Raw genomic sequence first — 288,358 nt, forward strand, 5'->3', positions numbered from 1 at the left:
TTTTAGCTGACAATCATGGATAACATTATATGCCTAACATAAATTTTGAAGCAATTTGGCCTTGCTAGAAGAGGCAAACATTGTTATACGGCCCACTGGTATTTTCTATAAATCATTTTGTTTGAGGAAATTTGATAAGGATAACAAATATAATTGGCTTGGCTGACATCTCTGCATTTCTGTGTTCCACCGTCTGCTCCCACCACCTCTGGACAAAGCAGCATTAGACAGTGAGAAAATATGACTTTTGAAGTTGCCAATTATGCAGCCTGTATCATTGAAGGCTCTTTATGTTAAAAGCCTTCACAACTAGGCTCTTACGATTTGTGGTACATTTAATCAATAAATCTCTCTTTCTGTATTTCTATCTACTGACCCCACTTTCAGGTTAGATTATTTTGTTCTCTGACTACCTGTATAGATGGCATGGGAATACAAGGATGGACAGGCCACATTCTAAATGCCTGATGCCTCTCTCCTTTCAGACACAGGTTTTATGTTACAAGTCATAAAGCTGTGTATACAGATACCCTTGTATGTAATCTCCTAAATTTTCTCTCTTCAACATCTCAGTATGAGACAGAAAAGGTTCCAGTGGGAAGAGATCAGCAGTCTCATATTTCTCCAACATATTACTTTAAAGCAATATCCCCTGTATTTACATGATTTGCTGAAGTATAGCAGAACAGGAATTTTATATAAAGGGTTGAAAGCAAAATCATATAGGTCTTAAGTACAACGGTGAATGAGCTAAATGAGGAAATAAGACATTTGATTGAGAGAAAATACCTAAAATCTGGATTTAAATAATCTTCAAACTATATAGTCTTAGATGCGTTAGTTATTATCCCTGAGTCATTTTCTTATTTGCAAAATGAAGGTAAGAACTTCTGTTTTTGCCCTAAAGAATTCCTGTGAGAATGGAAATAGATACAGTATATCTAACATCAACCGTGTGTTTGGAATGTATTGTATGAGAGAAGAATATATTTTCAATAAAAAAAGAAAAAAGAAAAGGAGATAAAGGGTTGGGATATTGGTTCAAGTTTGACTGCTTATTCTTTACTTCAATTCATTTTCTTTTAGTATTAGTTTCTTTGTATTTTATTTTTTATATTTTTAAATTTAAATTTAAATTAGAAACAAGTTGCTTCACATGTCAATTCCAGGTCCCTCTCCCTTTCCTTCCCCTCCTCCCATGCCCTCCCACCAACCCCCCCAATATCCCCTCATTTCCCCAGGGAGAGTGAGGCCCTCCATGGGGGTGTCCATAATCTGTCATTTCATCCAGGGCAGGGCCTGGACCCTCCTCTGGGAGTCCAGGGTGAAAGTGCACCTCTCATTGTTGGATAGGAGCCCAAAGTCCATTTGTATACCCAGGATAAATACTACCCAAGGTTCAATAGATTACCTAGGCCTCCTCACTGACACCCACATTCAGGGGGTCTTGATAAGTCACATGCTGGATTCCAAGGCATCAGTCTGGAATTCAAGAGCTAACCCTTGTAAGGTCAGCTGTTTCCTGGGGTTAAACCAGCCCTGTCTTAACCCCTTTGCTCATCAGTCCTCCTTCTCTGTCACTGGATTTCTTGAGTTCAGCTCAGTGCTTAGCCATGCGAGTCTGCCTCTGTTTCCATCAGCCACTGAATGAAGGTTCTGTTTCCCAGAGTCTTTGGGCATGGGATTGTAGGCTGGCACTCCCCAGATCTATGTCTAAAATCCATACATGAGAGTGTACATGACATGTTTCTCTTTTTGTGACTACGTTACCTCATTCAGGATGGTTTCTTCTAGTGCCATCCATTTGCCTGAAAATTTCAAGATTCCATTGTTTTTTTCTGCTGAATAGTACTCCATTGTGTAAATGTACTACATTTTCTCTATCCACTCTTTGGTTGAGGGGCATCTAGGTTGCTTCCAAGTTCTGGCTATTACAAATAATGCTGCTATGAACATAGTAGAACAGACATCCTTGTTGTATGAATGAGCATCTTTTTTTATTTTTATTTTTTTAAAATAGCTTGTTTTACATGTCAATCCCAGTTCCCTCTCCCTCCCCTCCTCCCGCACTCTCCTTTCCCCCCCACCCTCCTACCCCATTGCCAAATCCTTCCACATAAGGGATATCAGAGTCTGTCATCTTACTCTGGGTAGGGTCCAGGCACTCCCCCAAGAGTCCTGGCTGAGAGAGCATCCCTCTTTGTGCTACAGACACACGAAGACTGCCTGTATACCAGGGATAGACACTGATCCACAGCCCAGGGCCCCATAGGTTGCCCAGGCCTTCTCGCTGACACTCACACCTGGGGGGTCCAGATCAGACCCATGCTGGCCTCCCCACTGTCAGTCTGGGATCCAAGAGCTCTCCCCTGTTCAGATCAGCTGTCTCTGCTGGTTTTGCCAGCCCATTCTTTGCCAATTTGCTCATCACTCCTCTCTCTCTGTCACTAGGTTCCCCGGGTTCAGTTCAGCGATTAATTGTGTGTTTGCCTCTGCTTCCATCAGTCACAGGATGAAGGCTCCCGGATGGTTATAGACACCAAGTTCATTATCAGGAATGGGCATTCGAGGTGGTCTCTCCACTATTGCTTAGCTTGCCAATTGGAGTTATCCTTTTAGATCACTCGAGGTCGCTCTGGTGCCTGATCTGTATTCGATCCTATGATTCCCTCTTCCCCCTATTCTACCCCCACCCCCTCAACTTCCTTTTCCCCCATGACTAACTCTCTTCCTCTTCACCCTCTCTCTTCTTCCCAGGTTCCACTCCCCCCCACTCCTCGCCATGTTCCCCATCCATTCAGGGGATCTTGTCTCCATCCTCTTCTCTTGGGTACTATGCATATATGCATATCTTTTAGGTTCTTTCCTGTTTCCCAGACTCTCTATCAGTGGAAGTGCAAACTGGCACTATCCTGATCCATGTCTAAAATCCATATATGAGTGAGTACATACCATGTTTGTCTTTTTGCGACTGGGTTACCTCACTCAGGATGGTTTCTTCCAGTGCTATCCATTTCCCTGCGAATTTCAAGATTCCATTATTTTTTCCTGCTGAGTAATACTCCATTGTGTAAATGTACCACATTTTCTCTATCCACTCTTCAGTTGAGGGGCATCTAGGTTGCTTCCAGGTTCTGGCTATTACAAATAATGCTGCTATGAACATAGTGGAGCAGATGCCCTTGTTGTATGAATTTGCCTCTTTTGGATAAATGCCTAAGAGTGGAACTGCTGGGTCTAGTGGTAGATTAATTCCCATTTTCCTGAGGAATCTCCATACTGATTTCCAAAGAGGCTGTATGAGTCGGCACTCCCACCAGCAGTGGAGGAGTGTTCCTCTCTCTCCACATCCTCTCCAGCAACATCTTTTGGATATATGCCTAAGAGTGGAATTGCTGGGTCTTGTGGTAGGTTTATTCCCATTTTTCTGAGAAATCTCCATACTGATTTCCAAAGTGGCTGTACAAGTTGCCACTCCCACCAGCAGTGGAGGAGTGTTCCCCTTTCACCACAACCTGTCCAGCATAAATTGTCATTGGTTTTTTGATTTTAGCCATTATGACAGGAGTAACATGGTATCTCAGAGTTGTTTTGATTTGCATTTCCCAGATGGCTGAGGATGTTGAGCACTTTCTCAAGTGCCTCTCAGCCATTTTAGACTCCTCTATTGAGTATTCTCTATTTAGTTCTGTAGCCCACTTTTTAATTGGATCCTTTGGTGTTTTGGAGACTTGCTTCTTGAGTTCTTTATAAATTTTGGAGATCAGCCCTCTGTCAGATGTGGGATTAGTGAATATCTTTTCCCATTCTGTGGACTGCCTTTTGTCTTGCTGACTGGGTTCTTTGCCTTACAGAAGTTTCTTAGTTTCAGGAGGTCCCATTTATTAATAGTTGACCTCACTGTCTGTGCTACTGGTGTTATGTTGAGGAAGTGGTCTCCTGTACCAATTTGTTCAAGGGTACCTCCCACTTTCTCTTCTAATAGGTTCAGTGTGGCTGGGTTTATGTTGAGGTCTTTGATCCATTTTGACTAAAGTTTTGTGCATGGTGATAGACATGGATCAATACACATTCTTCTACATGCCAGCATCTAGTTATGCCAGGATCATTTGTTAAAGATGCTTTCTTTTTTCCATTGTATATTTTTAGCTTCTTTGACAAAGATCAGATGCTCATACAAGTATGGGTTAATATCAGGATGTTTAATTTGATTCATTGGTTTACCTGTCTATTTTTGTGCCAATACCAAACTGTTTTCAGGACTACAGCTCTATAATAGAGCTTGAGTGTCAGGGATGGTGATGCCTTCAGATGTTGCTTTATTGAGTAACGTTGTTTTGCCTATCCTGGGTCTTTTGTTTTTCCATAAAAATTGATTATTGTTCTTTCAAGGTCTGTGAAGAATTGTGCTGCTATTTTAATGGTGATTGCATTGAATCTGTAGATTGCTTTTGGTAGGATTGCAATTTTTACTACATTGATCCTGCCTATCCAAGAGCATGGGAGATCTTTCCATTTTCAGAGGGCTACTTTAATTTCTTTCTTTAAAGATTCAAAGTTCTTGAGATACAGGTATTTCACTTGTTTGGTTAGCTTAACCCCAAGGTGTTTTATGTTGTTTGTGGCAATTGTAAAGGGTGATATTTCTCTGATTTCTTTTTCAGCCCTTTTATCAACTGTATATTGTAGGGCTACTGATTTTCTTGAGTTGATCTTGTAGCCTGCCACTTAGCTGAATGTGTTAATCAGTTGTAACAGTTCCCTGGTAGAGTTCTTTGGGTCATTTATGTAAACTATCATATCATCTGCAAATAATGAAATTTTGACCTCTTCCTTTCCGATTTGTATCCCCTTGATCTCCTTTTGTTGTTGTATGGCTCTGGCTAGAACTTCAAGTACAATATTGAAAAGGTACGGAGAGAGTGAACAGCCTTGTCTTGTTCCTTATTTTAGAGGAATTGCGCTGAGCTTCTGTCCATTTAGTTTGATGTTGGCTGTTTGTTTGCTGTATATAGCTTTAATTATGTTTAGGTATGTTCCTGCTATCCCAGATGTCTCCAAAACCTTTATCATGAAGGGGTGTTGGATTTTGTTAAAGGCTTTTTCTGCATCTAGTGAGATGATTATGTGATTATTGTTTTTCAGCTTGTTTATATGGTGGATTACATTGATGGATTTTCATATGTTGAACCATCCCTGCATCCCTGGGATGAAATCTACTTGATCATGGTGAATGATTGTTTTGATGTGCTCTTGGATCCAATTTGCCTGTCAGTATTTTATTGAGTATTTTTGCATCAATGTTCATGAGGAATATTGGACTGAAGTTCTCTTTCTTAGTCGTGTCTTTGTGTGGCTTGGGGTTCAAGGTTTTTGAAGCATCATAGAAAGAGTTTGGCAAAGACCCTTCTGCTTCTATTGCGTGGAATACTTTGAGAAGAATTGGTATAAGCTGTTCTTTGAATTTCTGGTAGAATTCTGCACTGAGCCCATCTGGACCTGGGCTTTTTTTGGTTGGGAGACTGTTGATGACTGCTTCTATTTCCATAGGGGTTATACGTCTATTGAAATTGCTTATCTGTTCTTGATTTAATTTTGGCAAGTGATAGCTATCCAGGAAGCCATCCATTTCCTTTAAATTTTTGAATTTTGTGGAGTACAGGTTTTCAAAGTATGACCTGATGATTCTCTGAATTTCCTCAGAGTCCATTGTTATGTCCCCCTTTTCATTTCTGATTTTGTTAATTTGCATGTTCACTCTCTGCTGTTTGGTAAGTTTGGACAAAGTTTTGTCCATCTTGTTGATTTTCTCAAAGAACCAAGTCTTTGTTGCATTGATTCTTTGTATTGTTTTCCTATTTTCTACTTTATTGATTTCAGCCTTCAATTTGATTATTTTTTATTATTTCCTGGCATCTACTCCTCCTGGAAGAGTTTGCTTCTTTGTGTTCTAGAGCTTTCATCTGTGCTGTTAATTCTCTAGTATAACTATTCTCCAGTTTCTTCATGTGGGCAGTTAGTGCTATGAACTTCCCCCATAGAACTGCTTTCAAAGTGTCCCATATGTTTGGGTATGTTGTGTCTTCATTCTCGTTGAATTCGAGGAAGCCTTTATTTTCTTTTTTTAATTTCTTCTTTAACTCATGAATGGTGCAATTGTGCATTATTCAATTTCCATGAGTGTAGGAGGAAACAGTGCTCTGCCCTTAACATGTGACTTACTAGTGGCTCATACAGATGAGGTAATAAAAGGGCGGTTTCCTGCACTGCTATCCACACCCACTTTAGGCTCAACTAAAGACATATATGAACTTAGGTGGTGAACCAAGTCACTAGCCAGGCCCACTTTTGGGTATGGCTAGGGGCGTTACGGAGGAAGGTATAAAAGGCTGAACAGCGGAAGTCTAGCTCTCTTTTCTGGGTTTCCGGCTTCCAGTTTGGCGTTGGAAAACTACTCGGCTCATCTGGGTTACTTGTTTGTCTCTTGTGGGTAGTTTCTACAATAAATACTTACTTTTACTTTCAGTAATTGTGCCGTTTATCGTTGCAGCATCACATGAGTTTGTAGGGTTTCTGCAATTCGTGTTGTTGTTGAATTCTAATTTTAATACATGGTGGTCTGATAAGATGCAAGGAGTTATTCCATTTTTTTTTGTAGCTGCTGAGGTTTGATATGTTGCCAAGTATGTGGCCAGTTTTTGAGAAGGTTCCATGTGGTGGTGAGAAGTAGGTATATTCTTTTTTATGTGGATGGAATATTCTATATATGTCTGTTAATTCCAATTGGGTCATTACTTCTATTAGACCCTTTGCATCTTTGTTGAGTTTCTGTATGGTATTCCTGTCTAGTTGTGAGAGTGGGTTGTTGAAGTCTCCCACTATAACTGTGTGGGGCTTTATATGTGATTTAAGTTTTAGTAATGTTTCTTTTAGGAATGTGGATGCCTTTGTATTTGGGGCATAGATGTTCAGCATTGAAACTTCATCTTGGTGGATTTCGCCTGTGATGAGTATGTAATGACCTCTGTCATCTCTTTTGATTGATTTTATTTTAAAAACTTTCCCAACTTAAAGAAAGACATGCCAATGAAGGTACAAGAAGCTTATAGAACACCAAATAGAGTGGATCACAAAAAAGTCCCCTCCCAAAGTAATAATCAAGAACCCAAATATACAGAATAAAGAAAGAATATTAAGAGCAGCTAAGGAAAAAGCTCAGTATCATATAAAAGCAAACCTATTAGAATTACACCTGACTTCTCCATGGAAACTCTGAAAGCCAGAAGGTCCTGGATAGATATTCTACCAACACTAAGAGACCATGGATGCCAGCCCAGACTACTATACCCAGCAAAGCTCTCAATCACTATAGATGGAAAAAACAAGATATTCCATGACAAAACTAGTTTCAAGCAATACATATCCACTAACCCAGCCCTACAGAAATTTCTGGTACAAAAACTCCAACCCAAGGAATTTAACTACAACCAGAAAAACATAGGCATTATATAATCCCACTTTACCAACAGCCAAATGAAAAAGGAATGGAATTCCACACATAATTCCACCAACAACAACCATCCCAAATCAAAGAAGAATGAGCAATCAATGGTCATTAATATCCCCCAATATTAATGGCCTTAAGTCCCCCATAAAAAGACACAGGCTAACAAAATGGATTCAAAGGCAGAACCCATCCTTCTGCTGCATACAAGAAACACACCTCACCCTCAAAGACAGACATTACCTGAGAATTAAAGGTTGGGAAAAGAAGTTCCAATCAAATGGACCCAAGAAAAAAGAGGGGGTAGCAATCCTAGTATTAGTTTCTTTGGTTGTAGAGTGGATATAAAATACCAACCCGTCTTTTTACTGTAATTCACAATAGTTTGAGATGAATGTCAAATGCATGGGAGCATTTCTATCCCTGTGTATGCTGGATGTTTCCACGTATAAACTTTCATTGTATTAAGTTTTCTGGGAAGACATTAAGATAATGTCTGTTCATTCCGTTCACAGTGCCAACAACAGAGCAAAGGCACTGTTCTTACTTCTCAATTCTACCATGGTGAGCAAACCAGCTTAACTGGTAGAACTCACAGGAGCATGGGTGAGTGGTTGTGCACAAGAACATGGACAACTTGTGGGCAGATATGCAGATGAACAGTCTGTCTTCACTTCAGCAACTATTGATCACTTCTATATCCTCTGGAACATGGACTCTTGCGTGTTTGTGCCTCATGAGAACCTCCTTCCCTGAGGGAATTTTGGAGTGTTTAGGCTTGCCAGGATGTTACATAGGTATAACGATAATCGAGGACACCAGGTATAACGATAATCGAGGATATATAGGGAAAAACAATATATTTATTTATCAGGGAAAGAGAGAGTCGCACATACCAGGAGTTAGAAGCGTGGCTGGCTTCCAGGAGAAAAGAGGGAGGCCCCTTTTCCTTTCACTACCTTTTATCTCTACCTTGACCCCGCCCTATTGGGCGGGTAGCTTTGTGGGGTTCACTCCTACACATAGGTAATCAGAACTGTTCTGATTTCAGGACAGTCATACCCAGGAGGTAATGTCCTACAATAGTTGGCATAATTAGTCCAAGAGTCCAAACACTCTGCCATAAGTCCCTATGGTCCATTGATCTCACAGTGGTGGATCAATATATAACAACACAGAGCTCATGGTAGCTTAGAATATATAACAACACAGAGCTCATGATAGCTTAGAATATATAACAACACAGAGCTCATGATAGCTTAGAATATGGGCAATGGATTTAGACAAATCTGATGTCCAGGTCCATTCCCACATAACTGAAGGCATGGGTGTAATGATTTCACTGGACTCAAGATAAATAATAAATGGATGTTTTATTGGGGGAACAACTTAAAAAGAACAATAAAGAGCCACTGCAGTCTGTCTCTTCCCTTTTGTTCTAATCCATGACCTGAGAGAGAGAGAGACAGAGACAGACAGAGAGACAGGGAGAGATAGATAGATAGAGAGAGAGAGAGAGAGAGAGAGAGAGAGAGAGAGAGAGACTATACCATGCCTCAACCATGCCTCACACTTTTCCCTTTCTGCTTCTGTCTGCACCTGAAGCCACACCCAAAGGGGTGTGGCCACTGTTACGGGTTCACAGACAAGATGCTGCTACACTTGCCCTTTTAGTCTGAAGAAGAAGGTTTTAAGTCTGATGCAAAAACTATATACAATAATATCAAATGTCAAGTATATTTCAGGAGAAGGAATGTAAACATACACAAATTAAAACCTACTACCAGCAAGATCAACATAGACACATACAACATATAGCCATGATAAATTACCTAAGAATAGCTTATGCACACTCAAGTCAATGTCATTCCTTCTCTTCTAGTGAGAAAACTGCTTTCAAAGGGTATTTTTATCTGTAGTGTTTGGTAATAACTACTGAAATGATTGTAGAAACAACTACATTTTAAATGTCCCACTTACTTTTTTCCAATGATGTACTAAAATATGTTTTTCCCTTCAGTTCTCAGTGTATATCAATTATGCTAACTAATTTGGTTTCATTACATTTTAATGCCTACACATCTGTTCAGGTCCATAGAAGTGGCCCCCATTCCATATTGACTTAAGGTCAGAGAGTTCCAACCTATTTTTGCTCTTTCAAGTTTAAAGGCCTAAGACCTAAAGGTCTAAGGAGTGGCTATTGAAGGATGTTCAGCCTAAGGGGTGGTCACTAAATATCTTGCCTTGACTGCAGAATAGTTGATCTAAGGTGTGGTTGCTAGATGTCTTATTCCTCAAGACATAATAGCATGTTTGATCTAAGGTGTGGTTACTGGATGCTTTGAGAATTAAGGAAGTAATTACATCTGTTTGTTCCTTGTATTATTGGTAAGGAAGATTTTTTGCCTTCCCTCCTTTTGATTGGGTTATATAAGGACTTTGAGCAATAAACATAGTGCTGATCCCAGTATTCACTAGATGCCCTCCCAACTCTCTCAGTTTCTAGTCTCTTTCTTTCCTCAATCCACACTCCATTTCTCAGGTAAAAACTGGAATAGTTGGCTGGTTTCAACACACATCATGTGCTTTATGGATGATGTTTCAGTGCTGTGTTTATGATCTAACATAAAGATGAAAGAGGGAGTAGCCAATCAGAAACATTGCAGTAGCCTGCAAACACCATCAGCTTATTGCAGCCATTGTTAGAACAGTTAATTGGATGTTCATAGCCACCAGCTGAATACACTGGTTTATACAAACAGTGGATCTAATTTTCTTCAGAAACATGCCTCTGTGGAAGTGGTATGAGGAGATAGGAAGAAGATGATTCTGGGTGCAACTTCAAAAGACCAATTTGGTTTCAATTTTCTGCTCTTGATAGATAAACATGGAAATATACTATTAGATTATTAAAGGAATATATATTTGGACATATGTAATTCTTAAGTTGGAAGTGCAAAAGCAACAAGGGAAATAATGAATTCAATCAGTAAAACTGGACTTACCCCCTCCCCATATCCTTCATAAATACTTTAAGAGTTTAGGGAATTAATTCAAAAGAAAATATGTCCCCTCTTTTCATTTTCTTTGCAATAATATCTAAGGCCATATGTGCTTCTCAGAGCACAGGGGTGGGTGTCATACAGAAAGAGAAGTTAGTTACTAAGGCTTTGCTGACTTAGATTTTGTGAACTTAAAATCATTTATCTGATCCTTTTTGGCAAGTCATGAACCATTTTGAATCTTTCTCACTTTTCACTTATGGAAGCTCTAGATGTTGTATAAAGATTTCATAAGAATATTGTGTCAGTCTGTAGTATACTGCATATACATACTACAGTGACAGAACTGCACTAAATTCAAGAAACTGTGCAGACCTGAAGAATGACATTACCTACTTAATAAAAGTAGAGTTTTAGTCATGCTGAGCCCTGTGCTTTACATCCTCATGATGAACTTAACTAATATGAGATCTTAGGGATGACATCATAAAATGAAATGCTCTCTGTGGAAAATCCCAGCAGCAATCAATTGTCCAGATTCAATTTAGTAAGTCTTTCAAATATGCCATATAATCTTAATTTTCAACAGATCCAAATATATCTATTCTGTGACTGAAACACATGGCCCCCACGTCTCCATTCTCTGTAAAGGTAATCATAAATCCCACTCTACCCAGATAAGATTAGTCAGACCCTATGCATTAAAGGATCAAAGAAATTAAGTTACATGTGCTATGAACTGTAATAATCATATAGTTAAGAAGCTTAAAATGTGAAATATATGAACTAATTATATAAAATGGTTAATAAATAAAAGTAGGAACTGACCAAGTGGTCAGGAGAGGCAAGAAATAAGTCACTAAATATATCATAACTGCAGATGCCTTCATAGAGAAAAAGAAACATGTCATGGGCCCATTGCAGAATAAAGCTGCATATGGTAGGAATAATGCATGCAACACATAGGTTTGGTATTTGAGACTACTAGCGAAGAGACTGTTGTTGTCTATGACTGCCTGTTTATAGATGATTAATTTTTCTGTTTTGTTTTTTAAGGAGCCACATTCAGTTATGTGCTAGTGACTGGAACTTTCTCTGCATGTAATTTTGTGAGGCAGTTCTTCTTGCATCAGAGTGTCAGAAAAAGGAATCTGTTCTTTATGAAGTCTTTCTGTCCTTATACTCCCAAGGTGATTGCTTCGTACACATATGGTTTGAAAATACATATCATATTTTTCCTCTGACCCTGCTCCCAACCTACCACATTTAGCTGGTCTAAGGGTGGGTACCATTAGTATGTGCACTTTTAAGTGTCTATCAAAGAGCATGGAACTGAACGTGGAAGCATATTCAGCCTGCCTGTGATCCGGTAACATCATGTGTTAGCAAGCTGCTGACACAGAAATAAGAAGAGGCAGGAGTGGAGGACATTTGCTAGATGTGAAGTTTCTGTGGGTCCTTTGGTTCATGGGATGGCTTGGCAGCCTTCAGCAAATCTCTCTTTTTGCTCAAAACATTTAAAGCATTTTATTTCTATTCCCTTGAACAGTCTTCCTTACACTTTAACCAGTTTTCAGGGCATTGGAAGAGGGACTGTGGGGTTCATAGCTTCACAGCTCACATTACATTCCTGTAAACTGGGGAAAGTCTCTAATTCAGTGTAACTCTGGCCAATAAGTTCAGAGACTGCTAAAGTGTGTGGGACAATTTTTTTAGCCCCATTGCCTTGTGCTACTGTCTCTTCCAGAGTAAATCTGAACAGGCTCATGTGGATATCTACAGAGTCCTGTATTCTCAGCCTTTATTCAGACCCATCTGGGCTTCAAATTCCACCTATACCCCCCAGTTCATTGTCATGTCTTGGAAATTGCCTAAAGCACCCAGGGATGGGGAGTCAGCAAGATAATTCATCTTCTAACCATGTCTTCTGAGATTGATTCTTGTCACTCCTGTTTGTGATGGCCTCTGTAATGACCCACACATGTAAGAAGTCTTTGGGGGCAAGAGGGTATATATAAATAAATAGATGTGAAATTACAACATACAGTGATACAATTTAGTGTATCAAAAATCTCAAGTGTCTTGCTTGCCCTAGGTCTTGGGGTTTGAATTCTTGGAGTTAAAAAGAAAATTTGCTAACTCAATGGTAAACACTTTATGCAGTGGCACTGAACTTGAACACTGAACATTGTTCCCAGGGATGCTGAAGACTGGTACCTGCTCTTTGTATTTTGAAAGTAAATTAACTCACAATGCAAGTAGAATGTAGCATGGATGGCTATACTTCAGAAGATAGAGCCGTGCTTCCAGCTGTGTGTGTGTGTGTGAACTACAGCTCATCAGGTTGTCCTTGTCATTTCACAAGGTCAGGAGGAGGATTAGCAAGTTCCAGATAACAGCAGCAAGATTCAACCAGGATCCCAGTAATAACTGCATGGGAGGAGACAAGGCTGAAGGGGAGCTAAATAAATGGAGGACTGCATCATTTTAGTGAACTAAGACTCACTGTCAGGATAAAATGAACTAAGATTTACTGTTGGGATGTCGATTTTTACATTTTCACGATGAGCAAATATAATACCTCTTGAAATCTCAGAAACATTTATTTTGGTGAGCTTCTTATAAAAAATATATATGGAAACACAGAAGAACTTGAAATTTCAAAAGATAAGAAAATTGGAGGAACTGAATGGTTTGATTTTGAGCTTTACTATGAAGCTACATGCAATAATTGAGATTATGTTCTTAGATGTAAACAAATAAACCAATTGAACTGATAGTGCCTAGAAATATAATCTCGTGTATACAACTATATTTGTTTTTGCAAAGTTGTTCAGCAAGCAAGTTGACTGTATGTCTACATGAACATATGTACAAATTGATTCTTTCCTCACAGAATATACAAAACTCAACTCAAAATGAAGCATAGAGATAACATAGGCTAATTGGTAAAATTTCTAGAAAAATAACGCATGGCAAAATCTCGGTGGGTTTTTTTGGGGTAGTAAAGAATCTTATAAATAGGGAAATATGAATGATAAAACAGGTGAATTAGACTGCACCCAAAGTAAATACTTTTGCTCCTAGGGTGAAACTTCTTGGAAATTGGAGGAGCAATGTGAAATGACTTTACCAAAAATCTACCTGATGGAGGCCTTGGTTCTGAACATGAGAGGATGTTTCAGTAATATGAAACCAAATAATTGAATAAAATTGTGCCAAAAACTTGAAAAGACATTTTACTAGAGACAATAAAAACCGTATGAGCCTTACAATAAACTCCTGTCTGATTTCCTATAAAATGAAAGTATATAGCTATGCATATGCTTAGAACTGTTTCATTCACTATAGCTGACTATAATGAAAGGATTTCCTATAATTGTAAATGGATAAATGAATTTCTGAATTCCATTGCAACACCATATGCAACAACATGGGTGAAGTTCAAAAGAATGTTAAGGCTAACAAGCAAAATACTATGAATTCTTTTTAAGTAAAACTTAAAACTTTTTAAGTAAAAGAAAATCAGTGTCTAACTGGAATTGGTGTATGGGAGAGTTACAGGATGCAAGGGAAGACTTTTGGGGGATGAAGAACATTTTTATGTAATTATTATGATAGAGGTTATATGGCCTGTACTTTTTCCCAAACTCATTGAAATGTACATCCAGAATGACTCATTTTATTGAACATAAATTATATGTCCAAAAGCTGATTAATAAAAACAACCCTTTTGCTTCCAAAGAAAAAGTAATACTCAATAAAAAGAAAAGGACAAGATAGAACTCTGTTTTACAACCACATAAAATACGAGTCACTTTGCAAGTTTGCATTCACCTTAGGAGCACTGAAAGTAGCTGGATATTGACAAGAAGAGAATCATGCTGCAGATAATGAAGCTTGCTCACCCTTCTTTTGAGTCAGTGTAGGGTATTTACCCATGAGGAAGGTACAGTTTCTCTCAGTCAAATTGATCATCGTGGCACTTTTATGTAGACAAAGAATTGCAGAGAGCTCCCTGTCCATGCAAGACCGAAAGTTAAGGTGGACCGAGTGTGGGAGTGACTTGTGGCTAGCATGTGAATAGTGAGAAGTGGGTTAGCAGCAGCAGCAGCAGCAGCAGCATGGCCATGACCAAAATGGAGCCAGAAGTGCTCAAACATGGGTCTTAGCATGTCTCACGCAAGCTTGTTGAGTAGAATGCTTTAGGCATTGTGCACCTTCATGGTAGCCTTATGAGATAGGTGTTCTCATCATCTTGATGTAGAGAAGCTTAGAGGAGTTGAAAACTGACTCTCTCCAGTCACTATTTTATTTAAAAAACACTAGCTTAGTTGTTTATTTAAAGCTAGGTAAGTAATAGAGAATTAAAATAGAAAGAGGGATGTATGTTTAGGTTATGTGTAAACTTCTTCCCTCAGTCTTCTTATCTCTTGCCTTGTACCTGTCTTATCACTTTTTTCTTTCAATTCTGTTTCCTGTATGGATATATATGTCACAATAAAATAAAAAAATTCTTTTGGGTCCTTCAAAACTGACTGTATGAGTGTGTGTATGTGCATGTGTTCATAGTATGTGAGAGCTCTATTTTCTTTTCTTCCTTCTCCCTCCCTTCCTTCCTTCCTTCGTTCCTTTGTTCCTTCCTTCCTCCCTTCCTTCCTTCCTTCCCTTGTTACTTCCTTCATCCCTTTGTTCCTTTGTTCGTTCCTTCCTTCCTTACCTCGTTCCTTCCTTCATTCCTTCGTTCCTTCGTTCCTCCCATCCTTCCTTCCTCCCTCCCTCCTTCCCTCCCTCCCTCCCTCTCTCCCTTCCTTCCTTCCTTCCTTCTTTCCCTCCTTCCTTCCTTCCTTCCTTCCTTCCTTCCCTCCTTCCTTCTTTTTTACCTGTTTGAGACAAGGTCTCTCACCTAACCTGGAGCTCACCAATTGGCTACACTGTCTGTCAGCCAGCCCCTGCGCTCCTCCTGTCTCCACTATTCAACACTAGAATCACAGGTGTGCATCCCCATCCTTGGCCTTTTTCATGGGTGCCAGGGATTCCAACTCACTCAGGTCATGGCTTGCACAGCAAATACTTTATTCACTGAGCCATCTACCCAGAAGCACATACTTTGTGTGTGTGTGCGTGTGCGTGTGTGTGTGTGCGTGTGTGTTTTAATACTTTTCTCATGTATTACATCTGGACTGCAATTTCCCCTTCTTCCACTCCTCCCACCCCTAGCTTCTCTCCCAGACTCACTCCTCCTCTGTTTCCCCTCAGAAAAGATCAGGCCTCTCAGGAATATCAACCAAACACACAAAACAGGTTACACTAAGACTAGACAGAAATCCTTATGTCAAGGTTGGATGAGGCAACCCAGCAGAAGGGAAAGAGTTTCAAGAGCATGGGAAAGAGTCAGAGACACCCCAAGTCCCAGCGTCAGCAGTCACAAAGCACTCCAAGTCACACAACCATAACACACATGCAGAAGACTTAGCTCAGACACATACAGATTGCTGAGTGTCACTTCCGTCTCTGTGAGCTCCGATGAGCCCTGGTTAGTTGATTCTGTGAGATGTATTCTTATGATTTCCTTGATCCCTTTGGTTCCTACAATCCTTCCTTCCCATTTTCCAAAGATTCCCCCCAAGCTCCTCATGTTTGACTGTGGGTCTCTAATTCTGTCCCTATCAGTTGCTGGATTCCACTCTGGTGATGATTGCTAGACTCCAGGCTGTGAGTATAGCAGAGTACCATTAGGAATCAGTTCATTGACTTTTTTTCCCAATCCTGTTTGGTTCTTACCTAGGTCTTAGGGCTATTCAGTCTCTGGTTCTTGGCCATCCAGGCAGTATCAAGCATGGACTCCTTCTTGTGACTCCTTCAAGTTGGACTAGTTATTGGCTGGCCACTCCCACAAGTTCTGAGCCACTGCTATCCGAGCACATCCTGTAGTCAGGACAAAGTGTAGCTCAAAAGGTTTGTGGCTGACCTAGTGGATGACCCAGTGCCACCACCAGAAGTATGGCCTGATTACAGAAGGTGGCTTGTTCAGCCATCTTATCCACCATTGCTGGGAGTCATTTCTAGGTCACCAATGTAAACTTTAGAGAAACTTGCCCTGGGTTTCCACTACTCCTGAAATGCCATCCCCCAGTTCCTATCATCTCTCCCAGTACTCTCTCTCTCTCCATTATCCCCACCCCACCTGATTACTCCTGTCCCCATCCAAACACCCCTAGTCCACCCACAAAATCTATTCTATTTGTCCTTCCCAGGGTGTTCCATGTGCCCCCCCCCCATTTCTTTCTTGTTACTTAGCCTCTCTGGGTCTATGGATTGCAACATCATTAGCCTTTTGCCCTTTTTATTATTATGTGTGTGATTAAAAGTGTTATTTACCAACTTAACATAATGTAGTGTCACCTGGGAGATGGGCCTCTGGGCATATCTGTGGGGAATCATCAGATGAGATACAGCATAGACTAGGGGAATTATTTTGGTTACTTTTTTTTTTTTTTGGTTTTACAAGACAGGGTTTCTCTGTTTTGGAGGCTGTCGGTCCAGCCTGGCCTTGAACTCACAGAGATCCGCCTGCCTCTGCCTCCCGAGTGCTGGGATTAAAGGAATGCGCCACCAACGCCCGGCTTTGTTTACTTTAATTGAAGTGGGAAGCCCCAGACACTGTGTCTGAGGATCCTGAAATACACAAGGGGATCCTGGTTAGGGGATTCTGAACTACACAAGGTAGAGAATGCTTACTGGGCGAAAGCATGCTTTCAAGACTCTCTGCTTCTAGATCACAGATGCAATGTGACCATTCCCTCAGTTACTGCTGCTGTAACCCCCATCCATTCCACAATGAGTGTAACCTGAAATTGTGGTGAAACAAATCCTTTCTTTCTTAAATTGCCTTTGTCAGAGTATTTTATCACAGAAAAAGGATAAGAAACTAAGAAAATATGACATGGAGAGATCTTTCCTGTTTGGAATGTTACATGCCTCTCGTGTTTAGACATTTCCTTAAGTTTGAGAATCTGCTATAATTCCATTAAATGTATTTTCTGTTCCATCAGACTTTATCTCACCTTCTCCTCTTTGAATTGTTAGATGTGCATTTTTTCTATAATCTCACAATTTTTTGAAGTTCTGGTCATGCTCAATTTTTGCTATTCATGGTGTCAGATTTTATTACTGTTTTAACCTTGTCTCCCATATCTGAAATTAGTTCTTCTGCTTCTTTTAGTTTGTTGATGTTGTATCCACTTTGTTTCTATGTAAATGATTGACTTTATTCCCAATGCTTTTATTTGCATTTTCTTGTTGAATTTTCTTCTATATTTTTGAATTTTTCTTTTAAATGCCATTTCATCTCTCTAGTTAACTCATTTATCTCAGTCCTGGTTGATTTTCTTACTCTACCCATATGTTTATTTGTATCCTTTATATGTCTGCTTATTGTTTTTAGAGTAGAATCCTATAATTTTCCCAGTATTTGAATTATTACATTATCATTGATTTCTAGTGTTGTGGAGCTGTGAGTTTACACAAGTGAGTTTACCCAAAGCTTTTCTCTTTCTTTGTTAGGCTTTGAATGTCTTTGCAGATAGATTCCTCCCCCCTGCAAATTTTCAATTTGCCTGTTTCCCAACATTTAAATTTGTTTTATTTTATGTGTGTCTTCCTAGTAAGTTAGATTCACTTAGACCTATGCTTCTCATTGTTATTTAGAGGGGAAGACAGCTGTAGTAACATGCAATGGGATCAAACATGATTTGATCCCAATTGAATTAGTTTGTAGAATAAACACTTGTGTGTTTATTTCATTCACCTACTTGGAGAGCAATATTCTGAAACTGTGACACTAAGGTAATTCTTGGGAAATATCATATTTTTTTCATTTTTGAGTTAAAGGTGTTGACAATTGGCAGGTAACTTGAGCAGTGATAGACAGAGGGCAGAGGAATAAAGATGGGAGAGGCTATAGCTATTGGCATTAGACACAACAGGGTAATTATTATGGAATAATATAGGTTCAGAGAAAGAAAGGAAAGTCATAGAAGCCTACTCAGCTGAGATACAAGATAACCCAAATTACTGAAGTACCACAGTGTATCAAGGGATAGGAATTAAAATCAGGAACTAAAGCGTCCCAGAAGACATATAATCTCAGGAGTTACTTTATTGCCTCCTAGATGTGATGATGTGCTTTCTCTCTGCCCCTGGTTGTCTTTTGTAGCAGTTTCTTCAGTACTCAAAGAAGTTAATTCTGTAGATATTTCTACATAGAAGAATTTCTGTGTTGGATTCTACTTTCTTCTGTGGTTACGTGGTCTGAGAAGCTCTGCCCATCAGGTAAGGTTTAGCCTCTGCTGTTTTGGTGACCACAGTGTTTTCCCGCGTGCGTGTGCAAGGTCTGCTTACTTGTGTTTTCTTTGTTGTTCTGCTTCTGGTTGCCAGGCTTAGCAGAGCTCAACCTGGAAACTGTTCTGTACTCATCTTATGCAGTGCTCCAGACAGTGTTGAGGGTCCTTCCCCCTCTGATGTAGACTATCAGCCTCAGGCTCCTGTGTCACACTTCTTCCTCTGATCACACTGGCTGTTCCAGGCAGCCTCTCTGTCCATGGTATTTCCAGCACCTGTTTGTGTCTTTGAAACCTGGTCAACCTCTCTCTCGCTTACTGTTCTTGTGCTGCAGGTGTATACCGGGGAGAACACATTCCTAGCAATTATTGCTGATTGCACCTTTGTGTAGACATAGCAGTATGGATGGGTGGCCATTGTTGTCTTCTCCTCAAGGCTTCTCTGCAAAAGATCCTACCTATATTTGTTTATTGTATCTTTCTCTCATAGGAATATATCTATTTCATTTTATTTTTCAACACATTATTGTTATGGATTATTTGGAAATTTCATGCAATGCATCCCAATCTAGAGCAGCTTGTACGGCAGTTCCTGTGAGTGGGCCAAAAGACCTGACCCACAGAATGAAGCCATCTCTGCTGTAGCTCATGCTGCTTGCCCTGTTGGGAGAGGGGAGATCCACTAGAGGGCCATACTATGAACAGTGGTCATACCACATGAAAAATAGAGTAATTTTAAATTCCAATGATTCTTTTTTCTGGGTCACACAAAGTCAACTTGTAATCTATTTATCTAGAAGTCAAAGTGGTTTCTCTCAGTATGTTTCACTGGAAAGAAATCTTTGGAAATAGGGGAAATGACGGGAAGTATGTAAGAGACGGTGAAGGTATGATTCTATTGAGGAAATCCAGCCTAGCAATGTGACCACAGTTCTTTGTTTTTGAGAGTATACTGGAAGAAGTCATTACCATATTTAGGTATTAAAATTGCCCATTCTGTGTAGCAAGCACTTCATATTTACTTTAAAAACATTCTAATTCCTGGATAATTTGAGTTCGTTTCTGTCTGATTTCATAACAGATTATTTTATTTAATATTAATCTGGTGCTTATAAATTACAATTGTTGAAATTCTGGTTAGTGTCAATAGAAGGAAATGGTGTTCAGGAAGTTAATGAGTGGAGGGAAATAAATTACTAATTAATGAATTAGATACAGCATTGAATGATATTGTGAAATGTTGTGTTCATCTGTTGTGAATTTATAATAGAAACATAAGCTAAGTGGGTTCCTACTGTGAAATGATAAAAATGTGTGAAACTAAAGTACAGATAGGGAAAATCAACACTCATAAATTAATATTGTAAATGTGGTAATTAATTAATGCAGATCATGTCACCCACAAGTAATTACTTACTTTCATGGATAGTACTGTGACAAATGCCTTTGATCATAGTTTTTCTTCAAACTTGAATGGGATTCTTGCTGTGACACATCCTTGTGATGCATTTGTCACCAGCCTTTATGCTTGAAGATGATATATAGGCACTTATGGGAAGGTGAAGATTCACATGTTCTTTACATATCATCATCATGTGATTTCCCTTTTCTGCGTTCAGAGACAGCATTGAAGGGTCTGAGGTTATGCCTAACATCAACACATATGATTGTTCAGGGTCAATAACATCAAGTATCTTATTTAACACTGGTCTGGCAAGATTGTTGCTAGGCACTCTTCCATGTGCTTTGCCTTGTGTTTCTATGCTAATGTTTTGGCATCTGTTATCTTCAAAATATACTTTCTTACTTGTCTACAGACTTCCACATCACTGATTGTATTTAATTAAATAAAAAAGGACTCCCTTTATTTCCTTTCAACACCTAGCAGGTGGATAAACTAAAAGTAAAACCCTAAAGATGATAATTTTTTTTAAAAAATAGCTTCCATGGCTCCAGTACTATGCAAACTGTCAAGGACAAGAACTAAATAAACAGTCCCATAAAGCTGCAGCAGCTATGAATCACAATAATTGTCAGCATAGACATATATGCATAAAGGTAAAATAAGTGGCATTCATATGTCAGTGGCAACAAACACCTACCTAATTGGACTTGTGGTTAACAGACAGAAAACAGAAATACATCAGTAAAAAAAAAGTTAAAAATGTCTGACACAAAACATCCAGGAAATCTGGGACACTATGAAAATACCAAATCCAAGAATAATAGGAATAAAAGAAGGAGAGGTTTTCTAGATTAAAGGCACAGAAAATGTTTTCAACAAAATCATAGACAAGAATTTTTCTAACATGCCTGTGAAGGTACAAGAAGCTTGTAGGACATCAAACCAATTGGACCAGAAAAGAAGCCCTTATCACATAATAATCAAAACACTAAAAACACAGAACAAAGAAAGACTATTAAAAGCTTCAGGAGAAAAAGGCAAAATAACATAGAAAGTCAGGCCTATTAGCATTGCACCTGACTTTTCAATGGAGACTCTAAAAGACAGAAAGACCTGTACAGATGTCTTGCAGACTCTAAGAGACCACAGATGCCATCCCAGAATACTATACCCAGCAAAATTTTCAATAATCACAAATGAAAAAAACAAACATTCCATGATAAAGTCAAATTTAAACAATATATACCCACAAATACAGCCATAGAGATGGTACTAGAAGGAAAATCCCAAGGAGGTTAACTATGTCTACAAAAAACAGACAATAAATAATCTCACACTAACACAACTCAAAGAAGAAACTCTCTCTCTCTCTCTCTCTCTCTCTCTCTCTCTCTCTCTCTCTCTCTCTCTCTCTCTCTCTGTCTGTCTCTTACTCACACACACTCAAAACCATTATTATCAACTGCAACAAAATAACAGAAATTAGCAATTGTTGATCATTTTTGTCTCTCAATAACAATGAACTTAATTCCTCAATACAAAGATACAGATTAACAAAATGTAAGGAAAAACAAGAGCCATCCTTCTGCTGCATATAATAAACACACTTCCTCATCAAAGATAGACATTACCTCAGAATAAAGGGTTGGAAAAAGATTTTCCAAGAAAAATGGCTCTGAGAAGTAAGCTGGTACAGCTATTGTAAAGTCTAAAAAATAGACTTCAAACCACAATTAATCAAAAGAGATGGGGAAGGATACCTCATACTCATGAAAGTAAAAATTCACCAAGATGACATCTCAATTCTCAATATCTATGCCCCAAACAAAGGGCACCCACATTTGTAAAGGAAACACTACTAAAGCTTAAGTCACAGATTGACCCTCACACATTGATAGTGGGAGACTTAAATACCCCTCTCACCAATGGACAGATCATCCAGATAAAAACTAAACAGATAAACACTTGCTATAACAGATGTTATAACTCAAATGGACTTAATAGATATCTACAGATCACTTACCCAAACACAAAAGAATGCACTGACTTCCCAGCTCCTCAGAGAACATTCTCCAAAACTTACCATGTACTTCATCACAAAGCAAGTCTCAACAGATACAAGAAAACTGAAATAACCCTCTGTATCCTGTCTGATCATTGTGAATTATTGCTGGATTTCTACAATGATGGAAACAGCAGAAAGCCTACAAACTCATGGAAACTAAACTATTCTCTACTGAATTCCCACTGGGTCAAGGAAGAAATAAAGAAAGAAAATACAGATTCCCTAGGATGCAATGAAAATGAATGCACAGTGTGTGCAAATTTATGAGACACAGTGAAACTGGCGCTAAGAGGAAAGTTCATAGCGCTAAGTGACTTGATAAAGAACTTGGACAGATCTCATACTAGTGACTTAACAGCACACCTGAAAGTTCCAGAACAAAAAGAAGCAAGTATACCCGAAAGGTGTATACAGCAGGAAATAATAAAAATGAGACCTGAAATCAATTAAATAGGAACAAAGAGAACACTACAATGAGTCAATGAAACAGAGAGTTGGTTCTAAGAGAAAATCAGCAAGGCAGACAAACCCTTACACAAACTAAGTAAATTAACCAAATCAGAAACAAAAAGAGGACATAACAACAGACACTAAGGAAATCCAGAGAATCATTTGGTCATACTAGCACTAATGGTACTAATCTGTACTGCACAAAATTGGTAAATCTAAGAGATGTACAGATTCCTTGTTAGATACCACTTTAAAAATTGCATCAATTTAAATAGACTTACAATCACTTAAGAAATAAAAGCAGTCACTAAAGGTCTCCCTCCCCCAAAACCATCCAGGGCAAGATGGTTTCATTGCAGAATTCGACCAGACTTTCAAAGAAAAGCTAACACCAACACTCCGGTTGTGAGAATTCATTCCACCAATAGACTTGGGGTGCTGATCTTAGGAGAGAACTTGTTGGCCTACGTGACCACTTTAAAGGAAAGGGGGGCAGTTGCTCTTTCTTATGTGGTGGTCAGATTTACCCTTGGGGTAGAGTGGAACACCATGGTGGCTATCTACATTGTTGTGTATCAGTTAATGTTTTCTAATAAATCCCTGTTACTCATCTGAACTCTCATGGATTCACATACACACCCCTCAAATTATCCCACAAAATAGAAACAGATGGAACATTGTCAAATTCATTTTATGAGGCAACAGCCACCCTGATATCCCAAACACACAAAGACTAAACAAAGAAGAATGACAGAACAATCTTCCTTATGAACATTGACGTAGAAATTCTTAAGAAAATACTAGCAAACCAAATCCAAGAACACACCAAAAAGATCACCCACCATGACTAAGTAGGCTTCATCACAGACATACAGGGATGGTTCAACATATGAAAATTTGTCAACGTAATCCACAATATAAACAAACTGAAAAAACAAAAAACATGCTACATGATCATATCACTACATGCTGAAAAAGTCATTGACAAAATTCAACTTCCCTTCGTGATAAAAGTCTTGGTGAGATTAGATATACAAGGGGCATACCTAAACATAATAAAAGTAATAAACACCAAGCCAATAATCAACACCAAGTTAAATGGACATCAACTCAAAGCAATTCCACTAAAATCAGGAAAAAGACAAAATTGTCCACTCTCTCTATATCTATTCAATACAGTCCTTGAAGTTCTAGCTAGAGCAATAAGACAATAAAATGAGACCTAGGGGATAAAAATTGGAAAAAAGAAGTTAATATGGCCCAAGACCCAGCTATACCACTCTTGAGCATAGGTTCAAAGGATTCTCAAACATAACACAAGGACACTTGCTCAACTATGTTCATAGCAGCATCATTCATAATACCCAGAAAATGGAAGCAACCTAGATATCCCTTAACCCAAGAATAGATAAAGAAAATGTGGTACATTTACACAATGAAATATTACTTACCTGTTAAAAACAATGGCATCATGAAATTTGCAGACAAATGGATGGAACTAGAGAAAAATCATCCTGGATGAGTCAACTCAGACACAGAAGAACAAATATGGTATATACTCACTTTTAAGCAGATATTATCTGTAAGGAATAACCATGCTACAATCCATAGAAAAACTACATTACAATGAGGCTGAAGGAGGATGCTTGAATCTCCCTGCGAAGGGGGAATGGAAGATATTTTGGGGGTGCATTAGGGGACTTTAGGGTTGGGAACATGAGTGGGCATTTGGAAGAGGTTAGAGGGACAGAGTACTGAAAGAGATAATTGGAAAAGGTGGCATTTTGGAATAAGGCAGAAACATGGTTCAAGGGAAACTCCTAGGAATCTACAAACATAACCCCAGCTAAATCTCCTAGCAATAAGGGTTACATACCCTGAACTGGCCATCTTTTTTGACCAGGCAAGACTTCTAGAGAAGGGATTGAGGCACCAACCCAGATACATAACCTTAGATCTACAGTCTGTCCTGCCTGTGTGGTTTGATCTACCCCAAGACTCAGCTATACTACTCTTGTCATATACCCAAAGGATGCTCACTCATACCACAACGACACTTGCCCTACTATATTCATAATAGATTTATTTATAATAACCAGGGACAGGAAACAAACAAAAACAAAGCAAAACAAAAGAGCTTTTCTGATACAGTTTTAATTTTCTAGCACATGGTAATTTTTTGTATTTTCATTGATCTCTTTGGATTTTGAATGAGCTTTTTCATTGATACTTGGAACAAGCTGCTGCAATTATCACCAGATATGTGGCTAATATACTTCCAAAGATGATCCCTGTTTTGTGAAGTAAGTGTCAAGGAAGGAATACTAAGTAAAAGAGAAATGTTGCTTAAATTCCAGAAGAGAGAGTAATGTTGCTCACTACAGGGGTTATGGCATCCATGTACCTATGTATAACAAGGTCACTTGAAGTAGGAGGCTCTTTTCAGCTTCTCACAGTGAGAAGGTATTTTTGTTTCTAACTGGTTAGGAAGACCTAGAAGGATAGCTTTAAAAGTTTAAAATCTGCATTTATCTGATTATTAGGGGCAGTAGGCATATTTTCCAATATAATTGGAAACTATAACCTTTTCTGAACTGCCTATTAATAGATTTACCCTTTTCTCCTTTCTATCTTTTAAAATATCTAACTTTGAAAGTAGAGAATTTCAGACCTCTGGGTAATATTTGTGTGACTTCCCTAGAGATGAAGTTTTATCACTTGGTTAAAATGGTGTGTGCAGTTTTTTTATAGCAAATTACTATTCTTCCTTCTGAAATAAATACTTTGAGGGGAAATACCTTGAAGACATGTAATTACCTTATTTATTTTTAAACCTTTGCTCATTAATTTTAGAATTTACTAGTAGATTTTTGCCTGTAGTGATTACTAATGTGTGTTCTAGCTTGATCTGGTTTTCTTATTTTTCTACATTAATTAAGTTTCTTATCTAACACAGATATATTGAGTTTTATGTCTTTATTTCACAATTTACTTATATAATTGTATACTCACAGAAATTAATATTATTTTTTGAACTTGAAATATAGCTGCAACACATCTCTCTTTTTAATGCCTCACTCCAGTTGCTCCCATGTGACCTCCCTTGATCTCCAGGATTTATAGCCTCTTTTTCTGTAATTGTTGATCATATATATATATATATATATATATATATATATATATATATACATACAAAGATCATGGTAGAAGTTTTGTTATAGATGGTACCAGTTAGGGCTTGATGCCTCATACTCTCTTGATCTCTGTATCTTGATTGGTTGTAGATTTTTGTAATGGGCTCAGTCTGCTGCTAAGAGAAGTATAAGGCAGGAGAGAGACACACTTATCTATGGGTATGAGAATAAGTATTTATAATGCAGTTAAGATGTACACCACTTGCACAGAGCTTCCCATCCCAGCAGGAGCCATGCACCCCAGATCCTAGGTCTTTTCTTCCACAACAAGACCAGGAGATCAGCTGGTCCAGGTAAACAAGGCCCCACATCCTGGCCTGCCTTCCAGTGCCTGGGGACACCCAAAGAGCCTTTCATCCCGCTGGAGCCAAGCACTCCAGATCCCAGGTCTTCTCTTCCACCAACGAAACCAGGGGGACAGAAGGTTCAGGTCCAGGCCTGACTTCCAGTGCCTGAGGACTGCCTACTGACTACCACAGAGCCTGCCATCCTGGCAGGAGCCAAGCACCCCAGATCTCAGGACTTCTCTTCCACCAAAGGGACCAGGGGACCAGGTGGGAGACTACACACCCCAGATTCCTGGGCTTCTTCTCCACCCACGGGACCAGGATGAGGACCAGGAATAGAAGAACTACCAGAGTGTTGGACTTGCCTCCACCCACCGAAAGGGTATTCTGATCCGTTAACCACCAGACCAGTAAGGGGCACTTACTGCACCCACTAGAAGAAGAGATGGGAAAGAGACAATACAAAAACACACTCAGCAACAGAAAAACAAATGTGACACTGCCAGATTCTAGAGACTCCACACCAGCAAGACTCCAACATTCCAATGCAAATGAAGCAGAAGAGAATGATCTTCAAAACAACTTTATGAAAATGATAGAGGCCCTAAAAGAGTATATAGGAAAATCCCTCAAAGAAATGGAAGAAAAACAACCCAAAAAATGCAATGGAAGAAAAAACAACCCAAAAAATGCAAGAAATGGAAGAAAAATCAGACCAAAAAAATGCAAGAAATGGAAGAAAAAACAAACCAAAAATTCATAAAATGCAACAAATGGAAGAAAAGATAAACCAAAAAATTGCAAGAAACAATACAAACAGTGCAAGGGTTGAAAACTGAAATAGAGAAAATAAAACATCACAATATAAATGAAGGCTGATAAAAGAAAAGCTGGTCAAATGGTCAGGTACTACCGATACAAGCATTACCAACAGAATACAAGAGATGGAAGAGAGACTCTCAGGTGTTGAAGATACACTAGGAGAAATGGATTCATCAACCAAAGAAAATCTTAAGTTCAACAAATCCCTAACACAAAACATACAGGAAATATGGGACACCATAAAAAGACCAAAACTAAGAATAGTAGGTATAGAAGAAGGTGAAGAAAACCACCTAAGATGGGCAGAAAATATATTCAGCAAAATCATAGGAGAAAACTTTCCCAAACAAAAGAAAGACATGCCAATAAAGGTACAAGAAGCTTACAGAACATCAAATCAAGTGGATCTCAAAAGAAGCCCCCTCATCACATAGTAATGAAGACCCCAAATATACAGAATAAAGAAAGAATTAACAGCAGCTAAGGAAAAAGGCCAAGTAACATATAAAGGCAAACCTATCAAAATTCTACCTGACTTCTCCTTGGAAACTCTGAAAGCCAGAATGTCCTGGATAGATATTCTACCAACACTAAGAGACCATGTATGCCAGCCCAGACTACTATACCTGGCAAAGCTCTCAATCACTATAGATGGAGAAAACAAGATATTCTATGAAAAAACTAGATTCAAGTGATACATATCCACTAACCCAGTCCTACAGAAAGTTCTGGAACAAAAACTCCAACCCAAGAAAGTTAACTACAACCAGAAGAACATAGACATTAGACAATCCCATTTACCAACAGCCAAAAGAAAAAAGGGGTGGAATTCCACACATAATTCCACCACCACCAACCATTCCAAATCAAAGAAGAATGAGCAATCAATGGTCATTAATATCCCTCAATATTAATGGCCTTAACTTACCCATTAAAAGACACAGGCTAACAAAATGGATTCGAAGACAGATCCCATTCTTCTGCTACATACAAAAAACACACCTCACCATCAAAGACAGACATTACCGCAGAGTTAAAAGTTGGGAAAAGATTTTTCAATCAAATTGACCCAAGAAACAAGCAGGGGTTCCCATCCTAATTACTATCAAATTAGACTTTAAAATCAATCATAAAGGATGAAAGAGGTCATTACATAATAATCACAGGAGAAATCCACCAAGATGAAGTTTTAATTCTGAACATCTTTGCCCCAAATACAAAGGCATCCATGCTCGTAAAAGAAACATTACTAAAACTCAAATCACATATAAAGCCCCACACACTTACAGTGGGAGACTTCAACACCCCACTCTCACCACTAGACAAGAATACCAGACAGAAACTTAACAAAGAAGCAAAGGGTCTAATAGAAGTTATGACCCAATTGGGATTAACAGACATTTATAGAGCATTCCATCCAAACACAAAAGAATATACCTTCTTCTCACCACCACATGGAACCTTCTCAAAAATAGACCACATACTTGGCAACATATCAAATCTCAGCAGCTACAAAAAATTGGAATAACTCCATGCATCTTATCAGACCACCATGTGTTAAAATTAGAATTCAACAACAAAAATTGCAGAAACCCTACAAACTCATGGAAATTGAATAATGCACAATTGCATCATTCCTGGGTCAAAGAAGAAAAAAAAGAAATTAAAGACTTCCTAGAATTCAATGGGAATGAAGACACAACATACCCAAACCTAGGGACACTTTGAAAGCAGTGCTACGGGGAATGTTCATAGCACTAAGTGTTCACAAGAAGAAATTGGAGAATAGTTATACTGGAGAATTAACAGCACAGATGAAAGCTCTAAAACACAAAGAAGCAAACTCCCCAAGGAGGAGTAGACGCCAGGAAATAATCAAACTGAGGGCTGCAATCAATAAAGTAGAAACTAGGAAAACAATACTAAGATTCAATGCAATGAAGAGTTGGTTCTTTGCGAAAATCAACAAAATAGACAAACTTTTGTCTAAACTTACCAAACAGCAGAATGTGAACGTGCAACTTAACAAAATCAGAAATGAAAAGGGGGACATAACAACAGACTCTGAGGAAATTCAGAGAATCATCAGGTCAAACTTTGAAAATGTATACTCCTCAAAATTAGAAAACCTGAAGGAAATGAACAATTTTCTGGATAGTTGTCACTTGCTAAAATTAAATCAAGAACAGATAAACAATTTAAATAGATCTATAACCCCTATGGAAATAGAAGCAGTCATCAAAATCTCCCAACCAAAAAAAAAAAAAAGCCCAGGTCCAGAAAGCCTCAGTGCAGAATTCTACCAGAAATTCAAAGAGCAGCTTATACCAATTCTTCTCAAAGTATTCCATGCAATAGAAGCAGAATGGTCTTTGCCAAACTCTTTCTAAGAGGCTTCAATTACCTTGATCCCCAAGCCACACAAAGACACAACTAAGAAAGAGAACTTCAGAACAATATCCCTAATGAACATTGATGCAAAAATACTCAATGAAATACTGACTGGCAAACTGGATCCAAGAACACATCAAAATAATCATTCACCATGATCAAGTCGGTTTCATCCCAGGGATGCAGGGATGGTTCAACATACGAAAATCTATCAATGTAATCCACCATATAAACAAGCTAAAAAACAAAAATCACATGATCATCTCCTAGATGCAGAAAAATCCTGTGACAAAATCCAACACCCCTTCATGATAAAGGTCTTGGAGAGATCTGGGATAACAGGAACATACCTAAACATAATAAAAGCTATATACAGCAAACCAACAGCCAAAATCAAACTAAATGGACAGAAACTCAATGTAATTCCTCTAAAATAAGGAACAAGACAAGGCTGTCTACTGTCTCCATACCTTTTCAATATTGTACTTGAAGTTCTAGCTAGAACCATATGACAACAAAATGAGATCAAGGGGAGTAAGATACTGATATATGAATGTATCATAATGTCATTAAAAGTCCTTGTATTGTTACGTTCCTTTAGTACAACAGTAGTATATGATTTTCCCCTAGGTCCTGGAACTATCTAGATTCAAGTTCCTGGTCATGCAAGCAGCATGTGGATAGGCTCCATCTTATGAAATGTGCCTTAAATCAAAATAGATATTGGTTGTTTATTCCCATCTAATCCATCCATAACTAAACTATTTATTCTATTTCCCCTTCCTAAGGATATGTATCTTTCAACTAAATCTTTACTTTATACACAATATCTGTAGGTTATAGTTTGCTGATTATTGACTGCATATAAATTAATAATAAATGTGATGACATATTAGTTATGATTTAATAAGCTACATTAAATCCTGAGACTCAGGATTTGGAGGAGAGTGAAGAGCTGAAGACTGCCTAGTTGTTTCCATGGCCCACTTGCTTCTCTTGCAGGTGTGACTTGGGGTTTCTCAAGGAATGCCTGTAGTATTTGGGGCTATTTCTCTAGTCAAGTGACCTATGAGTTACTGTCATCCTGTTTTTTTTTCCTTTGAGAATTTCTTCACCCTATTGGCTATAATTAGAAAAACTGTTCAGAAGTTCTTGTTTTTTTATTGCAAGGGTTGGAGACACTCATGAGAGGACTGTTTCTTTGCCCCTATGAATAGGAGGCATCTTCTTTGCTGTTTGTCTCTTGAATAATTTTACATCAAATCTTGAGTGTGGTTTTTTGGGTCTTGATTTTCTTGCATACCTAAGAATATGATTAATGTTGTCTTTTAGGTTTTTTTGAGAATTTCATACAAGAGTGCTATATTTGCATCCCTTCCAGTCCTCCCTCTCCTGCTTTCATCTCCTCCCATGTCCCTCCTCTCCCTTTCAAATAATTGACCTCTTCTTTCTAATTAGAATTGTTATACATATATATGTATATGTATATGTATACATCCATCCTTACATGTAGATATACACAACCTGCTGAGTCCATTTAGTGTTGCTCATATGTATGTGTGTTTGGGACTGACTACTTGAGGTTATATAACCTACAGGGGCCTCATCCTTGGCTTGGAGAAGACTGATTCTCCTTCTCTCAGTAGCCATTAATGGATTATATTAATTGATTGTGAAGATCTATGTGTGCGGTCTTGCAAAATTTACCTAATTGATTTTGGCATTCCAGTTGGTGTTGTCATTATTCAAGCCCTGTCATGGATGGAAGACACAATCTCCAAGTAGAAATTCTGTCATCATCCTCTGGGCCTTACCATCTTTCCTCTCCCTCTTCCCTGAGCCATAGGTTTAAGAGTTGTGCTATAGATGTATCAACTGACTGGGGTTGAGCACCCGACAGTCAGTTGTCTACATTTGAGGGTTATGGATTTCTGTAATAGCCTCCCTCTCCTGAAGAAAGAATCTTCTTGTCTGTGACTATAGAGTTATGTATTTAGAATGAATCCAGAGATTATATTAGTTTAGAAATGTGAGAGCAGTAGGAACTACTGTAAAGTCTATGACCTTACTAGCCATGGGTAACTGGCTAGGCTAAAAGTACCAGGCATGAATTCTCCTCTATTGAGTATCCCTAAGCCCAATTATATTTTTTATCCATAAGATATAAGTGCCTCTGTCCAGTGGCTGTTTGCGGTTAAGGTATCTTATTCTGTTTCCTCTGTTCAGAAAGAAAGAAGACAGACTTTTTGTTGAGTTTAGTTCCCACTGTACCATGCCACAACTATAATCCCACTGATTGCTCAATCTCATATGCACTTCTTCCATGTCCTGAATTTTCTTTAAAATCTGTGAAATTGAGATTAAAATCAATGTTGAAATTACAGAGTTGCTGAGTGACTCATAAGCACAAGAATAGGGCAAAGTAATGCATGTTTCTTAATTTCTTTTATTATCATTTTTGTACCACTTTAAATCTCTTATTTCAGAATTTGAGATAATTACCTCCTGGCTGGGGGGTCTAAAGGAATAAGATACATAATAGCTCAGATGAAAACTGTGGCTGAAATTGAGGTCTCTTTTAAAGAATTGTATTCTCACATTCCTTGTAGGAATAAGAAGCATCATACATAAGAATATTAAGTCTAGCTCTTAATAACTCCTAGCATCTATTGAGCATTTTGTAGGTGACAGGCCACGTCACTGTCCACATTTAATTCCACAATTACTCATTATAAAATTCAGTATACAAAATCCAGTTTTTATGAATATTTTCTCAATGTCCAGATTCTCACATCTATTTTACTTCATCTTTTGTTGGTGTATCTCTTTGATTCTTTCTAAATCCCCGAGTAGCAGGTTTCCTGCCTTCAGAGGTATTTGAATATAATGGCACCTTAAAAATGATTAAGATCCAACACCCTAGGGAACAAAGCAGATAAAGAATCAGGAGGCTTTTAAACACTTATCCAAGCTTTGTCTCAGATGTTTCAATGCTCTAGAATTATTGATGTTTCTCAAAATTAGGGGGAGGGTGAGAAGGTGATGAGGAGTCTCATGGATCGTGACACTCAGTGTTAAAAAAAGACCTTAAAGGTCATAGGAGAAAGAAGGAGCTTGGCTTGTTCAGGACCTTTTATTTCAACTTCTGAAGGTCACGTGTGAAGAAAAATCATATGAAGAATGGCTTTTCTCATTGTATTTTATCATGATTTTTTTTGTTAATGCTCAACAGCTTTACATGCACAAAATGCATTTAGCAAAATGCCACCTTGGGTTTCAGAGTTTGTAATACTGAAAAGTGGCAATTAAGATCTCCTGTGACTCATAAAATATGCAATAAGGGGTTTCAAGTCAGAGGGAAAAGTAGGATGGAAAATTTGTTCTCTTTGCAGACAAAATATTGCTGGCATTTTTAATAATGAAGAAATATGAAACCTCCTTGGGGTAAAACTAAAATCTATTGTGCACTGAGAGAATAGATCCATTTAATTTGTTTAGGATTCTTTGTTCATTTTGTGCTTCTCATTAAATCTGTTCCAGGTTATGAATAGCATTCCTAATGACCTAGGAGATACAATTCAGAACTGACTTATGCAACAAAATTTTAAAGCTGAGATACTTGTTCAAGAAAAAATTTCTCCTCTTTGCTATACTAATTTTGTTTTATTGCAGGTATGTTGGTTCATGGGAGGCAAAGAAAAGAGGATTTCTGCAAGTCTGGGGACAATTTCTGATATGTAGCAAATTCCATAACTGTCAAAGTTATATAGCAAGATGAAACAAGAGTGGTTTGTAAGATAAGTTAAAATATCTTCCTTTTTTTCTTTGTTTTGTATTTCTTTTTTTGTAATGTTTTTATTTAAATGAGAAACATGAATTCTTCACATGTCAATCCCAGCTCCCTCTCCCACCCCTCTTCCCTTGTCCCTCCAACAGCCTCCCAGCCCCCTACCTAATCCCCACATCATTCCCCAGGGAGGATGAGGCCCTCCTTGAGGGGGATCTCTAAAGTCTGTCATTTCATCCAGGGCAGGACCTAGGCCCTTCTCCATGTGTCCAGGCTGAGAGAGCATCCCTCTATTTGGAATGGGCTCCCAAAGATCATAGATAGACCAGAAATATTGCCACATTAGTGAAGGATGTCGTTGGCAGAAGACATGGGTTATGACAAGTAACTCTCAGTGCCAGGAATGGCACCGCTAGTTGCTAATCCGGATAGCCCCAGAGGCATTGGAAACAATACAGGCTATTGCATTTGCTCTTGGTTGCCCGCTGTAACTACAAGCTAAGGTCCTCTTGCCAAAGTCACCAAATACAAGGAAACCAGTCTTGAATTGATTAGCAAAGATCACGAAACTCTCCCTACTTGCTAGATTTCATATTGCTGAAAATCTCTATACAGGGTGACTGGAAAGAAAATGCATCAAGACTTTTATCCAGTGCCAGAGTCTGCACACTACAGTACACCCTTTCAGAGAAGATGTACCCACAGGTGCAATAGTGACAAGACTGCTATGGATATCGCCAACCACTCTGCCATGTTGGTTAAATCTGAGGCTCCTACACAGGAAGAAATCTTGTTTGATACTGTGGACACAATCAAAACATATTACTAGGGAAGTCATAGACCATAGGTGAGGACAAAACTGATTTTGTTTTTTTAAATGATCAAGTTAGCAAACTACCTTTTAAATGTTTATGTTTATATACACTTGTTAGTGCTACTCCCAGTCTTGATTAGAGAAACTTCCTGTTGCAGTGGTTAGTGGTAAATACAGAGACATGTTACTGTTTCAAGTGCTGCTGTCCTATGGAGTTGGCATGGCTGTTGTATAAATGAACCCACAATTGCAGTGGTTACCTACAGGAAACTCACCCAAGATCAAGCCTGTTAAAAAAAATCAAGGATGTCTTGGGAAGGAGCTCATGATCTCTGCACCTTACTGAGGAGGAATTGGAAATTAATGGCTGCTGAATAGGGATAATTAACTTTTATTTAGGAGTATGGCTACTCAAAGTTAATCCTAGTGGAAGACCCCATACCCACGTACAGAAGAACAGCACTAATTAGACTCAGTAGGTAAAAAATTAAGTGAAATGTTTAAGAGGGAGGACATGAAGTTGGGAGGGAAATGAAATGAAAGTGAGTAAGAGGAGGTTGTGAGGAGAGGACAGGCTCAAGATATATCATGTACGGGTGTGATGACTATTCTTGGTTGTTAACTTGACTACATATGACATTAACTATAACACAAATGACTGGGTACACCTATAAGGCATTTCTTCTTAATTAAATCATTTAAAGTGGGAAGATAACTTCTAATTCGCATCTGTCTTTGAGGTGGGAAGACAAACCTTCAAACTAGATCTTATAAGGTGGAAAGATCTACCTTCAATCTGGACTACACCTTCTGCTGGTAACTTATATAAAGGAAACGAGAGAAGGAATCTCTCTCTCTCTCTGTTTCTCTGTCTCTGTCTCTCTCTCTCTCTTTCTCTCTCTCATCCTTGCTAGCAAGTCCATTCTTTCACTGTCAGCAGTGCCTACTTATCTGGTATTCTGGCATTTATTGAAGAGAAATTGAAACATCTAGCCTCATGGACTGAACAATTATTGGATCTAGGACTTTCCATTCATAAGCAGTCATTGTTAGATTAGCTTATGAGCCATTGTAATAAATTCCCTTTGCATACATATTTATGGAGAGAGAGAGAGAGACAGAGAGAGAGAGAGAGGAGGGGGAGGGAGAGGGAGAGAGATTAATTCTATAAGTCTGTTACTCTATAGAACCCTTCCCAATACAACATGTAAGACATTTTAAAAGACTATCTAAGAAAACAAGGAAAAAATTTAGGTCTCACTTAATGTTCTAAGGCTAAAAAAATACTCTGTACCCTTCATACAAATCATGTTCTTGTTATGATAAATTAAAGGGTATGGTTGTGTGTCTGTCATCAAGGGTTCAGGTTTGTGCAAGTATCATATTTCTAGCCTTTCTCTGATAAGATATCAGGACATGAAGTCTTTGATATTTAACACCTTTATGAAGTCTCAATGGAGTACTGATAAAATATTCAGGTAAATGAAAGGATAGAAGTTAAATCTAGTTTTAATTTGAAGTAGGTGTTTAGTGGTTTGAATGAGAATGATTTCCTCAGGTTCATGTGTTTGAATACTTGGTCCCCAGTTGGCAGAACTGTTTGGAAAAAAAATTAGGAACTGTGGCCTTTATGGAGGAGATGTGTCAATGCGGTGGGTTTTGAGGTTTCAAAATATTTACTCCTTTCCTAGTATGTTTCCTGCCTTCTACTTGCATTTTGAAATAATTCATTCTCAGTTGTTCCTGCCACTATGATTTTTGTAATATTTTTATTTTTGTAATGCATTTTAAAATAACTTGCCTTAGTCATGGTGTTTTATCAAAGCAATAGAAAAGTAACAATATGGAAGTTTGTACCAAATACTGTAGTGGACATGGCCATGCGCAGTTCTTTAGAGGAATGTGGAAGATTTTGAGGCGTTGGATTAGGAAGGTGACAGAATGCTGTAAGCAGAAGCTAATGAGCCATGCTAGCAGGAAATAGGAAAACAGTAATGCTTGGAGCTATCTGAACTCTGGAGGCCCACTTCAAGAGGTTTCAGGAGGCAAGGTCTTTAATAGTAACTGAGCTAGAGATCTTCTTGTGATTATTTGATGAAGAATCTAACTGCCTTCTGTCCTTGTCCTAAGAATTCGCTTGATGTTCAACTGGAAAGTAGTGGATTACTTATTTTTTTTGTCGGAAGAGATGTCAAGACACCCTAATAGTGACTTTCTTCATGGTTATTAATAATCACTCTTGTGCATGTTTACAGTGAAAGAGAGCAAGTTGGGCAAAAAAGAAATACAAAATGTGCACTTTGAATACAAAAGAACACTGGGTTATTTAATGTTGGACCCAAGGCTGGTACTGAAAGAAATAAGGATATTAAAAAAGAAAACCCAAAACTCGTTTTGTAATAAAGATACCTTCAGGGAAGAGCCACACCCAGCTAAACTTCCAACTTCGGAAAGGAGGAGGCCTAAGAAATTCTATGCTCTTGAGATCATCAATAATGGAAATCTACTAATAAAGTGGTTCAGGCGGAGAGGCAGGGTTCCTCCGAAGAGGGCTTTCAAACTTTGCAGGTTATCCATGTGGTATCTACTTAAGAGTCACAAGAATCCATGAACAAAGGGGTTGTGGGAATTTCATCCATAGTTAAGGAGGGCCACTAGAGTCAGGCAACATATGGTAGGGCTGTCCTGTATGGAAACCCTGAGAGGGCAAAAGGCTCTGAGAGACCACTGTGAGAAGTGATTAAGTGAAGCCTGGATTGCACAGAGACCCTATGATGTTGGGGGGTCATAGAACCATGGGATACATGTAAAGAGCTTCAAATAAGGGGTTAAATGATCCGGCAAAGAGAGAACTGTGCGGGAAGCAACTCTGAAAGGACAGAGCCAACTAAACCATCTGACATCCGACATGGAACTATGGGATTTAGAGTTTAATATTTTGGGTTTTGGTTTTGCTTTGGTCTAGCATTTCCTCACTCAGTCTCCATTCTTCCCCTTTTGGAATGGCATATATATATTCTGTGCCATTTATTTGGGGAGTGTGTAATATGCTTTTTGCAAGGGTTGCGCTTAAAATTGTGTTGAGACTAAGAAGGTATTTTGGACTTTGGAAAGTTTTTTGAGATTGAAAGACTATGGGGAAGTCTGAAATTCTGTTAAACATATTTTATATTATGGCCTGGCCACATGCTTATGGAGCAGGGAGGGGAATGTGGTTGTTTGAAAGAGAATGGCCCTATAGTCTCATATATTTGGGTACTTGGTCCCCAGTTGATAGAACTGCTTGAGAAAGATTAGGAGGTATGGCCTCCTTGGAGGAGGTGTGTCACTGGGCTTGGGCTTTGAGGTTTTAAAAGATCTATGTTATTCCCAGTGTTCTCTCTGCCTCCTTCTTGAGGTTCAGGGTTTGAACTCTCAGGTGATTATTTTAGCTGCCTGCTATTTGCTAACCCCATCAAGGACTCTGACCCTCTGAAACTGTAAGCACAAATAAACTCTATCTTCTGTAAATTATTTTGGTCACAGTGTTTTATCACAGCAAAAAAAAAAGCAACTGATGCAATTGTGTTCTATACAACACACAGAACATGCTTGCAATGAAAAAATGCCATGTATTCAAAATTCGTATTTAACTAAGTCCTCTGATTTTTTCCTTGTGTTATTGCTTTCCTGGTTGTGCTCATTCTTGTACAGAGACTGAAATATGGTTTATAATGAAATTAAACTCTACAAGGCCAGCTTTGGATCTGGGGAAAAGCATTATGAGTTGTACTTTTATGAGCCTGAAAATGATGATTCCGTTTTAATGGTATTTTCAAAAAACCCTCAAAGTACAATTTAAAAACTGTACTGTGTGCATGTAGTGTTCCTCAGGGACATGTAGGTGGAGCTGGGAAAGAGTAATGATGTCACGATGTACTTAGTATTTACTGGGCTCCAGAAGAACATTATAAAAAGACATTTTCTAAACATGGCAGGAGTGGATGGAAATTCAGCACTTTGAATCTATTTTTCGATATTAGAAAGATCCCTCAACAGTTGCCTAGTATCTAGCATTTTTACACAAGCATTCTGTGATTTAGAGAACACCTGTTAGAATGTTTGAATTTTCTCAGAAGTTACTGCTTCTCAATCACAATTGAGAATTTGCCTGATTATTTTAGGTTCTGTCTGCATATTGGTGGTTTACATCAATTCTCAATTATTGGATTTGGGAAATGATTAGAAAGATATATCTTCAGGCAAACAAATATAAAAATGGTAAAAAAATATGCATGGTGGGCATAAGGAGACTGTGGAAGTGGGGCCTCTGATGGGAGACACTAAAAATGTCTTCTAAGACTGAAGACTGAGCTTCACAAGCTCTTTCTCACAAGAGGGGGCATGGGAACAAATGCACCATCAGTTCATGATTCCATGTGTTTTAAAATGATCATCATTTGAAAGGACATTAGGCTGGCTTGCTAATTCTGGAAAACTGATGGACATAGTGACCAAATGACTTGCCCCAAGCCATTAGTAACTAAAGGATGGAGCAAAGAACAATGCTTTCAAAACTCCTTTAGAGTATATAATTAAAATTATTTAGAAACCTTGTGTATTTTTCCCATGAAGGCAGGAGAGAATAGTATAATCTGGAATTTGGCTGTTTTTCAGACCTACATCAAAACCCTTGAACCTTGGGTTAAGGACACTTGTTCAGATAATGGCCATTTTACAAACTCCTAATAATTTTCTTTCAGGATTTGGGGACTGGCAGCTATTAAAAGAAAAGAAGTGAGGAGAGAAATAAATTCAAGAATTTTGTACAAGTTCTTTGAAAGTCATTTTAAAAGTAAATTATGAATGATGCTATAATGGTGATCAAGGGTTTAGTCTTATTTATTTAATGTATGATATTGGGAGCACAAGCCCATAATAAGAATAGAGTGCCTCCATGTAGGAGATGTCTCAGTGACAAGATTCTTGAAAACAGGGTGATGGGCCCTCTGTAGCTTTGTCATAGTGAGTTGAGAATAATTAATTCTTCATAAAACAACGTTAAGATTCCAATTCAGGAGCAAACACCTTCAGCATGAATGTGTTAATCTTTTAGCTCTTGCCTTGGTACTAACTTCCACTAGAGCCCTTAGATAAAGATCCTCTAACAGCAAAAGAGAGACCCTCCCCTATTCTCCCCCATGTGGGACCAGACCTGCCTGCCAGGCTGTCCATGACACTGTATACGAACAGGCATCACCAATGTCTCCATCTACCCTGTCTTCTCTCAGGAGAACTTTAGCTTCCAGGGGGACCATACTTGATAAATCATCACCTCCAGGTAACATGTTGCAATTGAGTTTCAATGCCAGGTTACTGCCAACTGTGAAATTAAAAGATGTTTTCTTTTATTCTAGTGGAGACAAGACCTTTACCCTTGGTGCATATATGATTATTGTATGAGAAACAGGGCAATGATCTGTGATTTAAAACAACTTATATTTATGAAAAGGAGTAATGCCATGCCTACTTCAAGACTAAACTGCTTTTTGTGAGAAGTGTGCTGGGCAGACAGAGGGAGGATTCTTTTGTTGTCATAAAGAAAAATATGCTGTGCCTTAAGGTGTTCACGGAGGCAGGAGGCATCTTGTAAACTCTGTAAACCAAATAAATTTGATGAGAATTAGGTGACACCCTGCAGAGTGGAGCACAGTATGTGTGCCTGTATGCTTGCAGTGGGACACTTGTCCTGGGGTTTTTACACTCATGGGTGTCATTGCCTTTTCCTAACTGATTGAAACTTCTCTGAAGTCGTTATACAATAGAGATACTGCAAACCTATGATGATTGTACTACTATTTGCAGTAGACAAACTATGGAACTCACCTACCCCCCCCACAGCTGGATAAAAAGAATGAGCTCTACATACACAATGGTTACTATTCACCCATAAAGCAAGAGATCTCATCAGTTTTTGGAAAATACACCTCCATTCCTTGATGTTCTGGGATGGGTACCAGGACACCCCAACCTAAGGTTTTAGAATGAAATAGATCCACTGTGGTGATATATCATTTATGATTTAATAAAGCTTGCCTGAGGGTTCAGAATGCAGTCAGTCACAAGCCATAGGGGTCAGGCAATGGTGACACACACCTTTAATCCCAGTAGCCATACTAGCTAGTCATAGAGCTAGGTGATAGTGGCACACACCTTTAATCCCAGGACCCAGAAGACAAATAGATGGAGCTTTGTTAGTTTTGAGCCTCAGTGAGCTGCACGATATTGATCCAGTCCTAAAGAGAAACTGCTTACACAAAGGTGATTTCAGCTTTTGGGATCACATACCTTTAATCCCAGTACTAGGGAGGTATAAAAGGAAGAAACAAAGTGTCTCATGTGGAGATTTAGCTTCCAAACAGGAAGAGCTATTGTCTCTGAGAAGTCATGGAGAGAGCATTGCATTCTGAGGATTTGTGGAGCCAAGATCACCCTTCAGTTTTAAATTAATTTTATTTAAATTAAAAACAATCTTATTTTACATACTAATTCCAGTTCCCTGTCTCTACCATCCTCCCATTTCCCCTTCCATCACCCCTTCCCACTCCTCCATCCACTCCTCAGGGAGGGTGAGGCCTCCTGTGGGGGGGTCATCAAAATCTTTCATCAACTGGGGCAGGACCAAGGCACCCTCCCCTGTTTCTAGGCCAAGGGAGTGTTCCTCCATAGGGAACACACTCCAAAACCCCATTCATGCACTAGGGATAAGTGCTGGTTCCACTGCCAGCAGCTCCATAGACTGCCCAAGTCCCACAACTGACACCCACCGGGTTTTTATCTTTCATGTTACAACTTGCCTTGTGAATCATTAAGTCCACATTTAGTTCATTCAATGTATGCAAGAAAATGTGATGAGATGTTGGATTACTTCTGCAAAAGGGTATAGTCTGAGATGGTGCAGATTCTTTTAGAGGAAAAGTGGGAGTCTCTAGTGTTTGCTGCGGGAGTCTAAGTTGCTGTGGACTGTGTGACTCTGTCAGGTTGGAACTGTGTTTTCAAGAATCCACAAACTTGTATGCTGCTGTGCTGGGTCAGTCACACACGAATTTGCATGAGATTTAGGAGGGGGAAGTGAAGACAAGGCTCAGATGCTCTGAAGGCCACCTTCCTTCAGAGGCAGACTCCTGCTGACTCTCACTCTGCTCCTCTACACCTCCAGCAATCATTGCAGTGTGAAACCCAGTCATCAAGAGTGACCTCTGACCTGCCACTGGGTCCTTCTCAGTGACAGCACAGAGGTAGTTGCCATGAAAAGCCTAACTTGGCACAGTCACATGCTGGCTCTGGCTGAATGTGCTTTGTGCAGTTGGTAAATGGCATACCTTTGGATACCCAAACTGCTTCTTTTGCCGTAGTCTTTTTGGATTGCCAAATATTTTCAAAAGCAGGAATAAAAAGTGTAAATGCCTCTATTTTTATAAAAGAAAAGAATGAAAAGCTTCCTGTTCTCTTTGTCACTTTAAATTTTACTCTTTTTTATTGCTTTAAATGGTGATTTTATGAATTTTTATTTAAAATTGTCCTTTCATTTTACAGACCATTCCTAGTTCCCCTCCGTCCCCTACTCTAACTCCTCTTCCCCTTTCCACACCTCGCCATCCACTTCTTAGAGAATTTCAGTAGTCCCTTGGGGAGTCAACAAAGTCTGGCATTCCAAGTTGAGGCTGGACCAAGGCCCTACCCCCTATATCAAGGCTGAGCAAGGTATCCAACCATAGGGAATGGACTCCAAAAAGCCAGTTCATGCACATGGGATAAGTACCGGTGACACTGTCATGGGCATCCCAACAGATCAATCTACATGACTGTCACCCACATTCAGAGGGCCCAGTTTGGTTCCATGCAGGTTTCCCAGTTGTCAGTTCATAGTCTGTGAGCTCCCACTAGTGTGGTTCGGCTGTCTCTGTGGTTTTCCCATCATGATCTTGATTACTCTTTTTGGGAATAAAGATGTACAGTGGAGACCATCTGGCAGACAAGAATAAGATTTTATTTAACCTTCATGGTTAAAATTGAATTTTCTTTCCCTAGGGATAAAATACCACTCCACAATTCAAGTTTTTTCATTTTGGTTGAACAGCTAAATAAATGAGATGGGGGAATATCCTTCTGTATATATGTTTCCCTTATTGGTTGATGAATAAAACACTGATTGGCCAATGGCCAGGCAGGAGGTATAGGTGGGGCAACCAGATGAGAAGAATTCTGGGAAGAAGATGCAGAGAGGAGCTGCCAGAGAGTCCCTAAGAGAGGCCATGTAAGCCGCTGAAAGAGGAACAGGTCTGGGCATTTTCCGGTAAGCCAAGACCACATGGAGATGCATAGTTTAATAGAAATAGGTTAATAATGAAGAGAGAGCTAGCCAATAACAAGTCTGAGCCCTTGGCCAAGCAGTTGCTAATTAATATAAGCTTCAGTATTTTTATTTAGGACTAAATGGCTGTGGGACCAGGCAGGACAGAATATCTGCCTACATAAATGAGCTAAATACATTCTATATTATATTTTTGTTTTGTCTTGCCATGAATTAATAAATATTAATATACCTATTATGTGTTGAATACTACATTGGATGAAAAATAGCTTTATTTAGGTAGTTTAGCAGTGAAAATAAGTATATTTCATTAAAAAATTCTAGAAAACTATTTCCACAAAAAAATGGAAAAGTAGACTCAAAAGAGAGAGTGACCTTGAGTTAAGATATCCGGGTGTCTAAAGGAGATGGCTAGAGAGCATCTCTAGTTCCACAGTCTTGGCTACTACTGTAGCTTCCTCTCCTAAACGTTGTCAAGCAGCCAAGTCCCCACCAAAACACAAAGTTTTTGTCGTACTTGAGCACAAACACAGCTTGTGATGGGCATGTCATCACCTCCTGTCTACAAACCATAAAATCTCCCTGATTATATTTGTAGAATGACTCTCCTAGCTCCAATCTCAGGGACTGGATGACCTTCCTGGGAGTTGCTCTCAATAAACCTGTTGTTATATTTTAAACTAGCTTACTTAATTGATGGAGAAACTCATTGTGGGGGGGCACTGGTAATTAGTCTTGTGAGTAACCCACCACCAATAGCCCTGGCTCTTTCCTCCATATCTGGCTGGAGCTAGATTAGATTTTTCTCTTGTCATATGGTGTATTACTTCTGTCATTGTCTGTAGGATTCTAGCAAAAAAAGTTATTGGCACTGACATGATGAAAAAAATGGCTCCTTTTAGTCATTATATTTAGGTGTAGAGAGTCTCATTTTGCTAAGTGTTGGCAAAGTGTATTACAAAGCTGATCAGTTTTTATATGGAATTTTGTTGAGAGTAAGTAGAAATAATGCTGACTATTCTTGAATAATAAAACAAGAAAATAAACAGTAGATAGTGGGAAGCAGATGAATAATTCATTTCTCAATTTGAGTACAGACACATGGTGTCATCTACTGTGTTTTGCTTGGTCTTTTGTTTTAGTAAATAATAAATATGGATAGCAATTTTATAAGAATGACAAAAATGTTATACTTAGCCAACCACACATGCCTCCCAAAATTTCCAGAAAGGAGGTTTATTAATCTCAAAGAAACTGAAAATGTACCTTGCATACTTGAGGAAGTATGTTGACTTTTCTGTAGGGGCTGGCAAAGGCTGCAAAAACGTTTTTTTTTTCCTTGATCCTAGTAGCAATGAAACTGTTTAGAGGCACGTGGCTGTTTGCCATCAACAAATGTGTATATTTTCTCCCATCTGGACTGTGGGAGGGGAGCTAAGTACACTGTTCCTGATTTTAGACTATCTGTACCTCACAGTCCACAAAAGCTGAGGAGGAAATCCCAGTCAATCTCAGCTGCTGCAATAAAGTCTCAGAGGTTGCAGTGTTCATGCTTATGAAGAGGGATCTTTATTCTCCTTGTGTTTCCCAGCTCCCCAATAGCAACCTCATTAGTAGTAGCAGTGGGGCAGGGCTACAGAGAAAACTGATTCATTAGAGTATATTAGACTTGAAAACTACTGACGATAGAAATTCATGGAAATATCACTATTAATTAGAAACCACACTTGATTCCTTCTGGAGATTAAACTCAACTTTGTATCCCACAGGGCTACTGAACCTACCAGCATATGCCTCAACTGTGGTGTCCTTTTCTGTCTGCACTTTATTCATTAGTAGCATCGTAGAAAGTCTAGGGAGGTCTGCATTTTAGGCACCGTTTCAAATTAGTGCCCTGGAGTCCAGCAGAGTCAAATCCCAGCTTGTTGGCTGGACGACATTAAATGGGTGTCTAGAAATGAACTCATTTCACTTCGTGCTGCCGTGGCTAAATACGCTGAGAAAAGCAACTGAAGAAGACAAGATTTCGTTCTGGCTTACACTGGGAGGGATTGCTCCATGATGGCTAGTAATCCTTAGCTTAGCAGCAGGCAGAGAAGGCCTGGAGACCAAGAGCAGAAGGCTAACTGGTCCTATTGCATCTGTACTCAGGAAGCAGAGAGAACAGGAAGTAGGGCTTCTGGGCTGCAAAGTCCTGAGGTCTGTCTTCAGTGAGACACCACTCTCTGAAGATTCTTCAACCTTCCCAAACAATATCACCATCAGGGAACCACAAAGCTTATTTTACCTCATGACCGCCATCTCCCTGCGCACAGACAGAAGTATCCACTCAAGGTAGTATATGTCATTTTCTGCAAATGTCTCCTGAATAGAATAGAGTTGCTGTGTGGTTTATATGATTTAAGTTGTGATTATCTGAGGGCGCAGGACTGGGGTTATCAGGTCGCTGCTCTGGCATGTGACAAGACAGTGTCATAACTTGGGACTAGCTGTGCCTTCCCTGTGCTTCAGTCAGCAGTATAGCAAAATGGCAAATCCATGTGGAAGTTGGCACAGTGAAGGAGCCTCTAAGCCTGTTACTGAAGTGTGCTTGGTAAAATATCAAGTAATAGGCACTTCTATTTGTTCAGGGAGGGAAACACATAGGTGAACTATTGAGTTGCAATGGCTGAGACCTGGGATTTAACTGAAGCACAAGTGCCCCTGCCTGTACATAGAGAGAGCACCAGGGTTCTCGGCATGAAGAAAGTTAGTATGAGAATACACTAGAGAGATCATCATTATTATTAACGTTATTAAAGAGACGAAACTGCTTCATGAATGTGTTCTACCGTATGACAAAGAAGAAAGAGTAAATTTACTTAACTAAATCTGCGAGACATTTTCTGTGTGATGGACAGTCTATGTGAATATTCAAGGCTTTCTCCAGAAATAAACAGGGTCCTTCCGTCTTCCCATGCTACTTAACCTGATGTACAGCTTCCTGTCTCAGTTCATAAGGCAGCCAGCTCTCTGAAGCCTCAAATGTGTCATCCTGGAAGAAAGGAGGTCAAAGGACAGGGGATGATGACTATAACATGGCAGCCACATTTTTACATAAATGCTCAGGTCAATGACTCACAAGGGAGCCCAGGCTCTTCAGTGTTCAGTTTGGGTAGTTCATGTACAGTTACTCTGAGTGAAGGAGAGAGGTCAGTAGCTATAGTGTTCAGGGGAGTGAGTAAAAGAATTTCAGAAGTGAGAGCTCTCAGGGAAGGATTCACTTTTGGCCTAGAAGGATGCGCAATATGACTATTGCTAATTTTTCAGTTTTCAGTAGTGTGTCTACTGTCGCAAACATTCATTGGCCAATTACTGTGGGTTTGAAATTGCATCTGCTGAATATTATTTTCTATGGGTAAAGAGTGGCCACTCCTTCCCAAAGAAGTTATGAATTCTTCTATTATTATTTAATTAAAAATTTCGTCATATTCTTTACTCTCCAACTCTGCCCGGATCCTAACTACTGCCCTACCCACCCAACTGCATGTTATTTCTCTTTCTCAAAAGCAAAAAGAAAATATAAAAACCTATATGAAACAAAATTCAAAATAAATAAACTAAAACAAACAAACAAAACCAGTCTGTTACATCATTTGGGGCAGGACCTAGACCCTCCCCCATATATCTAGGCTGAGAGAGAATCCCTCCATAAGGAATGGGGTCCAAAATCCCATTCATGCACTAGAGACTGATATTGGTTCCATTGCCAGCAGCCCCATAGACTGTCCAACACCTCCCAACTGACACCAACATTTAGGAGGCCTGGTTTGGTCTTATGCATGCTTTTTTGTTTTTTGTGGGTTTCCTCAGCATTGTCTTGACGCCTTTGTTCATCACTCCTCCCTCTCTACAACTGGATTCCAGGAGTTCGGGTTAGTGCTTATCTGTGAATCTCTGCTTCTGTTTCTATCAGTTACTGCATGAAGGCTCTATGATGGCATTTAAGGTAGTCATTAATCTCATAGCCGGACAAGGGCATTTAAGATATCATCTCCACCATTGCTTAGATTCTTAGTTGGGGTCATCCTTGTGGATTCCTGGAAATTTCCCTAGTGTTAAGCCCATAATGGCTCCATCTATTAAGATGTCTCTTTCCTTGCTCTCCCCTGTTTTTTGCCCAACTCAACCTTCGTGATCCTCAAGATAAAGAAATTCCACTGTTAGGCATATACCCAAAGGATACACATTCATACCACAAGGATATCTGTTCAACTATGTTCATAACCTGAAGCAACCTAGATGTCCCTCTACTGAAGAAAAAAGAAAATGAGGTACATTTACATAATGGAGTACTACTCAGTAGTAAAAAAAACAATGACATCACAATTTTGAAGGCAAATGGATGGAACTAGAAGAAACCATCCTGAGTGAGGTAACCCAGATGCAGAAAGGCAAACATGGTATTTACTCACTCATAACTGAATATTAGACATAGAGCAAAGGATTACCAGTCTACAATCCACTCTGCCACAGAATCTAGGAAACAAGGATGACCTTAAAAGAGACATACATGGACCCCTAAGAAGGGGAAATGGACGAGATCTCCTGAATAAATTGGGAACATGGCAAGAAGGGGAGGGAAGTAGGAGAAAGTGAAAGGGAGAAGGGAAAGGGGAAGGGGAGTAGAGCACAAGGGATCAAAGAACTACTTTTAAAACAGACAATTGTATTGTTGTATAGATACCAATATATCTGACTATCAATATATATACTGATATATATCATATATACTAGTATATACAAATACACTGACATACATGCTGATAAATGCACACATAGTCTACTGGAAATGAATGTTTTGAAAACGAGTTATTACAGTAGAAGTTATTTTTCTATGAACTTCAATTAGCTGAAGAACTGATGGGCTCGCAAAACCAGCAGAGACAGCTGATCTGAACAGGGAAGAGCACTTGGACCACAGAACCGACAGCGGGGAGGCTAACATGGGACTGATCTAGAGCCCCCCCCCCGAATGTGAGTGTCAGCGAGAAGGCCTGGGCAACCTTTGGGGCCCTGAGCTGTGGATCAGTGTTTATCCCTGGAATACAAACAGACATTGTGTGTCCATAACACAAAGATGGATGCTCTCTCAGCCTGGACTCTTAGGGGAGTGCCTGGACCCTACCCAGAGTGAAATGACAGACTCTAGATATCCCCTATGTGGAAGGATTTGGCAATAGGGTGGGAGGGTGGGGGAAAGGGGAGTGCAGGCAGAGGGGAGGGAGAGGGAACTGGGATTGACATGTAAAACAAGCTATTTAAAATTAAAATAAAAATGATAAAAAACAATGATATCATGAAATTTGCAGGCAAATGGATGGAACTAGAAACAAAGTCACCATAAGTGAAATAACCCACAAAGATAGACTTGGTATGTATTCACTTATAAGTGGATCTTAGCAGTTAGGTAAATATGATCACGCTACAATCCACTGAGCCAGAAATGTTAGGTAAAGAGGGAGTAGGGGAGACACATGGATCTCTCTGGAAGGGGGGTATAGAATAAATTGTTTAGCTGGAATAGGGGCAGAATTAGATACCAATAGGAGGATCAGGTTGGGAGGGAGAAGGAAGATAGCACTGAGAGAATTTGTGGAGAGACAGAACTGAAGGACTTTTGAGGGATGGTTTGGATGTCTAGTACAGTGGAAACTTCCTAAAATATGTGATGGCAATCACAATTGGGTATCCTAATAATGAGAGTGACAGAGTCACACTGGTCATGTCTTGTCACTAAATGAGTCTCCAAGTATTAGGACCGAGTTGTTGAATTCTAGATTTGTTGGAAAAAGTGGTCCTATGGAAATACCCAATCAAACCAGGCTGGTGTTGAGAAAAATGGGTTGTTGTCTTCAATCGTACTGTGGAGCCCCATTGCTGGAGACAATACCCACAGCACTCATTGAACACTGAGAACTTAAGCTGGGACCTACATGTCAATCCTTCACCACGATGTTGCATTGCTTTTGATGGAGGAAGGTACTCTGCAGGATACCAAAAGAGAAGCATTCATACCAACCTAGCTATAAAACATTGACCTACAATATGTCCTTCCTTCAAGATATGCTGGGGCAGTGGTGGCATGGAACTTGTGGAAGTAGTCAACCATTTCTGACTAGAGGCCCACTCCATAAGACAAAACCCATACTCAACATTGTTTGGGTGACCAAGATCCTGAGACAAGATAGTTCAAAGTCCTAGGGTGAACTAAATGTTACTAAGTAAACAACAACAGCAACAAAACCAAAACCCAAAGAACAAAACCAATCCTACCAAACTGAGCAAAATCCAAAGAAAACAAACAAAAACAAAAGACAAAACAAGTAACAGGAAAACAACTCCTAATGATATTCTACTATACTCATAGATGCCTTATTCAGCTGTACTCAGAGAAGATGTTTCCTACAACAGATGGGAACAAATATAGACACAGTCAGACGTTATGCAGAGAGAGACATTTTGGAGCACATAGCTCTAAATGGTATCTCTCTAACAAATCCTCCTCAGAGCTCAGGGAACCCCAAAGGAAAAGGATGTAGAAAGAGAATAAGAGGCAGAAAGGATGGAGGACACCAGGATAACAAGGCTCTCTGAATCAACTAAGCAAGATGTATCTGAACTCACAGAGACTGAAGCAACAATAACTGGGTCAACACTGATCTGCACCAGGCCCTCTGCATATGTATTGTAGCTTTCAGCTTGGTATTTTTACGGGACGCTTGATAGTGCGAATGGGTGAGTCTGATTCTTGTGCTACTCTTAGGGCTCTTTTCCTTCTGTTAGGCTGTCTTATTCAGCCTGATGCAATGTTTCTTGTTTTTATCTTATTATATTTTATTTTTTATGTTTGGTTTTTATCCCCTAGAATCCTGTTCTTTTCTAATGAACGTCTTAGAGGAGTAGAGGGAGAGGAAAATGTAGTCAAGATATATTGTATGAGAAAAGAATATATTTTCAATAAAAGAAAAGTACAAAAAGATTTTGAAACCAAATATTTTGTAAAAGTACCAGTGTAATAAAAGCAGTTTTTACTCTTAAAGATTATTTTTAAAATATACAAAATTACACATTTAATTATTCTGTTCACTTTAATTTGTGATAATAAATTACGTGGTCATCCAATGAAATATTCGCAGAATCTTGTAAGGCAAGTTGGATAAGCATTTAATAAACATTTAGTTATGTAATAGGTGTATGAGGTATGGATGATAGTGAAATTAACTAGAAGCTGTTGGTATGATAACCAATAAGAAAATAAAGTCCATACTTGAATGTGTTGACAGCAACAAATGTTCAAATAAATTAGTGAATGTCTTAGTTACTTTACCTTTGCTGTGAACAAACACCATGATCAAGTAAACTATAGAAAAAATAGTTCATTAGGGCTTACAATTTCAGAGGGTGAGACCACGGCCATCATGGCAGGGAGCAACAGGTAGGCAGGCAGGTATGGTCCTGGGCAAGCAGCTAAGGGCTACATCTGATTCACAAGCAGGATCCTGAAAGAGAGCTAACTGGGGAGGAAATGGGCATCTGAAACCTCAAAGTCTACACCCAGTGACACACCTCTTCCAACAAGGCCACATGGTCTTTTCTAACCCTTTCCAAATAGTTTCACCAACTGAGGAACAAATATTTAAACACATGAGTCAATGAGGTTCATTCTTATTCCAACTACCACAGTAAAACTGTTTTTCTTATCTTATTATTGATTGAAATGATGATCATTATGAAGAATCTTTTGCCCAACTCACCATGAATTGATATGCAAAGACAGAACTTGAGCATTCAGGACCTGGAAAGAGAGTCTGGAGGACATTTTCAACCATGGACAAGGGAAGAGAGTACCTTGTAGCTGAGATGCAGAGCTAGAGACTGTTCCATAATCTCTATCCATGTAATATCTCCAGGCTCCAGCTTCCAGATGGCTGCTGTCTAACACTACTTCCGTCTAAGTTTTACACATGCATCATCACCTGCCATTTTCCAAGAGACCAGTGTTTATCCAGCACTTTTTCCATACCACTACATGCAAATTAGAGCAAATCATACCTTTCGCGTCTTTGTAGCAGATGCACCATCCATTCAGATTGCAGCATCATGCCTGGTGTGGCAGCAGTTAGCACAGATGGCCTCTTGAACTAAAACTGCATTCTCCTTCTTTAAGTCACACATTCCTTACAGAGAGGACCCTTGTCAAGGATAAGTTCATGAGCAACAATTTTCTTATATGCTTCAAATTACCTTTTTCTGTAGTTTGAATGTGAAATATCCCCCATGTACACTTGTGTTGGAACATTTGATTCACAACTAGGGATACAGTTTAGGGAGGGGTAGCACATTTAGGAAACAAAGCCTATCTAAAGGAAATTTGTCATATAGTGGGTAAACCTTGAGGTTCACAGTCACATCCTACTTCTGGCCCTCTCTCTACTCTCTGAATCATCCAGAAGTGATGAAGCAAAGAAAACAAACAAACAAAACAAAAAACAAAAACAAACAAACCAAAAATCCAACAAACAACAACAACAAAATAGAACAAAAAGATTTCCAAAGTACAGTACTGCTTTTGCGTAAACACTGGAATCAACACAATATGTGGGCCTTCTCTGAAATATTAAAAATCCTAACTGTGTTTTCTGTGAGTGAATAACACACATATAGACATAAAATATAACTTTTTAAACTTTCTAATACAGCAATATTGACATGATTGAATTTTATAAAAGTGTGAAATCCCCATCTACAATAGCAAATCAATGGAAAATGTCTATCTCTGATATCACAGTAATTAGCAGTTGGAATATAACTTAGAAGTATAATTGGCCATGGTGGAGCGTGTGTGTGAAGCCAACATTTAGAGAGCAGAGACATAAGGTGTTGCAAATTTAAGGTCAGCCTGTTTTACACAGTGAAACCCTGTCTCAGAAAACAGATAAAGTGTATAAAAAGAAAAGAAAAAGAATGGAAGATAGAGGTATAAGTAATAGAGCTAATAAAATAATCTAATAAGTACTATGAACATGAATTTACTCCAAAGAGGAAAAGTTGAAATCATGAATTGAAATGATAGGTAGGTTCTGTTTTTAAAATCTGAAAGGGAAAATTGGAGAAATACTGAAATCCATTATCACACAAATATCTCTCAAAATATCTGAGCCCCAGTGTACAATTAGGTCAAATTATCTTCCTCACCTTAGTTTTTCTACTTCCGTTTTTGTCTGTGACAAAACCAGGTGTACTAATGCATACCTGTATCCATAGTACTTAGGACATAGAGTCAGAACAAAATTGAATTCAAAGCTAACCTAAACTAAACGAGTCTCTGCTTAAGACAACCATTATATGATAGATAAATGATAGATTGATAGACAATAGAAGATGGATGGATGGATAAATATTTTTCAGTAAAGCATTATAAATATGTTTACAAGAATACCAAACGATGAAGAGATAGCCCAGTTTGCAAAATGTTTAACTTGCAACAAAAGGATCTGACTTTGATTTCAATAGTTCCCATGAAAAATATTGGCCATGAAGTGCATACTTGATGCTATGAAGAGGAAACAGCAGATCTTTGGGGCTTTCTGACCAGCCACCCTAGACTATTTGGCTATCCCCAAACCAGTGAGAAATCCTGACTCAATAAAAGGTAGTGGGTAGTACCTAGGAAAGACACTAAAGGTTATCTTCAGGTGTCTATGTTTACCTGCATATAAGCAAACATGCACACACATGAATTCATGTACAGCACACAACACACATGCACACACACAAAGTATATAAATGGTCAATAAATATTTCTATTCATGAAAGAATGATATATCCAAATGTTTTGGGTTTTTGTTTTTGTTTTCTTTTGGAAACTCATTGATTAGCTACAGTTCAGGTCTCTTTTTTTTCACAGTTTTATACTTTTTCTTTAGAAGCAATCAGTTTACATATCAATAGCCCTGCTCCTCTCCCTCCCATCATCATCCCATGACCCTAACAACACCCCCAACCCATCCCCCATCTGCTCCTCAAGGACAGTGAGACATTCCATGGAGTATCATCAAAGTCTGTCACATCATTTTGGGGAGGACCTAGGTCCTCTCCCATGTATCAGGGAATGGGCTCCTGAAGTCCATTTGTCCACTGTTAGCAGTTCCATAGACTGCCCAGACCTCCTCCTAACTGGCACCCACATTCAGAGGGTTTGGTTCCCCAACTTTACAAATAGGGTCCTTGTGCTCTCACTAGGTCAGATCAGCTAGTTCTGTAGGTTTCTCCATCGCAGTCTTGACTCCTTGGCTCATCATTCTTACCTCTGTACAACTGGATTCTAGGAATATGGCTCAGTGCTTAGATGTGGGCACCTGCTTCTTCTTCCATCACCTACGGGATGAAGGCTCATGATTGTCTTTTTGTGACTGGGTTATCTCACTCAGGATGGTTTCTTCCAGTTCTATCCATTTGCCTGTGAATTTCAAGATTTCATTGTTTTTTTTTTCTGCTGAGTAACACTCCATCCATTCTTCAGCAAGTTTAACTCAAAAAAATCAGTAACCCTACTATATACAGACAATAAATGGGCTAAGAAAGAAATGAAAGAAACACCACCCTTTACAATAGCCACAAACAGCATAAAGGTATCTTGGGGTAACTCTAACCAAACAAATGAAAGACCTTTATAAGAAGAATTTTGAGTCTTTAAAGAAAGAAATTAAAGAAGATACCAGAAAATGGAAAGATCTCCCATGCTCTTAGGTAGGTAGGATCAACATAGTAAAAACGGCAGTCTTGCCAAAAACAATCTACAGATTCAATGCAATCCCCATCAAAATACTGGCATGCTTTTTCACAGACCTTGAAAGAACAATACTCAACTTGATATGGAAAAAAAGGACAAGATAGCCAAAACAACCCTGCACAATAAGGGAATTCCAGAGGCATCACAATCCCTGAATTCAAGCTCTACTATGGAGCTATAGCAATGAAAACAGCTTGATATTGGCACAAAAATAGACAGGTAGACCAATGGATTCAAATTGAACACCCTAATATTAACACACACACACACTTATGAACACCTGATTTTTTACAAAGAAGCTAAAACTATATAATGGAAAAAAACAAAGCATCTTCAACAAATGGTGCTGGCATAACTGGAAGCGGACATGTAGAAGACTGCAGATAGATCCATGTCTATTGCCATGCACAAAAATTAAGTCCAAATGGATCAAAGACCTCAAAATAAATCCAGTCACACTGAACCTCTTAGAAGAGAAAGTGGGAGGTACTCTTGAATGAATTGGTATAGGAGATTACGTCATGAATATAACTTCACTATACAGACACTGAGATCAACAATTAATAAATGGGACCTCCTGAAACTGAGAAACTTCTGTAAGGCAAAGGACATAGTCAACAAGACAAAACAGCAGACCACAGAATGGGAAAAGAGCTTCACAATCCCACATCTGACAGAGGGCTGATTTCCAAAATACACAAATAACTCAAGAAGCTAGTCGCCAAAACATCAAACAATTCAATTAAAAAGTGGGGTTCAGAACTAAATAGAGAATTCTCAATAGAGGAATCTAAAATGGCTGTTCAGTATCCCTAGCCAACAGGGAAATGCAAATCAAAACAATTCTGAGATACCATCTTACATCAGCCAGAATGTCTAAAATCAAAAACACCAATGACAGTCTAATAAAGCCACTGGGGATCAAAATGCAAAGATAGCCACATAGAGCCAGGCAGTGGTAGAAACCCCTTTAATCCCAGCAGCCATATTAGCTTGCCATAGAGGCCAGGCAGTGGTGGCACACACCTTTAATCCCAGGACTCAGGAGACAGGCAAATGGATCGCTATTAGTTCAAGGTCACCCTGGCTATACAAGAGTGAATCAGTGTAAAAGAGAAACAGAGCTAACGTCTTTATTCCCAGCATTAGGGAGGTATAAAAGGAAGAAGCAAAGGTTATCATGTGTGACTCAGCCTCCAGACAGGGAAGGCATTAGAGTCTGAGGTTTGGTAGAGAACACTGGACTCTGAGGATTTGTGGAGAAACGGCCACCCATTTTGTTCTGAAGTAGAGGTAAGAACAGTGTCTGTTTGCTTTGCTTCCCTGTTCTTCAGCTTGAACCCTAATATCTGTCTCTGGGTTTTTTATTATTCACGTTACAAAGGAGCATTATCAATTACATGCTTCCAGTGTACTGTTGCTTCCTTGGTCTCTTGAGTTTTCACCAGAAAGTCAAATTTATTTCTCTTATTAAACACATATGATAAATACAAACAGAAGAGTCCGATTTGGAGAAAGGTTAAATCTGAGGTAATCGATGTAATGGAAGAAAACCAGAGATTGACTGCTGCTCTGGCAACTGGCATTTGTCACAATTCTTCTGAAATTGGTGAGTGGACTGGATGAGTAATAGTTTAAGATATTTGTATAAGAGTTTTACTTTTAAAGCAATTATAAGGTTTTCGACCAATTAATTAAGCTCTCTATTAGTAGTTCTATTTTTCCTTTCAAAACCATCACTTTTTTCAAACACTTTTGTTCTCTTTTTCTGATGCATGAATCACAGCTTTTAGCAGAAATATATCAGAACAACTCATGCCAGGAAAGGAGCCTTCTGAAGGGATGAATGATGGCCATTGTGCAGGAGTCAGAGTTTCAGTCTAAAGGGAAGTTATGCTTGGCTCATAACCACAGTAAAAAAGCTTCCATGACTTCTGAGGCACCCTCATCTTTATGTCAGCAGCTGTTACATTTGGCAGTCCAAGCAACACAACTGCTAAAGCAAAGAAGCAGATTAGCAGACTCACTGTGGACAGAGTAAGAGGCCATCATCTTGCTAGGCTGGGGGCACCCTTATTAGCATGGGCTCTTCTCAGATAGAGAAGAAACCAGGAAGGAAACTAGAAAATGGGATTAAACTGAGCATGGTTCTGAAAGAGGACTGAATTCCATGGGTTTAGGGCAGGACTAGATAGGAGTCTTTATTGTAAGTGAGCATAAAATGGAAAAAAAATGGTTTATACAAGAATGACAACAATAACTGGAAAAAACCCATCAGTTTATATTATTGAAAATGTACTCTAGTAGTATACATTCCATTCCACACAACACAAGAAGGAATGTCACTAGTTCCCTCTGTCTTAGCTGTAGTTCCCTTTGTGACGACCTAATTTTCAGATGTGCTCACTCCATCTGGTGACAAAATGACCATTAGCTCCAGGCCTAAATACAAACTAACTGGAACATGGAGAGAGAGAGAGAGAGAGAGAGAGAGAGAGAGAGAGAGAGAGAGAGAGAGAGAGAGAGAGAGAGAGAGAGAGAGAGAGACAGACAGACAGACAGACAGAGAGACAGAGAGAGAGACAGAGAGAGAGAGAGACAGAGAGAGAGGGAGACAGACGAGAGAGAGAGAGAGAGAGAGAGAGAGAGAGAGAGAGAGAGAGAGAGAGAGAGAGAACTTTGTTTTCCATGGGTCAAATATGAGATACACATGTCTCCAGTACTGTACTGACATTGCTCAGTTAGAATAAAGAAAGCCATCTGGACTAATTACTGGTAGAAGCCAGATTAGATGCTCCTCCTTGCAAAGCCCGATTAATAAAGGCATCCATAACAGCTAGGGTTGAATTATTCTTCATTTCTCTGCCTCAAATAATAAGAATAATACTTAGGAGAAAGGAAGTATTGAAAAGGGAAATGAGGTGTTGATACCCAAAATAGTAGATGCAACACCAACAAAACAATATCCAGTGGAGAAAACAAGAAAGAGATGCTGGTATTGTTTCTTTAATATACATATATGTGTATTAACTGATATATATGCATATATGTATATATTATGATATATCTTCTCTATTGTTTGACACATACAGGGGCATCATCAGAAAGGGGCTTTCAGGACCTTGGAAAGGTCTTTGACTCTAGATCTCTTGCAAGAGCTGTTGGTGTACCAGAAGAACTGCAAAGCTACATCTCGATGCTATCCTTTTTTCCTCTCTGTTGATTCTCTTAACTTCAACCTTCCTTTAAAAACATCTATTTCTGAGGTTGACTCCACTGAGTGTCACAGAATACTCAAACAGAAAACCATGGTTTTGCCTTTAGGGAACCATCTTCTTTCTGGGAATAAATACCTTCACTCTGGGGACTTCCTTGATTATCCATGTTTCTCAAGAATCCTGTCCATAGATGCTCATAAAATTATGCTCTTTGGGTTTTTGGGTCTATGTGATCTGGTTTATCATGGGTATTTATCTTTTCTGAAGCATACCATTCAGTTAAATAAAGACACCCTCTATAACGGCCTATATTAAATTCTAGTGATAGAAAATTTAGTTTGTATAGTGCACATTTTATTTATTGGAATTTCCTATTATTGTTTCACTTAATGTTTTAAATAGTATTCCAAGGGAGAAGAAACATTGGATATTATTATTGACTTTTTTTTAAGATTACAGAGTTTGAAATATGATGAACACTAACAAAATTAAGCTTCTGTTTATCAACTGAGTGTAAAGTAGAACACACATTCTGTGGCTTGAGTTAACATGCATTTAGATTGTCTGTCTGTCTGTCTGTCTCTCTGTGTATCTCTCTCTTTCTCTCTCTCTCTCTCTGTGTTTGTGTGTGTGTCTTTGTCTTTCCTTCCCTCCTCCTTCCTTCTTTCCCTTCTTCCTTTATGTTTGAGAAAAGATTTTTCTATGTTACTCTGGCTGTCCTAGAACTTACAGGTATCTGCCTGCTTATGTCGCCCATGTGCTGAGATTAAAGGCATTCACCCCCATACTCAATGTAGTTCAGTATCTTGAATGAGTACCATTACTTACAATGTATGGAGGTCAGAGAAAAACTGGTCTACAAGAATAAACTAGAAGACTGATTTGAAACAAATGTCTGAAACATATTTTAAACTTAATTTATTCACAACAGAAATCATCTTGTACAATCTATTTCACTCACTTTGTCCCTTTGTATTCATTTCACTTACTCACTCATATGCAGAAACCTTGCAAGTTGCCTTAACCCACTCTTCCATTCACTTCTCCATCCTTGATTTAGCCTCTGAATTCAATTTGTCTTACTTGGAATGCTCCACTGCCCCCAATTTGACTCTTAGGTTCTTTTTTCTCACAATAGTTGGCTCTCTCATTTAACTTGTCCTCCTCTCAACAGAACTATTATTCCATGAACAAATATAACTGGACAATTCTTTCATTTAATCCTTTATGTTTTCTACAGTCTTGTTTATTTAATATAGCTCTTACCTTCCTTTCCTTAATCAGCCACAGGTACTGTTTACAGTAATGTTATATTCTAGATTAGAGACTTGAGTATGAAAGACTTCTCTATCAGATACTGAGATCTGTAATATGTTGAACTAGAAAGGCTTTGTTATTTGGAGTTTGACTATTATGGGTTAATAGTCCAGCCTTCCTGCATACCAGCTACTTGAAATTTGGTCCACTACATAACCTTTTAGAGCCTTCAATTTAAGCACCTATAAAACAGGAACACTGACTTTTATGCTGTGCCTATTTTATGGATTATTTGCAGTGTTCAGAACACCGGTACATGGCCAACAAGTATAATAGATTATAGGAGATGGGTGAGAAATTATGAAAGAAAATTGTATTTCACCATGTACTTCACAATCTCATGCTTCCTTTTTGACTTATCCATTTTTCCATCATTGTATCCAAGGGGAAAGCTTAAAAGAAGAAAGAAAATTGATTTTAGCTTACCACTGTAGAGCTTTCAGTACATGTTCAGCTGATTCTATAGGTTTGGGGCCTGTGGTGAGCAGGTTACCATAGTGGAAAATGGTAGCAAAGAAAACCTGCTCATCTCATAGTGGCTGGGAAGCAGAGACAAAGGTGTGAGGGTAAGGTAACCCTTTAATGTGTTACTCTGTGTGGCTTCTTTATGCCAGTTCTTTTCACCTACTATTTCTACCAATATCTGTGCCATAAAATCATGAATTCATCAGTGGGTAACACAGCTGACTGAAACATAACCTGCACAGTCTAATAATATTTCAATAATTCCACCAGCCTATACTAAGCCTCAAGTTATGACCATTTGGGAGATGTCTCATATTAACATCAAACACTCTTGACAAGACAGGCAAGATTGAGGTGAAGGAATTTTGGTCCTGGGAGGTGTTTTTGTCACAGGCATTAACTTGCAATTACATGCTATGTAAATAAGTCTCATCTGGCCAAACGAGGCATGAAATGTCTTCTATTGATATGTGGTATTATAAACTGGATGCTGGAGGTAACAGGGAAACAGTGTTTTAAAAGGTATGCAAAATTATGCCAAGGCCCAGTATTTTCACTGCTTACATTAAATTCCTGTGAATTTTTCAGTAAATTAAAAGTAACACTTTAAAAAAATTCAAAAATGTGTCAGTAAATGACAGTTCATGGTACGACATAGGGTTAGGTGATGAGTATGGGGATCGGATCCAACTTTATGGATCACTTAGCAATGGCAGTGAAGTCTTAATAGAAAAAAATCTAAGCGAGTACTACATATAGGGCCATAAGCACAAGTACATCTACCAATATTTCACTGTTTAATGCACAGTCAGCACCCCCACAAACTTGTCTCAGATAAAATTCAGGGGATATATTAACTGCTTCTTAAAGAGACTGGGGAGATATTTTTCCTTTAACAAACTTTCACCAAATTATACGAGGACCCATTGTGTTTTCTAGCATTTCCATATAGATACTGCAAGATAATGTCTTCCTGAAAGTTCATTGTAGTTCAAGTTTCTGATTACTCTGAAGTTAGTGGCCAACAGATACAAAAGTGTTACAAACAAAGGAATAAGGCCCTTTGGGAATGATACAGTACCTCTCTCTCTTTTCCTAATTTGTGATATCAACTTCTGACAGTCTGTAAATTCAGCCATTCTTGATCTTGAGACTGACACACTTGAATTTTGATGGTGATTTTCAGTGAAATAAAAGATTCTTCTAGGGATACATGGAGCATCTCTTGCTCTTTGTTAATTGGGCTAAGAGTTTAAAGGCCTGAGCTTGTCACTTCTGTTTTGCATGCTTTCCAAAATAGCAATAAAACATTCTAGCCCATTTACATCAAGAGAAGACACTTGGTTCAGTAAGTGTCTTTAGACATTTTATCACCATCAACTACAGGTGACAATTTAATTAATCACAATACCCAGTACGCCAGGGATTACTGATTTCTCATTTCGAGTTGGCAAGAGCTCAGTACATTGTTTACGGCCAAGGATACAACTAGACCAATCCATTAATCTCATTCTGGGGCTACATGGTCTTAAGGTAGTATTAGACTCAGTGTTCAGTCAGGAGCAGGTAAATCATAGTAAATATGGCAAAAGGAAGAATTTGGTGTAATACATTGAATATAGTTTGAGTGATCATAAATAGAACATTAAGGTGCAATGGGGTGGGGCTTCCTCATGGCTTAGGGCACAGAAAAAGTGGGTTGAGAAATTTAGAGTGCTGTCATGCAGGATAGACTCCTTCTGAGAAGGTGGCCAATATAACTGCATATGAAACCCCAGGAGATTTTGGAAGGAGAATTGTGGGACCAAGCTGCAAACTCTGAGAGGTATTTGTCATCTTCTCTTAGCATATTAAGTCATATGATAATTCCAGGGAATTTGGATTCAGACCTCCATGAATGGATTATCTCTTAATAAGGGCTATTACTTTGGAAGGAATAAAAGTCCATTGGATCTTGTAAGGGTGGCAGTCATTAGAGATTGATACTAACTGGCCCTGCTCAGAAAGAGAGTTTCATTGGAGTCAGACTAGGGGAATTAGCATGAGTAAACAAGGAGGAAGGGGAAGGTTGGCCTCTTCTTTCTTCTAACTTCTAGTTTCAAGTGAGTAAACAATGCTTATGGAACATAAAGTCACTGAAAAATTAAGAACTGTAGCATTCAGCATCCTTATTTCTTTATCAAAGAGCATAAGTGAATTGATTTTGAAACAAGTAGTGACTGCTTAAAATAACCAAGGCAGCTTTTAAATAATATCTAAAATTTAATTAGAACCAACTAGTTTAAGTTCAAGCACATGTATAAAAGTGTATAAGAAATGTGATGAAGGGAGGATGACCGCAAAATATGGATATAGTACAAGTCTAAATGAGATGGAGGTAAATGTGTGCATCAAGTTAAATAAAATTCATGCCTTGTTTGTGTTTCCTTGTGTGCTGATCTCTCTCAATAATTAATGTTGGATTTAAATAGGGAGTTTAACTTATTTTTACTTAAAACTACTTATATCCTTGATTTTTATGAACAATTTTATGAGATGCAGGTACTGTAACACTTATATCCTTGATTTTTATGAACAATTTTATGAAATGCAGGTACTGTAACACTAAAAAAACATCATAAAAGAAGATTCAAAGTCTAATGTGAACACAAAGTGCACACTATGAGACAATGGAGCTTATGAGGAAATCTATGACAGCCTCTGCCTAGGATATTTCTCTATGCATCAGATCTCAAGTGCAATGTACCACTCAATCTTTCACTACAAGAGTGAAAGAGGAAATCCAATTGGATATGGATTATGAAAGTGTGTTTTTGCTTTTACAATGATGGGTCATAAATAATATTCTTGTATTTATAAAGCCCTTTTTTCATCAGTAGTGGTTCCATTCTCCATGTGCTAAGAGTTTAAGTGAACATTTGAAACACTTAAAAGATATACACATTATTTTCAAAATTTAGTACTTGCAGCTTTACTTTGGTTCTTGGTTCTGAGGACTGAATTCAGGTTCCTGAGTGGAAGATGCATTATACACTGAGTCATGTATTCACACTCATATTCCATTATTAAAAGGTTTTTAATTAACAATTTTCAAGATTACAAATTGTATATTTTTAAAATTCAATATGGAATTTCAAAACATTTCTTTATGTAATGATCATATCGTGGGAAGTGGCATATCTTTCACCTGAAGCATGTTAGTTCTGTGTATTGGAAACATTCAAAATTCTGCCTGCCAGCTAGTCAGAACTATTAGATTTATTATTGTTAACCATAGTTATCTTGTTATTAAATAAAAATTCTTATTCCTGGATATAGTGACCACTTAGAATTCTATCCACTATAATACATTTTGAATATTGTTTTCCTTCTATCAACTCCTCCCATATCCTCTCCATCCATCCAAATCACCACCAATTTTTAGTCTGCTTTCATTAGAAAACAAACAGCATCTAGAAAAGGAAAATAAAAAATAATAAGATGAAATAAAAAGAAGCTAATATGAACAGAACACAATAAGCAAGTGAATAGAAAATAGAGCCAAATAAAAAGCATACAGAACACATATAGATGCAGAGACATACACATTCACACAGAGACATCTCATAAAGACATGAAATAGGAAGACATGGCATACAATTCAAAGACCTGTGGGGGGGGATACTCAGAAAAAGCATTGTGAGACAAAAAAAATGTCTTCCAAAAAATATCACTGGCCTAATTTTGTGTTGGTTGTCTACTGTTGAGCATGGGGCCTACCCTTAAGTGTAGTTTGAATCCTCAGTGAGACTCCGTTGGAGAAAATTTGTCCTTTGTGAGTGATTATCATTTGGAGATGGCTTCTGGGTTAGGGATGGAGCTTTTGTCTACTTCCTCTCTCAGTGCTGGGATCACATCTGGCCAGGTCCTGTTTATGCTGCCACAGTCTCTGTGAATTCATATACACTGCATAGACACACAACCTTTGTCTGTCTACCTGCTGATGCTAATTTTATTTTATTTTCTGGTTGACACAAATAAAGCTTGAGTGGATATCTATGAAAAAGAAGGGCTCATGCTACCTCAACCTTCCCTGCTGACCCACTGGCGATTGAGGGATTCTAGAAGATCAGAAGCTATTGTCTGTACTTGTTTACACACTGGTGAGCCCAACAAGCTGTCCTAGAAAGCTCCATAGTTGGGGTCATACACATGGCACTGGTTAAACTCAGTGGGTTACAGAACAAACAAAAAGAGCATGAGCATAGGAAAGGGACCTATAGGAAGGGGACAGGTTTAAAAAGGATGTGAAGAAGATAAGAGATGATATAGGAGTCAGAGAAAGGAGAACATATTACATGCATATGTGCAAATCATGAATTGTCACCTATACCTATTAGGAGAGGGAAAATCAGTTTTTTCCAATGGAGTAACTCCAGGTATTTTAAATATTGCAGAATAGGCTGCGTGATAAAGGGTGATTGACTAACATGTAATTGAACTTCACACCTCAAAGATTATTATTTCTTTGTGTGCTTCATTGGGCTCCTCTTTGCCAGAGTAGGCAACAAAGCTGTAGAGTGATTCCCAGACAATCCAAAGAGACTCTGAGACGCCACACTGCAAAGAAAAGTCTGCATCAATACCAGCTGTCTGGAAGAAGCAGAAACCAGCTGGACTTCCTGGAAGAGGTTTACGTTAACTTAGGAATCTGAAAGGGACTTTCTTCAACCTGTTGAGCCGCCTGAAACAGGGCATGTAGTGTGCTCCATGACCCCAGCTTTGTGAGTTGTCATCAATGTTTATGTGGGATTTGGTGATGCAGCTGTCTTTGAGTCATTTCTGCTCCTGTAAGTAAACTCCTCCTGTAAGTAACTCCAATAAAGCTCATTGGTTCATCAAGTTGTACTTTGGTGGTATCTGTATGTTGGGTCTGACATGGGAGCCCTATCCATGTTGAATAAATATGTATGTTGCATCTTCCCAGGAGAAGTCTTGTCACAGAACAGAATTACAGGTTGTAATTGAGCACAGTGATGGAGAGAGGAGGGGAAGGAAAGGGAAAGCCAAGTCAGAGAAGATTCAATACAGATATAAGTGGTCTGAGTCTTGTGATATGAGTAAGGTGAGCTAGATAACAGAAAGACAGTACTGTTCACAGCATCAGGAAACATGTGTGTCTATTGTGTGTCTTAGGCTCCCCGTTAAGTGATCTGTAACAGGACTACATTTAATATCCCATCCTTGCTATGAGGTTAATGTGATTATTATTATCTTCGTATTAATTGGCAAGGAAATTAACCTCAGAGGGACTCAGAGCTGATGCAGATGATACTCAGAGACAAAGAAATGAAGTGTGAGATGGATTCAGGATTTGAACACATAACAGTGTGTAAAGAGAAGCCTTTTCCTTGAGAGAAGCCTTCCCGCCAGCCTGGTTCTAGAGCCGCATCAGTCCCAAATAAACACACAGGAGGCTATATTAATTATGAAGCTGTTGGCCTTGCTTGTTTCTTACTGGCTAGCTTTGACTTAAGTAATTACCCTATAATTGTTAATCTAAGTATTTCTCTTACCGGAGAATAGTTCCGGCCTTCCTACCCCATGGCGTTACATCTTGACTCTCCGTGTTTCTCCTTCCCAGAGTTCTCCTGGACTCCTAATCCCACCTATCTTGGCTCCCTATTGGCCCAACAGTGCTTTATTGACATATACATAGGAATTCCCCCATCAACAGTGTAGTATGTATATGTTGTTTTGTGATCTACCATCCATGTATATGTGTATGTATATATGTATGTATCAATCAATCATCTATCTTCAGATTTGTTTAGGTAAATGAAGGTCATCTTTGTTTTCTCTAATAGGGCTTATTCAGAAAGTCTTTGCTAGAATCTGAAAATTTTATCACTTAGCAAGAGTATTATCCACTAAGAGCCAAATTGCAACTGTTCGTTCCCAAAGCTTACCTTCTTGTTTTTGATCCCAGTTGGCAGAAATCTTAAAGGTAGATGAAATCTACTTGGTCCCTGGAGTCCCGAGGCTTACAGCCCAGGAATGAGGGTGGAATAATTACTTACCCATGGTACCAAATTCACGTTCATAACTGTTATGTACATTGCAATATGGAAGTGCGGGGTATTGTAAGAGCTTGCAAAATGAGCTTTTCCCTGGGACAGAGAGTTCACAAAATCTCATTGTCATTTGAAGAAGCAAGAGGAACTTCGTGAGTGCCAGCCTGGAGAGCATCTGTGTCTTAAGGAAAGGATGTCTCTTCTTTGCAGCTGCTGAAATAAAGCAAGCACCAGGGAAGTGCATTGCGAGGGCTCATCTGCAAAGGTTCCCATGCCACCTGCCTAACCTTCTCCTTGGTGTGTGGAATCAACAGGTTTATTACGTCTTTAGGACAGGAAATCTATCAGCCTATGTGGCAGTTTTTGGAAGAAGGCAGTATTTCAGCGTTGCTCAGCCTATGCCGATGAGAACTTTAATATCTTTAGCAAGGGCCTAGGGACATTCATGATATGTCAGGTGATTCCTGGACTCCACTGCTATATTTCAAGACTGTTTGTTGTTACACAACAGGCTCTGCAGTTCCCTCTTCTGACTGGCAGAAAAAGAAGGCTCATGAAAATCCACATGTTGAAGAAGGTAAAATAATAGAAAGGAAGTAAATTTTTTCTTGGTTCTGAAACACTTTCCTGTGTATGTCTGGATTGTAGACATGTAGAATAAATAAAAAAACAGAGATTCTATGAAACCATTTTCCCCATTATGTTTACTATTCTATGTCATGGCTGAGACCATGTGTCTTTGAATTCACATGCTGAAGTCCTAATTACAAGTGCCTCAAAATACAAGTGCATTTGGAGATTTGAAGAAGTAAATTTAAAATTAAATCACTATGGTGGCCTGAATTTAGAGTGTTTGGCTATTTTTTTCCTCTAAGATTATTTTGAATTAGTGCTTGGGGCTGGCAATATGGCTTAGTGAGGAAAACCACTTGCCGCGAAGCTTGACAACCTGAGCTCAATCCCAGGGACCCACATGGTGGAAGAAGACTGACTTCTGCAAGATTTCCCCTGCCTCCTTAAGCATGCTTTATCAATAGATATCTAACTCCTGCAAGATTTCCCCTACCTCCTTATGCATGCTTTAGCACATACACTCACCACATGCAAAATAAATTAACATAAAGTAACAACAAAATCACCATAGAAATGAGTAGCTTTTATTATGGCATTTTAATAGACAATATATGTCGATCCTCAGGCCCCACACCTTACTTGTCCCTATGTGCTGCTCCTGTTATCCCCCTTTCTCCAAGAGTCCCCTTTTTGCTTTCATGTCATGCAGATTCTATTCTTCTCCCTTTACTTTTTTCTATCACCCTTTATGATCATTTTATTCCTCTCATGACTCCGTTAAATTTTATAACCTATAATCACGCCCATCTGTATATTGATATACACATCAACTTATATACATCAAATACATAACATAAAGTCTAGTATCCACATATGAGATACAATATTTGTCTTTCTGTGTCTGGGTTACTTCTATTTACATAATAGCTTAATTTCCATTATTTTCCTGAAAATGTCATTATTTTATTTTTTTCATGGTTGAATAAAATTTCATTATGTATGTCTGCAATATTTTCTCTATCTCTCAAACATCAACTTGTATTACATGAAAATTGGATCCATTTAATACAGTCATCCCTGAAACCATATACATACAAACAAATAGACTATGCAAGTTGGATGCATGTGCGAGTGTGTGTGTAATATATTATATATGCACCCGCCCTGTGTGTATGTATGTGTCAGTGTGTGTGTGTGTGTGCATTAATAATAGTCAAATAAAAGAGGCTATCAATACCAAAGGTATTGCAATCTAGTTTTATACAATTTCCATTGTAGAGTTATTAGATATTCTTGTACAACACTGCTACACTCTGGCATCCTCTGATGAATCTACCTACTTAATCTCATGCCCTGCATTTCAATGTGTTTGGAAAAGCCAAAGTACTCAATGACACACAGTTCATATCATGCACTATCTCTACACATATGCTTGATTATTTTGCACACAAAAAAGTAAAGTAGCTTGTTATTCCATTATCATGGAAATATTAAGCTACACAAAGTAGGGATGTCCTATGATCACTTACATGAGAAGACAAGAAAGTCTAGAACCAAAGATCCACTCACTGCTCTCCAAGATTTGACCTGAACCTAAGAAAAATGTGTCTCCTTCCCCCCAGATCTTTTTACCCCCTGTATGGTCTACATGCCACTTGGGTGTGGTCAAACCATGTTTGGTTGATGCCCCTAGGAAGTCTGCTCTTTTCCAAGGGAGGCAGGTGAGGTATGGGGGAAAGATTACGGGAAAGGGGAAATTGTGGTTGTGCCTCATATGAGAGAATAATTTGAGAAAGTAAAATAAAGAGAAAAATAGAATTTAAAAGAGAATATCTTCAAGCAAAAGAAAACTCTTGGTATGCCAAGCAATAATAAATGCATTGTGGCTTTTTAAAAACTTAGCAACAGAAAAGGAAGGCAACAAAACTGAGCTTTCAATGGGAAGTCAGATTATATAGGACTTTAGAGCATGTGGGAAGTTCAGTCTTCACTTTTTCATGTGGAAAATAATCGTGTAATTTTTGAGACTATATTTTTATTAATGTGAAAGAAGCATTACAAGCTTATCTTTGGCTTTTCAAGCAAAGCCTGGCTCCAGGTTAACGCTGAGACCTTAGGTACCATAGACTGATTTTCCTTCTTCACAGGCAGCCTCTCCACTTCAACTGCGCTTCATTTGTCTGGAGCCACATCTCAGAGCAGATAGAGGATGCGAGCATTCCAGATGGTCCAGGAACCTCTGACCTTGCTTGGCTTCATTAACATCTGTGAGTTCAGAGATGGCTTTCTGGTTGTGCACAAGTGCATAGGAATCCACAATAAGGAGAGTTTTACCCTTGGGGTATAATATTTTTCAATCGCTATTCATGAAATATTTTATAATAATAAATATAAATAATTTTATCTTAAAGTACCTATTTTATAAATGAATAGACAACGGGATGCACATAGATGGCCATATAATCCTTAGCATCTCACAAATACAAAAGAGAAAGAGAGAGAGAAAGGCAAGTGTTAGAATAAATTCAGGAGATGAAGGTGACCGTGCTACTGAAGCCTTGAAGTCTGATAGTATACTAACCAGGGATGCATGGTTTTCTCTCTTGTTTGGGTGCTCACTCAATTGCTAACTGCTTACCTACAGTTGAATATTCCCACAAAGTCTTCAGAGCCATAGAGCAACTGGAACACATGCTAAGCATCCCCAAATGAAAGTCTACTGTCCAATATTTTTTCACACTTTGAGTTCTTAGGAAGATGCAGGTCTCTGCCCTTATCAAAAGAGTCATAAAACTCAGTTATGGGAAACTATGCCTTGGAGCATTTTCAGATATTTACTAAGGAAACTTGAGAGTTAGTGGAAATATGAAAGTGCCACCAACGCTATCTATCTAAGTTTGTTTAGACTGAAAGCATGCTTGAAGATTTATCATTCCTTGGGGGAAGACTTATAGAGTATATTAATGTGCCTTACCAGTAAGATCAGGGATCTCTTTATACAAGCACTAGTGATAAAGTTTAATGAAGGCAGAGTGTGGACTGCACTCAGGTCTCCTGGCTTATAGTTGATGATTTAATATAGTTGGCAAATCCTGATTCTCAATTCACTGTGCAGATACAAGGGGGAACAAGAGTGCAAGTAGTCCACTCTGAAGAGACAGAATGTGAGCCACCAGCACAGACAGAAGGTGAAGCTTCAGGTGTGATAAGAATTTTCAGGATTTTCCCATGTTGTCACAGTCACTGTGAGTTCATCTATGCAACTTCCCTGTTGTTCCTTCGTGACCCCTTGTAGGTTGACCACACATCAGAGTAGTTGGGTGACATGATTTGAACTTGACTGTTTGTCAAAACAAGGGAACAAAACCCAATAAATTCCAAGTTAGGTGGGTGGGAAGGTGAAGACAGAAGGAATAGATATGGGAGGAGTTGGGGGAAGTGAAATGAATGTGCTAAAAAAGTCTTGTATAAAAATTAGAAGAGTGTAGAGTATAATATAAGCCACAGCACAAAGTTGGATGGGAAGACTTTAACAAGAAACAAGACTGTCAAATTAAAACAAAGCAAAACAAAAAAGAAGAAAATATGATACATTTATACAATGGAGTATTACTTAGTTGTTAAAAATGACATCATGGAATTTCTAGGAAATTGGAGGTAACTAGAAAAAATCATCTTGAAAGAGGTAACCCAGACACTGAAAGACAAATGATAGTATGCATTCACTTATAAGTAGGTATTAGTTGTTAAGTAAATAATCAAGTTATAATTCATTGACCCAGAGAGGTTAGATAAAGAGGAGGGCTTTAGTGGGGATGTGTGGTTCTTCCTGGGAAGGGGATATATAATAGATTTTGCAGGTGGATTGGGGGCAGGTGGGAATAGGAGTGGGAGGGATCAAGTGGTGGGGAGGGATGGAAGGGGAAGATAGTTGGGATTGTGGGGGCATTTGGGAGTTGTGTGGAACCCTAGTGCAGTGGAAACTTCCTCTAATATAAGAGGGTGACCCTAGTGAGGACTCCTAGTATTGAGGACATGGAGTATGAACTAGCGACCTTTTGCAATCAGGCAAGGCTTCCACGGGTAAGGCTGGGTTACATTCGCTTAAGCTGTTGGCCAAGAGGTCTTGTGCATATTTCTAGACAACATAGGCTGATGTTAGAACAAAGGGTTACTCTTCAAAAATGGGCAGTGGAGCCCCATTGCCAAGGACAGCATCCATACAACTCATTGCAAGTGGGAAGGTCAAACCACTGCCTACATGGAGCCTTTATCCCAAGTTCTAGTCTCTGATGTGGTAAGGTACTAACCTGCAGGCTATGGAAAGGGAATCCTGGACACCAATACAGCCATAAAATCTTTGACCTAAAATCTGTCCTGCCTTCATGAGGTGTTGGTACCCTGAACCAGACTAGACATACTATACACCTAGTGTAGAACCAAACATGACTGGCAAAATTAAATATAATAAGATAAATGAAATGTTTCCTAATGATATTCTGCTATACTCTTAGGTTGGTGCCTTTTCTATCAGAAAGGCTTCCTCTGAAAACAGATGGGAGCTATGCAGAGATCCACAACCAGACATCATGAGGATATAGCCTAAACTGAAGACTTCAGGTCCCTCCCCTCAGAGCTTAGGGAGCCCTGAGAATGTGGGGTAGCAAAGACTGTAGGCATCAGAGGGGATGGAGAACACCAGGAGGACATGTCTCACTGAATCAACTACACAGGGTGCATATGTCCTCATAGAGACTGAAGACTGGGACTCCTAATAGTGGGAGTGGGTGTGTCTTTGATTCTTTGACTGCTCTTGGAACTCTTTTCCTCCTATTGGGTTGCCTTGTCAAACCTTGATAAGGGCGTTTGCCTTGTCTTACTGTATTTTGGCTTGTTGTGTCTGGTTGCTTCCTCTTGGAGACCTGTTATTTTCTGAAGGGAGATGGAGGGGAATGGCCCTAGGGGAGAGGGGAGATGCAGGAGGATCTGTGAGAAGAGAAGGGAGGGGAAACTGGTTTGGATGTATTTTATGAAAGAAGAATCTGTTTTGAACAACAACAAGAACATAAAAGAAGGTTGAGGCAGACGGATCATAAGGCAAAGACCTGTCTAAGCAAAATTGTGACCAAGAAGCAGATATCTGAGAAATATATGATCATAGTGGAACGATCATTCCAGTCACTCCATGGATCAAGTTATAGGATGACTGACATATGTCCATTTGTTTAGTGACATGGAGATCACCTATGGCCTTGTTAAGAGAGTTTGGGTGGAGCAAGTAGGCATGGTGGTGTCATTCATGCTCAGAGAGTGATGAAGAAACTGTTCTTTTTATTCTTCTCTCATAGAATACATCGCGACTGTAGCATCTCCCTACCCTCCTCCCAGTGCCCTCCCTCACTTCACCTCACCCAGATCAACTGCTCCTCCATTTCTCTTCAGAAGAACAGACTTTCCAATGACAGCAACTGAGCATAGCATAACGAGATTCAGTAAGACTAGACATAAACCCTCATGTCAAGGCTGGATAAGATGAAACTTGCTCTTGAAAGTAGGGAGAGAGAGAGAGAGAGAGACAGAGAGAGAGAGAGAGAGATAGAGAGAGAGACAGAGACAGAGACAGAGAGAGACAGAGAGAAAGAGAGAGACAAAGACAGAGAGAGACAGAGAGACACATACACACAGAGAGAGAGAGAGAGAGAGAGAGAGAGAGAGAGAGAGAGAGAGAATTTTACTGTAGCAAACATCTTTACTTCTAACCTTGAGATTCTAGCTTATTTATTCCCAGAGTCACAGAAACACATAGGATCAAGCTTCAAGTCTTTATAGAGACATCTTTGTCTGAACTCTGAGCACTGGTTTTAATGCTCATGATATCCCACATAAGCAAATCATCTTAAGATATAAGCCCCTGATATCCTTATGTGCTGTCAGATTGCTATTGGAGCGGTTTCAGGGATAAAATGAAGATATTTCATTCCCACATGTTTTTTTATAAACAGAAGCACAGCTTTGGAGAACAGTTTAATAAGAACAAATTATGCTTCTGTTCATGTAAGTTCATTCAGAAGTAATAGATTCATTCCTTTCTATGGCAAACATTGAAAATATTCTTCTTTTCCTAATATCTTCTTGTATTAACTGACACTGTTTGTTTGCTGTGCATTAACTGAATTCTTCTAGCAGTAAGATAAACACAGAATACCTGAAATATACATTTACTTAAGATTTCTTCAAATCCACATTCGTTAAGTCCCCTTTTATTTTTGTGGAATGAGCTTTATGCTGGTGAAACGTTGCAATCACTTGCCATTTTCTGGAAATGGTATGTTAGCACCTAATGAATGAATCTAGAGGTCCTGAGGAGAGCAATCAAGCTGCTGCTGAAGGTACCAATGGGTCTTTGATTAAGTCAAGAAAGTCTCATCAAAGTGTACAGGGGAGGAAATAAAAATAATGATTGTAATGGAAAGTATTGATGGGTATTAGGGAAATCATTGATGGCATTGACTGAAGGCAGTTGTCATGGTAATTGAGTTAATTCAACAAATTGTCACAAATAGATTCAAATTTTTTAGTTATGATTAGTTATGTGATTATGGTATCACATGAAATGTATCTTTTTACAAGCCCTTTATTTAGTCAATGCATTAAGTAAATTGATTAACCTCCCAAATTTCAGTTTACAAATGTTTAACATGGTAATAATGATGACTAAATTTGTAAGGTTCACTTAGAGGAGAAAAAAAACAGCTTTGAAACTATACTCTAACTTCCATTTCACATAGCTTAGCAGGAACCTTCCTCATCTCTAATTTTAAATGACCTTAGATGCAAAAGGGTGACCAGTTAACCAGTTTTTAAAGATGATTTGTGAGGAAAGGGATCCTTTTCAGCAAATCACGTCAGAGACTTCGATATCTACATGCAAAAACATCAACCACCTGTTCCACCTTCTTAGAAAAATTAATTTAAAATGTTTATAAGCATAAGTAAAAAAGGAAAACACAAAGGTATACAATACCTAAAATAAACATAGGGGAACAGTATGTGACCTGAACAGAGAGAAATATTTTTCACATTCAGCATTAAAAATATCATTCATATTTTTGATTGTTACCCTGAACTTTTTTTTCACTGTTTTAATTATTTTTTTTAATTTTATTTTCCAGTTTAAATTTAGATAAGAATCAAGGTTGCTTCACAAGTCAGTTCCAGGTCCCTCTCCCATTCCCTCCCTTCCTCCCGTGCCCTCCCCCCCTTCCCTCCCCCCCCTGTTATCCCCTCATTTCTCCAGGGAGGGTGAGGCCCTCCATGGGGGTGTCCATAGTGTGTCATTTCATATAGGGCAGGGCCTAGACCCTTTCCCAAGAGTTCAGGGTGAGAGTGCACCTCACATTGTTCTATTGGAGTCCAAAGTCCGTGTGTATACTTGGGATGGGTACTGATCTGCTGCCCAAGGCTCAATAGATTCCCTAGGCCTCTTCACTGACACCCAGATTCAGGGGGTCTTGATCAGTCCCATGCTGGCTTCCCAGGCTAATGTCTGGGATTCAAGAGTTAACCTTTGTCTGGTCAGCTGTTTCTGGGGGTTAAACCAGCCCAGTCTTAATCCCTTTGATCATCAGTCCTCCCTCTCTGTTACTGGCTTTCTTGAGTTCAGCTCAGTACTTAACCAAGGGAGTCTGCCTCTTCCTCGATCAGCCACTAAATAAAGTTTCTGTTTCCCAGACTCTCTGGCCATAGGATTGTAGGCTGGCACTCCCCAGATCTATGTCTAAAATCCATATATGAGAGAGTACATGCCATGTTTCTCTTTTTGTGACTGGGTTACCTCACTCAGGATGGTTTCTTCTAGTGTCATCCATTTGCCTGCGAATCTCATGATTCCATTATTTTTTTCTGCTGAATAGTACTCCATTGTGTAGATGTACCACATTTTCTCTATCCACTCTTCAGGTGAGGGACATCTAGGTTGCTTCCACGTTCTGGCAATTACAAATAAAGCTGCTATGAACATAGTGGAACAGACATCTTTGTTGTATGAATGGGCATCTTTTGGATATATGCCTAAGAGTGGAGTTGCTGGGTCTTGTGGTAGGTTTATTCCCATTTTTCTGAGGAATCTCCACACTGATTTCCAAAGTGGCTGAACCAGTTGGCACTCCCACCAGCAATGGAGCATTGTCCCCCTTTCACCACATCCTCTCCAGCATAAATTGTCATTGTTGTTTTTGATTTTAGCCATTCTGACAGGGGTGAGATGGTATCTGAGAGTTGTTTTGATTTGCATTTCCCGGATGGCTAAGGATGTTGAGCACTTTCTCAATTGCCTCTCAGCCATTTTAGACTCCTCTATTGAAAACTCTCTATTTAGTTCTGCAGCCCACTTTTTAATAGGGTCCTTTGGTGTTTTGGAGACTTGCTTCTTGAGTTCTTTGTAAATTTTGGAGATCAACCCTCTGTCAGATGTGGGATTAGTGAATATTTTTTCCCATTCTGTGTGCTGCCTTTTTGTCTTGCTGACTGTGTCCTTTGCCTTACAGAAGCTTCTCAGTTTCAGTAGGTCCCATTTATTAATTGTTGATCTTACTGCCTGTGCTACTGGTGTTATGTTCAGGAAGCTGTCTCCTGTACCAATTCGTTCAAGGGTACCACCCACTTTCTCTTCTAAGAGGTTCAGTGTGGCTGGATTTATGTTGAGGTCTTTGATCCATTTGGACTTAAGTTTTGTGCATGGCGATAGACATGGATCGATCTGCATTCTTCTATATGCCAGTCTCCAATTATGCCAGCACCATTTGTTGAAGATGCTTTCTTTATTCCATTGTATATTTTTAGCTTCTTTGTCAAAGATCAGATGTTCGTACGTGTGTGGGTTAATACCCGGGTTTTCAATTCGATTCCATTGGTCTACCTGTCTATTTTTGTGCCAATACCAAGCTGTTTTCAGGACCAGATCAACTCAAGAAAATCAGTAGCCCTACTATATACAGATGATAAAAGGGCTGAAAGAGAAATCAGAGAAACATCACCCTTTACAATTGCCATAAACAACATAAAATACCTTGGGGTAACGCTAACCAAACAAGTGAAAGACCTGTATCGTAAGAACTTTGAATCTTTAAAGAAAGAAATTAAAGAAGACCTCAGAAAATGGAAAGATCTCCCATGCTCTTGGATAGGTAGGATCAATGTAGTAAAAATGGCAATCCTGCCAAAAGCAATCTACAGATTCAATGCAATCCCCATTAAAATCCCAGCACAGTTCTTCACAGACCTTGAAAGAACAATAATCAATTTTGTATGGAAAAACAAAAGACCCAGGATAGCCAAAAACAACCCTGTTCAACAAGGCAACATTACCCTGAACTTTAACAGATGATAGTACTGGAGGAGCCAGAATGTGACTCCATCTTAGATAAAGAGAAACTCCACTGTAGACAATGACCTAAACCTGAGTCCAGGAAGTCCCCTAGCTGAGTTTAGCCAATCAGGTGAATAGTTTCAAACCTAGACCTAGAAGGCTAGGGGGAGCAAAAGTTACAGGATACAGCTGTTATAACTATATATAACTAAAAAGTCTCATCCAATCAATATGCACCCCCATGTAACCTCTCCTTAATTGACCAATTAGACCAAAGATTAGCTCACCATACTTATAATCCCCTAAGTTCCTTGTTCAAAGAGCCTGCATGCCTTTTTGTGTAGATGATTGGCCCCTACATGTTGGTTATTTCTGCAGAATAAACATTCTTTTTGTTTGCATACTATTGAGTCTTTGGTCTTCAGTGATTCTTGGATACTTATAGGACTTGACACCCTTGACTCTGTAAGCTTGGGAAAACTGGACCACGCCAATTCCAATAATTTGTTTTTTATATTTCAGAGTGTAAAAATAAGAAAAAAATCACTGGGTCTAGGGAAAAATTGACATTAACACATAGCCACACATATGTACAACATACATACAAAACATAAGCACACACATATATGTATACAAAAATATACACATATACAAAACCACACACATACTCATTCATATATACACATACATTCATACACACACACACACACACACACACTCATGGAAACACTCTCACATGCATACACTCACATTCATACACTGTCATGTAAGCACACATTAATTTGTATACACACATTTACAAACACATACACACTTATTATCACCCTCATACACACTCATACCAACACTTCTAAACAGAAAGAATCTGAAAAGCAGATTCTTTCTGCTTAGTACTTTTAGAACATAACATTAATGAACCAAAATTACGAACAAATGGTACTTACACTGAATCGTTGAAACATCTTTGTAGGCTTAATTTTAAACTAAAACCAAAAATCATCACTGATATAATGTAAGTCATTTGCTAAACCCTATCAAATGCTGTTTTAATATTCACATTATTTCTTGTAAGCTTATTAAGATTTTATTAAATTTGGCAGCTAGGATTTTTTTCAATTGCTATAAGTCTTCAAGTTTGGATTTTAGATGACTATTTTGAATGAACTAAAATGAAACTAAGTGATAAATCTGGCAATAAAGTAATAAGTTTGACTTTTTGATTTGTTATGATTTATTTTTATCATCTAAGACAATTTTTAAATTTAAACATTTTATGTTCTTTCCCTCCCCAAGTCCTCCACCCTCTCCCTGTCTCTGCCTATGCAATTGTTATTTCTCACAATGACAAACAAAAGCCCCATAAGAAAATTCTTACTCATAAAAACTGCTAAGCCGTCAAAAAGATACCTTAAAAATTAAAGCTGGCCTCCAAGACCCCAACCCAGCGAGCCCAGCTTCAGGTTAGATTGGGTCTCAGGCGGGGACCGCCTGCCCAGCCCCCAACCCCCTCCATCTTCGGGCCAGCTCCCGGCTTCCAGAAGAACTGCCCACACAGGAAGGAGATCAGCCCCTCCAAGACCCCAACCCAGCGAGCCCAGCTTCAGGTGAGATTGGGTCTCAGGCGGGGACCGCCTGCCCAGCCCCCATCCCCCTCCATCTTCGGGGCCGCTCCCGGCATCCAGAAGAGCCGCCCACACAGGAAGGAGATCAGCCCCTCTAAGACCCCAACCCAGCGAGCCCAGCTTCAGAAGAGCCGCCCACACAGGAAGGAGATCAGCCCCTCCAAGACCCCAACCCAGCGAGCCCAGCTTCAGGGAGCCCAGCTTCAGGAAAGACATCAACCCCTCCAAGACCCCAACCCCAGGGAGTCCAGCTTCAGCATCCCCAGCTTCAGCTGCAGTAAAGAAGGAGACCAGTGGAGACGGAAAGACCCCACCAGCACCCACTGGAAGAAGAGATGGGAAGAAGACAGAATAAGAGATCACTCAGCAATAGAAACACCAACATGACCCCACCAGAATCCAGGGATCCAACACCAGCAAGACCCGAAAAGCACTACATAGAGGAAGAAGAGGAGACAGACCTTAAAAATTATTTCATGAAGATGATGGAGACCCTCAAAGAAGAAACGAGGAAATCACTTAAAGAAATAGAAGAAAAAACAAACAAAAAAATCCATGAAACGGGGGGGAAAATTCAAGAAATAAACAAATCTCTCAAAGAATCTAAAGAGCACCAAGAAAAATCAATCAAGAAAATTAAGGAAACAGCTCAAACAGTTGAAGGATTGAAAGCTGAAAGAGAAACGATAAAGAAAACACAGAATGAAGGGATGCTGGAAATAGAAAAGCTCGGTAAACGGTCTGGAACTACAGATGCAAGTATCACCAATAGAATACAAGAGATAGAAGAGAGAATCTCAGGTGTTGAAGACTCATTAGAGGATATAGAGTCGTCAACCAAAGAAAATCTCAAAACCAACAAATCCTTAACACAAAATATCCAGGAAATATGGGACACCGTGAAGAAGCCAAACCTGAGAATAATAGGTATAGAAGAAGGTGAAGAAATTCAACTTAAAGGTACAGAAAACATATTCAACAAAATCATAGAAGAAAACTTCCCTAACCTAAAGAAAGATATGCCTATGAAAGTACAAGAATCTTACAGAACACCAAATAGGCTTGACCAGAAAAAGAAGTCACCTCGCCATATAATAATCAAAACATCAAACCTACAGTGTAAAGAGAAAATATTAAGAGCAGCCAAAGAAAAAGGCCAAGTAACATACAAAGGCAGACCTATCCGAATTACACCTGACTTCTCAATGGAAACGATGAAAGCCAGAAGATCCTGGTCAGATGTCCTACAAACGCTAAGGGAACAAGGATGCCAACCCAGACTACTATATCCAGCAAAGCTCTCAATTACCATAGATGGAGAAAACAAAATATTCCATGACAAAGCCAGATTTAAACAATACGTATCCATGAATCCAGCTCTACAGAAAATGCTAGAAGGAAAACCTAGAGCCAAGGAAGATAACTACATTCACAAACACACAGGCAATATATAATCATACTTTGCAAAACACCAAAAGAAAAAGGGAGGAGAAACTACACAAAATAACTTCACTAACAATAAATCAAGCGCAAACAAGGATCACCAATCAATGGTCATCAATATCCCTCAATGTCAACGGCCTCAACTTGCCTATAAAAAGACACAGACTAGCAGAATGGATACGAAGACAGGACGTTTCCTTCTGCTGCATACAAGAAACACATCTCAACACCAAAGACAGACGTTATCTCAGAGTAAAGGGCTGGGAAAAGATCTTCCAATCAAACGGCACCAAGAAACAAGCGGGTGTAGCAATCCTAATATCTAACAAATTAGACTTCAAATTAAAATCAATCAAAAGAGATGAAGAAGGGCACGTCATATTCATCAAAGGAAAAATACATCAAGATGAAGTCTCAATTTTAAACATCTACGCCCCAAATACAAAGGCACCTACATTCGTGAAAGAAACATTACTAAAGCTCAAAATGCACATAAAATCTCACACGCTAATAGTAGGAGACTTCAACACTCCGCTCTCACCGCTAGACAGGACCTCCAGACAGAAACTTAGCAAAGAAACAAAAGAATTAATAGAAGTTATGACCCAACTGGGTTTAACAGACATCTATAGAACATTCCACCCAAATACAAAGGGATATACCTTCTTCTCAGCACCACATGGAACCTCCTCTAAAATTGACCACATAATAGGAAACATAGCAAATCTCCACAGATACAAAAAAATTGGAATAACCCCCTGCATCTTATCAGACCACCATGCATTGACATTAGAATTCAACAATAACACAAATCGCAGAAACCCTACAAACTCATGGAGAGTGAACAATGCACAATTGCACCATCCCTGGGTAAAGGAACAAATAAAAAAAGAAATTAAAGACTTCCTGGATTTCAATGAAAATGAAGACACAACATACACAAACTTATGGGACACTTTGAAAGCAGTGCTGAGAGGAAAGTTTATAGCACTAAGTGCTTACATGAAAAAACTGGAGAACAGTCATACTAGAGAATTAATAGCACAGCTGAGTGTTCTAGAACAAAAAGAAGCAAACTCCCCCAGGAGGAGCAAACGCCAGGAAATAATCAAATTGAGGGCTGAAATCAATCAAGTAGAAACCAGGAAAACACTGAGAAGAATCAATGAAACAAAGAGTTGGTTCTTTGAGAAAATCAACAAAATAGACAAACCTCTGTCCAAACTAACCAAAAGACAGAGAGAAAACATGCTAATTAACAAAATCAGGGATGAAAAAGGGGACATAACAACGGACTCTGAGGAAATCAAGAGAATCATCAGGGCATACTTTGAAAATCTGTACTCCACAAAATTTGAAAATTTAAAGGAAATGGACAATTTCCTGGATAGATATCACTTGCCAAAACTAAATCAAGAACAGATAAATAATCTAAACAGACCTATAACCCCTAATGAAATAGAAGCAGTCATCAAAAGTCTCCCAAATAAAAAAAGCCCAGGCGCAGATAGCTTCAGTGCAGAATTCTACCAGAAATTCAAAGAAGAGCTCATTCCAATACTCGTCAAAGTATTCCACACAATAGAAGCAGGAGGCTCACTGCCAAACTCTTTCTACAAGGCTACAATTACCTTGATACCCAAGCCACACAAAGACACAACTAAGAAAGAGAACTATAGACCAATTTCCCTCATGAACATTGATGCAAAAATACTCAATAAAATACTTGCAAACCGGATTCAAGAACACATCAGAAAAATCATCCACCATGATCAAGTAGGCTTCATTCCAGGAACGCAGGGATGGTTCAACATTAGAAAATCTATCAATGTAATCCACCATATTAACAATCTGCGAAAGAAAAACCACATGATCATCTCACTAGATGCTGAAAAAGCCTTTGACAAAATCCAGCACCCCTTCATGATAAAGGTCCTAGAGAGATCAGGGATAACAGGAACGTACCTGAATATAATAAAAGCAATATACAGTAAACCAACAGCTAACATCAAACTAAATGGAGAGAAACTCAAAGCAATTCCTCTAAAATCAGGAACAAGACAAGGCTGTCCACTCTCTCCATATCTCTTCAATATTGTACTTGAAGTTCTAGCTACAGCAATAAGACAACAAAAGGAGATAAAGGGGATACAAATAGGAAAAGAAGAAGTCAAACTTTCACTTTTTGCAGATGATATGATAGTTTACATAAGTGACCCAAAAAACTCCGCAAGGTTACTCCTAGAGCTGATAAACACCTTCAGCAATGTGGCAGGATACAAGGTAAACTCAAAAAAATCAGTGGCCCTATTATATACAGAGGATGAAGTGACTGAGAAAGAAATCAGAGAAACATCACCTTTTACAATAGCCAAAAACAGTATCAAATATCTGGGGATAATGTTAACCAAGGAAGTGAAAGACCTGTATATCAAGAACTTTGTGTCTTTGATGAAAGAAATCAAAGAAGATACCAGAAAATGGAAAGATCTCCCATGCTCTTGGATTGGTAGGATCAACATAATAAAAATGGCAATCTTGCCAAAAGCAGTCTATAGATTCAATGCAATCCCTATCAAAATTCCATCACAATTCTTCAAGGACCTGGAAAGAACATTAATCAACTTTATATAGAAAAAAAAAGGCCCAGGATAGCCAAAACATCCCTGTACAATAAAGGAACTTCAGGAGGCATCACCATACCTGACTTCAAGCTCTATTATAGAGCTATAGTCCTGAAAACAGCTTGGTATTGGCACAAAAATAGGCAGGTAGACCAATGGAACCGAATCGAAAGCCCTAATTTTAACCCACACACCTATGAACACCTGATTTTTGACAAAGAAGCTAAAACTGTACAGTGGAAAAAAGAAAGCATCTTCAACAAATGGTGCTGGCATAACTGGGTACTGGTATGCAGAAGACTGCAGATAGATCCATGTTTATCGCCTTGTACAAAACTTAAGTCCAAATGGATCAAAGATCTCAACATACATCCAGCCACACTGAAACTTTTAGAAGAGAAAGTGGGAGATACTCTTCAACGAGTTGGTACAGGACATAACACCAGTGGCACAGGCACTGAGATCGACAATTAACAAATGGGACCTTCTGAAACTAAAAAGCTTCTGTAAGGCAAAGGACACAGTCAAAAAGACAAAAAGGCAGGCCACAGAATGGGAAAAGATATTCACTAACCCTACATCTGACAGAGGGCTAATCTCCAAAATTTATAAAGAACTCAGGAAACAAGTCTCCAAAACACCAAAGGATCCACTAGAAAGGTGGGGTACAGAGCTAAATAGAGAATTCTCAGTAGAGGAGGCTAAAATGGCCAAGAGACACTTAAGAAAGTGCTCAACATCCTTAGCCATCAGGGAAATGCAAATCAAAACAACTCTGAGATACCATCTTACTCCTATCAGAATGGCTAGAATCAATAACACCGAAGACAATTTATGCTGGAGAGGATGTGGAGAGAGAGGAACACTCCTCCACTGCTGGTGGGAATGCCGACTCATACAGCCTCTTTGGAAATCAGTATGGAGATTCCTCAGGAAAATGGGAATTAATCTACCACTAGACCCAGCAATTCCACTCTTAGGCATTTATCCAAATGAGGCAGGTTCATACAACAAGAGCATCTGCTCCACTATGTTCATAGCAGCATTGTTTGTAATAGCCAGAACCTGGAAGCAACCTAGATGCCCCTCAACTGAAGAGTGGATAGAGAAAATGTGGTACATTTACACAATGGAGTATTACTCAGCAGAAAAAAACAATGGAATCTTGAAATTCGCAGGGAAATGGATAGCACTGGAAGAAACCATCCTGAGTGAGGTAACCCAGTCGCAAAAAGACAAACATGGTATGTACTCACTCATATATGGATTTTAGATATGGAACAGGATAGTGCCAGTCTGCACTTCCACAGATAGAGAGTCTGGGAAACAGGAAAGCACCTAAAAGATATGCATATATGCATAGTACCCAAGAGAAGAGGATGGAGACAAGATCTTCTGAATGGATGGGGAACACGGCGAGGGGTGGGGGGGGAGTGGGACCTGGGAAGAATAGAGGGGGTAAAGAGGAAGGGAGTTGGTCATGGGGGAACAGGAAGTTGAGGGCATGGGGGTAGAATAGGGGAAGAGGGAATCATAGGATCGAAGACAGATCAGGCACCAGAGTGACCTCGAGTGATCTAAAGGTATAACACCAATTGGCCAGCTAAGCAATAGTGGAGGGACCACCTCGAATGCCCATTCCTGATAATGAACTTGATGTCTATAACCATCCGGGAGCCTTCATCCTGTGACTGATGGAAGCAGAGGCAAACACACAATTAATCACTGAACTGAACCCAAGGAACCCAGTGACAGAGAGAGAGGAGTGATGAGCAAATTGGCAAAGAATGGGCTGGCAAAACCAGCAGAGACAGCTGATCTGAACAGGGGAGTGCTCTTGGACCCCAGACCGACAGTGGGGAGGCCAGCATGGGACTGATCTGGACCCCCCAAATGTGAGTGTCAGTGAGAAGGCCTGGGCAACATATGGGGCCCTGAGCTGTGGATCAGTGTCTATCCCTGGTATACAAACTGTCTTCATGTGCCTATAGCACAAAGAGAGATGCTCTCTCAGCCTGGACTCTTAGGGGAGTGCCTGGACCCTACCAAGGGTAAAATGACAGACTCTAGATATCCCCTATGTGGAAGGATTTGGCAATAGGGTGGGAGGGAGGGGGGAAGGGGAGTGCGGGAGGATGGAAGGGAAAGGGAACTGGGATTGACATGTAAAACAAGCTATTTAAAATTAAAATAAAAAATGATAAAAAATTAAAGCTGTAAAAAATTAAGTAAAATTAAAAACACTCTTGATTTTTATCAGTGTCATGTCAGGTAGTTATTACTGAAATGAATTGGAATCGCAAAACACAGTTTTTGATTGATAAATGCCATGGTACGTATTTTAATTAGACTTTGCAAGATATTCGTCGCATACATGAAGAAACTGACAATAATTGGGAAAAAAAATCTGTGGTTTAACCATATCCAAAACATCATCATCATATCTACTCAGACTCCTTGTCAGAGCTAAGCTAGAAGTGACTTTAAATACTTTCTTCCCATTATAATTATGCTGTTACTTCTCTAAATTGTGTAATTACACAAAAATATTGAACTTTACTTGTTTTTAAAAGAAGTGGTGGTAGACATTAATCACACACTTAAATCCCTCATCACACTTAATCCCTCATGGACAGGAATCATGCCTGTTTATCTCTCTGTTTACTCAGGGTTCTTCTTGCAATACTGGAAGTCTATTAATAATATGAAAACTGTGTGGAATGCATTTGTTCTTTCTCACTGTTGTAGTTATTTCTGATTTGTGTTGTTACTGGATGGTGACACTTTAAGGAGATGAGGAAAACATCTTCCTTTTTATTGTCCTGGTCTCCTACCCTGAGTGAGATGATTATCTTACTTTCATATCCAGGAAAATAAAATTCTATAGGTAATTTACTGAGATGTTGGTTATTTTTCATTTCCAGAGAAAAGATAAGGAACCCTGAAGCTTCTCAAATTGTTCCTATTCTGATAACATATTTATATTTGTGATCATTCTGAAGTACAAAATGCTGTTATTCCTTTGGACTGTTGCTAAAAGTGACAAGAAATATGCCTGTAATACTTCTTCAATTTGTTGACAGTGCTCTAGTACAAAATGTTACAATGGCATATTTATTTGTGTTATAGCACTCATATATTCATGTATTTGTACACAGAAGAGATTTGGATGCAAACCACTCTAAAGAGCAGTCTCCATGTCCAGCAGTAGATGACCGATGCAAAATGAAGACAATGGCATTCTTGGAGGTTCTTTGTCACATAATGTTTTTATCAGGACATTCTTTCTCTCACAAACATCATGGGTCCTTTAGATAAATATTATACCTTCTGGTTTTGTGTTTTATGGCATTCCTGTGAGCCCCTCTGAGCTATGGTCAGTTGATTCTGTGCATTTTCTTTTGGTGTCCTTTAACCCTCTGATTCCTACAACCCCTCCCTTTCTGTAGGAATCCCCCAAGGTGCACCTACTGTTTGATTGTGGGCTGCATCTGTTTTCGTCAATTGCCAGATGAAGCCACTGATGAAAGCTGGGTTAGGTACCAATCTGTGAGTGTGGCAGGATATAATTAGGTATCACAACACTGGCATTATTTTTCCAGTCATGTTTGGTTTTATTCTAGGACCCTGGATTATCAAACCACATGGTCCTGGACTTCCAGACAAGATCAGGGTGGCTGTCCCCCCAAAAAACCTCTGCATCATTGTTACCCCCTTACCCTTACTGCAGAGAAGACAAAATGTGAGTTGAAGGTTTATGTGGTTGAGTTGGTTTCCCAATCCCTCCTCCTGGACGTCTTGCCTGGTTACAGGAGATGACCAGTTCAGGTTAAGTATCCCCTATTGCTAGGGGTCTTGGCTGGAGTCACCCTTGCAGATTCCTGGGAGTTTCCACTTTACTGGTTTCTACCTGACATGGAAATGCCCCCGTTTTCCAGTCATATCTTTCAGTACTCCCTTACTCCATCCCCTGACCTGATCATTCTTGTTCCCATCCCTACCTGCCCTAATTCATCTGTGAAATGTCTTCTATTTCTCCTTCATGGGGAGATACAAGCACTCATCTTTTAACCCTCCTTGTTATTTAACTTCTCTGGGTCTGTGGATTGTAGCATGATTATCCTTTACTTGGCATAAAATATCCACTTATATGTGAGTACATACCGTGCTTGTCTTTGTGGGTCTGGGTTACCTCACTGAGGAGATTTTGTAGTTCCATCAATTTGCCTGCAAATTTCATGTTGTCATTTTTTTTAGAAAAATGTGAGTAATACCACATTGTATAAATGTATCATATTCTCTTTATATCTTCTTCAGTTGAGGTATGTCTAGGTTGTTTCCAGGTTTTATTATGAATAAAGCTGCTACGAATATAGTTGAGCAACTGTCCTCGTGGTATGATGGCATATCTTTTGGGTATATGCCCAAGAGTGGCATTGCTGGAACTTGAGGTAGGTCAATTCCCAATTTTCTGAGAAACCACCATATTGATTTCCAAAGTAGCTGTACAGTTTTACACTCCCAACAGCAATGGAGGAGTGTTCCTTTTGCTCAACATCCTTTTCAGCATAATCTATCACTTCTGTTTTTATCTTAGCCATTGTTGCAGGCGTAAGATGAAATCTCAGAGTTGTTTTGATTTGCATTTCCTTGTTAGCCAAGGGTGTTGAACATTTCTTTAAATGCTTCTAGGTCATCTGAGATTCCTCTGTTTAGAATTCTCTATTTGTATATGTACCCCATTTTAAAATTGTATTATTTGATTTGTTGATTTCTATTATCTTAAATTCTTTGTGTATTTGGAAATCAGCCCTTTGTCTGATAAGGGGATGATAAAACCTTTTCCCATTCTGTAGACTTCTGTTTCATCCCGTTGACAAGTCCTTTGCCTTCCAGAACCTTTTAGTTTCATTTCATGAGATTCCATTGATTAATTGTTTACCTTAGTGCCTGTTCAGTTTGTGTTCTGTTTAGGAAGTTGTCTCCTATGCCAACATATTCAAGGCTATTCTCCACTTTCTCTTCTCTCTGGTTCAGTGTAACTCTATTTATTTTGAAGTATTTGATCTACCCAGACTTGCGTTTTGTGCATAACTATGTGCATTCTTCTACAGGATGACATACAGTTAGATTAACACCATTTGTTGAAGATACTTTCTTCTTTCTATTGTATAATTTTGGCTTCTCTGTCAAAAATCAGGTGTACATAGATTTGTGGATTTATGTCTGGTTCTTTGATTCAATTCCATTGATCCACCTGTCTGTTTTTATTCCAGTGCCATGAGGTGTTTATTACTATAGCTCTGTAGTAAAGCTGGAAATCAAAAATGGTGATCTGGACTTTCTTATATTGTACAGGATTGTTGTAGTTATCCTGGTTTTTTATATGAAGTTGAGTATTGTTCTTTCAAGGTTTATAGATAACTGTGTTGGGATTTTGATGGGAATTGCATTGACTCTGTAGATTGCTTTTGGTAGGATTGCCATTTTTACTATGTTAATAATACTGATCTATGAACATGATCAATCTTTCTATCTTCTGATATCTTTTTCAATTTCTTTCTTCAGAGACTTGAATTTCTTGTCAAACAGGTTTTTCACTTGTTTTCTTAGAGTTACACCAAGACATTTTATAATGTTTGTGGCTATTGTAAAAGGGTGTTGTTTCCCTGATTTTGTTTTTAGCCTGTTTATTGTTTTTATAAGGAGGGTTACTGATTTTTTGAGTTAATTTTTTATTCTGTGACTTTGATGAATATATTTATCAGCTGCAGGAGTTTGCTGGTAGAATTTTTGTAATCTCTCATGTATATTATCATATATATTATCTTCAAATAGCAATGCATTGACTTCCTCCCTTTCACTTTGTATTCCATCTATTTCCTTTAGTAGTGTTATTGCTCTATCTCGAACTTCAAGTAATATTTTGAATAGATAGGGAGAATATGGAAGCCTTTTCTTGGTCCCAATTGTAGTGGAATTGCTTTGAGTTTCTGATGGAAGGTGTCCTTCTGTATATATGTTTCTCTTATTGGTTAGTGAATAAAACTTTAATTGGCTGATTGGCCAGGTATGCAAGGCTAGGAGATGAGGAGAATTCTGGGAAGCATAGGCAGATGGAGTTGCCATGTGAGCCCGGGAAGAGAGGATGTGCCAGGTGTTCTCCGGTAATCCAAGACCATGTGGAAATACATAGATTAATAGAAATCAGTTAATAGTTAAAACAGAGATAGCCATTGGCTAACAGTTTAATAATTAGTATAGCATCTGTGTGTTTATTGGGGGCTGAAGGGCAGTGGTGGGACCTGCCGGGTCAGAACATTCATACAACAGGTATCTCTCTATTTAATTTGATGTTGACAATTACCTTGCTGTATTTTGCCTTTATTATGCTTTACCTATGTCTCATATCCATGCTGTTTCCAGGACATTTACCTGAAGAGGTATTGGATTTTGATTAATTTTAGTTGGAACTCCATTTTGTTAGATAATACCTAGCCAGTTTGATTCTTAATTTCATTTGCTTGGAAAATCTTTTTATTCCCAATCTTTTTACTCTGTGATAACATCTATTTTTGTTTTGAGGTATGCTTCTTGTATGCAGCAAAAGGATGGTTTCTGTTTTTGTATCCATTTTGTTTACTCTGTCTTTTTATTGGGGAATTGAGTTTATTGATATTGAGGGATATTAATGACCAATGATTTTTAATTCAGATTATGTTGTTGTTGCTGTTAGCAGTGGCGGTTATGGTGGTGGTTTTGTGTGTGTGTGTGTGTGTGTGTGTGTGTGTGTGTGTGTTTCACTTCTTTGGGTTTTGATGGTGAGATTATTTGTTACTTGAATTTTCCTGTGTGTAATAAACCTCCTTGTGTTGGAATTTTTCTTTTAGTACCTCTCATAGGGATAGATTTGTGGATAGATATTGTTTAAATTTGACTTTGCCATGAAATATCTTGTTTTCTCTATTTATGATGATTGCAAATTTTGCTGGGTATACTAGTCTGGGTTGACATTTATCGTCTCAGAGTCTGCAAGACATTTGTTCAGACCCTTCTGGATTTTAGGCTCTCCCTTGAGAAGTCAGGTATAATTTTAATAGGTTTGCCTTTATTTGTTACTTTGTTCTTTCCTTTGCAGCTTTTATTATCCTTTCTTTGTCCTGTATCTTTAATGTCTTAATTATTATATGACATGTGGGCTATCTTTTTTGGTCCTATCTATTTGGTGTTCTGTAAGTTTTTTGTACCTTTATAGACATCTCCTTTAGGTTAAGCAAATTTTTCTTCTGTGATTTTGTGGAATATGTTTTCTAGGCCTTTGAGCTGCGAATCTTCTCTTTCTTCTATTTCTACTATTCTTAGGTTTGTTCTTTCATACTGTCACAGATTTCCTGGATGTTTTGTGCTAGGAACTTTTTAGATTTAACATTTTATTTGACCAATGAATCTATTTATTCTACCATATCGTCAATGCCTGAGATACTCTATCCATTTTTTTATATTTTGCTGGTGTGTTTGCATCGACCGTTTCTGGTTACTTACCCAGATTTTCTATTTCCAGAATTCCTTATATTTGTGTTATTTTTGTTGCTTCCATTTGCATTTTCTGATCTTCAACAGTTTCCTTCACCTGTTTGTTTACTTTTTCTTGGCATTCTTTAAGGATCTATTGATTTTTCTCCAAAATTTTCACTGTCTTTTCCTGGATTCTTTAAGTTATTTATTTGTTTCCTCTTTAATGACCTCTGCAATCTTCATAAATTTGGTTTTAAGGTAGTTTTCTCGTGTTTCAGCTCTGTTGGAATATTCAGGGCTTCCTGTACTGGGATGAGTGGGCACTGACGGTGGCATATTGCCTGGATGTTGTTGATTGTGTTCTTACACTCACATTTGGGCAGCTAGATTTGGAGTGATTATAGGTCTAGTTTCTAATCTCTGGACTTTTCTTTGTTGGATGGGTGTTTTCTTTTGGTCTTCTGGCAGGAGTGGCCGGTTGAGTAGAGGGACTCTGTCTGAGTTGGGCCTGGACTTCTGATGGACTGCGTTTTAGCAGGGGGTTGCTTCCTAGTTTGGGGGCTGGACTTCTGGTGGTGTGTGTCATCTATGGTCTAGCTAGTGGTCTTTTGGATTCAGGATGCTTGCCTCTGTTCTGGTGGTGTAAGAGACTTCTGACTAGTTTTCAGGGAGCTGGCCTGGACTTCTATGGGGTAGAAGGCTTCTGTTAGAGGTATGGGCCAGGGTTCAGTGTTAATGAGAGGAGGAGCATTTGAGATTATGCTGGTCAGGCGTGGGTGAGGAAGGGGGCAGTTAGATTACTTGGTTGTCAGAGAACTGGCCTGGCCTGTAGTGGGGAAAGGGGCTTCAGTTTGTTTTCAAGGAGCTGTCCTGGCCTCTGATGGGGTAGATGGCTTCCACTGTAGGTGAAGGCTAGCATATGGTGACAAGGAGAGGAGAGGTGGTTGGGGTAATACTGGGAGGCGTTTGCTGGGTGAGAGGGGCAGTCTTACTTGAGTTTCATGGCTCTGGCCTGGCCTCTGGTCAGGTAGGAGTCCTCTGCTAGAGCTGTGGGCCAGCATATGGTTGTCTGTTCATATTGTAATGAGAGACAGAAAAGGTACGGATCTCAATGGAAATAGAAACTATAATCAGAACATATTGTATAAAAAACTATTTTCAATAAAATAGCATATAAAAGTAGAGAGAGGAAGAGAGAGAAAGAGATTGAGAAAGAGAAAGACAGAGAGAAGGAGAAAGATTTTGTAGATGAGGCCCAGCAGGCACATCTGCCTCACAGCTCCTGCATCTATGGCTCTGGGACCATTTGAAGAAGATGGCGTATAAAAATAAGATGAATCATAAGTCGACTGTATAGCAGTATCTTCTAGAAATGGCTACACAAATAAGATAAGAACAACAGTGGTATCAATGGAAATTTCAGTGTGAAGGGAGAACTTGAGAGACCCCACCCTTAAACAAAGAGCTACAGGCAGTAATTGGCTACTGGAAAAGGAGAACTAGCCTTTCCCAGTGATAAGCCCCTTATTGGTTAACCAATGCAGAGTGGTCAGCCTTGAAAAATATACATATTAAAATGGACTCAATATACACACATGGAACATAAATAATCAAAGAAAAGAGTATTACCTTGAGAGTGGGTTAATGGGAGTGGTTTGAGGAAATGTAACTTGGAGGGGCTGGAGGGATGGAAAGGAAGGAGAAGCGATATATTGTCATTTCTATTAAAATATTTTTTAAAAAGCCAAGGAAGTACCTAGCCTTTACTTTTACAATGGCCAGTCTTTTCTGTCCCGTGATTCTTTCTTTTCTCTATTTTTTGAGACATGTTATCATTCAGCCTAGCATAGCCCAGAACTTGATATACAGTAGAGGATGACCTTGAACTTCTGATCCTAATACCTCTATTTTTCAAGTGATAGGATTATAAGTATGTAAAACCACCTAATCTTGGCAGTATCAATACCAACCATGTTTTTACCTCCTGTGCTGAATCACAATGAGTCCCTCCTCATTATGTTTGCATACACCCCTCTCCCCAACCATAAAACTCTACTCCCTGTTTTACAAATATATCACTGTCTGAGAAAATCCTTACTATTGCTCTATGTTCCCAGACCAGGCTTGCCTTCCAGGGTGAGGCGTTCTCACTAGGGAATGAAGTCATACAACTAGTCAGTGGTGAACTGAGGATTCGGAACTAGAATGCTAATGTAGTGTTCTCAGTGACTCAATAGAATGTCATTTGTTGGCATGTCTAATTGTATTCTAGTCATACCTAGTAAACATAGAGTTAAGTTGACATAAATGAAAGCTGAAGTTACTGAATATAGACACTGAAAAGGATATGATGTATTTCTGCATCAGAGCTTCAAGACTGGTATGAAATAGTCATTTTCCACAGGGGGAATGATTTGAGTAAAAATGAGCACTCACATAGATGGAGTAATACCCAGACAGCAGGCCTTACAGTGATACCAGTGACAAACAGAAGCAGGAAATCTGCACTATCCATGATTCCTTGCCCTATGCCTTAGACTATCATCTTCCAGTGCCAAATTATGTGTGAAATGTGAAATATTTTAATAGAAGCCTCACATGTCTCAAGTCACCATTGAGATTTTGTTTTTTAATTCTTATTTTATATTTAAGGACATGAGAATGCAAGCCACAGGAAACTGGACAAAAGGGTCATCTCACATCTTTACTTTGGTAAAGTAAACCATTCAGAATTTAGTTACCTGAATTTCTCCCTAGGTTACCCAGAAAGCCTTCACTATGGCTGATATCTGGTTTCATTGTTATGTGAGTCATTGTTTTATTGTTAATGTGTATTCCACATAAGCAGTGCTGTGGTGGATCCTTTATCTCTTATGGAGTGGAGGCCACTACTCTATTTTATAGAAAACCAGCTTCTGTTATGCAAGGAGAGAAGGAATAATCCCATCATTTTGATGACAGCCTGTTCAACTGCTACCAGGGGATAGGGGTGACTCAGAGAAAATGGGGTGCTAGAGTATTTGGCAGTGTGGTTATCACAGTCTGTCAGCTTACATGCTTACAGAATTTATTTATTTACATAAAAATAATATATTTTGATTTATCTAGTCATTGATTTTGTCATTAAATATGATTTGTAACAAGGCATTAATTATTTATGTACTTTTATCTGAAGAAAAAATCTGCTGAAATGACTACTTCAGCAAATTCACAAGACACCCTTCATACGTAATCTTTTCATTCTGAGGATTTTGTATAATTGCTTCAATTTCTATGTAGAATACCAGAAAGAGTTAGAGATTCAACTCCTAAGGCAGAATCTTGGACTGGGAGCCAATGAATTCACATAGCACTAACACTAGAGCTAGTTTATAGGGGCACCATGATGTTTTAAAGTGAGAATTTTATTCTTGGTAATACTTGTAACTTTAATTTATAACTTTGTATAATATAATAAAATTTTTAGAGAATGTAGTACCTGGATGGTATTCATTGGTAAGGAAAGGTGCATTTTTGCTGTGGTAATGATAAAAACAGTCACCATGCACTTGAGTACCCTAGCTGTTTTATACATCCTCCCTAGTTTATTGCCGTTAATCACCTTATGAGATACATAATCTCTTTGCCTCTATTGTACAAATGTGAAGATTGATGCACAGATTAACTGAGATAAATAGCTTGGTTAAACTCAAATAGACACTAAGAGGCATAATTATTGCATCTGCTACATTTCACCACTTGCCACTTGTGTCTACTAAGTATTGAGCACTGACTTTGGGTCTACAAAAGTGTTGAGGACTAGATCACAGTAAATCTCTATTTCTTGCCCCAAGGCACTTCCCAAAACTCAGGGGCTGTCTTCCCACAGATGGCCTGGCACCATAGAGATAACCCATCACTTGACAATGCTTCATTATCACCCGCACTCTCTGGTGAAATCTCCTGCTCATCGCTTATCAAACATTTCCTGCTTCTGACAGCTCCCTGCCTCATTCCTCAGAGCCTCCTGTCTACAACCTCCAACATTCCTCTGCCACATGCACTGCCTCATTCACCTATATAAGCTCGTATGAAATTCTCAGTAAACAGAGCTTGATCAGCCTGGTTGTCTTGCTTTCATTCTCCATGTCTCCTGTCCCCCATTTGTCTCCCCCCAGGATAGCCCACAGTAGACTTGGCCCGGGTGCGGGGGTTGGGGCACAAGAGTGAGTGCTTTTCATCTGTCTGACACAGATAAAGCAACTAAATCTCATATTATGTATGTTACAGATGAGACAACTGGCATGCATGGTAATTAAATTAATTTCCTATGGTGTCATGATACCTTTTCTTCAAACTAATAATGGAATGCAAATGTTAGTATGATAAAGGATGTTTCATTTTGGTTTTTTTCTCTGGACTTCAAATTGTTTACCCTAGTGACTCTGTGTTTGTAAGTCATCTCACCTTGTACCGAGTCTTGTGCTCTTAGAAGAACTTGTTGAGCCTCCAGTGGAAAGTTTTATAAATTTCAGGATTAAAATCATACATAATTATGTTTAAATTTAAGGCCTTATCCTGCTCTTAGTTTATGTACAAATCAAAAGCAATACCTTCTTTCTAGAATCTAATCAAATGGATTTGGTGTTCTGGGTCCAATTTTATGTGTGATTTATCTGGACATTGTTTTTTGAGAGTTTAATCTCTGTTTCAATAAGAGAAGAAGAAAATTTGAAGCTAAATCACTTATGCTAATGCTTTATCTTGATCATCACAGAATAAGAAACTTTTCTTCCATCAGAAATTTTTAGAGGGAAGATTTGATTGTATTTTCAAGTGTACTTACAGTAATAATAATGTACTTGGCTGTAATTCTCTAGCACTTTATGTAAGTATTAAAATTAGTCTTCACTATAATCAGGATACTGATTATATACATTTTATTAAGGAACAGAAAGTGAGGAACAATTGGGAAGTCATAAAGCCAGAAATATAATTACCTAAAGCCACATAGTTAGTAAGTAAAGGAACCCCAGTCTTAGCCAAGCAGTTACTCCAGCAAATTTGAAATTGCACAGCAGGCTCCAGTCTCCAAATATGCTAGAAGTGGAAACATAAAATGGAAAACTAGGGGGAAGGGTCATAGTTGTTGGCACATTAAAATAAATGATAGCTAGATTGTGTGTGTGTGTGTGTGTGTTCACGAAGGCAGGTCAGTGTGTGTAAAGAACATAAATTCATGTAAGTATAAACACACAGAAACACACACACACACACACACACACACACACACACACACACACACACATACGGAAAAGACTATTCCAGAGAATGAGACATGGTAAAGACATTTAAAAACATAAATTTCCCTTTAGGCATTTTTGCACATGCACATAATGCATACTGATAATTGTAGAAAGTTAAGGATGGACTGACTCCATTTATGCTGTTATAGTGAACACACCACTCACACTGGGGAGAGAATTTACAATGGTGTGGCTGTTTTCAGATCATGTACACTCTTGTAAGTAACTCGGTGTCCATGCTCTGTAAGTTAACCTAATAATTTTATTGGTTCTGCAAGTTGGACTTTGGTGGAATCATACTTCTATTTCTCAAAGCGGTCCTATAATAAGGTGTCGATGCTTACCTCTTCTCTATGGAAAGAGTTCCCCCAACTCTTGGCATAGCTGAAGGGATCACAACAGCAAGGATAAATTTGGGAAGAGTGCTGTCATTAGTTTTGCTATGGGTGACAAGACATACAACTGAAGAAAACCTGTTTGAATCCACTGTCCACGGGAGGAATCCCTATGTGGTTTATCTTTATGCGCATGATATGGAATGACTTTCCTCCTTTCTATGGTAGCAATTACAATATCCTAGTATGTGCAATAAGTCATGAAATTGAGGCTGAGCTGGCTTCCCAGAGCGAGACTCTCCGGGTACAGGAGAGTGTACAATGACGAAGAGGCATAGGCTACCATCTTCTGTCTACAAAAGAAAGTGGAAAAGGAGAGGATGAGATGGGAGTGTTACCTTGCTGGTGCTTATGGCTGGCAGGAGAAAGGTAAAAGATACATGATTCAGATACTTGTTAAAGAGCCTATCCTGGGATGCAAACATTTGGAAATTATGTACAGTATTGAACACCAAACAGGAAAAATCAGGGTAAAGTGAAAGCAAAACAGAAGACGTCGGAGATGATATGTGATACCCAGTCTTAGTCCATCTGGGATCTTGGGGACAGGGTGGAACTTCATTGGTTTTGAGAGGTCCACTCTGCTAACTACTGTGGAGGAATGAGCAAGCTGTTGCGGTGGAAGCCACAACAGCTGTGTGCTGGTTAGTTTTATGACAACTTGACACAAGTTACAGCCATAAGAAAGAAGGAATCTTAATTGAGAAAAGGCCCCCAGAAGATCAGACAGGGCTATAGGCAAGCCTATAGGGCATTTTCTTAATCAGTGATTAAAGGGGGAAGGCCTATCCCATTATGGGTGGTCCAACTCCTGGGTGGGTTGTCCTGGGTCCTACAACAAAACAAGCTGAGAAAGCCATGAGGATCATGGTAGCATCCCCCATGACCTCTGTATCATCTCCTGCCTCAAGGCTCCTGCTCTGTCTGGGTTCCTGTTCTGACATCATCCTTCAGTGATGAATAGTGATGCGGAAGTATAAGACAAATAGACACCTTCCTCCTCAATTTGCTTTTGCTCATGGTGTTTCATCACAGCAATAATAACCTTAACCAGGAAAAGGTGTTTTTTTCATATTTTCATTTTATTTTCTAGACTATAATATAATTACATCATTTCTCCCTCCAAAGAGACTTACTTTCTTTCTAATTGATGACCTCTTTTTTCATTAACTGTTGTTACAATGCATATTTATATACATATATATGTATATATATATTCCTAAATACAACCTGCTCAGTGTGAACAATGTCTCTCACATTTGTGCTTTCAGAACTGATAATTTGGTATTGGATAACTAATTAGTGTACCCTTCCCTGAGGAAGAATATTTTTCCCACTCTCAGAATTTTTTAGTTGCCTGTAGTTCTTTGTGTAAGGTTGAAACCTCATGGGCTTTTCACCATTCACTTTGATGCATCTATTGTTGTGTCCTTCCTTAGCTCGTATTTAGGCAGTAATGATATTGGGCCTTTATGGGTGTAGCTTCTAACTTTCCCAGGAGACACTAATAGCAAAATCCCTGATCCTCTGTCCCTTTTAGTCTCTTCTACCACACCCTTCCACAATGTTCTCTATACTTAAATGTGGGAGATTTTTTTGTAGGTGTATGCATTGGGAGTGGGCTCTACAACTCTGTGTTTTGATTGGTTGTGGTTTTCTGTAATGGTCTCCATCCTCTGCAAGGAGGAGGGATAAGGATTACTTTTATCTGTGGGTATGAGGAAAAATATTTAGAGTGTATTTAGGGATCATGCTTATTTGGTAAAGTGGTAGCTGTAGCTTCTCCAAGATCCCTGACGTCACTAACTCTTGGTAATTGTCTTGGTTCCCAGTATTAGGCATAGTTTCACTCTTGTTGAGAGGATTTCGTGTTCAGTTAGGGAGCTTTTGGTTACTATTAAGGCATGCTTGCCACTGTTGCACCCTTAGGGTTATCATACAATAATAGCTGCTTTATAAGGAAGCAGCCAGGGATGCCTACCTGCAGGTGAAGATCATTCAAGGCAACTGGAAGACCAGTAACTGAGAGTATAGTGGTTCTGATAAGTCTGAAACTGGACATTACACTAGACCAGATTTTCCTGTTTCTGGTGACCCCAGGAGCATCAACAGAGATGAACCTCAGCTGATGGGTGTGGAGACAGAAGAAAAGGATTGATCTTGACGTAGGGTGACATCTTCCTCCACTGAGTGTGCTGTTTATGTGTTTCTACTGGGGGAAACCTATGAAGACATAAGATATAATGTCCTGTAGTGGAAAGGCCTGGGGGCTCAGCTAGTCATATTATCAATTGTGAATGTGAATTTGAGGAGTTGTCAGAAGGGATGATACCCCTGTCCTCCTAGTGTTCCTGGCAGGTTTTAATGAGAAAATGTGGGTAATAAGCTTTGATGAATCCCTGTTGTCAGAAGCAAATCTGTTGAATACTTAAAAACACTGATATAGGGGAGCAGTCACCTATATTGTTTGGATCTTAGTGGATTGAAACATGTTTGGACTTATTGCCAAGCAAGAGAGGTCAGGAGGGGACAGTTTTCAATGGGAATGTATGCTTTATCAGCCAGTGGGGAGATTTAAAAGCATTTTGGTGAGCTGGGGAATGTGAAAGAGATTTCAACATGAATTCAAGTCTGATCTACAGCATTAGTTCTTGGGTCTCTTGTTATCCTTGGGGTCAAGGATGGTGGCAAAAGTCAAGGTTAAGAAGAACCAGGCTTCTTCACTTACTTATTTATCTTAGTCCAATATCTCTTTCTTCCTCTCTCAGAATATATTGAGACAAATAATAGAAAAACTTATGTTCTATAGTAAGTTTTTGCTTAAGAATATATATTTTACTATAAATATTTTATAAAGGGCCTGACATGAATAACTTATTTATGAGTAATCTTAATAAAAAGTAACTTTCAATATAGAGCTATAGTTGTAGTCCAGTTGGTAGATTGTTTGCCTAGAGTACAGAAAGCACCTGTTTCCATCACCAGAACTGGACAAAAGAAGCATGTTGGCACATACCTGTAATCCCATCACTCAGGAAGCAGAGGCAGTTGAATCAGAAATTCAGGATCATTCTACACTACAGGGTTAATTTGAGGCCAGCCTGGGCTACAGGAAATCTTGGCACAAAAAAACTTACAATATAACTAAGTGTTGGGATTTGTAAAAGCTTTAATGTTGTTCAGTTGCAACAGTATTTTTGTTTGTATGATTATTTTTCTAAGGTAGAGATCACAAATCCTCCATAAAGAGCAAGGAAGTAAATACAGGTTTTAGGTCCCATGTTTTCTTTGTATCATATTCTCAGATTTACTGTTGTAGATAAAGGCATACTATGTTATTCATAGTTCTGTTGCTGTGATAAAATTGTTGAGATGAACAACTTAAGGGAAGAAAGATTTTTCTTGGCTCATTGTTTAAAGAGTTGCAGTTAAAATTTAGCTGGCTTCATTACTGTGGCCTTGAAGAAAGGGAGAACATCGTGGTGGAGAAGGTACATCAGAGTAGAGCTGTTCACCTTGAGTCAGCCAGGAAGCAAAAAGAGGGTCAGGAAGTGGACAAAAACAAAATGTATCATTTAAAAGCATTTCCTTAGTGAGCTATTTCCTTCACGGTGTCCTCACCTCTCCTCATTAGAATTTTGTCAAGATGACATAAGCTAGAGTAATCTAAAGAGGAACCTCTATTGAAAAAAAAGAAAATGACCCCTGTAGGAATGCCCATCAACAGGACTGCAGAGCATTTCCTCTAATAATGGATGTGGGATGGATGAAAACTCTAGGGATAGTGCCACCACTAGGCAGGTGGCCTTGAGTGGTATAAGGAAGCAAGCTGAGCAAATGAGGGGAGAAAGCAAGTGATGAGTACTCCTCCATGTCTTCTGCTTCTACTCTTATTTTCCTTTTTTTAAAATGTATTTTATAGAAAATTACATATCTATCTCCCCATTCCCTCATTCTTCCATCCTCCCATGCTTCTGACAAACTCCCCAACCCACTCCCCAGGGATAGTGAGACCGGTCACAGGGGATCATCAAAGTCCATCACATCATTTGAGGGAGGGCCCAGGTCCTCCTTTCTGTATCTGGGCTGCAATAGTATCCCTCCATTGGGAATGAGCTCCCCAGGTCTTTTGTGGCCTGGGAATAAAACCTGGCTCTACTGTTAGAGGTTCCATAGACTGCCTTGGCCTCCTAGCAGGTACCCACATTCAGAGGACTTGGTTTGGTCCAAATCTGGTTCCCCCACTTTACAACTAGGGTCTGCATGGTCCATTAGGTCAGGTCAACTGTTTCTGTGGGTATCTCCAGTTCTGTCTTGGTTCATTTGGTCATCTTTCCTCCTCTGGATTCTGGGTGTATGGCTCAGTGCTCAGCTTCAGGTGCCTGTTTCTGGTTTGATTAGCTACTGGGTCAAGGTTCTAGGAATGGTAACCAAGGTAGTCGTCAATCTCATTATAGGGGAAGGGCATCAAAGGCAGCCTCTCCACCACTGCCTAGATTCTAAGTTGGAGTTATCCCTGTGAATCCCCTACCTTTTCCTCTGTGCAAGATCTGTTTCCAAACCTATATTGCTTCTATTTATCAGGGAATCTCCTTTCTTGCCCTCATCTATTCCTCTTTTGACAAAGAAGCTCAAGTTATACAATGAACAAAAGAAAGCATCTTCAACAAATGGTTCTGGCAAAACTGGATGTGGACATGTAGAAGATTGCTAATAAATCCGTATCTATCACCATGCACAAAACTTAAATTCAAATGGATCAAAGACCTCAACATAATCTAGTCACACTGAACCTCTTAAAAGAGAAAGTGAGAGGTACCCTTGAACAAATTGTTACAGGAGAATGCTTCCTGAACATAACACCAGTAGCATAGACAGTGAGATTGACAATTAACAAATGGGACCTCCTGAAACTGAGAAGTTTTATAAGGCAAAGGACACAGCCAGCAAAACAAAATGGCAGCTGACAGAATGGGAAAAGATCTTCTCCAACCCCGCATCTGACAGAGGGCTGATTTCTAAAATATATAATGAACTCAAGAAGCTAGCTACCAAAACACCAAATAATCCAATTAAAAAGTGGAGTGCAGTATTTATCCTGGGTATACAAATGGACTTTGGACTCCCACCCAACAATGAGAGAGGCACTCTCACTCTGAACTCTTGGGGGAGGGTCCAGGCCCTGTCCTGGATGAAATGACAGACTATGGACACCCCGATGGAGTGCCTCACCCTCCTTGGGGAAATGAGGGGATATTGGGAGGGTTAGTGGGAGGGCACAGGCAGAGGGGAGGGAAACCGGGAGGGACCTGGAATTGACATGTGAAGCAACCTTGTTTCTAATTTAAATTTAAAAATAAAAATATCTAAAATAGTGTGGAGTGCAGAACTAAATAGAGAATTCTCAATAGAGGAGTCTAAAATGGTAAAAAGACACTTAAGAAAGTGCTCAATATCCTTGGCCATCAGGGAAATGCAACTCAAAACAGCTTTGAGATACCATCTTACTCCTGTCAGAATGGCTAAAATCAAAAACTAATGACAGTCTATGCTGGAGAGGATGTGGAGAAAGGAATACTCCTCCACTGCTGGTGGGAATGCCAACTTGTATAGCCATTCTGGAAATCAACTTGGTGGTTTCTCAGGAAAATGGGAATGAGTCTACCACAAGACCTAGCAATTCCACTCTTAGGCACATATCCAAAAGTGTAAATTCATACAACAAGGACATCTGTTCCACCATGTTCATAGCAGTATTATTTGTAATAGCCAGAACCCGGAAGCAACCTAGATACCCTTCAACTGAAGAATGAATAGAGAAAATGTGGTACATCTATACAATGGAGTACTACTCAGCAGAAAAAAAAAACAATGGAATCTTGAAATTTGTGGGCAAATGGATGCAACTAGAAGAAACCATCCTTAGTGAGGTAACCCAGTCACAAAAAGAGAAACTTGGTGTGTACTCACTCATATATGGTTTTTAGGCATAGAGACAAGGATTACAAGCCTACAATCCACACCACCAGAAGAGATAGAAAACAAGGAGCACCCCAGGAGAAAAACTCATGGTCCCGAAGAGAAAGGAAGGGGGACAAGATCTCCAGAGCAAGTTGGAAGCACTTGGGCGGGGGGAGATGGAAAGAAGAGAAGAGGTGAAGGGGGAGGAGAAAAAGAGAATTGCTTCAGTCCTGCTAAATTCTTCAGGATCCTAAGTTCTTTCTGTGGCTTCCCTCCATGATGGACTCCAGCTTGTAAGATGTAATTAATGGAGGGAATTGGATGGTTGAGGGGAGGGGAAGGATTCGATGGAAGAGCAATGAAGGAGATATCTTAATAGAGAGAGACACTGCGGGCTTAGGGAGAAACCCGGAGCTAGGTTAACTCCCAAGAATCAACAAAGAAGATCCCAGCTAAGACTCCTAGCAATAGTGGAGAGGATTCCTGAACTGGCCTACCCCTGTAATCAGTTTGGTGAATACCGCAACTATCATCATATAGCTAGCCTTCATCCACAACCAAGAGCTAGGCTGAGCAGTGGAATACAGTTGAAGAGAGGGAGGAGGAATTATATGAGCAAGGCAGGTCAAGACATGGTTCAGAGAAAGCTAAACTGTGCTTGTGGAAACTCATGAACTCTAGACCTACAACTGTGGAGACTGCAGGGGACCAAACTATGCCGTTCGTATGTGGGAGGCAGTTGTGAAGCTTGGACTAGCTGAGGGGTCCCTGACAGTAGGACCAAGATTCAAACCTGGTACAAGATCTAGGTGGTTAGAACCTACCACCTATGGTGGGATGCCATGCTCAGTCTTAATGCATGAATATATATATATATATATATATATATGATATATAAAATTAAGATATATTTAATATATTAAAGATATATTAAAAAGACCCTATATATAGTGAAGAAAATACTTTAGAAAATTAAGACAACCTACATGATGAGAAGAATTAATTTCAACTAATTAGAAACCTCTTATTTAGATTATATAAAAACTATCTTAAAACAATATCAAAAATGAATTACCAAATGGATGACTTAAAATCAACATTTCTCCAAATATTTATTAGTGTCTAGTAGGTACTTGAAAGGATATTCAATATCATTAGTTATTAGGTACATGAAAATGAAAACCATAGGGTATATTATTTTACATAGGGTATATGTAATTTATTTTAAAAAATCAGAAAATAGCAAATTCTAGCAAAATATGGCAAAATAGGAACTTATTTACTACTTGTGGGAATTTAAATCATATAGTGGCTGTTAAAACTTATAGCAGGGACTGAAGATACATCTCAGTGGTGAAGAACACTCATCACTCTGGCAGGGGATCTAGATTTGAGTCTCAAAACACATATTGTGTGTCTCAAACCACCTGTGACTATCTCCAGGTATATCTGATGCCCTCATCTGCACACATACTGTGTAATTCATATACTTAATCCTATACAAACACACAAAATAATATAAAATATACCTTTAAACACACAACATAGAAGTTCCTTAGAAAATTTAAGCACAAAATTACTATTTTATCTAACCATCTCTCTCCTAGATATATAGTGAAAATAATTATAAACAGGTACTTCTTACTATGGAATATCTCACCTTAAGAGGAGGACTGATGACCAAAGGGATTAAGACTGGGCTGGTTTAACCCCCAGAAACAGCTGACCAGACAAAGGTTAACTCTTGAATCCCAGGCATCAGCCTGGGAATCCAGCATGGGACTGATCAAGACCCCCTGAATCTGGGTGTCAGTGAGGAGGCCTAGGGAATCTATTGAGCCTTGGGCAGCAGATGAGTACCCATCCCAAGTATACACACGGTCTCTGGACTCCCATAGAACAATGTGAGGTGCACTCTCACCCTGAACTCTTGGGGAAGGGTCTAGGCCCTGCTGTATATGAAATGACAGACTATGCACACCCCCAGGGAGGGCCTCACCCTCCCTGGGGAAATGAGGGGATAACGGGGGGGGGGGTTTGGGGGGAGGGCACGGGAGGAGGGGAGGGAATGGGAGAGGGACCTGGAACTGACTTGTGAAGCAACCTCGTTTCTTATCTAAATTTAAACTGGAAAATAAAATTAAAACAAAAAACAAAAAAAAAACCCAGAAGACTGGAGGAAGTCATCTCCAAAGTGAGCATTTTTTTTTTATTTTCCTTTAGATAGAAGTTCATCATTTTATGCATGGCTAAGAAAATAGTCCAATAAAGTACATTTTCATGGTGGGCTGTTTAAAATCCTGTAAAAAAAAAGATGTACTTGTTTTTATTATTGAATGTATATAAATATCTGTCTGCATGTGTGTATACCACATGCACGCCTAATGATCTCATAAGTCAAAAGAGGGAGTCATGTTCTCTGGAACTGGAATTATAGACAGTTGTGAACTTTCACACGTGAGCAAAGAATCAAACTCTGATCCTCTGAAAGAGTAGCCAGTGATCGTAACTGCTGAGCCATCTCTCCGGTTCACAAAGGGAACAATCATCAAGTATATGTAACCTTTATAGCAATTTTTCAGATGATCTGGAGATAATTTTGGAAAAGCTACCTGGAATTTTTGTTGGTGCTCAGTCTGTCCAAGCCCACTGGTTCAGGGAGTCTAGGGGGACAGGACAAAGAGCTCGATTCCTAACAAGCACTCACAGCCATTCGTTTCAGAGAAGACAGAAAACCAAGCCCTTTGCTGTAGCCCTTCTCTGGATGGAAGACCTTACCAGTGGCCTCAGGACCTGTGAGGACCACTCACATGACCTCCTGCACCTGTGAGAGATTGCTTATCCAGAGAGCAGACATCACCAGTTAAGGAAACTGGTAACAACAGAGTTTTGGGTTGTTGATGTTGTTTTAATCAAAGTAATAACAGTAAGGTAGGGGAGGAGACTGAAAACAAGAAGCTGAAACGTTCTAGGGTCTGTGTGCCATATTGGCCAACACTAATTTGTTGCCTTTTCCTTTAGTTCAGGATTCTTAGAAATCCCTCATGCTTTTTGTCCTCTCAAGAAATAATTCTATGGAGCATGAATGTGATGGACTATTTCCTTTGTCTTAGAGGCAGAGTGACTTGAAAATAAGGAATGACTCTACTGTACAATTACTTAAATGTGAGTCTTCAGCAAAAATAAAATGACAAAAAAACTTAAGTCCAAATGGATCAAAGACCTCAACATAAATCCAGCCACACAGAACCTCTTAGAAGAGAAAGTGGGTGGTACCCTTGAACGAATTGGTACAGGAGACAGCTTCCTCAACATAACACCACTAGCACAGACAGTGAGATCAACAATTAATAAATGGGACCTCCTGAAACTGAGAAGCTTCTGTAAGGCAAAGGACACAGTCAGCAAGACAAAAAGGCAGCACACAGAATGGGAAAAAATATTCAGTAATCCCACATCTGACAGAGGGTTGATCTCCAAAATTTACAAAGAACTCAAGAAACAAGTCTCCAAAACATCAAAGGAGCCAAATAAAAAGTGGGCTACAGAACTAAATAGAGAATTTTCAATAGAGGAGTCTAAAATGGCTGAGAGGCACTTGAGAAAGTGCTCAACATCCTTAGCCATCCGGGAAATGCAAATCAAAACAACTCTGAGATACCATCTCACTCCTGTCAGAATGGCTAAAATCAAAAACACCAATGACAATTTATGCTGGAGAGGATGTGGTGAAAGGGGGACACTCCTCCATTGCTGGTGGGAGTGCCAACTGGTTCAGTCACTTTGGAAATCAGCATGGAGATTCCTCAGAAAAATGGGAATAAACCTACCACAAGACCCAGCAACTCTACTCTTAGGCATATATCCAAAAGATGCCCATTCATACAACAAAGATGTCTGTTCCACTATGTTCATAGCAGCATTATTTGTAATAGCCAGAACTTGGAAGCAACCTAGATGTCCCTCACCCGAAGAGTGGATAGAGAAACTGTGGTACATTTACACAATGCAGTACTATTCAGCAGAAAAAAAAATGGAATCCTGAGATTCCCAGGCAAATGGATGACACTAGAAGAAACCATCCTGAGTGAGGTAACCCAGTCACAAAAAGAGAAACATGGCATGTACTCTCTCATATATGGATTTTAGACATAGATCTGGGGAGTGCCAGCCTACAATCCCATGGCCAGAGAGTCTGGGAAACAGAAACTTCATTTAGTGGCTGATCGAAGAAGAGGCAGACTCCCTTGGTTAAGTACTGAGCTGAACTCAAGAAAGCCAGTAACAGAGTGGGAGGACTAATGACCAAAGGGATTAAGACTGGGCTGGTTTAGCCCCCAGAAACAGCTGACCTGACAAAGGTTAACTCTTGAATCCCAGGCATCAGCCTGGGAATCCAGCATGGGACTGATCAAGACCCTCTGAATGTGGATGTCAGTGAGGAGGCCTAGGTAATCTATTGAGCCTTGGGCAGCAGATCAGTACCCATCCCGAGTATACACATGGACTTTGGACTCCCATCCAACAATGTGAGGTGCACTCTCACCCTGAACTCTCGGGGAAGGGTCTAGGCCCTGCTGTATATGAAATGACAGACTATGGACACCCCCATGGAGGGCCTCACCCTTCCTGGGGAAATGAGGGGATAATTGGGGGTTGGGGGAAGGGCATGGGAGGAGGGGAGGGAAAGGGAGAGGGACATGAACTGACTTGTGAAGCAACCTTATTTCTAATCTAAATTTAAACTGAAAAATAAATAAATAAATAAATAAAATAAAGCAAGTAACCAAGGTTATTATGATGCAATGGATTTTATAGGTACCCATAGAACATTCTACCCAATCACAAAAGAATATACTTTCTTTTCAGCACCTAATTAAACCTTCTCAAAAATAGACCACATACTCGGTGACAAAGCAAACCTCAAAAGATACAAAAAGATTGGAATAAATCCCTGTACCCTATCAGATCACCACAGCTTAAAGTTAGAATTCAACAGTAACATTACTTTCAGAAAGCCCACAAACATATGGAAATTGAACAATGATAACTGAACCACCACTAGGTCAAGGAAGAAAAAAAGAATATTATATATTAACAAGATTAATACAAGGCCCCCAAACCCTTGCTGAGTGAAAAATCCAGACACACAGAGCCGTGCATTGGGGCTGCACATATGGCTCAGTACTTACAACCAATTGATGCACTTTCACAGAACCCAAATTATGATCCCAGCACACACATTGAGTGGCTTACAACATCTGATACCTCTAGCTGCAGAGGATTCAGCACCATTGTTAAGGTCTCTGCAGGCACTTGTACACATGTGCTCATACACTCACACGACTATACTATATGTATAATAGATAATTTTAAAATATTTATGTGTAAATACATAAACAAATATAAAAACAAATCTTTCAACAGAAATATGATTTTATTATATGCACCATCTAGAAAGGACCAATATATGAGAGGAAAAACAAATTGATTCTTGATAAGAAATGGGGACAAGGTAGGCAATGAGATGAATGTTCATTGGGTTCACTTTTGTTCTAATGGAATATTTGGAGCTTGATACATGTAATGGTTACATGGTGTTATGAAATCTGGTTAAGTTTGAATGATATTTACATTTTAGAATGGTTAGCTTTGCTTTACATTAGTTGTCCTTGAAAGAAAGTCAGGACAACAAAACAAACCTAATTAGAGGCAATAGGAACCAAGTAAGATGCTTTTCAGTTAATACAGATGAAAGTAACATGTTTTAGATTAAGGTGGAGATGGCGATGTTGACAAGTTGATCATGCATGACCAGCTGGAGCTGACATTTGGGTTGGAGGAACAGGTAGAGAGAACACACCACAGGCACGGGCTTCCGTTTGGCTCACACCTAGCCTGATGTTGCAGAGGGGGTATTAATGGGGATTCGTTCAGGCCAGACTTCCCCCGCAAACTCATTATCTGACTCTGTTTAAAATGGACTTGGAAGCGCATAAAACCTATTCTCATTAAGACCATTTATTTCTTTCCAATAAAACTTGAGGCTTTCATTTGATCCATTAAAATTCTTAATGCCATCTTTTTATTTCTCTCTTTAAGAAGTCATTTTTTTTCATGTTCTAAGCATAATAATTACCTACTTGACAAATGTATTCCTAATTACACAATTACTTTATTATATAGTATCAGCTTAAAAATGCCTGAAGTCTGATATCTTCTGGGAAAGAAATAATTTTATTTAATGTATGATTTAATTTCCTCTCAAATAATTATTTAGGGGTTGGGGGAGAAAATGAGTTAGGCAGAAAAGTCTCTAGTGTATAATTTTAGTACTGACATACCTGACAGAGATCAGGCAGACTTAATCAGGCATTATGGAATGAAACAGAATTGATTAGAATGTCTGGGTGGATTCCTGTTTGCTGTGAAGCTTGGTTGTATGTGCATGTGTATGTATATTCTTGAGTATATGTGTACTCAATGTGATAAGAAAGAGTGTCTGAGCCAGTAAGTCATCTTGCTTGAGTTAAATGGTCAGACATTTAAAACAGGTGTTGGATATCTCTGTAGTTTATGTTCTGACTTATCCCAACCCTGCAACATTTCTGTCTGAATCTTTACAGCAGTGGCAACAATCCCTATATATTAAAGGAATATCAAAGAGGTGAAGCCTACTTCACTTTGATATGCTATTAGTAGCTAACATAAGCATGTTTGCCAGGCCTTTTAAATTATGTAACACTGAGAATGAAATTTAGGAAGAATGGAACTTTTGATAGAGGTTGAGAGTGAATCAGTCTAAAAGAGAAACAGAGCTCATGCCTTTAATCCCAGTACTAGAGAGGTCTATAAGACAGTACCAGGGTCTCAGAACTGGTATTCAGTCTTGGCATTCAGTCTTAGGCAATTAGTCGCCAGCCACATTAGGAGATTTAGTTTCCAATCACAGGAAATACAGGATCTTTGTTTCAGCCTTAGTAGAGGAAAGAGCTACTGGCTAATGGCTTTGCTTCTCTGATCTTCAACTTGAACCTCAGTATCTGTTGCTGGGTTTATAGTGTTCGTGTTACTATATTGATCATCTCTCTTGTATTTTTTTTTACTTGCTCATTTACCACTAGGTGTGGAAGACACATGAGCTGGAGTGCATCCACATCCTTCAACACTTCATTATCAGTGCAGAGCTTAAATAGAGCTCTGGATGGAGTTTGAATGATAAAGTGAATAACTGATTAAGGAATTGATAGAATGGGGAGACATGGTGCATCTGTGGGAAAGACTGTGACCTATGGCACCATTAGTCATGCAGTTAACGTGTGAGTCAATTTCAACCCAAATAATAGCTTCTGTTCAAGCCACCTGTGGGAAGTTCACTTGAAGCTTCTAATATCTTTATCCTTACAAGTTGGGCAATGAGGAATTTAAAATGATAAAAGATGAAATTGGTGATAAGTGCTAATCCAGGTGAACTGACAAAAAGCCTTAGGAAAAGGAGAATCTGGTGTAGGTTAGAGGCGTTCGTAAGGTTATAGTTATGAGGAAGCTCTTGACTGTGGCCTCGAATAGTTAAGAGTTTAATTGACAGGGCGGAGATGAGATAACCTGCCCGGTCATAAATGAGGCAGAAGTGAACAGTGCTTATGGAAAGCACAAGGAATAGACGGGAAGATTCATGAATGTCATGCCACCACCAGAGAGAGGAACTTGGGCTTGTACATATAAGAAATGAGAAAGCACTCCTGGTTCCAGAGAACCTCTCATCTGCCAGGCACTTCTGTATAAATCATCTCAACCTCTTTCCTTAGGCTGTTAGATGAGAGAACCCAGCCTGGTAGTATCTGAGCATATTTCCCATGGCAGGACTGAATCCTCTCTCTGCATATGCAATAAGCTTTACATCTTTTAGCTCTACCTCTGGCAAAGATATACATTTTGATAACACGAAGTGAGGAAACTCACTTCTGAGGAGTAAAGTGACTGGGCTTTAAAGGGTCACTGAGTTTTCTGCAGGATGGGAGGCAAATAACCAGAGAGGAACATTCCAGCAGTTAGAGTCCAGTCAACAAATAAGATATCCCAGGATCTTGCTCCCTCCTGAAGCCCAGATCAACTGATGAACTTTGGGAGAGAGGTCTGCGGCACCATTGGAACTCTCACAGCATCTCCCTTTTCCAGGCAGCCAACTGCATCCCAGTATAGCAGCCATGGCAGTTTGTGAGCAAACGAGAGCTCACCGCTCTACTTAGTCACTAATAGCCTTCCGTGGTCCATTTGGAGTTGAATATTTTGCAGAGTTGTAAGTATGGGCCTGTTTGGATTCTTCTACATGCACCCAAAGGAGGAACCCAACCACATTCTGCTATATGCATGGATCATGCCTTGCTCAGCCACCCGCAAAAACTTTCCCACTGCAGCAGACAGAATCAAATATCAAAGACCACAGCAAGACATTATATAGAGGCTGAGAAACTTTGCAACACTCAGTCCTAAAAGTAATGTCCCCATCAAATCCCTCTTCTCAGGGCTCAGAAAACCACACCAAAGAGGAGGAAGTGGGAGAGTGTTCAAGACCCATGCAAGAGGGATGGAGGGCACCAAGAAAACTGGGACCTCTAAGTCAACAAAATCAACATACATGAACTCACAGAGACTGAGTTCTGTGCAGGGATGCACAAGCCTGTACCAGATGAGGCCCTAGAGGTGGAAGCAGAAGTGGACACATGCCCCCTCCCCTAAGGCAGAAGTTATTTCCAATTGATAACCACTTACAAATGAAAGTTTAATTTCTTGGTAAACTTGACAGCAAAGTATTTTCTCTGGAAGTAGTGCCAAATTACCAGAAATTTATCTTGATATGCAACTAAGATTTGTGAAAAAATAATAGTTTAGCTCTTCAGAGAGTCATCTAGTGGCCACTAGTGTAATAGTGAACATTATTCTCTATGGCTCTGTAACTCCACTTCTAGAGACATAATTGATAAAAATCCCCACTTCTCCCCAGTGCTATCTGTGCCCCTTCAATGGCTCCCTCTTTTGACCAACAAAGAAGGAAGGCTAGAATACATAACCAGGTAGGGGAGAATCAGAAGGTGTGAGTATGAATGCATAAACCCATGGTGTCGAAAGAGGGAGTCATTGAAGGGGAAATGATGACTCTACATTTTGCTTTTTATACTGGTTGGTCTTTGAGTTCATGTGTTTCTATGATATGTGATGGATTTTCAGTGTGCTATAACATGAAGCACTTTCCAGATTATCACTCAAATTAACTAACTAGTCATGTAAAATGGAGGAAAGGATGATATCTGTGATGTATTCATCATATTTTGCATGTGTTACTTTACGTAAACGAGTGTGTGTGTGTGGGGTACTTATCTTTAAAAAATTAACAGTTGAAGCAGGAGAACTAGTTGAGTGTTTTAGAATGCTTTCTGCTCCTCTTGCAGGGGACTGGAGTTCCATTCCTGACATCCATGTTGGGTGGTTCACAACCTCCTCTTACTCTAGCTCCAAGATATCTGGCACATTCTTCTGGTATTTCCAGACAGAAGTCTCTCTCTCTCTCTCTCTCTCTCTCTCTCTCTCTCTCTCTCTCTCTCTCTCTCTCTCTCTCTCTCTCTCTCTCTCTCTCTCTCTCTCTCTCTCTCTCTGTGTGTCTGTCTCTCTCTCTGTATCTGTGTGTGTGTGATAAAAACTTTACATATTTTTATATGTGATTTTAAAAATAATCAAATTGAACTCTTCATACTACCAGCTATCTTCTGGAAGTGCTTGAACACTTGTTACAAGTTCTCCATTTCAATTTATGATTTCTCCTTATTGCTTTGGTTACTGATAGAATTAGACAATGTCAGTGGATGTTACAAAGAATATTTATTATTTCCTTAAGTTAGGTGAACACCTGGTCAGTCAGCAGTGTTTTCCAGGAACCTGATGTGGAGAAAATATTTGTTCCTAATTATTGCACCTTGTCCTTGCAAAGTAGCTGCGGTTATGTCAGTCCAGTTTTGAGTTCTCTCTATATACTTTGTGGGTAATGACAAAGCTCTGTGACATCCTCAAAAAACATACTAATAACTTCAATATCTGTTCTGGGAACTGCCCTTGACATTTTAAATACATATGTAGAGAGAGACATAGAAACAGAGAGGAAGAGACAGACACAGGCACAGGCACACTGAAAGACTAGTACACATAAGTCTGGGTATGTACATGTGTATTTGTGTGTGTGTGAGAGAGAGAAACAGCCAGAAACACACAGAAAGAAACAAAGGGAGAGATTCAGAGAGTCAAAGACAGCACAGAGAAAGAGGAACAGAGAGAGGAGAGAATGAGAGAGAGAGAGAGAGAGAGAGAGAGAGAGATGCACAACATATCCACCACCCACCCTCATTTATTCTTCCTTCAATTCCTCCTCCTCCTTTTTCTTTAGTGATGTCCATATGTGTTCATGTGTCAGCCCCTAGAGTACTGGCAACCTACTAGTGATCAAACCACAAAGAGTAATAATTCTCTTTCTTCCAGAAGCTTTCAACTGCTAATAGTTTCTTGGTTTGTGTTTATTTTCTGTATATGCTTTACAGACTTTAATGGGTGCTAACAATGGACTGTAAGTCAAAGTCTGAGTCCCTGCAACAGACAAAATAAATGAGTTCTTGGATGTCTGTTGGAACATAGTCCAAGAACAAAGTCATGCAAAATTTGAGTTCTTGTGATAAAACTCCAAGAAACCAAAAGACATGTGACCTCAATTCATTCAAACACACAGATTTGTTCTTGGAGCATGCTTTTGTGTCCCTCCAGGTGCAGTGGATACTAGTGAATTTAAATCAAATTATTCATGGCAACTGGCCATTGCTATTTGTTTATTTGCCTCTATGGAAAAACACATTTTTGCCACATGTGATTTGTCTGCCATGTGAGGATTGTCTCTGTGATTATATGCTTTATTCATGGGACTTTTCTTAAGTCTCACAACATAAATTGTCTGATGCTCTGAAAAAGTTGGTTATTGCATGAAGCTTTAGTCTGCCTTATTTTATCACCTCCATTTCCCCAGGTCTCACTACCTCTGGAGCAGTATGCAGATATCAGTTGACTTATCAAAAGCAATGTTAAAAGTTTCTAGCTTCTAGGATGAAGGATGAAAACTCTTTCCTGGATATATTACTATCAATCAATTAACAAATCAATGATGTTAATCTACTATTAGTTTCCCGAGGACTAGTACAAATGACAAGGTATGAGGAGACATAGAGGGTACATATGGATAGAGGACAAAGAATTTGGGAATATGGCTGGTGTGAGTAGCACAGATGTTATGCCTCTTGAAGCAATTGTAGGCATACTTTCACACCCATCAATATGCATCATTTTTATGTCCATACCTGGTAGAGGAAAAGAGATGTCATGTATGCACTAAAGTTCTACTATACACAAAATCTTCTTATGATTTGTGGAAAAGGAATTCCTCAATGAACATCAGTCATGCCATATGCAAACACTCAAGGGAAAATATACAGTATTCTTAGCTTCCTTTCTCATGGAGTTTCTTTAAATCTTTTGGGGCTTAGCTTATACAGACACAGCGTTCTCCTTATCAAGGTTCAGAACCAGTGGATGAAGCATGAAATCAGTGTTGGCTAGAGTCATTTACTAGTAAAGCTGTAGGACACTGGTGGGAAAATCTTTGCCTTTTCTGAGTAATAGCAGACATGTTTTTGATATCCACTCTTCCTACATTCCTACCATAGCCTACTTATTATTTGCTGATATTTTGTTCTAGGGATTATGATCAGAGGATCATTATTATCTGCCTTTTCCAAAGTATCAGATAAGGGCAATTTCAAAGCATGAGTCAGCTGTACCCATATATCTGATTTAATATGTCATGATGGTACATTTTTGGAGTCAATCTTAAGATGCAAAATTACTATCCAGATAAATTTCATTTTTTCCTGATTCTATTTTTTATTATATATTTTTTATTTTTAAATTTAAATTTAAATTAGAAACAAGGCTGCTTCACATGTCAATTCCAGGTCCCTCTCTGTTTCCCTCCCCTCCTCCCGTGCCCTCCCACTAACCCCCCCCAATATCCCCTCATTTCCTCAGGGAGGTTGAGGCCCTCCATGGCGGTATCCATAGTCTGTCATTTCATTCAGGGCAGGCCCTAGACCCTCCCCCAAGAGTTCAGGGTGAGAGCACATCTCTCATTGTTGGATGGGAGTCCAAAGTCCATTTGTATACATGGGATAAATACTGATCTATTACCCAAGGCTCAATAGATTTCCTAGACCTCCTCACTGATACCCACATACAGGGGGTCTTGATCAGTCCCATGCTTTCTTCCCTTGATTCTTTAGTCTTCCATTCTCCACTAAAAAAAATGTCTCCACTAAGTGTTCATGATTTTATGCTGCAAAGACTAAAAGATAATGAGTTAGGTGTTGTGGAGTACTATATATTTGCCATGTATTGTTAAATGAGGTTCTTTGGCCTGGCAGGTTCCATGGCCCTTGAGTCCCAAATAAACATGGATGCTATATTAATTATAAAACTGTTGGATGGTGGATTAGGATTCTTATTGACTAGCTCTGTCTTAATTATTAACATATTTCTATTAATCTATGTATTGCCAAGAGATTGTGGTTTACCTGGTAATGTTCAGGCATGTTGTTATTTTTTGGCAGCATCACAGCTCTTCCTGTCTACCCTTCCCAGAATTCTCATGTCCTAGCCCTGCTTATCTCTTGTCTGACCAATCTGTGTTTTACTCATCAACCAATAAGAGAAACATGTATACAAAAGACATCCCCGTTAATGTGCAATTTGTTTTCTTGACCCCTATAATAGCACTGTATGTGGAAGAGTCCTATGCCTGAGAATCAAAAACTTCTACTAAACTACCACAGTTGAATTTCTCTTTAAACCTTGATATTGGTGTATCTTATCATCATATAATGATAGAGCCAGAAAAGGCCATTTAGATGGTTTACTTAATATAATTTGATCATTTTATAGAATAAGAAATGGTGACCTTAAAGGTTGAGTGAATTTTAAGGTCATTTTGCTAGCTGGTAGCATATAAAAATTGAATCTATTACATCTAATTTTTACTCTGTTATCCCATCTAATAGCTAAAATTAAAGATGTCATGATTTTTCCCTGGGTTGTCTTCTTGCTAAATTTTTAATAAAAGAAATGAAAAAAAGATCTGATCTTTTATTCCTATTTCATCTTGGCTCAAGATTACTTACCCATGTTTTAAATAATTGGACAGCAGAAAAGGTCAAATTATGGCTGTATTTCAGAGAACAGCAAGAACTGAAAAATTCCACATGCTCATAATGTCTTCAAAAAGAATAATCTTATTGTAGAGTCTATAAGGGCTCCAACTGGGAAACAGAGCTACTACATAGACCAGGAATGAGGTACTAGGAACTAGAGCAGGGTACCAACAGCATGACCTGAGAACAAGACCAGTGAAAGCTCTGAGCAGGAGAATAAAAGCAACAACCCGCATTGCATATATTGTGTTCAAACAAGAGCAAAGAAAAGGGGAAGAATGCCCCCACCATTGTAGCTTATTTATAAAGGGAGCATGTGGTTTTTGGCTTGATGTCTTGTCACTGGTGATCTGTAATCAGCTGATGAAAATCAGTGTGTAGATGTGTTCAGGTGGCAGGTTAGCATTAGGATCGATGACACTGAAAGAGGCTGGAAATGTAGATTTGGTGATTTGTACTTACGTTACTTGGGTAACAACCAAGACCACTTTCAAATATAAAGTTGAACATCAATGATTTTTGTACCAAATACAGTAATAGCTAAGACAAGTCAAAGATTTATTCTGGATCTCTTTTTTTCTTTAAATTAGAAACAAGCTTGCTTCACATGTCAATCACAGCTCCCTCTCCCTCCCCTGCCACCCAAGAACACCTAGTCCCCCACCCAATCCCCACTCTGATATCCAGGGAGGGTTAGGCCCTCCATGTAGAATCTCCAGAGTCTGTCATTTTATCCAGGGCAGGGCTTAGGCCCTCCCCAGGAGTCCAGGCTGAGAGAGCATCCCTCATTGTGGGATGGGTAGCCTAAGTGTCCTGGTTCTTTTTAATGCACTCTATGAGATAAGATATCTTCATTGTAAGGATGCTGTTCACAAGAATCAGCAATCCTACAGTGCCAGTATGTGACAAAGGCAATATGATCATATGAGTCAAGGATACACAACTAGTCTTTTCTTTTTGTCTGTTTCTCCTTCTTGTTTCCTATAGCTGCGTGTTCAATCTTGTCCCCCACTGATGGGGGAAGTCCTTCTGTGTATATGTAAATAAAGCACTGTTGGACAAAAGGGAAGCAAGATAGGTGGGACTAGTAGTCGAGGAGGATTCTGGGAAACAGAGGCACAGTGAGTCACGATTTAGGATGTGAGAGAAGTAACATGCCTGGACCATTCCTCTGGTAAGAGTAGACCACATGGAAATACTTAGATTAGCAATTATGGGTTAAATACTTAAGTCATAGCTAGCCAGTAAGAAACTAAGAAAAGGGCTAACAGCTTATAATTAATATAGTGTCCTTTGTGTTATTTGGGGAATGAGACAGCAGCAAGACCCCAGCAGCTAACTGCAGCAAGGTTCTAGCAGCTGGCAGGAAGACTTCACATTACATCCTATTATATCCCTTCTATCTTCAATATCTTCTTTCTCTTTCCCTACTTTCTTTCTCCACTTCATCCTTTCTTCCCCCATCCTTCCCTCTTTCTTTCTTCCATTCTTCCTTATTTCCATTTTATTTATTTGTAGAAGAATATAATGTATTTAGAAATAGTTCACTGTGATATCATGTAAAGGGCTTCCTTAGAAGTGGACTCAATTTCAGAAGAAAATGGGTATGACCAATAATGTGCTGTCAGGAAGCCCTAACACTCAAGATATATGGATGAAGAAAATTGTCTTAAGAGAGATTTTCTTTCCTTAGCTCAGTTTTTCTCAAGGCTAAATTTTATAACTCCTGCTGAAATCAGCTATATCAATAGTCAACAAGATTTGCTGCATTCCATTGGCCAAATTAATCAGAAACAAGAACAAAACAAGGATAGAAGATATGAGCAATGGCATTCTCAAGAAGAATAGTTCTGCCCTGTGGGTGGAAAACTGAACCTAAGATTGAGGAATGGCATTTCTTGTCCTAGAACTGTGGTCAAAAAGTAACATCCTTGTAAGAATCATGACAAAATTCCCTGATTTCTCATCACTTCGTAAAGTACATGGGTACTTTTTCAACAAGGGTAGTAGATTATAGCTCCTTCTCACACCCACCCATAAACAGTGCTTTCTTTTACTTCTTCTTTGTTTTTTATTTTTCTGGATAGTGTTTCTCTGTGTAGCTTTAGAGCCTACCCTGGTATTGACTCTGTAGACCAGGTTGGCCTCAAACTCAGAGAGATACACCTGCCTCTACCTCCCCGAGTGCTGGGTTTAAAGGCATGTGCCACCAACGTCTGGTTCAGTGTTTTCTTTAAAATACAAACAAAACACTACATTTTAGTACAGGTTTAGAACGATGCAATTGAGTTCAATTTATTAGTTATAAACACTATTAATCACAAAATTCTTTCCTTGGACTGTTACAGAATCAGTTTGTTAGGAAAATGACTTACCATTGATAAGCCTCAATAACAGCACTGAGTCATCTGCACTCTCATTGTGCTTAAGAACATACTGCCTTGTGACGTTAACAAGGAGGCTTAGCTCAAAGGAGACATAAAATTAAAACATTTTTATGCTGACTGAATTGTTTTAGTTATTATCTTTTTTATTCTTGACAATACCATACATGTATTCAATGCATTATGATCACATTCATTCTTCCATAGTCTCTCTTTTCATCCTACTTCTGGCAACCCAGTTATTTCCCCTCTCCTCACCCAAATGACCCTCAATTACCCTTATTTATTTCAGGCCCCATTAATGGAGTCACAGATGCTATGGAGTCACAGATGTGATGTGTTCATAACTACAACAACCACATCATATCCAGAAGTTAGCATCCCACTGAAATATATCCCATACTTCAGTTATCCCAATCTGTCTACTCCCTCTCCCATGATGGTCCTTGCCTTGGCTTTGCAAGGGGTGATATAAGTGTCCAATTTTGTGCAAGAACTCAGTAATCAGTTGTTCTCAGCACATTGACAAGTTATTAATTCCTAGCTTTGATACTTTACACATACTGAAAAAGTCTTCTATGATGAAGGCTTAGTGCTATACCTTATCTGGGGATATCAACATAAATATTGGAAGACCATTTAACTATGGATCCAAGTTAAATTTTTTGATGATGAGAATGATAAGAAGTAAAATAAACCAATGATCCTAAAATAAATTATTTTGGTACTGCAAATACAGAATGGCGAAATTAACTTTAATAAAGAGCTCCATGCAAACTTCACTGAATGTCTTTCAAAACTGAACACCATGGCCATATTTTATATTCCCTGACAAGCAAAAGAATTCTGTTGTCACCTGTCAAAGGTGTTGATTGAAGCATCCTTGCCCTTGAATTAGGGAAACATCTCTTAAGAAATATGTTAATTCTTGTCTTGTTGAACCTTCCCTGAGCTGCAGGTCCCATTTAATTATGCTTCAGTTCAGAAAAAAGTAGAAGTTACTGTTTTATCTTGAAATTTCTCTACTGCCACAGTTCTGAGGAACATAAATATCTATTGAGAAACCAGATAGCTTTATAGTGAGAGCAACATATGAAAATTGATGCAATAGCAGAATTTATTAGTAAGTAATAATCTTTGCTTTCTCTGGAAGGAGATAAGAGATACAGTGTCTCTTTACTACATTTCTATTGTGTGTCAAAACACCATGTCCAAGTAAACTTATAAAGGAAAGTATTTAATTTGGAACTTACAGTACCACAAAGATATAGTCCATGACCATCACGGTGAGGAACTATCAGGCCCTAGAGAAGCACCTGAGGGCTCACATCTCTGTCCATAAGTATGAGGCAGAGAGACCTGACTGGGAATGGTGTGGGATTTTGAAACCTTGAAACAGCAATTCTCAACCTGTAGGTAACAACTCCTTCAGGAGTTATTTGACCCTTTCACAGAGTTGTCTAAGAACCTCAGAAAACACAGAGTTTTACATTATGAGTCATAGCAATAGCAAAATTACAGTAATGAAGTAGCAAGGAAAATAAGTTTATGGTTTGGGGTCATTACAACATGAGCAGCTATATTAAAGGGTGACAGTATTAGGAAGATTAAGATTAAGAGTCGTAAGAGTCAGTACCTTAAAGCCTGTCCATAGGGAAACATCTTCTTCAACAAGGCTATACCTCCTAATTCTTTCCAAACAGTTCAACTAATCAGGGAACAAACATTTAAATGTGTGTGCATGGGGCATCCATTCTCACTTTGTAGAGCGTATAAGACTGGATGTCTTAATTAGGGATCCTACTACTTATTTAGGGATTCTAGTAAAAAAAAACATGATCCAAGAGCAAGTTGGGGAGGATAGGTTTTATTTGGCTTTCATTTCCACAGCACTGTTCATCAATGAATGAAGTCAAGACAGGAATTCAAACAGCGACAGACCCTGTAGGCAGGAGCTGATACAGAAGCCTTTTTGGAGTGCTGCTTCCTAGTGTACTTCTATTGGCTTGCTCAGCCTGCTCTCTCTACAGTAGAACAAGTCCAGGGATGGCAATAACTACAAGGTGCTGGGCCCTCCAAATTCATCACTAATTGAGAAAATGCCATACATATGGGTTTCATGGAGGCATTTCCTTAGCTGAGGCTCATTCTTGATAGGGGAAGTCCTTCTGTGTCTATGTTTGTCTGATTGGTTGATAAATAAAACACTGTTGTCCAATAGGGACACAAGATAGGTGGGACTAGGAGTCAAGGCCAATTCTGGGAAATGTGATCAAGAGTAGAGAGTCGCCTTGTGATCTCGGGAAGAGAGGACAAATGAGGCTGCATCTTCAGTAAGATAAGACCTTATAAAATATAATTTGTAATTATGGATTAGTAATTAAGTCAGAGTTAGCCATTAAGGAACCATAGCAAACGGCCAACAACATCCTGTGTGTTCATTTGAGATTGATGAGTCTCTGGGACCAAGCTGGCAGGAAAGAATACATGGTACACCTTCTTCTCTGATCATTCTAGCTTGTGTCAAGTTGACACACAAAACATACCAGTACAGTTGACCTCTTGTCAACTTGATACAAGAACCTATTACTATTAAGCCACAGCCCTTCCATTCTTATGTATCCCCATGATCTCACATTAAAAACATAAATAACTTTAAAAGTCTCACAGCCTTTACAAATTCAAACTCATTAAAATTTCAGCCATTTTAAAATATTCAATTTCTTTTAAAATACAAAGTCTTTTAAAATTCAAAATCTTTTCATTGTGGGAGCCAGTAAAATAAAAAATGAACCAAATATTTTCTCACTTCAAGAGGGAAAAATCAGGGCATAGGCACAATTAAATCAAAGCAAAAACAAAGTCAAACTCCAACCATCCAATGTCTGAGATCCACTTACAACCTTCTGTGATTTTTCCAAATGGGTTAGGTCACTTCTCTAGTTCTGCCCTCTGCAGAACACAGAGCTTGCCTTGTAGACTCTGGCTTGGCTCTATTCCATTGCTGCTGCTATTCTTGGTGGTCATTTCACAGTACTGGAATCTCCAAAACTGCTGAGATCCCTTGCTTCACCCGGACTTCACTTACACCAGTAGCCTCCCCTAGATTCTCTTCATGGAGCCAAGCATCCACTTCACTGCATGACCCCTTCAGTCTGTCCTGGGCCTTCAAATGTCACTGAGGGTGCACCTATGCCAATGGCCTCTCCTGCCCTTCCACAGTGCCAAGCCTCAGCTTCTCTCCATGACCCCTTCATGCCTTCAAAACCAGTGCCACCTGGGTGACTATTATACTACCAAGCTCAGCTTCCAGCATGAGATACAACTTTGGTCAGATGTGGAACACAGTACCTTGTGCTCTCAGGAAACACTTCCCAGAAGATGTCACCTCAGTGACACTGGTCTCTAATTTCTTAACTCCAGCTGGGCACTATTCATTGTCCCAGCAATGCGAAGGTTCCACGTAGCGGGCGGCTGACCAGAATGACAGAATCTTAAGTCAAAACAGCAAATGGCCCTGAAGACTGTTTGCATTCCACTCTGAAACCTCACAAGCAAGGGCTCCTCCATCTTCTACATTGCTCTTAACAGTCCCCTCTTCCAAGTTCCTAAAGAACACATCACTGAGGTTACAACACTCAATGGCTTTTCCGCCTCAAAATTCTAAAGTCCTTTCATAGTCCTCCCCAAAAATTGGTCTGATTTGTCACAGCGAAAACCCACTACTGGTACCAACTTGTCTCATCTAGGGATTCTATTGCTGTGATAATACCATAACCAAAAGCAAGTTGGGAGGGAAGGGTTAATTTGGCTTACCCTTCCAACAGCTCTGCTCATCACTGAAAGAAGTCAAGACAGGAGCTCAAACAGGATCCTGGAGGCAGGAGCTGACGCAGAGGCCATGGAGGAGAGCTGCTTACAAGCTTGCTTCCCCTGGATTGTTCAACCTGCTTTCTTATAGAACCCAGGGCCACTAGCCCAGGGAAGGCAACACCCACTATGAGCTGGGCCCTCTCCCATTGATCACTAATTGAGAAAATGCTTTACTGCTGGATCACATGGAGGCATTTCCTCAGATGAGGCTCCTTCTTATCTGATCACTCTAGTTTGTGTCAAGTTGACACAAAATAATTAAGTGCACTGGATCTCTAATACAATTGATAGTAATTAAGTAAAAATGAGTCTAGCTACATTTTAATACATGTAGTACTATGCATGATCTCATTTAAAATGCATATATGTGTACCAGGAAAGTACTGAGTGGTTCTACATATTTTCAAATAAAGAAAGTAGGATTTGTTAGACTCTCCCATTCTTCTCCACTAATTATCCTGTGCTTCTCAAATAAGTTTGTTATATATGACAGAGAGTGGTATATTCAGTAGCCTACGCCAATGGTAATCACCTGTTTAACTTATACACTGAATACTCCAGATTCGGCATTCCTTGTGGCTGTGTCTTATTATATCCCTGTTGTCCTTTCCAAGTATGAATAAGGGAATATCAACCATTGATATGTGGGAACACCAGACCTTGAGCAGAGACCCACTTCCCCTTCTGCCTGGGAGTAGGCAGCTGTAAGACAATGTTTACTAAAAACGTGTTTACTAAAAACAATACAATGCCTGGGGGCATTAAGTTCCTGGAAAAGGCCTGCCCACAGAAACCACCCTGACCTCGACCTTGTCCAAAGACTAACCACCTCTTCTGCCACGCCCAGATCAGTTTCTGGGGTCAGAGCAGAACCAGCCAGGGTAGAGGAGAGAGCAGAAGCTTCTCTGGAGGGAGCCTTTCTTAGGAAGTTTTCTTGAACCTTTTTGGGGCCTGCTTAAAGTTTTCTTTACATCGTTGAACGAGTCTCTGTGTTGTCAATCCCCAACACCCTCCGCATGTTCTCGGACACAGGCCGAGCAGCAGACGCGACAATTGGAGGTCCCACTGAGATCGTGACAGCGAGGTAAATGGACGGGGTTGTCCCTTTTGCCAGCCAAGGACAGATGGAGGAAAATAGGAAAAGAAACAATGGGAAATAGTCCCTGGAAGTTTAAATTACAGTATCATGTAAAAAAGTTGCTTGAAAAACAGGGGACTACAACCATGGCAGGCTTTTTAAAATGGATTGAACGAGGGAGCCCATGGTTCATTACTGGGGAAGGCTTAAATGTCCCAGATTGGGAGGATGTTTGCTATGATATTCAGAGAGCCGGGTGTTGGTGGCATACGCCTTTAATCCCAACACTCGGGAGGCAGAGATAGGAAGGAATGAGGCCATCCTGGTCTATACAGCAAGTTCCAGGACAGCCTCCAAAAGGATAGAGAGAAACCCAGTCTCAAAAAAAAAAAAAAAAGAAAGAAAAGAAAAGAAAAAAAGAATAAAAGAAAAAAAGAAATAAAAAAAGGGTAAAATAAGAAATAAAATAAAAAATCTCCAGTCTTTCGCCTGATCCACTGAGGTCAAGAAAGTAAAGGGGAACTGAGAGATCTAAAAGGCTAGCCAGTAAGGCAGTAAGGCAGGCATATCTCTATGAGTTCGAGGCCAGGCTGGACTGACAGCCTCAAACAATACAGAGAAACCCTGATTTAAAAAAAAATGGGTGAAACAAAAAATTTGTAACAGTAAAAAGGTACTGGTATTAAGTAAAGAAAAAGAAAAAGACAAAGGTATATAGAATGGAAAATTTTGTTTACCTTTAAGTTCTATTTTGTGAGTCATCTCTAAAAACTTATGGCCAAAAGCTTGGCCTCTCCACCTCACATCTACAGAGTTACAAGGAGTAGGTACAGCTGTACCCCATGACTGTAGCTCAAATGGAGGAATGATAAAGAACATACAGGACTTTTTAACCCTTTTAGTTCAAGGATTGGCTGGAGTTGTTCTTTTACATAGATTTCAATTAAGGAAGCTTCATTGCAACAGACTAATCATGACCTAGGGAAAAAGGATGACTGACAGATGCATGTATGTTCTGAATGTATGGTGTGGCCACACCGGTATGTATGAAATGTGATTGTGAATGCGTGAGTGTGAACTGCTTATATGATTAAAAGGATACTTAAATCCCTTCAAAAATAGTTAAGAAGCTACCTAGATTGCTTTAAATATAGCCAAAAGGAACATCCAGCCAGTCTGTTAATGTTTTAACAGAAAAATTTAAGATGCAAATGAGGCCTTGTCAGCTAGTGAGAGCTCTACAGGTTAGATTGGGAAAGACTGCTCACAGACTTCAAATAATTTTCACAAGTTATTTGGACACATTATAGTTTACAATCTTTGAGTGATTTTCAGAAGTTTTTGGGAAATATTTAATGGATATGTCCTTTTTAATGGACATCTACAAAAAAATCTAAGTAGTAATCCCAATTTACCTAGATAGTCAACCAAGGAGGGTAGACAAATCCTTCTACTATTATGGTCCAGCTTCAACAGTTCAAAAAAATTTTTTTAGAAAATAAAAAAGGGGGAATAATGTCCCCAGTCCCCATATGACTCATCAAATAATACACTCCTCATTTAAAAATTTTATAATGTGAATGCCAGTGAGCTTCAGACAGATTCTGGCATGATGGAACTTGAGCAACCATTGCTCAGGTCAAATGTAGACATCCATGCACTAAACAGTGGAGAAGACCCTAATTTGGGGTCGAGGGCATGTTTGTGTTTTCTTGCAGGAAAAGAATAAAGCTTCGGCAGCTGTCAGACCATTTAGTGAGATGCATGGAGCAGAGAAAAACTGGACCTGAGACCATGGGAGCCTACCTAAGCCAGTTTGAGTGAGATCTCCTAAATCAGTGTTCCTGACCCTTGATGTCATCGAATCTAGAGCCCAAGAAAGAAAGAAAACAGTCGGTTCGAGATTTCCAGTTTCTCAACAGACCTGCTGCATCAACCTTCCGGACCGATGAGTTTTCATCGTGAAGCCAACAGAGAAAAAAGGACCCATTTAAAACATTTGGACATTCGTATGGACTGTGATGAGGGGCAAAAGCCTCTTTTTAGTAATTGAACAGGACATGGTCACTTGAAATATCAGACTTGATGGTTCCTGTTTCTGGAATCACGACTAGGCCAGTGTATTTTTCTAGAGAGATGCAACTTGTCCTAATGCGACAAAAAGGAGACTTTGACTCAAGTCGCATAATCAGCTGACGTTAAATCAACAAACTGCATCACCACAGGAACAAATTGGTGCTCTGTGGATAGTGCAACAAGCCTATTGTTCATATTTTTCATAATGCTACATGTGTAACATCAATGATTGTACCTAATGTATCTGTGCAAGTGCACTTTCTAAATGCTTTCCTGAGCAGATCTTGGAACAATTGTAAACTTTATCAAATTGTAAATGTAAATCACATGCGGGTTACCCTTGTAACAGAATGTAAATCACGTGTGGGTTACCCTTGTAACAGACGAAGGCTGGTAGAATGTTATGGCCCAGATCTGGTGATGGGTACGGTGATGGAGAGGCGCTATGTCAATGGGGGTCCTGGAAATGGTGGCAGTGGCGGTAGGCATTCTGGCTTTATGCCGAGCTCAAACGTGCCTTGTTCCAGAGGCAAGAGATCCGTAACCAAGTATTGCTTAGCTTAGCCCATGGCAATCCTGATAGCCATGAAGGTTGGTTACAGATGATTTAAGGTTGGGGTGTCTCCGACGACGGGCAACCTGTGGGGAAGACCCCTCCCGCCTAAGACAGGGGTTCAAGGTCCCCCAAGGACGGGAAAGGGAGGGTGACCCTACTTGACCTAAGCCAGGAGTGCCTCATTTAAAAATAAAAAGGGGTGAATTGTGGGAACACCAGACCTTGAGCAGAGACCCACTTCCCCTTCTGCCTGGGAGTAGGCAGCTGTAAGACAATGTTTACTAAAAACGTGTTTACTAAAAACAATACAATGCCTGGGGGCATTAAGTTCCTGGAAAAGGCCTGCCCACAGAAACCACCCTGACCTCGACCTTGTCCAAAGACTAACCACCTCTTCTGCCACGCCCAGATCAGTTTCTGGGGTCAGAGCAGAACCAGCCAGGGTAGAGGAGAGAGCAGAAGCTTCTCTGGAGGGAGCCTTTCTTAGGAAGTTTTCTTGAACCTTTTTGGAGCCTGCTTAAAGTTTTCTTTACATCGTTGAACAAGTCTCTGTGTTGTCAATCCCCAACACCCTCCGCATGTTCTCGGACACAGGCTGCGCAGCAGACGCGACATGATATTTGTCTTCTGCCTTAAAAATCGTTTCTATTATTTGTAGATTCCCTATCTCCTTGGTTGGAGGAAATATAGAATACAGCAAGGGAGTAGTGTGAATGGGGAACCTTGACCCCTGTTTCTTCTGTGATCCAATGAGGTTACCTCCCTAGAAACTAACTTCCTTATCTAAAAGCTAAGTGAGAAAATATGTAAGGACAATATCATCTTCAGAACTCATTTGTATACTCATAGTTTTATGTCATTAAAAATTATATTAATATAGTCCCAGTGTCATCAATATCACATGACAGAATTCTCCTAAGACTATCTTTATGCCACCATAATTATAAATGAAATGTATCTGATTAGTCTTATCAGATCATAAGTTGACTTTATCAGACAAACAACATATAAGCTTCATGGTATAGCAAATTCGAATAGTACATATTTGTGTGTGTGTGTGTGTGTGTGTATGAGAGAGAGAGAGAGAGAGAGAGAGAGAGAGAGCAACAGGGAGCCAAATTATGACTTGCTGTCTGAGACTTAATTAACAGTGAATAAAATAAATTAAATATAGGCAGAATAAGTATAAAATTCAGTGATAGTTGGCTGAAGACAGAGTGTTTTCCCATGCTCTTGCCCTCTTCCCTTTGGCATAGGCAATGGGACATGGTCATTGGTTAGAGAACAGGGTCTGACCACAGCAATCTCTAAAGTGTTTGCTCTTAACTGTTATTTTCATTTTGAGTTTCTTTTCATCACATAATTAATGACTCCAAATAAATAGTTCCCACAGACCTTTACATAGGGAGTATCTATTCTTTCAAATATGTTTATTTACTTTTTTCAAGACAGGGTTTCTCTGTGTATTAGCTATGGGTGTCCTGGAACTCAGTTGGAGAGAGAGAGGGGTGTGTGTGTGTGTGTGTGTGTGTGTGTCTGTCTGTCTGTCTGTCTGTCTGTCTGTGTCTGTGTCTGTGTCTGTGTCTGTGTCTGTGTCTGTGTCTGTGTCTGTGTCTGTGTCTGTGTCTGGGTGGGTATGTATAGAATGAAGTGCGGGTAATCCTGAAGGCCAGAAAAGAGTGTCAGATCTCCTGGTTCTGGTATCATAGGTGAGCCACCTTATGTAGATGCTTGCAATAGAAAACATGGTCTCCTGAAAAGGGAAGGGGACAAGAACCCCTGAGCAAATTGAGAGCACAGGGGAGGGGAGGGAGGAAAAAGAGAAGGAGAGAAGAGTGGGGGCAAGGATCAGGAAGACAGGGGAGGAATAGAAGAGAGCAACAAAAGAGATACCTTAATAGAGGGAGCCAGTGTAGGTTTAGAGAGAAGTCTGGCACTAGGGAAATGTTCAGGGATCCACAGGGATGACCCCAACTAAGAATATAGGCAGTAGTGGAGAGACTGCCTTTGATACCCTTCCCCTATAATGAGATTGATGACTACCTTGGTTGCCATCTTGGAGCCTTCATCCAGTAGCTGATGGAAGCAGAAGCAGAGATTCACAGCTAAACACAGAGCCACACTCCTAGAATCCAGTTATAGAGAAGGAGAAGAGATAATCAAAGGAGACAACACCATGCTGGAGAAACCCACAGAAACAGTTGACCTGACCTAGTAAGAGCACAGAGATTCCAGTCTTAAAACTGGTAACTAGCATTGGACCAAACTAAGCCCTCTGAATGTGGGTGCCAGCTACTTGGTCTGGGCAGTATATGGGACCTCTAAGAGTGGAACCAGTGTTTATCCCTAGTGCATAAATGGACTTTGGGAGTCCATTTCCTATGGAGGGATAATATTGCAGCCCAATTACATGAAAGAGAGTCTAGGTCCTCCTCAAAATGATATGACAGACTTTGATGATCCCCCATGGAAGGCCTCACTATACTTGGGGAGTAGGTAGGGGTGGGTTGAAGAGGATGGGAGGGCAAGGGAATGGGGTGACTGATAAGTAAAATATGATTATTTCTAAAATAAAAAAAATTAAAAGGAGAAGCAATCACTGTTAACTATTGAGCTATCTCTCCACCCTTCCTGGAGATATACTTTTAAATTAATTTAGTTAACTGCAATTCAAACTTAATATCTGCTTTGTGTTAGTAATTGATGTATTGGACTGAGAACGTTTCTCCCTAAGAACTTTCTTCCCCATCTACCACACATAGTATATATATCATATCATTCATATGCATATATTATATATATATATAATTTGTTATATGAGGTGCTCTTATGAATAGTTCCTTCGAGAATACAAAAATACAATTTTCACTCAAATAAATTTCTTTCACTAATTACAACTAAATATTTTCTTTCATGGGTCACTTTCTTTGTGTTTCATAATATTAGTTATTACTATAATAATGTGTTAAATAAAACCCACTACCTAATCCCTATTACAGGCGTGGAATTACTAAGTGGTTGTTATAATTGTTTAGAAGACTTACTCTCAGCTTTTCCAGAAGATACCAGTGAATATCTAACGGGAGAGCAGACTTGAGATACAACTTGAAGGAGAAGTGCATTCAGAGGATGAGGGAAGCAGGCATTCTTCCTAGGCCTGGCTATATGTGTGAGCCTAGCAACTTTAATTTGCAGGGTGGCTCCTCGAGCTTCATGAAGGGCCTATTTATGCAAAGTCATGAAGATACTGAGTTTGCAACTGTGGTAGTGCTCTTCCACAGTCATCCTGCTCCCTGCATGTAAGTGAGAAGGTTCTTCTTCATTTGCCATGTTGAGCTTCTCAAGTGGAACACGGCCATATCCATGGCTCTTTAAGTGAGTACTCAGAGTATATGATATTTGTTACTCTTGGTTTTAAACCACTTTTCTTTGGATACTCCCAACTCTGTATTTTGGAAAATCACAACAATTGGGATGGTAATAAAAATATAAAGTACAACTGAAACAAAGATATCAAGATTAGTTCTGGGTTTCAGGTACTGTAAATGCATTTAAGTTTAATACCCTTTATGATTCCCGGGAAGCTGTTCTCTGTAACTTGATTTTGTTTCACCAATTATCTCCTGCTCTCTCCCCTGTCCCATGTTCCATTTCAAAGTGAATGAAAGCAATCCACTTGTTGTAATGAGAACCTATTCAAGCAAAGCTATAGCAGAATGTAGAAAGTCTATATTATGATTATATTCAAGCTGTTTTCCCTGGTGAACCCAGATTGCTTTTGTATGTAACTATGGAGCAATCAGGCTCAGTCCTGAGGCAGGTAACAACCAAGATTCAGAGCGAGTAAAGACAGGGTTCACACTGGCTGCCTCAGTAACCTCTGTGCTCTCACATAGAGATGTTATTGCCGTGGATCACCTACCTCTAAACTGCAGCAGACTAGTTGGAAGTGGAGCCTGGAGGGTCTGTTCTGAAGTTCTTTTTTCAAGAATTAAGCAGTAGGTAAGTTGACTTCCCCTTTCTAGGAGCACTGGTATTTAATGGCTCTTTTCTGTGGCTGTGGATCTAAAACCTTAGTTATTAGCTCAGCCGAGAAATGATGAATCAAAGGAATAATGTGAACTAGACACAACTCCCACTGGCTGCATCTACTTTTTTAATACCCCTGCTTGGTTTGCAGTCTTGCCTCTGCTTGGATAAACTCACTAGACCCTTTCAGAACCTCACTACCTGGTCAAATGTACATGATTTTCTCAGTGGCATTTAGTTTTCTACCTTGCTTGGTCTGGTTGAGAGACAAGAGAAAACATGCAATTGAAATTTTTATTTTTAGACCAACAGCCAGGAGACCAGCATGGAACAGATCCAGACCCCCAAATGTAGGAGTCAGTGAAGAGGCCTGGAAAATCTATGGGGCCCTGGGCAGTAGATCAGTATTTATCCCTGGCATACAAATGGACTTTGAGTGTCCATACCACAATGAGGGATGCTTTCTCAGCCTGGACTCTTGGGGGCGGGCCTGGACCTTGCCCTGAATGAAATGACAGACTCTGGATATCCCCTATGTGTAAGGGAGTGGGGGTAGGGTGGGAGGCTGGGGGGGTGATAGGGAGATGCAGGAGAAGGGGAGGGAGAGGGAAAGGGAGATTGGATTGACATGTGAAGCAAGCTTTTTACTAAAAAGCTGTAATTTAAAAAAAAGTTGCCACTAAAAGCAATGGACTTGATTACAGCATTTTTATTCACACCTTGTTTCAGCCCCTGCCACCTTTCCCTTCCTTTCTTAACCCTTCCTGCCTCATCCCGGTTCCTCTTCTCCTTTCTTCTCCTACTCTCTGGTTCATCTTGGTTTTCTTTTCCCCCTATTCCCTCCCCTCTTTCCTGAAGACCTCTTTCCTCTTTTCTGCCTCCTTTCAATATCATGACCTACATTCACACCCATGCACACACAGAAACTAAAATTGAGGATCTGCACAGGAGAGAAAATCTGCACTGCTTGTTTTTCTGAATCTGTCTTAGTTTAACATAGTAACTTCTAGTTCATCATGTTTCTGCAAATGTTATGATTTCATTTCCTTTAGAGTGGAATAAAATCCCTCTATGCCTGTATCCCAGATTTGCTTTATCTAAATGTTGATTGACATCTAGGCTGGTTCCATTTCCTAGCTGTTGTGCATAATGTGGCAATAAATATGGATGTGCAAATGTCATTATGGGAGAAGTTAGAGTTGTTTTGGCATCTGCTTACTTATAGTTTGGGTTTCAGAGGAAACAACTCGCTGATTTCTATAGTGACCATGTTAACTTGCAATCACAACAGACGTTTATTTTTCTGCACATCTTCACTAGCATTTGTTGCCATTTGTTTTCTTGTTAGTCATTCTGACTGTAGAGAGAAGGATTCCCAAAATACCTTAAATAGATTTTTCCCAATAATAGCACAGGAAACCTCCCAAAGTACAGACAGATGGGGTTACATGAAAATAAAAAAAGATTCTTCACATTGTTGGAAAATATCAGTAAAGAAGCACCCTCTATAGTTGAGGGAACCTTTATTATTTGTATTGGAATTTATACTTAAAATACAATAAGAACTGGAAAAGTTAAACACCATAACACAAATCCTTCATTTACTACATAGACTAATGAACTGAATAGTTGCCAAAAGATGCTCAGATGACTGGTAAATATTGAGTGATCAAAACAGTGTTTTTACATCTATTATTTATTTGTGTGTGTGTGTGTGTGTGTGTGTGTGTGTGTGTGTGTGTGTGTGTGTACAAGTGTCCTGGTACAAGGGCTACCTCCCTCCAGACTTCTGATACATGGGTACTGATTGATGATGATGGAGCCAGGGATAAGTAGTTGTAGTTCTTCATTGCCTCTCTAAGATTCCACAACATCCAGTGGCTTCAAACAACAGAGATACCATGAAGTTCTAGAGGCCCGACATCTGAAAGCAGTTCATGGGGCTGAAGCATCCATGGGGCTGTGTTGGATTATAGGGGTACCAGGAGAACCACTTCTTCCTGTCTTTTCCACTCACTGGAGGCATTGGACCCCTTTGTCCATCCTCAAGCTGGAAGCATAACATCTCCCCTCTTCCCTGATTTTTTGCTCTTATCATTAAATGACCTGTTGTCCTCCCTCCTATATAAAGATTCAGTGATTATATCCCACCTAGATATCTCTTTCACTACCATTTTACCATTCCAAGATCCTTAATATGATCACAATTGAAAAATCTCATTATAATGTAAGGTCACAGATTCACATGCTAAGCTGGCTAGAACTGATTGTCCCCTTGACAAGATCTAGGATTGTCTAGAAGATGAACCTCTGGCTGTGCCTGTGAAGGAGATTCTAGGCTGGTTTAATCCAGATAGGAAGATCCTCCGTAAATGTAGGTGTCATTATTGCATGGTCTGGCATCCCAGACTAAACACAAAGGTGGAAGAGAGCTGAGCACCTGCATTCATCTCTTGCTATCTCAAGCTCCCACCATGATTTCACTGCCATGACTGACTGTTCTCTTGAACTGTGAACCTTTTAAACTGCTTTTGCAGGTTATTTTCTTTCAGCAATGAGAGAAGTAACTAATACACACGTTCTGGCAATTAGAATTCAGATACTTGTAGGGAGCATAATTTTGCCCGAGTGCTTTGCATTCTGATACATATTTTAATTATTTTGTTTACAATTTGTGTAATGTGTCAAACTCCCAGGACTGTGCCCAGCTAGTGGGTGAACTTCTGTTTTTCCAAATGTACCGCTCAGACTGTGCATGCCTCCATGCTGAAAGGCCCTCTATAAACATTTGTGCACAATTACATGCGTTTTCACAATTCATATGTACTTTGCTTTATATTTAATTGCTTTCCTTTCTCTTAACTCACAAGGATCTTTTTATACCATTTGAAGTGTGGGTTTACAAATTACTGAGACCAACAAAGACATTGTGGTATTTATAATATATACATCTAGATAAAAAAATTAAGCCATTGATGTGGAAGTCCTGTGTATATGTCAATAAAGCACTGCTGGCCAATAAGGAAGCAAGATAGGTGGGACTAGGAGTTGAGGAGGACTCTGGGTAGGAGAAACACAGGAAGTCAAGATGTAACACCAAAGGGATAAGAAGCCCGGAAACTTTGCTCCGGTAAGAGAAATACTTAGATTAACAATTATGGGATAAATACTTAAGTCAGAGCTAGCCAGTAAGAAACAAGCAAGGCCAAAAGCTTCATAATTAATATAGCCTCCTGCGTATTTATTTGGGACTGATGCGGCTCTGGAACCAGGCTGGCGGGAAGGCTTCTCTCAAGGAAAAGGCTTCCCTTTACATAATGATGATCAGAACTGGGATCATGAATTTCCACGCAGAATGACAAAAGCTTTAAAAGAATTTTAGAAACAAAAGAACAGAGAAAAGCATGGGTTTTTGGTAGCAGCATTTTCTCATGTGGCCTCTGTTTTACTAGCGACAAGCAGAGACTCACATGGCTCGCTTAAGGGAGTCTTCCTGACTCAGCATAAGCAAAAAAAAAACAAAAACAAAAAACAAAACCAGAAAGGTTCTTTTAAGAGGCTCTACTAATGATTGAAAGGTGTGTACGTACAGCTGGAAGTGACAATGACCACATCTCCAAGCCGGCAACTTTTGCTGGATGTCAGCATAGACTAAGACTGTGAGCTGAAATCATGCTTATGCCTGCCATCTTGGAAAACAATGCAGTTTAAACAGCCATGGTTTTAACAGATAAGACACGTGACCAGAAAAATATAAAGATTTACAGTAAAATCAGACTTGGATGAAGAAAAACCTCTAAAGGTTTACAGTGTGTTTAAAAATATACGTAAGATTGAGAGAGAAAAGGAAATGGCATAGTGGTAAATAGAGAAGCCGGCTGTGGTGGCACACGCTGGTAGGAATTGCTCCAGAGGCAGAGGCAGGCAGATTTCCAAAGAGAAACCCTTTCTCAGAGAAAAAGAAATAAAAGTAAAAGAAATAAAGTAATAATAGATAAATAAATAAGCCACATAAAGATGGAAAATACGCAGAGAGTCTGGATACTGTATGCTATTGTGTTTTTCAGTTTTTTCATTGCTAAGGAAGGAACAACTGCTAAAGTACACTTGATTATAAATGCTGCTAAATTAATTCAACTTATATCTTTTGAAAATGCCTTGACTTCAACATTTAAGTATAAGGATATGTTACTTGGGAAAGGAGTTATTGTTTATGTTTCTAAAGAAAATAAAAAGCTGAGGATTCCTTCCAGGCTTCTGTGGTTTGATGAACCAAGGCCCCCGGAAGCAGTGGGCCAGGTGTTTCAACAACTGAAACAGCTAAGATGATGCAGCTTTACAGACCACGAAAATAAGGACTTATACAGGTTTCTGAGTTTTGCCATGAGCTCCAGGGTATAAACAGTGCCCCCTTCCAGCACGAAGCAGTTTGGAATGAGCGACGTCCTAATTCCCATCTTGTTTATAAATCTTTGTTTTCATTTAAATGGGATTGTTTATAATTGGTTAATAATCACAACCAATCTCTTCTTAAAGGAAAAAGGGGATTATGGTATGGAAATGAATACTTTGTATTGGTATGGTTTTTCATTTATTGATACAAATTCAAGGTCAATTTTGTGATGTGTATATTTCTCCTCTTGATTAAGTATTGTGCTTATACTGATCTTTTAAAACATAATGCAATTAAATACAGACTATAGGTAGTTACTTATAATAGTCAGAACTTATAGTTAGGTTAGTTAGATTTTCTAGATATACAAAAATATATTTGAGATAGATAGTCTTCAAACCTTTCAAAGGCTTTCAGAAAATGACATTTAAAATGGTTTAGGGTTTTTCTTGACAATGAGAAATGTCTGCTCCTGGTATCACCAATTATGTCTGAGATGAAGATGAGACTCGTTATGGAGTTTACTTTCAACATGGCAAGATTAGCCATTTGGGCAAGAAACTGCCGTTGCCTAGACTGTTTGACTGTTTCTGTATAAACTGGACATGCAGGACCCACAGGAAAGCGACTGCTGAACTCAAACAGTCCTACAGGGTTCCTACTTCATGGAAGAGTCTACGAGACTTTCTGCAGGACACAGAGAAATGACTGACAGACTGCCAAAGCAGATGGACAGTTTGAAATTTCCTGCTTTGCTTAGAAATCTTCTGGACACATTGTGGCCTATGGGCTGAAGATGGATGCCCCAACATTACAGAGGAACTTCGGGTGACTGTCCAGACAGTAAGATGTCTCTGTCAATTCTAATGTTTATATATTATCCTTCTGTTTTCTTTGATGTAGTTGAAGACAGATAGTTATAGCTTTCCTTAGTTATGATAAAAGATAAGCTACATATAGAACTTTGGACTCACGAGGATGGGATGGATGATATTTTCCTTAAATCTTGCTAAATGTTGAGAGACAAAATATTGTAACTGTGTTCTTCCTTGATAACTGTTGTTATTTATAATTTGACTTTGTTAAAGTTAAGTCCTTTCTTTTTGTTTAGACAGAAAAGAGGAGATGATGTGGAAGTCCTGTGTATATGTCAATAAAGCACTGCTGGCCAGTAGGGAAGCAAGATAGGTGGGACTAGGAGTCCAGGAAGACCCTGGGTAGGAGAAACACAGGAAGTCAAGATGTAACGCCATTGGGATAAGAAGCCCGGAAACTTTGCTCCGGTAAGAGAAATAATTAGATTAACAATTATGGGATAAATACTTAAGTCAGAGCTAGCCAGTAAGAAACAAGCAAGGCCAAAAGCTTCATAATTAATATAGCCTCCTGTGTGTTTATTTGAGACTGATGCGGCTCTGGAACTAAGGTGGCGGGAAGGCTTCTCTCAAGGAAAAGGCATCCCTTTACAAGCCATAATTCATTTACTTGAGCAATTTCTATTGTTTTAGCATTGATCTTTCTTTAAGCATCTAAATAGGATTTAATAACAAAATTGTGGGCTCCCAAAGCCAGTAAGGAGTGGTATTTCAGCTACACAGATTGCTGTCTGCCCTTTTGCCTTCCTATTGTTCCCAACAGCTGGGTCACTTGTCTGGCAAGAGAACACCTTGGAGCTGAATGAGAAATTCCCTGGGAGCTTGAGGAATTACTGTGTGGAACCAAAGGTATCACAGGGTGATGGTTAATCTTGGACTAAAAGATGAACGAACAAATGAGATGTACTTTTGTTCGTGGTGTGCTACCTAAAAAGCTTTCCCTTGACACGTAGTGATCAGTGACTGATGTAATCTCTTCTGCTACGGTTTGAGTTCCTGTTCCAAATTCCTACCAGGTCAAAGGGAAAACCTGTCCCACTCTTCTCATTTTGTATGTTATTATGTCTATTATTTTTGAGTTTTCAAGACTAGCATTGGGAAAAATAGTGGCTACAGGATATTTATCTTGCTTATCTCCTCACTTTGTTCATTACTTAATTCTCTGTTTTGTTGTCTAGTCTGGTTACACATCTTTCTATCATACTTATCTGTATGTACACTATTAAATAAATGAATTATTTTGGTCATTATTTTGTATTGTGGGTTTTTTGTTTGGGTGTTTGGTTGGTTTGAGAGACGGTGTCGCTACTTGGCAAATGCTAGAAAGAAATTCACCTTTTATCTTAAACTAGATCTGAATTCTTGGCAACCCTCTTGCAGGATCCTCCTGAGAGGTGGGATAACATGTGTGACACATCATGTCTAACAATTTCCAAGTTTTTAACAACTCCTGCTTAGGAAAATTTACATGTTACTGTTATTGTTTTTAGAGATGGTGAAAATTATATTGTTGCAAAATACTTAAAATAGATACTAGTGACCACTGAAGATAATGACGGTGAGAAATGGATGGAAAGCATTTTATAGAGGAAGAAATCATTATGCTTGTATCAGATTTATCATTCACAGATTTTTCTGTCCTATTTCAGGCATTGGCTGCCTCCTTCCTTCCACCCTACTATCTTTCTGTGAACCATTGTTTAAACATTTAATAATGACTTGTATGCCTTGAGTCCCTGTCAAAGTAAGAAAAACACATTTGGACTTCAAAGGAACAGCCCCCGGGTGGTGGTGGTGCATGCCTTTAAACCCAGACCTTGGGAGTCAGAGGCAGGTGGATCTTTGTGAGTTTGAGGCCAGCATGATCTACAAATTGAGTTGCAGAATAGCCAAAGCTGTTACACAGAGAAACCCTGTCTCAAAATGAAAAAAAAGAAAGAGATAGCCAACCCATGACACTAAAATTTATATTTGCCTCAAGGAAAATGAATGGCCAATGATTCACATGTATTTCAATGACATGTAAAAATATATACAAGGATTGTGAAGCAGAGGAAGATTTTAAATTTCAATTTATGGACTTGGAGTTCTATGGGTTTTCTTCAGTTTTTCCCCAGTACAATAGTTTTATTGGTCATAACTACAGAACTATATAACTTTCTTTCTCTGGTGGATTATTGTAACTTTCCAAATGCATAGGGCAATGCTTAATTTTCATCATGTACTTGATTGGACCTAGAACAACTTTGTAGACATATCTTTGGGGTTGTCTATGACAGTTTTTCAGGAAAGGTTACAGGAGTGGGCCTGGAACATTCTGACCCTAGGTAGCTCCATTCTTTGAGCTGCAGTCCTAGGAGTGAATAAGAAGGAGAAAGATGATTAGCAACACCCTGGGCTCTCTGTTTCCTGAGTACATAAGCAATTTGACCATTGGAAGCCTTGTCTGATTACCATGAATCTTCCTGTGTTTTCACTGTACCTTCAAACTGTGGGCAGAGACTAACAATTTCTCCCTCAAGTTGTTTGTGTCAGGTTGTTATAGAAAAGGGCTCTCCGAGAAAAACAGCCACGGACTTCATAAACTCAGCTGAGTCTACTTGAAGAACTTGAATGCACAATAAAGGAGAGATGGCTTTCCAAGGAATCAGTGGGTGTCAGCATTCAGGCATCTGTACTGGTCTGTCCTTGGGGTTCTGACAGGATATGCCCTCAGCTACAGCCACCAAGAGTATCACCTGCGCACATTCACTATGTTCCCTTTGAAAAGGACCCTGCCCGCCTCCCATTTCTCCATTTCCCCCCTCTCTCTGTTTCTCTCTCCCTCTTTCCCTCCCTCTGTCTTTGCCTGTCTCTCTGCCTCTCTTTTCTCTTCTGCTGCTCATGTTCCCAGAAGTCAGTCCTCCTCTCCCCTTCCTCCTTTATCATTCCCCGTTCCTTAATAAAAAATTGCCTCCACATGAGTTTTGTCACATGGCACCTTTCTCTCTCAGGGTCCTTTTTAAATTACAACAGTGGACATGATTAAAGTATGATTGTATAAGGTTCTCAGATAATAACAATGAATAAGGATTAAACAGGGACCCATCAGGATCCATTCCATTTCTGTTGATTGATGACATTTCCCAATAGAAAGAAGGTATGAGAAAGTCTTTAGAAACTTACCTGAGATCCTAGGCATACCCCCGGGCAGTCATATGCATTATTTTCATAATTGCACATAACCTCAGTTTCTGAGGTGCTACAATATATAGGTTGGGTGATGGTAATTGAGAAGGGGTTCATATATGTGTCTATGAGAAAGCCATCATTCACATGGGGAGTCACCATGAGAAGACTTTCCAGTGCAGCTGCCCTGGGATCACTTGACACTCCTGTAAGCAGGTTCTCATGCTTGCTCTGTATGACATCCTAGTGAATTCATTGTTTCCCTTGGGTGAACTTTGCTGGAGTTAGAAGAGTTATACTTGCATTGTTCTTGGCACCTTGTGAGGATGGTGTTAGGTATTTACTTTTCCCCAGGGAAAGAGTACAAGTAAGAATAAAAGCAACTAACATTTGGAAAATCTTGTGTTTAGAGAATTATTTACCAAACCACATAGTTCCTTCTTTACTATTTACCTGAAAACATGACCTCCCTCTTGTCTTCAGGGACATCTACAAAATTTAAGGTGCTTCCAAAAAATACAAAACTAGTGATGTGAAGATTCAAGGACTGTAAGAGAGCTCTCCCAATGGAATTTTCAGTGAAGTTGTTGAGTAATTTATATCCTTTTCTAAAGGACAGAAGAGGTAAGTGTTGGCTCAGGTTGAAACCACATCTCCAGCATCTTCAGGGTAAAGATGAGTTGCTTTTACTCAGCAGTAGAAGCATTGTGATTCCCTCACATTAAGCTAAGACTACATTAAAAGAAAACTGCATGGTGCTTACATATCTTTGTAGTTAGAATTATGGCTTACACATTGGTAGGCATAGCCATCATTGTATCAGAAAAGAAACTCTTTTCAGGCATAGACTTTACATTTTCTGTATCTGTAACATTATTGTTATTATTTATTTGTGATAATAAAAATATATTTACCAATTAAAGAATATTAGCATGCATATATGATGTTGTTTTTCTGTATTAGACATGCTTTTTCTCACTGTTTCAAAATAACACAAATAATTTAAAGGATGAGGATTTATTTTGGCTTATGGTTTCAGAAGTTTTAGTCCGTGGGCAGTCAGGTTGAATGTTTGAGTCATGGTGAAACACAGGATTATGGCAGAAAGGCATAATGGAACTTGATTGATCATGATGGCAACTGCTAAGCAACAGAATGAAGAGAGAGGGAGAGGAAAGAGGATGTAGAGAGGAAGAGAGAGATGGATGGATAGATGATGGAAAGATAGATGGATAGATAGATAGATAGATAGAGCAAACAAGCGAGAGGTGGAAAAAAGGTGGGGAGAAGAGCAGGGCCCGGTTTATATTTAGCTTCAAAGACACACCCATTATGTCATCCTTCTTCCACTTCAGCCATGGCTATAATATTTTGAGAAATTTGTAAAATAAAATGCCACCAACTGAAGAGTTAAGCTCAACACATGAGCTTGTAAGGATGTTTCGTGTGTGTGTGTGTGTGTGTGTGTGTGTGTGTGTAACAGTTTTCTACAGTGTTTATAATGACTTCTTTTGCCAGAACTTTCTACAATTGTGATTCCATTGCTTTACACATTTTCTCTAGCAAAACTGAGTCTTGCAGCTTCTATCAACATTTCCAGACCTTAATCAACTGGCTGAGTAATGGCTTCATGATGGGATAAACTAATTTTAAGCAAGTTAGTTGGAATACATATCTTTTGTGTGTTTCAATTCTGGGAATCCTTCAGTTACAAATTGTTTGTTTTCTTTCTCAGAAACCACCACTCTAAGCCAAATGACAAATTAATAATGGTATTTGAAGATATTTTATAAATGAAGGTCTAAGTTGCACAATATTACTAACCATCTTTCTAGGTCATGAATTATGAACTTGAGGTAATTGAGGACATATAACTCAGCCTTAAAGGAAAATGGATTTTGATCTTGTACAAATAGATTTTAGTAGCTAAAGGAGAAATTTGAGTCTTGTTACATCCAGCGAATAGTTATCACAGTTAAGGACTTCCTTCACTCACTAGGCTATATTTAAAAGAAATTGCATGATCCAATATCATGAAAAAGGTCATCACATGGAGAATAGGTATAGCTGAGTTTTCATTTTGCCTGTACTGATGATTTCTTGAATGATCCGCATATATTTCCATCTCCCAGCATTAAATATTTCATCTGTAAGTAGAAACATCTTTAAATAAAAACTATTATTATTATTATTGTTGTTATGATTATTTTGCCATTCTATGTGTGAATGATGCATATGTAGGGGTATATGTGTCCAAGTACTCATATGGAGGTCATCAGACACCTTCCTGGAGTCAGTATTCTCTGTCCACCTTCATGTGGGTTTTGTGTTCAAGCTTAGGCCATCTGGCCTCAATGGAAAGAATCTTTACCCTCTGAGTCATAGTGCCAACCTGAGAGGTCCTAACTGGTCAATCTTTCATGCAATCATACCCACCCTTAAGAAGTCCTAACTATTCAATCTTTCAGTGCAAAGCCACCCAATGCTGAGAAGTCCTAACTGATCAACATTTCAGTGCAGTGATTCCCAACCCTGAGAAGCCCTAACTGGTCAATCTTTCAGTGCAATGACACCCACCTTTGAGAAGTCCTAACTGTTCAACTTTTCAATGCAATGACACCTAACCCTGAGAAGTTTCAACTGTTCAACCTTTTAGTCCATTGTACTATCCATGTTCAATGAGTTGTGTGGTGCTTTCTTTGATAACAGTGCATTGATGCCAGTTTTTGGAGAGCAGCCAATTTTTTTGGAAGTTTCCTAAGTTATTTGGGAATTTCCATTGGACCACTTTGGCCAACAACTCAATTGGATGCAACCTAATTCCTATACTGGGGTCTTCCTTTGGTGGCAAGAGACAGCCAGTTGAAACTCTATCTCCTGCATTACTAAGATACTTCATAAGATTGTCTTCCTATATTATAGGAAGTTTGCATTGCACTAGGCTTTCATACCACCCCTCAAATGTCCCTCAGTTTGACTGTCTCTACCCATGTTCCCTCCATCAACTTCATTCACCCTTCCCCTCCCCACCTAAACATGCTGTTGTTATTCCTTCTTGCCCTCAATATACCCATAAATCTATTCTATTTTCCTCTCCCAGGGAGATCCATATGCCCTTCCTAGCCCTTCCCTCTATACATTGTCTCCCTGGGTCTACAGATTGTAGCTTGGTTATAATTTATTTTAAGGATAATATCCATATAAAAATGAATATGTACCATGCTTATTTTTCTGAATCTAGGTTCTTTCTCCTAGGATAGTATCAGAAAGTTTGGGTAATAAAAATACATATTTCTTATCGGAGCTTTATAAATATTTATTTGATGAGAAAATTATTGACCTGAAAAAGTAACTATTGGTTTTAGCTGATAATGACATGCCATGTATTATTTATTTTTGTTTAAGGCCTCCAATTTTTTAAAGAAGCAATAGAGTCAAACAATAATTAGCAAATCTTCATTGCCTCCCTACTATGTTCCTGTTATTTAGCCAGGCACCTCACTGAGAACTTAGGTATCTTTAGAAATTTATCTTTTATTTTGACCTAGAATTTATTAGTAAGACATCAAGTAGAAGGAAGACTTCAAGCAGTCAGTACCTTAAAGAGTTCTAGTTCTCTATCCATGGCTGCAGAATAAGAAGAAGCATACAGACATCCAAGCCTGTCTTTCTCTAAAATCCTTCTGCTTCAGTTTCACTTCTGGTTGCTCTGATAAAAATATTCCACAAAAGCCACACAGGTGAGAAAGGTCTTATCTTACAGTTTTAGGTTATAGGCCTTAATTTCTAGGACATCACATAGTAGGAGCTTAATAAAACCTGACTGTATTCCATCTGGAGTCAAGGAGCAGAACACCCTAAGTGCTGTTGACCCACTCCCTCTTTCTTTCACTCCAGAGCCTGTCCATGAAATAACATTCAAGGCAGGTATTCCCACAACAATCAACCTAATGTTAAATAAAGAAAATCACAGGCATGCCCATCGGCCACCTAATCTGGATAATTTCTTATTGAAATTCCTTTCCTATAAGATTCCAGATCCTATCAAGCTGACAGTTTACATCAACCATCACACTTGTAACAGGCAGCAAGTTATACACTACGGTGCAGAATTTTCTCAAAAACAGTCATAGATACCTCTTGTAGGGAAGGGAAACTTTTAAAATTCTCCCTTATCCCCCATAGTTTACTTATAGTCTTTCTACCTACTAAATCATCTGATTATCATTTGGATGGCTCTCTTGCAAAGCTGAATAAAGATGAGTGAAGTCTCTTCAGGGACCAGTGTCTACGGCGTGAAATACTTTAAATTTTATAATACAAAATCATTTCACCAAGTACCGTAAAAGCCATGCCTTTAGTTAAATTATGCAGATATATGTTCAAGGTTATGAACCTTGTATACGTTAAAATGTAAAAATGTAATCTTGAAAGTCTGTCTGGAACAGATACCATGAAAGTTCTATACATTCTCCACTACTTAAATTTTGTGATTTTATACTGAATTTGTATATTCTGATGTCTACACATGTGCATAAGCTCCATTATACTTGCCCAAATTTGATGATTTCCTCAGTTTCCATTTGGATACAGAAATGTTTCTTTCTATTGATAGGTCTGTTTCAATTTCTCTAAAGGTGTAAAGCTGTGATCTCAAAGGACTATGTAGAACATTCCATGAAACAAGAGCACAGCAAACCGAAGATTGTACTGTCATGGAATGTGTTTCCTCCATGTTAAGAGAGCCTTGGCCAGGTTAGCCAGGTAGTACGTGCCATGTCTGAGAATCAACCACATGTCTAACTGTAGAATGTGTGCTTTTCACTTCTATGTGACACTGAGTACTGATAAGGAACGGTTGGCATGATATTTAGACTTCAAAGAATAATACAAAGAAAAAAGGATCAAGGAGATACTTACCTTGGAAACATTTCTATAGGAGCAAAACATCTCTATAGGATCAAGCATTCTGATTACCAAACCAGGGGTCACTTCACTAGAAGTGGGCATAAATGAAGTATAAGTGTGACCAGGGATCATTTCACTAGAAGTGGGTAAAAATGGATCAGAAGTATGATTCTGGAGTTAAGAAAATAAGACAGGAACTAAAACAAATGTCCTGAATATGTGATGTCTGGTTCACCCAGGTTTTTGTTTGCATTGCTTTCAATCTTCCAATTCCTTATTTTGTGTGCATAGGATTGAGTGTTTCATTTTCACACTGGCCTTGGTTTCCATGGTGAGTTCTTCTTCCCAAGCCTTATGCTCCTTTGGACCAGTTTTTCAGGATGCTGGGTTGAGTTGGCGAAGACTGGCAGTGATGTTTCAGGACAATATTTCCCTCCACATTATCAAGTTATGTGATTCTAGGAAAAACTTCCAAGCATGTCTGCAGCTCTATCAATTGACACATTTATACAGTGGAGTACTACTCAGCAGAAAAACAAATGAAATCTTGAAAATCTCAGGCAAATGGGCAGAGCTAGTAGAAACTATACTGGGTGAGGTAACACAGACATAGAAATAAAAACGTGGTATGTACTCATTCATAAGTGGATATTATAGGAAACAAGGAGGACCCTCAGAGACACATACATGAACTCCGACGAAGGAGAAAGGGACAATGGCTCCTGAGCAAATTAGGAGCATGGGGGAAAGAGATGGAGGTAGGAAGAAGGGGAGGGGAAGGAGAACATGAGGGATCAGGAAGATGGAGGGAAGAACAGAGAAAGAGAGAAAGAAAAGAGATACCTTAATAGAGGGAGACATTTTCGGTTTAAAGAGAAATCTGGCAGTAGGAAAATGTCTAGGAATCCACAGGATGAGCCAGGATAAGAATCTAAGCAATAGGAGAGAGGTTACCTTAAATGACCTTCTCCTATAATGATGACTACCTTAAACACCATCCTAGAGCCTACCTTTAGTAGATGATGGAAGTTCCAGAAGCAGATATTATGTTGTTATTCTGTGTATCATTAGTGTGTGTGTGTGTGTGTGTGTGTGTGTGTGTGTGTCTGCACATGGATGTGTGTGCGAAATCAGAAGACAACTTTCAGGAATTGCTTTTATCCTTTTTATCCTGGGTCCAAGGAAACAAGCTTGAGTCATCAGGTTTGCACGGAAAACGTCTTTTCCAGTTGTCTCATATTGACATCATGTCATTTTCCTTATGTGAGCTTATCTAGAGTGCTTTATTCTGTCCATCCTAAAGCAGAAAATAGTTTCAGACACATTAACTGACATGTGTTCAGACATACAATTGGTTTGATGTTCAGACAGCACAAATGGCTCTATTTGTCCGATAATCCTTAGTACCCCTGTGAGTGTCTGCCTCCCTTTGTTGTTTGTCTCACAGTCAGACTAAACTCATTGTGAATTTTCCACTCAACTGTAATAACTTTTCTGAGCAGTGACTACATAGTTGGTGACTTGCTAAGTGCCTTAAGCATTTCATGTCTTGATGGCACAGTATGAAAGAGCTAGATATGGTCCACTTCATACTGAATTTAACCACTTAATCCATTTCTCAGTAAATTGAGATTGTTTAGGGAATCATGAACTTAAAGTGTGGAAAAACAGAATCAGATAAGTAAATAAGAAACTAAGGCAGATGGCATACTCTAGCCAATAAAGAATAAAGCAGGGGGTATGGGTTAGAGTGCACTATTGGATGTTTTTAAGAAGAACTTTCCAGTTCCTGCTTGAATGCTGGTAAGTACTGAAGCCTAGTCTTTCTGATAAGAACACATTATAGTAAGGTTTAATGTAAGATGCAAAAACTGAGGACTACAGGAGCCACTTACTTTTCTGTTTCGTTTTGTACTACATTCATTTTGAAGGGCCATATTTTCCCATTTCCTGGGAGGCACATGCTATTCCAGTTTCAGGCCAGCCACCATCTCTTCTGGGAAGGTATTCCCTTTCATCATTTATCACTTCTCTGCAGGTGTAAGCAATTACTCATGCCGCATTCTCCACCTTCTGAGCTGCACTGGCCTCGCGTCTGACTGCATGCCAGTTCCATCTTACGGCCCAGAGCCTGTATAGTGGCAGAGCTTGCTCCTACCTCATATTGCATCCAGGACTTGACACACAGTTCAATGAATTTGGCAAAAGGCTGGAAAAAATAAATCAGGTTGTCCAGATTTTTATGGAAACCCAAGAATAAGATAAGCACTATTCTTTTTCTAAGACTAAAAAAGTCTCATGGACCAGAGGCCAGTTGAAATTAGTAATATAATTCAGTATATTAAAATAAGGCTTTCTTCATCTTTTAGAGCTAAGGAATTCAGATATTTAAATGAGGAACAGTGTAGTGTGGAAAGGAAAAAAATCAACTTCTCCAAAATAGAGCTAGTTTGAGAGGCTTGCCTTTGTTGGTAGTCGATGAAACTGTCAAGAGACAAAGAGTTACAGGTCCAGAGTGGATGCTGTGCATGACCCTTCAGGTGCATCTAGAAACAGGATCTTTGCTGCTTGTTTCACACAAACTCTTTCCCTGAATTCTTACCTGCCTTTCTGTGAAGCTTTCCATGTAATTTCTGTCTTTGGTTATGACTCACTAGAATTGAATTTTCTCATTTACCTTAGTTGTCAGTTTTAGTTCAATGTTAGAACATGTTGATTGATAGAGAATTTTCTAGAGTCAGTCTTCATAGGTTTGAATCTTAACTCCTGCTCTCTATTTTTTGATGGTTTTAATTACCTTATGAAGTAGATATTTTTCTTTCACTACAAATGAAGAGACTGAGGTTTGTGAAGAATGAGTGGCTGAAATCAGTGGGTTCTTCTGAACCTCAAGTTCAGGCTCTTGGACCTGGACCTGTACAGGATAAGGTAGGCAATGCTCCTAAACAGTGGCCCAAGTACATTGACTCTGCCTCCTTCATGAGAGACTGATGTGTCTCCTGTTTAACTGCTAATTTTCCCTTCTGAATTTTTCATGATAAAAATAGCTGAGAAGTATAAGTGCTTCCTAGGAGGATTATATAACAGGGTCACATAACCACTGTTCTGATTTGCTTTGCATTGCTGGATACAACACTGACCAAAGGCAGCTTGCGTTCTATCATGAAGTCAAGGCCAGAACTAAAGGAGAGGCAGAGGAATCCTTACAGGTTTACATTTTAGAGGTTGCTCAGTTTTCTTTCTTATATAGCCCAGGATCACCTGTCCAGGAATGGCACCACCCACAGGGGACGGAATCTTTCCATATCAATCATTGATCAAGAAAATACCTCACAGATTTGCCTACAAACTAGTCTGACAGAGGTACCTTCTCAGTTGAGGTTCTCTCTTTCCAAATGACTACAACTTCTGCCAGACTCACACAAAACTAAGCAACACACCTAAGTTAAGTAATTAATATTAACTTTCTTTGAAAACTTTGCCAACAAAGCCATCAAATACCCAGTGCTTCCCATTTATAATGCCAAATGATCATTATAAAAATTTTCAAAAATGTAGTTAGGTTTACATTCCAATAGAATTTTTGAATAATTTAAGATCTCAACAGTATTGGTTATTATGTGATAAACAACACTTCCAATTTTCACTCCCCTGGAATGTTAATCTCCTTCTTTTATAAAGAGGATAATTTTGCTTTAGCTATTCTTCTTAGAATACCAGGCAGATTTTCTTTAGACATTTTGCATAATAAAAATCTGTTCTTTGAATAAGCCAGTTACTTTAACAGTGCTTTTTACTAAATTGACACTAATTTTGTATACATACTCCTCTGTGCTTCCAACTTATACATCACACATGGGTTTAATTCATAGTCAAATTATTGAAGATGGCACTTTACTCTTGTTAATTAGATGCTAATTAATGCTCTTTGCCCTGCTCATTTATTTATATTCTTTCTGTTTATCTCAAGTCAAGGTTCAAGAAAATGTGTACATTTTAAAACTTATTAAAATTATGTTGAGAGGCATTTTTAGAATTGATCTGACAGCCTACCACGTACAAGGTACTATCTTAGAGGACAATATTAACTTGATGGTAATTAAGAACTAGTTTACATAGGAATATACAATATGGTTTTTACAAATTTATGAAATGAAATAAGCAATTCGTTTATATATTTTTTTAGTTTGAGAATCTCCAAGAATTAATGGGGGAAATATCAGTAATGGCTAGATTGTTTTGATAAAAAAAAGTTACTTGGAGAACATTTAAGTGCTGAGTTATATTGATGAATGCACAAGTTTTGAAATACTTGATATATTTAATGTTTTCAGAGGCATTTAGTGAGGCTCAAAGTGATCCAATTGCTTCCCCAGGGTATGTGGAAGGAGACGTTACATTATAGAAGATAGTAGTGTGCATGAAGGCGGGGTAATACATGCAAGGTTGTTTAGGAAATGTCAGTGTACAGGGCTTCATTTAATGTGCTTTGCAGAGTCCACTCTTTTTACAGTGTGAAGACAGGATTCAGAAGACTATTGCACAGCTCTGGGAAGATGATGATGGCATTAACCCAACCCAGTATTGACAGGAAGATAAAGAGTGAAGGCACAGGTGTGGAAAGATTTCACTAGACCCAAGACAAATGATAAATGGGTGTTTATTGGGGAACACTTAACAGACAAATACAAAGAACCTTGGGAGCATTTCTCTGCCCTTCCTGCTGGATCAGCTGACCCACCAGAAAGACCAATCAATAGAAAGTCATGCCTCAAGCTTCTCTCTTTCCACATCTGGCCACCTGAAGCCACACCCAAAGGTTCATAGACACGATGCTTACAGAATAAAGATTTGAGTGACACCAGGCAGGCAATACTCACAGGCCATATTATTAACTCAATTACAATGAAAGGGTCAGAGAAAAAGAAAAGAGTTGGAAATGATTCTCAGATGTTAGTAATGCATAAACTTGTGAGTAGAAAGACATACATTAGGATGGAAAAATCCAAGAAGTGGAACAATTTTGAGGGACATAATTTATTATTTATTACAGAGTTCCTCAGAATGTGTTAGAGCTCTTTAACCAATTCACTATATATCTCACTTATGATCTCTCGGGTCCCTGTGTAGTTTGGTGTACCATCTCTCTCGGGGAATGGGGTCATAAGGAACATGAAGGTTCTCATTATGTTTGGAGTTGAGATTTTCATTTCCTATTTCAAGCTAAGGGAATTTATTTAACTTCTCCATAGTTTACATAGTGACTAATACAGTTGTGTGAGAATCAAATATGGTCATTCATATTTTAAACTCTAGTAACAGACAGGTTGGTAGATACCTAATAAATGTTAGTAATCATTTTTATGCCCCAAATTTTCAGTAATAAAATTTCTGAGATCTTGTCTCAGGGTCTTTGTGAATATTACTCACATATTAAAAGAATATGAATTTTGTCCTCTTTTGAAAATTATTGTTTTGGATAGTTTCATATATGTATATTAAAAATTCAATGATTCTGCTCCCCAATTAATCTGTCTCCCACTGAAACCCTTCTTCCCAGCAAAAATCTTTCCACTTTGACATCTTATTATGTGTGAGACTCACTGAGTGTGATTGTAATGGCTTGCTTTGAACATATTTAGGGGATTATTTACTGGACTACAGGATACCTTATTGGTGGCTTTGCCACAGAACAAAATGGTATGTCCTCCCCTAGCAACCATTCATCACTGCCTAGAAACACCAAGGGGTGATATCTCACAAGTGTCTCTTCCATGAATAGTGGGATGTCAACAATCCTAATCTTGTGAAGATCTGATGTTAGTCACAGCTGAATTACATTCATGGGTACAATGGCAATGTTGTCTAGAAGACAATGTCTTACAGCACCATTTCCCCAACTTTTTGGCTCTTACATTCTTTCTGTACCCTCTTCTGTGATGTTCCCTTAGGTTGAGCATACAAGAATGTATGACACTAATGTTCCATTTACGACCAAGCTATTTATTCTTAGCACTTTGAGCAGCAATGAGTCTCTGCATTATCTGCTTCCTGTTGCAAAAAAGTTACTCTTTCAAAGATTAAGAATAACATTTATATATATATATATATATTATTTATGCATGTATGTGTATATATGTATTCAGATGGAAGCTTGACAATATAACATCAATGTAAAACTCTAGTTAGTATGTTCTACATATGACTTCCTCAGCCATGAGGTTTGTCAAGGTTTACAATACCTGGCATGAGTTCCTTCCTTTTCAGTGAGCATCAAGTCTAATCAGAAAACAGTTGGTTATCCAAGAATAGTAATGATACTATAGGTCCAGTGGACACATCTTGCCAGAAAGGTTGTTACAGCATCATATAATGTCACAGCTAATTACAACAATTGCTGATTTTTCTCCTTTAGTGGCCTGCATAACACCTACTTAATCTATGAAAATTAGCCCAGAAGGGGGAAAATTCTAGCTCTTTTCCAGCTGGGTTTCTCTTTGTATTGCAGCCAAAGTACACAGTATCTTATACAATAGAATCTTACTTTTCTGGTTCTTGTAGGAAACCAAGAACAATGTCAATAGACACAGATGTGCATTTTTGTTAGAGTTTCACTGATTTTTTTGTATGGAGGAAAGAAATGAGAATAAAGTCCTCTTCTTTTCAAGAAATATCAGTTGTACCTGACAGAACCTTAAAAATTATTGTCCATGAATTTTATCAGATTCCAAATTCACAGTTCTGAGTATAGAGGTTTTTTTTAAAATGTGTTACCCTGGGTAACACTCTTCAGTAGATGGAATGGGAGCATATTTTTGGATGACTTTAAATCTTTTCTTTTACCTGATTATTATGATTATTTATGTCAAATATCTATGCATCTGGAAAATGGTGTGAATTTTGGATAATGAAGATCACTTAAACTGGGATTATGTAAATTCCCAATAAGATCAATTTGTTTCTACTTTTGTCTAAGAGAATGTGGGGGTGGAAACCATGTCCCAATGTCATCATGAAGTCTTCCAGTATCTTTCCTGTTCTTCATTTTTAGATCATGGGTGTGGACTTAACTAAGCTCAAAGGGGTGATGCTTCCAAAAGATGCAATGAATTTAGGATTCCACTAAAGCCAAGGACATTTTAGGATCCATTACAGAGTAAAAAATGATCTTCTAGTACATTGAGTTATATAATCATGGTTTTGTAATTACAGTAGTTGGTGCTTCTTTAACTTCTCTTTATAAATTATTATCTAAGGTGGCATAATTACAAAAGTGTGTTAAGAAGTCCCTCCGTTCTTCCTAACCAAAGTGCTGCCTATCAACAGCAAGGCTCATTTCTGTGTAAACATAGCTCATTGTATGTGAAAACATTGCAGCATTTTAGATACTAATGCTGAATTTTTATTTTTATTTTCTATTGTTGAGAATAGTAATTAGGAGATTCTGCATTTAGAATATATTTTTAAGTTCCCCAAAATATTCTTTGAAAATAATTTCTTGAATGTCCATCTACAGTGTTCAGACTTCTTCCTAGTTAGTATACATGCAGTTTAATTGGCTTTCTTTATCTTCAAGTAAAATGGGCTAATCCTATATCTTCTCAAACAATATCTTGGTGTTAGAATAAAGTAACAATTCTACTACAAAATCATTAATTAAAGGCATAAATATTTTACCAATACATAGTATGAACATAAATAGTCACAAATTATTCCTTTATAAAAGCAGACTGGCTAAATTTACTTATAGATTACATTTGAGATTCATGAGATACTGTCTCTCTCATCTTGATGGTTTAATATTACTTGTGCTCAATGGGTGTAATTCATGTATACAGTGTTCTGGTCATTCAATCCATCTGTAGTTATGAAAGTTAAAGTGTGAGCATTACTATAAGGAAGGCATAGAAACAATATTTGAAAAATAAATGGAGTATATAAATCATGAGGTGGAAGAATTGGTTTATGTAATTTGAATATCTTATGATAAACTTATTTCTCATCTTCCCTGAAAGGTTTATATGTAAAGTTGTGGGAGGTAATGAATTATCAAGGCTTCATGTTCAGTATCAACTTTTGATCCGTGTGATATCATTTTTCTTTTGCATGGAGAAGTTAATAATTTATTTTTATTACCATAGCTATGTAGTAGAACTTGATATCAGGGATGGTGATACCATTGGAAGTTCTTTTATTGTCCAGGATTGTTTTAGCTCTTTTGGATATTTCATTTTTCTATATGTTGAGTATTACTCTTTCAAGGTCTGTAAAGAATTGTGTTAGAAATTTTATTCAGATTGTATTGAATCTGTAGATTGCTTTTGGTAAGATGGCCACTTTTACTACGTTAATTCTACCAATCCATTAGCATGGAAGATCTTTCTATCCTCTGATGTCATCTCCAATTTATTTATTTAAAGACTTAAGTTCTTCTCATACAGGTATTTCAATTGCTTGGTTAGAGTTACTCCAAGATATTTTATATTGCTTGTGTATATAAGAGGGCTACTGATTTTTGGAGTTAAAAACTGTATTGGGCCACTTCACTAAGGATGTTTATCAGCTGTAGGCACTCCCTGGCAAAATTTTTGGGTTAACTATAAAGGAAAGGATAACCACAAGGCTGATACTGGGATTCAAACTGAATATCAGAAAAGTGAAGCAGATGGCCACTAGCATCTTACCTCTACCTCAGGCTGAATGGACTGGTCCTGTCTCTACAAGCTCTCACTAAGCCTCAGACTTTATAGCCTTTCCTCAGATTGACTAGAAAATGAATGCCTCTCTGAGACTTGCTTCTGTCGTATATTCTTCCCTAATGTTGGGATTAAAGGTGTGAGATATAATTCTCTTTTAGAATGATTCACTCTTGTGTAGATCTTGGTGGCCTTGGACTCACAGAGATCCATCCACCTCTTAATTCTGAGTCCTAGCATTAAAGGTGTGTACCACCACCTCCTAATTTCTGGCTGCTGAGATTAAAGGTGTGTGCCTGGCTTCTATGGCTTGTGGCTGACTTTGCTTTCTGAAATTTCAGGCAAGCTTTAATAAATCACAAACAATATTATCACCACAACCATGCTACAATCCACAAACTCAGGGAGGCTAGTAACAAAGGGGGCCCAAGTGGGAACACATGGATCTCCCTGGGATTATTGGGGATGGGAACTTGAGGGATCACGGTGGATGGAGGGGGAGACTACTGAAAGACATAACTGGAAAGAGGAGGAATTTTAGGGTCAGGTAGAAACCCAATGCAAGAGAAACTCCAAGGAATCTACAATAGGGTGATACCAACTAAAACTCCTAACAATAGTATATACATGATCTTATACTGTCCATCTCCTTCAATCAGATGGGAGACTACCCCAATTGTCATTGGAGAGCTTTTGTCTAGTAACTGATGGAAACAGATGCAGAGACCCAAAACCAAATATTAGGCAGAGCTCAGGGAATCCTGCTGAAGAGAGGTCGGGGAAGGAATGTAGAATCCTTATGGGTCAAGAACACCATACGAGGGAGTGGGAGTGGGGAAGAAGAGAAGGGAAGAAGAGGAGGAGAGAGTAGGTCATGGGGGAACAGGAAAGTTGAGTGGAGGGTAGAATAGGGGGAGTACAGGATGAGAAATACCATAATAGAGTCATAGGTTTGAAGAGAGACCTGGCACCAGTGAAACCTCTAGCGATCTAAAAGGATGACACCAATTGGCAAGCTAAGCAATAGTGGAGAGATTACCTTAATATTCTGTTCCTGATAATGAACTTGATGTCTACCTGATATGCCTAGTGACTGATGGAAGCAGAGGCAAACACCCACAGTTAAACACTGAACTGAACCCATGGAACCCAGTGACAAGAGAGAGAGGAGCGATGAGCAAATTGGCAAAATAATGGGCAAGCGAAACCAGCAGACACAGCTGATCTGAACAAGGGGGATCTCTTGGACCCCTGACCAACAGCTTGGAGGCCAGCATGGGACTGATCCAGACCCCTTGAGTGTGAGATTCAGTGAGGCCTGGGCAACCTATGGAGCCCTGGGCAGTAGATCAGTATTTATCCCTGGTGTAAAAAAGGACTCTATGTGTCCATAACACAAAGAGGGATGATCTCTCAGCCTGGACTCTTAGGGGAGTACCTGGACCCTGCCCTGAGCAAATTATAGACTCTGAATATGCCCTATGTGGAAGGAAGTTGGGATAGGGTGGGAGGCTGGGGGAGGGAGAAGGGTGCGTGCGGGAGGAGGGGAGGGAGAGGGAACTAGGATTGACATGTGAAGCAAGCTATGTAAAAATTCTATCAATTAGAGTAGCGAGTGGCTCTAATTCTTTGGCTGGCTCTTGGGAACCTATACCTCAAACTGATTGCCTCGCTCAGCCTTAATACAAGGGGAATTACTTAGTCTTACCACAACTTGACATTACATGCTTTCTTTTTTTTCTGAGACAGAGTTTCTCTGTATTGTTTTGGAGGCTGTTTTGGAACTTGCTCTATAGACCAGGCTGGCCTCAAACTCACAGAGATCTGCTTGCCTCTCCCTCCTGAGTGCTGGGATTAAAGACATGCGCCACCAACACCTGGGATTACATGCTTTCTTGATACCCATGGGAGAGTTTCCATTTTCTGAACAGAAAGAGAGGAGGAGTGGATTGTGGGAGGAAGAGGGGAGGGTAAAGAGGGAATAGGAAGAAAGGAGTGAGGAAAAATGGGGTTGGGATGTAAAACAAATAAATAAAAAGTGAAAATATTCTCAAACCAGAAATAAATATCTTCACATAAAAAGAAGTTAATGATTTGTTTTTCTAGTGGTTTATATATATACACACAAAAACACATAGCGCGCACACACACACGTGCACACACACACGCAGTGAGCACACACACACGCAGTGAGCACACACACACGCAGTGAGCACACACACACACACACACACACACACACGCAGTGAGCACACACACACACACACACACGCAGTGAGCACACACACACACACACACACACACACGCAGTGAGCACACACACACACACACACACACACACGCAGTGAGCACACACACACGCAATGAGCACACACACGCAGTGAGCACACACACACGCAGTGAGCACACACACACGCAGTGAGCACACACACACGCAGTGAGCACACACACACACACACACACACACACACACGCAGTGAGCACACACACACGCAGTGAGCACACACACACGCAGTGAGCACACACACACGCAGTGAGCACACACACACGCAGTGAGCACACACACACACACACACACACACACACACACACACACACACGCAGTGAGCACACACACACACACACACACACACACGCAGTGAGCACACACACACACACACACACACACACACACACGCAGTGAGCACACACACACACGCAGTGAGCACACACACACACACACACACACACACACACACGCAGTGAGCACACACACACACACACACACACGCAGTGAGCACACACACACACACACACACACACACGCAGTGAGCACACACACACACACACACACACACGCAATGAGCACACACACACACACACACACACACACGCAGTGAGCACACACATGTATGTTACATAGCCTAACTTATACGTTCATTGGGTATGGGTCATCCTGTGCTTTGTTTTTATATGGCAGAAAATCTGAGAATTCACTTGTGTAATGAATAGGAGGGTATTAAATGGAAAGTAGAATGAATTAGGAGTAAATTTCAAAGATGAAAAAGGGCAGGAGACACTGATTGGCCAGCAAATTATCTATAGGATATTAATTGTGCTATTTCTCAGAATGTAAATTCAAGCTCATAGGCTTTTCTCAGATCCTAAACTGCACTGCTTACATAACATATTCTTAGATATGGGCTTGGGGAGTTACTTTGTGTATTAGTAAATTTCGCATGGGGTTCTGTGAACTCCAGGGTTATGTATGTGCCCTGCAATGGAGTAGGCGTGAAAGGATTCAGAAAGAGACCAACAGTATTGAGGTGCTTACGACTTGTTTTTAGTTTGAAACCTAAGCAGCAATTCTTTATTCCCATTTTACACCCTGCCCCATAACTTCTCTGGAAAGGGATGAACAGTCACTTCTGGTCTCCCTGCTTGGGTCACTTGTGAGACAGTCTTGTCATAGGATTCAGGACTGTCTAAATACTCCATGAACTTCTCTATTGTGGTTGAACCCTTGATAAAAGACAGGGGCAAAAGTTTTCCAAATTCAGGAGCAAGTTTCCGGTGATAAAATCCAAACTTACAGCTTCTTGATGCACCTTTCTGCCTTTCCTTCTTGCTCATCCCCATTCCTTTGTGACTCCAACTACAGGACCTGTCTATCAAGGACCCACAACTATCATGCTAGGCTGGGACACAGTCATCACATCATTCAGCCATCATCAGAGTAGCTTCTTCTTACAGTAAGTGAGAATCCACACAGAGACCCACAACTGGACAGTGTAGCGTGGATGGGAGACTTGGGAGCACTTAGCCTAAGTGATGTGTCTTTAGCAAACCACTCCTCTCAAGGGTTTAGGTGGAAGAGGAAACAGAGGTGATAGATCACTCCAAGAAAACAGTATTTTCCAGACACAACAGGACTGATACACATATAAACTCACAGAGACTGTGACAATGCTCACAATACCTGTGCAAGTGCAATCCTGACAAATCCCAGCACTAAGAAGAGGAGAGTAGACACAAAGTCTCACCCTAACCAAGAAGCTATTTGATATCTGCTGGGAAAGAAAGAACCTATTTTCTCCATGGGAGTGTCACTGTATATATCCATGATACTCCATGGCAAAGCCCATGCCCAGGAATATTTAGTTAACATAAAATGGACTACAACTTTTGTTTTGTTTGTTAATTTTGTCTTATTGGTTTTCTTTCCTTCTAATTTACCTTGATTCTTTTGAATTTTAAAAAAAAATTGAGAGGACAAAAGACTGTATAGTTGTATGGTTAGGGAGTTAGGTGGGGAGGATCTGAGAGGTGGGGGAAGGGAAAAGAGAATGATCAATATATTGTATAGAAAGAATTTGTTTAGACAATTCAAATTTAAGAAAACTTGAAAACAAGTAGTCGAATCTTGCCAGTACTCTCCAGATTATTACCAACTCACAAGGCAGCTATACAATAAAACCTTTCCTATGGCCAATATTATCTTTTTTATTATTTCTACAACACTAGCTATGAACCCAGCTATTTTTCCTACTTTTGTATGTATTTTAACATAATTTTCTTTCAGTATGGGTCCTCTTGACCTGAGGTACATTGTGTTCTTTTGATATCACACTCCATAAGGCACATGCCTATAACTGTGTTCTGAACCTTTCGAAGCCAAAGGTGAAATCATTTTTTATAAAACACAGTAACAAGAAAGCAATCTGAGCAAATGTCTATATAATGTTGATCTTAGTTCTATTTAGATAATGGAGAATTGGGAGAATAGGACATTCATACTGTAAAGTATCCTTCCCACGGGCTGCAAAAATCTTTGAAGCTTGGTCTAGGGAGTCAATGTGACTTGGGCATTGCTAAGGGTATGGTTTTAATATTAGCCCTGGAAATAGACTTGCCATAAAATCTTATTTTGCCACATGGTCTTGGATATAGCAACTTGGATGATCTTCAATAAGCTGTTCAGCTCACTAGGCTTTGCTTATCTATTTGTTAAAATGCAGGGTAAATACATACTTCTACTGGATGTCTGGTGTGCTGACTAGTTTTGTGACAACTTGATGCAAGTTAGAGTCACTGGAGAGGAGGGAGCCTCAATTGAGGATGCTCCTATAAGATCTGGCTACAGGCAGGTTAGTAGGGCACTTACTTAATTAGTGACTAATATGGGAGGGCTGAGCACAATGTGGGTTCTGGGTTCTATAAGAAAACAAGTTGAGCAAGCCACAAGGAACAAGACGGTAAGCAGCACTCCTCCATGTCCTCTGCATCAGCTCTGTCCCCAGGTTTCTGCCTTCCTTAAATGTCCTCACTGTTCTGATGATGAACTTTGAGTAAAATAAATCTTTTCCTTTCCAAGTTGCTTTTTGTCTTGGTGTTTCAACACAGAAATAGTAGCCTTAAATAAGACACCCTATATGTTTTCATTTGGCCACTGTACAGTTTAATGCGGTTAATTATGGGATCCTGTTTGACTCTAGAGACTGAGCATATCTACAAAGGGTAGATCAGTGGAGAGACTCTGTTTTGAGGGTTATGAGGATGAAGGGTAAACTTTCAGCCCACAGCAGAACAGTTGGAAACATTCCTTGTGATATATCCTTGGGGGGAAAACAAGATCAACAGCTTCTTTCATCTAAAAGTTCCCATCTTCCTTCCACAAATAAAAGCCACATTCATCAAAGTTGAGAATGAAGCACATAAATAAAGGTTTTGTGTAAGGAAACAGCATGTAAGAGCATGTGCAAACCAGGCTCATTTGAATTTGCACCCAAACCTTGACATTTCCTCAGATGGTTAAATCCCAAATTTGATATATTATTATTTATTATTACTATTATTATTATTATTATTATTATTAAATAGTAACAATGTTATCTGGTGCCGTTGTGGTTTAAGCCAGCTTGAGTTGAGCTTCTCCAATCTGTGTTGAAAGAGTCCTCTTTAATTTAGCACCATTGAAGCTTACTACAATGGTCAATACGTTGATGCAGATTTGGCAGTGTCTAAGATACTTAGTGAAGCACACCTCTGGGTATTTCTGTGGGGGATGTTTCCTGTCAGGATTAACTAATGGTGGGAAACAAAATTGTATGTGGGTGGCATCGTCGCATAGGTTAGGACCTGTGTGAAACAAGATGGGGAAGCAACAAGCCTTCTGTGCCCACTGTCTTTCTTTGTCCCACACGGCCACCCCCTCCTTGTCATGATGGCGCCAAACCTCTCAATGTAACCCCAACTCAACCCCTCCTTATTTAAGTTGTTCTCTGAGGTGCTTGGCTACTGCAGTGACAGCACTGACCAGGAGAGTGTGGTAATGATTGAATGAGATACTGCATGTGAAATGTTAGCACCATGTCTGTAACAGCAATACATGAGAGATGTGATAATGAGAGTGGTGTCAATGGTAATGATAATTTATCTTGCTTTCCTAATTGTGAACTGTCCAGTAGCACACGAGTAATAGTTACTAAATGTCACTGGATGCGTCTGATTTCTCTTCCCAGATGGAGACAAGGAAGCTAATGAGTAGGTACTGAAGAGAACTTAGCATCTTTCCTGTTGCCAGAAGGAATCATTTTGATTTTTTTCATCATTTTATGTTTGATCCATTGTCTTGATTATTAAAAGCATTGATTCAACTGCAAAACTTCAAAACAACTCAGTTTTCAACTGCAGAGTAATAACCAGATTTTACCAGTTGCTGGGTGACACTGGCTAAAACTGGCATTCAATTGTCTGGGCCAATGCCCCCTATTATTGTCTTAGTCCACTTGGTGCTACTATATTGAATAATTAATTTCTCACCATCAAGGAACTGAAGATTTGATGTCTGAGGATGACATCTCTCTTCCTCCATGGAGGAGAATACTTATGGAATGCTCTGCAGGGAATTCTGTGTCTTCACAGAAGGGGAAGGCAGTGAGCAAGCTGCTATAATGGTGCCCAGATTTTCTTTTGAATTGGACTTTTAATTCTAAGAGAGAGAAATATTACTGGCTTAATCATGTCTATGTGTGTCCTCCTCTTAATGCCATCACATAAGTAAGACCTGAATTTTCGAGGAGACACATGAGAAAATGCACTGAAGGAGAACTAAAGAGTAGTGATGACTGTCATATATGTCAGATAACTCTCATTTTTTAAAGTCTTTTGTTTCTATCTTCTTATCTGTATGCCATAGGCTTAATTAGGCTGATTAAGTCACAAAATATTCTTCTATGAATTCTCAGTACCAACAATATGTTGTCAGGAAAGCAAGGTGCAGACAAATAGCTACCAACTACATAGACTTATAAGTCTAGTAATTCAGATATTATCTGCCTTTATTCAGACTGTTAGCATATCAATGTGGTCTTTGTTGAATATGATGAGATGATCAATTCCCATGTGTTTACTCTCTTGTCCTGTAATTAGTGGACATATTAATGAAAAAGACTTATGGATTATTAAGTTCCAAATTATTATATGGGCATTCAAATGATTTGATGTGTCCTGGGTCCTTTGGCTAACTGTGTAAAGGAACCAACTGTAGCCTCAGAATGATTAACTTTGGTTTTTTTTGTTTTTTTTTTTTTTTGGTTTTACGAGACAGGGTTTCTCTGTTTTGGAGGCTGTCGGTTCAGCCTGACCTCGAACTCACAGAGATCCACCTGCCTCTGCCTCCTGAGTGCTGGGATTAAAGGCGTGCGCCACCAACGCCCGGCTTAGAATGATTAACTTTTATCTCAATAAAATTTAGTATTTTTTCTTAATTTCACCAGCATTTTTTAAAATTTAAATTAGAAACAAACTTGCTTCACATGTCAATCCCAGCTCCCTCTCCCTCCCCTCCTCTCCTGTCCCCGTTCAACCCTCCCCCAAGTCCTCACCCAATCACCACTCTACTCTCCAAGGAGAGTGAGGTCCTTCATGGGGGATCTCAAAAGTCTGTCATATCATCTGGGGCAGGGCCTAGGCCCTCCCCCAATGTGTCTAGGTGGAGACAGCACACCTTAAATGCCCTTTCCTGATAGCATGATTGATGAGATCCTTGTAAGCCATCCTGGAGCCTTCATCCAGTGACTGAAGGAAGCAGAGGCTGACACCCACAGCTAAACACTGAACTGAACTCCTGGAAACCAGTTGCAGAGAGGGAGGACTGATGAGTAAAGGGGTTAGGACTTGGCAGGTAAAACCCACAGAAACAGTTGACTTGAACAAGGGGAAGCTCATGGACCCCAGACTGATAGCTGAGAGGCCAGCATGGGACTGATCCAGACCCCCTGAACATGGGTGTCAGTGAGGAGGCCTCAGAATTCTTTGGAGCCTCAGTCAATAGATGTGCACTTATTCCTGTCATTCAGATGGACTTTGCGAGCCCATTCCATGTGGAAGGAAGCAAGTCTCCAAAACACCCAATGGATCCAATTAAAAAGTGGGGTACAGAACTAAATAGAGAATTCTCAATAGAGGAGTTTAAAATGACTGACAGCACTTGAGAAAGTGCTCAACATCCTTAGCCATTAGGGAAATGCAAATCAAAACAGCTCTGAGATATCATCTTCCACCTGTCAGAATGGCTAAAATAAAAAACATCAATAACAATTTATGCTGGGGAGGATGTGGAGAGAGGGGAACACTCCTCCACTGCTGGTGGGAGTGCCAACTCATAGAACCCGTTTGGAAATCCTTATGAAGATTCCTTAGGAAAATGGGAATTAATTTACCATAAGATCCAGCCAGTCCACTCTTAGGCATGTATCCAAAAGATGCATATTCATACAAGGACATCTGTTCCACTATCTTCATAGCAGCATTATTTGTAATAGCCAGAACCTGAAAGCAACCTAGATGTCCTTCAACTGCAGAATGGATAGAGAAAGTGTGGTACATTTACACAATAAAATACTACTCAGCAGAAAAAACAAAACAATGGAATCTTGAAATATGCAGGCAAATGGATGGCACTAGAGGAAACCATCCTGAATGAGGTAACCCAGTCACAAAAAGACAAGCATGGTTTGAACTCCCTCATATGAAACTGGATTGCTAGCCTACAATCCCACAGTCAGATAGTCTGTGAACCAGGGAGGATCCTAAGAGAGATAAACATAGTAACCCAGAGAAGGGGAACAGGGCAGAATCTTCTGAGAGGACTGGGAACACTGGGCGGGGGCAGTGTGTGTGAGGAAATTTAGTATTTTTTAAAAGAAGACTCTACTAGAGTACACAATCTTGAAATCTTCTTGAGATCACTCTGAGTACAGTGTGCCTGGCATGTACAACCACTATGTAGATTCACTGGTGTGATTTAAATTCCCAGATAGTGCATTATAGCAATTTCCTTGCATTTGCCATACAAACACAGCTGAGATGCATAATTTTCTGTTCTAAGTTTCACTGTATTTCTCAGGAACATCTCAGTTCATCACGAGTACTATAGCAATAATACCCAGAGCTCAGAAGTCACATGACTACAATTACTTTCTGCTGCCAATAGTTACTCAGGCCCCAATAGCATCTCCTTTGACTTACCGTGTTCAAACCTTATCAGCGTTTAATGTCCACCTTTTGATATTTCTTCTGCCTAAGCCTATTATTGAGAAGGACTGTGTATTCCTTTTCTTTTGGGTCTCAATTCCATGCATTCTCAGGAATGTTACCCCTTGGGGACTCAGTTTTATACATCACTGCTAGAAAGCACACCATATTTTCACGTGTAGTGCTAGGCTCAGCTCCTCTGTGACAGTCACAATACATACTTACTCAGTGTAGAATTTGGAATCTGCCCACAAGACATAACCCTGAGAAGGTTAGAAACTGCTATGAGTAAAAGGGTGAGCATCGGGAAAGTTTGACTGAAGAAGAGGTAATGCATTCCCCATTGTTCGTCTCTGTATTCATACATCCATATTTCCTTTTAATTTTTTTCTGACTTAAAGATCTACTCCCTGCTCTTAAGTTTTAAGGCAGCATTTTCCAAAATCCTAGTTTGAGTCTGGTCAAGTAGTAACTCATGAGCTGTAGTAGTGGACGGTCAGATCGAGAGGGGAGTGTGGGGAAAAAGTAATTTTCTTCTTAGTGGTCAGATAGTAAGGAAGAAATAGTAATTTGTTACCTTGCCAAAGGCAACATACTAGGATACAGTATAATTGTTTCTTGTCCTTGAATAGAGTGATTTTTTCCTGTGCCAGAGTAGTGACTGTCATTCTCTGAGGTTGTAGGTTAGGCAGTTATCCTGGGGGTGCTGCACTGAGCCCCCTATGGCTGTTGGGTATATAGGGGAAGATGACAGTAGAAGTAGTCTCTAGAGAACTGAAGAAAAATACTAATTGACCTTAGAAAATTTTGATTATGGTTTTTGGTTGTTTTGAGAAGTATGTATACTGTTTTCTCTGTATTATATACAGTGTTATGTTTTAGTGTTTCTGCCCTACTAATAATACCCAACTTTAATCACTATTCACTTTGTGTGAACATGTGTGTGTGTGAGTGTGTGTATAAATGTGTATGCGTGTGTGCATAAGTCTGTGTGAGTGTGTGCATCAGTGTGTGTATAAATGTGTGAGTGTGTGCTAGTATAAGTGTGTGTGTGTGTGAGAGAGAGAACATCCTTACTTGTAGCTCCCTGTCTTCTACCTTCTTTGAAGTAGCATTTCTTTGCTGTTTACTGCTGTATATGTTAAGAGAAGCTTTTTCTTTGCTAGCTGCTTTGGTTTATCACCCGCCAGTCGCCTGGGCTCTGCCGCGATGTAGTCCCCAAATAAACACACAAGACGCTGCATTAATTATGAAGCTGTTGGCCTTGTTTGTCTCTTACTGGCTAGCTCTGCCTTAAGTAATTACCCCATAATTGTTAATCTAAGTATGTTTCTTACTGGAGAATAGTTCCCGGTGTCCTACCCCCATGGCGTCACATGTTGACTCTCTTGTGTTTCCCCTTCCCAGAATCCTCCTTGACTCCTAGTCCCTCCTATCTAGGTTTTCTATTGGCCAGACAGTACTTTATTGACAAATGCACAGCCAAATAACAGGACTTCTCCAACAGTATACACCTTACTAGTTAGCCTCCAGGCTTGCAAAGGTAGTCCTGTCTATTTTCCAATCTCTGTTTAGGAGAAATGAGATTACAGAAATGCTTGCATATGACTTTTACTGGTTTCTGAAGTTTCCAAATCAGGTTCTCTGACCTTTGTGTGGTGAGTACTTTTGCCTATTGAGCTACTCCCCACCCTTTATAATGATTCATTCTTATTTGATTTTTATGAGGGAATCAGGTCTTAATGTATTGGCTTAGGAAATTAAATCAGAATGCTTATAGAAAATTAAGTGAAAGTAAAATAGATGTATCTTTAATTGTTTTGTCTCTCAATTTAAAATGACATTAATGAGTCTTTCAAAGTTTCAGTGTTCAACAGCAATATGATTACATACAACATTCTATCTCCTGAGTTTTAATTAACAATTGGCAGTAACAATATGAACTTCTGTTGCTATTTTTCTCCTAAAGATGTGGTAGGTATTAAATATTATAATTTGTTCAATGATTTTAGAACTGAGCTTGATGTATAATATATCTTCATTAGGTATTGACAATGTATCTTTGGAATTGTTAAATATGAGTTCTTATAACATTATTATTGTTGGGGTTCCCCGAATTCAGGAAGGGTCCCCAAGCTGGATTCATTGCCCCAAGAATCAAGAGTCCACGCGCCAATTGATGCAACACGCAAGAGGCTTTAATTAGGTATCTGAAGATGGGCCTCTCAGTCAGTTTTTAGAGCGATTGGCCCCGAGGTTCAGTTACAATCAGCCTTTAAATACAAAAACCACAAGCCTTTGGGAGGGGTCCCTATCTTGTGACGGGGGGGGGTATGTGACTACTGACCAGGGGAAGTAGATATCTTCCTGACCTACACGTTGTAAATTCCTCAAACCTTGGTATGAGTTAATCATCTCTCCCTAAGTAAATGGTGGTTATCATCTCCTTGTTTCCCACGAATCTTGTTTGCCCATCTCTGACACCCTGGTCAGTTCGTCACAGGTGGTCAGCAGCCCAGAATTTGGCCTCTTGTGGGTTTACAGCCCTTCTGCAATTAAGGTTGCTAAACCATACATCCCATTCTGTGGTTTGGCCAGTTCCTGGGATGTGGCCCTTTGTTTACTTTCTCAGTTCTCTAGTGGGATGCCCTCCCTGTTTAAGCTTATATTTTATTTCTATAAATTTGGGGTCTTTCATTATGAATATTATTCTTATATAATGGCTATAGGTTTACTTGGCATCTTGACATCTCTAAATTTTTCATTTATCTTTACCCAGTATTGCACGCATATTGGGGTTCAAGCTTCAAAGTGAAGATCAGAGAAGCAAAGGAGCCAGACACTAGCTGTTACACATACCTCAGATTGAAGGGGTGAACCAGCTAGTTTAATGAATTCCCAGACTGCAATCCTAGACTGCTACCTCTCCTCAACATGGCTGGAGAATAAATCTTCCACTACACCCTTTGGTTCTTCCTTTTATTCCACCCTAGTGTAACACAAATAATAGAAGACGCAGATACAGATATTGCGGTTCAAACCTCAAGCTGAAGATCAGAAAAGCAAAGCAGCTGGACATTAGTTTCTTACCTCTACCTCAGGATGAATGGGTTGATACTGTCTCCACAAGTTCTTTCCAAACCTCAGACTAAGCTCACCTCAGTGTGGCTGGAGAACGAATCTATCTTCAGTGCGCCTGGAAAATAAATGCCTCTCTGAGATCATCTGTCTTATATACTTCCCTAATGTTGGTATTAAAGGTGTGAGCTACAATTCTCTTTTAGGACTGATTCACTCTTATGTAGGGTAGGTGGTCTTGGACTCACAGAGATCCATCTAAGATTAAAGGTTTGTATTATCACTGCCTGATCTCTATAGCTTGAGGCTGATTTTGCTTTTCTGAATCCTCAGTAAAGCTTTAATAAATTATGAATAATATATCACTATACCCTAGTGCTGGGATTAAAGGTATGCTAACCAAAGTGTCAAGATCAACTTTGTGTGGGCTATTTCTTTTTAGGACTGGATCAATTTCATGTAACTCAGTGGGGACTTGAATTAACAGAGATCCATCTGCTTGACTCTTGAGTTCTGTGATTAAAGCTGTGTACTACCACTGCCTGACTCTATGGTTAGCTAGTATGACTGCTGGGATTAAATGTGTGTATCACCATTGTTTGGCTCTATGGCTTGTAGCTAGCTTTGCTTTCTGTAGACTCACGAAAGCTTTAATAAATCATAAATAACATATCACCACAATTCCACTTTTTTGTCTAATACAAAAAGAAGAAGTCTACAACTAGTGTAAGAGAAATTATATATAACAAATCTAAGTATATGTAATATATGCAGCCAATAAGCATCAACAATGTCTAGTCCATTTGAATTTGACAAATTCAGAGAAAATACTTCATTATCTACTCTATCTTGTTGAGTTCAAAGTCTTATATCTAATTTATTTTCTATTCTAATTTACATTATCAAATTATTTTTATGTCTATCAACCTTATATACTTTGTATTTCTTTACTAAATTTCTTTTCTAAGTCTTATAAACAAGTAAAACTATAATTATCTAGTCTCCAACTCTCTCAAAAACTTAAGGTGGAATTAATATTAGCTGAGTAAACAGGAAGTGTGAGCATGCAGCTTACAAAAAACGTGAGAAATGATAAAAAACAGTTGGATGCCTGGAAAGTCACCAAAGCTTCCTATGCAAAATTGGGAAATCCATCTTGGTGTAGCATATCTGACAGACTTTTCTGTGAGGCAGGACTTTCCTGCCTTATATTGGAGGGTTTGTAGTCACTCTCTATTGGTCCAATGTGGACAGCATACTGTCAGCAGTTGAAGGAAGGACACTTTCTTGCCCAGTGACTTACTTTTGCCACAAAGAAAGTAAACTCCATGTGGAGTTTCTTCAATGCCGATCATCTTTGCCAAAGTAGACTGGTGTTCCCGGGAGCAGACATGTCTCATTGTTATAAAAACTATGTTATTAAAATTTTTAAATGCCATATTCTGTAGATCTCTTGAAGTACGTGAAGATGGCCTGTCTCTCTAAAATATATCTCTGTTTGATCTTGAAAACATGTCTAATAGTACTTCAAGTTTGATTGTAATAGTTGAGTAATTAGTAACTTACATTTCCTTTTTATCCTATATAGTTGGTAATAATAACTTTCAAGGACTAGAAATTCATGTTACATTGTTAAATGAGCTGTATAGGTGCTATACCTTGAACAATACTAGAAATATATGTACAGTAAGTGTTAATAAAATTAATCTCAAATAAGTATCAGTATACATAATTTTTATACAATATGAAATCCAATGTAAAATATTTAAAACTGGTAATTTTTAAAAGCAGACTTAATAGTCTACCTTTTTATCTTATATCTATGTCCTCCCTTTTTATTTTCAGAGTAGATTCAATAATCTACCCCTTTTTATCCTATAATATGTCTTCTTTTTTTTCAAAACAAAAACCTGAAATCTAATCCCCTTTGTTCAACTTTTGCTTTGACCATAATCAACAGTTTTGTAACCAATACCCCCTAAACAATGACAAATATCCATAACTTATTAAATGTTCAAAAACCACCCACCTCACCTCTTGGGGATGTAGACATTGTGTTCTTAAAGTTACTTTCCACTGTCTGGGGTGACAACATCTTTAGGGGATCCCGAAAAGAAAAATTTGGGTTAAATATCAAGCATACATCTCTTTTTTTTCAGAATGAACATCATAGAAAGGTGCCTGGCTTTTCTCAAGTCCTGGCTAGAGTTGTCTGTGATGTTGGATCATCTCAGCTGGCATCCTCAAAACTGTTTTGAGCAGTTTGTAGTTAAAAGTGGATCTTCAGTTGGAGTTGTTCAGTTTAATGGTGATGTCATAGTCCTGGAAAAAGTTTCACTGTGGGATTTCCTTTTTTTTTCGAGATATATTATCTCTATGTCAACAATCCTGGTTATCCTGAAACTCACTCTGTAGACCAGGCTGGCCTCAACCTCATTGAGACCCACCTGCTTTTGCCTCCCAAGTGGCCCACCAGTTCTTAAAGGCATAAATGACTTCTACCTGGCTTGGTTTCAATCTTCTTTTTGGAAGCTTCAGAGATCATATTAGGTCAGATTATTCATTGGTATTTTTTTCTGGGTAGTTCTCCCATCTTCTATGGATGCTTATTTGTACAAAGTTCTTTAAATTCCTCAAGATAGCTCATTTATTTTCCTGAAAAGACAAAAATAAAACCTTTTCCCAATCCTAACTTTGGGGAGGTTCCTAATCTAATCCTTATCAATTTTGATCTATTGTTTCTCCTGATTCTAAAGCTCTTCTTTCATCCAGAACAGTATATTTTATTTCAATAAAAATTAGATTATTTAATTGTTCTGGGAATGACTTTCAGTCACAGTAGCAGGAAATAAATGAACCAGTTTTACAGTAGGGGCTTTCAATAGGTCCTTAAAGGCATTTCCCTATGGCAAAGGATTACCTTGGATTTCTTTTGCTGACCTACATTCTTTGGTCCATTGCCTGAAATTGCCATACAGTTTTTCACAATTCAGGAGGAAGAGGTAATCTGTTTGAATTATGTTTGTAAAAAGCATTGTTTCTAGGAACATCCTGTTTAGAATCCCTTTAAAGTGGCATTTTTGCAACAATTAACAATTTGATATTTTGATTTTTCTTTAAAACTCTTGAAATCACCTCTTCTATCCTGATATCATCATCATGGTCTGTTTTAGGGATTATTCCTGCCAGGCTGGTTCTAGAACTGCATCAGCTCCAAATGAACACACAAGACTTATATTAATTTTAATACTGTTGGCCATTGGTTAGGGCTTCTTATTGGCTGGCTCTCTCTTAATTATTAACCCGTAACTACTAATTCATGTATTTCTAGATAGTCTTATCTTATTGGAGAGAGGTCCTGGGACCTGTTACACTTCTGGCATTCTACATGTTGATTGACTTTGCCTACATTTTCCAGAATCCTCCTCATCTCCTAGTCCCACCTATCTTGCTGCCCTATTGGCCAACAGTGTTTTATTCATCAACCAATAAGATAAACTGATACCAAAGTTACAAACTTAAATATTAATGAATATTAATTTTATCTTAGATACAATCCTCCAAAAGAGCTGACCTTGTTTTTAAAGACATACTTATCCTTTTACATTGAGAGTTAGCACCTTCAAAAGCCATACTGTCAATTGTTATTTTTCTAGATTCTGAGTCTGATATCATCTTATTTACTGCTGACAGTCTTTGTAAGAAATACTTGAATGTTTCCTTTAGGCCCTGCATAACTTTTGTAAATGACTCAATTTTCTTTTCTACTACTTCAATTCTGTCCCAAGCATTCAAAGCTATAGCAGCAGATAAAGGCAAGAGATGAATATCATATATACATTGCCTTTCTAAAGTAGCATAATACCCTTCTCCAAAAATTTGATCTAGGGAGATTTCCATACCTTTGGCTTTTGCCCATTCTTCAATATTCTTAGCCTCTTTTCTGAACCAAGAAGTTCACTATAATAGTGGTCCATGCTCTAGGACAGCTTTAATCAAGACTGTCCATTATAGTGATAACTCTATTACAAACTGACCATGTATATATCATGTGCTTCACAAATGGTGAGTGCATGACACATGAGACTAACAATTCCTTGAATTTCCCTAAATCTAACATTGTCACAGGCTTCCAAGTAGCTCTTATAGTACCTCCATGATTTGACAATTCCTGTAAAGTTACTGGATATATTATGTTTGGTTCTCTTAACACCTTAGATATCCATTTAACCTTAAAATGCAGTGTTGAATTTGGTTTCCCATTGTAGGAGTGAACCCCACAAAGCTATCCGCCCGTGAGGGCATGGACATGTAAACTGACACAGGTAGATATAAAAGGAAGTAAAAGGAAAAGGAACCTCCTTTTTCTCCTCGAAGCCAGCCACGCTTCTAACTCCTGGTTTGTTCGACTCTCTCTCTCTCTCTGGTAAATAAATATATTGTTTTCCTTATAGCATCGAATATCCCTGATATCTGGTGTCAGAAGTGGGATATTGTAGGAGTGAACCCCACATCCCATTAAATTCCTCTGTCTGGTACTGAATATCTCTTTAATTTGCGTCAATAAGTTTTTCTCAGATCTATATCTTAGCAATTACATCTACTAACTGTTTGTAGAGATAAACCAAGGATTATCAAACCAACAACAAAGATTACCGAAATGATAATTAGTGGGAGGTCAATACTGGTTAAGTTGACTATCCCTTCATTTAATTGTTCTGCTATTGAATTAATCATTAGGTAACCATACAGCTATTTACCTCTCTCCATTGTAATAGTGCTTCCCAGTTTTGAATGTGGGAAAAGATTCTCTAACTAATTCCTTCCTTTAAGAATTTCCAATAGCCTTTTCAAATCTTTATGAGGTGTGAACATCTGAATCAGAGAACTAACTTGTACCTGTGAGCTTAGAGAGTCAGCCCTAGGAGAGGAAAACCCTGCCTTCAGCTCAGGCCTGAGCCTGGGCCACTAGCTGCAAAGAAACTTTTCGTGAATTTGAAATATAACATTGGGCATCAATTTGTAACATGAATAATAAAAAACCCAGAGACTGACATTGGGGTTCAAGCTGGGGGTCAGAAAATCAAAGCAGCTGGCTGTTAGCTTTATACATTATTTATGATTTATTAAAGCTTGTCTGAGGGTATAGAAAGCAAAGATAGCCACAAGTCATAGATAGATGTTTGATAGTTCAAGGCCACCCTGAGCTATATGAAATTGATCCAGTCTAAAAAGAAAGAGTTCTTTAAATTTTCTTGTGTCTTTAATTTCTTTCTTTCAAGACTCAAAGTTCTTACAATACAGGTCTTTCACTTGTTTGGTTAGTGTTATCCCAAGGTATTTTATGTTGTTTGTGGCAATTGTAAAGGGTGATGTTTCTCTGATTTCTTTCTCAGCCCTTTTATCGTCTGTATATAGTAGTGCTACTGATTTACTTGAGTTGATCCTGTCACTTTTCTGAAAGTATTTATCAGCTATAGGAGTTCACTGGTAGAGGTTTTCTGGTCACTTATGTAAACTATCATATCGTCTGCAAATAGTGAAAGTTTGACCTTTTCCTTTCCAATTTGTAGCCCCTTGATCTCTTTTTGTTGTCATATTGTTCTAGCTAGAACTTTAAGTACAGTATTGAAAAGTTAAGGAGAGAGTGGAAAGCCTTGTCTTGTTCCTGATTTTAGAGGAATCGTGTTGAGTTTCTGATCATTTAGTTTGATGTTTGCTGTTGGTTTGCTGTATATAGCTTTTATTATGTTTAGGTATGTTCTTGTTATCCCAGATCTCTCCAAGACCTTTATTATGAAGGAGTGTTTGATTTTGTCAAAGGATTTTTCAGCATCTAGTGAGATGATCATGTGATTTTTGCTTTTCAGCTTGTTTATATGGTGGATCACATTGATGGATTTTCATATGTTGAAACATCCCTGCATCCCTGGGATGAAACCTCCTTGATCATGGTGCATGATTGTTTTGATATGCTTTTAGATCTGATTTGCCAGTATTTTATTGAATATTTTTGCATCAATGTTCATAAGGGATATTGGTCTGAAGTTCTCTTTCTTAGTCGTGTCTTTGTGTGGCTAGTATGCTAAAGTTATTGAAGACTCATAGAAAGTGTTTGGCAAAGACCCTTCTGCTTCTATTGTGAGGAATACTTTGAGCAGAATTGGTATAAGCTGTTCTTTGAATTTCTGATAGAATTCTATGCTGAGGCCATCTAGACCTGGGCCTTTTTTTGTTGGGAAACTTTTGATGACTGCTTCTATTTTCCTAGGGGTTATAGGTCTATTTAAATTCCTTATCAGTTCTTGACTAAATTTGGCAAGTGATAGCTATCCAGGAAATTGTCCATATCCTTTAAATTTTCAAATTTTTTGAGTACAGGTTTTTAAAGTATGACCTGATGGTTCTCTGTGTTTCCATTGTTATGTGCCCTTTTCATTTCTGATTTTGTTAATTTTCATGTTCATATTCAGCCATTTTGTAAGTTTGGATAAAGGTTTGTCTATCTTGTTGATTTTCTCAAATAACCAAATCTTTGTTACATTGATTCATTGTACTATTTTCCTAGTTTCCACTTTATTGAGTTCAGCCCTCAATTTGATTATTTCCTGGCATCTACTCCTCCTGGGTGAGTTTGCTTCTTTGCGTTCTAGAGCTTTCAGTTGTGCTGTTAATTCTCTAGTGTAAGTATTCTCCAGTTTCTTCATATGGGCACTTATTGCTATGAACTTCCCTCTTAGCAATGTTTTCAAAGTGTCCCCCATGTTTGGGTATGTTGTGGATTAATTCTTATTGAATTCTAGGAAGTCTTTAATTTCATTTTAATTTCTTCTTTGACCCAGCAGTGATGCAATTGTGCATTTTTCAATTCAATTCTCATAAGTTTGTAGGTTTTCTGCAATTTGTGTTGTTGTTGAATTCTAATTCTAATGCATGGTGGTATGATAAGTTGCATGGAGTTATTCCAATTTTTTTGTAGCTGCTGAGGTTTGATATGTTGCCAAGTATGTGGTCGATTTTTGAGAAGGTTCCATGTGGTGGTGAGAAGAAGGTATATTCTTTTTCATGTGGATGAAATGTTCTATAGGTGTCTGTTAATCCCAGTTGGGTCATTACTTGTATTAGACCCTTTGTTTCTTTGTTGTGTTTCTGTCTGGTATTCCTGTCTAGTGGTGAGAGTGGTGTGTTGAAATCTCCCACTATAACTGTGTGGGGCTTTAGATATGATTTAAGTTCTAATATTGTTTCTTTTACAAATGTGGATGCCTTTGAATTTGGGGCATAGAATTTCAGGATAGACACTTCATCTTGGTGGGTTTCACCTGTGATGAGTATGTAATGATCTCCTTCATCTCTTTTGATTGATTTTATTTTAAAGTCTAGTTTGTTAGATATTAGGATTGCTACCACTGCTTGTTTCTTGGGTCCATTTGATTGAAAATATTTTTCCCAACCTTTAACTCTCAGGTAATGTCTGTCTTTGAGGGTGAGGTGTGTTTCTTGTATGCAGCAGAAGGAATGGTTCTGTCTTTGAATCCATTCTGCTAGCCTATATATTTTTATGGGTGAGTTAAGGCCATTAATGTTGAGAGATATTAATGACCATTGATTGCTCATCCTTCTTCGATTTGCAATGGTTGTTGTTGTTGGAATTATGTGTGGAATTTCACCCCTTTGTTCTTTTGGCTGTTGATAGAGAGGTATTCTCTAATGCCTATGTTTTTCTGGTTGTAGTTAGCTTCCTTGGGTTGGAGTTTTCCTTCCAAAATTTTCTGTAGGGCTGAGTTAGTGGATACATATTGTTTGTTTTGTCATGGAATATCTTGTTTTCTCTGTCTATTGTGATTGAGAGCTTTGCCGGATATAGTAGTCTGGGCTGGCATCCGTGGTCTTTTAGTGTTGGTAGAATATCTATCCAGGACCTTCTGGCTTTCAGAGTTTCCTTGGAGAAGTCAGGTGTAATTCTTATAGGTCTGCCTTTAAATGTTACTTGACATTTTTTCTTAGCTGCTCTTAATATTCTTTCTTTATTCTGTATATTTGGGGTCTTGATTATTATGTGGCAAGGGGATTTTTTTGTGGTCCACTCTATTTGGTGTTCTGTAAGCTTCTCGTGCCTTCATTGGCATGCCTTTCTTAAGGTTGGGAAAGTTTTCTTCTATGATTTTGTTGAATATGTCTTCTGCCTCTTTGAGGTGGTTTTCTTCTCCTTCTTCTATACCTATTATTCTTAGGTTTGGTCTTTTCATGGTGTCCCATATTTCCTAGATGTTTTGTGTTAAGGATTTGTTGGACTTAATGTTATCTTTGGTTGATGGATCCATTTATCCTAGTTTATATTCAACACTTGAGATTCTCTCTTCGATCTCTTCTATTCTGTTGGTAATGCTGTTTGCCCAGCTTTTCTATTTCCTGCATTTCTTCATATTGTGTTTTTTTATTGTCTCTATTTCAGTTTTCAACCCTTGCAGTGTTTGCATTGCTTCTTGCAATTTTCCGTTTATCTTTTCAGCCATTTGTTGCCTTTTATGAATTTTTTGGTTTGTTCTTTCTTCCATTTCTTGCAGTTTTTGCTTTGTTTCTTCTTCCATTTCCTGCCTTTTTTGGTATGTTTCTTCTTCAAATTCTTGCATTTTTTGCTTTGCTTTTTCTTCCATTTCCTGCCTTTTTTGTTTTTTTTTCCACTTCTTGCATTTTTTTGGTTTGTTTTTTCTTCCATTTCTTACATTTTTTGGTTTGTTTTTCTTCCATTTCTTTAAGGGATTTTCCTATATCCTCCTTTAGGGCCTCTATCATTTTCATGAAAGTGGTTTTAAGGTCGTTCTCTTCTGTTTCGTTCTCATTGGAATGTTGGAGTCTTGCTGGTGTGAAGTCTCTAGAATCTGGTGGTGTCATATTTGTTTTTATGTTGCTGAGTGTGTTTTTGTATTGTCTCTTTCCCATCTCTTCTTCTAGTGGGTGCAGAAAGAGCACCTTACTGGTCTGGGGACCAGAGTTCCCTTTTGGTGGGTGCTAGCAATTCCAATAATCTGGTGTTTCTTCTATTCCTTGTCCTTATTCTGGTCCCATAGATGGAGAAGATGAACAGAAATCTGGGGCACTTAGCCTCCTACCTGGTCCCCTGGACCCTATGCTGGATCCTGTTGTACCTGATCCTGCCCAGGAGCAGGCCTGTTTACCTGATGCTGCAGGTGGAACAGCTGCTTCCTTGGACTCCCTGGCTCCTCTGGTTTCCTGGTCTCATTGGTGGGAGAGAAGACCTGGAGTCTGGGGTGCTTGGCTCCCTTTGGGATTAGAAGCTCTGTGCAGTTCCCAGGCGATCTGAAGGCATTGGAACACAGGCCCAGAAGCCGGCCTGTTTACCTGATGCTGCCCCCGGAACAGCTCTAACCAATTTCTATTAATATGTGCATGTCCACAAGCTCTTGAGTTACAAAGTGACTGGACTTCTTGCTTCCTCAAAAACTACATGACTTCTATCAAAGTCCTTAAAGGGATAATATATAAACTCTAGCATTGACAGAGACATCTTCCCACCTGGACAGTCAAATAAATTTCCTCTGTAACATGGGGGCATCCATCTTAGGCCTGCAGGCCTAAATTGTCTGGTAGACTTCTCATTGAAGCAGATAAGTTGAACTGTACTGCTTGTGTGGGCACTTTGTCAGTCATTTTTTTCTGTGTCCTGTAGAATATCTGGTGGACTCTTCCATGAAGCAGGAACTCTGAAGGACTGTCCCATCTAGTTTTGGTAAGTTTACCTGTCAGTTTCCTATGGGTCCTGCATGTCCAGTTTATACTGCAATAGTCAAACAGTCCAGGAAAGAGAAGTTTCTTGCCCAAATGGCTAGTTTTGCCATGTTAAAGGCAAACTCTATAATGAGTTTCTTCAATGCCTATCTTCCTGTTTGAAGTAATTTATGTTTCCAGGAGCAGTTGTGTCTCTTTGTCATGTAAAACCCTAATAAATCATTTTAAATTCCACATTCTGTATGTCTTTGAAAGATCTAAAGAATATATTATCCATATCAAATATATCTCTGTACATCTAGAAAACTTAACTAACATGTCTTTATTATTATAGTTGACTATAATCTGTGTTTTTAATTATACATTGCATTTTCAAATGAGCTGTATAAACACCATACCTAAACAAGACTAGTAATGTGCAAGAGAACCAAATTGACCTTAACCAAAATTCATATCAATGCAAGGTATTCATTTCTATATAATATTTTCTTTAGAAAGAGATTGACAGTGATCACTAACCATTTGTAAACAACCCCATTTAAATGAAAACAAACATTTATAAGCAATATTTGGCAATGTGGGCACAGTTCTCTCCAAACTGCTTCCTAATCTTTGGGTGTGCTGTTAATCACAAGAAGATCCTAGGGATTTTTTTTGAGACAGAGTTTCTATGTGTTTTTTTATTAGTATTATTTTTTATTTGGCTGTTCTTGACTTACTCTGTAGACCAGGCTGGCCTTGAAATCACAGAAATCTGCCTGCATCTGCCTCCCCAGTACTGAGATTAAAGCTGTGTGCCTCCACCATCCATCTACTCTATTTCTTTTCTAAGGACTGTCTCTATTCTTTTTCTTTTCTCTAGCAAGACTACATATATTTTTAAATATACTGTGAACCATTTAGATGTTTTCATTCATCTTAGTCTGTCTTCACTGTATAACTCTATCTTGTTCTGACCACACGAGTCTTATCTGCTAAACAGTATGGCTAAAATTAAAGTGGCGACTAGCTTTGCACTATTCCTTGGCTTTCTGAGAGTAGCTTCGTGGCGGAGGACTGGTGGGACCCATGGTAACTGCCACAACGCTGAGGAATTTCTAGGTTCATATCACCACCAAGAAGCATGCTGCCGGCTGCTAGTAAACACCATTTAATTGTTTGGTACTAGGGCCTCTGAAAAGAACCATGTGTGTTTTTTGCCACTAATGCTGAGTCAGGAAGTCTCCCTTAAAGGAGCAGCAAGCCTCTGCTTGTCTCTAGCAACAGAGCACATCTGAGAAAATGCTACTAACAAGAAGCCAAGCTTGTCTTGTGTGTGTGTGTGTGTGTGTTGAATCTCTTTTTAAGCTTTCATCAGGTTTACATGGAAATTCCTGCCCCATTTCAACTGCCATTTGTAGGTGTAATGTTTCTGTCCCACCTGGTCAGTGTAGTCCCAAATAAACACACAGAGGCTTATATTATTCATAAACTGTTTGGCCAATGACTCAGGCTTCTTCTTGACTAGCTCTTTCTTATTTATTAACCAGTTTCTATTAATCGGTGTATTTCCATGAGCTATTAGCTTACCTGGTGATGCCCAGACATCTTGCTTCCTCTTAATCCCAGCACTAGGGAGGTATAAAAGGAAGAACCAAAGGGTCTCATGGAAGATTTAGTATCCAGCCGTGTTGAGGTTAAGTGGAGAGATTTATTCTGTAGCCACGTAGAGAAGAGATCACCTTTTCAGTCTGAGGTTTAGGTAAGAGCTAGTGGTTGGCTACTTTGCTTATCTGATCCTTGCCTTGAGCCCTAATATCAGTCTCCGGGTCTTTTTTTAAAATTCATGTTAACAGAGTATCTACTTTGGTCCAAATATGACCAAAGCCCTGGGATGAAGAACTAAGACAAAAATCTACCTTCTCACAGAATTTTTATGTTAATAAATAAATGAAATAAGCAGTATATCAGGATACTATGACAAAAAAGGTAAAATTGAATCTATGTCTTCCACTTATTTCTCTAAAGAAGTTTTCACAGGAGAATCAATTTTTGAAAGATGTCTTCGCCTTTCTTTTGTAGAGCTTCAAAGAAGGTCAGGAATCTCTATCTCTACTCTCATATTGTCACTTGGTTTCAAATGAGGAGGGCATATTTCCCTGTCTGCTGCAAGCCTTGTTTTAATGTGTCCAATGACCTGGGACAGATGTGGGAAGTCGGCACAAGGAGCAAAACCCTGACCACCAGCTTCAAACAAGTGACCTTGGATAACCTGAGCTACTTTTTGTTTACACAGTTTCAATAGTTTGCACAGACAGTTTTCTAATAATATTTGTTTCCTTAACTTTCTAATAATGGTTATAATAGTTGAATAGTTGCCATTCTCCTTCTGTCCCCTACTTTTCCCACCAGTAACCATTACCTACTTGATTCTTAGCTCTAACGTTAAGAGCATAGCAGTATTGCAAGCAACAAAGGACGTTTTCTAATGAGGCACACCTACAGACAGAATTGTGTGCTCAGTTGGTAGCATTTATGGTTACAGCATCATGCAAAGTGTAAGAGAATTTTAGTTCTAGTGGTTAATGTTTACCTCTCGTCAAATCTAGGCTCTCACAGTCAATTCACCAGCCAAGGATGAGTCAACTCAGTATTCATTCTATACTATTTCATCTCCTATGGGGGATATACCAGGTTTTCTTCTGTCATCCTGTAAACTACATACTTAAAGGTTTGCTATTAGTATCTGGCATTGTGTATCTCTTGTTCTCATGTCCCCTGACTCTCAGCTTCCTCCAATATTGACTCCTACATTGTTGGCACTGTTATAGAAATGATGATATTATGGATTTCTATGATTCTGCTTTATTCTATGATCCTAAAATGTTACCATTTACTTCTTGATGTCATCTATTAATTTGCATTATTCTTAGACTCTCATGGTTAGAATCATTCTCCAGAACAATTTATGCAAATTTGTAATGAGTTGAATGACTGTGACTCTTTCAGACTAGTCACAAGGTGAATTGGAAAGGCAGCATCTTGTTGTTGAGAATTCTGAATTTATGGTTACACCTGAAACATCAAAGACTTTAGAAGAGCAGTCAGGTCTACTATATATTTTTAACAACATTCCCTCTGGCTTACCCAGAAGGGGGTGACCAGGGGAAATTTCTCCTAATGCAATAGCCATTTCATCTATGGCTTTAAGAAAGTGAAACTAGAGGCAGCCAGCAATATGATTTGTGTAAGGAAGGTAAGGAGAGCAAGATAACACATACGCTCCTGGGGTCATGCCCAGAATTATAGAGCAAGCAATCCATAGGCCTTGCTAAAAATGGATTAAATGCTCCCTCGCCTTGCCAAAAGGAAAGCATGTTTATGCTCCCCACAGGCCTTGTTCCCTGAAGAAGCAAACATGGCTCCCAGCACCTATCTATCTCAGTTCAGTTGTCTTAGTCTAGTTGTCTCTGGTGGGAAATTATTTATTTTATTGGAAACATTAGATCATTGCAAGTGGCAGTGTTTGTGGATTGACAAGTCCTGAGTTGTTAGAGACAATGTAAGTGATCAAACTCCTGCACATTAGCATAGCAGGGCGAGTTGCCACTTGAAGAATATGTAAAGTAAATTGCAGGCATCACTGAAGCACACACTACAATCCTTCACAGCCTTGCCTGTCTCTGCAACCTGAGGAAGTAACTGTGATCCATAGTATTGAAATTAGCTCTACACTTCTGGATGTGTGAGATTCTGGTGTGAATAATCCATGGCTCACCTCATCACCAAGTAAAACTGTTTCTTCAAGAATGGGGGATGAAACCTGCCCCCACCCCATAAACTCTACTGAGACCTACAGTAAGAAGTAAGAAACACAGACACCTTTGGCTCACCAAGCATTTTGGCATCCTTTTCTATCGACTTACTCTCTGTTGACACTCAAGAACCAAAGAACATGCTCATTACTGTTAAGAGAAGCTTTTTCTTTGAGAGAAGCCTTTCTGCCCGCCTGGTTTCAGAGCCGCTTTCCCGCCAGCCTGGTTCTAGAGCCGTTATCAGTCCCAAGTAAACACACAGGAGGCTATATGAATTATGAAGCTGTTGGCCTTGTTTGTCTCTTACTGGCTAGCTCTGCCTTAAGTAATTACCCCATAATTGTTAATCTAAGTATGTTTCTTACCGGGGAGGTTCCAGGCTTCCTACCCCAATGGCGGTTACATCTCGAACTCTCTTGTGTTTCCCCTTCCCAGAATCCTCCTCGACTCCTAGCCCCACCTATCTAGATTCCTATTGGCCAGACAGTGCTTTATTAGCATAAGACTTCCCCAACATCTCCTCTTTTCTGCTTAAACAAAAAGAAAGGTCTTAACTTTAACACAGTCAAATTGTATATAACAGAACAGTTATCAAATAAGAACATAGTTACAATATTTTAGCAAGATTTAAAGAAAATATCATCCATCCCATCCTTGTGAGTCCAAAGTCCTATATGTAGCTTATCTTTTATCATAACTAAGGAAAACTATAATTATAACTATCTGTCTTCAACTCCATCAAAGACCACAGAAGGATAATATATAAACACTAGGATTGACAGAGACATCTTACTGCCTGGACAGTCACCCAAAGTTCCTCTGTAACGTTGGGGCATCCATCTTCAGCCCATAGGCCACAATGTGTCTGGAACACTTCTCAGCAAAGCAGGAAATTTCAAACTGTCCATCTGCGTTGGCAGTCTGTCAGTCATTTTTCTTTGTCGTGCAGAAAGTCTCGTAGACTCTTCATCAAGCAGGAACCCTGTAAGACTGAGTTCAGTAGTCACTTTCCTGTGAGTCCTGCATGTCCAGATGATACAACAACAGTCAAACAATCTAGGCAAGAGCAGTTTCTTGCCCAAATGGCTAATCTTGCCATGTTGAAAGCAAACTTTATAACGAGTTTCTTCGATGCCCATCTTCCTCTCAGACGTAATTGGTGCTGCCAGGAGCAGACATTTCTCATTGTCAAGACAAACCCTAAACCATTTTAAATGCCATGTTCTGAAGGTCTTTGAGAGGTTTGAAGACTGTCCATCTCAAATATATTTCTGTATATCTAGAAACCTAACTTATGTAACTAGAAATTCTATTATAAGTAACTATCTATAGTCTGTATTCAATTATGCATTGCGTTGTAAAAGATCAGTATAAGCACAATACTTAATCAAGAGGAGAAATATAAGCATCATAAAATTGACCTTGATTTTGTCTCAATAAATGAAAAACAATACCCATACCATAATTCTGCTTTTTACCATTAAAAAGGATTGGCTGTGATCACTAGCCAATTATAAACAATCCCATTTAAATGAAAACAAAGATTTATAAACAAGATGGGAATTGGGACGTCGCTCATTCCAAACTGCTTCCTGCTGGAAGGGGGCGCTGTTTATACCATGGGGATCATGACAAAACCCAGAAGCCTGTATAAGTCCTTATTTTTATGGTCTGTAGAGCTGTATCATCTTAGCTGTCTCAGTCGTTGAAACACCTGGTCCACTGCTTCCGGGGGTCTTGGTTCGTGAAACCACAGAAGCCTGGAAGGAATTCTCAGCTTTTCATTTTCTGTAGAAACATAAATAAAATCTCCTTTTCCAAGTAACATATCCTTATACTTAAATTTTGAAGTCAAGGCATATTCAAAAGATATAAGTTGGATTAATTCAGCAGCATTTATAATCAAGTGTACTTTAGCATTTGTTCCTTCCTTAGTAATCAAAAAACTGAAAAACACAATAGCGTACAGTATCCAGACTCTCTGTGTATTTTCCATCTTTACGTGGCTTATTTATTTATCTAATATTAATTTATTTCTTTCACTTTTATTTATTTTTCTCTGAGACAGGGTTTCTCTGTGGAAACCTGCCTGCCTCTGCCTCTGGAGCAATCCTACCGGCGTGTGCCACCACACCCGGCTTTTGTATTTATTTACCACTTTGCCGTTTCATTTTCTCTCTCAATCTCACGTATATTTTTAAACACACTGTAAACCTTTAGAGGTTTTGTTCATCCAAGTCTGACTTTACTGTAAATCTTTGTTTTTCTGGCCACGTGTCTTATCTGTAAAACCGCGGCTGTTTTAAACTGCCGGTTTTTCCGTCAAGATGGCGGGCGTAAGCGTGACTCCAGCTTACCGCCTCAGTCCATGCTGACATCCAGCAAAAGCTGCCACTTCCAGCTGTACGTACACACCTTTCAATCGTTAGCAGAGTCTCTTAAAACAACCTTGTTGGTTTTTTTTTTCTTTTTCTTTTTATGCCGAGTCAGGAAGACTCCAGTAAGTGAGCCGCGTGAATCTCGGCTTGTCGCTAGCAAAACAGAGCACACCTGAGAAAAATGCTGCTACCAAAAATCTGTGCTTCTCTCCGTTCTTCTGTTTCTAAAATTCCTTTAAAGCTTTTGTCATTCTGCGTGGAAATTCATGATCCCACTCCTGATCACAATGGACGTATGTCTGCGTGGGTTCGAACCCCACTCCTGGTACCATTATGTTAAGAGAAGCTTTTTCTTTGAGAGAAGCCTTTCTGCCCGCCTGGTTTCAGAGCCGCTTTCCCGCCAGCCTGGTTCTAGAGCCGTTATCAGTCCCAAGTAAACACACAGGAGGCTATATGAATTATGAAGCTGTTGGCCTTGTTTGTCTCTTACTGGCTAGCTCTGCCTTAAGTAATTACCCCATAATTGTTAATCTAAGTATGTTTCTTACCGGGGAGGTTCCAGGCTTCCTACCCCAATGGCGGTTACATCTCGAACTCTCTTGTGTTTCCCCTTCCCAGAATCCTCCTCGACTCCTAGCCCCACCTATCTAGATTCCTATTGGCCAGACAGTGCTTTATTAGCATAAGACTTCCCCAACAATTACTAATACTTTTCTGGTGCATGATAGGCAAATATTCTATGAATGAGTCATATACCTCGACTGAAAATGTATTTTTAAAACACAGTTATCAATAGCCTCCAATTCATAAAGATTCTTCTGTCTGAACCTTTCTGGTGCTTGAGGTCACAGATGTGAAGCCCTGCACTGAGCTGAGTCAGTTTTTAAAATACAAACAAACACATTCATTAGTTCTGTGTCTGTATCTGTTTGTTCTCTGTAAACACTTACTTTAGTTTCTTTTTTCCTGAGATAGGGTTTCTCTGAACTTTGGCTCCTATCCTAGAACGTGCTCTGTACACCAGACTGGCCTTGAATTTAGAGATCTCCCTTCCTCTGCCTCCTGAGTACTGGGATTAAAGGCATGCCCCACCATCACTTGTCTATAGAGAATTATTTTAAAGAGTGAAGTAAGTAACTACTTGTTTTGAATAATAAAATATAGTTTACTGCTTTTCTTAGATTCAAATATTTTCTTTTCATTTCACAGTATTTTTCCATGATAAAAAAGCCAACTCACCAAGTGTTCTAGTTACTGTTTCTAATCCATCTTCACTCTGAAGGATGAGGCATTAAGCTCCATGAGTTGGGACCAGGCTGAGCTAACTAGCAAGACCCTGCTGAAAAACAAACAAACTAAACAAACAAACAAACAAACAGCCATATCAAGAATATGGGCAAAAGTAAACATTCTTGCCGTCTCTCCACCTGAATTTCTCATGCCCTTGTTTCCCAGTGCTAGGACTTTCTTGACCATGGACCCATTCTTATTTTTTTAAAGTCATTTAGAAAGATTAAGTAAATAACAATAGGTCACAAAGGGAGCGAGCTAGTTCTCTGGTCCAAAGCTGAGAATGAGACATCCACATGCAGTTGGTTACTGGAGTCTGCTGTGATTTCTCAAGGGCAACTGATAAGATGCCGGGTGTGTTCCATTTCAAAAGAGCATTTTCTTCTGTGAAGTAAAGCAGATGACTTCAGCTCCCAGACCAACACCTGCTGTTCCTTGATAGCACAGTGGGGTTCTTGCAGGGATTTCTTGCTTTGACCTGTAATCATCTGTGGACTCACCTCTTTGAAATTGTTTATCTTGAAAAGACAGCTTGGAAGCACAGAAGCAAACAGTGCAGAATTGTCAAAAGTGACTAGCTAATTCATTGCAAGCCCGTGCTTGAATGGTTTTCCCTATAGCTTCACCTCTTCTTGGTTAAGTGTGCCATTCATTATAATTGGAACATGCAACTTAACATGCTTAGCAGGGAGTTTGAGAACTAATGTGTTTATGTATTTTCCATGAAAAGCAAATGAACACACATTTTAAATCTGAATGTTTTATTTCGAGCTATGACCAGGATAATGCCATCTGGGCTGTGTTTGAGTGCTTCTTGGGAAACTGATTATTTTAATGTGTCCATTCCATTTTCTTGATCACTGTGTTACTCTAGGAATCTCTGATTCGTGTTTCTCTGATGGCTGAGGATATTGAACATTTCTATAATGATTCTCAGCCATTTTGCTTTCCTATTTTGAGAATTCTCTGCTTAGATCTGTACCCCATTTTTCAAATGGGTTATTTGTTTTTATTATGTAGTTTTTAATTCTTCATATAATTTAAATGTTATCCGTCTATCAGGTGCGTAGTTGATAACACTGTTTTCCTATTCGGTAGCCTGACATTTTGTCCAAGTGATGGTGTCCTTTGCCACACAGGAATTTTACAGTTTCATGAGGTTCCATTTATTAATTGTTCTTAGTGTCTGTGCTGTCAGTGTTCTGTTCAAACAATCTGTCCCTGGACCAATGAGTTCAAGGCTAGTCTCAATTCTTTTTTTTTTCAATTTTTTTTTATTTTAAATAGCTTGTTTTACATGTCAATCCCAGTTCCCTCTCCCTCCCCTCCTCCCCCACTCCCCTTTCCCCCCACCCTCCCACCCTATGGCCAAATCCTTCCACATAGGGGATATCAGAGTCTGTCATTTTACTCTGGGTAGGGTCCAGGCACTCCTCTAAGAGTCCAGGCTGAGAGAGCATCCCTCTTTGTGCTATAGGCACACGAAGACTGTTTGTTTATCAGGGATAGACACTGATCCACAGCTCAGGGCCCCATAGGTTTCCCAGGCCTTCTTGCTGACACTCACATTTGGGGGGTCCAGATCAGTCCCATACTGGCCTCCTCACTGTCAGTCTGGGATCCAAGAGCTCTCCCCTGTTCAGATCAGCTGTCTCTGCTGGTTTTGCCAGCCCATTCTTTGCCGATTTTCTCATCACTCCTCTCTCTCTGTCACTGGGTTCCTTGGGTTCAGTTCAGTGATTAATTGTGTGTTTGCCTCTGCTTCCATCAGTCACAGGATGAAGGCTCCCGCATGGTTATAGACATCAAGTTCATTATCAGGAATGGGCATTCGAGGTGGTCTCTCCACTATTGCTTAGCTTGCCAATTGGTGTTATCCCTTTAGATCACTCGAGGTCGCTCTGGTGCCTGATCTGTATTCGATCCTATGATTCCCTCTTCCCCCTATTCTACCCCCACCCCCTCAACTTCCTTTTCCCCCATGACCAAATCTCTTCCTTTTCACCCCCTCTCTTCTTCCCAGGTCCCACTCCCCCCCACTGCTCGCCGTGTTCCCCATCCATTCACAGGATCTTGTCTCCATCCTCTTCTCTTGGGTACTATGCATATATGCATATCTTTTAGTTTCTTTCCTGTTTCCCAGACTCTCTATCAGTGGAAGTGCAAACTGGCACTATCCTGATCCATGTCTAAAATCCATATATGAGTGAGTACATACCATGTTTGTCTTTTTGCGACTGGGTTACCTCACTCAGGATGGTTTCTTCCAGTGCTATCCATTTTCCTGCGAATTTCAAGATTCCATTATTTTTTTCTGCTGAGTAATACTCCATTGTGTAAATGTACCACATTTTCTCTATCCACTCTTCAGTTGAGGGGCATCTAGGTTGCTTCCAGGTTCTGGCTATTACAAATAATGCTGCTATGAATGTAGTGGAGCAGATGCCCTTGTTGTATGAACTTGCCTCATTTGGATATATGCCTAAGAGTGGAATTGCTGGGTCTTGTGGTAGATTAATTCCCATTTTCCTGAGGAATCTCCATACTGATTTCCAAAGAGGCTGTATGAGTCGGCACTCCCACCAGCAGTGGAGGAGTGTTCCTTTCTCTCCACATCCTCTCCAGCATAAATTGTCTTCGGTGTTTTTGATTTTAGCCATTCTGACAGGAGTAAGATGGTATCTCAGAGTTGTTTTGATTTGCATTTCCCTGATGGCTAAGGATGTTGAGCACTTTCTTAAGTGTCTCTTGGCCATTTTAGCCTCCTCTACTGAGAATTCTCTATTTAGATCTGTACCCCACCTTTTAATTGGATCCTTTGGTGTTTTGGAGACTTGTTTCTTGAGTTCTTTGTAAATTTTGGAGATTAGCCCTCTGTCAGATGTAGGGTTAGTGAATATCTTTTCCCATTCTGTGGCCTGCCTTTTTGTCTTTTTGACTGTGTCCTTTGCCTTACAGAAGCTTTTTAGTTTCAGAAGGTCCCATTTGTTAATAGTCGATCTCAGTGCCTGTGCCACTGGTGTTATGTTTAGGAAGTGGTCTCCTGTACCAACTCGTTGAAGAGTATCTCCCACTTTCTCTTCTAAAAGTTTCAGTGTGGCTGGATTTATGTTGAGATCTTTGATCCATTTGGACTTAAGTTTTGTACAAGGCGATAAACATGGATCTATCTGCAGTCTTCTGCATACCAGTACCCAGTTATGCCAGCACCATTTGTTGAAGATGCTTTCTTTTTTCCATTGTACAGTTTTAGCTTCTTTGTCAAAAATCAAGTGTTCATAGGTGTGTGGGTTAAAATCAGAGCTTTCAATTCGGTTCCATTGGTCTACCTGCCTATTTTTGTGCCAATACCAAGCTGTTTTCAGGACTATAGCTCTATAATAGAGCTTGAAGTCAGGTATGGTGATGCCTCCTGAAGTTCCTTTATTGTATAGGGATGTTTTAGCTATCCGGGGCCTTTTGTTTTTCCATATAAAGTTGATTAATGTTCTTTACAGGTACTTGAAGAATTGTGAGGGAATTTTGATAGGGATTGCATTGAATCTGTAGACTGCTTTTGGCAAGATTGCCATTTTTATTATGTTGATCCTACCAATCCAAGAGCGTGGGAGATCTTTCCATTTTCTGGTATCTTCTTTGATTTCTTTCTTTAAAGGCACAAAGTTCTAGATATACAGGTCTTTAATTTCCTTGGTTAACATTATCCCCAGATATTTGATGCTGTTTTTGGCTATTGTAAAGGGTGATGTTTCTCTGATTTCTTTCTCAGTCACTTCATCATCTGTATATAATAGAGCCACTGATTTTTTTGAGTTTACCTTGTATCCTGCCACATTACTGAAGGTGTTTCTCAGCTCTAGGAGTATACTTGCGGAGTTTTTTGGGTCACTTATGTAAACTATCATATCATCTGCAAATAGTGAAAGTTTGACTTCTTTTCCTATTTGTATCCTCTTTATCTCCTTTTGTTTTCTTATTGCTGTAGCTAGAACTTCAAGTACAATATTGAAGAGATATGGAGAGAGTGGACAGCCTTGTCTTGTTCCTGATTTTAGAGGAATTGCTTTGAGTTTCTCTCCATTTAGTTTGATGTTAGCTGTTGGTTTACTGTATATTGCTTTTATTACATTCAGGTACATTCCTGTTATCCCTGATCTCTCTAGGACCTTTATCATGAAGGGGTGCTGGATTTTGTCAAAGGCTTTTTCAGCATCTAGTGAGATGATCATGTGGTTTTTCTTTCGCAGATTGTTAATATGGTGGATTGCATTGATAGATTTTTCTAATGTTGAACCATCCCTGCATTCCTGGGATGAAGCCTACTTGATCATGGTGGATGATTTTTCTGATGTGTTCTTGAATCCGGTTTGCGAGTATTTTATTAAGTATTTTTGCATCAATGTTCATGAGGGAGATTGGTCTATAGTTCTCTTTCTTAGTTGTGTCTTTGTGTGGCTTGGGTATCAAGGTAATTGTAGCCTTGTAGAAAGAGTTTGGCAGTGGGCCTCCTGCTTCTATTGTGTGGAATACTTTGAGGAGTATTGGAATTAGCTCTTCTTTGAATTTCTGGTAGAATTCTGCACTGAAGCCATCTGGGACTGGGCTTTTTTTATTTGGGAGACTTTTGATGACTGTTTCTATTTCATTAGGGGTTATAGGTCTGTTTAGATTGTTTATCTGTTCTTGATTTAGTTTTGGCAAGTGATATCTATCCAGGAATTCGTCCATTTCCTTTAAATTTTCAAATTTTGTGGAGTACAGATTTTCAAAGTATGCCCTGATGATTCTCTGGATTTCCTCTGAGTCTGTTGTTATGTCCCCTTTTTCATCCCTGATTTTGTTAATTAGCATGCTCTCCCTCTGTCTTTTGGTTAGTTTGGACAGAGGTTTATCTATTTTGTTGATTTTCTCAAAGAACCAACTCTTTGTTTCATTGATTCTTCTCAGTGTTTGTCTGGTTTCTACTTGATTGATTTCAGCCCTCAATTTGATTATTTCCTGGCGTCTGCTCCTCCTGGGGGAGTTTGCTTCTTTTTGTTCTAGAACATTCAGCTGTGATATTAATTCTCTAGTATGACTGTTCTCCAGTTTTTTCATGTGGGCACTTAGTGCTATAAACTTTCCTCTCAGCACAGCTTTCAAAGTGTCCCATAAGTTTGTGTATGTTGTGTCTTCATTCTCATTGAAGTCGAGGAAGTCTTTAATTTCTTTTTTTATTTGTTCCTTTACCCAGGGATTGTGCAATTGTGCATTGTTCAATCTCCATGAGTTTGTAGGGTTTCTGCGATTTGTGTTACTGTTGAATTCTAATGTTAATGCATGGTGGTCTGATAAGATACAGGGGGTTATTCCAATTTCTTTGTATCTGTGGAGATTTGCTATGTTTCCTATTATGTGGTCAATTTTAGAGGAGGTTCCATGTGGTGCCGACAAGAAGGTATATCCCTTTGTATTTAGGTGGACTGTTCTATAGATGTCTGTTAAACCCAGTTGGGTCATAACTTCTATTAAGTCTTTTGTTTCTTTGTTAAGTTTCTGTCTGGAGGTCCTGTCTAGCAGTGAGAGCGGAGTGTTGAAGTCTCCTACTATTAGTGTGTGAGATTTTATGTGCATTTTGAGCTTTAATAATGCTTCTTTCACGAATGTAGGTGCCTTTGTATTTGGGGCGTAGATGTTTAAAATTGAGACTTCGTCTTGATGTATTTTTCCTTCGATGAATATGAAGTGTCCTTCTTCATCTCTTTTGATTGATTTTAATTTGAAGTCTAATTTGTTAGACATTAGGATTGCTACACCCGCTTGTTTCTTGGGACCGTTTGATTGGAAGATCTTTTCCCAACCCTTTACTCTGAGATAATGTCTGTCTTTGATGTTGAGATGTGTTTCTTGTATGCAGCAGAAGGAAGAGTTCTGTCTTCGTATCCATTCTGCTAGTCTGTGTCTTTTTATAGGCAAGTTAAGGCCGTTGACATTGAGGGATATTAATGACCATTGATTGGCGATCCTTGCTTGTGCTTGATTTATTGTTAGTGAAGTTATTTTTGTAGTTTCTCCTCCCTTTTTCTTTTGGTGTTTTGTAAAGTGTCATTATATATTGCCTGTGTCTTTGTGAATGTAGTTATCTTCCTTGGCTCTAGGTTTTCCTTCTAGCATTTTCTGTAGAGCTGGATTCATGGATATGTACTGTTTAAATCTGGCTTTGTCATGGAATATTTTGTTTTCTCCATCTATGGTAATTGAGAGCTTTGCTGGATATAGTAATATGGGCTGGCCTCCTTGTTCCCTTAGTGTTTGTAGGACATCTGTCCAGGATCTTCTGGCTTTCATCGTTTCCATTGAGAAGTCAGGTGTAATTCGGATAGGTCTGCCTTTGTATGTTACTTGGCCTTTTTCTTTAGCTGCTCTTAATATTCTCTCTTTACTCTGTAGGTTTGATGTTTTGATTATTATATGGCGAGGTGACTTCTTTTTCTGGTCGAGCCTATTTGGTGTTCTGTAAGATTCTTGTACTTTCATAGGCATATCTTTCTTTAGGTTAGGGAAGTTTTCTTCTATGATTTTGTTGAATATGTTTTCTGTACCTTTAAGTAGAATTTCTTCACCTTCTTCTATACCTATTATTCTCAGGTTTGGCTTCTTCACGAATTCTATCAGGTTCAGTGTATCTTGACTTGCATTGAGGTCTTTGATCTATCTGGATTTGAGTTTTGTGCAGGGTGATAAATAAGTACCTATTTGTACTTTTCTACATATAGCCATATAGTTTGACTAGCACAATTTGTTGAAGATGTATTTGTGGCTTCTTTATAAAAAAATCAGGTGTCTGTAGGTGTGCGGACTTCAACTTGATTATATCTGCAAGTGTGTCTATTTTTATGACAATACAACTGCTTTATTACTATCACTGTAGTACAATTTGAGATGGGGAATGGTGATACCTCCTGCAGGTTTTTTTGGTTGTTTATTATTTAGGATTATTTTAGATATGCAGGGGTTTTGTGTTTCCATATAAAACTGAGAATTGTCCTTTTAGGATTGTGAAAAACTGTGCTTGAATTTTGGCAGAGATTGCACTGAGTATGTAGGTTGCTTTTGGTAGGATAGCCATTTTTAAGAATCCTGCTGACGTACAAGCATGGGAAATATTTCCAACTTTTTGATATCTTCTTCAATGACATACATTTTTATTATACAAGTATTCATTTGCTTGGTTAGACTATACCAAGATATTTTAGTTTTGTGTCTGTCTGTTTGTTTTGCAATTGTAGAAAGGTGTTTCCCTGATTTTTTTCCTCAGTTCATTAGTCCTTCACATATTTGAAGGTTACATGTTTTGTATGCTAATTGTGTATCAGGGTATTTTGCTAAACATATTTAACAGCTGTAGCAGAAGTTTCCTGGTAGAAATTTTAGGGTTGCTTAGTATGTAAACAAATGATATGCCAAGAAAGATACTTTGACTTATCCCTTTCCTGTTTTATCCTCTTGATCTTCTTCAGCCATCTTATTGCTCTAATGAGTACTTCAAGCTCTACATTGAATAGGTAGGGATAGAGCAGATAAACTTATCTTATTTCTATTTTAGTAGAAATTCTTTGTGCTTGTCTCCATTTAGGATGATGTTGGCTGTAAACCATTTCTATTATTTTGAGATTCACCCTTTTTTCCCTAGTCTTTCAAGGACTTTTATTATGAAGGGATGATGGATTTTGTCAAAGGCCTTTTCTGTATCTAAAACATGATCGTGTAGTTTTTGTATTTCAATCTGTATGGTTGATTACATTAATCGATTTGTTAATTGTTTTGTATGTTGAAACATCACTGCATCTGCTTATTTTGTATCAATTATATAATTATATACAATATCATATTGGAACCTGGACAGTGGAATTGGAGCAGGAAAATGAGGTGAATACTGGATTGAGTCCCTCAGTACCTATTCACTCTTCCATATGTCATATAACCGCTCTGGGGCTGGAATTTCACATATATAACTGCCTTTGTGGTTCTTAAAGAGCTGTCTATGAAAATACCTCATGAATCATAGACCATGTGCATAATATTTATCAACTTTTAATATTAAAATCTGCACACATTTAGACAAGCTGATCAATTATAACTCTGCATTTACACTGGTAATTTATTCGATACACACAACGTTTTAAACGTAAAGGCAAGGTGCATAAGCAATTTTGTTAATATTAACATCTCAGCAATTCTGCTATACCCTGCTATGGAAACCACCCACTGTTTATATTTACAAACTCTGAAGGAAAGCTGTTGATAGGCATGGATCAGTTTCACAGCACAACTGAAATGCTCATCTATCTTTCATTGTCTGTTGGAAGATTACATCACATATTGGCTTCAGATTTTCTCCACAGAGGCCATAGGAGATACAAAAGTTTGGAGCTTAAATGCTACCTAAAGCATCATGTTTCAGAATCTTGGTATCCAAACTTGCACCATTAGAAAGTTACAGAGAACTTTTTTTGGTTTTATGAGACAGGGTTTCTCTGTATTGTTTTGGAGGCTGTCAGTCCAGCCCGGACTCGAACTCACAGAGATCAGCCTGCCTCTGCCTCCCTAGTGCTGGGATTAAAGGCATGCACTACCACCGCCCTGCATTACAGAGAACTTTAAGAGCTTTTGCCCTGTGAGAAGTTTTATGCAATGGGCTTTGTCCTCAAAGGTGTTTGTTTGAAGGAAGTTGAGGCAAGAAGAGGAGAAACAAGGAGGTAGCGGAGCAAGGGGAGGGAAGAGTGAGAGAACGAGGAAAAAGGAAAGCTGTGAGCATGAACCACCATCCACCAGCCATAGTTCTGATTTCCATGGATAATGTAAAATAAATAACATTATGGTGTTTTTTTCTTTGCTCTTAAGAAACTTTTCTTTGGGGATGTAGTCATGGTAGATTGTTAATGTCCCAGGGGATGGCTCAAATCTATGCATGTATCAGCAGCATTAAATGGATTCAATGGGATATTTAATCCACACAGCAGCAGCACTAACTTCAGTCCGGGGATTATTTAAAAGAAAAGACATTAAGTTGGGGAAGAAATGTACCGACGCAGAATGAGTGGAGTTAGGAATTTAGTTGGGAATAGAAGACAGATCTCTTCAAGATACATTGCATACGTGTATGAAAATTTCAAATAACATATTAAAAAGTGTGTGGACAAGAACCTTGCTGTTATTGCAGATAAATAGTTTGAGTTCCCAGAACCCTCAAGGCAGCTTAAAACCAAATACAACTCAAGTCCAGGGTACTGGACACTCTCTTCTGGCCTCTACGAGCACTAGACACATGTATGTGATACGCAAACTCACATCTAAGCAAACTTTCATGCACATAAAATACAAGTAGGTAAATCCAAAATAATTCCTCTTGGACAAGTGGAAATGGAAGCCGGAGTGTCCATACATTTACAACGATCTGAAAACTTCAAACAACAAACTGCTTATATGTTACTACTTAGCACAACTGTGTCCTGACTAAAATAGAACTGAGCTGATAGTTAGACAGAGCTCTGGGATTAAAGGAGACAGCTTTGGGGTTGCATATTACATCTTAGAGGGATGGGCAATGAGGCTCTCCATTGGATCTTGTTCTTCTTGATACAGCTGTGCCTCTAGGTAGGCAAGGCTGGACTAAGTGGCAGAGTTCAAGTAACTGAACCTCAAAGCCTTCCTCTTGATGTGCTCTTTTGGTAGTCTATGTCCATGTCTGGGATGATGGCAAAACTGCATTTTTATTAATGAGTCTATCATGCTAAGGGCAGGAACAATTTGCCCAAGGTGTCTGAATGAGTGGTCATCCATCTTTTTTGCCTCAGCCCATTACCTGCTTCCCAAGAGGAATGAGCTGAGAATCTGGCTCCAGACTCAGAGTGCAAGGAAGACAGATAGGATGCTCACCCTGCTTTATCCACGGATACGCTTGTGATTCCATTCTGAGATGGTAATGAACAGTCATACTTTCCTTTAGGATAATGTCTCTTTCTTCCTCTAATGATAATGGACATCTTAGTATCTTTGTTCTTTTCACAGTTATGAATTACAGAACCATTTATTCAGAGTGGAACCCTTAAAATAATTCTTCCTTTCTGCATTGTTCCAGATGGTTCCTATAATTTGTTTGTTACTTTTGCAGATGTTACAGAGAACTTTCGGGAAATAAGCCAAGGATGGATTACTGCAGTTAGTGGAAGGCCTTTTCCAGGATAATCTTCATATAAACTGAACCACTGTATTCTAGGCTCAAGACTTACAGGGTTTAAAGGATTAAAGCTTTATCATTTGGGATGGTAAATTATCTTGTTTCTTCTTTAAAGATTGTACCCTTGAAAATAAATTTAGTAGCAGCAAATCATGTTTCCTTTCCACTGAAGTCTCATAGAAGTTGTATGGATATATCTTATATTTAAACCCTATTTCATAGTTACAAAGATAATCGACTATATCCACAAAAATAAAACCATCAGATATAATTGTAATTTTTGATGCTATTCCCATATTCCTGATGTCCAAATAAGTTACATAGAATAATTCAGGCATTATAACTCTTAGACTGTTTCTGTGCACATTTCTTGATTACTACAGTGTATCTCATGACTAAATACCTCACACAGTCCATATCCAGTAGACTATCTCCCATACTCCCAAACTTTAGGCAAGAAATTGGGATAGCTCAATGTTTTGTTTAAATATTCTCAATTTTATGAGCAAGGATAAAAGGATAAGCCTTACATATTAGTAAGCCTGAACACCTATCCTCTGTTTTTTTTCAACATCCCTGATTTGTGCCAATTAGCCTCTGCTGAACTCTTTCTAGTCCATTTGTTATATAAATGTACTTATTAGAATTAATATAATTAAGTCATTATTATTTAAACTCTGTCGCAAGAGAGTTATTAACACTTTCACAAAAGGAAGGATGTGTATAGATGGCCACAAATTGAATTGGTGGATGACCTAAAGTACAGACTAAGGTAGGTAATTTAAAGTATATTCTTGCTTAAAAATAAACTAAAATAATCTGTGTGTTGGAAATAAAAACATACATCTTATTTATGCCATCTTTTTACTTAGTGTAACTCAAGAAATTCTTATGTCTTCACCCATTATATTCTCCAGATCTTCTACATGTTGGTCAAATTTGCTTGTTAATACAGCAATATTTGGAAAAGGAAATGCAGTTCATCCTCAGAGGAAAAATATCAAAGTTTTAATTAGAAACACATCATATTTATAACCTCAAGGAAAAAGTATGAACTTTATACAAATCATTTAAGAAATTTTAAGAAGGAGATGTCATAATTAATATGTATTTGAATCATAAAAGTGTGTAAAAGCTACTAGTGATTTTCAACTTGACAGGATCTATACTCACCTAAGAGACAAGGTTCTGGTTGTCAATGATTGTAGGGAATTGGGATTAGAGAACATTAGCTGAGTTTGGAAGACCCACCCAAACTGTAAATTGCACAATTCCTTGGTCTGAAGCCCTAGACTGTTTAATAATGAGAAACTGAGTTCAGTACCATCATTCATCACTTTCTGCTTCCTATCTACAGGTGTAGTGTTACCAACAGCCTAATGCTCCTGCTACCACTTCTACATTGTGATGAGAAGTACTTTCAAATATGTGTCAAAAGAAACCCTAACTCCCTGTGTGTTGTTTTTGTGACATATATGTGAGAAAATATTTAATACTGTGATATGAGGTGCTTAGTGGAAGCCAATCCCGTAATTTGATTTATAAAACTCAGCGTTTTTAGTTATATAGTGACCTATTTACCCCATTTGAATAGGCAAAACCTACAAATTATCAAGAACAAAAGCTACCTGGGATAATTCAGTTTATCTAGCTACATCTGCAATAGGAGAGTGGATAGCAAGAAATATGGGACAGTTGGGCAAAAGTAATTGAAGAAAACTAACCAATGTTAATATAAATTAACCAACATAAAATCAATAAAAATTTAAAATCAGTAAGTTAATAGTTATCACAAAAATGCCTATAAAAGTTCAATAGGACACAAAAAGATGTTCTGAACAGTGTTATAGTTATAATTATAGTATTTCAGGTGAAGGTAATTTCTAAGAAAACACAAGACAAGTATGATACAAGGGCAAGAAGACTAATATTAAAGCCACTTGTCTCCAAACTTGATGACCCTGCCTGTTCTACAGGTTGGGTGTGATTAGAAGGAGAAAAATGACTCCTGAAAATCATCCTCTCATTGCACATGCATGAGCACACACACACACACACACACACACACACACACACGTAAAATATACCTAAGTCAACCAACAGTAGACAAAATGTAGCAGTGAGAAGAGTCAAGAATGTCTACCAAAGCCATGCACAGCTGCCTCCCTGGGCTCAGCACCAATCTCTTTGCCACCATACCCCACTCTTCCACAAACAGAAGGAGGTAACAGAGTGGAGGGGAAAGATTAACCTCAGATATGATCTCAAAGATTGTCTTCCGAATTTTCTTCTCTAAAGACAGAATCCAAGCCTGAAAAGAAGAGAAGATATAGTGCTGGTAAGGAGTACAAGCATGGAAAACTAAGCACACTTGCTTTACCAAGGACAATTCATTTTTGTTAGCTGTATTTCCACTGACTTATAAATTAAAAACATTTTTATATAGAAAAATGCAGTTTTCCCAGGAAACTTGATTGTTCTGAGTAAGGGGCCATGTGTCTCTACCAGAATGTGTTCCAAACTGGGTGGATGTAGGCAAAATCACATATTTTCTGATGGTCTTTTAGATACTTCCTCTTGTCTCTCTGAAAGAATGACTGGCACCACATTCTGGAGAGCCAAGAAGAAGTGAAGACCAAAGCTAGATAGTCAATATGGGCATTAAAAATATTAGAATGGCAGACGTCTCCAAACTGGATTCTGATTAAACATCCAAAATCAAATGATACAAATGCTTTGGGGGGGGGGACTCAAGATTTACTTTCGTGTTTCCATTTTTGTCACCATTCTCATAGACTTACCTCTCTTAAAACCAGAGACTTGAACCAGTAAAGTGTCTCTGACAATGTGTCAGGCAATGTGGAATCTGCTGCTGCATGGACATTAAAGTCTTTCTTGAAGAGCAGTGGTTCCTTTTCTAAAATACCTTACATCTTCAGATTGAAAACTCTGCTGTTGTCTTTTCACTCTGAAAATGAGCACTGGCCTGTGGAAAGCTGTTAAATATCATCCTTAATGTGAAATGCCAATCCTCACTCAAAACTTTTCCTTTTCAGATCATCAAATGAAGACTTTATTGGGAAAAGACTTCACTCAACAAATGGTGTCTGAAGTGAGATCATAAATTTCCACACACAATGACAAAAGCTTTAAAGGAGTTTTAGAAACAAAAGAATGGAAAAAAGCATGAGTTCTTGGTAGCAGCCTTTTTCTCAGGTAGGCTCTGTTTTGCTTGCAACAAGCAGAGACTCATGCGGCTCGCTTAGGGGAATCTTCCTGACTCAGCATAATCAATAAAAAAAAAAAAACACCAAGGTTCTTTTAAGAATCTCGGCTAACAATTAAAAGGTGTGTATGAACAGCTGGAAGTGGCAGTGACCACATCTCCAAGCCGGCAGCTTTTGCTGCATTTCAGCATAGACTGAGACAGTGAGCTGGAATCACACTTATGCCCGCCATCTTGGAAAAACTGCAATTTAAACAGCCGCTGTTTTAACAGACAAGACACGTGGCCAAAAAAATATAAAGATTTACAGAAAAGTCAGACTTGGATGAAGAAAAACCTCTAAAGGTTTATAGTGTGTTTAAAAATATACGTAGGATTGAGAGAGAAAAAGAAATGGCATATACTGGTAAATAAATAGAGAAGCCGGCTATGGTGGCACATGCTGGTAGGATTTGCTCCAGAGGCAGAGGCAGGCAGATTTCCAGAGAAACCCAGTCTCAGAGAAATAAATAAAAAAATAAAGAAGTAAAAGTAAAGAAATAGAGAAATAATAATTAATAAGCCATGTAAAGATGAAAAAATACACAGAGAGTCTAGATACTGTATGCTATTGTGGTTTTCAGTTTTTTGATTGCAAAGGAAGGAAAAACTATTAAAGTACACTTGGTTATAAATGCTGTTAAGTTAGTTCAACTTATACCTTTTAAAAATGCCTTGACTTCAAAATTTAAGTATAAGGATATGTTACTTTGGAAAAGAGTTTTTGTTTATGTTTCTACAGAAAATAAAAAGCTGAGGATTCCTTCCAGGCTTCTGTGGTTTGATGAACCAAGACCCCCAGAAACAGTGGCCCAAGTGATTCAACATCTAAAATAGCTAAGATGATACAGCCTTACAGACCTTGAAAATAAGGACTTATACAGGTTTCTGAGTTTTGTCATGATCCCCATAGTATGAACAGTGCCCCATCCAGCACAAAGCAGTTTGGAATGAGCAGTGTACAAATCCCCATATTACTTATAAATCTTTGTTTTCATTTAAATGGGGTTGTTTATAATTGGTTAGTGATCACAACCAATCTCTTTTTAAAGGAAAAAAGGGGATTATTGTATGGAAATGAGTACTTTGTATTGGTATGGTTTTTTATTTATTGATACAAATTCAAGGTCAATTTTGTGATGTGTATATTTGTCCTCTTGATTAAGTATTGTGCTTATACTGATCTTTTAAAATGTAATGCATAATTAAATACAGACTATACATAGTTACTTATAATAGTCAGAACTTACAGTTAGGTAAGTTAGGTTTTTTAGATATACAGAAATATATTTGAGATAGATAAACAGTCTTCAAACCTTTCAAAGACCTTTAGAAAATGGCATTTAAAATGGTTTAGGATTTTTCTTGACAATGAGAAATGTCTTCTCCTGGCAGCACCAATTACTTCTGAGAGGAAGATGGGCATCGAAGAAACTTGTTATGGAGTTTGCTTTCAACATGGCAAGATTAGCCATTTGGCCAAGAAACTGCTCTTGCCTAGACTGCTTGACTGTTGCTGTATAAACTGGACATGCAGGACCCACAGGAAAGTGACTGGTGAACTCCAAACAGTCCTTCAGGGTTCCTGATTCATGGAAGAGTCTATGAGACTTTCTGCAGGACACAGAAAATGACTGACAGACTGCCAATGCAAATGGACAGCTTGAAATTTTCTGCTTTGATGAGAAGTCTTCTGGACACACTGTGGCCTATGGGCTGCAGATGGATTCCCCCAACGTTAGAGAGGAACTTCGGGTGACTGTCCAGGTAGCAAGGTGTCTCTGTCAGTCCTAGTGTTTATATATTATCCTTCTGTGGTCTTTGACGGAGTTAAACTCAGATAGCTATAATTATAGTTTTCCTTAGTTTTGATAAAAGATAAACTACATATAGAACTTTGGACTCACAAGGATGGGATAGATGATATTTTCTTTAAATTTTACTCAATATTTATGGACAAAATGTTGTAACTGTGTTCTTGCTTGAAAGCTGTTCTGTTATATATAATTTGACTATGTTAAAGTTAAGACCTTTCTTTTTATTTAGACAGAAAAGAGGAGGTGATGGGGAAGTCCTGTGTATATGTCAATAAAGCACTGTTGGCCAATAGGGATGCAAGATAGGTGGAACTAGGAGTCGAGGAGGGCTCTGGGAAGGAGAAACACAGGGGTCACCATGTAGCCGCATAGGGGTAAAAGTCCAGACGTTTTCTCCGGTAAGAGAAATAGTTAGAATAACAATTATGGGGTAAATACTTAAGTCAGAGATAGCTAGTAAGCAATCAAGCAACAATTAATACAACTATTAATACAGCGTCTTGTGTGTTATTTGGGGACTAAAACGTGGCAGAGCCCAGATGACTGGTGGGGAAAAACCAAATGGCTGGCAAGGAAAAGTCTTCACTCAACAATACTGGTTTCCTAATTTTGAGAGTCCATACAAAAAGGATAATTGAAAATTGCATATTGTGAATGATTGTCTGCCCATGGCTTACTCCAAATACTTTGCTTGTCTACAAAAAAAATCGTTAATAAAGTTTAACTCAATTTGGGTGGAAATTAATTAAGATAATTTAATTAATAATTTTAAATCTTCCAAGTAAATGAAAACTAAGTACTTGAGGCCTAGTCTATTGAATGCTAGGAAATATTTACAGAACAAAATAACATCACTGCCTTAATTGTTTTCAAAAGACATAAATTGAGGCTAGATTAGTTTGATCCCAAAACTAGGCAGTCAATACACTATTTAAAAATGTATTAGATGACAGACATCCACCTCTTGAATTCTGATGCAAAAATTCTATGTCAAGCCGGACGTTGGTGGCACAAGCCTTTTTAATCCCAGCACTCGGGAGGCAGAGGCAGGCGGATCTCTGTGAGTTCGAGGCCAGGCTAGACCGACAGCCTCCAAAACAGAGAAACCCTGTTTTGTAAAAAAAAAAAAATTCTAAGTCAAATAGTAGCAAATTAAAATATGGAACTTAAAAGGAAGACCAATGTATTATGACCATCAAATATTTATACAAAAATACAAAATGTGTATGTAACATTAATGTAATTAGAGTAATACATTCAATTATTATAGTATAATATAATATAAAGGAAGTAAATCCACAATTATCACAGATTTTGTGTAAACATTGGCAAATGAAAAAAATTCATTTAAGGTACAATGCTTCACAAGACATTGAAAGGTCATTATTCTCAGTTTAATAAATTGTATATATTAAGTATTCAATTACTTGATTGTTAATCATATTTTATTGAAGATTTATCTTTAGAATTGGGATTAAGATAGGGATATTATTGGGTTTAGTACATATGTCTTTCATTCTATAGAAGATACAAATACAAAAAGTATATGATAATGGATAGATGTATGGATAGATAGATGATAGATAGATCACAGAAGCCAGTTAGGAAAGCAAAACTGAATTGTTTTTATTTGTAAATGACATGACTTATTGTATAGAAATGCTTACAAAGTCAATAAAGTATATTATTTAAAAATAAAGGAGTTCAGTGACTTTGCTGTGCATCTGTGTTTCAATGAAGAAAGAATCCAAAATTCAAATGAAGACAATTTTGTTCAGAAAGCATAGCATACCAGGACTAAGAGAGTTGTGTTACATTTACACTCTGAAGTCTCTGTAATTAACAAACATGTAACAACCTAGGAAAATTATCATGCTCATGAATTTGAAGTTTCAAAATCCTAAAGAGAAAATTCTCAGATATAGAAATAGGAAACGTAGGTCGACTGATGCCTGGTCTCATGTGTTTGTGATTAAGGATATTTCTCCTAGTAACAAAAGCAATATGCTTACACTAAGAGCATGATTATAAAAGTACAGAAATTTATGTGTGTAGAATAGATTTTAAAACTAGAAATGCACACCAACTCTCCTAGTATATTTCATTATTAAATTAGCATTTATAAGTTAAGGGAATGGTACTCAGACTCTAAAATAACATAGAATCTGTTTATCTGGAAAGACAGAAATTTAGACATAGAAACAGCATAACACATCTTATGTGCTTGCAGGTACAAAGAGATCCATCTGATATTAAAAATGATAACAAGAGTGATTACTGAGTTCTAAGATTAGAATGTGATTTCATACTTCCTTTGAATTTTGAGGTGATTGTTGGAAACTTTGTGTATAAGCAAGTCTTGTAATAAGAGTGAAGTAATATGCTTTGAAAGAACTAGATGGTCATTCTGCATGCTTTCACTGGCTCCATAACTCATGTTTTATAAAATGATCTATTTGCCCCTTTTCTCCTTCCCTCCCTTTCTCTGTCTCTCTCCCCGTGCTTTGCAATTTCTGACAATCCTGTCCTGGGATTGCTTTCCTCATTTCCTCTTAGCTCTCCATTGCATCTTGGCTTCCAGGTAAGTGAAACTCTGGGGTTCTCCTTTTTATTATCACAGTGAATAACATGAGGTGAGAAGACACCATGTTAATTTCCACTGCTCCCACGGTGACATTACAGAGATCCGTTTTGTCAGTTTTCTCTCCCACCAGACGGATTTGTAATTGATATTCTTGACAGATACACTCTCTGATTTAGTGGCATCAGCTGCCTCTTTAAGCATTTCAATGACTAGGGAGCAATTAAACTTCTCAGGAATTAACTGCCGGGACAGCTTCTCAGCTAGGGAATGAAGTCTTATGTTAATGTTAATTTTCAGTGCATTTCCATTGTGTATATTTTGTTTACAGAATGTCAACATTAGGAGACATTTAATTTATTCTTTATTAACTTTTTATTTTGTAGAAGTTTCAACTTAACAGAAAAATTTCAAAAACAGTAATAGAAGCTTTTCATGTTCTCTATGTTCAGCCTTTAATGTGTGTGTGTGTGTGTGTGTGTGTGTGTTACATGTTTGGTAAATTAATGCCACAATATTTCTATACTGTTATGTATTAAATAACAAACTCCACTCAACATTACCTGGTTTTTAGTTAGTGTCATTCTATACCAGGACCTCATCTAGAATATTGAGTCATGATGTTACTGTTGGCTTCTCCTTGCTGTGGCAGTTTTCAGACTTTGGGTAGGTGTGTATTTTGTTATATACGTTTTGATAACTTTGGCAGCTCTGAAAAGTACTGGTCAGATATCATGTAGAGTACCCTTCAATTCAACTTTGATAATTTCTTGATTAGTTTGTGGACCTATTACTAGGTTTGGAGAGAAGTTGCAGATGAAAAGCGCAATCCTCCTTGTATCATAGGGAGGACATATTCTATCACTGCCATTCAGCACTCTTGATGATAATGATTGTCACCTGCTTGGAGTGTTTGTTTTCCTGTTCCTCCATTTGTTGCTATAATAAAAAGCTGCTGTGTATTGTCCCTTCAATCACTTTCTTTTACTTGCTTCATGCTCATCGGCAGAATTCCATGCTCTGGTTTAGAATCAATTTTTTCTTTAAGGAGTTCAGATTTCTTTCATTGAAGAATGATGGTAACCATCCAGATGAAGGACCTGGATGTGATTGTGGCTACTGGAATTTCATTTCTTCACAACCCTCTTACTTTGAATAGCAAAATTTTATATATTGTATGAGTATGTATGTATGACACATACATCTATGTATTTCTGTATTTATATGTAATTTGATATTTGTGTTCATGCTAATATACACAAGGATGTCATACATTTCAATACCTATTTGTTCGCTAATTTAGGCCTGCTAAGACTTCTTTCATTTGAAATTTGGAGTTTTTTTTTTTTTTTTGGTGTGCTGTGGTTTTCTTTTCTTTTTTTTTTGACAATATTTTTTTTTATTTTATTTTCCAGTTTAAATTTAGATAAGAATCAAGGTTGCTTCACAAGTCAGTTCCAGGTCCCTCTCCCATTCCCTCCCTTCCTCCCGTGCCCTCCCCCCCCCCGTTATCCCCTCATTTCTCCAGGGAGGGTGAGGCCCTCCATGGGGGTGTCCATAGTGTGTCATTTCATATAGGGCAGGGCCTAGACCCTTTCCCAAGAGTTCAGGGTGAGAGTGCACCTCACATTGTTCTATTGGAGTCCAAAGTCCGTGTGTATACTTGGGATGGGTACTGATCTGCTGCCCAAGGCTTAATAGATTCCCTAGGCCTCTTCACTGACACCCAGATTCAGGGGGGTCTTGATCAGTCCCATGCTGGCTTCCCAGGCTAATGCCTGGGATTCAAGAGTTAACCTTTGTCTGGTCAGCTGTTTCTAGGGGTTAGACCAGCCCAGTCTTAATCCCTTTGATCATCAGTCCTCCCTCTCTGTTACTGGCTTTCTTGAGTTCAGCTCAGTACTTAACCAAGGGAGTCTGCTTCTTTTTCGATCAGCCACTAAATAAAGTTTCTGTTTCCCAGACTCTCTGGCCATGGGATTGTAGGCTGGCACTCCCCAGATCTATGTCTAAAATCCATATATGAGAGAGTACATGCCATGTTTCTCTTTTTGTGACTGGGTTACCTCACTCAGGATGGTTTCTTCTAGTGTCATCCATTTGCCTGCGAATCTCATGATTCCATTATTTTTTTCTGCTGAATAGTACTCCATTGTGTAGATGTACCACAGTTTCTCTATCTACTCTTCGGGTGAGGGACATCTAGGTTGCTTCCACGTTCTGGCAATTACAAATAAAGCTGCTATGAACATAGTGGAACAGACATCTTTGTTGTATGAATGGGCATCTTTTGGATATATGCCTAAGAGTGGAGTTGCTGGGTCTTGTGGTAGGTTTATTCCCATTTTTCTGAGGAATCTCCACACTGATTTCCAAAGTGGCTGGACCAGTTGGCACTCCCACCAGCAATGGAGGAGTGTCCCCCTTTCACCACATCCTCTCCAGCATAAATTGTCATTGGTGTTTTTGATTTTAGCCATTCTGACAGGGGTGAGATGGTATCTCAGAAATTTGGAGTTTTATCTGTATTATGTTATATTTATATCAGGTTTACTTCAATTTTTAGAACTTTTTTAAAGGGTTTAAAAATTCAAATTCTGGGGGCTGGAGCAGCTCCATTGTTAAGACAACTGGTTGCTCTAGCAGAGGATCAAAGTTTGGTCAAAGAACCCACATGGAACCTCAGCCACCTGTAAATTCAGGTCTGAGAGAGATGACACTGCTTTCTATCCTCCACTGAAATAATGCATCCACAGGGTACATTTACATACATTCAGGCAAAATACTCATATACCCAGCGAAGAGAACAGAAAATAAATCTTACTGTATCAAATTCTAATTGCTAATTATTGCCATGTAAGAAACTAATAAAACTTCTGGATATTTACTTTGTATTCTGTTGTCTTTCTGTGTCCACTTACTATTCCCAGGGTGTTTTCTTTGTAGATACTTTGGAATTTGTGCATACAGAAATATTCTACCTTTAAACAAAAATCTATTTAGCTCTTCTTTTCCAAATCATATATGGTTTGCGTATTCCTCTCCTCATAGCATGGGGCATGTTTTTCAGTGGTGTGCCAAACAGCAATGACTATAGATGACATTTTTTGCTCTTAAAAATAGTGTGAATGCATCTTATACATAAAAGTATGCTATGATGTTACCTACAAATCTATTACAAATATTTTACTAAAAGAAAAAATCCTTACATTCCAAAATTAGAAAGAATTTCTCCAGGAAAGTGTGTTGGATTTTTCCAGTGTTATTTTGCATTAAATCTGAATGCTGTACCATTGTGTCCTTATGTGATTTACATAGTCAATTTGTATAAGTGATATAAAGACCCACTTGGGTATGGTGTGTTTTTCCTCAGACATCATTGGGTTTGGTTTGCTAACGTTTTGTTGAGAATCCATTTTTTAACCTGTGTTCAAGACACTTGTTTCATTGTTTCTCTTGTCACTCTACTGTTATGGGTTGTCTTATAGATGTCATGTAATTCCATTGCTGACATTTTCCCTCTTCAAATTATCAACCTGTAATTTTTAATTAGTGTATCTGGAACCAGCAGAAGGTGTTGGTGTCAGATACCTTACAACTTGAGTTACAGGGAGTTGTGAGCCACCTGGTGTGTGTGCTGTAAACTAAACTTGAATCCCATACGAAAGCAATGCATGAAAAAAAATAAAGCAATGCATGGTTCTTAACCACTGAACTACCTCTCTGCTTCTAGACCTTGTGTTTTTGAGGTGGGACACACACAAATGCTAACATATTTTAAAGGATAATTTTTTAAGATGTGTATACATGATTACAAATTGGTATTGGTATTCTTAATGATATAAGACATTTTATTTTTTGTATTTACTGATGAAAAATTACCTACAATTCTCATCTCTATTACTCTACAGGTAAGGGTCCATTTCCTTGCTTATCTTTGTACGGTTCTGTGGCATGACTCCAATCTTATGATGATAAAATGTCCATGTTTCCATGAAATATTTTTAAGTGATTTTAGAATAGAATTCATAACTATAACTCAGAGAGATATTCTTTTGTGTCAAATGATTGAAGCTAGGATTCAGGTCAATTATATTCCCACGGAGACACATTTATATGGAGAGAAGGTCATTATTCTCCTTTGTGAGTGTGAATAAATGATTCCTTCCTCAGCCCAGAGTATCTGGCATTCATTTCTGTGGCTTCTCATATATAGTCTCAAGGCTGATGACCAGGACAAGTAGTAACTGAAAGATGGATGATGTATATTATTTACTATGAAATAATTAATGTAAAAGTTTTTCTTTCGGAACTAGAACACTCCTGTGTGCTTCTGGGATAGAATTAATAAATATGGATCAACAGGAGAGAGAGAAGGTCACTGTCACTGAGTGACATTTAATTGGAAATGAAACCAATTAAGTCAATTTTAATAGAATAAATAATGTAGGACCACTAGGACTTCAGGGATGCATTCAACAGTCTAGTGCCCCCTCTAGAGTTGATCTTGGGTAAGAAAGTAATTGTCGACCTCTTGAATGTGGGTATCAGTTTGGTGGCCTGGGAAGTCTATGGGGCCTCTGGTAGTGGATCAGTATGTATTCCTAGTATAGGAATGGACTTTGGGAGCCCACTTCACATAGAGGTATACTCTCTCAGCATAGACACATGGGGGATGGTCTAGGTCCTGCTTCAAATGATATGACAGACTTTGAAGGTCTCCCATGTAAGGCCTCACCCTCCCTGGGAAGCAGAAAGGGGATAGGAAAGGGGCTAGTGGGGGGCAGGGGAGGAGGGAAGGGAAAGGGAACTGGGATTGAGATGTAAAACAAGCTTTGGGGAAGGAGAGAGGAGAGCAAGAACAGAGATACCTTGATAGAGGAAGCATTTATGGGGTTCATGAGAAACCTGGCATTAGGTAAATTCCCAGGAATCCACAAGGATGACCCTAACTAAGAATCTAAGCAATAGTGGATTAAATGCCCTTCCATTATAATCAGATGTTTGAATACCTTAAATACCATCAAAGAGCCTTCATCCAGTAGTTGATGGAAGCCGAAGCTGAGATCCAGAGCCAAGCACTGAGCTAAAATCCTGGAATCCTGTTGCAGAGAGGAGAAATGACTAAATGGGTCAAGACCATGCTGGGGAAACCCACAGAAACAACTGACCTGAGCAAGTGGGAGATCATGGACTCCTTACTGACCGCAGGGAACCTTCAAAAAACCGAACTAGATCTGCTTAACATGGGTGTCTTTTGGGAGCTTGGGCAATCTATGGGTCCACTGGCAGGGGAACCAGTATTTATTCCTAGTGCATGAACTGACTTTTTGGAGCCTATTCCATATGAATGGGTATTTTATCAGCCTGGATACATGGGGAAGAGCCTCAGTCCTGCCCCAAATGATGTGATAGACTTTGATGATCCCCCATGGGATGCGTTACCCTCTCTGGATGGATGTGGGATGGGGACATAGAGGAGTGGGAATATAGGAAGGAGAGGTGACTGGGATTGTTATGAAAAATAAGACTTTTTAATTTAAATAAAGAAGAATTAAAAATTAGATTAGTTTAGACTGACAATGGGGAATATGTACTGAGCAGAAAAAATATGAAACAAAAAAGATTATTTTTCACCATCACACTTTCCTCTCCACTTATTAGATTCCACTAATCTTTCTACCATATCCTGATTCATTCTTCTAGTCAGCATTCATTAAACATTGGCTATTCCAATAATCCATTTACCTCATGAGGTTCCTCAACTCTGGGAGCACATGAAGCATGTGTCCTAATTTTGCAATGCTGTGATGCTGAGGCATTTGAAAACTATCAATTTCCACAAATCTTTCTCCAAAGCATGATGGGAATTCAGAGGTCTGCACACAGAGGATGACTGATCACAAGAGACTAAATCAATGCAGGTCATCCTGGCTTCATAAGACTGTAACTGGTATGATTGTCTAACTTTTGTGTTGTGAATAGAAAACAAACTCCTGGGTGTTCTAAAGATAATGCTTGTATCATTTTTCTGTTGGTGTGTAGACTTAATTAAGACTTTCTGGAAATTGTACTGTTATAATTTTAAAGTGTATGTGTGTGTGCATGCGTGCGTGCGTGCATGCGTGTGTGTGTGTGTGTGTGTGTGTGTGTAAGCCAGAGTGAATATTGGGTGTCATTATTCAGATGCTGCCTACTAGACTTGTTGTGTCATAGCTTTACATTTTTATGGAAGACTTGATGATTTCCCTAGATTAACTGGCCAGCATGTTTCCAAGATCTGCTGGTTTCTGCCTCCTCAGCGCTAAGCACATGCTACCTTCCTAGAGTTTTTGTAAGGATTCTATGGACCAAAGCCAATTCTTCATGTTTGCTAAAATACCAGCACAGAGCCATTTGTATAAGATATCGACACTAGAATGGAAATTTTACATGCTGCTACCTTTAAACCCTTTGGTATTTTATGATTTTCATTTTTCCCTTCTAGCTGAATAATCCTGTGGCTTTACTTTCTTGTTTTTGTTTTATGGCTTTGATTGGTTTTCATTTTCTAGATTTTAAAGATGTATCTGAGAGTGTCGACAGCCACAAAAATAAGTCAGTAAGCTTGACAATAAGAGCACCCGGAGTGCTGAGTTAGATGACCTTTGCATGCCTGGGTGTTCCTCGGCATTAGATTATGCCAGCCTTACCCTCATATTCTGTCTCTCCCTCTGGTACCAAACTACCCACAGCATCATATCTTGGACTGGGCTTCTCCTGGTGTCAGGGGCGGGCCGAGTGTCTGCTCTAGGGAGATCTGGGAAACTTACTCATGGTGTTTGGAATCACTCACCACTTGTTGCCATCAAATAAATTGGCACATCCCAGAATGATTTGGCTACCCTTTTTATGGAATACGACATAATTTGGGCATTTTATTATTGCACTTTTCCAGCCTTTTAAAAAGAGCATGGTTTAAACTAAAATGTGTTGAGAGAAATCTGAGAACTTTCATTATGCAGTATTTTACAGAATGTATGTGACAGTTTAGATACCCTTTATTTATCAATGTTGGTTTTAGTCATTAACTCGGCAATTCATGCACAATGTGAGTATGGCTTGCTTTCCAAATGCCTTTCAGCACACAGGGTGACCCCCTGTCACAAGTCTTGGGGGAGCATCCCAGAAGAAGGCACAGAAAGACTGGGAGCCAGATGTGGGGAAGACTGGCTTGAAGCAGCAGCTCTGGACACAGCAGTGTCATTACACATATTCACTCAGAGCAGTTGTGGTTATCTGCATGAGACGTGTACAGGCCAGCAAAAGTCTTGTGAGCAGGGAGGGGATCATAAGGCTCCCCTCCTGGCTGAGGAGACACTCTTAACTGATTGATGCTAAAGGAGGGAGTCTTTTTTCTCTAAGTGTGTGCTAGGTCAGTTGTATTCCAGGGGCTGGACTTACAACTATACTTAGATGTGCAGTAGTAGTTACACCCATTGGTCAAGAAAAACAAAGAGATGAAGTTGAGAGGGAAACATGGGGAAAACTGAAGGGGGAGGTGGTAAATATTAAATACTTTGTATGCATGCATGAGATTCTCAAAGAATGAATAACAATAGTATATTAAAAACTTATTTAGAGGGAGCTCATATAAAACATGATTGATGGGGTACAGCACTGATTAAACAGTACATAATTCTACATTAATATTAGAAAAACATATGTTCAGAATAGATAGCAATTAAGAATATATACACTATATATATATTCATATAGCCAGGTATTGGTGGTGCACACCTTTAATCCAGCATTCGTAAGGCAGAGGTGGGTGGATCTCTATGAGTTAGAGGCCAGCCTGGTCTACAGAAGAAGTACCAGGACAGCCTCCAAAGCCACAGAGAAATCCTGTCTGGAAAAACCAAAATATATGTATGCAGTGTGTGATGGTTTGAATGAGAACAACCCCATAGACCCATACGTCTGAATATTTGGTTTCATGTTAGAACCGTTTGGGAAGAGATAGGATGTGTGGCCTTGTTGGAGGAAGTGTTTCACTGGGAGTAGGACTTGATGTTTCAAAAGTCCCTACCTCTGCTTACTGCTTGTGCATTTTTAGCTACTGCTCCAGTGCCAAGCCCACCTGCCTGCTGGCATGCTCCCTGCCATCATGGTCATGTACTCTAACAATTTGAAGCTGTAAACACCGTCCTCTCAAACTTTTTTCTACAAATTGTCTTGGTCATGGTGTCTTTTTAAAGCAAGAGAAAAGTAACAAAGGCATAATGTTAAAAAATTCTAAATCATTGGAATATGTGTTTTTATATTTAATATTACTTTAAATTTATACAATTATGTTTTGATGATCAAACCTGTTGTTGTCCTGTACTGACAATAACCTTGCCCAGGGGGATTCTGAAAGTTTTAGTGACTGAAAGACTGTTCTCTACTTGATGGTCTGTGAACTACACGTTCCAAATTCACCTAGGAAATTTGAAGTTTCTGCCTCTTTGACTCAATATTATATCAGTTAGCACCCCCATCTCTGTCAGAAGCTTCCTAATGTAGATAAATTGTGTGATAACTCCACTTATGACCAAACAACAGGTCTCCTTTTCAATGTCCTCCACCATTTCAAAATGTTCCGGGCAAAAGTGGTTTACTAACACATTCTGGAAAGAGATACAGCATCACAATAGAAAAACATCTTACTACCTGCTTGCTGTAGCTGGAGTCTCCTGCCAACACAGACATTTTCATGCACTCTGAAGCCCACTAAATATCTTCTTTGCTTTATTGCCTTAGAACGCAGAATGTGTTAGTGGGGCTTGCTGACATAAAATAACAGTAAAATTTAATTACATATTTAAGTGGATTCCCACTTCTGGCACAGAAATAACTGAACAGATCATGATATTTAAATGTTATGTGCTTCTAAAGAGCAAACAGTCTGAAAACAACAGACTGGACCATTTTTGGTTTCCAGGTCACTAAGTATGGATGCTTCTTGGAACAGGAGCCCTTTGTCATCCTATGAGTGCTAAGAAGGTTCATGTAGAAATTTCAGCAAAGAAGAGGAGGTGGCAAAAGCTGTTCCTTGGGAAGAAGACAACAGGATATTGAAAGTAGAGGGCTTTCTAATGGTGGGGATATAAATCTGATTATTATTGTTATAAATAATTAGTGTATAAGTCTCCTGATTCTTCTGTTGATGACAATGAATCTTGTAACATCATTCCGAGACAGTGAATCTAGAGTGTTCAAGAAGCTGATGTCTACTAGGAACCAAGGCAGGGGGCATGCAGATCTGCTCTAGTTTAGGACTGCAGCCCTCTGTTGTTTTGTCTTCCCTCTTTGATTTTTCCATTTTCTTTTGTTTTTAGGCACATCTGAACCATCCATGGAAGCATTTCTTTGCTTCATGTGGCTTCAAAGACTGTATGCAGCCCTTTGAGAAAACCTGAGTTTGTACTGTACGCCAGGGCAGACTTTCTGCTTTCTCTTTCAACTGGTGTCTCCTTTGGACTACCTAGCAGAATTTGGTAGGACTTTTCAACATTTTCACATGTAATATATTCATGCACACTTGTCTGTTGGTATACTTTCCATCCAGCAACCACTAGTCAAATATTTGCCTCTTGCATACAGGCAGAATGGAGGTTTAGATATGTTCAGCCTTTTGGGTTTGTATGTTATTTGGTCTCTCATCTGAAAAACGCCTCAGGCCTACTCCTTATCCTCTTTTATTTGGGATGCACGCAAGTCTACATCTGTGATCATCACTGTAACTTCCAAGCTGAAATTTTAGTGTTTACTTTCTGATTCATGAAGCGATTTAGCCAAGAGGCTGAATTTAGAAGTAAGGAAGCTGTTCACTACAGAGAAACAAACTCTTTGAGCCTATCCTCTGAGCATGGCTTCCTCTCAGAACTGCCATGTACATGGCACTTGTAAAGAAATAGTACCTTCAGTGCCTCAGGGATAAGGATGAGAATGGTGAAGCAGCAAGAAGAGCGATCATTTCCATGAAGGCACTGAAAAAATTTATGACTTGGGGAAAAGGATGATAAACAAAAATTGGGAAAAGAAGGAGCTCATTAATTGATAAATGATATAGCTTTTCTATAATGTAACTTATTTTGTAACAAAACTCAGGCACATGTTTATGTGGTGATATATTCTTCACGATTTATTAAAGCCACTGGAGATCAAAATAGCAAAGCAGCCATACTAGTTAGCTATAGCGCGAGGTGGTGGTGGTACACACCTTTAATCCAACGACTCAGGATTAAGAGATTGATGGATCTCTGTTAGTTCAAGGCCTCACTGACTACATGAAATTGATCCAGTCCTAAAGGAAACAGCTCACACTAAGGTGATGTCAGCACCAGGGATCACGTGCTTTTAATCCCTGTATTATGGAGACAGGAAAATATGACTGGGCAGAGAAAGGAATGAAAGCTGGAGACAGGAAATCAGAGCCTCTTGCCTTTGAGGATTTGTGGAGAAAGGATTGCTATTTTGATAGAGGTAAGATCTTGGTTTCTTTGCTTCTCTTATCTTCATTAGCTTTAATAAATCATAAACTGTATATCACCACAAGTTTATGTTTATAATGTCTACTTCTGGACGCAAAAATACTAGTGCTTATATCTGAGTTTGTTTTTTACTTGTATCACTCTAAGGAGTACTGGTTTTCTCACCTTTGATGAAAATATAGTAATTTGTACAACACAGAATAGTGATGGAAGGATAAAATTTGTAGGAAATGAAGAACAAAAATCCCTTGAGCTTTGAAACATATATTCAAGACACAGGAGACAATAAATATGTGTAAAATTTTTGGAAAATATCCATTATCATAGTTTGGATGAGTTAAAAGCTTGGTTCCCAGAAAGTCACAGTTAGGAGGTGATGAAAAGTTTGGCAATGAGAACTTATAAAATTTCCCTCAATCATTTGTGATATTCCTTTGAAGAGGATTATTGGAGTCCTGAAATATTCATGAGGTAAAGGGCTTACTTTCTCCCTCGTGGACTCACCAGCATGCCATTTTTGTGACAATGATGAAAAATGTTCGAGAAAATTTACAGTGAGGAAATAACAATGAGGAGGAGGAGGAGGCACTGGCTAATGGGAGTACAGGTTTATCATGGACTGTTTAGGAAATACCATGTATGACAGTTAAGCGGAGGCTTGAGGAAGACAAGGGAAAGAGTACCAGGGAGGAGAAGTACTCCAGGCAAAAGTCAGAGAATGGTGCATTAAGTTTGTGCTGAATGGTTGAGACACAGTCTTGGGGAGTTTGTAGCCACTAACACAGCAGATCCAGTCTGGGTGGGGCATTCCTTAGTGCCATCTCTAAGTGCTTGAAGAATATTGTTCTTGAAGATAAACTGGGTAGGGGGATCAAATACTTCAGAGCAGAGCAGTGATAACTGACCTGACCATCACTGAATCTGTTGGATGTATTATGTTCCATAATACCTTCATTTTTCAATATTTTCTTTTCTCTTTGATGAGCTCTTTTCATATTTAGCAGAAGGATCTATAACAAGTCAATTATGAATTTTGTACAAAGTCAATCTTGACTGTAAAATATTGAAATCAGAAATATTCCTTTATAATCTCTAATTTTCTGTACCTGGAAAAATGAGTACCCCCATAAAATATATTAAATATTAGCATTATGTGAGTTGAATGCTTCTTTCCTCTCAGGAACATTGATACTCAAAATGATAAGAATCCTTTTTTATTTGTTTGTTTTTTCAGACAGGTTTTCTCTGTATTGCTTTGGAGATTGTCCTATAACTCGATTTGGATACCAGGGTGGCCTTGAAATCACAGAGATCTGCTTGTCTCTGCCTCCCAAATGCTGGGGTTAAAGGCTTGTGAATCCTTTTTTGTACCAAGTTTGTGTGATGGTTTTCAAACACTGGGTGGATTGTCAAGTTGCCTCATTCTTTTCCTCCGATATTCATTATATGTATGTTTATTAAATATCTCCACCCTAACAAGCATTTCACATCTATCAGCTCACCTATGATTTCATCTGTATCTTTTGCTGATCATGTTTTACTTTCCTTGTATTAATGCATTTACATTACATTATGATATTTAAATTGGCACAATTTAATGCAAATTTAATTCAGCATAAAATCTTCATTTTTTTGCTAGTTCCTTTGCCCAGGAACTTACTGACTCATGCTCTTCCTATCCTCTCTTCCTTCTTTCTAGAAAAGACCTCTGTGCTTCAAACAGCTTACTTTTTTATAAGAAATTTCAAAGTATGAAAATACTATCTGTACTTTTGACCATCTTCATTTTTTAATGGTAAATAAAGATAGGGCTGTCTCTTGCTTCTCTGTCTGGAGAAATATCTTACATATGGGGAAAATGTTAGAAAATTTTCATAGGCTTTTGTTTCTTTGGGTGAGGAAAGAGATTTTTTCTTGTTTTATACTTCAGACTTAGAGTCTATTACTGAGGGCAGTCACTATAGAAACTCAAGGCAGGAACTAGAAGGTAGGAACTGAAGGAGAGGCCATGGAGGAGCACTGCTCGCTGGCTTGCTCTCCATGGCTTGCCCAGCCTGATTTCTTTCAGAACCCAGGTCCATCTGCCCTGGTCTGACATTGCCCAGAGTGTACTGGGATGACTTACATCTATCATTAATCGAGAAAGTGATTCATAGGCTCCACAGGCAAATTGAATTGAGGCAGTTTCTCAATTGAGGTCCCTCTTTCTAGATGACTCTTCTTTCTGTCAAGTCTACAAAAAACTAACCAGCACAAAAACATAACCGCAACTGCAGTTACTTTGCAACCTTTTTATTTTTCTCCCCATGACAGATACATTTTCTGCTATCTTATATGAAAATGTGCTTCCCAATACAGCTCTATTCTCTGCCTCACCATCTCATCTGTAGATGCGCTGTAATTCTTCACCAATAATTTCTAAACATATGCTGACTTTGCCCTTCAAGACACATATTAGTGGGTACAAATGAGAAGATTTACATGGATATGGAAATGACTTTGAAGAGATGTTTTGGCACTAAGAGTTTTTTTAATACTCTATCTGAAGTAAGCAGATTTACTAAAGGTCTTTAGAGAATCTGCAGTGGTTTCTATCATGATGGTAATCATGGTCTGAATATAATGATACATTATATAATGATCTTGGAAGGCCATGAAGGTGAACAGCTTTTAAGAGAACAAAGTTGTTTTAAATTATTATTAAGTTTTTGGATCTGGGGCAAGAGTCCCAGTCCTCTCCACAAGTAAAGATAATTTTAATTGGACTAAGAAAAATGAAATTCAGGTCACAAGTATAATGAGTAGTCATTGGATGGAAGATTGTAGATAATGGATTATGTTCTTTTCTCAGATCTGCTGTCAAAAATCAGGTTAAAGGCCAATATAAGTTCCTTACTTGGCACTAGAATACTTCACCATTCAGTTGGATCTTGATTATCACAGCATTGTCTGAAAGCAATAATATCTCATCATTTGCAAACTGTCTGCCTCCCAGTTCATTACCCTTCGTTCCACTGGAATATGCCTGACTTTTCCAGCATGAAGTGTCCACGTTTATTAGCACAGAGATAGTAGTGGGATATGATATCATCATCACTGTTTAACTCCTAGTCTGCTTGTCTAAGTGTCCCAATCGTGTGACTCTTATTCAGTATGCCCGTGAGGACTGAAAACTGACACCATGTCAGTGGATTTACCAATTTTCAAGGAGAATTCTAAGTTTTAAACATAAAGAGAAGGACTTTTAGAAAAATAATATCAATACTGTTGACTCAATTATGTAGAGGATACCCCTTTTTGAAAAGAAAACTTACTTCAAAATGTCAATTTCACGTGTTGGATCATTAAAATTCTATGTATGCAACTATATGCATCAATCTTCTAGTGTTTGGGGAAAGCTATATCCTAAACTTGCTTTAAATCTATCGAATGATGATTTGAAACTCTTTGATTAGAGGAAAAAAAGATATAATGGCAGATGTCAATGGTTTGAAGTCATTTCTTCCTTTTAATATTCAAACTATTTACTTCTCCAGTGAACACAGATACTACTTCTCTAGTTAATATATTGAGAACAATCTGAAGTGTATTTTAATTGTTCATGTTCTGGTACCATTTTCTTACTCCATGATTCTCGACCTTGAGTGAGTTTGACACTTCTTTGAGGTTTTATTTATTTAGATATTAGTAAAGGTAACATTATTTATGTCAAAATGATTTTCTGAAGACTAGAGATAAATTGTGAGAAGTGCTTAGAACAGTGGCTGGCACAGAAGAGGCATTTGGATGCTGTCAAAGTTCATTATACAGACTCACTTGTGAATGATAAAGGCATCAAAATCAAAATCAAACTTCAGCTCAATTGGAATAATTAAATGTGTGGAAATGTGCAAAATACAGAGTGCTACAGCCCTAGCATTACTAATCAGGTTAGGAAATATGCCTAGAATACATCTGAATGGCAATTCCTAACAGGTCACAATCAGGAATTTTAGATACTTATAGTCAGATATTAAATCAATCAATCATAGCATTTTTTAATCCAGTGTCTCATAAAAGCTAAGCTTGTTGTCTATAACCTAGTGATACTGCCAGCCTGATGAGAGAGTGCTACAAATCAGTTAGGGGTCTAAAGCAACTCTTAGTGGCAAGTGATGACAAGTGCCCATAGATAACAGAACTCTTCATAAATTATTGGAAAAATATCATTTTATGGTCACTCTGAAAACCAGATTTACATATCTTTATAAAGTTAAATGTACACTTCATGTATGATACAATAACTCCACTTGTAGGTAGACCTTAGGTCCACACAAATACATGCTCTTCAGTGTTTATTGATGATAATTTGCAACTCCCGCAAAATTTTCAGTTGAGAATGAATAGACTAATCTCGAATATTTATGCTATCAAATGAGATTAGACAATGGAAAGGATCAAGCCACTTAGACTTGAACTGTTGTGTGTGGATCTCAATGCATTATACTGAATTATGGCAATCAGACAGAGATGGCCAAATTCTACAACCTTGCATCTTGTAGCATTGTGAAAAGCAGATAATTACAAAGGAAAAGCACACCATGTGTTCCAACAACTAGATTTGAAGAGAATGCTTACTTATAAAGGGTTGTGAGGGAACTTGCTGGCATGATGGAAAGATCAACACCATTATGGTACTGATGATCATACCAAGATGGATATTCTACAAGAGTCATAGAACTGAACACTAGAGAGGATATTATTTTGTAGGTAAAAATAGTACAACAGTAAATTGAGTTAAAGCACAAGTCCATAGGTGTAACACAATATCCATGAGTCATAAAACTGGGTGATGGATATTTGGGGATTTTGTAAATTATTCTCTTTATTTTTGTGTTTAAAAACAAAATACACAAAAATAAAGAAGGCCAGCACTCATTTCTGGCAGGGTTTTGGTAATAAAATGCTTATTATGTTGCTTATGAATATGCAAATAACAACAAAACTGTTTGTGTGTAATTGTGAACAGCTGCTAAAGCCTGCAATTGCATAGAGCCCTTGTTCCTGAAGTCCCATTCATGGATTCTCTCCTGTAGAAATGAAACCCTCGGGTTTTTGAAGCTATGAGCACAAAGCTGTTTATTACAGCACTCTGCTTACGAGTGAACAACTGAACAGAGAATGTGTGTCTGTAAGAGAAGCTCTAAAATCAAACACTTCTTCCTGGTAACAACCTTACGTAGCTGCCGCATTGACACCACTCAGTTACTGAGCAGTCACACAAATACCACACCGGAAAGCAGGAGTGTTAACACACTAACCTGATGGTTCACTAGGCAATGTTTCAAAGCTAGCTGTGAGTCTTAATCTGTATAAACTGCTGTAACAAAATTGTCAGAAATGAGATCAGTAAAAAACAAACACAAATCATTTTTGTCACAGTTGTTTATGAGAATGTCTTCAAAGACTTGATTATACTGTGGCAGATTAAGGCTTTTTTATGTGTGACAACTTCTATGATAGTTTTTGTGTAGTCCAATAGATACACAAGCTCCCCTACTCCTCTTTCATAAGGGGAGTGTCTCAATAATGAGGGCTCAGCTTCATCTTACTCATATGCCCAAAGACCTATCACAGTAGGGAAATTTCAACCATGAACTTTTGATGAAGATGCAAATCTTTTCTCCCAGACTTTTGCACAAGATTTAAAATTCAAAACAATGACACGCAAACTATAAATTTAAATACTCATCCTTTCATCATCACTTCTGGTCACCAAGAGCCAGAGCTGGCAATGTCTACTGTCAGAATTCTATACTGCTTCCAGTAATCTTTCCTGGAAGGCCAGGTGCAAAGCCAAATATTAGGAAATGAAAGATGAATTTCACCATGCCCTTTTGTACAGCATCCAGAGTAGTTTTTTATGTTGCATTACAATATCCATTTAATGCTCTGTCACATTAGAGGTCATTGTCATATAGGCCTGTTTATCATTTGAGATTGGCTTCAGCTTCTCATCATTTGTCTTACAAGATATAAGAAAAGCTGTGTTTGGTGATGCATACCTTGATCAGAGCACAATGGAGGCAGAAGTAGACCTAGTTTACACAGGAATTTCAGGGCCAACCAGGGCTGCATGGTGGGATCCTGTCAGAAAACAAACAACAAAGACACATTGAATCTCTTAATGATAAAATGATGGCCAAACCAAGAAGCAGAGGCTGATACCAACCTTTGATAAGGGTGCCTTGAAACACAAGCTTGGGCTGTCTAGTTAGCTTAGGATTCAAGGCAAATTACTTCTTAGAAATACCCTGCAGCTCTCTCTTAGTGCCACAGGGATCCATGCTGTTTCCACAGCTGAGTCCTTGGCCAGTCTAGCTTCTACAGTTTTCAGCCTCACCAGTTCTGTTTTGCTATCTCATCTCTGCTGCTTCTGAACAAAGGCTGACCATCCCAGCTCTTTGCTGCACAAAACATGTATTCTGCTTCTGCTAGAGTTTTTAAAGAATGGTAATAATTTCCATAATCCCTGGAGGCAATAAACTAACAATATCCAATAGTTTGGAACCCATGACTTTCTGGATGCTGAAAATGAATCCACTGGCACCTAAGTCAAGGTCAGTAGGAACTTAAATGTATTACAAAACAATTAACAAAGGACACAGTTAACAAGACAAAAAGGCAGACCACAGAATTGGAACAGGTATTCACTAACCCCACATCTGACAGAGGGCTGATCTCCAAAATTTACAAAGAACACAAGAAATAAGTCTCCAAAACACCAAAAGATCTGATTAAAAAGTGGGGTACAGAACTAAATAGAGGATTCTCATTAGAGGAGTCTAAAATGGCTGAGAGGCATTTCAGAAAGTGCTCAACATCCTTAGCCATCTGGGAAATGCAAATCAAAACAAATCTGAGATACCATCTTACTCCTGTCAGAATGGCTAAAATCAAAAACACCAATGACAGTTCATGCTAGAGAGGATGTGGAGAAAGGGGAACACTCCTCCACTGCTGGTGGGAGTGCCAACTCATACAGCCACTTTGAAAATCCGTATGGAGATTCCTCGGGAAATGAGAATCAGTCTACTACTAGATGCAACAATTTCATTTAGTCATATACCCAAAAGAGGCACATTCATACAACAAGGATGTCTCTTACACTATGCTAATAGCAGCATTATTTGTAATAGGCAAAACCTGGAAGCAACCTAGATGCCCCTCAACTGAAGATAAACCATGGAATCTTGAAATTTGCAGGCAAATGGATGGCACTAGGAGAAACTATTCTAAGTGTAGTAACCCAGTCACAAAAAGACAAACATGGTATGTACTCACTCATATAAGGATTTCAGACATGGAGCAGGGAAATGCCAGCCTACAGTCCCAGTGCCAGAGACTCTGGGAAACAGGGAGGACCTTAAGAGAGATGGTTATGGTACTCTAGGTAAGGGGAATGGGACAGGATCTCCTGAGTGGATGGGTATAGCGATACTCGATACTCTATAGGGAAAACAATATATTTATTTACCAGAGAGAGAGTCGCACAAGCTGGGAGTCAGAAGCGTGGCTGGCTTCCAGCAGAAAAAATGGAAGCCCCTTTTCCTTTCACTTCCTTTTATCTCTACCTTGACCCCGCCCTGTTGGGCGGGTAGCTTTGTGGCATTGACTCCTACAGATGGGGAACATGGGAAGAGGGGGAGAAGAGGAGGGAGAGGAAGACATGGGGGAGCAGGAAGTTTAAGTCTATGGAAGAATAGAGAAAGCAGGAGGAGAGATACCATAATATAGGGAGTCATTATAGGTTTGAGGAGAGATCTGGCACTAGTGATATTTCCAGAGATCTACAAGGATGATACCAGCTGGCTATATAAGCAATAGTGGAGAGGCTACCTAAAATGCCCTCCCCTGATAATGAGATCGAAGACTACCTTACATACCATCCTAGAGCCTCATTCAATGGCTGATGGAAGCAAAGGCAGACACCCATAGCTAAACACTGAGCTGAACTCCTGAAACCCAGTTGCAGAGATGGAGGAGTAGTGAGCAAAGGGATCCAGACCAGACTGGTGAAACCCATAGAAACAACTGGCCTGAACTGGAGGGAGGAGTCTCATGGACCCCAGACTGATGGGTGAGAGGCCACCAGGAGACAGAGATAGACCCCATAAATTTGGGTCTCAGTGAGGAGTGCTAGGGAACTATGGTGCCTTGGGTAGTAGATCAGTATCTATCCCTGGCATATAAGTGGACTTTGGGAGCCCATTCCACATCGAGGGATGCTCTCTCAGACTGGACACATGGAGGAGGGCCTAGGCCCTGTTCCAAATGATATGACAAACTTTGGAGATCACACATGGGGGGCCTCACCCTCTCTGGGGAACTTAGTGAGGATTGGGTGGGAGGTTTGTGGGATCTTTTGGGGTCGGGGGAGAAGGGGAGGTTGAGAGAGGTGGATTTACATGTGAAGCAAGCCTATTTCTAATTTAAATAAAATGTATAAATAAGAAAAGACTTGGAAAGAGGAGGAAGGATTGGATGGAGGCAGCTGTAATACTTCCTGAAAGTTTAATAATGAACAGGAGGGATGAATATTCTGGACCATAAAAGAATAAGAAAACATATAATTTAGTCATTGATAAATGTTCTTAATCATCAAGCCATTTTCAAGTACCAAATGAAGATGCTGACATTTAGCATTAATGGAATCATCTTGAGGGAGGCAAAGTGTTACATTTGTGTGTATTTTCTGGTTTTCTCCTAATAAACACACAGACTAGGTGTTAATGGTACTTATTTTTATACACAAGGAAACCAAACCAAAAATCAGGGACTTGCAATCAGTTGTGTGCTGTGGCACGAATATTGGTTCTGAGATAAGAATAAACTTTGGTCTGTTCCTTTTCTCAGTAGGTGTTGTTTTGGTTCCCTAGTTGTGTTAAATATTATTGGAAGTTGAAAAGGAAATAGTACAATGGGAAAAGGTAGGGTCTAGGAAACTTTATTAAAGATAGAAGTCACTTACAGGGGAATCTGGGAAGTGTTCTACGGTCTCTGAACGGCGACCAGGATCCAAGAGGTCACATCTTACTTTCTCTTTCCTATAGATCCCTTGCCTTTCCTTAGTCTCTCTGTCCACACCCCAAATGGGTATGTCTAGTACCTTGTGCAAGTGAGCTGTCCTCTACAATTCCCCTTTTAGTCTAAATAAAAGATTTAAATTTGATATGTAACTCAAACATATACAACAAATGTACGTAGAAGATGATGAGCAAATTATAGTCTATTTATATCCTATCCTAAGTATATCTATCCCATCTAAACCCTAAACTTATCTGAAAGAAATACCCAATCTGAATATCTCCTTTCAATCCCAACCCTAAATAATTGGATACTGACCCTATCAGGTGTGAACTATTCTGTAATATCAACAGTAGGGAAAGGGGGCATAGTATTCTCAAGGTCACTTCCTGTTGAAATGGGATGACGACAACCTCATGGGATCCTGTAGGAAAAAAAAAAACATTAGTGTAACAAGAGTCTCATATGTTCTTGTCTCCCAGGGCATCCTACATTGTTTGGGTGAAGCATGATTTTCTATGTGAATCTGCAAACTGCTTAGAGGCTTACCCCTAGCTTCTGGAATTACTTTGTCTAAATGTGTCAGGTTCCAGGAATACCATGGAATTAAAATTCCATGAAGAGTACCTCATAACACAGAGGAGTAGAAAACCCTATTATGTTGAGATGGGAAAACTCTGATGTAATTGTGCTCTGTAGCTTTGGGATTCACTTGAGTGGTATTAAGGCTAACATCTTACCTAAAATTGCTCCTGCTAGGGTCTTTCCTGCAATCTTGCTTATAATTTGTTCCTGATTTCTCTTCGGACATCTACCTAATTATCTCATACAATTCACCATTTTTGTGCCTGCTTCCAGGGAAACCCAAACAAAGACAATTATTTAGTCCCAATCTAAATTTGGGACAATAAATGAGGCAATTATAAAGACAAGAATGTAGAAATAGTAATCTAACACTTCTTGTGGAGAAACATTAGAGATTGTTTTCATATGTTGATTTTACTTCGTAATTACTCTAACTCTATTCATTTAACCAATTTCCCTCCAAAACTTGATGTATTTTACTAAGTGTCTAGAAGAAACACCGATGTGCACATACCCTTCATGGCAGGTGGGAACAATGAAATTTCCACTGCATCCTTGCAGATTACCTAAAGTGATAAAGTAAGTCTCAAGATTAGGCCATTGTTGAATATGTACATCATTTTGAAGCCAAAATACAATTTCTTCTAGATGTGTGACCTTACTCTGTGAATATTTTCCTTATCCAAGTGGCATATTGGGTAGAGAAATTTAATGAATGGATTACTAAAGTATGATAAACTTTCAATCATGAAATTCCCAAACAACAATGATAAAGCCAGCCAAAGCCTTTGTGAGTTGGGAAAATCACATGTGGAAAGAACCTATGAGAGTTGTAGAAGCCAAAAGAGTCAACAAGAAAATGCACGAACCCCTAATATTATAGAAGACAGATGTTTCCTAGGTTGAAAAATCACTCACTGGTACCAAGTTTGTTTGTTGTGAGATGTAAATTTTAGAATTAGACATTGGGAAAGAGGTATAAATTTAAAAGCAGCTCTTTGGTGGCCCAAAATTTTTTAGGTTAAATATTGCTTCTAAGTCTCTGTCTCTTACTACATCTTGCATATTTCTCCATGTTTGAGAACTCACCAGGCTTATAGAGCAGCCTACTGCCTCCCTCCCTTGCCTATTTAAAGTGTTCAAGGCTGTATATGCACACCAATCTTCCCTCTATTAGTTACTTTACCTTTGTTCAAAATTTACTGTTTGCCTTAGTGACATATTAGTATACTCATTTCTTAAGTTAACATGGGCATGTCTTGTATTATTCTTGATCGAAAATATCATAAAATGTATATGGCAACAGCACAAGCAAGTTACATGTTGCATATTAATTCACAAAAAGAACATTTCTGAGCATTAAAAATGTATTTTACAGCTGGGTGTTGGTGGTGCATGCCTTTAATCCCAGCACTCAGGAGGCAGAGGCAGGCATGTCTCTGTGAGTTCGAGTCCAGCCTGGTCTACAGAGCCAGTTCCAGGACAACCTCCAAAACAATACAGAGAAACCCTGTCTCAAAAAACCAAAAAAATGTATTTTACTACCAAAAATATGAAGGGTAGAAGCCAAGTGATCTCTAAATTTACTTATATTTAGTGAAAAGTGAATTTAGCATTTTCAACACACACACACACAGAGACACATACACAAATACATACCCATACCCAGAGCTGGTTCCTTTAGGAAATGGGACACCATAGAAAATTTCTTACTTAGATTCAAGAGCACTGACATGATACAGGTTGGCAATAAAGCATCTGTAGCTCATAAGGCCACAAACTAATACTTACTGAGTTAGAGCATGCACGGTTGTGCAAGACTTTTAGAGAAATGACTTAGTTAGTAGAGAATTTGAATCAGAAGTGAGTAGTAAGGACAGGGGCTACCCATGGTTTTGTAAACTACACTGTGTGTAATACCCTTAGATATTACCTGAGTGATTTTAAAAATATTTATATGTGTGTTTGAGTGTGGGCATGTGCGTGTCAAGGTGCACATGTGGATGTCAGATGATAACTTTTGGGAGTCAATTCTCCCCTTTAACTGGGTGGATGCCAGGTAGCACACTTAGGTCAAAAGACTTGACAGCAATCACGCTAGTAGTTGAGCCGTTTTTTGTCCCTATGTGAGTACTTGATAAGCTTGTGTCAGTGTTCCTCTGAACACATGAATGATTAAAATCTTTGATGACAGGCTAAGAGGTTAAAATTGCCTTCAGTATCACTTTTTTTCTTTCTCACTTTATTACTTTTTGTTAAAGAATCAGCCCTTGTAATTGTGAGGAAGGGACAATCACAGTATCTGGCAGGGAAACCTCACAAACTGGAGAGAAATGAAAAGGAGTTGAAGACTGATGAGCCAGTGGCAGCTGGTGTTATGCCTGAGCATTGTCTGCAGGACTGTCTGTCTTACTGCTTGGAGAAGATCAGCCCTTAGTTCCAGCAGACTTTTAGTTGATGGATGGATCTTACCATTATTAGAAAGGGCAATATTCCTTTTTTAAAAATGTACTGATTTAAACATAAAGATTTTCTTAATATACCCTCCTATAAGTATCTATAATAATATTTGACTATATGGGTGTACCATGTAAACCAGCTAAGTTTATATATAAAATTAACTGTCATAGATTATAAATAAATATGACTTGTATCATTAAAAGTGAATTAACATAGGAGCCCACTACCTAGATGGAGATCTACAGGCAATTAATAATTACTGATAGAGGGAAAACTAACCTTCCCCAGGGATGATCCTTCTAATCAGTCAACCCTAGAAACATGTATATATAGACAATATTAAATGGAATAAGCAAGCTGCATTTATGTTTGTGACATACACACACACACACACACACACACACACACACACACATATATATATATATATATATATATATATATGAGATGAAAATGGCTAAAGAAGAGGAGACCATGAATTCATGAATTTGAGAGAGGGAGGTCAATCATGGAGTGAGAGGAAGGAATAAAGAAAAGGGAATAATGATGCAATTATATTTTAATTAAAGGTAAGGAACAGAAGAATACATTTGGATAGCAATACCAAGATCACACACATGTGGGAAAGGTGAGGGGCATATGAAGGACACATGAAGAAATCCCAGAAGTTGGAGAGAGAGGTATCAGGGAAAGGTGAATCTGTCAAGGTCTACTTTTGAATCTTTATCCCACAGAATTATAAAATTTCTCAGCTCCCAATCTGCAGTGTTTTCCTGTAACAATCTTAACAAATTAACACAGTAACCAACCACCAGCCAACCTTATGAATTAATGGAATAGTCTCCCTGGCCAAACAGGGACTAGTACTTACCACTGAGCCTAAAAATGTCAAGGCCCTTGATTGACAATCTCAAAAGAAACACAAAGATTTTAGAAGTACAGCCTCAAAGTGTAGCTTATAGAGAGTTTCTGAACTAGCCTCTCTCATTATAATATCCTCATTGGGACTGAATCTTAAGACAGCTGGGTGGAAGCTGAGTACAGAGGATGGGGAAGTGGAAAGAGAAGATAAAATTCAAGGCCCTTTACTCAAGTACATGCTAATAATTATCAACTGTGTGTTGCTAGGAATGAAGAAGATATGACATGTATGATTTGGCTTCTAATATTATGTGGAATTTTGATGGAACTGTCTTTCATTGATGGGAGATATTAAAATTTCAAAATATATCATTCTTCGTTAACATTTTTGTTGGTAAAATATTTATGCAATACATATCCACAAATCCAGCCATACAGAAAGTTCTAGAAGGAAAACTCCAACCCTAGGGAGTTAACTACACTCAAAATAACAAGGGCAATAAATAATCTAACTTTACCAGAAATCAAAAATAGGAGAAAGACTCACACATAAAACCACCACCAAAAATGGATCCAAAGTGAAAAAGAATCAATAATCAATGGTCATTAATATCCCTGAACATCAATGGTCTTAACTCATCTATAAAAAGACACAGGCTAACAGAATGGGTACGAAGACAGAATCCATTCTTCTGCTGCATACAAGAAACACACCTCAATTTCAAAGACAGATGCTACCTCAAAGTTAAGGGTTGGGAAAAGATTTTCCAATCAAATGGACATAAGAAACAAGCAGTTGTAGCTATCCTAATATCTAACAAAATAGACTTCAAACTAAAATTAATCAAAAGAGATGAAGAAGGTCATTTCATATTCATCATAGGAAAAAATCCATCAGGAAGAAGTCATAATTCTGAACATATATGCCTGAAATATAAAGGCACCCACGTTCATAAAAGAAACATTACTACAACTCAAATCACACATTAAACCACACACACTTATAGTGGGAGAATTCAACACCCCACTCATACCACTGGACAGGTCCACCAGACAGAAACTTAACAAAGAAACAATGGAACTAACGGAAGTTATCACCCAATTGGGTTTAACAGACATCTATAGAATATTCTACCCAAACAAAAAAGAATACATCTTCTTCTCTCAGCACAACATGGAACCTTTTCTAAAATCGACCACATACTTGGCAGTAAAGCAAACCTCAACAGATACAAAAAATTGGAATAGCCCCCTGTATCCTGTTGGACCACCACAGCTTAAAATTAGAATTCAACGTCAACACAAATTGCAGAAACCTCACAAACTCATGGAAATTGAACAATGCTCAATTGCATCACCCCTGGGTAAAAGAAGAAATAAAGAAAGAAATAAAAATACTTCCTAGAATCTATGAAAATGAAGGCACAACATACCCAAACCTTTGGGATACTTTGAAAGCAGTTCTAAGGAATATTCATAGCACTAAGTGACCATATGAAGAAACTGGAGAATTGCCACACTAGAGAATTAACAGAACACCTGAAAGCTCTAGAACACAAAGAAGCAAATTCACCCAGGAGGAGTACATGACAGGGAATAATCAAATTGAGAGCTGAAATCAATAAAGTAGAAACAAAGAAAACAATACAAAGAATCAATGAAACAAAGAGTTGGCTCTTTAAGAAAATCAGCAAGACAGACAAACCTTTATCAAACCTAACTAAAAGACTGAGAGAGAACATGCTAACTAACAAAATCAGAAACGAAAAAGGGGACATAACAACAGACACTGGGGAAATCCAAAGAATCATCAAGTCATACATTGAAAATCTGTACTCCAATAAATTGGAAAATCTAAAGGAAATGGATGGTTTTCTGGATAGATATCACTTACCAAAATTAAATCAAGAAGACATAAACAATTTAAAAAATATATATCTCCTAAAGAAAAAGAAGCAGCCATAAAAAGTCTTCCAACTAAGAAAAGTCGAGGGCCAGATGGTTTCAGTGTGGAATTATACCAAAAATTCAAGGAAGAGTTAATACCAAAACTCTTCAAATTGTTCCACACAATAAAAGCAGAAGGATCACTGCCAAACTCTTTTTACAAAGATGCAATTACATTAGTAGCCAAACCACACAAAGACACAACCAAGATAGGGAATTACAGAGCATCTCCCTCATGAACACTGATGCAAAAATACTCAGTAAAATACTGGCAAATAGAATCCACACATCAGAAAAATCATACACCATGATCAAGTAGGCTTCATCCCAAGGATGCAGGGATGGTTCAACTTATGAAAATTCATCAATATAACCCATCATATAAACAACTTGGAAAAGAAAAACCACATGATCATCTCACTAGATGATGAAAAAGCCTTTGACAAAAATCCAGCATCCTTCATGATAAAGGTCTTAGAGAAATCAGGGTTAACAGGAACATAGCTAAACATAATAAAAGTTATATACACCAAACCAACAGCCAGCATCAAATTAAAGGGAGAGAAACTAAAGGTGATTCCTCTAAAATCAGGAACAAGACAAGGGTGTCCACTCTCTCCATATCTCTTCAATATAGTACTTGAAGTTCTAGCTAGAGCAATAAGACAAAAATGGAGATAAAGGGGATACCAATTGGAAAGGAAGAAGTCAAACTTTCACTATTTGCAGACAATAAGATAGTCTATGTAAGCCACCCAAAGAATTCTACCAGGAAACTCCTAGAGCTGATAAACACCTTCAGCAAAGTGGCAGGATACAAAATTAACTGAAAAAATCAATAGCCCTACCATATATAGATAATAAATGGGACGAGAAAGAAATCAGAGAAACATCACGGTTTACAATTGCCACAAACACAAAATATTTTGGGGTAACTCTAACCAAACAGGTTAAAGACCTGTATAACAAGAACTTCCAGTCTTTAAAGAAAGAAATTAAAGAAGATACCAGAAAATGGAAAGATCTCCTACACTCTTAGATAGGTGGGATCAACGTAGTAAAATGGCAATCCTACCAAAATCAATCTACAGATTCAATGTAATCTGTATCAAAATACCAGCACAATTTTTCACCGATCTCGAAAGCTTATATGGAAAAACAAAAGACCCAGGATAGTCAAGGCAACCCTATACAATAAAAGAAATTCCAGAGGCATCACCATCCCTGACTTCAAGCTCTATTATACAGCTTTAGTCCTGAAAACAGCTTGGTATTGGTACAAAAGCATACAGATAGACCAATGGAATCGTATTGATGACCCTGATATCAACCCACAAACTTTTGAACACCTTATCTGTGACAAAGAAGCTAAAAATATACAATGGGAAAAAGAAAGCATCTTCAACAAATGGTGCTGGCATGACAGGATGCTGGCATGTAGAAGAATGCAGATAGATCCATGTCTATCACCATGCACAAAACTTAAGTCCAAATGGATCAAAGACTTCAACATAAATCTAGCCACACTGAATCTCTTAGAGGGGAAAGTGGGAAGTACACTTGAAGGAACTGGAACAGGAGACTGCTTCCTGAAGTTAACACCAGTAGCACAGACACTGAGATCAACAATTAAAAAATGGGACCTCCTGAAACTGAGGAGCAAAGGACACAGTCAACAAGACAAAACAACAGCTCACAGAATGGGAAAAATATTCACAAACTCCACATCTGACAGAGAGATGATCTCCAAAATTTATAAAGAACTCAAGAAGCAAGTCCACAGAACACCAAAGGATCCATTTAAAAAATGGGGTATAGAACTAACAGAGAATTCTCAATAGAGGAGTCCAAAATGGCCAAGAGACACTTGAGAAAGTGTTCAACATCTTTAGCCATTAGGGAAATGCAAATCAAAACAAATTTGTGATACCATCTCACTCATGTCAGTATGGCTACAATCAAAAACATTAATTACAGTTTATGCTGGAGAGGATGCGGAGAGAGGGGAACACTCCTTCACTGCTGGTGGGAGTGCCAACTTGTACACCCACTTTGGAGATCAGTATGGAGATTCCTCAGAAAAATGGAAATCAGTCTACCACAAGATCCAGAAATTCCACTCATAGGCATATACCCAAAAGATGTATCCTCATACAATGAAGACATATGCTCAACTATGTTCATAGCCAGAACCTGGAAAGAACCTAGATGCTCCTCAACTGAAGAATGGATGTGGTACATTTACCATGTGTGAAATGTGGTACATTTACACAATGGAGTACTACTCAGCAGAAAAATAATGGAATCTTGGAATTTACAGGCAAATGGATGGCACTGGAAGAAACCATCCTGAGTGAGGAAACCCAGTCACAAAAAGACAAGCATGGTATGTACTCACTCATACATGGATTTTAGACATGGAGTAGGGCACTGCCAGCCCACAATCCCACCGCCAAAGAGTCTGGGGTGCAGGGAGGACCCTACCAGAGATATGTATGGTAACCCAGAGAAGGGTTAGGGGATATGATCTCCTAATTGGATTGGGGGAAGAGAAGGGGAGAGTAGAAGGAGATGGGAGAAAGAGGGAGAAAAGAGGAGGGGAGAGGAGAACATGGGAGAGTAGGAAGGTTGAGCCAGGGTAAGAATAGCGGAGAAAAGGATGGCAGATACTATAAAAGAGGGAGCCAGTATAAGTTGGAGAAGATATCTGGCACTAGTGAGATCTTCACAGATCTACAAGAATGACACCAACTGGCATTAAGGCTACCTTAAATGCCCTTCCATGATAATGAGAATGATGACTACCTTATATGCCATCCTAGAACTCTCATCCAGTGACTGATGGAGGCAGAGGCAGCTGTAAACCGAAATGAACTCCTAGAACCCAGTTTCAAATAAGAGTGATGATCAAAAGAATCAAGATCGGACTGGCAAAACCCAGAGAGGCAGCTGACCTAAACAATGGGGAACACATGGACTCCAGACTGAAGACTGAGAGGTCAGCATGGGACTGACCCATACACTCTGCCACCGCACCTGGATGACAGAGAGGAGGCCTTGGGAATCTGTGGGTCCTTGGAGAGGGGATCAGTATTTATTCCTGGCATACAGAAGGACTCTGGGAACCCATACCACATGGAGTGTACTCTCTCGGTCTTGACACATAGGGAAGAACCTGGGCCCTTCCCAGGATGATGTGACAGACTCTGAAAATCCCTCATGGAGGCCCTTGCCCTCCCTAGGGAGTGGAGGGTGGATATAGTGGGGCTGAGTGGTTGGGAGGTTTGGAGGGTGGGGGAGGAGGGGAAGGAGAGGGAACTGAAAGTGACATGCATAAAAAGTTAAATAAAATATCTAAAAAATATGAAGTTTCAAATTAAGCAACAAAAATCTCACAGCTTTGTTTGGATTATAGGAAAGCCATATGACCATCCTGATTATTATCAACTTGATGTGGGATGCCCTTCTGTTTGTGGTGAATTGTGTTGTTTTCGTTGGTTGGTGAATAAAGCTTTTTTTGACCAATGACCAGGCAAAATATAGCTAAAAAGAAGCCCATTCCCCATGGAAGGATACTCTCTCAGCCTCGATACATGAAGATGACCTAGACCGTCCTCCAAATGATGTGACAAACTTGATGATCCCCCATGGAAGGCCCCACCCTCTTTGGGGGAATGGATGGGAGATGGGATGGGGTGGGGGGGAGGGGAATAGGAGGATGGGAGGGAGAAGGAACTGGGACTGATGTGTAAAATAAGATTGTTTCTAAATTAAAAATAAGAAAATACAGAGATGCCGAGAGAAGGCAGGCAGAGTCAGGGAGATGTTATCTAGTTGCCAAAGTAGTAATATGCTGGAGCATCACCAGTAAGCCACAGCCTCCTGGAAATACATAGATTAATAAAAATGAATTAATTTATAAGAGAGAGTTAGCCAGTAATATATCTGAACCATTGGCCAAACAATTGTAATTGATATATTAGTCTCTGAGTGATTATTTCATAAGTAGCTCTGGGGACCCAGTGGGGGCAGGGAGAGAAACCTGTTCATTGGGACTGGATGAGACAGAGAAAGTTTTCCAAATGCATCAACTTGTTTGTATTCACAATATAGTAAATAGATTTCACCTATGACAGTTTCCCTCCTCCTAAGTTGGAGTATTCCTTCTCGGGAGATTTTCATGCATCAGAAATTGTTTTCCATCTTCATATTTGGTCAAGGTCTGGTTGCTTTCAGCCCTTGAGTACAGCCTGGTCCAATCACATATAACCATGGTGGTAGGGAGTTTTATTTACTCACAACCTGAAGCATAGAATGTTGCCAAATGCCTAGGAAAGCATCAATAAGGCTTTGGTTAGACAACCAGAATTTTTCCATCACTAATTCAACTCTAAATAGCACCAGCTTTACTGATGACGGTTAATGATATTATTGTAATGATAATGATGACGATGAAGAGACTGATGATATAAATGGATATTTGTTACTCAAATCTGTGTCCTAACAAAGCCTCCTCTTTCAAGTGCTTAAATTTACATACTAATAGTTATTAATCTGCTGAGTATTGAACAATTTGTTAGACCTCAGAAAATGAGTGAAGAGTTTGTTCAAGTCTTCAACTTAATATTATGGAAGGCAAAATAAGTGCTGCAAAGTCATAAGTAATTGTGTTTTATTGTTGGTTTATTGAGTTGATTGCTTCTATCTAATTTGTATTTGTATTCTTTCATCAATGACTTTAAGTTTTCTAATTTTGTGAAGTACAGGTTTTTAAAGTATGATTTGACGATTCTCTAGATTTCCTCAATGTCTGTTGTTATGTCCACCTATTCATTTCTGATTTTGCTAACTTGCGTGTTCACACTCTGCCATTTTTTTAACTTTGGATAAAGGTTTGTCTATCTTGTTGATTTTCTCAAATAACAAACTCTTTGTTACATTGATTCTTTGTATTGTTTTCCTAGTTTCTACCTTATTTAGTTCAGCCCTCAATTTGATTATTTAATGGCATGTACTCTTCCTGGGTTAGTTTGCTTCTGTAAGTTTGGGTATGTTCAAAGTGTCCTATAAATTTGGGTATGTTGTGCCTTCATTCTCATTGATTTCTAGGAAGTCTCTAATTTCATTTTTATTACTTCTTTGACCCAGGAATGGTGCAATTGTGCATTATTCAATTTCCATAAGTTTGTAGGGTTTCTGCAATTTGTGTTGTTGAATTCTTTTTGGGGGGGGGAAGTTATTTTTTTATTATTTATTTTGAAGTTTAAATTGAGATTAGAAACAGGGTTGCTTCACAAGTCAGTTCCAGGTCCCTCTCACTTTCCCTCCCCTCCTCCCGTGACCTTCCCCCAAGCCCACCCCCCCCCCTTTCCCCTCATTTCCCCAGGGAGGGTGAGGCCCTCCATGGGTGTGTACATCGTCTGTCATTTCATCCAGGGCAGGGCCTAGACCCTCCCTCAAGAGTTCAGAGTGAGAGTGTATCTCACATTGTTGGATGGGAGTCCAAAGTCCGTGTGTATACTCGGGATGAGTACTGATCTACTGCCCAAGGCTCAATAGATTACCTAGGCCTCCTCACTGACACCCACATTCAGAGGGTCTTGATAAGTCACATGCTGGATTCCCAGGCTGATGCCTGGGATTTAAGAGTTAACCTTTGTCAGGTCAGCTGTTTCTGGGGGTTAAAGCAGCCAAGTCTTAATCCCTTTGGTCATCAGTCCTCCCTCTCTGTTACTGGCTTTCTTGAGTTCTGCTCAGTGCTTAGCCAGGGGAGTGTGCCTCTTCTTTCATCAGCCACTGAATGAAGTTTCTGTTTCCCAGACTCTCTAGCCATGGGATTGTAGGCTGGCACTCCACAGATCTATGTCTAAATTCCATATATGAGAGAGTACATGCTATGTTTCTCTTTTTGTGACTGTGTTACCTCACTCAGGATAGTTTCTTATAATGTCATTCATTTGCCTGCAAATCTCAGGATTCCATTATTTTTTTCTGCTGAATAGTACTCCATTGTGTAAATATACCACATTTTCTCTATCCACTCTTCGGTTGAGGGCATCTAGGTTGCTTCCAAGTTCTGGCTATTACAAATAATGCTGCTATGAATATAGTGGAACAGACATCCTTGTTGTATGAATGGGCATCTTTTGGATATATGCCTAAGAGTGGAGTTGCTGGGTCTTTTGGTAGGTTTATTCCCATTTTTCTGAGGAATCTCCATACTGATTTCCAAAGTGGCTGAACAAGTTGGCACTTCCACCAGCAATAGAGGAGTATTCCCCTTTCACCACATCCTCTCCAGCATAAACTGTCATTGGTGTTTTTGATTTTATCCATTCTGACAGGATTGAGATGGTATCTCAGAGTTGTTTTCATTTGCATTTCCCGGATGGCTAAGGATGTTGAGCACTTTCTCAAGTGCCTCTTAGCCATTTTAGACTCCTCTATTGAAAATTTTCTATTTAGCTCTGCAGCCCACTTTTTAATTGGATCCTTTGGTGTTTTGGAGACTTGCTTCTTGAGTTCTTTGAAAATTTTGGAGATCAACCCTCTGTCAGATGTGGGATTAGTGAATATTTTTTCCCATTCTGTGGGCTGCCTTTTTGTCTTGCTGACTGAGTCCTTTGCCTTACAGAAGCTTCTCAGTTTCAGGAGGTCCCATTTATTAATTGCTGATCTCACTGTCCATGCTAGTGGTGTTATGTTCAGGAAGCTGTCTCCTGTGCCAATTCCTTCAAGGGTACCACCCACTTTCTCTTCTAAGAGGTTCAGTGTGGTTGGATTTATGTTGAGGTCTTTGCTCCATTTGGAATTAAGTTTTGTGCATGGCGATAAACATGGATCAATCCTCATTCTTCTACATCCCTGCCTCCAGTTATGCCAGCACCATTTGTTGAAGATGCTTTCTTTATTCCATTGTATATTTTTAGCTTCTTTGTCAAAGATCAGATGTTCATACGTGTGTGGGTTAATATCCGGGTTTTCAATTAGATTCCCTTGGTCTACCTGTCTATTTTTGTGCCAATACCAAGCTGTTTTCAGGACTACAGCTCTATAATATTGCTTGAGGTCAGGGATGGTGATGCATCTGGACATTGCCTTGTTGAACAGGGTTGTTTTGGCTATCCTTTGTCTTTGGTTTTCCATACAAAATTGGTTATTGTTCTTTCAAGGTCTGTGAAGAATTGTGCTGGGATATTAGTGGGTATCGCATTGAATCTGTAGATTGCTTTTGGCAGGATTGCCATTTTTACTACATTGATCCTACTTATCCAAGAGCATGGGAGATGTTTCCATTTTCTGAGGGCTTCTTTAATGTCTTTCTTTAAAGATTCAAAGTTCTTGCGATACAGGTCTTTCATTTGTTTGATTAGCGTTACCCCAAGGTATTTTATGTTGTTTGTGGCAATTGTAAATGGTGCTGTTGCTCTAATTTCTTTCTCAGCCATTTTATCATCTGTATATAGTAGGGCTACTGATTTTCTTGAGTTTATCTTGTAGCCTGCCACTTTGCTGAAGGTGTTAATCAGCTGTAAGAGTTCCCTGGTAGACTTCTTTGGGTCATTGATGTAAACTACCATATCATCTGCAAACAGTGAAAGTTTGACCTCTTCCTTCCTAATTTGTATCCCCTTGATCCCCCTTTGTTGTCGTATGGCAATAGCTAGAACTTCAAGTACCATGTTGAAAAGGTATGGAGAGAGTGGACAGCCTTGTTTTGTTCCTGATTTTCGAGGAATTGCATTGAGTTTCTCTCAATTTAGTTTGATGTTGGCTGTTGGTTTACTGTATATAGCTTGTATTATTTTTAAGTACGTCCCTGTTATCCCACATCTCTCCAAGACCTTTATCATGAAGGGGTGTTGGATTTTGTCAAAGGCTTTTTCAGCATCTAGTGAGATGATCATGTGATTTCTGTTTTTCAGATTCTTTATATCGTGGATAACATTGATGGATTTTCGTATGTTGAACCATCCCTGCATCCCTAGGATGAAACCTACTTGATTGTGATGAATGATTGTTTTGATGTGTTCTTGGACCTGATTTGACAGTATTTTATTGAGTATTTTTGCATCAATTTTCATGAGGGATATTGGTCTGAATTTCTCTTTCTTAGTTGTGTCTTTGTGTGGCTTGGAGATCAAGGTTATTGAAGCCTCATAGAAAGAGTTTGGCAAAGACCCTTCTGCTTCTATTGTGTGGAATACTTTGAGAAGAATTGGTGTAAGCTGTTATTTGAATTTCTGGTAGGATTCTGCACTGAGGCCATCTGGACCTGGACTTTTTTTGGTTGGGAGACTTTTGATGACTGCTTCTATTTCCATAGGGGTTATAGGTCTATTTAAATAGCTTATTTGCTCTTGATTTATTTCTGGCAAGTGATAGCTATCCAGGAAGTCGCCCATTTCCTTTAAATTTTTAAATTTTGTGGAGTACAGGTTTTCAAAGTATGACCTGATCATTCTCTGGATTTCCTCAGAGTCTGTTGTTATGTCCCCCTTTTCATTTCTGATTTTGTTAATTTGCATGTTCATTCTCTGCTGTTTGGAAAGTTTGCACAAAGGTTTGTCTATCTTGTTGATTTTCTCAAAGAACCAACTCTTCGTTGCATTGATTCTTTGTATTGTTTTCCTAGTTTCTATTTTATTGATTTCAGCCCTCAATTTGATTATTTCCTGGCATTTACTCCTTCTGGGGGAGTTTGCTTCTTTGTGTTCTAGAGCTTTCAGCTGTGATGTTAATTTTCTAGTATAACTATTCTCCAGTTTCTTCATGTGGGCAATTTGTGCTATGAACTTCCCCCATAGCACTGCTTTCAAAGTGTCCCATAGGTTTGGGTGTGTTGTGTCTTCATTCTCATTGAATTCTAGGAAGTCTTTAATTTCTTTTTTTATTTCTTCTTTGACCCTCGAATGGTGAAGTTGTGTATTATTCAATTTCCATGAGTTTGTGGGTTTTCTGCAATTTGTATTGTTGTTGAATTCTAATTTTAAAGCATGGTGGTCTGATAAGATGCATGGAGTTATTCCAATTTTTTTAAAGCTGCTGAGGTTTGATATGTTGCCCAGTATGTGGTTGATTTTTGAGAAGGTTCCATGTGGTAGTGAGAAGAAGGTATATTCTCTTTTATGTGGATGAAATGTTATATAGATGTCTGTTAATCCCAGTTGTGTCATTACTTCTATTAGACCCTTTGCTTCTTTGTTGAGTTTCTGTAAAGTATTCCTGTCTATCGGTGAGAGTGGTGTGTTGAAATCTCCCACTATAACTGTGTGGGGCTTTATATGTATTTTACGTTTTAGTAAAGTTTCTTTTACTGTTAGCCCCAGCCGCCTCCTCCTGCCTTCAAGTACCAGTTCACGGGGGAGCCCGAGGACGAGGAGGAGGAGCACGAGGAGGAGGAGAACGAGGACCTAGAGGAGCTGGAGGTGCTGGAGAGGAAGCCGGCCACCGCTCTTTTCCTGGAGTTCGGCTTCCGGTTCGGCCGCTGAAAACTGCTTGGCTCCTCTGGGTTTGGTATCTTGTGAGTAATATCTACATTAAATACTTAGCTTTACTTTCAGTAATTGTGTGTCAGGTATCGTTACAGCGTCCATTGAAGCCTACATTTTACGAATGTGGATGCCTTTGTATTTGGTTCATAGATGTTCAGGATAGACACTTCATCTTGGTGGATTTCACCTGTGATGAGTATGCTATGACCTCCTTCATCTCTTTTGATTGATTTTATTTTAAAATCTAGTTTATTAGATATTAGGATTGCTACCCCTGCTTGTTTCTTGGGTCCTTTTGATTGGAAATTTTTTTCTCAACCTTTAACTCTCAGGTGATATCTGTCTTTGAGGGTGAGGTGTGTTTCTTGTATGCAGCAGAAGGAAAGGTTCCATCTTCGAATCCATTCTGCTAGGCTGTGTCTTTTTATGGGTGAGTTAAGGTCATTAATGTTGAGGGATATTAATGACCATTGATTTCTCATCCTTCTTCGATTTGCGATGGTTGGTGGTGGTGGAATTATGTGTGGAATTTCACCCATTGGTTCTTTTGTCTGATTGTAGAGAGGGATTCTCTGATGCCTATGTTTTTCTGGTTGTAGTTAACTTCCTTGGGTTGTAGTTTTCCTTCCAAAACTTTCTGTAGGGCTGGCGTAGTGGATACATATTGCTTGAATCTAGTTTTGTCATGGAATATCTTGTTTTCTCCATCTATAGTGATTGAGAGCTTTGCTGGGTATAGTAGTCTGGGCTGGTGCCCATGGTCTCTTAGTGTTGGTAGAATATCTATCCAGAACCTTCTGGCTTTCAGAGTTTCCATGGAGAATTCAGGCGTAATTCTGACAGGTTTGCCTTTATGTGTTACTCGGCCTTTTTCCTTAGCTGCTCTTTCTTTATTCTCTGTTTTTGGGGTCTTGATTATTATGTTGCCAGGGGACTTTTTTGTGATCTTCTCTATTTGATGTTATGTAAGCTTCTTGTACCTTCAATGGCATGGCTTTCTTAAGGTTGGGGAAGTTTTCTTTTATGATTTTGTTGAATATGCTTTCTGTCCCTTTGAGGTGGTTTTCTTCTCCTTCTTCTATACCTATTATTCTTAGGTTTTGTCTTTTCATGGTGTCCCATATTTCCTGGATGTTTTGTGTTAAGAATTTGTTCGACTTAAGATTTTCTTTGTTTGATGAATCCATTTCTCCTAGTGTATCTTCAACACCTGAGATTCTCTCTTCCATCTCTTATATTCTGTTGGTAATGCTTATATGGGTAGTACATTACGATTTGCCCAGCTTTTCTATTTCCAGCCTTTCTTCAGATTGTGTTTTTTATTTCCACTATTTCAGTTTTCAACCCTTGCACTATTTGCATTGTTTCTTGCAATTTTTCGTTTATCTTTTCATCCATTTGTTTCCTTTTATTAATTTTTTGGTTTGTTCTTTCTTCCATTTCTTCCATGTTTTGGTTTGTTTTTTCTTCCATTTCCTGCCTTTTTTGATTTGTTTTTTCTTCCTTTTCTTCCATTTTTTGTTTTTTTTCTCATCTGTTTCTTTGAGGGGTTTTCCTATATCTTTTTTTAGGGCCTCTATCATTTTCATGAAGGTGGTTTTAAGGACATTCTTTTCTGTTTCATTTGCATTGCAATGTTGGAGTCTTGCTGTTGTGGAGTCTCTAGAATCTGGTGGTGTCATATTTGTTTTTCTGTTGCTGAGTGTGTTTTTGTATTGTCTCTTTCCCATCTCTCCTTCTAGTGGGTACAATAAGAGCCCCTTCCTGGTCTGGTGGTTAGGGGACCAGAGTTCCCTTTTGGTGGATGCTAGCAAGTCCAACAATCTGGTAGTTCTTCTATTTCTCCTCCTCATTCTGGTCCTGTGGGTGGAGAAGAAGACCAGGAATCTGGGGTGCTTATCCTCCCACCTGGTCCCCTGGTCCCTTTGCTAGATCTGCTGGTTTCCTGGTCTCCTTGGTGGCAGAGAAGACCTGGAATCTGAGGTGCTTGGCTCCCACTGGGATTGGAAGCTCTGTGCAGTTCCCAGGCAATCCCCAGGCACTAGAAAGCAGGCCAGGATGCAGGGCCTGTTGTACCTTGTCCAGCCGGGACAGCTGGTCCCCAGGTCTCCCTGGATCTTTTGGCTTCCTGGTCTTGTTGGTTGGAGAGAATACATGGAATCTGGGGTACTTGGCTCCCACTGGGATTGAAAGCTCTGTGCAGTTCCCAAGCAATGCCCAGGCACTGGAATGCAGGCCCAGATGCAGGGCCTGTTTTACCTGGTCATGCTGGAATAGCTGGTACCCTGGTCTCCCTGGATCTGCTCAGTTTTTGTCACTTTTGTGGGTCATAACAGGGTTTCATGCTGATGTCTAAAGTCAAAAACAAGTCTTTGTAATGAACTCTAAGCAGAACGCCTGTGTGCAGCAGCATTACTCATTCAAATTCTGCTGTGAAAGACAGAAACCATATGTTTGAATATGAAATGCATCCCACAGACTCATGTACTGGAACCCTTAGTCACTTGACAGTGATACCCTTTCAGATGACTGTAGAAGCTTTAGGATATTAGGTTTATTTAACAGACCTAGGGCTATAGTGGTGGGGCTTGAGGGTTACAGGCCAACTGTATTTCTGTTCTAGGCTCTCTTCTTCTGTATCCACGAAGTAAGAAAAACACTTCACGATGCTTGTCCTACTGATATGCCTTCCCTGCCATGGCAGGCTGATATTCTCTGAAGCCACAGTCGAAACAAATCCCTCAGAAAGTTTGGATCAAGTGCTCAGTCACAGTGATCAGAAAAGAAATTAGTCCAAAGAGCAAAACAGAAAGTGAGTTGAGATATGAAGAACTTAGTTTTTGTTCTGATGATGGAAAAAGTTTTGGAATGTCTTCTGTCACACAAAGGAGGTCCTAAGGAACTGAAAGGGAAGAAACAGAGAATTTACATGACTCAGTGAGTAGGGGCACTAACTCTGTGAGCCTGAGCACCTGAATTCAGTATCCAGAACCCATGGAAAGATGAAAGGAAAAAAGTCACAGTTTTCCTTAGAACTCCACATGTGTTCATGCACCAATGCACATGCACACATAAAATAATATTAAACAAATATTTTACAATCAATAAAGGGAATAAAATAGATGGATCCAGGAAAGCAAGTGGAGATTAGGAAAGTCTGTCTCCCACCAGACGTGGCTGAACTAGAGTCTCAAACCTACCATTCACTGACAAAGAGAGTTGAGAAATATGAGTCTTAAAATCCCAGTCTCTAATTTGTAGATTAGATATACTACTCCTTAGAATTAGGGGATTTTGCAAAGGTTAAAATAAGGAAGAAAATATACTACATGCAAACTTTTTGCATACTAAGCACTTAAGTTCATAAACTAAAGCTTTCAAAGCAATTGAATCTTCCTACTAAGCACAGGTCTCTGGAAATGGGCTCTGTGATGGTTTTTATTAAAGGAAGCTTATTGGAGATACACTAGAGTCAGCACACATGAGAAATAAGATTTGGAGAGGATGCTGAGCTATGACATAGAAGCAAGTCCACTTTCAGCTGACACTAAGGGTGTCTGGCATTTGGATAGACTGTCAGAGTCACGTAAGTTGAGGCACTGGAATTCAGTTTGGTTCCCAGTACTAAAATCTGTCCTTGGTGAGAATGATACTTACTTACTGTTTAATCACCATGACAAAATGTCTGACAAAAATGAGCTTAAGTGAGAAAGGTCTTGTTTTGACTCACAGTTCAATGGTGCAATCTATCATTGCAAGGAAGTCATGGCGTCAGCTGTGGGAGGAAGCTGTCATAATACATCTGCAGGGAGAAGGAGAAAGGGAGGGGTGCTGATACACATCTCTATTTCTGCTTTTTATTCAGTCCGGGTCCCCAGTTCGTGGAATGGTTCCAGCCACATGAAGAGTGGGTCTTCTCAAACCAATTAATGTAACCTAGAAAGTTCCTTGCACATATGTTCAAAGGTTCATCTGCATGGTTGTTTTGAATTTAGTCAAGTTGAACCATCAAAATTATCATAAATCATAACCTGGGGGAACATAGCTCACTGAATAAATGCATGAATGGGAAAGTGAATGAATGACTAGAGCATATGCATGATTAGTTAGATTAACCCTAGAGAAAGAGTGACAGACAGACAGACAGACAGACAAAACCTGACAAAGAAAATATGAAATAGCCTTTATTTTCATCTAAACCTCAGGTAAGTCATTTGAAGTTAATTGCATTTGCTTAATGTTTTTCACATATTGAAAAAAGAATTGAAGAGGCATAATAAAGAATGATGAAGGATCTAGAGAGGAAAAGAATTCTGAAACTCAATCTTTTTACACTCCATAATGAATATAGAATCAAAGATACAATTTTTTACAGGAGTCTTTAATTTTTTTTACAGGATGGCTAGGGGAAAAGTCAGAAATTAATTTCTCTGGACAGAAGGCACCAATTTTCTATCCATCAGAAAGAGATGCAAAATCATCTCTATATGTCTGCTGTTAAAAATGTCAGCTGAATATTTCTAAGAAGACACATCCCAGGCACAAGAGGCAGCTGCTAATACAATTCATTTTGTGGCTACCCTGACCTAGCTAATGGTTCTCACATTAGACCAAAGGTTGAGGTGACACCATCCACAGCTGGAGAGGAAATAAATTTATGTGGCTTAAAATTACATGTAGCCTTCACAGTGAAATATCGCTTTTCAAACTTCAACTTTGAACATGATTTACATCACACAAAACACATTTACGAGACCAAGGCAGCACTTTCATGCTTCTGATTTCTGATAATTATCTTTAGGCTGAGAGAGTTTTACTGTCTTTCTATTTCTTTCACCCATATGCATACCAACATGTCCTTCTCCATTTCCCCACTGCATAAAAGATAGATGTGGAAATTTCTCTAAAAATCATTTGCAGAGATAAATGACTACCTAAAAAAACTGGTCAGGAGAAAGAGTGCCCTGTTCATGCATCCAGGGGAAGGGGAGCCTGGCTCTGTCAAATACAAGGCAGGTAAAGCCACATGAGTGCTAACGTTCTAAGTTGCCTCCCATCCTTCCCTTGTGCAGGCCTGAAACTCCTGTCTTTATGACTCTCAATGACAGTTGCCAATTAATCTTACTGTTTATATTCTTTAGTATCCCTCCTTCTCTCCCTATACACAACCAAATGGGTAAAAAGTGAAATCAAGTCTCAGCCAGGGAGGTTTGTTCTGTCAGTCTACTTCAGCAGTTTATCTGACACTTACCTTTGAGGTCCTAGGCCAGTACTTAGAGCAAGGAAAAGGTATAAAAATGTACAGAGGAAACAACTGAAAGAAAGTGAATCCATAAAGCCAGCATTTGTTTACAAGGTCTAAGAGGTCTGTCCCAGAATATGACTGCAGGCTAGCAAGTCCCACCTTGCTGTCTTCCATGAACTGCTCCTCTGTGTTGCCATGCAGATTGGTTGGTTGAGTGAAGAAGCTGGGATTTTCTTTGTTTGGTTTTGTTATTACACTTGTGTCTGGCAGTGGACTAGGGGTGAAGTCATGCAACTGAATAAGAACTTAAAATCAGATTTTAGAAAAAGGATAATAGTCACTTTGATGATCTTCCCATTTCATATATTTGCAGAATCCAATTTGATATATAATTAGCCCCTACACTGATATCTAATCCCATTTGTAGTTGGAGGTCCATGTTGGGATGTGGAAGAAAAATGTCCTATCAGGTTTTTTGTAGCCAATTATGGTATTGGGTGTAAAGAAAACAACTCACTTGCTGTCAGTCTCACAATCACCACTACCCACCTTCTGTATTGGCAACTCTTTCCATGGCTGATGCCTGACATATTTTGTGCATGGAGAACATTGATTTTTCTGGTTACATTTTTATTCATCTAACTCATGTGATAACAAACTAAGCAACATGCATGGTGGCTGTACTTTCCTGGGATGTGGAAGGGAATATGGTAACCTCAGTAGCACCAGAGGAAGCAGCAAATTGCAGCCAGAAAATAAAATGGGAGGTGCTACTGCCAAAATATCAAAGAAAAGGAAAGTTTCAAATTAAAGGATACTGGTTTCTGGAACCTAACCCACAGCCCAAATACTTTAGGATTTGGTTCATGTGAAGCTGACAAAATTCTCCATGTCTGTTATATTTATGTTATTTAGTAACACAAATCATTGCTTTTAGCTATAGATTACTATTCTAAGGCAATTTGCATGTCTCTTATTTTTATACTTGGGGGCAAACACAAATTTTTCAATGTAGTATAGGAAGAGAAACCCAACAATTTTCATCATAGTTATTGGAAGGTTCCAGCTTGTCTGGTCACACACTGTATATAATCTATAACAGTATAAAGAAGCTAAATCCATAGTTACAAGATTAGCCCTTGTTACTAATTGAGGAATGATGGAAACACATGTTGAAGTGGTCTGTCACCTGAGAAGTACATCTTACCAAATGCTCATTTACACAGCTTCAAAATAATGATAAATTAAATTTTCACAGCTGATTCTGACAAGAGCCTTGTTTATAAACTCATTGGTTAAGCAACATAAAGGATGGAGAGAAAAGGTGCAAACACTGAAAATTATGAGCATTTTGCTTAGGTACAATGAATCCCAAATTCATTGTCCTCAGCTGGATAGTTGTTACTGTCATGTGTACTGAAATGATACATTTTGAGATAAAGGTAGAAGGAAGTCAAAAAACATCTAAGAAATAGGACTATTAGTACACGGTAATTCTGTCTGTGGAATGTAATCCTGTCTTGGAGTCAAAGGTGCATGGTATCTAGAAAATGATCATTAATCCAGTTCTGGAATACTTGAAGGAAAAGCACTCAAAAAAGCACTCTTGCTGCCTTGCAGTGCCTGGGGACTGCCTATGGACTGCCACAGAGCCTCCTGTCCTGGCAGGAGACACACACCCCAGATTCCTGGTCTTCTCTTCCACCAATGTGACTAGTGAATCTGGGGACCAGGGGACCAGTGCCTGCAGAATGCCAATGGGAGACTACACACCCCAGATTCCCAGTCTTGTTCCCCACCCACAGTACCAGGACTAGGATCAAGAAGAGGAGAACAACCAGAGTATTGGACTTGCTTGAACCTACCCACTGAAAGTGAACTCTGGTCCACTAACCACCAGAACAGTAAGGGACTCTATTTGCACCAAATAGAAGAAGACATGGGAAAAAGAAAATACAAAAACACACTCAGTAACAGAAAAACAAATATGACACCACCAGATTCAAGAGACTCCAAACCAGCAAGACTCTAACATTCCAATGCAAATGAAGCAGAAGAGGATGACCTTAAAAAAACTTCATGAAAATAATAGAGGCCCTCAAAGAGGATATAGGAAAATACCTCAAAAAATGGAAGAGAAAACAAACAAAAAATGCAAGAAATGGAAGAAAAAGCAAACCAAAAAATGCAAAAAGGAAGAAAAAACAAACCAAAAAATGCAAGACATGGAAGAAAAAGCAAACAAGAAAATGGAAGAAATGGAAGAAAAAAGAAATCAAAAAATTAAACAAATGGAAGAAAAGACAAAGCAAAAATTAAAAGAAACAATTCAAACAGTGCAAGGGTTAAAATCTGATACAGAGACAATAAAAAACACGATCTTAAGGAAGGCTGGAAATAGAAAAGCTGGGCCAATGGTTAGGAACTACAGATACAAGCATAAACAACAGAATACAAGAAATGGAAGAGAGAATCTCAGGTGTTGAAGATACACTAGGAGAAATTGATTCATCAACCAAAGAAAACCTTAAGTACACAAAACATCCAGGAAATATGGGACACCATGAAAAGACCAAACCTAAGAATAATAGGAATACTCTGGTTTCTCTTAAGATCGTATAAATCTTTGGCCTTTTTACTAAAGAATAATAGGTATAAAAGAAGGAGAAGAAAACCACCTCAAAGGGGCAGAAAACATATTCAACAAAATCATAGAAGAAAACTTTCCCAACCTTAAGAAAGATATGCCAATGAAGGTACAAGAAGCTTACAGAACAACAAATAGAGTGGACCACAAAAAAGTCCACTCATCACATAATAATAAAGACCCCAAATATACAGAATAAAGAAAGAATATTAAGAGCAGCTAAGGAAAAAGGCCAAGTAACATATAAAGGCAGACCTATCAGAATTACACCTGACTTCTTGATGGATACTTTGAAAGCCAGAAGGTCCTGGATAGATATCCTACAAACACTAACAGACCATGGATACCAGGCCAGACTACTATACCCGGCAAAGCTCTCAATCACTATAGATGGAGAAAACAAGATATTCCATGACAAAACTAGATTCAAGCAATATGTATCCACTACGCCAGCCCTACAGAAAGTTTTGGAAGGAAAACTCCAACCCAAGGAAGTTAACTACAACCAGAAAAACATGGGCATTAGAGAATCCTTCTCTACCAACAGCCAGAAGAACAAAGGGGTAAAATTCCACACATAATTCCACCAACAACAACCATTGCAAACTGAACAAGAATGAGCAATCAGTGGTCATTAAAATCTCTCAACATTAATGGCCTTAACTCACCCATAAAAAGGCACAGGCTAGCAGAATGGATTTGAAGACAGAACCCATCCTTCTGCTGCATACAAGAAACACACCTCACCCTCAAAGACAGACATTACCTGAGAGTTAAAGGTTCGGGAAAAATTTTCCAATCAAATGGACACAAGAAACAAGCAGGGGTAGCAATCCTAATAACTAATAAATTAGACTTTAAAATAAAATCAATCAAAAGAAATGAAGGAGGTCATTACATAGTCATCACAGGTAAAATCCACCAAGATGAAGTGTCTATCATGAACATCTATGACCCAAATAAAAATGCATCCACATTTGTAAAAGAAATATTACTAAAGCTTACATCACATATAAAGCCCCACACACTTATAGTGAGAGACCTTAATGCCCCACTCTCAACACTAGACAGGAATAACAGACAGAAACACAACAACGAAGCAAAGGGTCTCATAGAAGTAATGACCCAACTGGGATTAAGAGATATCTATAGAACATTTCATCCACATAAAAAGAATATATCTTCTTCTCATTACCACATGGAATCTTCTCAAAAATCGACCACATAATTGGCAACATATCAAACCTCAGCAGCTTCAAAATAATTGCAATAACTCCCTGCATCTTATCAGACCACCATGCTTTAAAAATAGAATTCAACAACAACACAAATTGCAGAAAACCTACAAACTCATGGAAATTGAATAATGCAAAATTGCACTATTCCTGGGAAAAAGAAGAAGTAAAAAAGAAATTAAAGATTTCCTAGAATTCAATGAGAATGAAGACACAACATACCCAAACCTATAGGACAATTTGAAAGCAGTACTACGGGGAAAATACATAGCACTGAGTGCCCACATGAAGAAACTGGAGAATAGTTATAGTAGAAAATTACAGCAGAGATGAAAGCTCTAGAACACAAAGAAGCAAACTCCCCCAGGAGGAGTAGGATATAATCAAATTGAGGGCTGAAATCAATAAAGTAGAACTAGGAAAACAACACAATGATCAATGCATTGAAGAGTTGGTTCTTTGAGAAAATCAACAAGATAGACAAACCTTTGTCCAAACTTATCAAACAGCAGAGTGTCAAAATGAAAATTAATAAAATCAGAAATGAAAAGAAGGACATAACAATGGACTCGGGAAATCCAGAGAATCATGAGGTTATACTTTGAAAACCTGTACTCCACAAAATTTGAAAATATAAAGGAAATGGACGACTTCCTGGATAGCTATCACTTGCCAAAATTAAATCAAGAACAGATAAGCTTTTTAAATAGACCTATAACCCCTATGGAAGTAGAAACAGTCATCAAAAGTCTCCCAACCAAAAAAAGTCCAGGTCCATATGGCTTCAGTGCAGAATCCTACCAGAAATTCAAAAAACAGCTTATACCAATTATTCTCAAAGTATTCCACTCAATAGAAGCAGAAGTGCATTTGCCAAACTCTCCCCAAGCCACACAAAGACATAACTAAGAAAGAGATCTTCAGACCAATATCCCTTATGAAGATTGATGCAAAAATACTCAATAAAATACTGGCAAATCAGATCCAAGAACACATCAAAACAATCATTCACCGTGTTCAAGTAGGTTTCATCCCAGGATGCAGGGATGGTCCAACATACGAAAATGCATCAATGATATCCACCATATACACAAACTGAAAAACAAAAATCACATGATCATCTCACTACATGCTGAAAAAGCTTTTGACAAAATCCAACACCTCTTCATGATAAAGGTCTTGGAGAGATCTGGGATCACAGGAACATACCTAAACATAATAAAAGCTATATACAGCAAGCCAACATTAAACTAAATGGACTCAACGCAATTCCTCTAAAATCAGGAACAATACAAGGCTATCTACTCTCTGGATACCTTTTCAATATTGTATTTGGAGTTCTAGCCAGAGCCATATGTCAAAAAAGGGGATCAAGGGGATACCCATTGGGAAGGAAGAGGTCATACTTTCAATATTTGCAGATGATATGATAGTTTACATAAATGACCCAAAGAACTCTACCAGGGAACTCTTACAGCTGATTAACACCTTCAGCAAAGTGGCAGGGTACAAGATAAACTCAAGAAAATCAGTAGTGCTACTATATACAGATGATAAAAGTGCTGAGAAAGAAATCAGGGAAACATCACCCTATACAATTGCCACAAACTACATAAAATACCTTGGGGTAATGCTAACCAAACAAATGAAAGACCTGTATCGCAAGAACTTTGAGTCTTTAAAGAAAGAAATTAAAGAAGCCCTCAGAAAATGCAAGTATATCCGAGGCTCTTGGATAGGTAGCATCATTGTAGTAAAAATGGCAATCCTGCCAAAAGCAATCTACAGATTCAATGCAATCCCCATTAAAATCCCAGCACAATTCTTCACAGATCTTGTAGAACAATAATCAATTTTGCATGGAAAAACCAAAGACCCAGGATAGCCAAAACAACCCTGCTCAACAAGTCAACTTTTGGAGGCATCACCATCCCTGACTTCAAGCTCTATTATAGAGCTATAGTCCTGAAAACAGCTTGGTATTGTCACAAAAATAGACAAGGAGACCAATGGAATTGAATTGAAAACCCTGGTATTCAGCCACATATATATAAACATCTGATCTTTGATAAAGAATCTAAAGATATAAAATTAAATAAAGAAAGTGTATTCAACAAATGGTGCTGGCATAAGTGGAGGCTGGCATGTAGAAGAATGCGGATCGATCCATATTTATCACCATGCACAAAACTTAAGTCCAAATGGATCAAAGACCTCAACATAAATCCAGCCACACTGAACCTCTTAGAAGAGAAAGTGGGTAGTGCCCTTAAAGGATTTGGTACAGGAGACAGCTTCCTGAACATAACACCAGTAGCACAGACAGTGATATCAACAATTAATAAATGGGACTTCCTGAAACTCAGAAGCTTCTGTAAGGCAAAGGACTCAGTCAGCAAGACAAAAAGGCAGCCCACAGAACGGGAAAAAGTATTCTCTAACCCCACATCTTACAGAGGGTTGATCTCCAGAATTTTCAAAGAACTCAAGAAGCAAGCCTCCAAAACACCAAAGGATACAATTAAAAGGTAGGCAACAGAACTAAATAGTGAATTTTCATTAGAGGGGTCTAAAATGGCTGAGAGGCACTTGAGAATGTGCTCAACATCCTTAGACACCCGGGAAATGCAAATCAACACAAATCTGAGAAACCATCTCACTCCTGTCAGAATGGCTAAAATCAAAAACACCAACGACAATTTATGCTGGAGAGGATGTGTTAAATGGGGAACCCTCCTCCATTGCTGGTGGGAGTGCCAACCTGGAAATCAGTATGGAAATTCCTCAGAAAAAATGGGAATGAACCTACCACAAGACCCAGCAATACATTCTTAGGCATATATCCAAAAGATGCCTATTCATACAACAAGGATATCTGTTCCACTATGTTCATAGCAGCATTATTTGTAATACCATAAAGATAGGGCAGCATTCTTCTGATGGAAAAATTTACAGTCCTTCATTGGTAAAATGGTGGGGGTTACAATGACAACTATATTAAACTAACAACATAGGAATCTTCTCATTCAAATGGCCAGATGAAGTATAAAATGACAATTACTTTCAACTGACAGCCCAGAAGTCTATCCACACAAATATTTTCTATTCAGATGAACACAGGGAGTATTTTCAGCTCTGTTCGTTTCCTCTCTCCTGATTCAGCTTATCACAACATAGCTATTCTATGTCCATGTTATCTTGCATGCCAAAAGCTCTAGATTATCTTTTTTTGTAGTGAGCTGAAGCAAAATCATTGGCCAACTCCTTCAAGGCACATGGTTTTTTGTGTCAGTGACTAATTTCAAATCAAAACAAGTATTTGTCTTTCTTCTGAACAATCTGTTACTGAATCTTTTAGTTCAGCTTTTGAGGTCCTAGAGAAATTTTGTGAGATATTTTGATTGGTTCACTCTCTATAGAGTACCAGAGAATCCAGTAGTTAGTTACAAACCAAAACACTTGTGTTAATGGTGAGTTGTAGAATGTACTGATATAGTACGACCACCAGAAGTCTGTGTTCCTACATTGTTGACTCTGTGATAGATGATGCCTTATTACTGTCAACAACATCTTTATTAAAGTATATCTTATGCTTGTCCATTTTCCAGAAATGTAATTACACTCAATTTCAAAAGCATATTGTGTAATAAACCTTTGATATTTAAAAATCACAGTTCTCTTCTACATTGAGGAAACTATTTGAGCAACTGGTCACATTATACTCAGAATCGTGGAGAGGGGTGGATGTGAACATATACCTGTTCAATTCCGTGTCTTTATATCGTGTAGTCTAGGATCACCTACTTGGGAATGGGCCCATTCATGGATCTTCATGTATCAATAAAAGTTATCATGACCATCTCCTTCAGGCATACATAGAAAATCATCACACAAGTAATTCCAGATTCTGCCAAGTTTACACCTAATACTGACCATCATAGGTAACATTTTGAACAGTATCTGCTACACAATAATTTACTAAGTACATGGAAGAAGATAGCTGTATTATGGCTCATACTGGGGTTTCAAGTTGTAGGAAATCTTAAGGACATATTGATGAAACAAAGTGCTTTCTTTGAGGAAGTAAACATTTTGCCATCAAAGAGGCCACTGGGTATCATTGCTGGAAACATCATTTGGTTCCCAAGAGAGGTTCCCCTCTGCTTCTCATTCATTACCCCTGCCATGTCTTTTCCTATGGAGTAGAGTCTGAATGAAGGATATAGTCTCTTTTTTGCTTTACATATTTAAAGAATATTAAAAATACTCATTTTCCTGGTCAAGATATTCTACCCCACATCACAACAGGTGTCAAAAGCATTGAAATAAATAAATACATGATAGGAGACCTAATTTATTAATTAAAATAATCTATTCTTGATCATTCTATAAAATGTAAAGATAATGAAGAATAAAGTTTATGCTAGTACAAGAACAAAGGACAGATCTTTAGTTTATGATTAAAAAGTTGCATTTTTATATGGCTAAAAAGACCTCTAAGATTTAGCAAATCTAGACTAAATTAAATTTTCTTTTGATCATCGATATAAAAAAGACATTTGAAAGTGGCTTTATTTCTTATTAGGAATTACAGGAGCCATTTTAATGAGGTGGGTCTGGGTTATAGTTTCTGCTGGAGCAATGCTTCACAGTTTTGGATCATCACAAGAATAACCTGTGGATTTTATTAGTGGAATTCAAAATTCCCCACTTGAAACAAAGTCCGAGATGATTCTGGTCTCAGATTCCATTCCAAGGGCAATACCAGGGTGACCAAGAAGATGCAGTGATAAGACACATAGCTCTGGCTGATGTGTCATTTTTCCCAGGCAAAACACATGTGCTTGGTGCCTCATATAGACTCACCGCATAGTTCTCAGCTTTTGACACTCAAAACAGTGAGAGTAGAGAGCACACAAACATCTAAACAGAGAGTCATAATAGTGTAAGATAGTAAAAATGCACAAGCATTCTTGGGAATATAGAGAAAGCGAGGGACAAATTCTAGCTGGCAGAATCGAGGAGGATGTTATAAATGTTGGATATGATGCTTGGATAGAATTTTTAAGGGGGTATTGGTCACTGTTCTAGTTTCTGTGACAAAATATCTGATATACACAAGCTGAAAGGAGTTTTTTTTTGAGTTCATGATTTCCATGGTTCTGATTCGTCACTGTGCCTGAGGAAGAGCAGTGGAGTAGAACACATCATAAGAATGCAGTTAGAAAGCAAAGAAAGAGGCATACACGAGGAACCGTGACAGCATGCACTCCCAAAGACCTGCTCCTGGTGACCTGGGGAGGAAACTCACCTTTCACCACTTCCTAACAATGTCACTGCACTACTAACATACCAAGGACTGAATTCCCTGGGTACAGCTTTCACAACGTAACTGCTTCTGGAATGACATAGATGTTTCCCAATTCAAGCAATCTGATAACTGAAATTATCCGTCCCAAAAGCGAGATTCCATGAAGAAATCTGTATCACTCTTAACTGGCTGTGGTGCTGTCTGCCTGCAATTCCAGCACTTAGGAGGCAGAGACAGGAGGATTAGGAGCTTGTGGAGAGTTCTAGATCACTGAATAATAATGTTCTAATGATTGTCGACGAGCTAAGAATATAATCTCAAATCATTGAAAAGTGGACCTGCAAAGGGAGAAAGGGGAAGGGAAAGAAGTGGAACTTCTTGGACAGTTTGGTTTTGTCACAGGTGGCAGAAACACATCATGATATGACCCACTCACACAACTGATAGTGTAGTTCTGATGCAAAGACTTTATTAGTACACTCTTTCCAGTAAATATAAAAAGCAGATGATGAAATAATTCACATCCATCTATTTAATGCATTGTTCCTTTTTAGTTATGCTCATGTGCACAGATGTTGCCAGATGTTCCCCTGGCTCCATAGTCATGCCAGAGTTTCTTTCTTTCAAAAGGAACTCCAGTATTTCCAGATCACAACATGGATGGACCTCTGTCCTCCTGCAAAGGTGATGCAGTTTACTGCCATCTTACATTGGAATGCTGGGTTGATATACTGTGCTACTGATTCAAATTTGTGGCAGTTTCTTCCAGTTTTTCCTAGGGAGAGTTGGATTTTGTGTCTCTTTGCCTTGAGCATTGGTGTTACTGTGGCAGCTTTGAGAGCATACCTTCACATTCACACGGTCATACTTTCTAGGCCCAAATCTTAAGAAGCAAAATTTACTTCCTTTTTTATCTTAAAGTAACTTCTTTTTCATGTCTTTGCACCCACATGTAGGGTGCCTGATGTTCTGGTGTGTGTGTGTGTGTGTGTGTGTGTGTGTGTGTGTGTGTGTGTGTAAGAGAGATGGGGGTATTGTGTCATTCTGAGATTACACAATGGATAGTTCCCGAGATGAGCCCAGTCCTCAAGGAGCCAACACTACAGGCATTGCAGGAAACATGTTTTCTAGACTGGCTCAGGAACACTCAGAGGACAAATTACATCATTACTGGTGATTTCAACAATCACTTGGATGAAAGGTGCTACTTAAGATGGTCTTGAAGATAGGTTTTCATGCTGCAGAGGATTTAAAAAATGTAAAATGATGCTAGATATTTATAATCTTATTTTCTAGACCTATGGTTAGTATACAGAGTGGCTGGTAATGCTATACTGGGTAGGGAGGTACATTAACATCTCTTCAAAACTTTCCAGGTGAAATGACAGGTGTCAGAAAGATTTTTTAAGTTGGGTAGCAAATACATGGAGGAAACATTATGAAGAGAAAAACTCTTCATTTTATCTTATTGCTTCAAACGTTTTAGTCCATCTTTGTCAGCTCTTTGCTTCTGTAGAGTGCTGAGGCCAGACACTGTGTTTCAAGGGCATGAGAAAGCAAAGATGTCCACCTCCTGGTGCTAGACAGAAAGATGGAGAGGAGTAGGGAGGTAAGGGTGAGGGAAAAGGAGAGAAAAAGAACAGGCCTGCTTGATAGATTTACCTTTCCATTTTGTTTCATTTAGGCTGAATCTTCTTCCCTTAGTAACCACTCCCAAACATTTTTTTTTGAGATAAGCTTGCCCACACACATGGAAATGTACTTTGTGGGCCTAAGGGTTTTCTATCCAACCTAGCTGCCAATCAAGATACACAATTATAACCAGTGATCTTAGGGCTTTAGAACTAGAAAGCCTTTTTAGAAATCACTTGGAGTCACTATTATTTTACAAACAAAAAAATCAAAGTGTAAGTAGAGTTCTGGGAATAGAAGTCATGGAAGATAAAGTATTGTGTGTTGGCAGCATGTGCATGTATGCCTATCTGTCAGTCCATTGCAATCAACTGATATACCTACTTACAATGATCCAGAATGGGTGAATAAATTTGAATTCTCAATCAAGAAGTGTAATGAGCAACAGGTTTTTCTCAAATTCTCTAGACAATAAAAATCACTCATGCTTGAGCAAAAAACATAAAATCATTGTCTAGAATCAAGGCCTATAGACTGTAACTTAATTAGCTTGTGAGTGGTCAGAGAAAAGTGTCTTCTTTTTATACTAATCCTGGAATTAATAAATAATTTATGATTTGAAAAAAATCTATAGTTCAGAAACTTAATAATAGTATTCTTGTATAAATTGTATGACTTATGGTTTAAAGAGGTCATGGGTCTTCCTTTTATACTTTAATTTAGAAGCAGTATTATTTTACATATCAATCCCATTTCCCTTCCCCATCCTCTCATGCCCCCCACTGGCCCTCCCATCCTACTGCCCATCCACTCCCCAGGGAGTGTGAGGTCTTCCATGGGGGATCATCAAAGACAGCCACATCATTTATCTAGGCTGGGAGAGTATCCCTCCATGGGGAATGGACTCCCAAAGTCCATTTGTGCACTATGGATAAACTGTCAGAGACCCTATAGCCTGCTCAGGGCTCCTAACTGACACCCACATTCAGAATGCTTGTTTTGGTCCAATGCTGTTTCTCCAACGTCACAACTGGGGTCTGTGTGCTCCCACTTGGTCAGGTCAGCTGTTTCTGTGTCTTCCTTTTTAACCATTGACTGAGCTACTATCTTTGCCTGTATGTAGCTTCTCCAGGTACTTAAAGTGTATGAAGAATAAATTTTTACTCCTTTTCTTTTGAAATACTTTTTCTTAAAACCTTAATTTCTACAATATTTTCAGGCACTTACGAAAAATGTCTAAATGCAGAAGAAGAGTAGTCATCGTCTGTTGTAAATCTATTTCCTGGGAAATTAATAAATAATTCAAGCAGAAATTATTTATGGAACACATGAATAAATTAGCATTCTGTGAAAAAATGCTAGATTTATTATCTAGCTGTTGCAAAATAATTTGTCACACCCATATTTCTTTAAATATAATAGAAAACAACATATATTAAGGTTAAATATAAGTGTCTGTATCTTACAGATTAATGTATTGGTGGAAATGTAATTACAATTCATTGATGTATCAAAAATACTAATATATTTCAATGGTCTACCATCAGAGCCATTTGGATATTTCAGCTGTCCAGTGGATTTACTCAAATGACCACATAATATATTATTTAATAACACTTTACAAATTGAAAGTTTAAGAATAGCTGAACCACTGAAGGAATTTGGTACAGGGTACACGAGATTTCTTTTTATTGTTTGTGAATTCAGTATATTTCAAGAGAAAGTGTTTAGTACATGTTTGATATTCCTTGTTACATCACACACACACCCTTCCTGTGGTCATAATAGTCTCACAGATATATTAATTTGACAAATCTCTTTCTTGTTTCCTGAGATCTAGATTGTAAAGGCAGTACATCTCCACAGGGTTGTGTCTTTCTAAGAGTTGGCAGTACTAAATGCAAAATTATGTAGCTTATATTATAAAACCCAGAGGGCAGAGGCAAGTTCTGATTTGATATACTGGATAGGTACCATGCTGTTGTCACAGGGGCTTGCAGTTTGGTGCTTGCTGGAAGGGTCAAAAACGAGGAGATGAGATACAGTCTAATGTTTCATTATGCACTCTCTAGAGTTGGACTGATTTGTAATTTGTAATATTGGCCTCGCTTTTACAGCTCCAAAGAATTAGTTTAAAGACAATGTCGATGTTACCTGCTCACTGTGGAGATGTTCTTGACCTGTCTACATCCATGTAACTTGAGCTTTCAATTTGTTCTTGGCATAGATGGGAATATACACTAGTAGCTTTTCACATGGAGACTGGAAAGGCATGCTAAGCTCTCTGGCCTCTTGCTTAGATATTCCGTTCCTGAAACTCCCATGATATATGAGCACGAATTCACTTAACATATGTATGAAATTAGCAAACGAACTCAATAAAACATTGTTGTGGCAAATGGTTAAAAATAAATGACTGAGCTATATTTTAATCTGCTTCTAAGCTTACAGAATTAATTGGCAGGTAGGATACTGAGTTTGAATGCCTTTGCATCCTGTCTGTTAAACACACACCTTCTTCTCTTCATCCCACAGGTTGTAATTTACACATATGCCTCCTTACCCTCAATGACTCAGGATGCCATTAATCATGTATGTCATTGGCCATTGGATCCCACAAAGGTCAGAGTTGGCATTTTAATATAGCACATAGGCATCTCTATTCATTTCCTTTTATATCATTTCACCGAGCATATTTAGTGGGAATTTGGGGGCCGTATATTTAAAAAACCCTCTTAGCAGCAGATGTCACTAGTGTTTCCTTCACAATAACGTAGCTGGGGTTTCACTGGCATTCAGCCATTGAGAAATGTGAAGTGGTTTACAAATAAGTCTATAAACCAAATAGAAGGTTATCACCCCAAAAGTGACAAAAGAAACAGTCAAGTTTTAACTTATTTGAGTTTGAATCTCTTTAGGGTTAGAAATTCTTTAAGAGTGTTAAGTTTCTTGAACCCTAAGACATATTTCCAACTGCTATTATTATTATTATTAATTATTATTATTATTTAATTCAAGCATGGTTTCTACAACATCTAAAATAATAAATATTAAGCAAACAAGCAAGCAAACAAAACCAAACAAATCCCCTAAAACAATACAGTTAGCAGAAGGCTATCCAGTCAAAACCAGACAGATGACTGCTTCTTTGTCAAAGCAAATGGCAAGTCACTCTGCTTAATCTTCATGGGATTTGCACTTAAATTCAGACTATAATTTGAGGAGGCACAATGTGTAGTCTGCCACTGAATTTGAAGCAAGTCAAAGATTGCTTTGCAAGAACAAAATGTTGGAACAGAAAGAAGCTTGTCATTTTGGCAAATTTCTCTTAAAAAGTTGTAACACAGATGAATTGTATTGTAGAAGCTAGTTATGTTGGAGCATATTTAATAGCAAAAAAATCAAAGCTAGGTAGTGACGGTGAGTTTCTAAGAAAAAATAATGCACTGATAGCATCGCAGGTATAATAGGTCTTGAGGGGAAAATGGAATATTAGAAAAATCAGTTTGTCTCACCAACTGATAGGCAGATAGATTGAAAAATTGGAAAATCTATAGAAAGAATTTCAGAGAGTAGACCTGCTAAATTTAAATTTCATGCATTGGCAATGGATGGCCGTGCTGACACTGTAAGTGTTGCTCAGCTTGCCATATACATTAGAGTTGCTGGTGATGAATACAATGTTACCAAGGAAATGGTTTATTTAGTGCCATTAAAAGACAAGACTAAAGCAAGATATGCATGCTAAATTGAAAAAATGTTAAAGTGATTTCTTTATCCATTGTTAACATACCTAGTATAATTACTAATAGTATCTTGGAAGTGCAAAGCAAATCAATGGGATTTGCAATATTAATAGATGACAAAGAAATTGGCAACGAAAACTCACATTTAATGAAGTATCATTGCAGAGGACATCAAGAAAATTGTCATGGAAAATAATAAAATGGAAAACTCCACACAAACCCTCATTAGGACAGAATTTCATAGGAATTTTTTGAAAGTGTTCATGTTGATGATGGCCACATCACTAACTTTTCACAAATGAGGTAGCTTAGTTGAAAGCAAACATGGAACTACTTCAACGTTTGAAACATATAGTTTATGGTTTATGGCATGAAAAACAAAATTCATTCTGGAACTTGACCTTGAAATCTGAGATACAGATTTAGCATTTTAGTGGCTTTAACCATTTATTTAAAAGAGATATATAGTTATCTTCAAGGTGAAGACTATCATATCAATACAATGTTTAAATCATGAATCTCAGATTATGACAAACAATTTTATGTATTTTTGACACATTAGATAAAGATGACATAAGAACAGTGAAAACCTGTAGCTTTGAGTTTTTTATGTGATTGAGGAATTTGAAAACATATTTCCAGCTTTACAGTAAAATGATCAATATTTTCACATATTTGCAACTCCACTTCAGCCAACATAAATAAGTTACCTGCCAGTTTTCAAATGGGATGTACTGATGTGCAAGTTGGTGTTAAACTTAAAGAAAGATTGGATCACATCTCATAACTAGACTTTCATCGTTTCTACAGTTCCTCCCCCAACAGTAATTCACTCAAAAACCACATCTTATTCATGCAATTGCTTTTAGGCAGCATGCACTTTCATGAATAACTGTTTTTAAGAATGAAGCATACTAAAGGTAAAGATGGAATGAGGCAATTTGACAATCAACCTGAGAATTCACTGAGGATCACAACTATTCCATTAAAATCCAGATATTGATGCTTTAGTTTCTCAAAGTGTTTTATCCCTCCTTCATTTTTAGTTCTGTAATAAAAATACCAAAAAAATCCAATGATGTTTTCTTATCAGATACACATATTTTTATTTATTAACAGTTTCGAACTTGGTCCCTGTTCAATAATTTTTGAAAGATTTTTTTTCTGTATGTATGCCGTATTCTTTCTCAAGATTATTATGTGAGAAAGTTTTGCTTACCTGTAGTGGCAGGTATCATAAAGATTATACATATATTTAAAAACATTCCTCACTTTGAAGATTTCATGCATGACATATTTGTCCTCAAATTTTCCCTCCAGCTTTTCCTATAGTCCTCAAAACATGTTACCTTCCCAAGTTCATGTTATTAAAAAATAACTAATGCTTACCCCATAAGCTTATGCAGGGAGATGCATGAGAAAATGGGAACTCAAGGTACCAAAAGAGTTATTGTATCCTACAATCTCACAACCCAACTTCAGAAAATTCGGGGGTTAATAAAACACATGTGAAATGAAAGAAGATAGGGAAATACTGGAGGTTAAAATGATAAAATGGAGATGGGTAGAGGGATAAGATAAAGACAGAGTAGTGATAGGATTAACCCAAACTCAGGATGAAAAATTTTTCTATAACAGCAATGTAAATAAGCTAATTTCAAAATGTAGCTCTATTGGATATCTTGCAGAATTTAAAATAAGTGTCCATTGCTGAAGACATACACTTCAAACACAGTATGTGGAGGAATTGAGCTGACACTAACCTATCGACATCCTCCATGAGAACTAGCTCACACAATATATTGTTGTAGCTACACTAGCTGCAACAGGGAAGAGCAACCAATGGTTATACCCAGTAGTGCCAACTACAGATCCCAACAATGGTTTTCACAGGGAGAAGGACCAAATTTTTAATAACGACATTTTTATTTCTTGGGTATAACCAATAGCCTACTCAGCAAGAGGAGTCCATGTCTGGGACTATAATCCTGATCAATTACCCTTGACTAGTGTGGTCATTGATTCTAGATGAGAACTTACTAGTGCCATATTTCTTAGTTAGTGTAATTCTGGATTTCATTCCAAATACCAATCTGTGCATACATAGACTATTGGAACTTTTACTCTCATCAAAAACTCTTCTGTTTTCATCAGACAGACACCATCACAGAAATCGACAGTTGGTCAAAATACAGAGAACAACTGAGTATAGGATACCCATCCCCAAGCTGTTGTATCCATAACATAATCCCTGCACCTTAGGCTTATGGGATGTCCTGGAAGAGGATATGGCAAAGTCATGATACAGAAGACCAGGACATATTGCTTCTGCATTACAGGGAAGTTTCACCCATGAAATAGTACACTCACCTAAGCAATACCTACACAATGATGACACCAACTTATATTCCAGTATGGATGAGGGAAATCTCACAAGGCCTCACTCATAGATAAAGATCTGAAGACAGTTCATGGTTTTTGAAAGGGAATAAATACATCTTCTCCATGTAATGAGCACATTAATAGTTTATCAAATCTAAGTGGTCAGCCCTAAATTTGACACATATGAGCAACACTGAATGGAACTTAGCAGGATGTATTTACACACACACGCACACACACACACACACACACACACACACCACATAAACATGAACACACGTATACACCACACACAGAAACACACTTGTAACAGTAATAATTAAGAAAAGATTATGAATTTGAGTAGGAGTGGGGGTACATGGGAAGAGTCTGAGGAAAGAGGATGGGGTCAAAAGGTGAAAATACTGTGCTCCTGAGCTGGGTGGTGGTGGTGGCAGCAAAAGCCAGTAATCTCAGCAATTGGGAGGCAGAGGCAGGCAGATCTCTGAGTCCAAGTCCAATCTGGTCTACAAAGTGAGTTCCAGGACAACCAGAGCTGTTACACAGAGAAACATTGTCTTGAAAAACCAAATTAAAAAAGAAAGGAACACAGAAATAAAACGTAAGAAAATGCAGCATTTCTGTATGAAATTCTAAAATAATAAAATAAAACAAATGTTAAAAAATAAATCACAGAGAAAATTGTTCAAACGGAATTTATCTTAATTGGACGGGTACTGTTACTGCCAGAAGACACTGGTCATTAAAGGCAAATAGCAGTTCAGAGTCTTAGGGATCTCAGCTTTTGACTGTGTGTGTGTGTGTGTGTGTGTGTGTGTGTGTGTGTGTGTGTGTCTGTGTCTGTGTCTATGTTTTCATTGTGTGGTTCAAGAAAATCTGTACTTGTCCTAGGTAGTTGAGAGAATACTGGGATAACTTTAACTAAATCAAGATTCAATTCTAGTCTGAAATTCAGGAAATGGATGAATTCTAGGCATATGATTGCATATAATGCTAATGAGTGTCTCATTTCTAATCACTTTTCATTTTTACCAAAAGTAAAACTCCTTACACCCTCATGTAAATAGCATGTGTTTTAACCCATTTGACGACTGAATGGCCTTTATTTAAATTTTCCTCTGCTCACTTCTGCTTCATGCTCTATTACATATAAGGAGAACCACTTCCCGTATAGTGAAAGCACTTTTACTCTGGCCGGTTAGAGTTTGTTCTCTGCTTGAATTCTGAAAGTGATGTAGAGATTGCTTCAGAAGCAAAGTCTGAATGTCTAATTACTGTTAAAAAAAAAGGATCAGGATTTTTATGATGTAGAGATTCTCATGTTTCACCTTTTAGTACACTATTTATAGTTCCAATGAGATAAGAGATTTAAAAAAATAAACATACAACCAATGATCCAAGAAAATATCTATTGTGTGTGTTGGAGCCATGAGGAGAAAGAAAGGGAGGTGGGGAGCAGAAGGGAGGTGTATTGGCTTGGAGAGCAGCACAGTGCTCTCTCAGCTAATGATGGGAGGAGAGATTCCCAAAAACCAAGGGGACTGTTATGTGTGAAGCAAACGGAGGAGGAGAGAACTAGGCTGTTAGCTGTTGAGGTAGAATCTTGGAAATGAATCCTGTCTATGAGCTAAGGTCACTTTTAGAAGAAACAGCATCCTATTGCTTTGACAAATTTTAGGAATAATGGGGCATGAACTATCTCAAAGGTAAATGCCATACATGATAAGAACACAGCATATGCCAGTTCAGTTCTTAATCTGTGTGAGATGGGATCAGATGCCAGCTCAATTCCTCACACCTGTAAAGTCTTCATGAGATCTACATTCTACATCATCTCTGCAAACTTCACCACAGTTCTTTCAGAGAGGCTCTGTCTCCACTTCGTGTAAAGGGAAGGACACTAAGCTTTACTAAGCATTAGTAATTTATACACAGATGCTCCATGATAGAGGTAGTGTCAGGGTTGGAATCTATTTCTTGTATACTAGAATGTTCTTGATTATTGTTTTGAAAATCTGAGAAAATGTTAGTGTGGGGAAAATTTCTTAGATAATTCAACAAATACAGTTTAAATGTTAGATGAATTTTAAAGAAGAGTATAAAATAAAATGTTTCATATTGTGCAATTAATCTTTGCTTTCTGCTTGCCAAATGCCCATACAACTAGTCAACACTGAATAAGTTAACCTTGCAATTTAGGAATTTCTGTTGACAACAGTTGTTTGAAGCCTGTGGGGAAGTCAGCAGTTTTTAAATGAAAAGGAAAATATTTAGAAAGAAAACTCTATTACAAAATTGTCAACTTCTTCTTGCTTAAGGTAAAAATCTTACAGCATGCAGGAAAATATGTTACAAATGAGTGCAGACCATCATCTAGATCTTTGCTATTGTGTTTATGCCTGAGGCTTTTTTATTTGATCATTGTTTTATTAATGTAGTTGAACCAATGTACAAGCTGATGAAAGCTGCTGTACCTGTGGTACAAAGGATATGGGCTGAAGAATGACATGTTTCCACCCCTGTCCACGTATCATACATCATGGAAGTCAATTTAGCATGGTGACAATAATATATGGTTGAGGCCTAGGAAAATTTTTCAGGAAAGCAAACAAAGCCAAATTAATCCATACAGGAAGAAGAGATTTACAAAACAGGACAGTTCTTTCCAATGTGAATAGGGTTATATGTTCAAAGTTTGATTGTTAAGCATATACGATAGATTGAATTAGTTTGTCATTTAGAGGGTATAATGTAGCTGGCATATTAAGGAACTGAGACTAAATTATCTTATCTACTTTGTAATCAGATACTGAAACTTACACTTTCCTTTTGCTTTATTATTGTTGCACATATATGTATGAATAAAATAATAAGCATGTAAATACAACCTGTTGAGTCCATTTGGTGTTATTTTTAGGACTTACCACTTGGCATTATGTGATAGATATGGCTATCAGATAGAGGACCCTTATTGAAAGAATCTAGAAAAGCAATCTCATTTTTCAAGGACTGGAAAGCTGACTCATGAAAAGCATATGCCTTATAAATATTGGACTAATGAAATAACAAGTAGGTGTAAAGAGAAGGGAATTTTGAGACCACAGTGCCAGCAACCAGAATACAGTTGCATGATCTTTGTGACTCTGAAGCAAGGTTTGCTGTTGCAACTGAAGTGTTTCAACCCAAATGTTTGCCTTCCTCAATTCATGGTACTATCTGCAATTTAGATTTTGAGGATCGTAACACTTAAGTTTGTACATTATACACAGGAAGAAAAAGAAGTGAGTTAGAGAGTTAAAGGTCCTATAAGGTCATTCTTTTTCAAATAAGAGGAGAAGACAGATTTAAAATAGAAGACTGATTTTCTGTCATTTACTATTATGAAGTCTTTTTTCTTAGCAGTTTGAATCCATGGATAGAGAGGAATGTAATAGAAAAAGTATAATCTACTTTCCATTCAATTAGTTTTCTTCCAATCTTATTGATAGCATGAGAAAAGACAGTCCATCGGACTAGAGTGATGGCTCACTTGGTAAATTGCCTGCCTTAAAAGCTTGAGGACGTGAATGCTACCTTACAGAAGCAGTAGAAGCAACAACAAGTAATGAAAAAGGAGGCCACACCTGTGAAAGCGAGCAAGGAAGGGCCAGTGGGAGCGTTTGGAGGGAGTCCAGGGAAGAGGAGGGTGGTGCAATTTATTACAGTCTCAAAGAACAAAAGAAATGCTTTCTTTAAACACTGAAAAACTGGGCATAACGTGTGTTTGCAATCCCAGTGCTGGGGAGGCTGAATCAGACAGATGACTAGGGTCCACTCACCAACCAGTTTAGCATATTTAGCAAGTTTCTTGCCAAGTATTAGAACCTATGTCAAAAAAATAAGGTGCATGGTGAGTGAGGACTGACAACTCAGACTTTCCTCTGGCCTCCACAAACACACATGCACCACACTATGCCAACATGTGCAGGGACATGCACTTGCTCACGTAAAGGACAGGCTATGGAATAGGGAAAATTTTTGGTCAGTCATAGGCCTGTTAAAGCACTTGTAAACAAACAATGCGAAGAATAATTAAATTCAATGAAGAAAAGACATCCTCAGCTTGGAAATGGACAGTAGATTTAAAAAGACACACTCATAACTTCTACATAACCTATACAAATGTCCACAAGTCATTAGGAAAGTAATATATATATATATATATATATATATATGAATGGTAAAACCTCAAACAAACAAACAAGGCAGGATACTGTGATCTCACTACTTGCTGACAGAATTACACAACCATTTGGAATACAATTGTCATTAAATATTGAACTTTTAAGTCCCAGCATTTATGCTGCTAGGATACATTCAAAGAGAAATGCAAAAACAGCATCTGACTACACCAAACCTTTCACAGGGCTGACTATACAGTGCTCATGGGAAAAACATACTCTAGATTCTGCACAAGTCTAAGTTTGATTCCTGGAACCCACAGCAGAATAAAACTGACTCTTAGGAACTGGTTTTTCACCTCCACACATGCACTGTGGCATGTGCATGCCCATTCTTACACCTTATGCCACATGCGTGCATGCACACACACACACACACACACAAACACACTGATGATGATGATGATGTCCCATTTCAACAAATTCTCATAGCGCTATTATTCAAAGTAGAAAGAAAAGAAGTAAAACAAATGTCTATGCACTACTAGTTTTGGTGGAAAAGTACATACTCAGTTCAGCCATTATAAAGAATGGGACACTGTTTAGTGGACACACTTTGAACACACAGTAAGAAAAAGAAAGCGACACAACAGGCAGCCTAGTATACTATTATGTGGAAAGATAGCAAAGTTTACTAAAACAAGCACAATGACTATTTTTCAGCAAGGGAAATAGCCAGCCATTGTAGCTGGAAGTTGCCAAGCACAGAACATGGTTTGAGAACATAGGCAACCTCACTGCGGTACAGCAAAAGGAACCGCTTGCATGTTTCCTTACTAGAATCTGCTGCTGTAGACAGATGGAGCAGGCACAGCACATCCTAGATAACTGATGATGGGTGTGTAGTTCCTTTCGTCCTACTGGTCTCGGAAACAATCGCAAGTATTAGGAAAGATTTTAGAAATCCGAACCTGCTCATTTGTAATCACAGGTTCTCTCCTGCTAGAAAGCCATGGGCCACTTGACAATACACAGATTAACTGTTCAGAGGCTTGTATTAATTATAAATGCTTTGCCGATGGCTCAGGCCTATTACTAGCTAGCACTTACATTTGAATTAACCCATTTCTATTAGTCTGTGTATTGGCAAGTGGCCGATAGCTTACTGGTGTTACTGTGCCATATTGTTCCTTGGACAGTTGTGGGCATCTCCCAGACTCCACCTTTCTTCTGTATTTCTGCTTGGATTTCCCATCTGGCTCTATCCTGCCTTGCCATAGGTCAAAACAACTTTGTTTATCAACCAATGAGAGCAACACATAGCCACAGTGTACAGAAAGACATCCCACATCATTTATGCCCAGTGTCACAAGGTGTGTTGTCTGACTTCCTACACTGTTTACTGTGTATAAATATTGACAACTTCTGTGATGGTTATGGGTCAGGAGTCTGTTTTTTATATAAAGTCCATTATGACTTTATGTATTTAGTCTCTTAATTCATTACATAAAATGCCCCTGATTGGTAGACTCCTGAGACAAGATGTGGATTAGGAATGACTTAGGACTAGAAGTTGGGTAAATCAAGACTGTTAACTGAATATGCAGCCATTCTTGCTAGATTGATGAGAATTCTATGATTAAAGGATTACAACTTTAATAATAATCTTCAAGGATCGCAAAGCCTCATCAGTACGCTATGAGTGTGAAATTTATGCTATTTAAAATATATATTAATGTAGCTTTTAAAATAACTTGCTGGTCACTTTATATTTATTTGAAAATAAACTATTTTGATTATATCTAGGTAAATGTGGATATTCTAGTAATATCAAGTACGGTTATTATATAGTAGTATATGAGTATTTGAAAGCAGTTCTTGTGGTATGATTGCTTAAAGTGAGTTCCTATGCATCTATGTGATTGGGGGCACAAGGCATCAGGTAATAAAGAGAGAGCCCCTGGCAATTCAATGACCAATTATAGAATGATATTCAGAGCTAATGTGAAGCCTGGCAATGGATGGAAGTGACAGCCTGGTGATCTGTGTGATCTGTAGGGCCAGGCCACTTCTGACTTCTCCAGACTCCTACACTCATCTCAGTCATTCTTCCTGGGCCTTTATATTAAGCAATAGACCCGATCTTTATAAGAGATGCTGCACGTACTTCATAGCTTAGTAACCACTATGGGATCTGTATATTGGAGATGATACCAGATCCTCCCCTAAGTCCTTGAAACACAGAACCCATCTTCATGAAAGAGGTCACATGCACTTTGCAAAAAAGCTTTGATATAGTCATGCCTTAAACTTTATTGTACATTCAGGATAGAGTCAATTGTTACCAGTGTTAATAGTGGCAGACTTCAGAGGTTGAACCAATGTTGGGTTGTGTTGAACCAATTCCTTTCTTGCCTCACACAGCTTGACACTCTGCTGGCCCTGGTGTTTGTGGAGACCCCCTCTCAACCCCATAATAGTGGGTTTGCTTTGTTGCTTTGTGGAAAGAAGTACAATAGAGCTCTGGGTTCTGAGGAACTCACTGCTTTCAGAAGTTGATACACTAGGAGAGACATCCAGGACACTCTAGTGAAGTAACTACTGAGGAAACCAGAATTAAGTGTAGAAATGCACTGTGGGACTCATGTGGTACTGTGTGTTGAGAGCTAACATGGTAACTTATTAAGCGCTATCCCTGGGTATGACTTTTACTGACTCTAATTAGGTGGTCCAAGGTGTGAGGGATATCTCCTTCTATAGGAGACACCGTTTCTAGTAGATAAAGTGCCAAGTGGCCCTGATTGAGCTGACTGCTCAGTGCTAGTAAAGGGCAGCAGGCAGCGTGTGAGTGAGTTGTAGAATCATTTTTTATCTTGGACTACAGCAATGGCCTTATGGATGACTGTTCCTTCATTTTATCTATCCTTAGATACTTTTTCAGTGTGTGAGTGTGTGTGTGTGTGTGTGTGTGTGTGTGTGACATTTATCTAAGAAATTATAATCGATTACTGTGCAAGTTTTCTGACTGTTCAAAAACTGCATATATGACTTGCTGCTGGATTTATTTCTCAGGGGAAGAAACTTTATTGGGCTCCAATTCTGCTTTATTGCATAAATTTAATAGCTCAGGCAACAAAGATACAACTATAGTATTTATTTTACAGATGGGAAAATGAGGCAAACTTTCCCAATTGCGCAGCTATTAATGACATGAGTTGGAATTTATTAGGAGTATTAATTAATCACATTGCAGAGGCCATATTTTAGCTACTGTACCATTTTACATTGCCTGATATTGAATGAGCATCATTGATTCCAGCTTTTGTACTCACTCACTGGGACTCTTAGTTATTCAGAAATGGACTAATATAAATGTCTTTGTAGTACCCTGAGTCCAAGAGTCCTTTTATTGAAACTCAAGGAAGGGTCAACTACCACTACTGCCTACTCTGCCACTCACCCACTATCATCACGATGTAAATATACACAAGGCAGGTTGCATTCTTGTTCTCTAACCATAATTTACTGTGAGATACCTGTATATGAATCAATAGGGAAATAAAATATTAATTACAGTGTGGGTTTTTAGGCCTTTATATTGGAAAATTGTAAGTAATTTTCTTGTGGATGTTATAGATAACCATTTCTCACAAAAGGTCCTCCACTATTGTTTAGTATTTTTTCCAAGATATGGTCTCTCTGTAAAGCTCTGGCTGTCCTGAAACATGTTCTGTAGACCAGGCTGACTTTGAACTCATGGAGATCTGCCTACTTCTGCCTCCCAAGTGATGGGATTAAAGGTGTGTGCCACCACTGTATATATTTGTGTCTGTAGGTTATAATAAAACATAAAGGTACATATAGTTAAATTCAGGAAAGGTGGTCTCTGACTTTAAAATTAAAGTTGTTTTATGTAAATAGGAAGTTATTGTGATCAGATATTATCCATGTTAATAAAATGTTAATTGTGTAGTTTTAAATGCATCAATTCTTTTTCTGAGACATAAATGTTTGACTTTTTCATACTTTTACAATCCTACATTTTCCAAGTATTTCTGTGAACTCCATTTTATTATTTGAAGGTCAAGAAATTTGTGTATACTTTTTATTTTATAGCCAAGGGAACTGAAATTAAGTAACATTAGATGACCTAAGTTAATTGGTTTTGTACGTAGTTACCTGGACTGCTCAGGCCACAGGACAGTGTCTAAGATTGCAAACATAATAATTGAAATATACAGAAACTTCATAGGTAGACATCTATGCCACAGCCATTCACATATCAGAGGACATCGAAATAGCTTGCATGCAGAGGATGCCCTCTAATCCCACTTCTCACATACGACTGACCACGGGACTACATCCAATGAGATGCTTCATAAGTCTTACATCTTACTTTGCAGTATTGTCTTTGATCTTCCTTGCCATGCCCAAGCTGTGAATTACAGAATGACCCTCAGAAATCTCTGATATATGCCACTTCTCTAATCATAGATAGAGTCTAATACACAGTGAAGAATCTGTACAAACCTGCTGCAAGTTAATATCAGCACTGTTGCCAGGACATCTATCTCCTGAGGTTCTATGACCGGTAGAATATTTTCTGGTTTGGAAGTCAAGCAGAATAGATTTTAAAATTTGCCTCTGCCTAGCTTTAGCTTTGTGACCTTGATCCAATTGCCTAACATTTCTGAATTACAAATTCTTCATCTCTCAAAATAGTATACTAATGCAAGTCCCATAAACCACTTTTTAAAATACTAACAGCATTTTCAGAGATCTGGCCTTACTCAGGGTTATGTCCTTATGAACAATAGCTTCCCTGTTCTCTGGACTGGTGTTGTGGATTTTTAGTTTAAGATGTATTTCATTTACTTATGCTGTGAAATATTTGTTTAAAGATGTAAAGATGTGTTGCATTCTTTTATGTCGTGTTTGTTTACATCTAAAGCTATGTTACTATGTCTGTCTAAAACACCTGATGGGTCTAAGCGCTAAATGACCAATAGACGGGGCTGCCAGGAATAGAGAATAAATAGGAGGAGAAATCTAGGCTAGGAAAAAAACTTAGGAGGAGGATTGAGAAAAGGAGAAAGAGAGGAGTATGCAAGAGGTTAGTCACCTAGCCACACTTCTAGCTATGGAGAAAGAAGTAAAGAAAGTGTTAGAGAACAGAGAAAGGTAAAAGCCCAAAGGCAAAGAGTAGATGGTTAGAAAAGCTGGTTAGAAATAAGCCACACTAAAGCTGGGCATTTACAAGTAAGAATAAGTCTCTGTGTATTTATTTGTTAGCAGGGTGGTAGGCCCCCAAAGAGCAAAGAGTATTAAAAAAATCTATTGGTTCTTTACATTCAGAGCTGGTCTCTGAGGTCAAGTGCAGATAATGTGCTGTGTAACAGCTATTTGTGTTCTCTCTTAGATGCTGTCACATTAAAAATAATATTCTACATATTCATGGAGGCTTCCAGTTACAGGGTTTCACTTCCTAAATTTAGATCTGGATACCAAGAAGAATTCCTATATATAATTGGCTTATATTAACCAGAAGCAGAAGGTGGGAGTCATCAAACAGCTAGAGAGAATTTTCTTCTTGTTTGTTTGTGGCCTGCGGATCAGGAAAGCTATGTGCTATTCAGATCTGCATCCATGGATTATATGTGTCATTATATAAAAAGTTTCACTATTCTCTTCACTACTGTTGCCTTATTCCAAGAAGCACTCTTCTTACTGCCTGGAAGCTGGACAGACCCTAATCCCTGTATTCCTTGCAGTGTACAAAGTAAAACTTTATTTTCTCTAAATTCTCTAAACAGTTAATTCATTTACACATACCCCAATTTCTTCTCTGCTGTATCAACAGTCTATCACAATTCATTTATCCCTAGTAAGTAAAACATTTGGAATGATGTCTAGCACACTGTGATACTGTTTTGCCTATTTTTGGAATGTGAAACTTCAAGTAATATTTTTATATACTTCTATTGTACTTGGTTTTTAAACATTTAACATCTTTTATTTACAGAAATTATTAGGAAAGAACTAAAGTATCATATTAGTTTACTTTAGTTACTGGATCAAATTACTTGGAATTTAGTGGCTTAAATAATCAAAATTAATTTTCTTGCATTTTTGGAAGCCAGGAGCCTAAAATGAGTTTCACCAGATGAAAATTGTCAGAGTTGCAGTGTCCTTGGAGAAATTTCTCCTGTATCCTGGAGTACTTATGACTTCTGGTATTGCTGAATTTATGGGCATATCATTCTCATCTACTCACCCTGTCATCTGTGTAAATAGCTATAGCCCCTCTGTCTTCCTCTTACATGGACACATGCTCTTTAAAGCCCTCTCAGAAATCTAGGGAAGTCTCCTTTCTTAATATTATATCTGCAGAGTCAACTATATGAGGTAATATTTCTGGGCCCAAAGAGTCAAATCTGATATATTTATCACTTTTATATAAACATTGCAAATAATTTCAAAGGCAGAAGTGTGATAAAGATTTTAGTTGCATTTTAACTGTATTTCTTTTGTGTAAAACGAATTTTGTACCTTGTATTAGACATGTCCATCTATATTTTGATTAACAACCTTGAAGCATTCCGAGTTCAAATTTATAGCATGTTAAAGTTTAATTAACTAATTAATTAATTCATGCATGTGTGTGTGTACACATGCAAACATGTCTCAGGGTCAGAGGACACCTTGTGGAGTTCCATTCTTTCCTTCCATCATGTAGAGTGTATCTTTACAGTCAAATTCAGGTTTCTAGGCTTGGTAACAGATTATACTGAACAGCATATTGAATTGTTAATATATCTACTTTCAGTTATTTTAGGCATGTGTGAAAATTTGATGGTCATTCTTCACATACTATTTGTTGCAGAACATTTGTTTAACTATGAATGCATGTGTTGAATTTGTTTATGTTGGAGAATATTTGTTTATTTATATACAGATATGTTGCATTTGTTTAATTATATAAAGATATGCTGCTATTTCACTTAGCCTACCTAAGACACCTGATTGGTCTAATGAAAAACTTAATGACCAATAGCAAGGGAAGGGGTAGAGGTAGGACTTTTGTGCATTGAGAATAAGTAGAAGAAGGAATTTAGGCTCAGGGAAATGCCAGGGGCCGGCCATTCAAAAATGAAGGAAGTATCAAAGTAGGACATAGAGAAGAAATGGTTAAAAAGCCCCAAGACAAAAGAGGTTAAATTAAATTAAAGAGCTAGTGGGACAAGATGATGCTAAGGATGAGTATTCATAATTAGTAAGTCTCTATATATTTATTTGGGAGCTGGTTGCTGGCCCAAAGAAATTTCCAACTACAACTGTTGGATATGTCCTAAAAGTGAGATTGTAATTTTATAGGAATCATACTCATTGGGACAGAACTTCACTGGGGAAAACATGTGGACCCTTCATTCCAACAAAGCCTGGTATAAAATAGGGACAGAAAGCTGCTTCTAAACATAGGTGTGAGAAGACAGTAGAAGTGATAACAGCATTTTGGGGGTGAAGTCCAAGTTACTCTCTGACTGAGTCTAACGATGTGAAGAGACAAAGTGACAAATGACAAGCATTTGATGTTCTGTTGGCTCTGTTTCAACCTGTCTTTATGGCAGTGCTTGTAATTTCATCATAAAAGGAAAGTCATCCTTCTGATGGATTTTTCTGGGCTATCTGGCCTTGAGAAGCTCCAGCATCATCTTCTATAACTGCTACAACCATCAGTAAATGTGTCTGGTGCTTCAGTGGCCTCTGGATCTATGCCTGGGTTGACTGATGATACCTCCTCACTCAGAACCTTTTGCTCATGAATTATCAGTGCAGCTGAGAAAACAAGAAGAGATCTTGGTAGAATGTTCAAGGATACTCCAGCCCGTTTTATTGCAGATCATTTGTCCAAATAGTTGACTTCAGGTAATTTCCCTTTGCTTTCTTTTCTCCTTTCCCCACTTCATTTCCTTCTCTTGCTCCTTTTCTTCTTTCTTATGTTTTCTTCTTCACAAGTCTAGTAATAGTTATGTCCATTATATCTTGCTGGATGATAGGAGATCCTGAGGTCAAAGATGGTTGAGTGACCCTCACGTAATTTTGCAAACCCTCAACGGAGCTGGCTTCACCATGTTGTACTCAATCTTGAAGTCCAAATTTAGCCTAGCTACTCTAATTCTTGTTTTCCAGAGAGAAAATTTTCATAGAGTTTGGTTGAAGAGTTTGATGAATACTCTTCCTCTCTTCTCTGTTGCTCTGGAGTGCAGAAAAAGTTTAGTCTCGTGTTGGAAGGCCGTGCTGGCTAGTCAGAGGTTACAGTCTATCATTACCAGGCATCTTTTTCCAAAGCTCTGAAACATGGAGAATCCCTCTCTCCCTAGTAAAACTTCCTGACTCTACATGCCCTTATCTGGAGAGATTGGGTTGATTCAGAGTTAGTCCCCAATCTTCAATATACGCTGCTCACCTGACTGGAAATCTTTGATACACTGTAGAGATGTGTGTCTAGACTAGATTTTTTCATATTCAAGGTCAGTTAATGTAGCAAAACAATGTTACAAGCATAAAATGATACAACTCTCATTAGCCTTTAATTCTGATGTATTCCCTATTTTCCTTTATTTGGAGCTAACACTTCATCAGAAGCATCTGAGATTAGCAATGTGACAATGACAGAGAATGCAAATAACTTCAAACATATGATTATTGATAGTAAATAGGGAAATACTTAACATTTTATGCTTTATTGGCAAGCATACTGTGATTGTCCATATACATACACAATGATCTTAATAGCTGCATTTCAACCCTTCTGTTTTCCATGCTTATATTTGCATCATTCAAATACTCTTTTTTTAACATAACACCTTATTGATTATTTGGGAATTTTGCATAATGAAACTGATCACCCTTACTCCCCAATTTCCCCAAGTCTGCCCAACGCCAACCCTTACAGCTTCCCTCACTCAAAAAAGATATAAAAAGACCAAAAGTTTAGTATGTTGTTCATATAGTCACTTGAGCATGGCCAAACTCCCAGTGGCCATCCCGTAAAAAAAAATGAGTCCTTCTGACTACCACCCCTGCCAGTATTCTTAATATTAAATAAGTTAATGCTGAATATACTTTGTAGATGATTGTACTGAGTGAGTTATTGGATGTTTAATTTGAAGAATAGTGGCTTTTCCTGCTGGGAGTCTGAAACATGTGCTGTCTCTCTATCAGACAAGTGAACGAATTGTTTGGTAACATTCAAACTAGTACCATCTGCCTTTCTACCAGGGAGAATTTAATGCTGCTTTTGTGTTGTTTGGTCTACAGGGAAGACCTTATACTCAGAGACAATGCCATCCTTGGGAAGACTCTCTTTGAGATTTCAAGTAAGTTTTTGATTCTGTGACTTTGCAGTTCATTTGAAATACATATATTTTAGTCCAAAATTCTTCTTTCCTTCTTCATTTTCAAGAATTTCATGCATTGTATGGATTGTGTACAACACACACGCACACAAACATATATATATATATATGTCTCACAATCTTTTGAACCTATAAGTTTAGCATTAGTCAATAAAATGAAGTATATGTAGTTAAAGATGTTTATATTGGCATGAATATCACACTAGGCATAGACTTTATTTGAGTATTTTCTCTCAAGATGTAAGATAACAACTTGGCACACTCTTTAGGAGATGGCAAGAAAGTACCTGCAGCAGAACTCGGGGAAGCCAGGAGAGAGGGGAACTAATGGACTCAGAAAAAAATAGACATACTGATTTATGCACATTATGTAAGGGAGGTCCACTCAATAGATGAGTATGTTCCATGAGCAAGTCTGGAGGATACTCTGATTATTGTAAGGACATTAGGAGATTGAAGACCAATGACTAGAGTAGAGCCTACTCTAGAAGCTGTTACTGATGTAGAAGCAGAACCCTAATGAGAGTACTGAGATGAGAGAATGGTAAAATAAAAAAGTTCAAGTGTAGCCTGCAAATTCTGATTTGAAGAAGCAGTTACAGCCTGGCAGTGATGCTGCACACCTTTATTCCAAGCACTCAGGAGCCAGGGGCAGGTGGATCTCTGAGTTCAAGGCCAGCCTGGTCTACATAGTGAGTTCCAGGGCAGCCAGAGATACACAGAGAAACTCTGACTTGAAAAATCAAAACAGGAGGAGGAGGAGGAGGAGGAAGAAGAGGAGTAGGAGAAGATGAAACAGCAGAAGCATTTTCTTTATAGGTAAGTCCTAGGAGAAATTGAAAGGAAAGAATTAAAGTTTGCAAGGAAGACATTATTGATGGCTCACAAAGAACCTCTCCTCTGGCAGCAGGAAGGCACCTAAAGCCGAGAGCAAAGTCCTTAGAGTAGCTATGTTCCAAAGAAGAGCAAAAGTCAGACACACCCATAGAGTCTCACTAAGATGCCTCACTGCACAGGAGCTGAAACAAGGATGGTGATATTAGACATGTCAGTGTGTATAGAGGAAATCCCAGGAAGCTCAGCCCTACACAAAGAATTACACACAACTAAGAAATGCTGAGAGTGGAGAAATAACCTTCTCCAGAGAAGAGCACACCAACTGGTTATCTACTACTAATTGGTCTACTCTGAAAATATGCATATGGGTAACATTTAAAGTTATATTTAGGAATAGCTGTTATTAAAACTATGGGCATGAAATTGAAAGAGAGCATGAAGGACTGTATGGAAGGATGTAGAAGGAGGAAAAGTATCTAATATTATAATCTTAAACAAATGTAAAAAGTCATGCCAGTTGTGTTGGTGAGTCCTAAGAGAGAAAGAAAGGCATCTTTTCAAGGCACATCTTTTTCCAGGGCTAGTCAGTTGCCAACTATCAGAAGTTTCAAGAATTGTTTCATTTTAGAAGTTCACCTCCCTTTGCAGAAACATGGGATGACCCAAATTCAGGGATCAATTAGAGAAATTCTATAGTAATCTTGATACATGGATTCATGAATGTGGGATAGGTCAAACTGTATCTATTCTAATAGACATTACAGGGCAAGATAAGACCTTTACTAGAAGCTGCTTCTAGTTAAACATCCCAACCTGACCAATCCTGCTTTTTCCAACACTTGCTCAGAGAGGGCTGCCTAACAGATATTTAAAATCAAACGGTATCTTCCTGCCTATGTTATAGTAAAGCAATGTCCAATAGATTCTGATAATACTCAGACTAAGCTTTCATTGAGTAGACTTTATATTCTTCCATTCTTTAAGGGGAGTAGAAACTTCCAGGTTGGAAGTTTAGAGTCCTGGATGATCAGCAGAGAAAGAAAAATTGACTGATGCCTCCTGTTCCACAGCAGCAGTGGTGGGTATCACTACCCACCCAGAGACTGCATTTCCTTGTTTCTGGTGCCTACATAATGCTTCCTGGACACAGTCAGATGGAATACCAACTGCAGAGAACCTAGTTTGTTTAAATGTTATCATTCCTGGATTGTTAAATGTTTACTGAACAAAACAATGTGATAGCTCAAAATAGTCCACAGATAACATCTTTACCAACTTCAACAGCCTCCTGAGAGCTACTAACTGGGAACTAAAACACCACATAATTCCTTGTCTACTGTGTGGTGTCTGTTAACCAATGACTGTTGCTTCCTTGTGGCACTGACCATCCTCTTTTTTTGGAAATGAAGTATCACGTGATTGATGCTTTTAAACTCACTCCCCTGAGCAAGCAGTCTAGTCAGGCACTTGTTGCAACTGCCTGGCATTTGTGTCAAAAAGGGGAATGAATTGCAAATGTCTTTTCCCACTTCTGCCTCAGAAAGTGACAATCTGAATAGCTTTGCTGTCCTCTGTAGTAAAATGTCACAAGAGGACATGTGTATGTGTCATCCTCAGTGCTACCACAACTCAGAGCCTCAGGCTGCTACCATTTATAGCATCGAATCAGGTTTTATAGGTCCCAACTTGACAGATTTAAAGTCCATCAACTCCTGAGGAAAATTTATCCAAGGTCCTGAAGATGAAGGAATCTGCTTGTGTGAAAACAGGAGCAAGCAAAACATTCTGCCCAGTCATCAGCAGGTTACAACCCATAAATCTGCCTCTGTCTTTACCTACCATGTGTGTGAAATTATGCATGCTTCTTTTTTCTTTCTTGTCACTTTGAATAATGCACTCTGTGTTATAGATAGATCACCCTTTCTTAGGCCACTAACTGGAAGACAGGAATGTGTTTTATTTTCCTGTCAACCTGGTCTGATTCACTATGTAGGGTGGCACATACTCGGGCACTGGATTAAACAAAAACTATATTACATAGATGAAACCTGTATTCCATCATAACCAATGAGATATAATTGATGCTGTTGACAGCCCTTGGGTCTGCATCTACTGGGAGTTTGATTTTGCTATCAGACTGAAATCTTGATAACATTTTTCTTTCACTCCAACTACTGGATTAGTTATGTCTAAGGAGAAATAATAAATTTAAGTTTTATATGAAGCTGTGATCCTTCACTGAAAGAAATATGTACACTCTCTTCAGCAACTCAGTAACTGACACCCGATGACAGTTAGCATGCCTACTCAGTGAGCCTCTGACCCTTATTTGTCCTTTTCGTATCAGAGTAAAAATACAATTGTGGACTTGAAGGAAGCCTGATGTAGCCTGATCACATGCTGAAGGTTTATTTCACCATCACATTTAATTTGTGCAGAACTCACATATTTGATAGAGTTACCCACAATTAAAGCCTGCAGAAAGTAAGCTCTATAATGTGACACAACTAATTTGAAGAAGACATTATAAAATACGGGGGTATTGCTCTGCTCTTGAAATATTATGTGGTAGCTGAAATAATCATTCCATTTTGAAGACAATGGGAAGCTTCAGGGAGGTCATGTGGTAGCCGTGGTATCACAGACTTTTCTAGATATGCCTGAGACTGGAGTTAGTTCTGATATACACTGCCTTCCATTTACAGGTGACTTAAGGACTGAGAGCTGTGCTCAAGAAGAACCAGACCTTTTCCTCTGTGTGGAGCACATATCTGACTCTGGTCTTTTCAACCAAGCTGTAATTCTACATTATGTGTTTTGGTGTTTTCTATGGCACATTCCAGATGGAAACACGCACTCTTTGCTCAACTTTAAATCCCATCAGTAAAGAGTTATTCCATTACATTTTATGAGTTTTTCTTCTGCTCAAATGTGATTATGACTTTTTAATGCAAACGGGAAATTAAGAGTATTCTCCTGAGTTCAAGACTCCCAAAAAGGATGATACTCAATGATTGCACACAATCATCAGCCTAACACATTTATCATGAACTTGTAATGACAGAAGCAGGAAACATGGTTATATACCTCAGGCTGTTTTGATAAGCAACTTGCATAAGGGCATTGTAAAGACTTAAAACTGATTAAACCACAGTGCAGAATACATGCCTTCAGTCTTAATTTACCAAACAGTGAGAAAAGCTAGCAGCGGATTCTCCAAATATACACACTGCCTTGTTAACCTCTTAAACTAAAGGAAGATTATAAACCACATTTTATATCAGAGAGGGAACTGAGGGTGACATGTGTAAAAAGTTAAATAAAAATATGAAGAATAAAACAAAACAAAACAAACAAACAAAAAAAAAGGAAATAAGGATAAAATCCTCTGCTCTTCTCTCTGCCCAACTCAGCTGTTTCCTAACACAGTGAACTCAGCTTGCCTTTATGTTTCTGGTCTATCTCTACCAAGATAATAATACAGCAACATAGAAATGATTTTGACCATAAGCTGGGATGTTCAGAGCCTAATTGGTAAGGTGATGTGTCTGAGAAACAGTGTTTAGGACCAGATAATGCGAAGACTTACGTGAATTGCTCTTGTTCTCAAGTACAGGAATAGGGGAAATTATTGTACAACTTTCGGTACCCAAGTGCCTTCAGGGTCTGCACTCTGCCTTTAACTAATTGGTGAATTTCAACAGAAGAGTCATCAGATACCTAATATTGATGGTTGTTGCTAATTGAGATCACTAAATTTGCGATCTTGGATAATCAGTGACACTTTTTAGTCTTTAGATTATATTTATTCTTAATGCTTTCATAGAAGAGTATGATGAGATATTACAATACCCCAACTCACTTCTTCCCACCCTCTCCACACACTGGGTTCCCTAAAAATCGTTCTCCCAACTTTAAGTTTTCTTTTATGTAACTCAAGACACTCTTCTAGGAAGCTCAGGATGGGCTTGAATTCTCACCTTTCCTGTTTCAGCTTCTCAAGTGCTGAGAAGATAGGAAAGAATCACTATTGCCTCAAGTTAATATGTATTTTGTGTTTTTTAACCTGTGACGTAAGTGTAATCATTCCCATCCTACTTTTACACATAAGGATATAAAATATAATAAATATCAATATTAATTTTCTCTATAAAAGTGCAAATTGAGCTGGGCGGTGGTGGTGCACGCTTTTAATCCCAGCACTCGGGAGGCAGAGGCAGGCGGATCTCTGTGAGTTCGAGGCTGGGCTGGACCGATAGCCTCCAAAACAATACAGAGAAACCCTGTCTCGAAAAAACCAAAAAAAAAAAGTTCAAATTATTATATTAATGGATCTGATGTTCTGGATTCTGAACTATGTCAGTATTCAAAAATACTTTCTTCTTTGTTAAACCTTAAAATATTTTTATTAAAAAAACAAACTACAAGAAAAATAATCTCAAAACCAAATTAGTCCCTCCAACATTGTTTAACATATTTAAGAGTATGATCCTATGTTTCTTCTCTTACACTATCCTTCAAATATGCACTATTATTAAGGCGTTCAGATGGATGCCTGAAAATAATTCAAATAATAGTTTTGTTTATGCAGACAGATTACCTTATTATCCTCATTCTCCCATGTGAAAATTATTTTATTTAAAAGATATTTTCACTGATATCAGAAAAGATCTAACCCATGACAAAAATACCAGTACGTTTTGGGATACAATAAATGTGGGAATAATAGGAGTTTGTTGTTCTCAATTTTTTTAATAGATAATGTCTCATTTTGCTTCTATCCATCAAAGAGCAAAATCATCAGGGTCCCTGTCCTGTCCATTTATGTGTGTGTATTGCACATTTATATTGCATGTATATATACATATATGTATGTATATATATGTGTGTGTGTCTATATATTGTACACACACATATATATTTACACACACATATATATGTATGTATACACACACATATATATATATATTATACTAATTCTGCAGAATAAGTCATTATAACTAAGCGCCCACCATCAGTGTCTTATACACATGGGTCATAATTTTAATACCACTAGTGAATTAGTTGTGTAACTTTGGACCAGAAGTCTTACCTTTTGGGGCTTCATTTTCCTTCTCCCATTCAAAAATAGTGACAATAACAAACTTGTCTCACAATGTGGTTGTGTTACATAGTGTATAGTGCACAATGAATAGTAAACACAAAATGGATCAGAAACGAATTAAATATTCATTTCAGACACCAAAGTTCTCAATTTCTATTCAGTTCTACATGATCTTTATGCTACTGTAATAACAGATCTCAAAAAGGCAACCCAAAGTGCAAAGCATTTCCCAGTGAGCATTGTGAACTTTGGATATGTTCTGTGTAGAGATATTTTCCCAAATTAGTCAGAATGAGCACAGAGAACTATTTTGAGCAGGAGTCTTGATCACATAGGCCCTAGCTTATAGAAGCTGTCTTCCCACTATAAAGAAAACAGGGTGACTTAACTCTAGCAAGGACCAGAAAACATGAATTTATAATTTTCTTGAAACAACAGCTAATTTCTAATGCATAAGGCCCGAAACCATTTCTACCCTCCACTAATCAAATTTAATAAAATACCTTGTTATTGAAATCAACCATGCTCGAAACATCTATTGATTCTACAGGCTGCCATGGTAGATGCAGTGTAGTCACACAATTAGTTAAATAATCCAGATATTGGCATTTTAAAAGCATATACAAATAAAGAAAATAGTCTCTCTTCAGTGTTTGCAAGAAAAAATGGGCAGCTAACTAAGGCTGATAACGTCTTTGTTGTGCCCATAACTGAATATTTATGTAGACTTAATGTCTTGGGTTTTACACGGAGATGGAAAGTTAGATTTGATTAAATGCAGTTGCTCTTTTATTTGAAATATTATTTGAAAAATTAATACTTCCTCAGTTAGGAAAACTGAGATGCAAATTTAGTCAGTGCCTGGCACCACAGCCTCCTTCCACTGTTTCTGTTGTGGTAGAGAGTTCTTCAGAAAAGGTCACTGTGGAGTGTGGTAGGTGTTTCTCACAGCTGCTCTTTGGGGATCTATTTACTGAAGTACTCTTCTGTACACATGAGAAGTTGTTAAGTAGCCCCTTCACTGAAGATGATCTTTAGACTTTCTTTGAAGTTATTCCATCAAGAAGATTCCTTCCCTAATATATGCATGTTTTGAAAACTTGAATGAAAACAGAATAAAAATAAATAATTATAAAGGATTCGTAACAGTGTGTTACTATGTGACTGTGGCTTACCAGTGATGCCCTGGTCTCTTGTCTCCCAAATGACTATATGGCATTTCCTTGACCCTGCCTTCTTTCTCTCGTTATCTATCTATCTATCTATCTATCTATCTATCTATCTATCTCTGTTAAGATTTCCTACATGGCCTTACTCTGATTAGCCATTGTCCAAAACAGCTTTATTCATCAACTAATAAAAGCAACACATATTTGCAGCATACAGAAGGTCATGCCACATCATTGTTCTCCAAGAATATGCAGAAGGATACTGCATGGAAATTACTTATGCTAGAAACCAAGGTGAGGAGATGGCACATGGAAAGTGACTGGAAGCTTCTTGGGATATAGCTCAGTGTGTAAGCATAAAGCCCTGAGTTCAGACCCTGTGTACCCATGTAAAATTCTAATGTGGCTGCCAACTCCTATCAGCCAAGCCCTGAGAGATGGAAAAAGTGAATCTCTCAGGCTCACTGGCCAAAAAGTCTAGTCAAAACCATAAGCTCTGTGTTCAGGAAGAGATTTTTGTCCCCCAAAATAAACAATTAAGGAAGATAGCTGAAGTCAACATCTGGTATTGACCATTATAACACAGAAGAATGAATTTGGATATCCATGTGCACACATTGGCATAACACACACACACACACACACACACACACACACACACACACACACACATGCCAGTGCACACACATAGGAGTGTGTATGCATATGTGGCCATGCATGAACATACATGACCCTCAATTTGGAATGATTTATTGGAATGGTAAATTTGTAAATTCTGTAATTTTCCTTTGAGAAAGTAGCCCCTTGTGGGGAGTTGATGTTCATTTTGGGGATTTCAGGGGTGAGTCACTCTTCTGCTGCATACACAAATGACCTATCCTCTACCAATAACTCTGGGGGCATTGTTAAGCCTTTCTCCTTCTGGAATTCTTTGGCATATGCATTTTTCTCGGACTTATTTGATTTCATACTATGTTCTTCAGATATGACTTTATCAGAGCAACAGAAATATTTTGAACTCAGTAAGACTGATAATTTTATTCTGTGCTTAAAGTAGGGGATGGGACTGTTATTTATCAATTCTCCAAGAATTCTACCCATTTTGCTGCCAGTCTGTGAACTTTTGACTGCCTACTGTCCACTAATTTGTACATCAACATCTGTATACTTCCTTTGACCCATTTGTTCCCAGTTTATTAACTCTCTGTGGAATCAACAATTTTATTGGATGAAGATAGTCTTCCGGTGATAACATACCAAGACTGTTAAATCGCTAACTTGAAATTCTCCCTTCCACTGAAAACTCTTCTTAGCCCTTAGTTTTTTCCCATGAACTAGAATTATGCTATTTTTTGTTTATTTTTCCCTAAAGAGTGGTGTCTGTTTATTTTTCAGGCATAGTAGATTGCCTTTACTCATGCAATTGTTCTTTGAGAGGATGCTTATTATGTTCATTGAGACATACTGTTGAGATTCCTGGCAGAAGATATTTCAGTATTTAATTTCCAAGCCAAGAAATATCACCCTTATGAAGGTTCCTCTCATTTGCCTTTTAATATTACTGGAAGGTAATGCCATTGTACTCTATAGAAGTGGTCTATGTACTGTAGTTTTCACTCTCTGATTTGAAATGCCTTAAAGATGGGTATTGTGAGTACTATTTCTTCCATACTTCATGCTGTACAGTACCAATGGCCTTTATCAGTACCATAGGGGTATTTGACCAGAGGTATCATGACAGAAACACTTGCATAAGTAGACCAGCATATGAGTTTTAGTGTTCCCGGTACCAGGGTAGAATTGCAGCAGCCCAAGGTGATGACACTTTGTGTGTGAGATTATTACTATGGGGAAGTAAGTGTTGGGCCCCAGCCCCATGGGGTCTATGTGAGTTGCTGGTCAGCCTACAAGTGCAACCTGTTTTCCAGTCCAAGTGCTTCCTGTTTTCTAATCCTGGCTTACTGCCCCGGCCTTGACCCTCGGACATCAACATCTAGCTGGAGAAAAACATGCTCTCTTCCACTGGGGTTCTTCCACTGTGCTGTAAGCCTGGATATAAGGCTGCTCCCTTATACAAGAAAGAGACCTCTTAGCACTTGCAATAAAGACTCTCTCTCTCTCTCTCTCTCTCTCTCTCTCTCTCGGCAATAAAGGCAGCACATGCATTCTCTTAGTACAAACAGCTGGATGTCTTGTATTTCTTTTCCTGATACCTTGGACTTGTTTGTGGCTCAGGCGCTACAAGTAAGCACATGTCTACTCATCATAGATAGGGGACTGACAACAGACCAAACTAAAGATACCACCAGAATCCAAAATGGTGAACCGATGAGTTCTACTGGGGTGACTTACAAGAAAATGTGTAAGGAGCATGAATGATTTAAAGACAGCTGCATGACCAAAGATGACCCCAGCATGGGTGACAAATTATGAATGCTGAAAAGACGGAACACAATTCACAATCCCAATGGGTTGCAGAGTGCCTTTTCCAGATACCTCGGTTGGTCTGAGCCTCTTTCCAGATAGGCTGCCGGTCTAAGAGTGTTTTTCAGTGATCTTTACTGCTTACACATGATTGGGAAGGGCCAGACTTCAAGAGTATGATTAATATCCTGGGCTTGCTACTATATACAGATGATAAAAGGGCTGAAAGAGAAACCAGAGAAACATCACCCTTTACAATTGCCACAAACAACATAAAATACCTTGGGGTAACGCTAACCAAACAAGTGAAGGACCTGTATCGTAAGAACTTTGAATCTTTAAAGAAAGAAATTAAAGAAGCCCTCAGAAAATGGAAAGATCTCCCATGCTCTTGGATAGGTAGGATCAATGTAGTAAAAATGGCAATCCTGCCAAAAGCAATCTACAGATTCAATGCAATCCCCATTAAAATCCCAGCACAGTTCTTCACAGACCTTGAAAGAACAATAATCAATTTTGTATGGAAAAACAAAAGACCCAGGATAGCCAAAACAACCCTGTTCAACAAGGCAACGTCCGGAGGCATCACCATCCCTGACCTCAAGCTCTATTATAGAGCTATAGTCCTGAAAACAGCTTGGTATTGGCACAAAAATAGACAGGTAGACCAATGGAATCTAATTGAAAACCCGGGTATTAACCCACACACGTATGAACATCTGATCTTTGACAAAGAAGCTAAAAATATACAATGGAATAAAGAAAGCATCTTCAACAAATGGTGCTGGCATAATTGGAGACTGGCATGTAGAAGAATGCAGATCGATCCATGTCTATCGCCATGCACAAAACTTAAGTCCAAATGGATCAAAGACCTCAACATAAATCCAGCCACACTGAACCTCTTAGAAGAGAAAGTGGGTGGTACCCTTGAACGAATTGGTACAGGAGACAGCTTCCTGAACATAACACCAGTAGCACAGGCAGTAAGATCAACAATTAATAAATGGGACCTACTGAAACTGAGAAGCTTCTGTAAGGCAAAGGACACAGTCAGCAAGACAAAAAGGCAGCCCACAGAATGGGAAAAGATATTCACTAATCCCACATCTGACAGAGGGCTGATCTCCAAAATTTATAAAGAACTCAAGAAGCAAGTCTCCAAAACACCAAAGGACCCTATTAAAAAGTGGGCTGCAGAACTAAATAGAGAGTTTTCAATAGAGGAGTCTAAAATGGCTGAGAGGCACTTGAGAAAGTGCTCAACATCCTTAGCCATCCGGGAAATGCAAATCAAAACAACTCTCAGATACCATCTCACCCCTGTCAGAATGGCTAAAATCAAAAACACCAATGACAATTTATGCTGGAGAGGATGTGGTGAAAGGGGGACACTCCTCCATTGCTGGTGGGAGTGCCAACTGGTTCAGCCACTTTGGAAATCAGTGTGGAGATTCCTCAGAAAAATGGGAATAAACCTACCACAAGACCCAGCAACTCCACTCTTAGGCATATATCCAAAAGATGCCCATTCATACAACAAAGATGTCTGTTCCACTATGTTCATAGCAGCTTTATTTGTAATTGCCAGAACGTGGAAGCAACCTATATGTCCCTCACCTGAAGAGTGGATAGAGAAAATGTGGTACATCTACACAATGGAGTACTATTCAGCAGAAAAAAATAATGGAATCATGAGATTCGCAGGCAAATGGATGACACTAGAAGAAACCATCCTGAGTGAGGTAAACCAGTCACAAAAAGAGAAACATGGCATGTACTCTCTCATATATGGATTTTAGACATAGATCTGGGGAGTGCCAGCCTACAATCCTATGGCCAGAGAGTCTGGGAAACAGAAACTTTATTTAGTGGCTGATCGAAGAAGAGGTAGACTCCCTTGGTTAAGTACTGAGCTGAACTCAAGAAAGCCAGTAACAGAGAGGGAGGACTGATGATCAAAGGGATTAAGACTGGGCTGGTCTAACCCCCAGAAACAGCTGACCAGACAAAGGTTAACTCTTGAATCCCAGGCATTAGCCTGGGAATCCAGCATGGGACTGATCAAGAACCCCTGAATCTGGGTGTCAGTGAAGAGGCCTAGGGAATCTATTGAGCCTTGGGCAGCAGATCAGTACCCATCCAAAGTATACACACGGACTTTGGACTCCAATAGAACAATGTGAGGTGCACTCTCACCCTGAACTCTTGGGAAAGGGTCTAGGCCCTGCCCTATATGAAATGACACACTATGGACACCCTCATGGAGGGCCTCACCCTCCCTGGAGAAATGAGGGGATAATGGGGGGGGAGGGCACGGGAGGAAGGGAGGGAATGGGAGAGGGACCTGGAACTGACTTGTGAAGCAACCTTGATTCTTATCTAAATTTAAACTGGAAAATAAAATTAAAAAAAAAACACACACACACACAAAAAAATATCCTGGGCTTGTTCTTGGGAAGAGATGGAGTTAGTGAATCTGGTTGGTTTCAGGAGCCTCCTGAAGCCTTTGTTTATTTTCTGAGCTAACCAAGCTACCCCTAAAGATGGAATGTTACACCTACTTTATCTCCTAGATGGTGGTTAATCTAGGAGGAAATTATGCAACACAGTTTGTCTAGACTAAGTAGGGCAAGGTAAAGCCTACAGTGCTATGTCTGACTGGAGTGGCATCTACCCAATGTTATATAATATATGAAAGATTAAATCAGGTGTCATAAACGTCTCCAAACTACAGAGTATCTCCCTTGTTCTTTCGTGTCACCTCCAATTGTGTTTCAATTTCTCTTCCAATTATACTTTTTACTTAACTTGCAAAATCATAAGTTTCCATATTGCTTTTTTATATACCCTTCATTTGGTTAAGTGGGAGGTAGATTAAAACTAAGTACATATGAAGAAGATTTATGGAAATCCACAAGACTGTAAGCTAATTAAAACATAATGCAATACTGCTACAGAAGACGTGAGTTATTGAATGCAAATATGCCAAGCATGGAACATCTTTCTAAAATATATTGGTCAAGGTGGTACCAAGGCATTTAAAGCAACATAAGCTATTGCTCCTATTTGTCTAGTGTAAATAGATGGTTAAGTTCACATTGCTGAAGACAGCATCTACTTTGGTTGTAAGGTATCAAGAAATCAATATCAAGCTGACAAGGGAATTCTCTTCTCGTTGCATGGCTCTTCTATTGCTGAAAGGTGCTATGCAGGATGCTGGGAGAGAAAAGACACCAGTGGTCTTACCTAGTACTGGATTGTTACAATACTAATCTGCTGGGCAAATTATGCCCACTGGCGCAAAAGTGACATGACAGTTATGGGATTTTAATTGACCATTTTCTGCTTGGATACAGACTGCATCAAAGGAACAATTTCTCGTCTGGTTTTATAAATCTGGTCAAAAGTCCATGACTAGGGAGATCATAGACTTCATGGGGAACTTACTGGTGTTATTTCACTAAGTGACCAGATTGTCAAACTATCTCCTTAATAATTATGTTTATAGCCATAGATTTATTCCGTTCTCAACTATGGTCAGGGAAATTTCTTTCCCCAGTGAATGGAGATTTACAGGAATAACTCATAAGTGGTCAAGGTGCTGAAAAACAGCTTGTAAGTCTAGATCAAAGGCAAGTCATCTATATTAATTTCTCTACCCAAGGCTAAGAGAACATTGTGAAAAAATAAGTGGAAAGAATGTAAGAGCTGGAGGACTGGTAGGAAAGCTGTGAAGTGATGTCTCCTGGATATGACATAACTATTTCATATATCAGTTCACAACCTACATAACATCCGAAAAGATCAATCCAATTAAATTACCAACATAGATGAGGGAAGGCTCGTGAGGCCCCACCTCTAACTGAGTTTCTACTGGAAGTTGATGGCTTCTGAGGGAGCCAACATCACTTTCCTTTGAGGTTTCCTGCAAACCAGTGGATGGTACCACAACAATGTGGTAAGCACAAATTAAAATCAGGGAACAATAATAATGATGACTTAAGAGAGAATAGGAAAAATAGAATGGAATGGGTTGGGGGATCCTTGGGATAGTTCAACAGAGATCATGAGGATTAGGTAAGGAAAATGCATTCCATATACGTATGAAATTTTAAGAGAAATTAAAAAGTATGTAAGTGTTTCTATATTTGGAAACAATTTATGGGGATACGTTGAGTAACAACTGATAGTGTTTATAACATAAAAGGAAACAATTTCACTCAACTTGTAATAACCTGTTTACTTTCATAATTGCACATCTCAAAAAAGAAAGTGCATATAAAAAATTTGAACATTTATTCTCAACTACTGTATCTGACAAAAATATTTTTACTTGGTATCAGGCAGAAGTTCATTCATATCTTAATTACAACCTCAAATGAAAGCAAAACAATGTAATTGCAATCAATTTTAATGTAACTCATTCATAAACTGTTAATGCATGTGTTTATATTCTATATGTTTAATTCTAACTTATAATTACATGTTTCTCATTATATTGTGAAGTATGAGGTCATTATCCTTCATTTTAACCTGTGATATTGTTATCTTGCTTTTATGTTTAGAATGAAGTTGTTAAGATCTTTTAGGTTATTTATCTGTTAACATTTAGCTTCACCATGAATCACAACAGACTCTGCTGATATTTAAGCATGCATGATTCTTGCTGTTGGCAATTGGTTCTTCTTACACATGTAGACTGGGTTCAAACTTCTCTATCTGTGTCTCTTCCCTGGTTTAAATCATTCCTCAACTTCATTGCATTTCTCAGTAGTAGGGCACTATAAAGTGTATTATAGGTAGACTGTCAATAAAATGATTCCTGTTTTCAACAATAGCACATCTCTCAGCTTTTGGAGGTCTGGTTCAGTGATATAATTTTGATTGACATGTACACAGGTCTGGAGTCCTGAAGGGATGTCTGTTGGAAGTGTCTCTTAGACAAACCTACTTAACTGACATAGTGGGCTTCTACACTTAGTCACTGGGGAAGCTTGTGTTCACATAAGTTAAATTAGTAAGCATAAGCCTGCCTTCTACTGGCAGATCAGCAGGATAGTAACAGCCATGTGGGTAAGAGAAGGTAAAAACTGAGTTTCTGTCCGTATCCTGGGAACTGTTGAGCCAGACTATTTTTATTGGATATCTCACTCCAGTTTCCCACCTCTGCAAACTAGGTGTGATTGCCAAGTTCATTACCCAGAGATAGCAGAGTTCAAGCAATTTGTTCACGATTAAGTCATTGCCAGACAGCTGACCAGAGGTTCAGATTTGGCTCTTGTGGGTTTAGAGCTCCCTGCAGTGTCTCAGCCTCATATTCTAGTTGTCCTTTTAGCTCCATCCATAAAATTGCCCAAGAGGGAGTTGGCTCTCTTAGTCTTTGAAAGTATAGGAATTATTATCAGAACAAAACTCTTATTATTTTTCTTGGTTGTTAAGGGTACAGTAAAACTTTTTTCTTCCCCGCATTTTGATCAAGATTGGTAGTTTAAAGTGATTTTTACATAATCTCAAAGTAATTGAAATTACAACATTAAAGAGGATAAAGAAAATAATTTGTTTAAAATACTTTTAAAGTATTTATCTATCTTCAAAGCATTACTGAAGAAAAATCTTCAAATTTTGCTTAGAATTTTCCTCAAATGGAAGAGGATGTGTAGCCATATGTAAATTTCACTGGGAGAAAGAGCATTCCCAGGTCAGGGCTCATTACAATTTGATAATTACGGGAAACAGCAATGTTGGAAACAGGTTTTTTTTCAAAGAATGCAAAAACTAGCTAAAAATGAATTATAGACTTAAATATAACAGCCAAACTCATGTCATTCTAAACAAAATCCCAAGAAAAATACTTCGGTGAGGCCTTAGTTTATTACAGGAGAGGTGAAGGTAATTGAGAAAAATGATTTGCACACTTTAACACTTGAACATTGTGTGTTTCAAAGAAAACCATGTGAAATACGTACCTGTTGAGAAAATACACATAATTCATCTTAGATAAGGTATCTATTTCAAAAATTCATAAAGAACTCTTATAATTCAGGAACAAATCATGCATAACTCTACTTCGTTAGGAAGACTATCACTGTTTTTAGTTATCATTTTTATTCTTGAGAGCTTGATACATGTATGACTGCAAGTATATCTAGCTGCCATTTCCCTTCTCTAACTCTCCTACACGCCCTAGCATGTCCCACCCCCAACTTCATGTCATTTATTTTAAGTACCACCAGTTCAGTATTGTTACTCGCATTTTAAATGTGTTACTGCATGCATGTGTGCGTGTGTGTATACTGTGTGTGTGTGCGTGTGTGTGTGTGTGTGTGTGTGTGTGTGTGTGTGTGTGTATACTGAATGGCAGTTGCGTGGGGGCCTCCCTGCTATGGTACTTGTGTGAATGTCAGAGGATAATTTTGTGGATTTGGTACTTTCCCTTTACATGAGTTTCAGGAATCTGTCTCAGGTCATCAGGCATGCATGGCAAGTGCTTTACCTGCACTGTCATCTCACCTACCCAGGGGTGATAATTAAACCATTCTCCAAAGAAAATATAGGAATAGTAGATAAGCACATTCAGAACTTTGGGAGCCCACTCCACATAGAGGGATACTCTCTCAGCCTAGACACACAGGGGAGGGTCTATGCCCTGCTCCAAATGATATGATAGACTTTAATTATTCCCCATCGAAGGCCTCACCCTCTTTGGGGAGCAGAAATGGGATGAGATGGGGGGTGATGCGGGGCAGGGGAGGCAGAGGGAAGGGAGAGAGAACTGGGATTGACTTATAAAACAAGCTTGTTTCTAATTTAAATAAAAAAGGAAAAAACAGAATAGTAAATAAGTACAATCAAAGAATCTCAAACTCAGTCCTGTAGGAAATGCAAATTAAAGTTACTCTTAACTGCTATGCCACACCCAGGAATTTAGCTATGTTCATGATGACAAAGTAACATATACTGGCTAGAGCAGAAAGGCATGGGAGTCCTCAAACATTGTTGGTGGGTTTATGTATTGGTACTGTCAGTTTTGGAAAACTGCAATTTTTCAAATGTTAAAGGTTGTTGCCAATTGACACAGCAAATCTAGTCTTCAGTATATGTCTACAAGAAATCCAAATTAATACCCACTTGGACAAAAGAAAGTAAAATTTCATAGCTCTATCATTCATCATAACCCAAGGGGGAAAAACCCACAAATGTTTACCAATTGATAGATGATGAATCAGTGTGATTATCTGTTCAGTGGTTTCTATTTTGTTATTAAAAGTATGAAAAATATATAAGCAACATGAATGACCTTGAAAAATATACCTTACGTGTAAGAAACCAGTCCCCCAATCTCACATAGTAATCAATTCCACTTACATAAAATGATCAAAACTTTAAGATGGAGGATGAAATCATGGTTGCTAAGGTCTTAAAATGTGCAAGAAATTGGTGAGTGACCGTTATTGTGACTTTCCTAAAAGGGAGAATACCACAAAACCTTTTAATATTGATTTTAACTATGGCTATATAACACTATGGGCATGTTCAAGTTCATTGAATTTCAATCTTTCAATGAGTGAATTTCATGGTATATGAGTTAGAATTCAATAAAGTGGTTAAAATCTCACTGAGTGCTTAAATATACACTAACAGCATGTTCTACAGTTTATTATTTTAGTATAAATGAAGCTCATAAAGCAAAAAACCATAAAGTGTGGGGTTGCAAAACTTAAAGAACATATAACAGTTATAATGTAGATAGCAGGACACTCAGTTTCAGAAATAATTTTCTTTTGGACTAGGTTGTTTTGTCTATATTGTTATGGCTATCCACTGTGCCCCACTTAGTAGCACTTCTGACCTCTTCCCTATGGGGAATTGAAGCTGACACTATCGTTCTTATCCCTACTACTTCTATTTGTGCCATAAACAGTTGTCTCCAGGGCTTGCTACTGCCATCTGGAGAGCTCAGTTATCTACATTAAAGAACTCTTGTTGCAAATGAATTAAATACAATATATTTGATTTCCATTTATACTCTTGTGATTGCAACAGATAGTGATTCAATATAATAGCATATTTTTTGTAATTTGGGAGCTCAAATTTTAAAATATCCTCTTTGAGGGACAATAAAAATATTGACAATGCTATGCTTCTCTCCCAAGCTACGGTAGTGCACACCTTTGATTCCAGTACTTGCGAGGCAGAGGCAGACAGATCTCTGTGAATTCAAGGCCAGCCTTGTCTACAAGTGAATTCCAAGACATCCAGGACTGTTATGCAGAGAACCCCTGTCTTGAAAAAACAAAAACCAGAAGAAGAAGAAGAAGAAGGAAGAGGAGGAGGAGGAGGAGGAGGAAGAGGAGGAGAAGGAGGAGGAGGAGGAGGAGGAAGAGGAGGAGAAGGAGGAGGAGGAGGAGGAAGAGGAGGAGAAGGAGGAGGAGGAGGAGGAGGAGGAGGAGGAAAGCAACTCTTCCAAAATCTCTGAAACAAAAATCACTCCCCAAAAAAGACCTCAAAACAAACAGTTCCCCCAGGTTAGAGGGAAGAGTCCTTGTCCGTTCAGCTTCTAGGTTGCCCTCCCCCAGCTGCCCCTCCTGTGTGTGTGTGTGTGTGTTTGTGTGTTTGTGTGTGTGTTTCATTGACTGCTTTGCCAACACATTTTCTTTCCTCTACTTCAGACTCTCCATCTCTATAGTCTTTCTCCTAAACTGTCCCACTGCAGAGCTGCCATGCAGACCATTCTAAACTGTTCAGCCTTCCCACCCAGTGGGGAACAGAAGCCTGTCTGTGACTTGCCATTCATCTGCCCTGATTACCTAAGAGATACTGTTTTTCTCTTCTAATTCCATGATCATGCTAGGTGATTATTTTACTGTGATGAAAATTCAGGAAGGAAAGTTGAGTTAGTTACACACATTACAGAGACAAAGATTTTGTTACTATAAAAGAAATGTTTGACTTCTTTGGTTCAAGAAAGGTGTTGGAGGCAAAATGTACATCAAACACAGCTCTTACATTTTATGCTACTTCAAGTACATTATACCGCTGATTCTGGGTCTTGAGATTTAATAACTGTGGATGAAAATATCAGACATATAGTTAGGAAGATTAGCTCCAATGATTATGAGTCAGGGTTAAACTACAGTGATTTGCATGTGAGAATTGATAATGGGAGACTGAGAAATGAAATTCCTTTTTTATTATTTATTTTTAAATTTAAATTAGAAACAAGGTTGCTTCACAAGTAAGTTCCAGGTCCCTCTCCATTTCACTCCCCCCAGTCCCCCCAATATGCCCTCATTTCCTCAGGGAGGGTGAGGCCCTCCTTGGGGGTGTCCATAGTCTGTCATTTCATCCAGGGCAGGGCCTTGGTAGTCTGCCTCTTCTTCCGTCAGCCACTGAATGAAGGTTCAGTTTCCCAGACTCTCTAGCCATGGGATTGTAGGCTGGCACTCCCCAGATCTATGTCTAAAATCCATATATGAGAGAGTGCATGCCATGTTTCTCTTTTTGGACTGGGTTACCTCACTCAGGATGGTTTCTTTTAGTATCATTCATTTGCCTGCAAATCTCGGGTTCCACTGTTTTTTTCTGCTGAATAGTACTCCATTGTGTAAATGTACCACATTTTCTCTATTCACTCTTCGGTTGAGGGGCATCTAGGTTGCTTCCAAATTCTGGCTATTACAAATAATGCTTCTATGAACATAGTGGAACAGACATCCTTGTTGTATGAATGGGCATAATATGGATATATGCCTAAGAGTGGAGTTGCTGGGTCTTGTGGTAGATTCATTCCCATTTTTCTGAGGAATCTCCCTACTGATTTCCAAAGTAGCTGAACAAGTTGGCACTTCCACCAGCAATAGGGGAGTGTTTCCTTTTACGACATCCTCTACAGCATAAATTGCCATTGATGTTTTTTATTTTAGCCATTCTGACAGGAGTGAGATGGTATTTCAGAGTTGTTTTGATTTGCATTTCCCAGATGGCTAAGGATGTTGCGCACTTTCTCAAGTGCCTCTCAGCCATTTTAGACTCCTCTAATGAAAATTCTCTATTTAGTTCTGCAGCCCACTTTTTAATTGGATCCTTTGGTGTTTTGGAGACTTGCTTCTTGAGTTCTTTGTAAATTTTGGAGATCAACCCTCTGTCAGATGTGGGGTTACTGAATATTTTTTCCCATTCTGTGGGCTGCCTTTTTGTCTTGGTGGTTGAGTCCTTTGCTTTACGGAAGCTTCTCAGTTTCAGGAGGTCCCATTTATTAATTGTTGATCTCACTCTCTGTGCTACTGGTGTTATGTTGAGGAAGCTGTATCCTGTACCAATTCCTCCAAGGGTACTACCCATTTTCTCTTCTAAGAGGTTCAGTGTGGCTGGATTTATGTTGAGGTCTTTGATCCATTTGGACTTAAGTTTTGTGCATGGTGATAAACATGGATCAATCCGCATTCTTCTACATGCCATCCTTCAGTTATGCCAGCACCATTTGTTGAAGATGCTTTCTTTATTCCATTGTATAGCTTTAGCTTCTTTGTCAAAGATCAGATGTTCATACGTGTGTGGGTTAATATCCTGGTTTTCAATTCAATTCCATTGGTCTACCTGTCTATTTTTGTGCCAATACCAAGCTGTTTTCAGGACTATAGCTCTATAATAGAGCTTGAGGTCAGGGATGGTAATGCCTCCGGACGTTGCCTTGTTGAACAGGGTTGTTTTGCTTATCCTGGATCATTTGTTTTCCATACAAAATTGATTATTGTTCTTTCAAGGTCTGTAAAGTATTGTGCTGGGATTTTAATGGGGATTGCATTGTATCTTTAGATTGCTTTTGGCAGGATTGCCATTTTTACTACATTGATCCTACCTATCCAAGAGCATGGGAGATCTTTCCATTTTCTGAGAGCTTCTTACATTCTTTCTTTAAAGATTCAAAGTTCTTGCGATATAGGTCTTTCACTTGTTTGGTTAGCATTACCCCAACGTATTTTTTGTTGTTTGTGGCAATTGTAAAGGGTGATGTCTCTCTGATTTCTTTCTCAGCTCTTTTATCATCTGTATATAGTAAGGCTACTGATTTTCTTGAGTTGATCTTGTAGTCTGCCACTTTGCTGAAGGTGTTAATCAGCTGTAAAAGTTCCCTGTTAGAGTTCTTTGGGTCATTTATGTAAACTATCATATCATTTGCAAATAGTGAAAATTTGACCTCTTCCTTGCAATTTGTATCACCTTGATCCCCTTTTGTTGTCTTTTGGCTCTGGCTAGATCTTCAAGGAGAATGTTGAAAAGGTATGGAGAGAGTGGACAGCCTTATCTCGTTCCTGATTTTAGAGGAAATGTGTTGATTTTCTGTCCATTTAGTTTGGTGTTGGCTGTTGGTTTACTGTATATAGCTTGTATTATGTTTAGGTATGTTCCTGTTATTCCAGATCTCTCCAAAACCTTTAACATGAAGTGGTGTTGGATTTTGTCAAAGACTTTTTCAGCATCTAGTGAGATGATCATGTGATTTTTGTTTTTCAGCATGTTTATATGGTGGATTACATTAATGGATTTTCAAATGTTGAACCATCCCTGCATCCCTGGGTTGAAACACACTTGATGTGTTCTTGGATCTGATTTGCCAGTATTTTATTGACTATTTTAGCATCAATGTTCATGAGGGATATTGGTTTGAAGTTCTCTTTCTTAGTTGTGTCTTTGTGTGGCTTGGGTACAAAGGTTATTGAAGCCTTGTAGAAAGAGTTGGGCAAAGACCCTTCTGCTTCTATTGCATGGAATACTTTGAGAAGAATTGGTATAAGCTGTTATTTGAATTTCTGGTAGAATTCTGCCCTGAGGCCATCTGGACCTGGGCATTTTTGGTTGGGAGTCTTTTGATGACTGCTTCTATTTCCATAGGGATTATAGGTCTATTTAAATTGCTTATCTTTTCTTGATTTAATTTTGGCAAGTGATAGCTATCCAGGAAGTCGTCCATTTCCTTTAAATTTTCAAATTTTGTGGAGTACAGGTTTTC

General features: G+C 38.7%; 1 long non-coding RNA gene across 1 annotated transcript; it reads left to right on the forward strand.

Moving 5' to 3' along the window:
• The first annotated feature begins 89,699 nt into the window (after positions 1 to 89,699).
• On the forward strand, positions 89,700 to 91,510 carry LOC121134252. Its single transcript, XR_005871317.1, has 3 exons — positions 89,700 to 89,827; positions 90,100 to 90,159; positions 91,316 to 91,510. It is a non-coding gene; the product is annotated as an uncharacterized LOC121134252 (long non-coding RNA).
• Positions 91,511 to 288,358: the final 196,848 nt, after the last annotated feature.

The sequence above is a fragment of the Mesocricetus auratus genome, unplaced genomic scaffold, assembly GCF_017639785.1.
Source record: "Mesocricetus auratus isolate SY011 unplaced genomic scaffold, BCM_Maur_2.0 Super-Scaffold_4256, whole genome shotgun sequence".
NCBI classification, from domain to species: domain Eukaryota; kingdom Metazoa; phylum Chordata; class Mammalia; order Rodentia; family Cricetidae; genus Mesocricetus; species Mesocricetus auratus.